The sequence below is a fragment of the Somniosus microcephalus genome, unplaced genomic scaffold (assembly GCF_052327205.1).
Source record: "Somniosus microcephalus isolate GS21.2 unplaced genomic scaffold, FLI_Smic_1.0 scaffold71, whole genome shotgun sequence".
Lineage (NCBI taxonomy): Eukaryota > Metazoa > Chordata > Chondrichthyes > Squaliformes > Somniosidae > Somniosus > Somniosus microcephalus.
Genome location: NW_028225258.1, coordinates 621,616 through 909,973, shown reverse-complemented (window position 1 = coordinate 909,973; position 288,358 = coordinate 621,616). Strand labels below are relative to the sequence as shown.

The 288,358-nt window shown below is 53.0% G+C and overlaps 2 protein-coding genes across 2 annotated transcripts; both read left to right on the top strand.

The window, feature by feature from the left end:
- Positions 1–68,200: 68,200 nt before the first annotated feature.
- LOC147083150 (NACHT, LRR and PYD domains-containing protein 3-like) lies at positions 68,201–201,486 on the top strand. Its single transcript, XM_085980236.1, has 13 exons — positions 68,201–68,505; positions 78,826–79,008; positions 118,803–118,961; positions 138,362–138,457; positions 147,196–147,362; positions 170,855–171,026; positions 171,130–171,195; positions 188,726–190,490; positions 198,810–198,896; positions 199,038–199,208; positions 199,350–199,520; positions 199,662–199,829; positions 199,999–201,486. Exons 4-13 carry the CDS (start codon positions 138,394–138,396, stop codon positions 200,135–200,137), a joined length of 2,970 nt encoding a protein of 989 aa, XP_085836362.1. The 5' UTR covers positions 68,201–68,505; positions 78,826–79,008; positions 118,803–118,961; positions 138,362–138,393; the 3' UTR covers positions 200,138–201,486.
- Positions 201,487–202,232: 746 nt separating this feature from the next.
- On the top strand, positions 202,233–205,796 carry LOC147083149 (uncharacterized). The gene is made up of 2 exons (XM_085980235.1): positions 202,233–202,844; positions 205,097–205,796. Exons 1-2 carry the CDS (start codon positions 202,233–202,235, stop codon positions 205,178–205,180), a joined length of 696 nt encoding a protein of 231 aa, XP_085836361.1. The 3' UTR covers positions 205,181–205,796.
- The last annotated feature ends 82,562 nt before the right edge of the window (positions 205,797–288,358 follow it).

Below are 288,358 nucleotides of genomic sequence, written 5' to 3'. Positions count from 1 at the left end.
GGCAGGGGGCCCAGGGCGGAGGACCCCAGGCGGGGGGCCCAGAGCGGAGGACCCCAGGTGGGGGGCCCAGCACGGAGGACCCCAGGCGGGAGGCCCAGCACGGAGGACCCCAGGCGGGAGGCCCAGGGCGGGGGGCCCAGGGCGGAGGACCCCAGGCAGGAGGCCCAGGGCGGAGTGCCCCAGGCGGGAGGCGCAGCACGGAGGACCCCAGGCAGGGGACCCAGGGCGGAGGACCCCAGGTGGGGGGCCCAGAGCGGAGGACCCCAGGTGGGAGGCCCAGCACAGAGGACCCCAGGCGAGGGGCCCAGCACGGGGGACCCCAGGCGGGAGGCCCACCATGGAGGGCCCCAGGCGGGTGGCCCAGCACAGAGGGCCCCAGGGCAGAGGACCCCAGGCGGGGGGCCCAGCATGGAGGGCCCCAGGCGGGGGGCCCAGCATGGAGGGCCCCAGGTGGGTGTCCCAGCACAGAGGACCCCAGGTGGGGGGCCCAGGGCGGAGGGCCCCAGGCGGGGGGCCCAGGGCGGAGGACCCCAGGCGGGGGGCCCAGCATGGAGGGCCCCAGGTGGGTGTCCCAGCACAGAGGACCCCAGGTGGGGGGCCCAGCACGGGGGACCCCAGGCGGGAGGCCCAGCACGGAGGACCCCAGGCGGGGGGCCCAGGGCGGAGGACCCCAGGCGGGGGGCCCAGGGCGGAGGACCCCAGGCGGGGTGCCCAGGGTGGAGCGGCTGGTCGACAGAAGCGGAGTGGGGAGATGCTGTGGGTGAGCATGCTGCACGGTTTCTAAAGTTGAAGAACGGTCTCCGGCCCGAATGAGTTCCAGCGGCCCCGCCTGTGCTTCGTCTGGCGGCAGCTGTGAGGCTTTGTTTCGGTGATGGGATCGGGTTTGTGCGCTGCCATTTTGGTGGAGGAAAGACAGACTGTTCCTATCTATAGTCTGGTGCTTGAACAGCCATAAGGTGGGAAAAGAGAACGGGATACAAGTGAAAAAGGAAAATAAAAGACAAAACAAGGTATATCAGCAAGGAATAACCAATGTCTTGATGGCTGGGTCCTGTGAGTGATTACAGCAAGAAGAAGGAAATTTGAGTACTCGTTTTCCTCTTTTACGGGATTTGAGAAAGTGGTCGGCTTCTTTTCTGTGGAAAGGTTGAAGACTGTGGATAAGGATTATGACATTATATGGTTGGATAACATCAAGTGAAGACGAGGAGTTATTAGAGTGCCAATAGGACTGGCGTTGAACTGGTATTACTTGTTTTTTGAAGAAGTTTCGGGTTCTGGTTAAAAGTAGTTTACTTGAAGTCTTAAGTGATTTTTTGATATGGTTGTAGGACTTTGTATATTGTGGTGTTATTTAGTGTTAAAGCCTTCCTTAATCGAATGAATGAACGCGCTAGTGAACGCACGCATGTGGATACAAATATATGCACGCACACATGCATACACAATGGAACTTACGTTCGACCGAATGAAGGGCCCGCTCCCCAGGACGGGGGTCACTCGGTGAGCGTGAGGCTTGCCGGATGGATGAACGAACGCACGCATGCACACAGGTAGACAAATGATAGCACGCATACACAATGGAACTTACGTTCGACTGAATGAAGGGCCCGCTCCCCAGGACGGGGGTCACTCGGTGAGTGTGAGGCCTGCCGGATGGATGAACGAATGCACGCATGCACACAGGTAGACAAATGATACACACACATACACAATGGAACTTACGTTCGGTCGAATGAAGGGCCCTCGCTCCCCAGGATGAAGGCCCGCTTGGTGAGTGTGAAGCCTGCCGGACGGATGAACGAACGCACGCATGCACGCAGATAGAAATGGCACACATGTATGCAGTCATGCACAATGGAACTTACGCTTGAGCGAACGAACGGACGAATGGAGGAATGAATGATTGAACGATGCCAGTTGGACTGGTGTGTACGGATTCTTGGTTTATTAAATAGTTGCAGTTTGTACTGTAAATATTATTGATTTACCTGTAAAATTTATTGTTGTATTTATATTGTTGACCATAATTGGTCAATGAATGTAATGGATTTACTATGTAACTGATGAGTTGTATAAGTACTGTTGTACTTGAATGTTAAATTTTAAAAAGGACAACAGGTTATACCAAGCAAAAATGAAGAGTTACTAGATTGCCAGTAGGACTGGGATGTATTGTTTTTTACTACGGGTACCTGTATTGTTGACATTGGTTTTGTCTGGAAAAATGTATTATTGTATTTGTACTGTTAATCTTAAAGCTGTTTTTTAAGGCTTAGCCTTATTGTGGTTAATGAATGTAATGGATTTATCATGTAATTGATGAGTTGTAACAAGTACTACCAGATTTAAATAAAAGAGAAAAAATGAACCCCGGGATCCCTGATAGCCAGCCAGGAATCTGGTGCTGCTGCTGTGCCAGAAGAGAGGAGAGGAGAGGAGAGGACAGGACAGGTGAGGTCTCTCTCTCTCTGTGTCCAGGAGGAGAGACCACATCTGTTGCTGCTGCAGCTACTATTGGGGTGCCAGAGGAGAGGAGAGACCAGGAGACCAGGAGACCAGACCAGAGCTAACAACAAAGGGAAGCCATTCCATCACTGTTTCCCCAACTGGTCTCCATTACAGGAGAGGGAGAGAGGTGAGAAAAACGAACATCCTACATCTGTTCAGAAGGAGAGAGAGCCGTTGGAAAACTTCTACAGGTGGGTGTTTCATGGTGCACTCTCATAAAGACTTTGTATTTAAGTGGGGGGGGGGAAAGAAGAAGGAGAAGAAAACATCTAGGGGTGTGTGTGAGTGTGTGTGGCTCTTGTAAAAACTAGGCCACACACACCACTAGCAAACACCCCTCCCTATTGCTTGACCTGGGACAGCTGGAGCTGCCCAGGCAAAGTCATCATTTAATTATCACATCGTTAAGACCTGGTGGTGGACTGAGCCTGGGCATCTCCAGCTTTATTTTCCCAGGTGAAGACATCTTCTCCCCCCACAAGAAGAGACTTACTTTTCAGAGAGTGCACCCCTGCAAGCACCCACCCACCATCTTGAGTGGAGACCCAGCCCCTGCGGCCTCCCTCCTTCCCACCACCCTTTCTCTCTCTCTTTGGCCCTCTTTATCTCTCTCTAAAGAGGCACCTCATATCCATCAATTGCCCATTGATCAGAGGAGAGAAAGCCCCTTTCCCAATTTAATCAACAAGGGGAGAGGTGTGCCTTCACTTTTAAAGCTCCCTCTGCTCAGGGAAAACAACCACTGAGGCCATTAACATCACCAGGCCTGTGACTTGGGTGGGTGTAGCCCTTTATAATAAGCGGCCCACGACGGCGACCACATCATCGCTGGTGACGGGGCCAGCAAGGTCATACGCAAGTGTGGCAGCCACAGCCACAGCTGCTCCCACTGCTTCTGCTGCCCTGTCACCATTCCGCCTCATCACTAAAAAACACGGGGTGAAGAGCTACACTCACCCCAACATGACTATCGAGGCGTGCGTGAAGGCCGTGGCTGGGGTTGTCGGCCCTTCAGCCATCGTCGCTGCCTCGAAAATGTACGGCAAGGCGGTGTTCTTCCTGACATCGGAGCAGGCGGTGTCTCTGGCTGTAACCAAGGGGCTCACCATGGGCGGGACCTTCCTGCCGGTGGATCCTCTCAAGGCCACCGTGCAAAGGATCCTCTTGTCAAACGTCCCGCCCTTTGTTTTGGCTGAGCTCCTCCTCCCCCCACCTACGTCAACTGGGGGAGGTGAGGTCGGGGATCACACCCATCCCGCTCGGATGCAGGGAGGCCAGCCTCCAGCACGTCTTCTCCTTCCAGCACCAGCTTTTTGTTCAGCTGGCCCGGGAGGAGGACACCGAGGGCGCTTTTATCATGTGCCATGAGGGGGCTGCCCACCGCGTCGTTTGGACATTGGACGGTGTGCAGTGCCATGCCTGTAAGCAGGTGGGGCATGTACGAAAGAACTGCCCTGCCTCCAAGGCCCTAGACAGATGGTCGGATCTGGTGCTGCTCATCGGCTCCGTACGTGCCGCTATCAAATCCATGGGCACGGACGAGGGCGCGGGGCCATGGGAGCAGCGTCGGATCAACAAGTTCCTCGCTGGGCTGCTGAGGGAGTGGCGGTCGAATAGCGGCCGCTCTCCCTCCTCCCGTTAGGTTAGGTTGAGGTTGCACTATGCTCTTGTCATGAAGATAACCATAGCCAGCCTCAACATCAACGGCAGCAGAGATGCGCGCCGTAGATTTAATAACTTCTTGGTCCTCCGGGACAGGAGGTATGCGGTGTGCTTCCTGCAAGAAACCCACACCGTTCCGGAGGACGAGGCCACGTGGCTCCTGGAGTGGCAAGGAGGGGTCAGCATGAGTCACCTCTCCAACTATTCCAGCGGGGTGGCTATCTTGCTGGCCCTGCATTTTAGGCTGGTTATCTTGTTGGTCAAGGAGCACGTGCCGGGCCGTTTGCTTCAGGTCACTGCGGCCGGTGCGCAGCAAGTGTGCTTCTTTGTAGAAGTGTCCGCTCTTCTGGGCTCCATCGACGTCGGCGAGTGCGTCATCCTCGGGGGAGATTTTAATTGCACCCTCGAGGTGAGGGACCGGTAGGGTCCCCCGCGCAGCCTGGTGTCAGTGGAGAAGTTGAGGGACCTGGTCAGGTCCTTCGACTTGGTGGACGTCTGGCAAAATCTCCATCCCGACTCCAGCGCCTTCACTTACGTAAGGTCTGGGGGAGGAAGGTCCAGAATCGACCGCCTTTACATTTCCTGGGCGTACGTCTCCTGCGTCCCGGCGGCTTCCATGCGGCTGGTGCCGTGCATGGACCACCACCTGGTGTTGGCGGAGCTCGCTCCATTGCGTGCGCCGGGGGATACGCGAACTGCCATTTTAACAACCTGCTGCTGGAGGACGAGCGGCTCCGGGATTCGTTTCGTCGGTTCTGGGCCGACTGGAGAAGGAAGTGGGGGGGCTTCCCCTCCTTGAGGCTATGGTGGGACGTGGACAAGGCTCATGTCCGTCTCTTCTGTCAGGAGTACACGAGGGGATCGACCAAGAGGCTGGAGGCCTGGGTCAGGCAGTTGGAGAGGGAGGTGCTCGACCTGGAGACCTGTCTCGGTCAAGTCGTCGATGACCCGGCCCTGCGGAAGGTGTATGAAGAGAAGAAGGGCACACTGAAGGACCTGCAGCTCATCGGGTCCTGAGGCGCGTACGTGAGGTCACGGATCCAGATCCTCTGGGACCTGGTCCGCAGCTCCCCCTTCTTCTACTCGCTGGAAAAAATGGGGGGTCCGTAAGCAGCTCTTGGGGCTGCTGGCCGATGACGGATCTCTGGTCTCGGATCCGGAGGGGATCAGCGCGAAGACCCGGGCCTATTACAGGGCTCTGTTCTCTCTGGATCTGTCCAGCGAGGATGTGCGCAGAGTTTTGTGGGAGGAGTTGCTGAAGGTCGGCCCGGAGGGCGCCGAAAAGTTGGACGCTCCGCTAAGCTTGGCGGAGCTGACTGGTGCCCTCAGCCAGCTCTCGAAGGGAAAGTCCCCGGGGCTGGACTGGCTGACCGTGGAGTTCCACAGGGCATTCTGGGACATCCTGGGGGGCGACTACGTGCGGGTCCTGGGGAAAGTCTGGCGACCGGGGAGATGCCCCTCTCTTGGTGCAGGGCGGTCATTGTCCTGCTGCCTAAGAGGGGCGATCTCCGTCTATTAAAAAACTGACGCCCGGTCTCCCACCTCAGAACGGATTATAAAATTTTTGCCAGAACATGTCTGCCCGCCTTGGCACCGTGCTGGCCCACATGATCCACCCAACCAGTCCTACACAGTCCTGGGCCGGACTATCCACGATAACATCCATCTGGTCCGGGACCTGGTCCACCATTCCCAGAGATCTGGTCTGTCGGTTGCCTTCCTTTCCCTGGATCAGGAGAAGGCGTTCGACAGGGTGGATCACGAGTATCTCTTCGGAACTCTGCACACATTTGGGTTCGGGATGCATTTCGTCACCCGGATCCAACTTCTGTACGCTGCCGCGGAGTGTCTGATTAAAGTTAACGGGTCTTTGATGGCGCCGCTTCGCTTCGGGAGGGGGGTGCGTCAGGGATGCCCTATGTCCGGCCAGTTATATGCCGTCTGCGTGGAGCCTTTCCTGCGCCTCTTGCGGAAGAGGCTGATGGGACTGGCTCTGCAAGGGTTGGGTGTGGAAGTCATCCTCTCGGCTTACGCCAATGACGTGCTCCTCATGGTCATGGATCCCGCTGACTTGCGGAGGATGCGTGAATGCCAGCAGATTTACTCGGACGCATCCTCCGCCAGGATCAACTGGGAGAAATGTTCTGGACTCCTGGTGGGCCAGTGGCGGGTGGACTCCCTGCCGGAGGAGTTCAAGCCTTTTGCCTGGAGCACCATGCACCTCCTCTACTTGGGAGTCTACCTCAGCCCCGCCGAGGACGCCTGGCCGGTGAACTGGCAGGAGCTGGAGGCCAAAGTCACCGCTCGCCTAGGATGCTGGACATGACTGCTCCGAGTGTTGTCCTACAGGGGTCGAGCGCTGGTCATAAACCAGCTGGTGGCCGCCATGTTGTGGTACCGGTTGGTCACTTTGATCCCGCCCCCTGCGTTTGTCGCCAAGATGCAGAAGAAGCTCATTGACTTCTTCTGGGACAAAGGGAAGCACTGGGTCTCTGCCGTGGTTCTGAGTCTCCCGCTTAGGGAGGGCGGTCAGGCGTTGGTGTGCCTTCGCACCCGGGCAGTGACTTTCCGTCTTCGGACCCTGCAGAGATACCTGTACGTCGAGAATCCTCTTCGATGGTGTGCGCTGGTGATGTATTTCTTCCGCCAGCTGCACGGCCTCAATTACGACACGCAGCTCCTATTCGTGGAATTGGGCCATGCGCGTGCCTGTCTGTGGGAGCTGCCTGTCTTTTACCAGGAACTGCTATGGGTCTGGAACAGCATCGCCTCCAGGCGGAGTTCTCCCCTGTCAGGAGTGGCGGCTCTCCTTCAGGCGAAGCTGCTCAGGAATCCGTACCCCCGTGACTGCTGGATTGGGTGGCTGGCGGAGGGCAGGGCTGTGCCTGGTAAGGTGACCAGGGTCGGGGACCTGCTCGATGGCGAAGGAGCGGGCTGGATGGTGCCGGAGGAGCTGGTGCAGTGCCTGCCCTGGGCCAACGTCTGGCTCACGGCCAAATCCATCGAGACGCTGAAAGCGGCACTGGGCCTCGACTCCACGAGGTGTATCGAGGAGGCTCAGGCACGTGGGGCAATCCCGTCTGAACTGACCCCTGTTCGGATGGAATTCCTCATCGGCGCATGGCCCCAAAACCCCTCTCGGGAACCGGCGCCTCACAACTTGAGCCATCTTGAGGAAATGCCCTCCGTGCCTTTTAGTTCTGCGTGGAGGGGTTTCCTGTACGGGCTGCTCCTGCACACTCTCCACTTTGTCATCTTCACCTGCCGTCTGGACACGCCTTGGCGTGCCATCTTGCCATCCGGTGGAGGCGGAGGTCCCCAATGGGGGGCTCTCTACGCAGGAGTCCTCCCTTTATCTATTGGGGACTTGGCCTGGAGGGTGTTGCATGGAGCAGTCCCGTGCAATAAGATTTTAAGTAAGTTCATGGACTCCCACGCCTCTTGCTATTTTTGCAGCCTAGAGGAGTCCGTGTTCCATGTTTATGTGGAATGTGAGAGGTTGCAGCCCCTGTTCCATTATTTGAAGGGGCTGCTCCTCGATTTTTGGCTGCACTTCAGTCCCACGCTCCTGATCTACGGCCACCCGGTGCGGAGGAGAGAGGGCAGGTCGGAGGACCTCCTTGTAGGACTGCTCCTGGGCCTGGCCAAAGTGGCCATAAACAGGTCCAGGCAGCTGGCGGTCGAGGGGGTCGTTCGGCCCGATTGCCTGCCTCTCTTCCGCGGCTATGTTCGCGTCCGGGTTACCCTGGAGATGGAGCATGTGGTGTCTGCCGGCACACTTGAGACCTTCCGAGACAGGTGGGCGCCGCGGGGACTGGAGTGCATCATCACCCCGGCCAATGTGATTTTAATTTAATTTGATTTGTTTTTAAAATTAATCCAGTGTTTTTAAGCTTCTTTACAGTCCATCTGTTCGGCTGGGAGAGCAGGAGGCTCCGCTCGGCGATGCAGAGAGCCCTGCAGATGGAGAAGAATGTCGACCAGAGTCTGCTGGGTCTGCACAAACTCTCCACTGCGAACGCCGACCCTCAACTTTGTGAATTCCTGGAGACCCACTATTTGGATGAACAAGTGAAGATGATCAAGAAGCTTGGAGATCACATCATTAACTTGGAGACACTGGGACCCCTGCCTTGTAGGCATGAGGGCTTGTGACTTTGTACAGAGAGCTGAGACTTGAGCTCTGTGAATGTCATTAAAAAAAAGCACAAAAAAAATGAAGCAAAAAAAATATGTTTAAAAATTAAAAAATATATATATAAAAAAATATGAACTAAAAAAAAGTAAACTGCGGGTAGGCCACGCTGCAGGGTTTATAAAGTTGGAGAACAGTCTCAGGCCTGAATGAGATCCAGCGGCTGAATGTGTTCCGCCTGGACGGCAGCGGTGAGGCTTTTTCTCGGTGACAGGCCCAGGTTACACGCCGCCATCTTGGTGAAGGAAAGACAAACTGGTTCTACCTGCAGCTGGGTGCATGCGTGGCCATCTTTGTACAGGAACAGAGAGTGGGCAGGGCTTCAGGGTCCCAGTGACCAAGAGGGGCAATCATTGACTCATTGATTTTTTCTCACTCTGCACACAGCGGGTGTGGAACTGAAGGTTTCAGGGTCCCAGTGACCAAGAGGGACAATCATTGACTCATTGATTTTATTCTCACACAGCGGATGTAGAACTGAACCCAACCAGAGTAGAGGGAGGGGGAAAACTGGGAGTTTCTGCCCACAGGGCAATCACAGTGCACTGACCAACACCTCAGCTTGTCAGAATAGGGCAGGTGGAACCGAGCCAGAGGCAGCTCTGGGACTTCATCTTCTGAGCATTGGGTTGGGAAAGAAGAATTCCATTGTTTATTGGGCCCTGGCGAGCACTGCCCCCCTCCCACAATTTTAATATTTTGATGCATCTGTCTATTTATATACTAGGAATGTTTTAATTGCTTTCATAGCAAAATGCATTTATTATTAAACCTTCACAGAAGGCAACTGTGGTAACAATTGAATAAAACTCAGAGAGTTGTGGGGATCTGGAACGCTCGACCTGAAAAGGTCATGAGCTGATTCCATCAATGATTTGAAAAGGGAGTTGGGCGGGTACTTGAGGATGAGGATCTTACATGGTTACGGACAACAAGCAGGGATGTGGGACGAAGCACGAGTGCTCTTTCTAAGAGCCAGCACAGACACGATGGGCCGAATGGCCTCCTTCATGCTGTATGTTTCCATGATTCTATGAAAACTAACAGAACCAAACAAAGAAATGATCTTCCTTCGTTATTGATCATTTCACTAAATTTCAACAGAGTTCTCTATACACCACCAACAACTTACCTTTAAATAGAGCTTTTAAAACATCTCAAGGCACTTTACAGTAGGGTAATAAGACAACAATCAACACACATATTTTGTTTGTGGTCCAGTGCACTGACACAAAGTTCCTTCACAACTGTAACAATTTTATTGCGGTTGCTGTCAAGGCTGCGCTCACTCTGCTTGTACACCTGGTCTCCAAAGGAGGCAAAACAGGACTAATGCTGCTGAGCTCAGCTCTTTTTGATCAGAAAATATCAACTGTTTCGCCTCGCCAGGAAATGCACAAAAGAGGCAGCAGTGCTGATTGGCTGCCCAGGGAAGTCCTATTTAGATTAAACTCCTTCACCCAGAGGGTGCTGAGAATGTGGAACTTGCTGCCACAGGGAGTAGTTGAGGCGAAGAGCATGGATGTATTTAAGGGGAAGCTGGATAAACACATGGGAGAAAGGAATAGAAGGAGATGCTGATAGGGTGAGATGAAGAGAGGTGGGAGGAGGCTCGTGTGGAGCATAAACACCACATGGACCAGTTGGGCTGATTGGCCTGTTTCTGTGCTGTACAATCTGTGTAATTCTATGTAATAAGAGAGGAGAGAATGTTCCATAGAAACTAGAATTATCTGTTCTGAATTTTAATCCTGAACTTACAGTGATGTCTTTTGTAAACTGCTTTTACAGGGAATATCATCGGCCTTTGAATGTGGAAGGAGAAATGTTTGCCTGTTCTGTCTGTGGGAAAAGATTTCAAAGATCGGTGTGACTGGAAAAGCACCGAGACACACACACCTGAGTGAGAGTGTTCCAGTGCACTGACTGTGGAAAGAGCTTTAACCAGTTACACAGTCTGAAAAAACATCGCACCGTTCACAGCGGGGAGAAACCGTACACGTGTTGTGTGTGTGGATGAGGCTTCAACCGATTGTCCAACCTGGAGAGACACAAGGACACCCACACCACGGAGAAACTGTGGGAATGTGGGGACTGTGGGAAGGGATTTAGCTCCCCATCCTGGCTGGAAACTCATGGTGCAGTCACACCGGGGAGAGGCCGTTCACCTGCTCCGAGTGTGGGAAGGGATTTAGTCAGTCATCCCACCTTCTGACACACCAGAGACTTCACACCGAGGAGAGACCATTCAGTTACTCTCACTGTGGGAAGAGGTTCAGGCAGTCATCTCACCTCATTGAGCACCAGTGCATTCACACTGGGGAGAGACCGTTCACCTGCCCTGTGTGTGAGAAGGGATTCACTAATTCATCCACCCTGCTGATACACCAGCACATTCACACTGCAGAGAGGCCGTTCACCTGCCCCGTGTGTGAGAAGGGATTCACTAATTCCTCTGACCTTCTGAGACACCAGCGACTTCACACTGGGGAGAGGCCATTCAGTTGCTCTCACTGTGGGAAGAGGTTCAGGTAGTCATCTCACGTCATTGAGCACCAGTGCATTCACACTGGGGAGAGACCGTTCACCTGCCCTGTGTGTGAGAAGGGATTCACTAATTCATCCACCCTGCTGATACACCAGCACATTCACACTGCAGAGAGGCCGTTCACCTGCCCCGTGTGTGAGAAGGGATTCACTAATTCCTCTAAACTTCTGAGACACCAGCGCATTCACACTGGGGAGAGGCCATTCACCTGCTCCGTGTGTGGGAAGGGATTCAATCAGTCATCCAACCTGCTGACACACCAGCGAGCTCACACTGGGGTGGCGGCCGTTCACCTGCTCCGTGTGTGGGAAGAGATTCACTCAGTCATCCAACCTGCTGACACACCAGCGAGTTGACACCGGGGAGAGGCCGTTCACCTGCTCAGTGTGTAAGATGGGATTCAATCAGTCATCCAACCTGCTGAGACACCAGCAAGTTCACAAGTGACTGCAGAGGTTTGATTCTGCTGTTATTGCTGCTGTTAATCACATCCAGGACTGAACCATGTTCATTCTGACAGTTGGGGTTTGTTTCTGCTGATGTTAATAACTCCTATAACTGGGCTGGATTTTAATATTCTGGATATATAGCTGATTGAGTTGTTGGGGCTGCAGTGTCCCTTTAAGTACTGCTGTCTGATCTTTCCCCTTAATTTCTGATGCGTGTTCCTGAAATATTTTACAATAAAATTAGGAACTTTTACTTCAATCGTATATTAATCTTTGCTATAAAATCTACAATTCATTGTCTGAAAGATTCCATTGATTATCATCTCCAATTAGAAAGTGCTGATTAATCCTCGCTGACAGCTCTTACTGACTTGCACATTACACACAGTGGCACCTCCATTATCCACCAGAAAGAAGGGGAATGGGAATTGGTGGAGAATCGAGAGTCCCCAAATGTTGCCCCTCCCGTCTGGTACAGCAATCCCCTCGGCACGGGAATGGAGGCAAGTCCAGTTATAGTGACGGGATGAGTTAAAGGTATTTACTCAGACGGGTGGAAGGTGGGAAGTGGTGTTCCACGGGGATTGGTGCTGGGACCACTGTTGTTCACCATTTACATGAATGATTTGGACTTGGGAATCAGAAGTACAATTTCAAAATTTGCTGATGACACTAAATTGGGGGGTGTAGTTAATACTGAGGAAGACCGTGATAGCATCCTTGTAGAATTATTCAGTTGTGTTCAGTAAAAGCACCATCTGTTAATTTGCTTTGACTGATCACATCACTATATAGTTATGTGAAAAACAGAAATTATTAACAGCTCCCAATTTCAGAATTGTCAGATTCAAACTCAACTTCTTCCAAGTACAATCTAACATTTCAAAAATTGTAATGGATGTAGGCGAGATATTAGGACTGTTGTCTAACACAATCCAAACACAGTGACACACAGACAGATGGGCAGGTGTAGCTTCACAGCGAATCCTTTCAAGCCTCACTAAAAAGTGGCAGACTGGCAATCCATTGTCCACTAATGGAGTTGTGATCTTTGTAAATTAAGAAATGGAAATGTGTCAAAGAGTTGATTAACAGAGTGGGGCATCATCTTCCTTTGATTTCTATTTCTGACACCAGGCAACAGAAAAAGGTCATTACAACACGACATAAACAGACTCCTCAGGTGTGAGACATCAGACTTCAGAACAACACGTCTGCCAGCTCTGGCCACAAACCTCAGTACAGTCAACCTTTCAGCAGCTGCAGCCCGGATTAAATAACTAGTAGTTTAACATGTCTAGTAGAACTTTTGTATCAAAATAGAAGAAATGTATTTGTGACACACACACAATTAATAATTCAATCACAATGTGTTTGTGAGGATCGATTATCGCATCTTGATACCTTCCATGTCCACTAGTCGAGGAAGGTATCAAGTGAACCGGTGGACACCGCCTGCTCCCTCTCCAGGGCCACCCGGGCAGGGACAAGACCATGGGAGAGAGGCAGGCAGCCAGAGTGACCCCCCCCCATGGGCCCCGCCCATCCTGGGCCTACAAATTGCTGTTTTCACCAGGCCCAAGTGCAGGTCCAGGAGAAGATCCTCCCACTTACCCACCCCCACTCCTCACCCGGCGGCCAAAGATTAGGAGCGTGGGGCTAAAGTGTAACCAAGAGTTGAGGAGCAGCCCCTTCAGGGAACTATACAGGGGCTGTAACCTCTCACACTGAATATATACACGGCCCGTGGACTCGTCTAGGTCGCAAACATCACATCTGACCTTGGAGTCCGGAAAGGAGCTTAAACTGTTGCACACGACAGCTCCCTGCAACAGTCTCCACCCCAGATCCCCAATGGTGCTGGGAAGGACTCCCGCATAATGAGCCCTCCATTGGGGACCCTCGGCTCCGTCAGACAGCAAGATGACCCGCCAGTCTGAATGAGATTCGGCAATAAACAAAATTAATCAATAAATGACACAGAAACCCGAGTCCCCGGGTCCTCAGCCCTGGTGTGAAGTACGCTGGCCACCAATTTTCCATTACTAACTCACACCTCAGGCCCCACCCAGTCTGGTTTAATTACTAAATGTTTTCTAACTCGGGTTCAGGCCTGTCATTCTGAGGGAAACAAGGCCTCATTTATTGGTGTGTCCCACCCGAGCGGCTGTTAATGGCTTTAATAAACTGGCAGCAAGGTTTTATTTAAAGGTGGAAAGAGGTGACAAATGCAACTAGCGATGCCTCAAAACTCACGGACAGAGAAATCCACTTCATCAGCGCCCCTGCCACAGGACTCAATATCCACCCCCTCCACCACTGGTGCACTGTGTCTGCAGTATGTACGGTCTACAAAAGGACCACGGTCAGGCTGTGTGGAGTCAAGGGCCAGGCAACAGAATGAATGGAAAGATCGCAACAAACTATCCTTAACTCCAACCCTCTGATTTCTGTTTTGTAGCCAGCTTTCCATCCATTCTGCTGCCTGGCCCTTCACTCCACACGGCCTGACCTTGGTCATCTTGTCGATCTTACATACTGTTATGGATAGCAAGCTGGTCACAAAACAGAAAACAGAGAGTAGGGGTTAAGAGTAGCTATTCAGACTGGCAAAAGGTGGGAAGTGGTGTTCCACAGGGATCGGCGCTGGGACCACTATTGTTCACCATTTACATAAACGATTTGGACACGTGAATCAGAAGAACAATTTCAAAGTTTGTCGATAACACCAAATTGGGAGGTAGAGTTAATACTGAGGAAGACAAAATGCAAGAAGACATTAATAAATTTCAGAATGGGCGTGTAATTGGCAAATGAATTTCACTGTAGATCAGTGTGAGGTGGTGTGTTAATTAATTTCACTATAGATCAGTGTGAAGCGGTGTGTTAATGAATGTCACTGTAGATCAGTGTGAGGTGGTGTGTTAATGAATGTCACTATAGATCAGTGTGAGGTGGTGTGTCAATGAATTTCACTGTAGATCAGTGTGAGGTGGTGTGTTAATGAATGTCACTATAGATCAGTGTGAGGCGGTGTGTTGATGAATTTCACTCTAGATCATTGTGAGGTGGTGCTAATGAATTTCACTGTAGATCAGTGTGAGGTGGTGTGTTAATGAATTTCACTATAGATCAATGTGAGGTGGTCTGTTAATGAATTTCACTATAGATCAGTTTGAGGTGGTGTGTTAATGAATTTCACTGTAGATCAGTGTGAGGGGGTGTGTTAATGAATTTCACTATAGATCAGTGTGAGGTGGTGTGTTAATGAATTTTACTATAGATCAGTGTGAGGCGGTGTGTTAATGAATTTCACTGTAGATCAGTGTGAGGTGGTATGTTAATGAATTTCACTATAGATCAGTGTGAGGCGGTGTGTTAATGAATTTCACTATAGATCAGTGTGAGGGGGTGTGTTTTGGTGGGAAGAATAAGGAGGCCACTCACTACTTCGACAAGGGGGTGAAATTGGGTTGCTTTGTGCCTCCCGCGATATTCAGCGGGAGGTTAGCGGCTGAGGTAGTCGGTAGCTCCCCGCAGCACTGCACCGCCGGCAATTACGTCATCGCCACGCGCAGCACCCCGGCTGCAACCCTGGGTTGCGACCCCTGACCTATCGCCGGACGATATGTCCGACAGGGTCAGGGGTCGTTTCTGCAGCCACGGTGACGCCACTTAAAGGGCAGGTGTCGGGCAGCAACTTTTTATTTTGGCCGACTGCCAGCACCTGCCCCCTTCCCCTTTCTTCTTCAGTGTGTCGGCCACGATCGCACAGCCCGGCGCTCCTCTTGATCCGACACCCCACTCCCCGGTGGTCCAGCAGGGCCCCGGTGTGCGCAGTGCTAGGCTCCTCCCCTTTAATCAGGGAGGGAGGTCTGCTATGACATGGTGCTATGTGCCGACGGGCGTGGCGCTGTTACACGAAGCGCCGTGAAATTCACTGGTAGCGCCTCAAGAGGTAGGGGAGCGCTTCCAGTAGCACCCTGCCTCCTGCCTGGGGCGCTACCACTGAATTTAATGCACAGGGCTGCTAACTTTTTCGGGGTGCTAAAATTAGCCCCGGCGCCACCGAATTTCTCCCTAAGCGTCTAAATGGGCTGGAGGAGCAGAGGGATCCCGGGATACAGATACACAAATCACTAAAAGTAGCGACACACGTTAATAAGGCCATTAAAAAAAAGCACTGGGGTACATCCTAAAGGAGCCTTCTGTTCCGTGACTAGGAGCTCTGAACCATGGAAGAGAGCGGCTGGGACATATTTCTCACACGCCTCCAGATTAACCTGCAAAGCAACTTTGCTGTCAGTGAAGAGAGACAAGAAAGACCAAAGTGCCGTTTGCCCCTCTCAGTGTGGCCCTGAAGGACTGTGTCCAGGCTGGAGTTCTGTTCCCGCTGTACGATCCTCCCCCAGATTGTCCTTTCTGAGCTCCAGCCAGGTGATGCTAAACACTCAGGTGGGAAAGACAAAAATCTACAACAATGTGTTTAAAACAAAGTTGATTTATTTGACATATATTCTGAATATTAAACTCCAGCCCAGTTCCCGGAGTTATTAACATCAGCAGAAACAATCCCCACCTGTCAGAATAAACATGGTTCAGTCCTGGATGTGATTAACAGCAGCAATAACAACAGAATCCACCCCCTGCAGTCACTTGTGAACTCGCTGGTGTGTCAGCAGGTGGGATGAGCGAGTGAATCCCTTCCCACACACGGAGCAGGTGAACGGCCTCTCCCCTGTGTGAGTGCATTCGTGTTGTATCAGCTTCCTTTCGCTTTTAAAACTCTTCTCACAGTCAGAACATTTAATAGGTCTCTCATCAGTGTGAACAAGTTGATGATCAGTGAGGTGGGATGACCGAGTGAATCCCTTCCCACGCTCAGAGCAGGTGAACGGCCTCTCCCCGGTGTGAATGCGCTGGTGTGTCAGCAGGTTGAATGACTGAGTGAATCCCTTCCCACACTCAGAGCAGGTGAACGGCGTCTCCCCGGTGTGAACACGCTGGTGTTTCAGCAGGTAAGATGACTGAGTGAATCCCTTCCCACACTCAGAGCAGGTGAACGGACTCTCCTCAGTGTGAACACGCTGGTGTTTCAGCAGGTAAGATGACTGAGTGAATCCCTTCCCACACTCAGAGCAGGTGAACGGCCTCTCCTCAGTGTGAACACGCTGGTGTATCAGCAGGTTGGATGACTGAGTGAATCCCTTCCCACACTCAGAGCAGGTGAACGGTCTCTCCCCGGTGTGAACTCGCTGGTGTATCAGCAGGTTGAATGACTGAGTGAATCCCTTCCCACACTCAGAGCAGGTGAACGGCCTCTCCCCGGTGTGAACACGCTGGTGTATCAGCAGTTTGGATGACTGAGTGAATCCCTTCCCACACTCAGAGCAAGTGAACGGCCTCTCCCCGGTGTGAACACGCTGGTGTTTCAGCAGGCTGGATGACTGATTGAATCCCTTCTCACACTCAGAGCAGGTGAACGGCCTCTCCCCAGTGTGAACTCGCTGGTGTTTCAGCAGGTTGGATGACTGAGTGAATCCCTTCCCACACTCAGAGCAGGTGAACGGCCTCTCCCCAGTGTGAACTCGCTGGTGTTTCAGCAGGTCAGATGACTGAGTGAATCCCTTCCCACACTCAGAGCAGGTGAACGGCCTCTCCCCGGTGTGAACTCGCTGGTGTGTCAGCAGGTGGGATGACTGAGTGAATCCCTTCCCACACTCAGAGCAGGTGAACGGCCTCTCCCCAGTGTGAACTCGCTGGTATGTCAGCAGGTCAGATGACTGAGTGAATCCCTTCCCACACTCAGAGCAGGTGAACGGCCTCTCCCCACTGTGAACACGCTGGTGTATCAGCAGGATGGATGGCTGAGTGAATCCCTTCCCACACTCAGAGCAGGTGAACGGCCTCTCCCCGGTGTGAATGCGCTTGTGTCTCGATAGGCCAAAGGGTTGGCTGAAGCCTCGTCCACACACAGAACACGTGTACGGTTTCTCCCCGCTGTGAACAGTGCTTTTTGCTTCCATGTTCAGAGGCCGATGATATTCAGATCTGATGAGTCGAGTGACTCTGTCAGATCTTGACGTGATGTTTGGTTTGAGTTTCCTGTCTATAAATCCTCCCCTTCCAGTGCCCTGTAAAATTAATTTGAAACAGGGAGCGTGAGAGACAACCCACAAGAAAACAAAGGCAGGTTGTGAAATTGAGCTCAATGAATCTGGTCAATTGTGGGGCCGGCACTAGAGAAAAGTGACCATGAAAGCTGCTGGATTGTCATAAAAACCCAACTGGTTCACTGATGTCCTTCAGGGAAGGGAATCCGCCACCTGGTCTGGGCCTACACAAGACTCTGGCCTCTATGGGAGGAGAGAGAGAGAGAGGTGGGTGTGGGAGGGGGAGGGGGCGAAGGAAAGGAACTTTATACATCTGCAACTCGACCAGAGCTTTGATAGAACCTCCAAAACCCACAACCTCCACCACCTAGAAGGACAAGGGCAGCTGTTGTATGGGAGCACCATCACCTCCAAGTTCCCCTCCAAGTCACACACCATCCTGACTCAGATATATTCATCGTTGTTGGGTCATAATCCTGGAACTCCTTACCGAACAACATTGTGGGAATACCTTCACCACACGGACTGCAGTAGTTCAAGAAGGTGACTCACCACCCCCTTCTCAACGGGAAACTGGGGATTGGCAATACAGGAAACTTTCGTTTAAACGGAGGTTAAATATCCAGAATGCTCTATCCACCGGCAAAATTCAGGAGTGGGTTCAGATAACTTTTTTTACTTTTAGCTGCTTTTTTTCTCCATTTGTGGCTCTGCAAGCGTCTAGCTGAAGCTGTTGCTTAGCTACAGAGATGCTTGCAAGCTGCGCCGACTGTTTTGAAGCTGTTGCTAAGCAACAGGGTTTGTTGCTTCAGACGGAGCTCAGAAGCTCCGTATCTTTTAACTATAGCGCTCGTTTCTCCGGCAGTGTTGATCGACCGGCACCAGCTCGGTCCCGTCAGTGCCGGATACCAGAAAGTTTCCTGTATTTGCTGCTCTTGCGAGCTACGCCCACATCCCAAAAATGAATTAAAACAAATCTGTAGATGTAAACTGGATTAAAAGCCTGTACAGAAATACTTGTTCCTAAAACAATACTCTTTTACATTGTACGGACAGTGTCTGTGTAACAACCTAATCTCCCCTAGAATCCACCTCCCTTGACAGTCTCACATTGGAAATTGTTGGGTCCTCCTGGGCTCAGAAGTACTGGGGGGTTAAGCCCAGCAGCTTCTCCTCCATCTCCACTCCAGCTCAAACTGAAACATAGAAACATACAAACATAGAAACATAAAAGATAGGAGCAGGAGTAGGTTATTCAGCCCCTCAAGCCTGCTCCGCCTTTCAATGCAATCATGGCTGATTATCCAAATTCAGTACCTGGTCCCTGCTTTCTCCCCATACCCCTTGATCCCTTTAGCTTTAAGAAATATATCCAACTCCTTCTTGAATATATTTAATGTATTGGCCTCTACTGCCTTCTGTGGTAGAGAATTCCATAGGTTCACCACTCTCTGGGCGAAGAAATTCCTCCTCATTACTGTCCTAAATGGCTTACCCCGTATCCTTAGACTGTGACCACTGGTTCTGGACTCCCTGACCATCGGGAACATCCTTCCTGCATCTAGTCTGTCCAGTCCGGTCAGAATTTTATAAGTTTCAATGAGATCCCCTCTCATTCTTCTAAACTCCAGTGAGTACAAGCCCAATCGTCCCAATCTCTCCTCATACGTAATTCCTGCCATCCCAGGTATCAGCCTGGTAAATCTTCGTTGAACTCCTTGCACGGCAAGAACATCCTTCCTCAGATAAGGCGACCAAAACTGCACACAATACTCACAATGTGGTCTCACCAAGGCCCTGTACAACTGCAGCAAGACATCCTTGTTCCTGTACTCAAACCCTCTTGCTACGAAGGCCAACATACCATTTGCCTTCTTAACCGCCTGCTGCACCTGCATGCTTACCTTCAGCGACTGGTGCACAAGGACACCCAGGTCTCATTGCACTTCCCCTTCTCCCAATCTATTGCCGTTCAGATAATAATCTGCCTTCCTGTTTTTGCCACCAAAGTGGATAACCTCGCATTTATCCACATTATAGTGCATCTGCCATACTTCTGCCTAATCACCCAACCTGTCCAAATCATACTGGAGTTTTTCGGCATCCTCCTCACACACGCCCACCCTGCTTTGTGTTGTCTGCAAACTTGGAGATGTTACATCTAGTTCCCTCGTCTAGATCTTTTATATATATTGTGAATAGCTGGGGTCCTAGGACCGATCCCTGTGGTACCCCACTAGTCACTGCCTGCCACTCGGAAAAAGACCAGTTTATTCCAACTCTTTGCTTCCTGTCTGCCAACCAGTTCTCTATCCAAGTCAGTACCTTGCCCCCAATCCCATGTGCCTTAACTTTACACGCTAATCTCTTATACGGTACCTTATTGAAAGCCTTCTGAAAGTCCAAATACACCACATTCACTGGTTCTCCCTTATCTATTCTACCAGATACATCCTCAAAAAATTCCAGTAGATTAGTCAAGCATGATTTACCTTTTGTAAATCCAAGTTGACTTTGTCCGATCCTGTCACTGTTTTCCAAGTGCTCTGCTATTACATCTTTTATAATGGACTCTAGCATTTTCCCCACACATATAATTCCCCGTTTTCTCTCTACCACCTTTTTTGAATAGTGGGGTAACATTAGCTGCCCTCCAACCCATGGGAACTGTTCCAGAGTCTATCGAATTTTGGAAGATGACCAGCAATGCATCTACTGTTTCTAGGGCTACTTCCTTAAGTACCCTCGGATGTCGATTATCAGGCCCTGGGGATTTATCGGCCTTCAATCCCGTCAATTTCCCTAACACCATTTCCCTACAAATACTGATTTCTTTCAGTTCCTCCCTCTCATTAGACCCTATGTTCCTCGACATCTCTGGGAGGTTATTTGTGTCCTCCTTTGTGAAGACAGAACCAAAGTATGTATTTAATTGGCCGGCCATTTCTTTGTTCCCCATTATAAATTCCCCTGATTCTGACTGCAAGGGACCTATACTTGACTTCACCAATCTTTTTCTCTTCACATATCTACAGTTTGTTTTTATGTTCCCTGAAAGCTTTATCTCATACTCTATTTTCCCCCATTTAATTAATCCCTTTGTCCTCCTTTGCTGAATCCTAAACTGCTTCCAATCCTCAGGTTTACTACGTTTTCTGGCCAATTTATATGTCCTCTCCTTGGATCTTATGCTATCACTAATTTCCCTTGTTAGCCACAGTTGAGTCACACTTTTTGTTTTACTTTTATGCCAAACAAGGATGAACAAATTCTGTAGTTCATCCATGCGATCTTTGAATGTTTGCCATTGCCTATCCACTGTCAACCCTTTGAGTAACATTCCCCAATCAATCCTACCCGACTCGCGCCTCATACCATCGTAGTTTCCTTTATTTAAATTCAGGACCCTAGTCTCTGAGTCAACTGCTTCACTCTCCATCTTAATGAAGAATTCTATCATATTATGATCGCTCTGACCCAAGGGGCCTCGCACAACAAGATTGCTAATTAATCCTTTCTCATTACATAATACCCAGTCTAAGATGGCCTGATCTCTAGTTGGTTCCTCGACATATTGGTCCAGGAAACCATCCCGTATACACTCCAGGAATCCCTCCTCCACAGTATGGTTACTAATTTGGTTTGTCCAATTTATATGTAGATTAAAGGCACCCATGATAACTGCTGTGCCCTTATTGCACGCATCTCTAATTTCCTGTTTAATGCCATCCCCAACCTCCGCATTACTGTTTGGAGATCTGTATAACACTCCCACTAACGTTTTCTGCCCCTTGGTATTTCTCAGCTCTACCCATACAGATTCCACATCATCAGAGCTAATATCCTTCCTTTCAATTGTGTTAATCTCCTCTTTAAAAAGCAATGCTACCCCACCTCCTTTGCCTTTTTGCCGATCTTTCCTGAATATTGAAAACACTGGATGTTGAGTTCCCAGCCTTGGTCACCCTGGAGCCATGTTTCCGGAATCCCAATCATATCATATCCGTTTGCGGAGATCTATTTGCGCAGATAATTCATCCACCTTATTACGAATGGTCCTCGCATTAAGACACAAGGCCTTCAGGCTTGCTTTTTTTAACACGCTTACACCTTTTAGAATTATTATTTACTGTGGCCATGTTTGATTTAAACCCTTGATTTCTCTGACCACCACCTTTGTTTTTCTCCTTCCTGTCTTTTGCTTCTATCCTGGTTTCCCTTTCCTCTGTCTCCCTGCTCAGGTTCCCAACCCCCTGCCATTTTAGTTTAAACCCTCCCCCACAGCACTAGCAAACACTCCCCCTATGACAGCGGTCCCGGTCCTGCCCAGGTGCAAACCGTCCAGTTTGTACTAGCCCCACCTCCCCCAGAACTGGTTCCAATGTCCGAGGAATTTGAATCCCTCCCCCATGCACCATTCCTCTAGCCATGTAGTCATCTGAAATATCCTTCTATTTCTACCCTGACTAGCGCGTGGCACTGGTAGCAATCCTGAGATTACTACCTTGGAAGTCCTATTTTTTAATTTACCTCCTAACCCCCTATATTCAGCTTTTAGGATCTCATCCCGTTTTTTTACCAAAATCGGTGGTACCTATATGCACCACGACAATTGGTTGTTCACCCTCCCCTTCCAAAATGTTCTGCAGCCGCTCTGAGGCATTCTTGACCCTTGCACCAGGAAGGCAACATACAATCCTGGAGTCACGTTTGCGGCCACAGAAACGCCTATTTATTCCCCTTACAATAGAATCCCTTATTACTATAGCTCTCCCACTCTTTTTCCTCCCGTCCTGTGCAGCAGAACCACCCACATTGCCAGGAAGTTGGCTGCTGCTGCCTTCCCCTGATAAGCCATCCTCCCCAACAATATCCAAAGCAGTATATCTGTTTGAGAGGAGGATGGTCACAGGGGAACCCTGCACTACCTGCCTGCATCTACTGCTCTGCCTGGTGGTCACCCATTCTCTTCCTGCCTGTGTAGCCTTTACCTGCGGTGTGACCAACTCCCTAAACGTGGTATCCACGATGTCCTCAGCATCGCGAATGCTCCAGTATGTATCCACTCACAGCTCCAGTGCCGCAATGTGGTCTGTCAGTAGCTGCAGCTGGATACACTTCCCGCACACATGGTTATCAGGGACACAGGAAGTGTCACAAGAATTACAGACACCCTATAAACTCCGCCGCCTCGCTCTTTATATCACCGCCGCCGCTCCTCACAGGTCTGCTGCTGTGGGGCTTACCTGCTCCACCACCTCGCTTTATATCACCACCAACGCTCCTCACAGGTCCGCCGCCGCCGTGGGGCCTACCTGTGCCTCGGATAATAGATACATAGAAGATAGGAGCAGGAGTTGACCATTCGACCCCTCGAGTACCTGAAGGAAAGAAATGTGCAGGGTTACGGGGAGAGGGCGGAGAGTGGGACTCACTGAAGTGGTCTTGCAGAGAGCCGGCATGGGCTCGATGGGCCGAATGGCCTCCTTCTGAGCTGTAACCATTCTCTGATTCTATAAAATATTAGAAAGTTTGTTCCACAGAAGCACGAGGTTTATCTGCTTTTACTGATGAATTTAAAAAGTCTCTATTAAAATCTGAGCCAGTGTGTTGTGAGCCAAAGAGCCTTGTGTCCAATGCGGGGAATAAAGGCCCACAGCCTTCCCGGGCCCCGGGCCCTGAACAAAGGACTGGAGAAACTCGCTGCCCCGCGGATCAGACAATCAGCCGGCGCTAGTCCCGCCCCTCGGGCTCCCCGATTGGTTGGAGGACCCGCCGCCGGCTCGCTCCTCCAGCCCCGCTCACTGGGTGCCGCTAGTCTCGCCCCTCGGGCTCCCCGATTGGTTGGAGGACGCGCCGCCGGCTCGCTCCTCCAGCCCCGCCCACTGGGTGCCGCTAGTCCCGCCCCTCGGGCTCCCCGATTGGTTGGAGGACCCGCCGCCGGCTCGCTCCTCTAGCCCCGTACCGCTCCCTCTCTATTGGTGGGAAGCTGCCCTCAATCAGGCCGCGGGCCCGGGTGACGTGTCCCCGAGCAGATCACGTGCACCGTCCAAGTGCCGCCGCTCGGTCCGGGGTCTCGCGGACTCTGAGGTTTTTCTATTTCTCTCGATTCTCTCCCGATCCACCCCGCGCCATTCTCCACCCAATCGGAGCGGAGAAAACTCACTTCGCGTCACCGATCGCGACTCTGGAACCGAAACCAAGGCCTTTCCCCGGAATGGCCCCGCGCCGACTCCGTCCGGCAGGATCTGAGTGCGCAGGCGCAGCTCCGAGTGGGGGAGGGGGTTTGGTCTCCTTTGGGCATGCGCGGTCATTACCCTTGGTGACCGGGAGGGGTCGCTGTGCCAGACTCGACCCAACCCGCCGCTCCCTGTGCGCATGCGCGGACTCTCGGCTGTCAATCAACTAACCGCCAGAAGAGGTCGCTGGTGAGACCAGTGAAGGAAGAAAGACTTGCATTTATATAGCGCCTTTCACCACCACCGGACGCCCAAAGTGCTTTACAGCCAATGAAGTACTTTTGCAATGTAGTCACTGTTGTAATGTAGGAAATGCGGCAGTCAGTTAGCGCACAGCAAGATCCCACAAACAGCACTGTGATAATGACCAGATAATCTATCATTTTTTATGTTGATTGAGGGATAAACATTGGCTCGGACACTGGGGATAATTCCCCTGCTCTTTCCCACATTACAACAGTGACTACTTCATTGTAGTACTTCATTGGCTGTAAAGCACTTTAGGATATCTGGTGGCACTATATAAATGCAAGTCTTTCTTTCCTGAAATAATGCCATGGGATCTTTTACATCCACCTGAGAGAGCAAACAGGGCCTCAATTTAACATCTCATCCGAAAGACGGCACCTCCAACAGTGCCGCACTCCCTCAGCACTGCACTGGAGTGTCAGCCTGGATTTTTGTGCTCAAGTCTCTGGAGTGGGACTATGAACCCACAACTTTCTGACTCAGAGGCGAGAGTGCTGCCCACTGAGCCACTGGCTGACACTAAAGAGCAAGTAGTTCTGACGAACGGTCATCGACCTGAAACGTTAACTCTGTTTCTCTCTTCACAGATGCTGCCTGACCTGCTGAGTATTTCCAGCATTTTCTGTTTTTATTAAAGAAACGAGGGAGTGATCGCTGATGGGAAGAATGTTGGGTCGTCCTGCGCATGCGCACCTCCCTGGCGGCTGAGGCGAAACACCAACTCGCCCCCACCTGAGCCGCTCACGTGTACCAGAAGTTGCGGCTCTGCATGCACGCCCGATGTTCCAACCTCAGGGTTTTGTGTGCTGAGCATGCGTGTTGCAGACCGATCGGGACGGGCGATTGTAGAGCAGGAGGGAGAGCGTGGGGCCATGAGCACATGCGCGGGACTCAGAGTCAACAGAGCACTTTCTGTAGAGCCGGGGCTTGTGGGTATTACAGCCGCCATTACTGCTGATCCTTTCAACCAACCTGTGCAGCAGCTGGGGCCTGAAAATCAGCTTCACTGCCCCTAGGTTCGGAAAGGGGAAAATTAAACAACAGTTTGCCTCTGATCCTTTTCTGATCTCAATTTACAGGGTTATAGAAGTGGGGCAGTTACAGGCGGGAAGCTCAGACCAAACATCACGTCAAGATCTGACAGAGTCGCTGGATTCATCAGGACCTGAATATCATCGGCCTTTGCACATGGAAGGAGAGAGCAGGGATCGCAATGCAGACAAACCGCACACGTGTTCCGTGTGTGGACTCGGATTCAGCCGATCGCCTGACCTGGTGAGACACGTGCACCGTCACACCAGGGAGAAACCGGGTAAAGGTGGGGACGGCGGGAAGGGCTTCAGTTCCCCGTCTGCATTGGAAGTTCAATGGCGCAGTCACACCAGGGACAGTCTGTTCACCTGCTCCGTGTGTGGAAAGGGATTTGTTTGTTCATCCCACCTGCAAACACACCAGCGAGTTCACACTGAGGAGAGACCATTTCAATGTTCTGACTGTGGGAAGAGCTTTAAAAGCCCCGGGGAACTAAAGCTACACCAACTTGTCCACACTGATGAGAGACCATTTCAATGTTCTGACTGTGGGAAGAGCTTTAAAAGCCCCGCGGAAGTAAAGCTGCACCAATTTGTAAACACTGATGAGAGACCATTTCAATGTTCTGACTGTGGGAAGAGCTTTAAAAGCCCCAAGGAACTAAAGCTACACCAACTTGTCCACACTGATGAGAGACCATTTCAACGTTCTGACTGTGGGAAGAGCTTTAAAAGCCCCGCGGAACTGAAGGGACACCAACTTGTCCACACTGATGAGAGACCATTTCAATGTTCTGACTGTGGGAAGAGCTTTAAAAGCCCCGGGGAACTAAAGCTACACCAACTTGTCCACACTGATGAGAGACCATTTCAATGTTCTGACTGTGGGAAGAGCTTTAAAAGCCCCGCGGAAGTAAAGCTGCACCAATTTGTAAACACTGATGAGAGACCATTTCAATGTTCTGACTGTGGGAAGAGCTTTAAAAGCCCCGCGGAACTAAAGCAACACCAACTTGTCCACACTGATGAGAGACCATTTCAATGTTCTGACTGTGGGAAGAGCTTTAAAAGTGCTCAGTATCTGAAGGGACACCAGCTTGTTCACACTGATGAGAGACCATTTCAATGTTCTGACTGTGGGAAGAGCTTTAAAAGCCCCAGGGAACTGAAGGGACACCAGCTTGTTCACACTGATGGGAGACCATTTCAGTGTCCTAACTGTGGGAAGAGCTTTAAAAGCCCTGGGGAACTAAAGCAACACCAACTTATTCACACTGACGAGAGACCCTTTAAATGTTCTGACTGTGGGAAGAGCTTTAAAAGCCCCCAGGAGCTGAAGGGACACTGGCTCATACACACTGGGGAGAGGCCGTTCACCTGCTCTGTGTGTGGTAAGGGATTCACTAATTCATCCCACCTGCTGGTACATCAGCGAGTTCACACTGGGGAGACGCCGTTCACCTGCTCCGTGTGTGGGAAGGGATTCACTGATTCATCCCGACTGCTGGTACATCAGCGAGTTCACAGTGACGAGAGACCCTTTAAATGTTCTGACTGTGGGATGAGCTTTAAAAGCTCCGGGGGTTTGAAGAGACACCAACACCTACACACTGAGGAGAGGCCATTCACCTGCTCCGTGTGTGGGAAGGGATTCATTCGGCCCTCCAGCCTGCTGGTACACCAGCGAGTTCACACTGACGAGAGACCCTTTCAATGTTCTGACTGTGGGAAGAGCTTTAAAAGCTCTGGGGAGCTGAAGGGACACCAGCGCGTTCACACTGGGGAGAGACTCTTTCAATGTTCTGAGTGTGGGAAGAGTTTTAAAAGCTCCGGGGAGCTCAAGAAACACCAACACCTACACACTGGGGAGAGGCCGTTCACCTGCTCCATGTGTGGGAAGGGATTCACTCAGTCATCCAACCTGCTGGTACATCAGCGAGTTCATACTGGGGAGAGACAGTTCACCTGCTCTGTGTGTGGGAAGGGATTCACCCAGTTACCCAACCTGCTGACACATCAGCGAGTTCACACTGACGAGAGGCCCTTTAAATGTTCTGACTGTGGGAAGAGCTTTAAAAGCTCCGGGGAGTTGAAGAGACACCAGCGACTTCACACTGATCATAGAATCTAACAGCATAGAAGGAGGTGATTCGGCCCATCGTGTCTTTGAAAGAGCTGTCCAATTTAGTCCCACACCCCAGCTTTATCCCCAGAACTCTGCAAACTAGTCCTCTTCAAGAACTCGTCCAATTACTGTTTGAAAGTTCCTGTGGAACCTGATTCCAGCATCCTTTCAGATGGTGCGTTCCAGATCTTAACAACCCTCTGTATGAAAACAATTCTCCTCATTTCCCCTCTAGTTCTTTTAGCAACTATTTTAAATCTGTGACCTTTGGTTACCGACCCACTTGCCAAAGTGAACAGTTTCTCCCTACTTGCTCGATCAAAACCCCTCATCATTTTGAACATCTCTATTAGGTCTCCTCTTAACCTTCTCTGCTCTAAGGGGAACAATCCCAGCTTCTCCACTCTCTCCACATAACTGAAGTCCCTCATCCCTGGTACCATCCTGGTCAACCTCCTCTGCACCCTCTCCAAGGCCTTGACATCCTTCCTAAAGTGTGGTGCCCAGAATTGTACACAAGACTCCAGCTGAGGCCAAAACCCTGCAGCTGTACAAAACCCTGGTTAGACCACACCTGGAGCACTGTGAGCAGTTCTGGGCATCACACCTTAGGAAGGATATATTGGCCTTGGAGGGAGTGCAGCGTAGGTTTACCAGAATGATACCCGGACTTCAAGGGTTAAGTTACGAGGAGGGATTACACAAATTAGGGTTGTATTCCCTGGAATTTAGAAAGTTAAGGGGTCATCTGATCGAAGTTTTCAGGATATTAAGGGGAACAGATAGGATAGATAGAGAAACTATTTCTGCTGGTTGGGGATTCTAGGGCATAGTCTAAAAATTAGAGCCAGACCTTTCAGGAGGAACTTATAATTAATGATATATTAAAAACGGACAAATGGTCTGGATGCAAAAAATCAAATTTTATTGAAACTAAAGAAACTACACCACACGATCAAAGTAATCACGGTAAAATTGCTTAACAGGGGAAGGCACCACGACAACTGGCTGTTCACCCTCCCCTTCCAAGATGTTCTGCAGCCGCTCGGAGACATCCTTGACCCTTGCACCAGGGAGGCAACACACCATCCTGGAGTCTCGTTTGCGGCCGCAGAAACACCTATCTATTCCCCTTACAATAGAATCCCCTATTACTATAGCTCTACCCCTCTTTTTCCTCCCATTCTGTGCAGCAGAGCCACCCCTGGTGCCAGGAAGTTGGCTGCTGCTGCCTTCCTCTGATAAGCCATCCCCCCCAACAGTACTCAAAGTAGTGTATCTGTTGGGGAGGGGGGTGGCCACAGGGGACCCCTGCACTACCTGCCTGCGCCTAGTACTCTGCCTGTTGGTCACCCGTTCCCTTTCTTCCTGTCCAACCTCTACCTGTGGTGTGTCCAACTCCGTAAATGTGTTATTCACGATGTCCTGAGCATCGTGAATGCTCCAGTATGTATCCAATCGCAGCTCCAGCACCGCAATGCGGTCTGTCAGTGTGAGGGTGCCAGTCAGTTCCTTTTTGTAACCTCTAGATGGCACCTTCACTTGTTTGTTCCTTTGTTAATGTTCCTAGTTTTCTTTGTTAATTGCTCCTTGCTTTCTGTGTTAAGTCTTAACGGCCTGTTAGCTGTTCATGGGTTTCACCTGGTGTCTTGGTATATAAGTTCTGTTGTTGTTTCACTCTTTGCTCAGTCCTCACTAGGGTGAACCAGGGAGTTAGTCTTGACAATGTTCCTTGTCTTGACTAGGTGCTCTGTGTGACTAGCCTTTCCTCTATGGCAGCTTGCCTTCACAAGCTGGCTGCCATAGTTCTCTTGAGCTATGTATCTAAGTCTGTGTTCTAGTTCTCTTGAGTTATGTATCTAAGTCTGTGCCATAGTTCTCTCGAGTTATGTATCTAAGTCTGTGTTCTTGTTTCTGGATTTAAGATGTTCTTAAGTCTGTTGTTCTGTTAAGTTGCTTGTCTTGGTAAGGTGCTGTTTGGACTAGCGTGTTGCTATGTGGGAGCCGTTGGGATCTTGTCTTGAGCTTAGCATTGATAAGCTGATTACCCTTGGGGTAGCTTGTCTGGAGTTGAGCCTCGGCAAGCCGGTTGCCCCTTGTGGTAGCTTGTCGCAAGCTCAGTATAGACAAGTGGGCTTCCTCATGGAAGCTGTCCTGAGTTCCTATCTTGACTCGCTGTCTTGTAACTTGTCTCTAGTTCTTATGTATGCTTTGTGTTTCTGTCTCGTGTTCTTTTGTCTCTAGTTCTTATGTATATTGCTGTGTCTCTTGTATTAATCTAGTTATGTGTCAATCTAGTAAAGTTCAAACAAAGTACGGTATATGTGTCTCTTGTCTGGTTTCTGCACTTGGGTCCAGAGCCTACCTCGCCCGGAGAGCACGGCCTCGTATTTATACGGCCCCGTGGCTCCCCAACCCTGACAGTCAGTAGCTGCAGCTGGATGCACTTCCTGCACATGTAGTTGTCAGGGACATAGGAAGTGTCCCTGATTTCCCACATACTGCAGGAGGAGCATATCACGGGGCCCGGCTGTCCTGCCATGACTTACCCTTTAATTAATTGAATTTAAATTAAATCAATCAATCCCACTATTACACTACAGTTAACTGGTTTACCAACAGTCCCCGCTACACCAGAGAGACCTTAGAAACTATAAACCAGAGTTAAAGTTTAAAAAAAAAGAGAAATACTCACCAATCACTTACCTGCTTCCTGGTGACGTCACACTTTGATTACTTTTTACCTCTCTCCCCTGCTGTTGAACTGGTCGGGCCGCTCCTCACTCACTGCCGCCGGTTTTAAACTGCTGCCGATGCTCAGTGTTCCCACGCAGGTCCGCTCTGGTCGGGCTGCTCCTCACTCACTGCCGCCAGTTTTAAACTGCTGCCGATGCTCAGTGTTCCCACGCAGGTCGCTCTGGTCGGGCTGCTCCTCACTCACTGCCGCCGGTTTTAAACTGCTGCCGATGCTCAGTGTTCCCACGCAGGTCCGCTCTGGTCGGGCTGCTCCTCACTCACTGCCGCCGGTTTTAAACTGCTGCCGATGCTCAGTGTTCCCATGCAGGTCCGCTCTGGTCGGGCTGCTCCTCACTCACTGCCGCCGGTTTTAAACTGCTGCCGATGCTCAGTGTTCCCACGCAGGTCCGCTCTGGTCGGGCTGCTCCTCACTCACTGCCGTCGGTTTTAAACTGCTGCCGATGCTCAGTGTTCCCATGCAGGTCCGCTCTGGCCGGGCTGCTCCTCACTCACTGCCGCCGGTTTTAAACTGCTGCCGATGCTCAGTGTTCCCACGCAGGTCCGCTCTGGTCGGGCTGCTCCTCACTCACTGCCACCGGTTTTAAACTGCTGCCGATGCTCAGTGTTCCCACGCAGGTCCGCTCTGGTCGGGCTGCTCCTCACTCACTGCCGCCGGTTTTAAACTGCTGCCGATGCTCAGTGTTCCCACGCAGGTCCGCTCTGGTCGGGCTGCTCCTCACTCACTGCCGCCGGTTTTAAACTGCTGCCGATGCTCAGTGTTCCCACGCAGGTCCGCTCTGGCCGGGCTGCTCCTCACTCACTGCCGCCGGTTTTAAACTGCTGCCGATGCTCAGTGTTCCCACGCAGGTCCGCTCTGGTCGGGCTGCTCCTCACTCACTGCCGCCGGTTTTAAACTGCTGCCGATGCTCAGTGTTCCCATGCAGGTCTGCTCTGGTCGGGCTGCTCCTCACTCACTGCCGCCGGTTTTAAACTGCCGCCGATGCTCAGTGTTCCCACGCAGGTCCGCTCTGGTCGGGCTGCTCCTCACTCACTGCCACCAATGCTCAGTGTTCCCATGCAGGTCCGCTCTGGTCGGGCTGCTCCTCACTCACTGCCGCCGGTTTTAAACTGCCGCCGATGCTCAGTGTTCCCACGCAGGTCCACTCTGGTCGGGCTGCTCCTCACTCACTGCCGCCGATGCTCAGTGTTCCCACGCAGGTCCGCTCTGGTCGGGCCACTCCTCACTCACTGCCGCCGGTTTTAAACTGCCGCCAATGCTCAGTGTTCCCACGCAGGTCCGCTCTGGTCGGGCTGCTCCTCACTCACTGCCGCCGATGCTCAGTGTTCCCATGCAGGTCCGCTCTGGTCGGGCCACTCCTCACTCACTGCCGCCGGTTTTAAACTGCCGCCGATGCTCAGTGTTCCCACACAGGTCCGCTCTGGTCGGGCTGCTCCTCACTCACTGCCGCCGGTTTTAAACTGCCGCCGATGCTCAGTGTTCCCACGCAGGTCCGCTCTGGTCGGAGGAGACATTGGGTCGATTGGGCTTATACTCGCTGGAGTTTAGAAGAATGAGAGGGGATCTCATTGAAACTCATAAAATTCTAACAGGACTAGACAGACTAGATGCAGGAAGGATGTTCCTGATGGCTGGGGAGTCCAGAACCAGGGGTCACAGTCTAAGGATAAGGGCTAAGCCATTTAGGACTGAGATGAGGAGGAATTTCTTCACCCAGAGAGTGGTGAACCTGTGGAATTCTCTACCACAGAAGGCAGTAGAGGCCAATTCATTAAATATATTCAAGAAGGAGTTAGATATATTTCTTAAGGCTAAAGGGATCAAGGGATATGGGGAGAAAGCAGGGACAGGGTACTGAATTTGGATGAACAGCCATGATCTCATTGAATGGCGGAGCAGGCTCGACGGGCCGAATGGCCTACTCCTGCTCCTATCTTCTATGTTTCTATGATGTGGTGTACATGGACTTCCAAAAGGCATTTGATAAAGTGCCACAGCCATGGGCTTCAACTTTTCTGAGAAGCCCATTAACAAAAGGGACAGTGGCAGCATGGATATGAAATTGGCCCAGTGACAGGAAACAGAGAGTGGTGGTGAACGGTTGTTTTTCGGACTGGAGGAAGGTACACAGTGGCGTTCCCCAGGGGTCAGTTCTAGGACCACTGCTTTTCTTGATATGTTCTGGATGAGCAAAAATTTTCTCCAATTAAATATTGGGAAGACCAAAGCCATTGTTTTCGGTCCCTGCCACAAACCCCGTTCCCTAGCCACTGACTCCATCCCTCTCCCTAACATCTGTCTGAGGCTGAACCACACTGTTCACAACCTTGGTGTCATATTTGACCCTGAAATGAGCTTCCGACCACATATCCACAGTATAACTAAGACCGCCTACTTCCACTTCGGTAACAACACCCGTCTCCACCCCTGCCTCAGCTCATCCGCTGCTGAAACCCTCATCCATGTCTTTGTTACCTCTAGACTTGACTATTCCAACACACTCCTGGCCGGCCTCCCACATTCCACCCTACGTAAACTTGAGGTCATCCAAATCTCGGCTGCCCGTGTCCTAACTCGCACCAAGTCCCGTTCACCCATCTCCCCTGTGCTCGCTGACCTATATTGGCTCCTGGTTAAGCACCGCCTTGATTTCAAAATTCTCATCCTTGTTTTCAAATCCCTCCATGGCCTCGCCCCTTCCTATCTCTGTAATCTCCTCCAGCCCCACAACCCCCGAGATATCTGCGGTCCTCTAATTCTGCCCTCTTGAGAATCCCTGATTTTAATCGCTCAACCTTTGGTGGCCGTGCCTTCAGCTGCCTGGGCCCTAAGCTCAGGAATTCCCTGCCTCAACCTCTCCGCCTCACTACCTCTCTCTCCTCCTTGAAGACGCTCCTTAAAACCGACCTCTTTGACCAAGCTTTTGGTCACCTGCCCTAATTTCTCGTTATGTGGCTCGGTGTCAAATTTTTTGTCTTAAAATACTCCCGTGAAGCACCTTGGGACATTTTACTACGTTAAAGGCGCTATATAAATACAAGTTGTCCTTGTTGATATATATCAATGGCTTGGACTTGGGTGTACAGGGCACTATTTCAAAATTTGCAGATGACACAAAACTTGGAAGTATAGTGAACAGTGAGGAGGATAGTGATAGACTTCAAGAGGACATAGACAGGCTAATAGAGAGGGTTCGAGTACAGGAACAAGGATGTCTTGCTGCAGTTGTACAGGGCCTTGGTGAGACCACACCTTGAGTATTGTGTGCAGTTTTGGTCGCCTTATCTGAGGAAGGATGTTCTTGCCATGGAGAGAGTTCAGCGAAGATTCACCAGACTGATACCTGGGATGGCAGGAATGACGTATGAGGAGAGATTGAGTCGATTGGGCTTATACTCACTGGAGTTTAGAAGAATGAGAGGGGATCTCACTGAAACTTATAAAATTCTAACAGGACTGGACAGACGTGATGCAGGAAGGATGTTCCTGATGGTCGGGGAGTCCAGAACCAGGGGTCACAGTCTAAGGATAAGGGGTAGGCCATTTAGGACTGAGATGAGGAGGAATTTCTTCACCCAGAGAATGGTGAACCTGTGGAATTCTCTACCACAGAAGGCAGTTGAGGCCAATTCATTAAATATATTCAAGAAGGAGTTAGATATATTTCTTAAGGCTAAAGGGATCAAGGGGTATGGGGAGAAAGCAGGGACAGGGTACTGAGTTTGGATGATCAGCCATGATTTCATTGAATGGCGGAGCAGGCTCGAGGGGCCGAATGGCCTACTCCTGCTCCTATCTTCTATGTTTCTATGTTTAATGGAATGGGCGGACATGTGGCAGATGAAATTTAATGCAGAAAAGTGCAAAGTGATTCATTTTGGTAGGAAGAACAAGGAGAGGCAATATAAACTAAAGGGTACAATCCTAAAGTGGGTGCATGAACAGAGAGACCTGGGGGTATGTGTGCACAAACCATTGAAGGTGGCAGGGCAGGTTGAGAAAGTGGTTAAAAAAGCATATGGGATCCTGGGCTTTATAAATAGAGGCATAGAGTCCAAAAACAAGGAAGTGATGATGAACCTTTATAAAACACTGGTTCGGCCTCAACTGGAGTATTGTGTCCAATTCTGGGCACCGCACTTTAGGAAGGATGTGAAGGCCTTAGAGAGGGTGCAGAAAAGATTGACCAGAATGGTTCCAGGGATGAGGGACTTCAGTTACGTGGATAGACTAGAGAAGCTGGGGTTGTTCTACTTGGAGCAGAGAAGGTTGAGAGGAGATTTGATAGAGTTGTTCAAAATCATGAAGGGTCTGGACAGAGTAGAGAGAAACTGTTCCCATTGGCGGAAGGCTCGAGAACCAGAGGACACAGATTTAAGGTGATTGGCAGAAGGTCCAAAGGCGACATGAGGAAAAACTTTTTTACGCAGCGAGTGGTGAGGATCTGGAATGCACTGCCTGAAAGGGTGGTGGAGGCAGATTCAATCATGGCTTTCAAAAGGGAATTGGACCTGAAGGAAAGAAATGTGCAGGGTTACGGGGAAAGGGCCGGGGAGTGGGACGAGCTGAGAGTCGGCACGGGCTCGACAGGCCGAATGGCCTCCTTCTGTGCTGTAACCATTCTGATTCTATAGGAGCAGGAGTCGGCCATTCGGCCCCTCGAGCCTGCTCCGCCATTGAATAAGATCATCGACCCCAACTCCACTTTCCCGCCCGATCCCCATATCCCTCGATTCCCCGAGAGCCCAAACACCTTTCGATCTCCGCCTTGAATCTACTCATCGATTGAGCCTCCACAGCCCTCTGGGGCAGAGAATTCCAAAGATTCACCACCCTCTGAGTGAAGACATTCCTCCTCACCTCAGTCTTAAGTGGCCCACCCCTTATCCTGAGACTGTGACCCCTGGTTCTGGACACTCCAGAACTTCAGCCAGGCAAAGCCGCCATCGGTCACTGCAAGAACGGTTAAATGTTTAAAAATGAAACAACAACAACAACTTGTATTTATATAGCGCCTTTAATGTAGTAAAACGTCCCAAGGCGTTTCACAGGAATATTATAAGACAAAAAAAATGACACCGAGCCACATAAGGAGAAATTAGGACAGGTGACCAAAAGCTTGGTCAAAGAGGCAGGTTTTAAAGAGCGTCTTAAAGGAGGAAAGAGAGGTAGTGAGGGGCGGAGAGGTTTAGGCAGGAAATTCCAGAGCTTAGGGCCCAGGCGGCTGAAGGCACGGCCACCAGAGGTTGAGCGATTATAATCAGGGATGCTCAAGAGGGCAGAATTAGAGGAGTGCGGATATCTCAGGGGGTTGTGGGGCTGGAGGAGATTACACAGATAGGGAGGGGCGAGGAGGGCCATGGAGGGATTTAAAAAACAAGGAGGAGAATTTTGAAATTGAGGCATTGCTTAACCGGGAGTCAATGTAGGTCAGCGAGCACAGGGGTGATGGGTGAATGGGACTTGGTGCGAGTTAGGACACGGGCAGCCGAGTTTTGGATGACCTCGAGTTCACGTAGTGTAGAACGTGGGAGGCCAGCCAGGAGTGCGTTGGAATAGTCAAGTCTCGAGGTAACAAAGGCCCAGGTGAGGGTTTCAGCAGCGGGTGAGATGAGGCAAAAGCAGAGACGGGCGATGTTACGGAGGTGCAAGTAGGCAGTCTTTGTTATACTGTGGATATGCGGTCGGAAGCTCATTTCAGGGTCAAATATGACACCAAGGTTGTGAACAGTGTGGTTCAGCCTCAGACAGATGTTAGGGAGAGGGATGGAGTCAGTGGCTCGGGAACGGAGTTTGTGGGGTGTCTGTCCCTTTAACTACAATTCATAGAATCATAGAAATTTACGGCACAGAAGGAGGCCATTTGGCCCATCATGTGTGTGCCGGCCGACAAAGAGCTATCCACCCTAATCCCACTTTCCAGCACTTGGTCCGTAGCCCTGTAGGTTACAGCACTTCAGGTGCATATCCAAGTACTTTTTAAATGTGACGAGGGTCTCTGCCTCTACCACCCTTTCAGGCAGTGAGTTCCAGACCCCCACCACCCTCTGGGTGAAGAAAGTTCCCCTCAAATCCCCTCTAAACCTCCGACCAATTACTTTAAATCTGTGCCCCCTGGTTATTGATCTGTCTGCTAAGGGAAATAGGCCCTTCTTATCCACACTCTCTCTGCCCCTCATAATGTTATACACCTCAATCAGGTCTCCCCTCAGCCTCCTCTGTTCCAAAGAAAACAATCCCAGCCTGTTCGATAAGGTCCCGCATAAGAGATTAGCGTGTAAAGTTAAGGCACATGGGATTGGGGTAAGGTACTGTGGTGATTATTCTTGTTTTATAAGAAGCATTGTAATTGGTTGCCTGTTTTCCTGCCTTGAGATATATGCTGTAAGCCTGTTGGTTAGTTGATGTCATGTGACCTGTGGTGGCCATCTTAAATTCAGTTCTCCACAGTTTTGGTTGAGACTGGATGCTTAAGATGTGCTGCTGGTTTTTTTAAGGTTAATAAAGCCTAGCTTTTGAAAGGCAATCTACTCTTCATTTCAATTTATTAACCTTTTGCTATAATGGAACGATATCTTCAACCGGAACGATTTCATGCTGACCCTAATTCTGCAGGAGTGGATGATCAATGGAAACATTGGTATCGTACATTTAAAAACTTTTTGGGTGTGTTGGATCAGCAATCTCTAAAGTTGGATATACTAATCAACTACATTGCTCCGGATGTGTACAAGTATATTTTGGACTGTGAAACTTATGAATTGGCTATTGCTACGTTGGAATTTTTTTTTGTTAAACCCAAAAATGAGGTATTTGCACGTCACCTTTTATCTGCCTGTAGGCAGCAGGCGGGAGAATCCTTGGATGCTTATTTACAGGCACTCCGGCGCCTTGGTGCTAACTGTAATTATAAGGCCGTGTCTGCAGAAGAATATAAGGAAGAGTCGGTATGGGATGCATTTATTAATGGATTACTGTCTAGATCAATTCATCAGCGGTTATTAGAAAATAAGGCCTTGGATCTCAAGAGTGCTTTTGAGCAAGCCTCTACATTGGATTTGGCTCAGAGAAGTTCGGATTCTTATGCTCTTTTTGATCGGCCTGCGACCGTGGTTTCGGCAGTTCCGGATGAAAAGGAATTATGTGGACTTAATAGGAGTGGTTTACTAGATTCCGAAACAGTTTCTACTTCGGCAGCTGTTGCCTCTAGGATTCAGAAGTGTTATTTTTGTGGGAACACCCGGCACCCCCGTCTGAAGTGCCCTGCCCGGGAGGCTGTGTGTAGTAAATGCGGCAAGGGAGGTCATTATGCACGTGTTTGCAAATCGGTTGCCTCCTCTGCGACCATTCAGCCTTTAGATAGGGCGTTTATTGCATCAGTTTCTGCCGCCTTTGCCCATGGCCTAAACAAAGCTATAGTTATGGCCCAAGTTAATGGGTTAGAAGTGAAGGCCCTTATAGATATGGGCAGTACTGAGAGCTTTATAAGTCTTCAGTTTGTGAGGGAGAAGCGTTTGAAAATTTCACCTGTTACCTATCAGGTGTGTATGGCTCAGACGACTCTCACCTCACAAGTAGCTGGTTGTTGCCTTGTGAAATTAATTCTCCTAGGTAATTCCTCATACTGATATACGCCTATCTGTTCTGCCTAATCTCTGTGCGGATATTTTGATTGGTCATGATGTGCTTCAATTACATGAGTCTCTCAGTCTTTCTTTTGGAGGAACTAAGCCACCTTTGTCTATTTGTGGATTAACTTCTTTATCCATTTCTCCATTATCACTTTTTTCCAATTTGATGCCGGACTGTAAGCCAATTGCTACCAAGTCAAGAAGGTATAGCAGTCAGGATAAAGAATTTATTAATTCTGAAGTTCAACGTCTTTTATCGGAAGGAATCATTGAACCTAGTTTTTCGCCCTGGCGGGCACAGGTAGTTGTCAACACTAATGAGAGACATAAGAAGCGAATGGTGATAGACTACTCTCAAACTATTAACAGGTATACTCAATTAGATGCGTACCCCCTGCCTAAGATTGATGAGCTTATCAATAAAGTATCTCAATATAAGGTTTTTAGCACTATTGACCTAAAGAGTGCTTATCATCAGATTCCTATCGTTAAGAGGGACCAACCATATACGGCCTTTGAGGCTGGCGGAAAGCTGTATCAGTTTTGCCAAGTACCATTTGGTGTTACTAACGGTGTCGCCTGTTTTCAACGGACAATGGATGATTTTATAAGTGATAACTCTCTCTCTGCCACCTTTTCATATTTAGATGACATCACGGTGTGTGGTAAATCAAGGGTGGAGCATGATTTTAATTTAGAAAGATTCCTTCAAGCTGCGGAAAAAGTTGGCTTAACTTTCAATAAAGAGAAGTGTATCTTTTCGACCACCGAGGTAAATTTACTGGGGTATATTATCTCGGGAAACAAGATTAAACCAGATCCAGAACGGCTGCGACCACCGATAGGCTTTGCAACGAGTTGTTGGACTGTTTTCTTATTATTCTAATTGGATTGCAAACTTCTCGCAGAAGATCCGGCCCCTTATTCGGGTTACGACATATCCTCTATCATGGGAGGCCAGGATGTGTTTTGATAATCTTAAAAAGGATATCCTTGGAGCAGTTGTGCATTCTATTGATGAGCAGGTTCCCTTTGTGACTGAGACGGACGCTTCCGATTTTGCAATTGGGGCTACTCTGAACCAAAATGGAAGACCTGTGGCCTTTTTCTCACGTACTCTGAACAATAGTGAGAAGAGACATTCATCAACAGAGAAAGAGGCGTACGCAATAGTAGAAGCACTGCGTAAATGGAGACATTATTTATCTGGGCGACATTTTACGTTAGTAACTGACCAAAAATCTGTGTCCTTCATGTTTGATGTCAAACATTTTGGAAAGATTAAGAATGATAAAATAATGAGGTGGAGGATTGAGTTGGCATGCTACCATTTCGATATAGTTTATCGTCCGGGGAAGGATAATGTTGCCGCTGATGCGCTGTCGAGGGCTTATTGTTCTGTGATTCACGGAGATACGCTTATTAATCTTCATAATGCTTTGTGCCATCCTGGCGTTACGAGGATGATACACTTCGTACGCAGTAAGAATTTGCCCTTTTCAGTTGAAGACGTCAAGCGGATGACTTCGTTATGCTCTGTCTGTGCTCGGTGTAAACCGAATTTCTTTAAGCCTCAACGAGCTCATCTTATAAAGGCTACTTCTCCCTTTGAACGTCTGAGCGTTGATTTTAAGGGGCCTCTTCCTTCAACGACTCAGAATCGATATAAATTTACTGTTGTGGATGAGTTTTCAAGGTTCCCTTTTGCTTTTCCTTGTGCAGATGTATCAGCTGCTACAGTTATCAAATGTCTGACTCAACTTTTTGTCATCTTTGGGATGCCTGCGTATATCCATTCGGATCAGGGAAGTTCTTTTATGTCTTCCCAGTTGAAGGAATACCTCCAGAGTCGGGGAATTTCTACTAGCAGAACTACCCCGTATAATCCCCAGGGTAATGGACAATGCGAACGATACAATGGGGTGATCTGGAAGGCAGTTATGTTGGCTTTGACATCCCGGAACCTTAAGAATACACAGTGAGAAATGGTACTGCCTGATGCCCTGCATTCCATTAGATCATTGCTTTCAACGGCTACTAATGTGACCCCCCATGAAAGGCTCTTTAACTATCCGCGGAGATCCACTACGGGATATTCGGTACCTTCATGGCTTACTATGCAAGAACCTGTGCTGCTCTGACGCCATGTTAGACTGTCAAAGTATGATCCTTTAGTGGAGGAGGTGGAGCTATTGGAGGCAAATTCCCAATATGCTCACATTCGATTCCAAGATGGGAAAGAAAGTACGGTTTCAGTTAAAGACTTAGCTCCTTGTGGTGGCCAGCCCTCTTCTGAGGACATTAACAATAGTCATAATTCAGATAATGTTGATGTCGTCACAGATACTATGAATATTTCCAATCCTATTGCAAACACTTACAATTCTCTTAGTCTGCCCCCGATGGATGTTCATGACCCTCCCAGTTTACCTTCTAATGGGACTTCTAATCCGGAAACTGTTGATAATCGGGATATTGATAGCCTCCCTGCAGAAGATATTTCTGTGTCTCCTGGTGTGGGAGGGCAAGGAACTTCACCAAGGTTAAGAAGGTCGACACGAACAAGATATCCGGTCGACCGATTAAAAATGGACTTTTAAAATAATTTGATAGTAAAATTTTAAAATTGTTGAAACATTATAAATGTATTGTTTTAGCCATAAATAACTAATTGTAAATTATAAAGGCTACCTAGGTTGAAGTATATTTTAAAGGGAGGGGTGAATGTGGTGATTATTCTTGTTTTATAAGAAGCATTGTAATTGGTTGCCTGTTTTCCTGCCTTGAGATATATGCTGTAAGCCTATTGGTTAGTTGATGTCATGTGACCTGTGGTGGCCATCTTACATTCAGTTCTCCACAGTTTTGGTTGAGACTGGGTGCTTAAGATGTGCTGCTGGTTTTTTAAGGTTAATAAAGCCTAGCTTTTGAAAGGCAATCTACTCTTCATTTCAGGTACTGACTTGGATAGAGAACTGGTTGGCAGACAGAAAGCAAAGAGTTGGAATAAACGGGTCTTTTTCCGAGTGGCAGGCAGTGACTAGTGGGGTACTGCAGGGATCGGTCCTTGGACCCCAGCTATTCACAATATATATTAATGATCTAGACAAGGGAACTAGATGTAATATCTCCAAGTTTGCAGACGACACAAAGCTGGGTGGGCGTGTGTGCTGTGAGGAGGATGCCGAGAAACTCCAGTATGATTTGGACAGGTTGGGTGATTGGGCAGATGCAGTATAATGTGGATAAATGCGAGATTATCCACTTGGGTGTCAAAAACAGGAAGGCAGATTATTATTTGAATGGCAATAGATTGGGAAAAGGGGAAGTGCAATGAGACCTGGGTGTCCTTGTGCACCAGTCGCTAAAGGTAAGCATGCAGGTGCAGCAGGCAGTTAAGAAGGCAAATGGTATGTTGGCCTTCATAGCGAGAGGGTTTGAGTACAGGAACAAGGATGTCTTGCTGCAGTTGTACAGGGCCTTGGTGAGACCACATCTTGAGTATTGTGTGCAGTTTTGGTCGCCTTATCTGAGGAAGGAGGTTCTTGCCATGGAGAAAGTGCAGCGAAGATTCACCAGACTGATACCTGGGATGGCAGGAATGACATATATGAGGAGAGATTGGGTCGATTAGGCTTATATTCGCTAGAGCTTAGAAGAATGAGAGGGGATCTCATTGAAACTTATAAAGTTCTAACAGGACTGGACAGACTAGATGCAGGAAGGATGTTCCCAATGGCGGGGGAGTCCAGAACCAGGGGTCACAGTCAAAGAATAAGGGGTAAGCCATTTAGGACTGAGATGAGGAGGAATTTCTTCACCCAGAGAGTGGTGAACCTGTGGAATTCTCTACCACAGAAGGCAGTAGAGGCCAATTCATTAAATATATTCAAGAAGGAGTTAGATATATTTCTTAAGGCTAAAGGGATCAAGGGAGATGGGGAGAAGGCAGGGACCGGGTACTGAATTTGGATGATCAGCCATGATCTCATTGAATGGCGGAGCAGGCTCGAGGGGCCGAATGCTCCTATCTTCTATGTTTCTATGTTCGGCCTCAGACAAATGTTAGGGAGAGGGATGGAGTCAGTGGCTCGGGAACAGAGTTTGTGGGGTGTCTGTCCCTTTAACTACAATTCATAGAATTATAGAAATTTACAGCACAGAAGGAGGCCATTCGGCCCATCACGTCCGTGCCGGCCGACAAAGAGCTCTCCCCCCTAATCCCACTTTCCAGCTCTCGGTCCGTAGCCCTGTAGGTTACAGCACTTCAGGTGCATATCCAAGTACTTTTTAAATGTGATGAGGGTTTCTGCCTCGACCACCCTTTCAGGCAGTGAGTTCCAGACGCCCACCACCCTCTGGGTGAAGAAAGTTCCCCTCAAAACTTCCGACCAATTACTTTAATTCTCTGCCCCCTGGTTATTGATCTGTCTGCTAAGGGAAATAAGTCCTTCCTATCCACTCTCTCTCGGCCGCTCATTATTTTATACACCTCAATCAGGTCTCCCCTCAGCCGCCTCTGTTCCAAAGAAAACAACCCCAGCCTCTCCAATCTTTCCTGGTAGCTGAAATTCTCTAGTCCTGGCAACATCCTCGTAAATCTCCTGTCTCGAGCAGTCACATCTTTCCTGCAATGGGGCGACCAGAACTGCACGCAGCACTCTAGCCGGTGGCCTAACTGGTGTTTTGTACAGTTCAAGCAGAACCTCCCTGCTCTTACACGATACAGAAATAGAGAGGCACTGACATGTCCAAAGATGTGCGGGTTAGGTTGATTGGCTATGATAAATTGACCCTTAGTGTTAGGGGGATTAAATATGTGGGGTTACGGGGATAGGGTGGGATATGTGTTGGTGTAGGGGTTACGGGGATCGGGTGGGATATGTGTCGGTGCAGGCTCGATGGGCCGAAATGGCCTCTATCTGCACTGTGGGGTTTCTGTGATTCTGTGATTTCTGTGATATGAGCAGAGGTTGGGTCGGTTGGGCTTATACTTGCTGGAGTTTAGAAGAATGAGAGGGGATCTCATTGAAACTTATAAAATTCTAACAGGACTAGACAGACTAGATGCAGGAAGGATGTTCCCGATGGCGGGGGAGTCCAGAACCAGGGGTCACAGTCTAAGGATAAGGGGTAAGCCATTTAGGACTGAGAGGAGGAGGAATTTCTTCACCCAGAGAGTGGTGAACCTGTGGAATTCTCTACCACAGAAGGCGGTGGAGGCCAATTCATTAAATATATTCAAGAAGGAGTTGGATATATTTCTTAAGGCTAAAGGGATCAAGGGATATGGGGAGAAAGTAGGGACAGGGTACCGAATTTGGATGATCAGCCATGATCACATTGAATGGCGGAGCAGGCTCGAGGGGCCGAATGGCCTACTCTTGCTCCTATCTTCTATGTTTCTATGTATTCAATCTTTCCTTCCAGCTGAAATTCTCTAGTCCTGGCAACATCCTCGTAAATCTCCCGTCTCGAGCACAGTCACATCTTTCCTGCAATGGGGACGACCAGAACTGCACGCGGTGATCTAACTGGTGTTTTTGTAAAGTTCAAGCAGAACCTCCCTGCTCTTACATGATACAGAAAGAGGCACTGCCCCTGTAAATACCTGGGGACACATAGAAACATAGAAGGTAGGAGCAGGAGTGGGCCATTCGGCCCCTCGAGCCTGCTCCGCCATTCAATGAGATCATGGCTGATCATCCAAATTCAGTACCCTGTCCCTGCCTTCTCCCCATATCCCTTGATCCCTTTAGCCTCAAGAAATATATCCAACTCCTTCTTGAATATATTTAATGAATTGGCCTCTACTGCCTTCTGTGGTAGAGAATTCCACAGGTTCACCACTCTCTGGGTGAAGAAATTCCTCCTCATCTCTGTCCTAAATGGCCTACCTCTTATCCTTAGACTGTGACCCCTGGTTCTGGACTCCCTGACCATCGGGAACATCCTTCCTGCATCTAATCTGTGTAGTCCTGTTAGAATTTTATAAGTTTCAATGAGATCCCCTCTCATTCTTCTAAACTCCAGCAAGTACAAGCCCAATCGACCCAATCTCTCCTCATACATCATTCCTGCCATCCCAGGTATCAGCCTGGTGAATCTTCGCTAAAATCTTTCCTCAGATAAGGCGACCAAAACTGCACACAATACTCAAGATGTGGACTCACCAAGGCCCTGTACAACTGCAGCAAGACATCCTTGTTCCTGTACTCAAACCCTCTCGCTACGAAGGCCAACATACCATTTGCCTTCTGAACCACCTGCTGCACCTGCATGCTTACCTTCAGCGACTGGTGCACAAGGACACAAGTCTCGTTGCACTTCCCCTTCTCCCAATCTATTGCCATTCAGATAATAATCTGCCTTCCTGTTTTTGACACCAAAGTGGATAACCTCGCATTTATCCACGTTATATTGTATCTGCCATGCTTCTGCCCAATCACCCAACCTGTCCAAATCATACTGGAGTTTCTCGGCATCCTCCTCACAGCACACACGCCCACCCAGCTTTGTGTCGTCTGCAAACTTGGAGATATTACATCTAGTTCCCTCGTCTAGATCATTAATATATATTGTGAATAGCTGGGGTCCAAGGACTGAATCCTGCGGTACCCCACTAGTCACTGCCTGCCACTCGGAAAAAGACCCGTTTATTCCAATCCCATGAGCCGCCGCTTCCCGGTTTCTTCAGCCGGTTCCACCAAGTCCGACTCAGGACAAAGGACAGGAGCCAGGCTCCCAGAATGGCCCACGGCCCCGGGGAGCATGCGCATTCTCAGCGGGGAAATCAGCACGTTAGATAGAGTGGTTTCTGGGGCGCAGGGAATTGTGGGTGCTGCTGCCGCCATTCGTCAGCGGCTGTGGGGAAGAGTTTTATTGCAGGCTGATGGAAGTCGGTCCCTGGCCGCCTGTGTAGGTCTTTTTGTTGCAGCAGTTTGAGCTGGAGTGGAGATGGAGGAGAAGCTGCTGGGTTTTCGATGGAATCTGGAACAGTACCCATGGATTGGAGGGTAGCTAATGTTACCCCACTATTCAAAAAAGGCGGTAGAGAGAAAACGGGGAATTACAGACCGGTAAGCCTGACATCGGTAGTGGGGAAAATGCTAGAGTCCATTATAAAAGATGTAATCGCAGAGCACTTGGAAAACAGTGACAGGATCGGACAAAGTCAACATGGATTTACAACAGGTAAATCGTGCTCGACTAATCTACTGGAATTTTTTGAGGATGTAACTAGTAAAATAGATAAGGGCGAACCAGTGGATGTGGTGTATTTGGACTTTCAGAACATAAGAAATAGGAGCAGGAGTAGGCCAATCGGCCCCTCGAGTCTGCTCCGCCATTCAATAAGATCATGGCTGATCTGATCCTAACCGCCAATCTACTATCACTGAACCATCTCCTGAATCTAACAGAATTAGACACACGAAATAGGAGCAGGATCAGGCTACATGGCCCCTGGGCCCGCTCCGCTACCCACAGGGCCATGACCGATCCGAACCTAGACTCATGTCCAAATTCCTGCCCGCTCCCCATAACCCTTTACTTCTAGGAAACTGTCTATTTCTGTCTAAGGTCCCACATAAGAGATTAGCGTGTAAAGTTAAGGCACATGGGATTGGGGGGCAAGGTATTGACTTGGATAGAGAACTGGTTGGCAGATAGAAAGCAAAGAGTTGGAATAAACGGGTCTTTTTCCGAGTGGCAGGCAGTGACTAGTGGGGTACCGCAGGGATCGGTCCTTGTGTGCAGTTTTGGTCGCCTTATCTGAGGAAGGATATTCTTGCCATGGAAGGGGTCCAGCCAAGATTCACCAGGCTGATACCTGGGATGGCAGGAATGATGTATGAGGAGAGATTGGGTCGATTGGGCTTGTACTCGCTGGAGTTTAGAAGAATGAGAGGGGATCTCACTGAAACTTATAAAATTCTGGCAGGACTGGACAGACTGGATGCAGGGAGGATGTTCCCGATGGTCGGGGAATCCAGAACCAGGGGTCACAGTCTAAGGATAAGGGGGTAGGCCTTTTAGGACAGAAATGAGGAGGAATTTCTTCACCCAGAGAGTGGTGAACCTGTGGAATTCTCTACCACAGAAGAAAGTAGAGGCCAATTCATTAAATATATTCAAGAAGGAGTTGGATATATTTCTTAAGGCTAAAGGGATCAAGGGGTATGGGGAGAAAGCAGGGACCGGGTACTGAATTTGGATGATCAGCCATGATCGCATTGAATGGCGGAGCAGGCTCGAGGGGCCGAATGGCCTACTCCTGCTCCTATCTTCTATGTTTCTATCTCTTATGCGGGACCTTATTGAAAGCCTTCTGAAAGTCCAAATACACCAGATCCAGTGGCTCTCCCTTATCTATTTTACCAGTTACATCCTCAAAAAATTCCAGTAGATTAGTCAAGCACGATTTACCTTTTGTAAATCCATGTTGACTTTGTCCGATCCGGTCACTGTTTTCCAAGTGCTCTGCTATTACATCTTTTATAATGGACTCTAGCATTTTCCCCACTACCGATGTCAGGCTTACCGGTCTGTAATTCCCTGTTTTTTCTCTACCACCTTTTTTGAATAGTGGGGTAACATTAGCTACCCACCAATCCATGGGTACTGTTCCAGAGTCTATCGAATTTTGGAAGATGACCAGCAATGCATCTACTATTTCTCGGGCCACTTCCTTAAGTACCCTAGGATGTAGATTATCTTCTATGTTTCTATGTATTCAATCTTTCCTTGCAGCTGAAATTCTCTAGTCCTGGCTACATCCTCGTAAATCTCCCGTCTCGAGCTCAGTCACATCTTTCCTGCAATGGGGCGAGCAGAACTGCACCCAGCACTCTACCCGGTGGCCTAACTGGTGTTTTTGTACAGTTCAAGCAGAACCTCCTTGCTCTTACATGATACAGAGAGAGGCACTGCCCCTTTAAATACCTGGGGGGGGGGGCACCATTCCCCTTTAAATGGCCAAGCAATAATTTTTTGTTGAAAAGGGGCCGCAGTCCCCTTTGACTCACCCCCCCCCACCCTCTCACCCACCACAAATACTCTCTCTCTCTCTTGTGAGTGTGGAGGAAGAATGCTGGTCTTTGTCCCTTTAAAAGTGGCTGCCCACCAAAATGTTCACAGCACCAGGGCTCTTTGTTCTGGATAAAAGAGAAAAGGTTCACTTATTTTTAAATGAATGCAGGTGATGAACAGCCTTGCAATAAAGGTAATGTAAAGGAATAAACACTCAAGCTGGGTTTTTTCCACCCCCTCCTCCCCTTCCCTTTAACAGCTCCTGCAGACAATGAAAGCAGCGCGCGCAGCCCACCGAGGTCCCGCCCCCCTCCCTCCCGCGCCGCCATGGGTTGGAGGACCGTCAGTCCGCCCGGCGTTTTCCGCGTTGCTGATTGGCGGGCGCGTCGCGTCAATCACCCCCGCCGATTACGCGCTGACGCCAGCACGCAACGCCCAGTGGTCGGTTGGATCGGCGTGCGCCACCGCAAGGTTAAAAAAAGAGGAAAAACAAGAATAATAATAATCGCACTTTAGAGAGAAGCTTGTATTGTGAAGCTTCTGCCCCTTTGCCAGGCCCGCTGCCTGCGGCCCCTCTCCCAGATTCCAGCCCCAGCTCTGTGCTGCCTGCGGCCCTTCTCCCAGATTCCAGCCCCAGCTCTGTGCTGCCTGCGGCCCCCCTCCCAGATTCCAGCCCCAGCTCTGTGCTGCCTGCGGCCTCTCTCCCAGATTCCAGCCCCAGCTCTGTGCTGCCTGCGGCCCCTCTCCCAGATTCCAGCCCCAGCTCTGTGCTGACTGAGCTGCTCTCACCTGGGGACAGCGCGTCACAACCGGCCCCAGCGCACCTGAGCTGGAGAGGAGGCCCAGCCCCCTAGCCGCGCCGCCATTGGTTGGAGGACCCGGCCGCCCAGTTCTGTCCTCCCACCTCAGCCCTCGTCCTATTGGTCAGAGCTCCCGTCAGTCACAGGCCGGGCCGGCCTCTATCCACCTGATTGGGTCTCTTCCTCTGGCGACGTCACAATCGGGCCCCAGCCTCAGCGCCGGGGAGGAAGGTACCGCCCCCTGGCCGCGCCGCCATTGGTTGGAGGACCAGGCCGCCCAGTTCAGTCCTCCCAGCTCAGCCCTCTTCCTATTGGTCCGCGCTCCCGTCAGTCACAACACGTTGCTCCGGCTCACTCCGCCCCCCCGCGCGGTTCAATCCGCTCCGTTCGGTGTCCGCCCGACTCTCAGGTTTGGTTTTTCTCGTCTTTTACTTTATAATCTCGCTCTCCGCTCCCCCGTCACCTCGATTTAAATCGATTCCCCAACACTTTACCCCGGCCGCTGATTCCACCTCTTCCCCGTGCCCGGCCTTCCGACTGCTTCCCGGAGGCCACGCGCAGGCGCACTGGCAGTCTGGTGTTGTGGTGAGGCCGAATGAGCATGCGCGTCTCCGCCCCTCCACATTTAAAGGGACACCGACCCCCTCCACATTTAAAGAGACACCCACCCCCCTCCACATTTAAAGGGACACCCACCCCCTCCACATTTAAAGGGACACCCACCCCCTCCACATTTAAAGGGACACCCAACCCCTTCACATTTAAATGGACACCCACCCCCCTCCACATTTAAAGGGACTTCCTCCCCCCTCTCATGTCCTCTACTGTGGAGGAGGAATTCCTGGAGCGGTAGAGCGAGGCTATAAAAGGCCCGAGAGACCAGGTAAGGCCTCATAGCGTCGGCGGGAATTTCAGCGGCAGCAGCCGGGCTATAAAAGGCCCCAGAGACCAGGTAAGGCCTACCAGCGTCGGCGGGAATCTCGAGCGGCAGAGCGAGGCTATAAAAGGCCCCAGAGACCAGGTAAGGCCTCAGAGCGTCGGCGGGAATCTCGAGTGGCAGAGCGAGGCTATAAAAGGCTCCAGAGACCAGGTAAGGCCTCATAGCGTCGGCGGGAATCTCGAGCGGCAGAGCGGGGCTATAAAAGGCCCCAGAGACCAGGTAAGGCCTCACAGCGTCGGCGGGAATCTCGAGCGGCAGAGCGGGGCTATAAAAGGCCCCAGAGACCAGGTAAGGCCTCACAGCGTCGGCGGGAAACTTGAGCGGTAGAGCGGGGCTATAAAAGGCCCCAGAGACCCAGGTGAGGCCTCACAGCGTCGGTGGGAATCTCGAGCGGCAGAGCGGGGCTATAAAAGACCCCAGAGACCAGGTAAGGCCTCACAGCGTCGGCGGGAATCTCGAGCGGCAGCGGGGCTATAAAAGGCTCCAGAGACCCAGGTAAGGCCTCACAGCATCGGCGGGAATCTCGAGCGGCAGCGGGGCTATAAAAGGCCCCAGAGACCAGGTAAGGCCTCAGAGCGTCGGCGGGAAACTCGAGCGGCAGAGCGAGGCTATAAAAGGCTCCAGAGACCAGGTAAGGCCTACCAGCGTCGGCGGGAATCTCGAGCGGCAGAGCGGGGCTATAAAAGGCCCCAGAGTCCCAGGTAAGGTTTACCAGTCTCCGAACTCAGAATTCGGAGAGAAGGAGAGAGGTAAAAAGTAATCCAAGTGTGACGTCACCAGAAAGCGGGTAAGTGACTGGTTGGTAAGTATTTCTCTCTTTTTTAAGCTTAAACTCTGTGGTTTATAGTTTCTAAGGTGTGATATTCATCATCTAGAGCAGAGGGTATTTAAAAATAATATTAATAAATTTAATTAATTACATAGAATGGGAGATCAGGTGATGTGTTGCTGCTGCAATATGTGGGAGCTGGTGGATGCCATTGATGCTCACGGTGATCACATTTGCAGTAAGTGTTGGCTGCTCGAGGAATTCCAGCTCCGTGTTGAAGAGCTGGAGTCCGAGCTTCAAACACTGAGACACATCAGGGAGGGGGAGAGTTACCTGGACTCTGTGTATCAGGAGGGAGTCACACCAATTAGATTGATTAATTCAGATGTAGTCCATGGCCAGGGTCAGGATGGTGTGACTAGAAGTGAGGCAGGTACGGGGATCCAGGAGGTAGTGTTGGAGGAGCCGCAGCCCTTGCTCTTGTCCAACAGGTTTGAGGCTCTTGCTCCCTGTGGGGATGGGAACAGGGACTGCGGGGAGGATGAGCAACCTGGCCACAGCACCGTGGAGCGGGGGGCCATTCAAGTGGGGGGAGTTAAAAGAAATGTTGTAGTGGTAGGGGATAGTATCGTTAGGGGGATAGATAGAGTTCTTTGCAGCTGAGAGCGAGAGTCCCGAAGGCTGTGTTGCCTGCCCGGTGCCAGGGTTAAGGACATCTCCTCTGGGCTGGAGAGAAACTTGGAGTGGGAGGGGGAGGATCCAGTTGTCGTGGTCCATGTTGGTACCAACAACATAGATAGGACAAGGAAGGAGGTTCTGCTGAGGGAGTTTGAGCAGCTTGGGGCCAAATTAAAAAGCAGAACCACAAGGGTAATAATCTCTGGATTACTACCTGAGCCACGTGCAAATTTGGCTAGGGTAAATAAAATTAGAGACTTAAATGCGTGGCTCAAAGACTGGTGTGGGAGAAATGGGTTTTGCTTCCTGGGACACTGGCATCAGCACTGGGACAGGAGAGAGCTGTTCCGTTGGGACGGACTTCACTTGGCCAGTGCTGGGACTAGAATCCTGGCGAATCGAATAACTAGGGCTGTAGAGAGGGCTTTAAACTAATTAGTGGGGGGAGGTTTGAAGAGAGCGAAAAATAAAAATGACAGTGGAGAAGGCAATAGAGCAAGGTAGCAGTGGGGGAATTAAAAACCAGAGCGTGTCAGGAAGGGACAGAATGAATAATGATAAAGGTAAAGTAGTAAAAGGGGTAAAAGCAGGAATAAATTGTCAGAAAACATATTTGAAAGTTCTTTATCTGAATGCACGCAGCATTCGTAACAAAATTGACGAGTTGACGGTGCAAATAACTACACATGGGTATGATCTGGTGGCCATTACGGAAACATGGCTGCAAGATAATCATGACTGGGAACTAAACATACAAGGGTATTTGACAATTAGGAAGGACAGACAGGAAGGAAAGGGAGGTGGGGTTGCTATGTTAATCAAGGATGGAATCACTGCAATAGTCAGAAATGATATTGGGTCAAAGGATCAGGATAGTGAAACAGTTTGGGTGGAGATAAGGAATAATAAGGGGAAAAAGTCACTAGTGGGCGTAGTCTGTAGGCCTCCTAACAGTTGCAACTCTGTTGGTCGGAGGATAAATCAGGAAATAGTTGGGGCTTGTAATAAGGGAACAGCTATATTCATGGGGGATTTTAACTTTCATATTGACTGGACTAATCAAATTGGGCAGGGCAGCATTGAGGAAGAGTTCCTAGAGTGTATTAGGGACGGGTTCCCTGAGCAGTATGTAACTGAACCAACCAGGGGGCAGGCAATCTTAGATGTGGTCCTGTGTAATGAGACAGGATTAATAAAAAATGTCCTAGTAAAGGATCCCCTTGGAATGAGTGACCATAATATGGTTGAATTCCAAATTCAGTTTGAGGGTGAGAGAGTTGGATCTCAAACCAGCGTACTAAGCTTAAATAAAGGAGACTATGAAGGTATGAGAGTAGAATTGACTAAAGTGGACTGGGAAAACAGATTAAAGTGTAAGACGGTACAAGAGCAGTGGTCTACATTCAAGGAGCTATTTCACATCTTTCAAGATAAATATATTCCACTGAGAAAAAAGGGGAGTAAAAGAAAAGACAGCCATCCGTGGCTTAGTAAAGTAATAAAGGATAGTATCCGACTGAAAACAAGGGCATATAAATTAGCCAAATCTAGTGGGAGGATAGAAGATTGGGAAACATTTAAAAGCCAGCAAACAATAACTAAAAGATTAATTAAGAAAGGGAAGATAGATTATGAAAGTAAACTAGCAAAAAATATAAAAACAGATAGCAAGAGTTTCTACAGCTATATAAAAAGAAAAAGGGTGGCTAAAGTGAACGTTGGTCCCTTAGAGGATGGGACCGGGAAACTAGTGGTGGGGAACATGGAGATGGCAAAGATGCTGAACAAATATTTTGTATCAGTCTTTACAGTAGAGGACACTAAAAATATCCCAACACTGGACAAACAGGGGGCAATGGGGGGGGGCGGGCGGAGGAGCTAAACACGATTAAAATCACTAATGAGATGGTACTCAGTAAAATAATGGGACTTAAGGCGGATAAATCCCCCGGACCTGATGGCCTACATCCTAGGGTCTTGAGATAAGTGGCGGTAGGGATTGTGGATGCATTGGTGATCATTTTCCAGAACTCCCTGGACTCAGGAAAGGTCCCGGCAGATTGGAAAACTGCTAATGTAACACCCTTATTTAAGAAGGGAAGTAGACAAAAAGCTGGAAACTATAGACCAGTTAGCCTAACATCTGTGGTTGGCAAAATGTTGGAGTCCATTATTAAGGAAACAGTAACAGAGCATTTGGATAAACATAATTTAATAGGACAGAGTCAGCATGGTTTTACGAAGGGGAAGTCATGTTTGACAAATTTGCTCGAATTCTTTGAGGATGTAACATACAGGGTGGATAAAGGGGAACCAGTGGATGTAGTGCATTTGGATTTCCAAAAGGCATTTGACAAGTTGCCACACAAAAGATTACTGATCAAGATAAAAAATTACAGGATTGGGGGTAATATGCTGGCATGGGTGGAAGATTGGCTATCTAACAGAAAACAGAGAGTTGGGATAAATGGTTCATTCTCGGGCTGGCAATCAGTAACTAGTGGTGTTCCACAGGGATCAGTGCTGGGACCCCAACTCTTTACAATCTATATTAACGATTTGGAGGAAGGGACCGAGTGCAACATATCCAAGTTTGCCGATGATACAAAGATGGGAGGGAAAGCAGTGAGTGAGGAGGACATAAAAAACCTGCAAAAGGACATAGACAGGCTAAGTGAGTGGCCAGAGATTTGGCAGATGGAATATAATGTTGGAAAGTGCGAGGTTATGCACTTTGGCAGGAAAAATCAAAGAGCAAGTTATTATCTAAATGGAGAGAAACTGCAAAGTGCTACAGTACAAAGGGATCTGGGGTCCTGGTGCATGATACACAGAAGGTTAGTATGCAGGTGCAGCAGGTGATCAGGAAGGCCAATGGAATCGTGGCTTTTATTGCAAGGGGGATGGAGTATAAAAGCAGGGAAGTCTTGCTGCAGTTACACAGGGTATTGGTGAGGCCACACCTGGAATACTGCATGCAGTTTTGGTTTCCATATTTAAGAAAAGATATACTTGCTCTCGAGGCGGTTCAGAGAAGGTTCACTCGGTTGATTCCAGAGATGAGGGGGTTGACGGATGAGGAAAGGTTGAGTAGGTTGGGACTCTACTCATTGGAGTTCAGAAGAATGAGAGGCGATCTTATCGAAACATATAAGATTGTGAGGGGGCGTGATTGGGTGGATACGGTGAGGATGTTTCCACTGATGGGTGAGACTAGAACTAGGGGGCATAATCTTAGAATAAGGGGCTGCCCTTTCAAAACTGAGATGAGGAGAAACCTCTTCACTCAGAGGGTAGTAAATCTATGGAATTTGCTACCCCAGAGAGCTGTGGAAGCTGCAACATTAAATAAATTTAAAATGGAGATAGACATTTTCCTAGCAGATAAGGGAATTAGGGGTTACGGGGAGAGGGCAGGGAAGTGGACGTGAGTCTAGATTCAGATCAGCCATGATCCTATTGAATGGCGGAGCAGGCCCGAGGGGCCGTATGGCCTACTCCTGCTCCTATTTCTTATGTTCTTATGTTTACAGGATGGTTTCCTGGACCAATATGTCGAGGAACCAACCAGCGATCAGGCCATCTTAGACTGGGTATTATGTAACGAGAAAGGATTAATTAGCAATCTTGTTGTACGAGGCCCCTTGGGTCGGAGTGATCATAATATGATCGAATTCTTAATTAAGATGGAGAATGAAATTGTTGACTCAGAGACTAGGGTCCTAAATTTAAATAAAGGAAACTACGATGGTCTGAGGAACGAGTTGGGTAGCATTGATTGGGGAATGTCACTCAAAGGGTTGATGGTGGATAGGCAATGGCAAACATTCAAAGACCGCATGGATGAACTACAGAATTTGTTCATCCCAGTTTGGCATAAAAATAAAACAAAAAAGGTGACTCAACCGTGGCTAACAAGGGAAATTAGGGATAGCATAAGATCCAAGGAGAGGACATATAAATTGGCCAGAAAAAGCAGTAAACCTGAGGATTGGGAGCAGTTTAGGATTCAACAAAGGAGCACAAAGGGATTAATTAAGAAGGGGAAAATAGAATATGAGAGTAAGCTTGCAGGGTGTGATGAAATATATTCCATTCATCACTGCCTGTTTTCTGTGTCTTGTAACTGCCTGCTTTCTGTGTCTTTTCCCTTCCCCCAGTCCTCATGTATTATGTATTGGAATGTGCTGGAACTGGTTGTGTGCAGGGCTCCGCCCATACCTGGCTCCTTTGTAATCTAACTTCAGTCCGGCATCAGCCTCCTGAAGGTAGACATCTCTCTATTTTACGTGTTATGTTCTGAGTTAATAAAAGCCTTACTTTTGTTCTGCTAACTTCGAGTCTCGGAATAATTGAGGCACATCAATTTTATTAACTCAATTTTCAACACTATGGATCAACTCCTGAAACCCGAACGTTTGGATTTGGATCAACATGCTCCGGACGCATCAGCACGCTTCGGACACTGGTTTGACTGTATGGAATTCTTCCTGGACAATTCCGCAGCCGTCAAAGACGCTACGGACACTGCGAAGATGAGACTCGGAATGCTACGGAATTGGGTAAGCCACCGGGTTTACCCCCTCATCCAAGACGCCGATACGTACCTGGCCGCCTGCAACACCTTAAAGGCGCATTACCAGCAGCCTACGAATGAGGTGTATGCTAGGCATCTACTCGCTACTCGCGCACAGCGACCTGGGGAATCGGTGGAGGAGTTCCTAAGCATCCTGAAAAAGCTTGGCAAGGACTGTAAGTGCCGAGATGTAAAAGCCGCAGTGTACACCGACGAGCTTGTTCGCGATGCCTTTATCACAGGCCTCAGCTCCACTCACATCCGGCAAAGACTGCTGGAAAAAACGGGGTTGGACCTGAAACAGGCTGCGGACACCGCGCGGTCCCTGGAGATGGCCCAGAGAAACTCGGACGCCTACTCTTCAGCCCGCGCCGCCCACGCCGCCACGTGTGCGCCGAGGGCGCCGCCATCTTGGAAGGCATCTTCCCCGCCCGGCAGCCCGACACCGGCGGGGCCCAGCTCTCCCCCCAGAAGCCCTACGACAGCCGCGACGCGTCAAGGACCCAACTGCTACTTCTGCAGGCAGCCAAAGCACACCAGAAACCTGTGCCCGGCGAAAGGCACCACCTGCTTTAAGTGCGGTAAGAAGGGGCACTTCGGGAAGGTGTGCAGAGGGAACCCCGCCGGAAAACCAACCGCCGGAAAACCCGCCACCGCCGCGTGTGCGCCGTGGGAGCAGCCATCTTGGACGCCATCTTGCCCGACCTCGTGGGGTCCGCCATCTTATGAGCAGACAGCGTGGACGCCATCTTGTCTCGATCAGGGCCCTACAGTGGCATCGGTCACAGTGGACCAGACCAGGCCGCATCCGCTATCCAAATCAATGGTGGACATCGAGGTAAACGGGTGCCGGGTTAAATGCTTAATTGACAGTGGAAGCACGGAGAGTTTTATCCACCCTGAACTGGCACAACAACTCTCCCTAAAGGTGGTCCCTGCTCAGGGTACCATCTCTATGGCCGATAAAACCCAGACATCGACCATTCTGGGTTACTGCACGGTACAATTGTGCGTTAACGGAACTGTGTATGATAATTTTAAAGTATTAATCATGAAGAATCTATGTGCGAGCGTGATCTTGGGTTTGGATTTCCAGTGCAACCACCAAAGCATCACGCTCAAGTACGGTGGGTCCCAGCCGCCCCTCACAGTGTGTGGTCTGGCTACCCTGAAGGTAAAGCCGCCTTCGCTATTCGCGAACCTTACCCCTAACTGCCGGCCAATAGCAACCAAAAGCAGGAGGTACAGCTGGGAGGACAGGCGGTTTATCGCGACCGAGGTAGACAGGCTCCTGAAAGAGCGCATTATTAAACACAGCAACAGCCCGTGGCGCGCCCAAGTGGTAGTGGTAAGGGGTAGCGAGAAGAAACGGATGGTGATCGACTATAGTCAAACGATCAACAGGTACACCCTACTAGACGCCTACCCGCTACCCCGCATATCAGAAATGGTGAACCAAATCGCCCAATACCGGGTGTTCTCCACCATCGACCTCAAGTCAGCGTACCACCAGCTCCCTATCAGACCAGAGGACCGCCCGTACACCGCCTTCGAGGCGAACGGACGCCTCTACCAATTCCTCAGAGTCCCCTTTGGGGTGACGAACGGGGTCTCGGTCTTTCAGAGGGAGATGGATCGCATGGTCGATGACCACCACTTGCAGGCAACCTTCCCCTACCTCGACAACGTCACCATCTGCGGTCACAACCAGCAGGATCACGACTCGAACCTCGAGAGGTTCCTGAAAACCGCACAAAAACTCAACCTCACCTATAACGAGGACAAGTGCGTTTTCAACACCATGCGCCTCTGCATACTGGGCAGCGTGGTGGAGAATGGGGAAATCGGACCAGACCCCGACCGATTGCGCCCCCTACGGGAGCTGCCCCTGCCCAACACTCCCAAAGCCCTGAAAAGGTGCCTGGGGTTATTTTCTTACTATTCCCAATGGGTCCCCAACTACTCCGACAAAGCCCACCCCCTCTTGAAAGCATCCTCTTTTCCGCTCTCTGCTGAGGCCCACGCCGCCTTCAAAAGCATTAAGCAGGATATTGAGCGGGCCACGCTACAGGCAGTGGACGAGAACACTCCATTTCAAGTGGAAAGTGATGCGTCCGACTTCGCCTTGGCGGCCACCCTCAACCAGGCGGGGCGGCCCGTAGCTTTCTTCTCGAGGACCCTCCAAGGCCCCGAGATCAGACACTCCTCCGTGGAAAAGGAGGCCCAAGCCATCGTGGAGGCAGTGCGCCACTGGCGCCACTATCTAGCCGGCAAACGCTTCACCCTACTTACCGACCAGCGATCGGTAGCGTTTATGTTCAACAATAAACAGAGGGGGAAGATTAAAAATGATAAGATTCTTAGGTGGCGGATCGAGCTCTCCACTTTCGAGTACGACATCATTTACCGGCCAGGGGCCCTTAACGAATCCCCTGACGCCCTCTCACGAGGGATGTGTGCCAGCGCCACCGAAGATCGGCTACAGACCCTCCACAACGACCTCTGCCACCCAGGGGTCACGCGGCTGTTCCACTTCATAAAGTCCCGTAACTTACCCTACTCGATTGAGGAAGTTCGGTCTCTGACCAGGAACTGCCGCACTTGCGCTGAGTGCAAGCCTCGGTTCTACCGCCCAGATAGAGCCCACTTAATCAAAGCTACACGGCCCTTCGAGCGGCTCAGCTTAGATTTCAAGGGCCCCCTCCCGTCCGTCGACCGCAATGTTTACTTCCTGAACATTGTGGACGAATACTCCCGTTTCCCATTCGCCTTCCCCTGCCCAGACATGACCAGTGCCACGGTCATTAAATGCCTCAACAGCCTGTTCTGCCTGTTCGGTATGCCGAGCTATATCCACACGGATAGGGGGGCGTCCTTCATGAGTGAAGAGCTACGCCAGTACATGCTGTCCAAGGGGATCGCCATGAGCCGTACCACCAGCTACAACCCCCGGGGTAACGGCCAGGTGGAGCGAGAGAACGGGACAGTGTGGAAAGCAGTCACTCTAGCTCTAAGGACCAAGGGCCTCCCTATCTCCCGCTGGCAGGAAGTCCTCTCGGATGTGCTCCATTCGATACGGTCGCTATTGTGTACGGCCACTAATGCCACGCCTCATGAACGAATGTTTGTCTTTCCTCGGAAATCCACCTCAGGCGTATCCATGCCGTCATGGCTCTCCACCCCAGGTCCGGTACTCGTGCGAAGGCATGTGAGGGGCCACAAGACGGACCCTCTCGTGGAGCCAGTACACCTACTCCACGCCAACCCCCAATACGCATATGACCGGCACGCCGACGGAAGGGAGGACACCGTGTCCATAAAAGACGTCGCCCCAGCCGGCATCAACAACAACCACGGCAATAGCAGCGACGACGATCACAGCAACCCTTACCCACCCACTATTCTTTCATCACCCCCGGAAGAACATCGACCAACGGCACCCCCACCAACTACCCCTTCAACAACCCCGGCGGCACCCCCGGCAGAGACCCAGGAGGCTACCGGGGACACCCAGCCGACACCCACGGCACCACAACAGCCACGTCGGTCGCAGAGGGCTATCAAACCCCCAAACAGACTAAATCTATAGAAGGGGTGAATGTGATGAAATATATTCCATTCATCACTGCCTGTTTTCTGTGTCTTGTAACTGCCTGCTTTCTGTGTCTTTTCCCTTCCCCCAGTCCTCATGTATTATGTATTGGAATGTGCTGGAACTGGTTGTGTGCAGGGCTCCGCCCATACCTGGCTCCTTTGTAATCTAACTTCAGTCCGGCATCAGCCTCCTGAAGGTAGACATCTCTCTATTTTACGTGTTATGTTCTGAGTTAATAAAAGCCTTACTTTTGTTCTGCTAACTTCGAGTCTCGGAATAATTGAGGCACATCACAGGGAACATAAAAACTGACTGTAAAAGCTTTTATAGATATGTGAAGAGAAAAAGAACATAAGAACATAAGAAGTAGGAGCAGAAGTAGACCATACGGCCCCTCGGGCCTGCTCCGCCATTCAATAGGATTGTGGCTGATCCGAACCTTAGCCCTGCCAAGGACGCCTGGCCGGCGAACTGGCAAGAGTTGGAGGCCAAAGTCACCACTCGCTTAGGACGCTGGACAGGACTGCTCCGAGTGTTGTCCTACAGGGGTTGAGCGCTGGTCATAAACCAGCTGGTGGCCGCCATGTTGTGGTACCGGTTGGTCACTTTGATCCCTCCCCCTGCGTTTGTCGCCAAGATGCAGAAGAAGCTCATCGACTTCTTCTGGGACAAAAGGAAGCACTGGGTCTCTGCCGCGGTTCTGAGTCTCCTGCTTAGGGAGGGTGGTCAGACGCTGGTGTGCCTTCGCACCCAGGCTGTGACTTTCCATCTTCAGACGCTGCTGAGATACCTGTACGTCGAGAATCCTCCGAGATGGTGTGCGCTGGCGACGTATTTTTTCCGCCAGCTGCACGGCCTCAATTACGACATGCAGCTCCTGTTTGTGAAAGTGGGCGGCACGCGTGCCAGCCTGCAGGAGCTGCCTGTCTTTTACCAGGAACTGCTATGGGTTTGGAACTACGTCGCTTCCAGGCGGAGCTCTCCCCCGTCAGGAATGGCGGCTGTCCTTCGGGAGCCGCTGCTCAGGAATCCGCACCTCCACGACCGCGGGTTCAGGCGGCTGGCGGAGGGCAGGGCTGTGCCTGGCAAGGTGACCAGAGTCGGGGATCTGCTCGATGGTGGAGGAGCGGGCTGGATGGCACCGGAGGAGTTGGCGCGGCGCATGTCTTGGGCCAACGTCCAGCTCGCGGTCAAAGCCATCGAGTCGATGAAAGCGACACTGCGCCCCGGCGCCACAAGGTGTATCGAGGCGGCTCAAGCACGTGGGGCAATCCCGTCCAAGCTTTCCCCCATTCGGACTGAATTCCTCATCGGCGCCCGGCCCCGAAACTCCCCTCGGGATTCGGCGCCTCACAACTTGAGCTGTCTCGAGGAAATACCCTCCGTGCCTTTTCATTCCACACTGAGGTGTTTCCTGTACGGGCTGCTCGTGCACACTCTCCACTTTGCCATCTTCGCCTGCCGTCCGGACACACCTTGGCGTGCCGTCTTGCCTTCCGGCGGAGGCGGGGGTCCCCAATGGAGTGCTCTCTATGCGGGAGTCCTCCCTTGTTCTATTGGGGACTTGGCCTGGAGGGTGTTGCATGGAGCAGTCCCGTGCAATATATTTTTTAATAGGTTCACGGACTCCCAGGCCGCCTGTTTTTTCTGCGGCCTGGAGGAGTCTGTTTTTCATATATATACGGAGTGTGAGAGGTTGCAGCCTCTCTTCCATTACTTGAAGGGGCTGCTCCTCGATTTTTGGTTGCACTTCAGTCCCACGCTCTTGATCTACGGTCACCCGGTGCGGAGGGGAGCGGGCAGGTTGGAGGACCTCCTTGTGGGTCTGCTCCTGGGCCTGGCTAAAAAAGCCATCAATTGGTCCAGGCAGCGGGCGGTCGAGGGGGTCGTCCAGCCGGATTGCCTGCCTCTCTTCCACGGCCATGTTCGCGCCTGTGTGGCCCTGGAGATGGAGCACGCGGTGTCCGCCGGCACGCTCGAGTATTTCCGCGACCGGTGGGCGCCGCGGGGACTGGAGTGCATAATTGATTTGGACAACCAAATTTGAATTTGATTTGTTAAGGTTTATTTAAAGTTTTATTAGTTACAGTCTATTTGTTTATGTTTGTTTCAACCAAAAGAGTGCCCCTCTGGATCCTTTGGATTGGTGGGAGTCTTACTTATAAGAGCTGGGTTTTACTCATAAGGGCTGGGTCGGTGATGAATGATGGTTGCCCTGTGTTAATATTATGTTCTGCTCTTACTTAATAAAAGTCTTGAGTTTTAAGCCTCAACCTCTTGGATTCAGACCATTGTTCGGCACTTCAATTTTATTAAGTAACAACTTTTGGAAGATGGATTGATTATTGAAACCAGAGCGTTTGGATATCGATCCCCATTCGGCAGATGCGTCGAAGAAATTTACGCATTGGCTTCGATGTTTTGAACACTTCATCGCATCATTCACTGATCCGGCGGTTAACAAGTTGGGTCTTTTAACCAACTTGGTAAGTCATCAAACTTACTTCATAATTGAAGATATTACTACTTATGAAGAGGCCCTGGCAGCCCTTAAAGCCCAGTACCTTAAGTCGGTCAACGAAGTATACGCCAGGTATCTTTTGTCTACTCGCAGGCAATTACCCGAGGAATCTCTGGACGATTTCCTGCAGGACCTTAAGGCTTTGGCTAAGGATTGCAACTACAAGGCTGTCTCTGCCATAGTGTATCAGGAAGAAGCCATCCGCGATTCTTTCATATCTGGTCTCCGATCTAATTATATTAGACAGAGACTTCTCGAGAATGACTCGTTAGTTTTAAAAACGGTCGTCGCTACTGCTCGATCATTAGAGGTAGCCCAGAAGAATTTAGAAGTGTATGCATCAGCCCATGCGTCTCTTTCAGCTTCGTGTGCTCCGAGTATGGAGGCATCCATAACACCAAAGGAGCCTCCACTTAATCCTATTGTTGCGGCTGTACCCCATGGGCCTAAGTGTTACTTTTGTGGCCAACCTAAACATCCCAGGCAACGATGCCCAGCCAGAGAGGCTACCTGTTTTAAATGTAAGAAACAGGGACATTTTAGTAAAGTGTGTAAGGGTAATCCTGTACCCGATGTTTTCTCTGCTGTTGCCTCGGTTACGGTTGACCAGCCCATACCGAGTTCCTTGTCGAAATCTATGATGGACATCAAGATTAATGGTCGTCCTACTGGGTGTTTGATAGACTGTGGCAGTACTGAAAGTTTTATACACCCCAACCTTGTTAACTCCTGTTCATTGAAGGTGTATCCTACTCGAAGTGAAATCGTGATGGCGTCTAAGTCCCTTACTTCGGAGGTAACTGGATATTGTAAAGTCACATTGACCGTTCAGGATACGGAGTATAAGGACTTTAAACTCCTCATATTACCTCAGTTGTGTGTGAACTTAATTTTAGGCTTGGACTTCCAGTGTCAGCATGAGAGCGTCACCCTTAAGTATGGTGGATCCCAGCCTCCGCTCACAGTCTACGGCCTTTCTACTTTAAAAATAAGTCCGCCTTCTTTGTTCATGAACCTTGCTCCTAATTGTAGACCTATAGCGACTAAGAGTCGACGGTATAGTTCAGAAGATAAAAAATTTATAAAAGAGGAAGTGGAAAGGCTTCAATGGGAGGGAATCATCGAACACAGTAATAGCCCGTGGCGTGTCCAGGTGGTGGTGGTTAAAACTAATGAAAAGAAAAGACTTGTGGTCGATTATAGCCGGACTATAAACTTGTATACCCAATTAGACGCCTATCCTTTGTCTCGTATTTCTGAGATGGTGAACCAGATAGCTCAGTACCGCGTGTTCTCCACCATTGATTTAAAGTTTGCCTACCATCAACTCCCCATTAAAATAGAAGACCGACCTTATACGGCCTTCGAAGATAATGGGCACCTATACCAATTCCTTAGGGCGCCCTTTGGAGTGACGAATGGGGTATCCATCTTCCAACGGGAGATGGATCATATGGTGGATGAATACGCATTGGAAGCAACATTCCCGTACCTGGACAATGTTACTATCTGTGGGCGCGACCAATGGGAGCATGATCAAAATCTCACGAAGTTCCTAGAGACTGCAAAGAGGTTAAACCTGACCTACAACGAAAACAAGTGTGCCTTCAATACTACACATTTGTGTATTCTTGGTTGCGTTGTGGAGAATGGGGTAATTGGGCTGGATCCTGAAAGATTACGCTGTAGGAGTCTACGTACTCCTAGCAAAAAATACTGAACTCGGAGAGGTTCAACAGAAAAGGTTTAATTGTTGAGACTGCATGTTGAACACAAAAATGGCGTCAGAGACTACACCAAGTCCGACTGCCTTTCATCAGTCCACAGCTCCGACCGCGTGGTCGGAGGCGTCCGCGGTGAGGGCCACCCTGGCGTTGGGCTGTGGGTGAGCGAGCATGGTGGCGTCGGCGAGCGCCTTTTTGGTCGAGTCGAAAGCGGTCAACATGTCCGCCGACCACTCGATCGCCATTCTGTCTTTCTTACCCCGGAGGGCTTCGTATAGGGGCCGCATGAGGGAGGCCGCTCCGGGAATGAAGCGGTTGTAAAAGTTGATCATCCCCAAGAACCCCTGGAGGCCTTTGATGGTGGTGGGCCGGGGGAACTGCTGGACGGCTTGCACCTTGGCGGGCAGGGGAATGGCTCTGTCCTGCGTGATGTGGTGGCCAAGGAATTCGATCCTGCTGAGGCCGAATTGGCACTTGGCTGGGCTGATGATGAGCCCGTGCTCACTGACCGCTGGAACAGGGTGCGGAGGTGCTTGATGTGTTCCTGCTTGGAGGAACTAGCTACCAGGATGTCATCCAGGTAGACAAAGAGGAACTTCAGGTCCCGGAGGACCGAGTCCATGGGCCGCTGGAAGGCCTGGGCCGTGTTTTTGAGGCCGAAGGGCATTCGGAGGAACTCTAATAACCCAAAGGGGTGATTATGGCCGTCTTGGGAACGTCCGTGGGGTGGACTTGTACCTGATGGTAACCGCGCACCAGGTCGACTTTGGAGAAGACTGAGCGGCCGGCCAGTCTAGCCAAGAAGTCTTGACTGTGCGGTATGGGGTACCGATCCGGCGTGGTGGCGTCGTTTAGGCGCCAGTAGTCCCCGCAGGGGCGCCATCCCCCATCGGGTTTGGTGACGATGTGGAGTGGGGAGGCCCAGGCGCTGTTGGAGCGGCGGATGATGCCGAGCGGTTCCATTGTGGTGAACTCAGCCCGCGCAATCTCCAGCTTGGCCGGGTCCAGCCTGCGGGCGTGGGCATACACCGGTGTGCCTGTGGTGGGGATGAAGTGTTCTACCCCGTGCTTAGCAACTTGCGCGGAGAAGGTCGGGTTGGTGAGGGCTGGGAACTCAGCCAGGAGTGCTGAGTAGTTGTCCGTTGAGCGGGCGCGGCACTGCCACGCCATTTCGGCGGGTTGGGAGGGGGCCATAGCGCCCGGGATAGGTGACATGGTGTTCATGTCCACGAAGCGGCGCCGAGGCATGTCGACCAACAGGCCGTGGGCGCACAGGAAATCCGCACCGAGGAGCGGGGAGAGCACCTTGGCGGTGATAAACTCCCAGTGGTAGCGGCGGCCTGCGAGGTCGATGGTGACGGTGCGGGTGCCATACGTCCGGATGTCGGTGCCATTGGCGACAGCCAGCGCAGGGCCGCGGCCACCTCGCTGGATCTCGAGGGCGGACGCGGGGTTGATGCTGCGCTGCGCGCCCGTGTCGCACAGGAAACTGCGTCCGGAGGCGCTGTCCGTAACGTACAGCAGTGCGCCTGCTTGCCCCACGGCCATCGTGTAGGCCGGTAGGAAACGTGCAGGGATGGCTGCAGCGGCGTGCCCGTGCGCCGAACCGGGTATGGAAGTAGCAGTAGCCCTGGGTCGGAGGGCTTGGGGGACGTGGGGGCCTCGTGGCCGAGCTGTGTGGCCACGCGATAGAGGGTGGAGCGCGCGCCGACGCTGCGGAGGCCAGGTCGGGGGTGACGGCGTGGTTGGAGCCGGCGGACAGGAGCTTATCGGCTTCGTCGGCCAGGGCCTCGAGGTCCGTGAGGCTGGACGCCACAATCGCCGGGCGGATGCTGGGAGGTAGTTGGCGGATAAAGAGCGTGTGGAAGAGGGAGCCAGGCGGTTTCTCGTCGGTCAGAGCAAGCATGTGTGAGAGCAAGTCTGACGGCGTGGAGTCACCGAGGCCCGGGAGGTCGAGGAGGTGGCAGTTGCGCAAAAATTGGGAGGCTGTGAATTTTTTAAGGAGCGCGGCCTTGAGATGTGCGTACTTGCCTTCCTCCGAAGGGTTTTGTAGTGTTGTCCAGACTTTCGTGATTGTGGAGCTGCCCAGGGAGGTGAGGAGGTAGTCGTACATCATTGCGTCGGCGGTGATGCTGCGGAGTCGGAATTGCGATTCGGCTTGAAGGAACCAGGTGGTGGCTAGGTTCTCCCAGAACTCCGGCAGCTTCACAGAAACTGCGTTTGTGTCAGCCATGGTTACGCTTAGGAGTCGTCCTGAGCATCGGGGTCACCAATGTAGGAGTCTACGTACTCCTAGCAAAAAATACTGAACTCGGAGAGGTTCAACAGAAAAGGTTTAATTGTTGAGACTGCATTTTGAACACAAAAATGGCGTCAGAGACTACACCAAGTCCGACTGCCTTTCATCAGTCCACAGCTTCGACTGCTCCTCCCCCGCTCTGGGCTTAACTATGTTGCAGATCGAGTTTCTTAAAGGTGTGATCCTTCTTAAAGGCATAACGCCTGATTTATAGTCTGCGGACCGAAAAGCGGATTGTGTCCTTTCTGTGATCGGTACGCCACAACGCCCACTTAAGGAATTACCTTTACCTCACACTGTAAAAGCTTTAAGAAGGTGTCTGGGATTCTTCTCGTACTATGCCCAGTGGGTGGCTAACTACTCAGATAAAGTCCGACCTCTTATTAAGTCGACGTCTTTACCACTGTCGGTGGAAGCTCAGGAGGCTTTTTTTAATATCAAACGGGACATTGAGAAGGCAGTGGTATGTGCCGTGGATGAGAAGATCCCTTTTCAAGTGGAAAGTGATGCATCTGATTTTGCATTGGCAGCAACTCTTAACCAAGCTGGTAGACCAGTAGCTTTCTTCTCTCGTACATTGCAAGGACCAGAAATTCGACATTCTTCAGTGGAAAAGGAGGCACAGGCAATTATTGAAGCAGCCAGGTATTGGAGGCATTATCTCGCTGGCCGACGTTTTACGTTCATTACTGACCAGCGATTTGTGGCCTTTATGTTCAATACTAAGCAGAGAGGCAAGATCAAAAATGATAAGATTTTAAGATGGCGAATAGAACTGTCAACATATGACTATGATATTCAGTACAGGCCTGGAGTATTCAATGAGCCATCGGATGCTTTGTCACGAGGAGTATGTGCTAGTCTGGGTATAGATAAGCTTCAAAGTCTCCACGACGCACTCTGCCACCCTGGGGTTACCAGAATGAACCACTTCATTAAGTCTCACAATCTACACTACTCTATTGAGGAGGTCCGGACAATGACCAGAACCTGTCGTGTTTGTGCTGAATGCAAACCCCGCTTCTATAAGCCGTCCGAGCCAGCTCATCTTATTAAAGCAACTCGACCATTTGAGCGTTTGAGTCTCGATTTTAAAGGTCCCCTTCCATCGAGCGACCGTAATGTCTATTTTCTTAATATTATAGACGAGTACTCTCGGTTCCCTTTTGTTATCCCCTGTCCGGATGTGACCAGTGCTGTTGTAATTAAATGCCTCTGCCAACTGTTTTCTTTGTTTGGCATGCCTAACTATATACATAGTGATAGGGGTTCTGCCTTTATGAGTGAAGAATTGCGACAGTTTTTGCTATCGAAAGGGATTGCAACGAGTAGAACTACCAGCTATAACCCTCGTGGTAATGGGCAGGTCGAGAAAGAAAATGCGACAGTGTGAAAGGCTATCATACTGTCTCTGAAGTCGCGAGGCCTGCCGACCTCTCGCTGGCAGGATGTCCTGCCAGACGTGCTGCATTCCATAAGGTCTCTTTTGTGTACAGCGACGAATGCCACCCCTCATGAAAGGATGTTTAGCTTTCCAAGAAAAGCTACCAATGGAGTATCGTTACCCACATGGTTGATGACCACGGGCCCTGTGCTGTTGCGCAGACATGTGAGAGGCCACAAGGCTGATCCACTGGTGGAGGAAGTACAACTCCTCCATGCTAATCCCCAGTATGTGTACATTCAATATCCGGATGGGCGAGAGGATACGGTCTCTATTAAAGATCTTGCACCTGCTGGAGCTCAAAAAGAGTTTGACTCTGAGAGTAGAGTTTTTAATCATGGTATTGGACCTTTAGAGACACAAACTCTCAGTGTGGAAAACACTTATCATTCTGGGACTTTGAATGAACCAGAGTTAGTACCCTGGGAGGAGCCTCAGCAAGAGATACGTCATTCCCAGAGGACTATTAGACCTCCTGACAGACTGAATCTATAGCAGGGGGTGAATGTGATGAAATAACTCTGTGTTCTGGCATTTGTGTTCTGGCATTTGTATTGGCTGTTGTGTTGTACTTGTTAATGTCTGGAATGTTTTACAGGTGTAATCACTAATGCTCTTTGATGCGCTATCAATTACTCATAAAAGACTGAGAGTTAGAAGAGTAACTAAAGGCTTTTATTAACAACAGAATGGAGGTCTGCCTCGCGTGGTCGACCGGTCCAGAAATACAAAGGGCTGGGGAGCAGTCACCTTTATACTAGGACCTGTGGGAGGAGTCAGCCGAGGCATGTCCAGGCATGTACACAGTGGAATACAAACAGGACAAACAGGAATACAAACAGTGGTTTACCACACTCTTCCCTAGCCCGGCCCCTCTGGATTGGTGTGAGTCTTACTTATAAGAGCTGGGTTGTACTCATAAGGGCTGGGTCGGTGATGAATGATGGTTGCCCTGTGTTAATATTATGTTATGGTCTTACTTAATATAAAGCCTTGAGTTATAAGCCTTAACCTCTTGGCTTCAGACCGTTGTTTGGCACTTCAGTAAGGGTAAACCAGGAGAGCTTCTTCTCCCCTCTGATATAAAGGGTTGACGTCCGCCTTATTCCCTATCAATCACTCAGAGTCCTGCGAGGCCTCCCGCCTGATCCATTACACCAAATGCCAGACCATCTCCTCCCGGGAGATCCAGACCGCCGTCCGCCTCCTGCTGCCCGGGGGAACTGGCCAAGCACGCCGTCTCGGAGGGGACGAAAGCAGTCACCAAATACACCAGCTGCAAATAAAGCCTCTCGTTCCTCCCACCTTAAAAACTCAACCCAAAGGCTAACTCACGAGATCCAGAAGGGACTATTTATTTTCATTTGACTAATGACATTTGAAATATGGACAGCATAAAGAATGAAACTCTTTAAAAAAATGTTTTATCATCCTTTCTTTATTTGACCCTCACTTTCATTTTTTTGTCGTATGTTCAGATTTTGCTGTTGTGTTTTTGTAATACAGTATGTCGTTAATTTAAAATAGATTGAAATTTAACAAATATATAACAAAATGATGCATTGTCACTGCCCTGTTTTGTACAAAGCACTCATTTATAAGCGGGTCGCTGAAAAGCTAAAATGAAATTAAATCTGTCAATTCAGGAACCAGTAATTTTAAAGGATCAATTTGCCATAATTCAAATTTAATAATGAATTATTCAGTCTCACAGATGCCATTTTAATGATTATTCAGTCCCACAGACGCTATAATTTTAATTAAAATGATTATTCAATCCCACAGATGCAATGATTTTAACAATAATGATTATTATTCAGTCCCACAGATGCAATGATTTTAATAACTGGTTAATATTCAGTCCCACAGATGCAATGATTTTAACAATAATGATTATTATTCAATCCCACAGATGCAATAATTTTAACAATAATAATCATTGTTCAGTCCCACAGATGCAATGATTGTAATAACTGGTTAATATTCAGTCCCACAGAGGGCCATCACTTTAACAATAACGAGTCTGATTCACAGACGAGCTCTTATTCGATAAGCCGCCTTTTTCGTTGGTGTCCGAGGTTGGAACGGATTGAAAAACGCGCCAATCAGAGGCAGAGATTTGCGGGTTTTCAGCCAATCAGAAGGTTCGGCTGGGCCGGCGGCTGCTATAAAAGCCGCAGCCCGAAGGAACAGAGTTAGAGAGGAGCCCGCCCAGCGGGGGAGAGGGAGAGGGAGAGGGAGAGGGAGAGGGAGAGGGAGAGCGAGAGCGAGAGCGAGAGCGAGCAGCAGCAGCAGCGGCGGCCATCTGGGGAAGGAGGACCTGGGCTATGACGTCACCCGCGCGCTGTGGCGGTTGAACGGCCGATCAGGAGCCACGTGACCCCGGCGCTGACGTCGATCTTTCAACCGGACACCGAGGCGTTGCGGGCTGCGATTGGTGGGTGCAAGCTGTCAATCTACTAGTCGCAGCCAATAGAAGAGACGGACTCCGTGAGAGGCTTTAAGCGCGCGCTGTGTGGCCGCAGTACGCATGCTCGGTGCTGCTCGCAGTCCCTGGATGAGGCTCCGGTTTGAGGAAGGAGATAAAATGGCGGCGGGACTGAGGAGCGGCGGATGGTGCGGTGAGTGTAGATCAGAGAATCTCCGGCATTTACAGCAGCGCCGGCCTCTCAGGCAATCTTGGGTCGGAGTGTGGGGCCCAGTGAGATCAGACAGTGTGTAACCCGGGGAGGATGGGCCCAGTGAGATCAGACAGTGTGTCTAACAATACTAACAATAACCAGCCCCAGGACAGTGACAGGGTAACACAAAGAATTCGACCCAACACAATCGTCGCTAAGCAAAAGGAAAAATATCTGTCATATTGGGCAGAAACAACAAAAACCCAAAGCAAACTCAATTGCTACTTGGCCCTAAACAGACAATACAACATAGCTGATTACCTGACCATGGTAAAGGATAACAAACTGAGAAGAACCTTGACAAGGTACAGACTTAGCGAACATAGCCTAGCGATCGAAAAAGGCAGACACAGGCAGACCAGGCTGCCAAGAGAAGACAGGATATGCTCTCACTGCAGTCAGGGAGTAGTTGAGACAGAGATGCACTTCCTCACAGCCTGTGGAAAATATCAGGGCATCAGAGAGAATTTCTATCAAAAATTCTCACAAATATGCCCTGAATTCAGAAATCTGACTGACAACCAAAAACTCCCATTCCTACTGGGGGAGGAGAGAAGCTGTGTAACACTGGCGGCACACTATGTTACAGCTTGCCATGAACAGAGGGACAACCAGTAAACTAAGACAAGAATATATATAAACAAGGCGAAAATATATTTATAAACTCAGGGATATACCTGTTTATACACTATGAATGGAACCGCGTTTATGTGTTCAACCATAAATGTATTTTGATGCTTTGGCAACATAAGATGTACCTTATCATGCCAATAAAGCGATTTGTATTGCATTGTATTATTGTGTAACCCGGGGAGGATGGGCCCAGTGAGATCAGACAGTGTGTAACCCGGGGAGGATGGGCCCAGTGAGATCAGACAGTGTGTAACCTGGGGAGGATGGGCCCAGTGAGATCAGACAGTGTGTAACCCGGGGAGGATGGGCCCAGTGAGATCAGACAGTGTGTAACCCGGGGAGGATGGGCCCAGTGAGATCAGTGTGTAACCCGGGGAGGATGGGCCCAGTGAGATCAGACCGTGTGTAACCCGGGGAGGATGGGCCCAGTGAGATCAGACAGTGTGTAACCCGGGGAGGATGGGCCCAGTGAGATCAGACAGTGTGTAACCCGGGGAGGATGGGCCCAGTGAGATCAGACAGTGTGTAACCTGGGGAGGATGGGCCCAGTGAGATCAGACCGTGTGTAACCCGGGGAGGATGGGCCCAGTGAGATCAGACCGTGTGTAACCCGGGGAGGATGGGCCCAGTGAGATCAGACAGTGTGTAACCCGGGGAGGATGGGCCCAGTGAGATCAGACAGTGTGTAACCCGGGGAGGATGGGCCCAGTGAGATCAGACAGTGTGTAACCCGGGGAGGATGGGCCCAGTGAGATCAGACAGTGTGTAACCCGGGGAGGATGGGCCCAGTGAGATCAGACAGTGTGTAACCTGGGGAGGATGGGCCCAGTGAGATCAGACAGTGTGTAACCCGGGGAGGATGGGCCCAGTGAGATCAGACAGTGTGTAACCCGGGGAGGATGGGCCCAGTGAGATCAGACAGTGTGTAACCCGGGGGGGATGGGCCCAGTGAGATCAGACAGTGTGTAACCTGGGGAGGATGGGCCCAGTGAGATCAGACAGTGTGTAACCTGGGGAGGATGGGCCCACTGAGATCAGACAGTGTGTAACCCGGGGAGGATGGGCCCAGTGAGATCAGACAGTGTGTAACCCGGGGAGGATGGGCCCAGTGAGATCAGACAGTGTGTAACCCGGGGAGGATGGGCCCAGTGTGATCAGACAGTGTGTAACCCGGGGAGGATGGGCCCACTGAGATCAGACAGTGTGTAACCCGGGGAGGATGGGCCCAGTGAGATCAGACAGTGTGTAACCCGGGGAGGATGGGCCCAGTGAGATCAGACAGTGTGTAACCCGGGGAGGATGGGCCCAGTGAGATCAGACAGTGTGTAACCCGGGGAGGATGGGCCCAGTGAGATCAGGCAGTGTGTAACCCGGGGAGGATGGGCCCACTGAGATCAGACAGTGTGTAACCCGGGGAGGATGGGCCCAGTGAGATCAGACAGTGTGTAACCCGGGGAGGATGGGCCCAGTGAGATCAGACAGTGTGTAACCCGGGAAGGATGGGCCCAGTGAGATCAGACAGTGTGTAACCCGGGAAGGATGGGCCCAGTGAGATCAGACAGTGTGTAACCCAGGGAGGATGGGCCCAGTGAGATCAGTGTGGTAAACCACTGTATTGTATATTGCCACCTCTGGGTGGCGCTGTGTATGGAGGCATGCCTCAGCTGACTCCACCCACCACTGTGTGGGTTTCGTTCAGACTTGTTCAGTCACTCACGAAGAAGCATGGTCTCTTCTTAGCTAATAAAAGCCTTATTCATCTCTTCTTTCGACTCATCATCTCTTCTTCGACTCATCACCTTTTATGAAGTAATTGATAAGCGTATCAATTTTATTAGCTAAAATTTAAATGGCGACACCTGAGGAGCAACAACAGCAACGGATACAGCAGACATTGCTGAGAGCCCTCAGACCACCACGCCTGGACCTCGACCCTCAAGATGTGGGTGCATCAGCCAAGTTTGAACACTGGTTGAGCTGCTTTGAATCCTTCCTCGCAATCTCACAGGTTACAGAGGAGGATCACAAACTGAAAATTTTGACCGCCCAGGTGAGCCATCAAGTATATATGCTAATCCGGGACTCTAATACGTACGTGGCGGCCCTCGAGCTACTAAAAGGGCAATATACGCGCCCAGTGAACACAATTTACGCCCGACACCTCTTGGGATCCCGCAGGCAGCAACCGGGAGAATCGGTAGGGGCATTTGCACGGGCGCTACTGGCACTCTGCAGAGACTGCGATTGTAAAGCGGTAACGGCTGTGGAGCACGCGCAGGGACTCGCCTGTGATGCCTTCGTCAGGGGCCTCCAGTCAGACCACACCCGGCAGAGACTGCTAGAAAGCAAGGAACCCGACCTGAAGACGGCCATTGCCCTTGCGCTCTCGTTAGAGGAGACCCACCGAAACCTCGAGGCATACCCCCGTAACGGCGCCGAGACATGGCAATCGAAACCGTGGGACACGGGACCGCCGCCCCCGGCACCAACCGCTGCAGCGACCCAACCGAGACAGCAGCCTCTGGTAAGAACTGCTTCGATGCCCAGTAACCAGGCCCAAAAATGCTATTTCTGTGGCCAGTTAAAACATCCCAGAGCGCACTGCCCAGCTAAGACAGCTACCTGCTCGGGCTGCGGGAAGAAAGGCCATTACGCTAACGCCTGCAAGGGGAAGCCAGCCAGCAGCGCAGCGTGCGGGCCGTGGGAGCAGCCATCTTATCCGCCATTTTGTGTACCCCCGGCCGCATGGCATCCGCCGCCATCGTATCCAACGCACTCAACCGCCATTTCGTCACCGGAACCGACCACCGTCTCGGCGGATGACTATAGTGACTCACTAAGCCACATACTGGCCTCCGTGACGCTGGATCAAGCCCTCCCTCACCATCTATCCAGCTCCATGATGGATATCGCGGTAAACGGCCGCGCCACCAGTTGCCTGATCGACAGCGGGAGCACAGAGAGTTTCGTCCACCCCGACACGGTACGTAGCCACTCCCTCACGATTCTGCCAACGCACCATCGCATTTCTATGGCGTCCAAGTCCCAGTCAATGGACATCAGCGGCTACTGTGTGGTGACCCTGTCAGTAGGGGGCACTGAATATCAAAAATTTAAACTGCTAGTCCTGCCCCGTCTTTGCGCTGCCGTCCTGCTAGGGTTGGATTTTCAGTGCCACCTTAAGAGTGTCACACTAGCATACGGTGGACCCCTCCCCCCACTCACAGTCTGCAACCAACAACTTTTAAATCGCCCGCTGCAAACCACCTGCAGCCTTTCCACATTAAAAGTCACCCCCCCTCCCCTGTTCGCTAACCTCACCCGCGACTGTAAACCCATCGCTACCAAAAGCAGGCGGTACAGTGCCGGGGACAGAGCTTTTATCAGCTCCGAGGTGGAGCGGCTCTTGAAGGAGGGCATTATCGAAGGTAGCACTAGCCCCTGGCGAGCCCAGGTTGTAGTCGTTAAAACCACTGCAAAACGCCGCATGGTAATCGACTACAGCCAAACCATAAACCGGTACACCCAGCTGGACGCGTACCCCCTCCCTCGCATATCTGATATGGTCAATCAGATTGCGCAATACAAAGTATTCTCCACCATCGACCTTAAGTCAGCGTACCACCAGCTGCCCATCCGCCATGAGGACCGCCAGTATACTGCCTTCGAGGCAAACGGCCGCCTCTACCACTTCCTTAGGGTCCCCTTCGGCGTCACCAACGGGGTTTCGGTCTTCCAAAGGGAGATGGACCGAATGGTTGACCAGAACGCGCTGCGGGCAACCTTCCCCTATTTGGATAACGTCACCATCTGCGGCCACGACCAGCAGGACCACGACGTTAATCTATCAAATTTCCTCCGTACGGCCCAATGGCTGAACCTAACGTACAATAAGGAAAAATGTATGTTTCACACCAAGCGCCTGGCCATCCTCGGCTGCGTGGTGGAGAACGGAGTCATCGGGCCCGACCCCGACAGAATGCGCCCCCTAATGGAGCTACCCCTTCCCCACTGCCAAAAAGCACTGAAGAGATGCCTGGGGTTTTTCTCCTACTACGCCCAGTGGGTGCCCCTCTATGCAGACAAAGCCAGGCCCCTCATCAAAGCCACCTCCTTCCCCCTGACACCAGAGGCGTGTGCAGCCTTCACTCTTATCAAGAACGATATCGCGAAGGCCGCAATGCACGCGGTGGATGAGTCCATCCCCTTCCAAGTGGAGAGCGATGCCTCCGACTTCGCCCTAGCCGCGACCCTTAACCAGGCGGGCAGACCCGTGGCCTTTTTCTCAAGGACCCTCCAGGGCCCCGAGACGAGACACTCCTCCGTCGAAAAGGAGGCCCAGGCTATTGTAGAAGCGGTGCGTCACTGGAGGCATTACCTGGCCGGGAAACGATTTACCCTGCTCACTGACCAGCGTTCAGTAGCTTTTATGTTTAATAATAAGCAGAGGGGTAAAATCAAGAACGACAAGATCTTGAGGTGGAGAATCGAACTCTCCACCTACAATTATGATATCTTGTATCGGCCAGGGAAACTCAATGAGCCCCCAGATGCCCTATCACGTGGTACATGCGCCAACGCGCAGAGTGATAGGCTGCAGTCCCTCCACAATGACCTCTGCCACCCGGGGGTCACCAGGTTTTTCCATTTTATCAAATCCCGTAACCTGCCCTACTCCATCGAGGAGGTCAGGACCATGACCAAGAGCTGCCAAATCTGCGCCGAGTGCAAACCGCACTTCTATAGGCTGGACAGAGCAAGCCTGATCAAGGCCACCCGCCCCTTCGAACGCCTGAGCGTCGATTTTAAAGGGCCCCTCCCCTCCGCTGACCGCAATGTGTACTTCCTCAACATAGTTGATGAGTACTCCCGTTTCCCCTTTGCCATCCCTTGCCCAGACATGACCAGTACCACGGTCATCAAGTGTCTGAATGACATCTTCGCTCTGTTCGGGTTCCCCAGCTATATACATAGCGACAGGGGCTCATCGTTCATGAGCGACGAACTTCGGCAGTACCTGCTAACAAGAGGTATCGCCACGAGCAGGACCACCAGTTACAACCCCCGGGCGAACGGCCAGGTGGAAAGGGAGAACGCGACGGTTTGGAAGGCAGTCCTCTTAGCACTAAAATCTAAGGGCCTTCCGACCTCCCGCTGGCAGGAGGTCCTCCCTGCAGCGCTTCACTCCATTCGGTCACTGCTTTGTACTGCCACTAATGCGACCCCTCATGAGAAAATGTTCGTTTTCCCCCGGAAGTCTACATCGGGAACCTCGCTACCGGCATGGTTGACTTCTCCTGGGCCCGTCCTACTGCGGAGGCACGTGAGGACGCATAAAACGGACCCCCTGGTCGAGTGGGTGCACCTCCTACACGCCAACCCCCAGTATGCCTGGGTGACATACCCAGACGGGCGGGAGGACACGGTCTCCATACGAGATCTCGCACCCTCGGGTACCCCTGAATTACCACCGTTATCGCCCTTACCACCGTTATCCCCCTTACCACTGTTATCCCCCACCACCCCTCCCAACCCAACCCCTGCAGACGGCATGCCAAAGCCCCAGGAATCTTCGCCAACCACCCAGACACCAGACCCGACGTCGGATGCTGCAACACCACCGCCGCCACCACGACGATCAGGACGTCAGACAAGGCCTCCTGATAGACTTAACTTGTAGTACCCTTCACCCCGCCGGACTTCACATTAAACAAGGGGTGAATGTGGTAAACCACTGTATTGTATATTGCCACCTCTGGGTGGCGCTGTGTATGGAGGCATGCCTCAGCTGACTCCACCCACCACTGTGTGGGTTTCGTTCAGACTTGTTCAGTCACTCACGAAGAAGCATGGTCTCTTCTTAGCTAATAAAAGCCTTATTCATCTCTTCTTTCGACTCATCATCTCTTCTTCGACTCATCACCTTTTATGAAGTAATTGATAAGCGTATCAATCAGACAGTGTGTAACCCGGGGAGGATGGACCCAGTGAGATCAGACAGTGTGTAACCCGGGGAGGATGGGCCCAGTGAGATCAGACAGTGTGTAACCCGGGGAGGATGGGCCCACTGAGATCAGACAGTGTGTAACCCGGGGAGGATGGGCCCAGTGAGATCAGGCAGTGTGTAACCCGGGGAGGATGGGCCCAGTGAGATCAGACAGTGTGTAACCCGGGGAGGATGGGCCCAGTGAGATCAGACAGTGTGTAACCCGGGGGAGGATGGGCCCAGTGAGATCAGACAGTGTGTAACCCGGGGAGGATGGGCCCAGTGAGATCAGACAGTGTGTAACCCGGGGGAGGATGGGCCCAGTGAGATCAGACAGTGTGTAACCCGGGGAGGATGGGCCCAGTGAGATCAGACAGTGTGTAACCCGGGGAGGATGGGCCCAGTGAGATCAGACAGTGTGTAACCCGGGGAGGATGGGCCCAGTGAGATCAGACAGTGTGTAACCCGGGGAGGATGGGCCCAGTGAGATCAGACCGTGTGTAACCCGGGGAGGATGGGCCCAGTGAGATCAGACCGTGTGTAACCCGGGGAGGATGGGCCCAGTGAGATCAGACAGTGTGTAACCCGGGGAGGATGGGCCCAGTGAGATCAGACAGTGTGTAACCCGGAGAGGATGGGCCCAGTGAGATCAGACAGTGTGTAACCCGGGGAGGATGGGCCCAGTGAGATCAGACAGTGTGTAACCCGGGGAGGATGGGCCCAGTGAGATCAGACAGTGTGTAACCCGGGGAGGGTGGGCCCAGTGAGATCAGACAGTGTGTAACCCGGGGAGGGTGGGCCCAGTGAGATCAGACAGTGTGTAACCCGGGGAGGATGGGCCCAGTGAGATCAGACAGTGTGTAACCCGGGGAGGATGGGCCCAGTGAGATCAGACAGTGTGTAACCCGGGGAGGATGGGCCCAGTGAGATCAGACAGTGTGTAACCCGGGGAGGATGGGCCCAGTGAGATCAGAAAGTGTGTAACCCGGGGAGGATGGGCCCAGTGAGATCAGACAGTGTGTAACCCGGGGAGGATGGGCCCAGTGAGATCAGACAGTGTGTAACCCGGGGAGGATGGGCCCAGTGAGATCAGACAGTGTGTAACCCGGGGAGGATGGGCCCAGTGAGATCAGACCGTGTGTAACCCGGGGAGGATGGGCCCAGTGAGATCAGACAGTCTGTAACCCGGGGAGGATGGGCCCAGTGAGATCAGACAGTGTGTAACCCGGGGAGGATGGGCCCAGTGAGATCAGACAGTGTGTAACCCGGGGAGGATGGGCCCAGTGAGATCAGACAGTGTGTAACCCGGGGAGGATGGGCCCAGTGAGATCAGACAGTGTGTAACCCGGGGAGGATGGGCCCAGTGAGATCAGACAGTGTGTAACCCGGGGAGGATGGGCCCAGTGTGATCAGACAGTGTGTAACCCGGGGAGGATGGGCCCAGTGAGATCAGACAGTGTGTAACCCGGGGAGGATGGGCCCAGTGAGATCAGACAGTGTGTAACCCGGGGAGGATGGGCCCAGTGAGATCAGACAGTGTGTAACCCGGGGAGGATGGGCCCAGTGAGATCAGACAGTGTGTAACCCGGGGAGGATGGGCCCAGTGAGATCAGACAGTGTGTAACCCGGGGAGGATGGGCCCAGTGAGATCAGACAGTGTGTAACCCGGGGAGGATGGGCCCAGTGAGATCAGACAGTGTGTAACTCGGGGAGGATGGGCCCAGTGAGATCAGGCAGTGTGTAACCCGGGGAGGATGGGCCCAGTGAGATCAGACAGTGTGTAACCCGGGGAGGATGGGCCCAGTGAGATCAGACAGTGTGTAACCCGGGGAGGATGGGCCCAGTGAGATCAGACAGTGTGTAACTCGGGGAGGATGGGCCCAGTGAGATCAGGCAGTGTGTAACCCGGGGAGGATGGGCCCAGTGAGATCAGGCAGTGTGTAACCCGGGGAGGATGGGCCCAGTGAGATCAGACGGTGTGTAACCCGGGGAGGATGGGCCCAGTGAGATCAGACGGTGTGTAACCCGGGGAGGATGGGCCCAGTGAGATCAGACGGTGTGTAACCCGGGGAGGATGGGCCCAGTGAGATCAGACGGTGTGTAACCCGGGGAGGATGGGCCCAGTGAGATCAGACGGTGTGTAACCCGGGGAGGATGGGCCCAGTGAGATCAGACGGTGTGTAACCCGGGGAGGATGGGCCCAGTGAGATCAGACGGTGTGTAACCCGGGGAGGATGGGCCCAGTGAGATCAGACGGTGTGTAACCCGGGGAGGATGGGCCCAGTGAGATCAGACGGTGTGTAACCCGGGGAGGATGGGCCCAGTGAGATCAGACGGTGTGTAACCCGGGGAGGGTGGGCCCAGTGAGATCAGACGGTGTGTAACCCGGGGAGGGTGGGCCCAGTGAGATCAGACGGTGTGTAACCCAGGGAGGGTGGGCCCAGTGAGATCAGACGGTGTGTAACCCGGGGAGGATGGGCCCAGTGAGATCAGACGGTGTGTAACCCGGGGAGGATGGGCCCAGTGAGATCAGACGGTGTGTAACCCGGGGAGGATGGGCCCAGTGAGATCAGACAGTGTGTAACCCGGGGAGGATGGGCCCAGTGAGATCAGACAGTGTGTAACCCGGGGAGGATGGGCCCAGTGAGATCAGACAGTGTGTAACCCGGGGAGGATGGGCCCAGTGAGATCAGACAGTGTGTAACCCGGGGAGGATGGGCCCAGTGAGATCAGACAGTGTGTAACCCGGGGAGGATGGGCCCAGTGAGATCAGACAGTGTGTAACCCGGGGAGGATGGGCCCAGTGAGATCAGACAGTGTGTAACCCGGGGAGGATGGGCCCAGTGAGATCAGACAGTGTGTAACCCGGGGAGGATGGGTCCAGTGCGATCAGACAGTGTGTAACCCGGGGAGGATGGGCCCAGTGAGATCAGACAGTGTGTAACCCGGGGAGGATGGGCCCAGTGAGATCAGACAGTGTGTAACCCGGGGAGGATGGGCCCAGTGAGATCAGACAGTGTGTAACCCGGGGAGGATGGGCCCAGTGAGATCAGACAGTGTGTAACCCGGGGAGGATGGGCCCAGTGAGATCAGACAGTGTGTAACCCGGGGAGGATGGGCCCAGTGAGATCAGACAGTGTGTAACCCGGGGAGGATGGGCCCAGTGAGATCAGACAGTGTGTAACCCGGGGAGGATGGGCCCAGTGAGATCAGACAGTGTGTAACCCGGGGAGGATGGACCCAGTGAGATCAGACAGTGTGTAACCCGGGGAGGATGGGCCCAGTGAGATCAGACAGTGTGTCACCCGGGGAGGATGGGCCCAGTGAGATCAGACAGTGTGTAACCCGGGGAGGATGGGCCCAGTGAGATCAGACAGTGTGTAACCCGGGGAGGATGGGCCCCGTGAGATCAGTCAGTGTGTAACCCGGGGAGGATGGGCCCAGTGAGATCAGACAGTGTGTAACCCGGGGAGGATGGGCCCCGTGAGATCAGGCAGTGTGATTTGCTGGAAGCCATGGCGGGGATCTGAGAAAAGGGACAAAAATCAGACAGAAGCACTTGGACCCAAACTTTTATTTTTATTAAGCAGAAGAAAAGTCTACATTACATTACTTCACACTCTTCATGTTGTTATTTTCAGTCCTGCCATAATTAGATCTCCCGGTGAAAGACTGAGTGATTGAGAAAGGTTCACAGCCGAGAGTAAACAGGGATTGTAGACTGAGGAACGACAGCAGGTGAACCAACACAGGATTGTGAGAGCACCAACCAGAGAGAACCCTTCCGATTCAAAGAGCTTCCAGAGATCGACCGGGGAAAAAAGGTAAGAGGAAGTCCCATTGACTCAGATACACACTGGTCCTGGAGATAGACTGGGGAGAAAGGTCAGAGAGAGTCCCATTGACTCCGATACACACTGGTCCTGGAGATGGACTGTGGAGAAAGGTCAGAGAGAGTCCCATTGACTCAGATACACACTGGTCCTGGAGATAGACTGGGGAGAAAGGTCAGAGAGTGTCCCATTGACTCAGATACACACTGGTCCTGGAGATGGACTGGGGAGAAAGGTCAGAGAGTCCCATTGACTCAGATACACACTGGTCCTGGAGATGGACTGGGGAGAAAGGTCAGAGAGTCCCATTGACTCAGATACACACTGGTCCTGGAGATGGACTGTGGAGAAAGGTCAGAGAGTCCCATTGACTCAGATACACACTGGTCCTGGAGATGGACTGGGGAGAAAGGTCAGAGAGTCCCATTGACTCAGATACACACTGGTCCTGGAGATGGACTGGGGAGAAAGGTCAGAGAGAGTCCCATTGACTCAGATACACACTGGTCCTGGAGATGGACTGGGGAGAAAGGTCAGAGAGAGTCCCATTGACTCAGATACACACTGGTCCTGGAGATGGACTGGGGAGAAAGGTCAGAGAGTCCCATTGACTCAGATACACACTGGTCCTGGAGATGGACTGGGGAGAAAGGTCAGAGAGAGTCCCATTGACTCAGATACACACTGGTCCTGGAGATGGACTGGGGAGAAAGGTCAGAGAGGGTCCCATTGACTCAGATACACACTGGTCCTGGAGATGGACTGGGGAGAAAGGTCAGAGAGTCCCATTGACTCAGATACACACTGGTCCTGGAGATGGACTGTGGAGAAAGGTCAGAGAGGGCCCCATTGACTCAGATACACACTGGTCCTGGAGATGGACTGGGGAGAAAGGTCAGAGAGTCCCATTGACTCAGATACACACTGGTCCTGGAGATGGACTGGGGAGAAAGGTCAGAGAGAGTCCCATTGACTCAGATACACACTGGTCCTGGAGATGGACTGGGGAGAAAGGTCAGAGAGAGTCCCATAGACTAAGATACACACTGGTCCTGGAGATAGACTGGGGAGAAAGGTCAGAGAGAGTCTGATTGACTGACTCAGATACACACTGGTCCTGGAGATGGACTGGGGAGAAAGGTCAGAGAGAGTCTGATTGACTGACTCCGATACACACTGGTTCCTCCCTCCCTTCCATTTCCTGATTTACAGCTATTTCTGGGATGTTACTTGAATCCTCTATAGTGAAGACCGATGCAAAATACCTGTTCAATTCAGCTCCCATCTCCTTATTTTCCATTATTCCCCAAACTCACTTTCTATAGGACCAATGCTCACTTTGTTAACACTTTTTTTTTTCTTTTTAAATATCTATAGAAACTCTTACTATCTGTTTTTATATTTCTAGCTAGCTTTCTCTCATACTCTAATTTTTCTCTCCTTAATTAATCTTTTAGTCATGCTCTGCTGTTTTTTATATTCTGTCCAATCTTCTGAGCTGCCAGCCGCCTTTGCGCAATTATCTGCTTTTTCTTTAAGTTTGATACTTTCTTTAACTTCTTTAGTTAACCACGGATGGTGGGTCCTCCCCTTGGAAATTTTCTTTCTCTTTGGAATGTATCTATTCTGTGTATTCTGAAATATCCCCGTAAATGTCTGCCACTGTAACTCTATTGACCGATCCCTTAACCTAATTGGCCAGTTCACTTTAGCTAGCTCTGCTTTCATGCCCTCAGAATTGCCCTTATTTAAGCTTAAAATACTAGTCTAGGACCCACTCTTCTCTCCCTCAAACTGAAGGTAAAATTCAATCATATTATGATCGCTGCTACCTAGGGGCTCCTTCACTATGAGGTCATTAATTAATCCTATCTCGTTGCACAATACCAGGTCTAGTATAGCCTGCTCTCTGGTTGGCTCCAGAACGTGCTGTTGTAAGAAACTATCCCGAAAACATTCTATGAACTCCTCATTTATGCTACCTTTGCCGGTATGATTTTTCCAGTCTCTGTGTAGATTAAATCCCCCATGATTATTGCCGTACCTTTCTGACAAGCTCCCATTATTTCTTCCTTTATACTCTATCCTATCGTGTGGTTACTGTTAGGGGGCCTGTACACCACTCCCACAAGTGACTTCTTGCCTTTATCATTTCTCATCTCTACCCAAACCGCTCCTACATCCTGGTTTCCTGAACTTAGGTCATCCCTCTCTATTGTGCTAATACCATTAATTAACAGAGCCACCCCTCCACCTTTTCCTAGCTTTCTGTCCTCCCTAAATGTCACGTACTCTTCAATATTCAGGTCCCAATCGACGTCATCCTGCAGCCATGTTTCTGTAATGACGATCAGATCAGACTTATTTATTTCTATTTGCGCTATCAGTTCATCTGTTTTGTTTCGAATGCTACGTGTATTCAGATGCAGAGCCTTTAGTTTTGTCCTTTTATTATTTTTGTAACCTCTAGCCTTATCTGTTGATTTACTCTTAGATTTGTCCTCTCTATCCCTTCCTGTCACGGTCTGTTTATCATTTCCCATATTAATACCTTTCTCTGTTGCCTTGTCTCCACTCTTTGATTTACCACATCTCAACAAGTTTGACCCCTTGCCCCCACTATTTAGTTTAAAACCCTCTCTACCGCCCTAGTTATATGACTCGCCAGAACACTGGTCCCAGCATGGTTCGGGTGAAGACCGTCCCAACGATACAGATCCCACTTTCCCCAGTATGGTGCCAGTGCCCCAGGAATCAAAACCCATTTCTCCCACACCAGTCTGTGAGCCACGCATTCATCTCTCTAATTTTATTTACCCTATGCCAATTTGCTCGTGGCTCAGGTAATAATGCAGACATTATTACCCTTGAGGTTCTGCTTTTTGAATTAGCCCCTAGCTGCACAGTCTCTCAGCAGAACCTCTTTCCTAGTTCTAACTGTGTCATTGGTACCTATATGGACCACGACGACTGGCTCCTCCCCCTCCCACTGCAAGTTCCTCTCCAGCCCAGAGCAGATGTCCTGAATCCTGGCATCCGGCAGGCAACACAGCTGTCTGGACTCCCGCTCTTGGCTGCAGAGAACTGTATCTATCCCCCTGACTATGCTGTCCAATGACCACTATCTTCCTATTAACTCCCCCCCGCTTGAATCGCTTCCTGTACCTCGGTGCCACGGTCAGTTTGCTCATCCACCCTGCAGCCACCGCTTTCACCCATACAGGCCGCAAGAACCTCGAACCTGTTGGACAATTGCAAAGGCTGAGGCTCCTCCACCTCCTGGGTCCCCATACCTGCCTCACTTTTAATTTAATTAGATTTAATTAACAGGTAAGTCATGGCAGGAGAGCTCTGTGCCATGGTATGCTCTTCCTGCACTATGTGGGAAATCAGGGACACTTCCTGTGTCCCTGACAACCATGTGTGCGGGAAGTGTATCCAGCTGCAGCTACTGGCAGACCACATGCGGCGCTGGAGCTGCGAGTGGATACATACTGGAGCATTTACGATGCTGAGGACGTCGTGGATAGTACATTTAGGGAGTTGGTCACACTGCAGGTAAAGGCTGCACAGGCAGGAAGAGAATGGGTGATGGCCAGGCAGAGTAGTAGGCGCAGGCAGGTAGTGCAGGGGTCCCGTGTGGTCATACCCCTCTCAAACAGATATACCGCTTTGGATATTGTTGGGGAGGATGGCTTATCAGGGGAAGGCAGCAGCAGCCAACTTCCTGGCACCGTGGGTGGTTCTGCTGCACAGGATGGGACGAAAAAGAGTGAGAGCTATAGTAATAGGGGATTCTATTGTACAGGGAACAGAGGTGTTTCTGTGGCCACAAACGTGACTCCAGGATGGTATGTTGCCTCCCTGGTGCAAGGGTCAAGGATGTCTGAGTGGCTGCAGAATATTTTGGAAGGGGAGGGTGAACAGCCAGTTGTCGTGGTGCATATAGGTACCAACGATATAGGTAAAAAACGGGATGAGGTCCTAAAAGCTGAATATAGGGAGTTAGGAGGTAAATTAAAAAAACAGGACCTCAAAGGTAGTAATCTCAGGATTGCTACCAGTGCCACGTGCTAGTCAGAGTAGAAATAGAAGAATATTTCAGATGAATACGTGGCTAGAGGAATGGTGCCAGGGGGAGGGATTCAAATTCCTGCGACATTGGAACCGGTTCTGGGGAGGTGGGACCAGTACAAAATGGACGGTTTGCACCTAGGCAGGGCCGGGACCGATGTCCTAGGGGGAGTGTTTGCTAGTGCTGTGGGGGAGGGTTTAAACTAAAATGGCAGGGGGTTGGGAACATGAGCAGGGAGACAGAGGAAAGGGAAACAAGGATAAAAGCAAAAGACAGGAAGGAGAAAAACAAAAGTGGCAGACAGAGAAATCAAGGGTTTAAATCAAACATGGCCACAGTAAATAATAATTCTAAAAAGGTCTAAGAGGGTTAAAAAAACAAGCCTGAAGGCTTTGTGTCTTAATGCGAGGAGCATTCGTAATAAGGTGGATGAATTAGCTGTGCAAATAGAGGTAAACGGATGTATGATTGGGATTCCGGAAACATGGCTCCAGGGTGACCAAGGCTGGGAACTCAACATCCAGGGGTATTCAATATTCAGCAAAGATGGACAAAAAGGAAAAGGAGGTGGGGTAGCATTGCTGGTTAAAGAGGGATTAACACAATGGTAAGGAAGGATATTAGCTCTGATGATGTGGAATCTGTATGGGTAGAGCTGAGAAATACCAAGGGGCAGAAAACATTAGTGGGAGTGTCATATAGACCCCCAAACATTAATGCTGAGGTTGGAGATGGCATTAAAAGGGAAATTAGAGAAGCGTGCAATAAGGGCACAGCAGTTAACACAGGTGACTTTAATCTACATATAGATTGGGCTAACCAAATTAGTAACAATACTGTGGAGGAGGAATTCCTGGAGTGTATACAAGATGGTTTCCTGGACCAATATGTTGAGGGACCAAGTAGAGATCAGGCCATCTTAGACTGGGTATTATGTAATGAGGATTAATTAGCAATCTTGTTGTGCGAGGCCCCTTGGGTCGGAGCGATCATAATATGATAGAATTCTTCATTAAGATGGAGAGTGAAGTAGTTGACTTGGAGACTAGGGTCCTGAATTTAAATAAAGGAAACTACGATGGTAGAGGTAGACTACCCTTTATCCGGACTTCCGAAACCCTCTAAAAACCGAAGGTTTTTTCAGTCAGCGTAAGTCGTGCGCACGACCCCCCGCAGACACCCCCGACCCCCGCCAACCCCCCCGCGGACCCCCGCCGACTTACGCTGAGCGTCAGCGTAAGTCGTGCGCACGACCCCCCCCCCCCGCCGACCCTGACCGTAAGTCGGCGGGGGTTGGGGTCGGCGGGGGGGTCGGCGGGGGGTCGTGCGCACGACCCCCCCCCCCCCGCGGACCCCTGCCGGCCCACCTTCCGAAATCCGAAATTCTCCGAAAACCGAAACACGGCTGGTCCCGAGGTTTTCGGATAAAGGATAGTCTACCTGTATGAGGCGCGAGTTGGGTAGGATTGATTGGGGAATGTTACTCAAAGGGTTGACGGTGGATAGGCAATGGCAAACATTCAAATCGCATGGATGAACTACAGAATTTGTTCATCTCTGTTTGGCATAACAATTAAAAAAAAGTTGACTCAACCGTGGCTAACAAGGGAAATTAGGGATAGCATAAGATCCAAGGAGAGGACATATAAATTGGCCAGAAAAAGCAGTAAACCTGAGGGTTGGGAGCAGTTTAGGATTCAGCAAAGGAGGACAAAGGGATTAATTAAGAGGGGGAAAATAGAGTATGAGAGTAAGCTTGCAGGGAACATATAAACTGACTGTAAAAGCTTTTATAGATATGTGAAGAGGAAAAAGATTGGTGAAGTCGAGTGTAGGTCCCTTGCAGTCAGAATCAGGGGAATTTATAATGAGGAACAAAGAAATGGCAGACCAATTAAATACATACTTTGGTTCCGTCTTCACAAAGCAGGACACAAATAACCTCCCAGAGATGTCGGGGAACATAGGGTCTAATGAGAGGGAGGAACTGAAAGAAATCAGTATTTGTAGGGATATTGACGGGATTGAAGGCCGATAAATCCCCAGGGCCTGATAATTTACATCCTAGGGTACTTAAGGAAGTGGCCCGAGAAACAGTAGATGCATTGCTGGTCATCTTCCAAAATTCGATAGACTCTGGAATAGTTCCCATGGATTGGAGGGTAGCTAATGTTACCCCACTATTCAAAAAAGATGGTAGAGAGAAAACGGGGAATTACAGACCGATAAGCCTGACATCGGTAGTGGGGAAAATGCTAGAGTCCATTATAAAAGATGTAATAGCAGAGCACTTGGAAAACAGTGACCGGATCGGACAAAGTCAACATGGATCTAAAAAGGTAAATCGTGCTTGACTAATCTACTGGAATTTTTTGAGGATGTAACTGGTTAAATAGGTAAGGGAGAACCAGTGGATGTGGTGTGTTTGGACTTTCAGAAGGCTTTCGATAAGGTCCCGCATAAGAGATTAGTGTGTAAAGTTAAGGCACATGGGATTGGGGGCAAGGTATTGACTTGGATAGATAACTGGTTGGCAGACAGAAAGCAAAGTGTTGGAATAAATGGCTCTTTTTCCGAGTGGCAGGCAGTGACTCGTGGGGTACCCCAGGGATCAGTTCTCGGACCCCAGCTATTCACAATATATATTAATGATCTGGACAAGGGAACGAGATGTAATATCTCCAAGTTTGCAGATGACACAAACCTGGGTGGACGTGTGTGCTGTGAGGAGGATGCAGAGAAACTCCAGTATGATTTGGACAGGTTGGGTGATTGGGCAGAGGCATGGCAGATGCAATTTCACGTGGATAAATGCGAGGTTATCCACTTCGGTGTCAAAAACAAGGTGGCTGATTATTATCTGATTGGCAATAGATTGGGAGAAGGAGAAGTGCAACGAGACCTGGGCGTCCTTGTGCACCAATCGCTGAAGGTAAGCATGCAGGTGCAGCAGGCGGTTAAGAAGGCAAATAGTATGTTGGCCTTCGTAGCAAGAGGGTTTGAGTACAGGAACAAGGATGTCTTGCTGCAGTTGTACAGGGCCTTGGTGAGACCACACCATGAGTATTGTGTGCAGTTTTGGTCGCCTTATCTGAGGAAGGATGTACTTGCCATGGAAGGAGTGCAGCGAAGATTCACCAGGCTGAAGGGGCCGAATGGCCTACTCCTATCTTCTATGTTTCAATGTTTCTGATACCTGGGATGGCAGGAATGATGTATGAGGAGAGATTGGGTCGATTGGGCTTATACTCGCTGGAGTTTAGAAGAATGAGAGGGGATCTCATTGAAATTTATAAAATTCTAACAGGACTAGACAGACTAGATGCAGGAAGGATGTTCCCGATGGCGGGGGAGTCCAGAACCAGGGGTCACAGTCTAAGGATAAGGGGTAAGCCATTTAGGACAGAGATGAGGAGGAATTTCTTCACCCAGAGAGTGGTGAACCTGTGGAATTCTCTACCACAGAAGGCAATGGAGGCCAATTCATTAAATATATTCAAGAAGGAGTTAGATATATTTCTTAAGGCTAAAGGGATCAAGGGATATGGGGAGAAAGCAGGGACCGGGCACTGAATTTGGATGATCAGCCATGATCCCATTGAATGGCGGAGCAGGCTCGAGGTTTCATGAAGGGGAAGTCATGTTTGACAAATTTGCTTGAGTTTTTTGAGGAAGTAACATACAGGGTGGATAAAGGGGAACCAGTGGACGTAGTGTATTTAGACTTCCAAAAGGCATTTGACAAGGTGCCACACAAGATTATTGCTCAAGATAAAAAAAATCACGGGATTGGGGGTAATATTCTGGCGTGGGTGGAGGATTGGCTCTCTAACAGAAAGCAGAGAGTTGGGATAAAAGGTTCGTTCTCAGACTGGCAACCAGTAACTAGTGGTGTTCCGCAGGGGTCAGTGCTGGGTCCCCAACTCTTCACAATCTATATTAACGATTTGGAGGAGGGGACCGAGTGTAACATATCAAAGTTTGCAGATGATACAAAGATGGGAGGGAAAGTAGTGAGTGAGGAGGACATAAAAAACCTACAAGGGGACATAGACAGGCTAAGTAAGTGGGCAGAGATTTGGCAGGTGGAATACAATACTGGAAAGTGTGAGGTTATGCACTTTGGCAGGAAAAATCATAGAGCAAGTTATTATCTTAATGGTAAGAAACTGGAAAGTACCGTAGTACAAAGGGATCTGGGGGTCCTGGTGCACGAAACTCAAAAAGTTAGTATGCAGGTGCAGCAAGTGATCAAGAAGGCCAATGGAATGTTGGCTTTTATTGCTAGGGGGATAGAATACAAAAACAGGGAGGTATTGCTGCAGTTGTACAAGGTATTGGTGAGACCGCACCTGGAATACTGCATACAGTTTTGGTGTCCATACTTAAGACATACTTGCTCTCGAGTCAGTACAAAGAAGGTTCACTCAGTTAATCCCGGGGATGAGGGGGTGGACATATGAGGAGAGGTTGAGTAGATTGGGACTCTACACATTGGAGTTCAGAAGTAAGAGAGGCGACCTTATTGAAACATATAAGATTGTGAAGGGGCTTGATCGGGTGGATGCGGTGAGGATGTTCCCAATGATGGGTGAAACTAGAACGAGGGGGCATAATCTTAGAATAAGGGGCTGCTCTTTCAAAACTGATGAGGAGAAACTTCTTCACTCAGGGTGGTAGGTTTGTGGAATTTGCTGCCCCAGAAAGCTGTGGAAGCTACATCATTAAGTAAATTTAAAACAGAAATAGATAGTTTCCTAGAAGTAAAGGGAATTAAGGGTTACAGGGAGCGGGCAGGAAATTGGACATGAGTCTAGGTTCGGAATGGTCATGGCCCTGTGGGTAGTGGAGTGGGCCCAGGGGCTGTGTAGCCTGGTTCTGATCCTACTGTGTTCTAATTCTGTTAGATTTCAGGAGATGGTTTTATTCCTGTTCCTGGCTAGGGTGGAGATCGCCTTTACAGAAGGTAAGTACTGTAGAAAATATAGGGACAGAGTGATCTCGACGAGTTTCGATCGCCTAGATGGGTCGGAGAGGAATTTCCCAGATTTTTTTCTCCCAAATTGGCCATTGGGTCATTTATCTGGTTTTTCGCCTCTCCTGGGAGACCACATGGGCTCGGGTGGATGGAGAGTGATAGAAGATTTCAGGTTAAGATCAGATCAGCCATGATCTCATTGAATGTCAGAGCAGGCTCGAGGGGCCGAATGGCCTACTCCTGCTCCTATCTTCTATGTTTCTGTTCCAAGCTGCACTCCGTGACAAACTGCACCATGTTGTGAATTACAATTCTGAACTGACGCTGGATTTACTGAGTTATTTTCTATCAGTAAATCTATTTCTGAATTTCACGATGGCAGTTGAATTAAATGATTATCGTTTTAGTAAAAACTGATAAAATGATATGTAAACCTTATATTTTAATGATTAGTAAAATTATTTTGTGTTGTCAGAAAAAGTTTCTTGTTGGTCCCATGATCCAGGTGTATGGATACAGACCATTCCATAACAGTAACAGATTTAGATGGTTTAAGACAATCTGATTTCCAGCGGTCACAGGGTGTATCTCCAACAATGTGACTATTTTATTGATGTATTTCTGTAGATGTGGCACTGCTTAATGTCCTGTACAGCTGGAACTGGCGGTGGATTCAGTAAACCCACAGTGTCAGGTCTGGTGGTGTAAAAAATCCGTTATTGGAATCGCAGCTTCATGGTTAGAAACACTGGCTGAATGTTCAGGGTTAATGTTCTTCACTAAACTCCGAACATGTGATGCTGGTTTTGTTATTTCCGTTTTCAGTTATTGTCGGTGAGTGATTTCCTCTATTGTCAGGGTAACAATCTGTCAGATCTCAGTACAAGAGGTCTTGGCTCCAATTTATATCTGAAAGACTGTGAAACATTCAGTGTAAACTGTCCATGTACTCGGCAGTCCAGGAGTAGGAACCTGTTGGTTCTGAGCAGTAGGGTATGTAGATACATATAATTGGTAAGACTTCCTGTTGCCATGGTTTAGTAATGGTTCTTTTTAAATTTGATAAACTCTGTCTCATTATATTTTTGAGTAGTGAATATTGTTCCACATGTTGTTCAGTCTGGGCACTGCCCCTCAGGAGAGAGTTGTTGGTTTTGGAGGGGATGCAGAGGGGATTCATCGGATGATACCTGAGCTAAAATGGCTCAATTATGAGGACAGGTTGCAAAGACTAGGCTTGTATACCCTTCAATATAGAAGATCAGGGGACGATCTAATTGAGGTGTTTAAGATGATTAAAGAAGTTGGCAGGATAGATAGAGAAACTATTGTTCCTCTGGTGGTGGGGGGGGGGGGGGGAGTCCTGAACAATGAGGCTTAAACTTCAACTTGGAGCTAGGCTGGCGCTCTGTGACTGAGGGAACTCCGCTCCATTCAGCACACAGCCCGACAGCGGCTGCTCAGCCCCGAGTTTAGATCACAGGGAGGGAGGGTCACAGCGCTGGTTCGTAACTCAGCAGATAAAATGGCGCATTCCCGTCTACAGGAGTGAGAAAGCGGAAGTCTCAGTTCTAATGATTTATATCACAGGGAGGGATGGTAAAGTGCAACAGAACCGGTTTGTAATGGAGGGGAGATTCCTGTCAGCGTCAGGTCCCGGGGAATGAGCTGAACCATCTCGCAATACAGAAACATGGCTCCAGAGTGACCAAGGCTGGGAACTCAACATCCAGGGGTATTCAATATTCAGGAAAGATAAGCAAAAAGGAAAAGGAGGTGGGGTAGCATTGCTGGTTAAAGAGGAATTAACACAATGGTAAGGAAGGATATTAGCTCTGATGATGTGGAATCTGTATGGGTAGAGCTGAGAAATACCAAGGGGCAGAAAACGTCAGTGGGAGTCTCATATAGACCTCCAAACAGTAATGCAGAGGTTGGGGATGGCATTAAAAGGGAAATTAAAGAAGCGTGCAATAAGGGCACAGCAGTCATCATGGGTGACTTTAATCTACATATAGATTGGGCTAACCAAATTAGTAACAATACTGTGGAGGAGGAATTCCTGGAGTGTTTACGGGATGGTTTCCTGGACCAATATGTCGATGAACCAACTAGAGATCAGGCCATCTTAGACTGGGTATTATGTAATGAGAGGATTAATTAGCAATCTTGTGCGAGGCCCCTTGGGTCGGAGCGATCATAATATGATAGAATTCTTCATTAAGATGGAGAGTGAAGTAGTTGACTCAGACTAGGGTCCTGAATTTAAGTAAAGGAAACTATGATGGTATGAGGCACGAGTTGGGTAGGATTGATTGGGCAATGTTACTCAAAGGGTTGATGGTGGATAGGCAATGGCAAACATTCAAAGATCGCATGGATGAACTACAGAATTTGTTCATCCCTGTTTGACATAAAAATAAAACAAAAAAGTTGACTCAACCATGGCTAACAAGGGAAATTAGGGATAGCATAAGATCCAAGGAGAGGACATATAAATTGGCCTGAAAAAGCAGCAAACCTGAGGTTTGGGAGCAGTTTAGGATTCAGCAAAGGAGGACAAAGGGATTAATTAAGAGGGGGGGAAAATAGAGTATGAGAGTAAGCTTGCAGGGAACATATAAACTGACTGTAAAATCTTCTATAGATATGTGAAGAGAAAAAGTTTGGTGAAGTCAAGCGTAGGTCCCTTGCAGTCAGAATCAGGAAAATCTATAATGGGGAACAAAGAAATGGCTGACCAATTAAATACATACTTTGGTTCTGTCTTCACAAAGCAGGACACAAATAACCTCCCAGAGATGTCGGGGAACATAGGGTCTAATGAGAGGGAGGAACTGAAAGAAATCAGTATTTGTAGAGAAATTGAAGGCTGATATATCCCCAATGCCTGATACTTTACATCCTAGGGTACTTAAGGAAGTGGCCCGAGAAATAGTAGATGCATTGCTGGTCATCTTCCAAAATTCGATAGACTCGAACAGTTCCCATGGATTGGAGGGTAGCTAATGTTACCCCACTATTCACCAAAGGTGATAGATAGAAAACGGGGAATTACAGACCGATAAGCCTGACATCGGTAGTGGGGAAAATGCTAAAGTCCATTATAAAAGATGTAATAGCAGAGCACTTGGAAAACATGGATTTACAAAAGGTAAATCGTGCTTGACTAATCTACTGGAATTTTTTGAGGATGTAACTGGTAAAATAGGTAACGGAGAACCAGTGGATGTGGTGTATTTGGACTTTCAGAAGGCTTTCGATAAGGTCCCGCATAAGAGATGAGCATGTAAAGTTAAGGCACATGGGCTTAGGGGCAAGGTACTGACTTGGATAGAGAACTGGTTGGCAGACAGGAAGCAAAGAGTTGGAATAAATGGGTCTTTTTCTGAGTGGCAGGCAGTGACTAGTGGGGTACCGCAGGGATCGGTCCTCGGACCCCAGCTATTCACAATATATATAAATGATCTAGACGAGGGAACTAGATGTAATATCTCCAAGTTTGCAGATGACACAAAGCTGGGTGGGCGTGTGTGCTGTGAGGAGGATGCTGAGAAACTCCAGTATGATTTGGACAGGTTGGGTGATTGGGCAGAAGCATGGCAGATGCAGTATAATGTGGATAAATGCGAGGTTATCCACTTCGGTGGCAAAAACAGGAAGGCAGATTATTATCTGAACGGTAATAGATTGGGAGAAGGGGAAGTGCAACGAGACCTGGGTGTCCTTGTGCACCAGTCGCTGAAGGTAAGCATGCAGGTGCAGCAGGCGGTGAAGAAGGCAAATGATATGTTGGCCTTCGTAGCGAGAGGGTTCGAGTACAGGAACAAGGATGTCTTGCTGCAGTTGTACAGGGCCTTGGTGAGACCACATCTGGAGTATTGTGTGCAGTTTTCGTCACCTTACCTGAGGAAGGATGTTATTGCCATGGAGGGAGTGCAGCAAAGATTCACCAGACTGATGCCTGGGATCAGGGTATTGGTGAGGCCACACCTGGAATACTGCGTGCAGTTTTGGTTTCCATATTTAAGAAAAGATATACTTGCTCTCGAGGCGGTTCAGAGAAGGTTCACTCGGCTGATTCCGGAGATGAGGGGGTTGACGTATGAGGAAAGGTTGAGTTGGTTGGGACTCTACTCATTGGAGTTCAGAAGAATGAGAGGTGATCTTATCGAAACATATAAGATTGTGAGGGGGCTTGATCGGGTGGATACGGTGAGGATGTTTCCACTGATGGGTGAGACTAGAACTAGGGGGCATAATCTAAGAATAAGGGGCTGCCCTTTCAAAACTGAGATGAGGAGAAACTTCTTCACTCAGGGTAGTAAATCTATGGAATTTGCTGCCCCAGAGAGCTGTGGAAGCTGCGACTTTATATAAATTTAAAATGGAGATCGACAGTTTCCTAGCAGATAAGGGAATTAGGGGTTACAGGGAGAGGGCAGGGAAGTGGACGTGAGTCTAGATTCGGATCAGCCATGATCCTATTGAATGGCGGAGCAGGCCCGAGGGGCCGTATGGCCTACTCCTGCTCCTACTCCTGATCCTACTTATGTTCTTATGATGGCAGGAATGACATATGAGGAGAGATTGGGTCGATTGGGCATATACTCGCTGGAGTTTAGAAGAATGAGAGGGGATCTCATTGAAACTTGTAAAATTCTAACAGGACTAGACAGACTAGATGCAGGAAGGATGTTCCTGATGGCCGGGGAGTCCAGAACCAGGGGTCACAGTCTAAGGATAAGGGGTAAGACATTTCGGACAGAGATGAGGAGGAATTTCTTCACCGAGAGAGTGGTGAACCTGTGGAATTCTCTACCACAGAAGGCAGTTGAGGCCAATTCATTAAATATATTCAAGAAGGAGTTGGATATATTTCTTAAGGCTAAAGGGATCAAGGGATATGGGGAGAAGGCAGGGACAGGGTACTGAATTTGGATGATCAGCCATGATCTCATTGAATGGCGGAGCAGGCTCGAGGGGCCGAATGGCCTACTCCTGCTCCTATCTTCTATGTTTCTGTTCCAAGCTGCACTCCGTGACAAACTGCACCATGTTGTGAATTACAGTTCTGAACTGACGCTGGATTTACTGAGTTATTTTCTATCAGTAAATCTATTTCTGAATTTCACGATGGCAGTTGAATTAAATGATTATCGTTTTAGTAAAAACTGATAAAAATGATACGTAAATCTTATATTTTAATGATTAGTAAAATTATTTTGTGTTGTCAGAAAAAAGTTTCTTGTTGGTCCCATGATCCAGGTGTATGGATACAGACCATTCCATAACAGTAACAGATTTAGATGGTTTAAGACAATCTGATTTTCAGCAGTCACAGGGTGTATCTCCAACAATGTGACTATTTTATTGATGTATTTCTGTAGATGTGGCACTGCTTAATGTTCTGTACAGCTGGAACTGGCGGTGGATTCAGTAAACCCGCAGTGTCAGGTCTGGTGGTGTAAAAAATCCGTTATTGGAATCACAGCTTCATGGTTAGAAACACTGGCTGAATGTTCAGGGTTAATGTTCTTCACTAAACTCCGAACATGTGATGCTGGTTTTGTTATTTCCGTTTTCAGTCATTGTCGGTGAGTGATTTCCTCTGTTGTCAGGGTAACAATCTGTCAGATCTCAGTACAAGAGGCCTTGGCTCCAATTTATATCTGAAAGACCGTGAAACATTCAGTGTAAACTGTCCATGTACTCGGCAGTCCAGGAGTAGGAACCTGTTGGTTCTGAGCAGTAGGGTATGTAGATACATATCATTGGTAAGTCTTCCTCTTGCCATGGTTTAGTAATGGTTCTTTTTAAATTTGATAAACTCTGTCTCATTATATTTTTGAGTAGTGAATATTGTTCCACATGTTGTTCAGTCTGGGCACTGCCCCTCAGGAGAGAGATGTTGGCCTTGGAGGGGATGCAGAGGGGATTCATCGGATGATACCTGAGCTAAAATGGCTCAATTATGAGGACAGGTTGCAAAGACTAGGCTTGTATACCCTTCAATATAGAAGATCAGGGGACGATCTAATTGAGGTGTTTAAGATGATTAAAGAAGTTGGCAGGATAGATAGATAAACTATTGTTCCTCTGGTGGTGGGGGGGGGGGGGGGGAGTCCTGAACAATGAGGCTTAAACTTCAACTTGGAGCTAGGCTGGCGCTCTGTGACTGAGGGAACTCCGCTCCATTCAGCACACAGCCCGACAGCGGCTGCTCAGCCCCGAGTTTAGATCACAGCGAGGGAGGGAGGGTCACAGCGCTGGTTCGTAACTCAGCAGATAAAATGGCGCATTTCCGTCTACAGGAGTGAGAAAGCGGAAGTCTCAGTTCTAATGATTTATATCACAGGGAGGGATGGTAAAGTGCAACAGAACCGGTTTGTAATGGAGGGGAGATTCCTGTCAGCGTCAGGTCCCGGGGAATGAGCTGAACTGGCTCACAATACAGGTGCTGGTCCGGGGGTGGAGGGCACGGTGGGTTCATCAGGTCCTGGGGAATGAGCTGAACCGTCTCACAATACAGGGGCTGGTCCGGGGGTGGAGGGCGCGGTGGGTTCATCAGGTCCTGGGGAATGAGCTGAACCGTCTCACAATACAGGGGCTGGTCCGGGGGTGGAGGGGGCGGTGGGTTCATCAGGTCCTGGGGAATGAGCTGAACCGACTCACAATACAGGGGCTGGTCCGGGGGTGGAGGGCACGGTGGGTTCATCAGGTCCCGGGGAATGAGCTGAACCGACTCACAATACAGGGGCTGGTCCGGGGGTGGAGGGCACGGTGGGTTCATCAGGTCCCGGGGAATGAGCTGAACCGTCTCTCAATACAGGGGCTGGTCCGGGGGTGGAGGGGGCGGTGGGTTCATCACGTCCTGGGGAATGAGCTGAACCGACTCACAATACAGGGGCTGGTCCGGGGGTGGAGGGCACGGTGGGTTCATCAGGTCCCGGGGAATGAGCTGAACCGACTCACAATACAGGGGCTGGTCCGGGGGTGGAGGGCACGGTGGGTTCATCAGGTCCCGGGGAATGAGCTTAACCGTCTCTCAATACAGGGGCTGGTCCGGGGGTGGAGGGGGCGGTGGGTTCATCAGGTCCCGGGGAATGAGCTGAACCGACTCACAATACAGGGGCTGGTCCGGGGGTGGAGGGGGCGGTGGGTTCATCAGGTCCCGGGGAATGAGCTGAACCGACTCACAATACAGGGGCTGGTCCAGGGGTGGAGGGGGCGGTGGGTTCATCAGGTCCTGGGGAATGAGCTGAACCGACTCACAATACAGGTGCTGGTCCGGGGGTGGAGGGGGCGGTGGGTTCATCAGGTCCCGGGGAATGAGCTGAACCGACTCACAATACAGGGGCTGGTCCGGGGGTGGAGGGGGCGGTGGGTTCATCAGGTCCCGGGGAATGAGCTGAACCGACTCACAATACAGGGGCTGGTCCGGGGGTGGAGGGCGCGGTGGGTTCATCAGGTCCCGGGGAATGAGCTGAACCGACTCACAATACAGGGGCTGGTCCGGGGGTGGAGGGGGCGGTGGGTTCATCAGGTCCTGGGGAATGAGCTGAACCGACTCACAATACAGGGGCTGGTCCGAGGGTGGAGGGGGCGGTGGGTTCATCAGGTCCCGGGGAATGAGCTGAACCGACTCACAATACAGGGGCTGGTCCGGGGGTGGAGGGCACAGTGGGTTCATCAGGTCCCGGGGAATGAGCTGAACCGACTCACAATACAGGGGCTGGTCCGGGGGTGGAGGGGGCGGTGGGTTCATCAGGTCCCGGGGAATGAGCTGAACCGACTCTCAATACAGGGGCTGGTCCGGTGGTGGAGGGCACGGTGGGTTCATCAGGTCCCGGGGAATGAGCTGAACCGACTCGCAATACAACGGCTGGTCCGGGGGTGGAGGGGGCGGTGGGTTCATCAGGTCCTGGGGAATGAGCTGAACCGACTCACAATACAGGGGCTGGTCCGGGGGTGGAGGGGGCGGTGGGTTCATCAGGTCCCGGGGAATGAGCTGAACCGGCTCACAATACAGGGGCTGGTCCGGGGGTGGAGGGCACGGTGGGTTCATCAGGTCCCGGGGAATGAGCTGAACCGACTCACAATACAGGGGCTGGTCTGGGGGTGGAGGGGGCGGTGGGTTCATCAGGTCCCGGGGAATGAGCTGAACCGACTCACAATACAGGGGCTGGTCCGGGGGTGGAGGGCACGGTGGGTTCATCAGGTCCCGGGGAATGAGCTGAACCGACTCACAATACAGGGGCTGGTCCGGGGGTGGAGGGCACGGTGGGTTCATCAGGTCCCGGGGAATGAGCTGAACCGACTCACAATACAGGGGCTGGTCCGGGGGTGGAGGGGGCGGTGGGTTCATCAGGTCCCGGGGAATGAGCTGAACCGGCTCACAATACAGGGGCTGGTCCGGGGGTGGAGGGCACGGTGGGTTCATCAGGTCCCGGGGAATGAGCTGAACCGACTCACAATACAGGGGCTGGTCCGGGGGTGGAGGGCACGGTGGGTTCATCAGGTCCCGGGGAATGAGCTGAACGACTCTCAATACAGGGGCTGGTCCGGGGGTGGAGGGCACGGTGGGTTCATCAGGTCCTGGGGAATGAGCTGAACCGACTCACAATACAGGTGCTGGTCCGGGGGTGGAGGGCACGGTGGGTTCATCAGGTCCCGGGGAATAAGCTGAACCGACTCACAATACAGGGGCTGGTCCGGGGGTGGAGGGGGCGGTGGGTTCATCAGGTCCCGGGGAATGAGCTGAACCGACTCACAATACAGGGGCTGGTCCGGGGGAGGAGGGCGCGGTGGGTTCATCAGGTCCCGGGAATGAGCTGAACCAGCTCACAATACAGGGGCTGGTCCAGGGGTGGAGGGCGCGGTGGGTTCATCAGGTCCCGGGGAATGAGCTGAACCGACTCACAATACAGGGGTTGGTCCGGGGGTGGAGGGCGCGGTGGGTTCATCAGGTCCCGGGGAATGAGCTGAACCGACTCACAATACAGGGGCTGGTCCGGGGGTGGAGGGCGCGGTGGGTTCATCAGGTCCCGGGGAATGAGCTGAACCGACTCTCAATACAGGGGCTGGTCCGGGGGTGGAGGGCGCGGTGGGTTCATCAGGTCCCGGGGAATGAGCTGAACCGACTCACAATACAGGGGCTGGTCCGGGGGTGGAGGGGGCGGTGGGTTCATCAGGTCCCGGGGAATGAGCTGAACCGGCTCACAATACAGGGGCTGGTCCGGGGGTGGAGGGGGCGGTGGGTTCATCAGGTCCTGGGGAATGAGCTGAACCGACTCACAATACAGGGGCTGGTCTGGGGGTGGAGGGCACGGTGGGTTCATCAGGTCCCGGGGAATGAGCTGAACCGACTCACAATACAGGGGCTGGTCCGGGGGTGGAGGGCGCGGTGGGTTCATCAGGTCCTGGGGAATGAGCTGAACGGACTCACAATACAGGGGCTGGTCCAGGGGTGGAGGGCACGGTGGGTTCATCAGGTCATGGGGAATGAGCTGAACCGACTCACAATACAGGGGCTGGTCCGGGGGTGGAGGGGGCGGTGGGTTCATCAGGTCCCGGGGAGTGAGCTGAACCGACTCACAATACAGGTGCTGGTCCGGGGGTGGAGGGCGCGGTGGGTTCATCAGGTCCCGGGGAATGAGCTGAACCGACTCACAATACAGGGGCTGGTCCGGGGGTGGAGGGCACGGTGGGTTCATCAGGTCCTGGGGAATGAGCTGAACCGACTCACAATACAGGGGCTGGTCCGGGGGTGGAGGGCGCGGTGGGTTCATCAGGTCCCGGGGAATGAGCTGAACCGACTCACAATACAGGGGCTGGTCCGGGGGTGGAGGGGACGGTGGGTTCATCAGGTCCCGGGGAATGAGCTGAACCGACTCACAATACAGGGGCTGGTCCGGGGGTGGAGGGGGCGGTGGGTTCATCAGGTCCCGGGGAATGAGCTGAACCGACTCACAATACAGGGGCTGGTCCGGGGGTGGAGGGCACGGTGGGTCCATCAGGTCCCGGGGAATGAGCTGAACCGACTCACAATACAGGGTCTGGTCCGGGGGTGGAGGGGGCGGTGGGTTCATCAGGTCCCGGGGAATGAGCTGAACCGGCTCACAATACAGGGGCTGGTCCGGGGGTGGAGGGCACGGTGGGTTCATCAGGTCCCGGGGAATGAGCTGAACAGACTCTCAATACAGGGGCTGGTCCGGGGTTGGAGAGCGCGGTGGGTTCATCAGGTCCCGGGGAATGAGCTCAACCGGCTCACAATACAGGGGCTGGTCCGGGGGAGGAGGGGGCGGTGGGTTCATCAGGTCCCGGGGAATGAGCTGAACCGACTCACAATACAGGGGCTGGTCCGGGGTTGGAGGGGGCGGTGGGTTCATCAGGTCCCGGGGAATGAGCTGAACCGACTCACAATACAGGGGCTGGTCCGGGGGTGGAGGGGGCGGTGGGTTCATCAGGTCCCGGGGAATGAGCTGAACCGACTCACAATACAGGGGCTGGTCCAGGGGTGGAGGGCACGGTGGGTTCATCAGGTCCCGGGGAATGAGCTGAACCGACTCTCAATACAGGGGCTGGTCCGGGGGTGGAGGGGGCGGTGGATTCATCATGTCCCGGGGAATGAGCTGAACCGGCTCACAATACAGGTGCTGGTCCGGGGGTGGAGGGGGCGGTGGGTTCATCAGGTCCCGGGGAATGAGCTGAACCGACTCACAATACAGGGGCTGGTCCGGGGGTGGAGGGCACGGTGGGTTCATCAGGTCCCGGGGAATGAACTGAACCGACTCACAATACAGGGGCTGGTCCGGGGGTGGAGGGCACGGTGGGTTCATCAGGTCCCGGGGAATGAGCTGAACCGACTCACAATACAGGGGCTGGTCCGGGGGTGGAGGGGGCGGTGGGTTCATCAGGTCCCGGGGAATGAGCTGAACCGACTCACAATACAGGGGCTGGTCCGGGGGTGGAGGGCGCGGTGGGTTCATCAGGTCCCGGGGAATGAGCTGAACCGACTCACAATACAGGGGCTGGTCCGGGGGTGGAGGGGGCGGTGGGTTCATCAGGTCCCGGGGAATGAGCTGAACCGACTCACAATGCAGGGGCTGGTCCGGGGGTGGAGGGGGCGGTGGGTTCATCAAGTCCCGGGGAATGAGCTGAACCGACTCACAATACAGGGGCTGGTCCGGGGGTGGAGGGGGCGGTGGGTTCATCAGGTCCCGGGGAATGAGCTGAACCGGCTCACAATACAGGGGCTGGTCCGGGGGTGGAGGGCTCGGTGGGTTCATCAGGTCCCGGGGAATGAGCTGAACCGACTCACAATACAGGGGCTGGTCCGGGGGTGGAGGGCGCGGTGGGTTCATCAGGTCCCGGGGAATGAGCTGAACCGACTCTCAATACAGGGGCTGGTCCGGGGGTGGAGGGCGCGGTGGGTTCATCAGGTCCCGGGGAATGAGCTGAACCGACTCACAATACAGGGGCTGGTCCGGGGGTGGAGGGGGCGGTGGGTTCATCAGGTCCCGGGGAATGAGCTGAACCGGCTCACAATACAGGGGCTGGTCCGGGGGTGGAGGGGGCGGTGGGTTCATCAGGTCCTGGGGAATGAGCTGAACCGACTCACAATACAGGGGCTGGTCTGGGGGTGGAGGGCACGGTGGGTTCATCAGGTCCCGGGGAATGAGCTGAACCGACTCACAATACAGGGGCTGGTCCGGGGGTGGAGGGCGCGGTGGGTTCATCAGGTCCTGGGGAATGAGCTGAACGGACTCACAATACAGGGGCTGGTCCAGGGGTGGAGGGCACGGTGGGTTCATCAGGTCATGGGGAATGAGCTGAACCGACTCACAATACAGGGGCTGGTCCGGGGGTGGAGGGGGCGGTGGGTTCATCAGGTCCCGGGGAGTGAGCTGAACCGACTCACAATACAGGTGCTGGTCCGGGGGTGGAGGGCGCGGTGGGTTCATCAGGTCCCGGGGAATGAGCTGAACCGACTCACAATACAGGGGCTGGTCCGGGGGTGGAGGGCACGGTGGGTTCATCAGGTCCTGGGGAATGAGCTGAACCGACTCACAATACAGGGGCTGGTCCGGGGGTGGAGGGCGCGGTGGGTTCATCAGGTCCCGGGGAATGAGCTGAACCGACTCACAATACAGGGGCTGGTCCGGGGGTGGAGGGGACGGTGGGTTCATCAGGTCCCGGGGAATGAGCTGAACCGACTCACAATACAGGGGCTGGTCCGGGGGTGGAGGGGGCGGTGGGTTCATCAGGTCCCGGGGAATGAGCTGAACCGACTCACAATACAGGGGCTGGTCCGGGGGTGGAGGGCACGGTGGGTCCATCAGGTCCCGGGGAATGAGCTGAACCGACTCACAATACAGGGTCTGGTCCGGGGGTGGAGGGGGCGGTGGGTTCATCAGGTCCCGGGGAATGAGCTGAACCGGCTCACAATACAGGGGCTGGTCCGGGGGTGGAGGGCACGGTGGGTTCATCAGGTCCCGGGGAATGAGCTGAACAGACTCTCAATACAGGGGCTGGTCCGGGGTTGGAGAGCGCGGTGGGTTCATCAGGTCCCGGGGAATGAGCTCAACCGGCTCACAATACAGGGGCTGGTCCGGGGGAGGAGGGGGCGGTGGGTTCATCAGGTCCCGGGGAATGAGCTGAACCGACTCACAATACAGGGGCTGGTCCGGGGTTGGAGGGGGCGGTGGGTTCATCAGGTCCCGGGGAATGAGCTGAACCGACTCACAATACAGGGGCTGGTCCGGGGGTGGAGGGGGCGGTGGGTTCATCAGGTCCCGGGGAATGAGCTGAACCGACTCACAATACAGGGGCTGGTCCAGGGGTGGAGGGCACGGTGGGTTCATCAGGTCCCGGGGAATGAGCTGAACCGACTCTCAATACAGGGGCTGGTCCGGGGGTGGAGGGGGCGGTGGATTCATCATGTCCCGGGGAATGAGCTGAACCGGCTCACAATACAGGTGCTGGTCCGGGGGTGGAGGGGGCGGTGGGTTCATCAGGTCCCGGGGAATGAGCTGAACCGACTCACAATACAGGGGCTGGTCCGGGGGTGGAGGGCACGGTGGGTTCATCAGGTCCCGGGGAATGAACTGAACCGACTCACAATACAGGGGCTGGTCCGGGGGTGGAGGGCACGGTGGGTTCATCAGGTCCCGGGGAATGAGCTGAACCGACTCACAATACAGGGGCTGGTCCGGGGGTGGAGGGGGCGGTGGGTTCATCAGGTCCCGGGGAATGAGCTGAACCGACTCACAATACAGGGGCTGGTCCGGGGGTGGAGGGCGCGGTGGGTTCATCAGGTCCCGGGGAATGAGCTGAACCGACTCACAATACAGGGGCTGGTCCGGGGGTGGAGGGGGCGGTGGGTTCATCAGGTCCCGGGGAATGAGCTGAACCGACTCACAATGCAGGGGCTGGTCCGGGGGTGGAGGGGGCGGTGGGTTCATCAAGTCCCGGGGAATGAGCTGAACCGACTCACAATACAGGGGCTGGTCCGGGGGTGGAGGGGGCGGTGGGTTCATCAGGTCCCGGGGAATGAGCTGAACCGGCTCACAATACAGGGGCTGGTCCGGGGGTGGAGGGCTCGGTGGGTTCATCAGGCCCCGGGGAATGAGCTGAACCGACTCACAATGCAGGGGCTGGTCCGGGGGTGGAGGGGGCGGTGGGTTCATCAGGTCCCGGGGAATGAGCTGAACCGACTCTCTCAATACAGGGGCTGGTCCGGGGGTGGAGGGGGCGGTGGGTTCATCAGGTCCCGGGGAATGAGCTGAACCGGCTCACAATACAGGGGCTGGTCTGGGGGTGGAGGGCACGGTGGGTTCATCAGGTCCCGGGGAATGAGCTGAACCGGCTCACAATACAGGGGCTGGTCTGGGGGTGGAGGGGGCGGTGGGATCATCAGGTCCCGGGGAATGAGCTGAACCGACTCACAATACAGGGGCTGGTCCGGGGGTGGAGGGGGCGGTGGATTCATCATGTCCCGGGGAATGAGCTGAACCGGCTCACAATACAGGTGCTGGTCCGGGGGTGGAGGGGGCGGTGGGTTCATCAGGTCCCGGGGAATGAGCTGAACCGACTCTCAATACAGGGGCTGGTCCGGGGGTGGAGGGCGCGGTGGGTTCCTCAGGTCCCGGGGAATGAGCTGAACCGACTCACAATACAGGGGCTGGTCCGGGGGTGGAGGGGGCGGTGGGTTCATCAGGTCCCGGGGAATGAGCTGAACCGACTCTCAATACAGGGGCTGGTCCGGGGGTGGAGGGCGCGGTGGGTTCATCAGGTCCTGGGGAATGAGCTGAACCGACTCTCAATACAGGGGCTGGTCCGGGGGTGGAGGGGGCGGTGGGTTCATCAGGTCCCGGGGAATGAGCTGAACCGGCTCAATACAGGGGCTGGTCTGGGGGTGGAGGGCACGGTGGGTTCATCAGGTCCCGGGGAATGAGCTGAACCGGCTCACAATACAGGGGCTGGTCTGGGGGTGGAGGGGGCGGTGGGTTCATCAGGTCCCGGGGAATGAGCTGAACCGGCTCACAATACAGGGGCTGGTCCGGGGGTGGAGGGCGCGGTGGGTTCATCAGGTCCCGGGGAATGAGCTGAACCGACTCACAATACAGGGGCTGGTCCGGGGGTGGAGGGGGCGGTGGGTTCATCAGGTCCTGGGGAATGAGCTGAACCGACTCACAATACAGGGGCTGGTCCGGGGGTGGAGGGCGCGGTGGGTTCATCAGGTCCCGGGGAATGAGCTGAACCGACTCACAATACAGGGGCTGGTCCGGGGGTGGAGGGCACGGTGGGTTCATCAGGTCCCGGGGAATGAGCTGAACCGGCTCACAATACAGGGGCTGGTCCGGGGGTGGAGGGGGCGGTGGGTTCATCAGGTCCCGGGGAATGAGCTGAACCGACTCACTATACAGGGGCTGGTCCGGGGGTGGAGGGGGCGGTGGGTTCATCAGGTCCCGGGGAATGAGCTGAACCGACTCACAATACAGGGGCTGGTCCGGGGGTGGAGGGGGCGGTGGGTTCATCAGGTCCCGGGGCATGAGCTGAACCGACTCACAATACAGGGGCTGGTCCGGGGGTGGAGGGCACGGTGGGTTCATCAGGTCCCGGGGAATGAGCTGAACCGGCTCACAATACAGAGGCTGGTCCGGGGGTGGAGGGGGCGGTGGGTTCATCATGTCCCGGGGAATGAGCTGAACCGACTCACAATACAGGTGCTGGTCCGGGGGTGGAGGGGGCGGTGGGTTCATCAGGTCCCGGGGAATGAGCTGAACTGACTCACAATACAGGGGCTGGTCCGGGGGTGGAGGGGGCGGTGGGTTCATCAGGTCCTGGGGAATGAGCTGAACCGACTCACAATACAGGGGCTGGTCCGGGGGTGGAGGGGGCGGTGGGTTCATCAGGTCCCGGGGAATGAGCTGAACCGACTCACAATACAGTGGCTGGTCCGGGGGTGGAGGGGGCGGTGGGTTCATCAGGTCCCGGGGAATGAGCTGAACCGACTCACAATACAGGGGCTGGTCCGGGGGTGGAGGGGGCGGTGGGTTCATCAGGTCCCGGGGAATGAGCTGAACCGACTCACAATACAGGGGCTGGTCCGGGGGTGGAGGGCACGGTGGGTTCATCAGGTCCCGGGGAATGAGCTGAACCGGCTCACAATACAGGTGCTGGTCCGGGGGTGGAGGGGGCGGTGGGTTCATCAGGTCCCGGGGAATGAGCTGAACCGACTCACAATACAGGGGCTGGTCCGGGGGTGGAGGGGGCGGTGGGTTCATCAGGTCCCGGGGAATGAGCTGAACCGACTCACAATACAGGGGCTGGTCCGGGGGTGGAGGGCACGGTGGGTTCATCAGGTCCCGGGGAATGAGCTGAACCGACTCACAATACAGGTGCTGGTCCGGGGGTGGAGGGCACGGTGGGTTCATCAGGTCCCGGGGAATGAGCTGAACCGACTCACAATACAGGGGCTGGTCCGGGGGTGGAGGGGGCGGTGGGTTCATCAGGTCCCGGGGAATGAGCTGAACGGACTCTCAATACAGGGGCTGGTCCGGGGGTGGAGGGCGCGGTGGGTTCATCAGGTCCCGGGGAATGAGCTGAACCGACTCACAATACAGGGGCTGGTCCGGGGGTGGAGGGCGCGGTGGCTTCATCAGGTCCTGGGGAATGAGCTGAACCGACTCACAATACAGGGGCTGGTCCGGGGGTGGAGGGAAGGTGGGTTCATCAGGTCCCGGGGAATGAGCTGAACCGACTCACAATACAGGGGCTGGTCCGGGGGTGGAGGGGGCGGTGGGTTCATCAGGTCCCGGGGAATGAGCTGAACCGACTCACAATACAGGGGCTGGTCCGGGGGTGGAGGGCACGGTGGGTTCATCAGGTCCCGGGGAATGAGCTGAACCGACTCACAATACAGGGGCTGGTCCGGAGGTGGAGGGCACGGTGGGTTCATCAGGTCCCGGGGAATGAGCTGAACCGACTCACAATAAAGGGGCTGGTCCGGGGGTGGAGGGGGCTGTGGGTTCATCAGGTCCCGGGGAATGAGCTGAACCGACTCACAATACAGGGGCTGGTCCGGGGGTGGAGGGGGCGGTGGGTTCATCAGGTCCCGGGGAATGAGCTGAACCGACTCACAATACAGGGGCTGGTCGGGGGTGGAGGGGGCGGTGGGTTCATCAGGTCCTGGGGAATGAGCTGAACCGACTCACAATACAGGGGCTGGTCCGGGGGTGGAGGGGGCGGTGGGTTCATCAGGTCCCGGGGAATGAGCTGAACCGACTCACAATACAGGGGCTGGTCCGGGGGTGGAGGGGGCGGTGGGTTCATCAGGTCCCGGGGAATGAGTTGAACCGACTCACAATACAGGGGCTGGTCCGGGGGTGGAGGGGGCGGTGGGTTCATGAGGTCCCGGGGAATGAGCTGAACCGACTCACAATACAGGGGCTGGTCCGGGGGTGGAGGGGGCGGTGGGTTCATCAGGTCCCGGGGAATGAGCTGAACCGACTCACAATACAGGGGCTGGTCCGGGGGTGGAGGGCACGGTGGGTTCATCAGGTCCCGGGGAATGAGCTGAACCGACTCACAATACAGGGGCTGGTCCGGGGGTGGAGGGCGCGGTGGGTTCATCAGGTCCCGGGGAATGAGCTGAACCAGCTCACAATACAGGGGCTGGTCCGGGGGTGGAGGGCGCGGTGGGTTCATCAGGTCCCGGGGAATGAGCTGAACTGACTCACAATACAGGGGCTGGTCCGGGGGTGGAGGGGGCGGTGGGTTCATCAGGTCCCGGGGAATGAGCTGAACCGGCTCACAATACAGGGGCTGGTCCGGGGGTGGAGGACGCGGTGGGTTCATCAGGTCCCGGGGAATGAGCTGAACCGACTCACAATACAGGGGCTGGTCCGGGGGTGGAGGGCGCGGTGGGTTCATCAGGTCCCGGGGAATGAGCTGAACCGACTCACAATACAGGGGCTGGTCCAGGGGTGGAGGGCGCGGTGGGTACATCAGGTCCCGGGGAATGAGCTGAACCGACTCACAATACAGGGGCTGGTCCGGGGGTGGAGGGCACGGTGGGTTCATCAGGTCCCGGGGAATGAGCTGAACCGACTCACAATACAGGGGCTGGTCCGGAGGTGGAGGGGGCGGTGGGTTCATCATGTCCCGGGGAATGAGCTGAACCGGCTCACAATACAGGTGCTGGTCCGGGGGTGGAGGGGGCGGTGGGTTCATCAGGTCCCGGGGAATGAGCTGAACCGACTCACAATACAGGGGCTGGTCCGGGGGTGGAGGGCACGGTGGGTTCATCAGGTCCCGGGGAATGAGCTGAACCGACTCACAATACAGGGGCTGGTCCGAGGGTGGAGGGGGCGGTGGGTTCATCAGGTCCCGGGGAATGAGCTGAACCAGCTCACAATACAGGGGCTGGTCCGGGGGTGGAGGGGGCGGTGGGTTCATCAGGTCCCGGGGAATGAGCTGAACCGACTCACAATACAGGGGCTGGTCCGGGGGTGGAGGGCACGGTGGGTTCATCAGGTCCCGGGGAATGAGCTGAACCGGCTCACAATACAGGGGCTGGTCCGGGGGTGGAGGGCACGGTGGGTTCATCAGGTCCCGGGGAATGAGCTGAACCGACTCACAATACAGGGGCTGGTCCGGGGGTGGAGGGCACAGTGGGTTCATCAGGTCCCGGGGAATGAGCTGAACCGACTCACAATACAGGGGCTGGTCCGGGGGTGGAGGGCACGGTGGGTTCATCAGGTCCCGGGGAATGAGCTGAACCGACTCACAATACAGGGGCTGGTCCGGGGGTGGAGGGGGCGGTGGGTTCATCAGGTCCCGGGGAATGAGCTGAACCGACTCACAATACAGGGGCTGGTCCGGGGGTGGAGGGCACGGTGGGTTCATCAGGTCCCGGGGAATGAGCTGAACCGACTCACAATACAGGGGCTGGTCCGGGGGTGGAGGGCACGGTGGGTTCATCAGGTCCCGGGGAATGAACTGAACCGACTCACAATACAGGGGCTGGTCCGGGGGTGGAGGGCACGGTGGGTTCATCAGGTCCCGGGGAATGAGCTGAACCGACTCTCAATACAGGGGCTGGTCCGGGGGTGGAGGGGGCGGTGGGTTCATCAGGTCCCGGGGAATGAGCTGAACCGACTCACAATACAGGGGCTGGTCCGGGGGTGGAGGGCGCGGTGGGTTCATCAGGTCCCGGGGAATGAGCTGAACCGACTCACAATACAGGGGCTGGTCCGGGGGTGGAGGGCACGGTGGGTTCATCAGGTCCCGGGGAATGAGCTGAACCGACTCACAATACAGGGGCTGGTCCGGGGGTGGAGGGGGCGGTGGGTTCATCAGGTCCCGGGGAATGAGCTGAACCGACTCACAATACAGGGGCTGGTCCGGGGGTGGAGGGCACGGTGGGTTCATCAGGTCCCGGGGAATGAGCTGAACCGACTCACAATACAGGGGCTGGTCCGGGGGAGGAGGGCGCGGTGGGTTCATCAGGTCCCGGGAATGAGCTGAACCAGCTCACAATACAGGGGCTGGTCCGGGGGTGGAGGGCGCGGTGGGTTCATCAGGTCCCGGGGAATGAGCTGAACCGACTCACAATACAGGGGTTGGTCCGGGGGTGGAGGGCGCGGTGGGTTCATCAGGTCCCGGGGAATGAGCTGAACCGACTCACAATACAGGGGCTGGTCCGGGGGTGGAGGGCGCGGTGGGTTCATCAGGTCCCGGGGAATGAGCTGAACCGACTCTCAATACAGGGGCTGGTCCGGGGGTGGAGGGCGCGGTGGGTTCATCAGGTCCCGGGGAATGAGCTGAACCGACTCTCAATACAGGGGCTGGTCCGGGGGTGGAGGGGGCGGTGGGTTCATCAAGTCCCGGGGAATGAGCTGAACCGGCTCACAATACAGGGGCTGGTCCGGGGGTGGAGGGGGCGGTGGGTTCATCAGGTCCTGGGGAATGAGCTGAACCGACTCACAATACAGGGGCTGGTCCGGGGGTGGAGGGCACGGTGGGTTCATCAGGTCCTGGGGAATGAGCTGAACCGACTCACAATACAGGGGCTGGTCCGGGGGTGGAGGGCACGGTGGGTTCATCAGGTCCCGGGGAATGAGCTGAACCGGCTCACAATACAGGGTCTGGTCCGGGGGTGGAGGGGGCGGTGGGTTCATCAGGTCCCGGGGAATGAGCTGAACCGGCTCACAATACAGGGGCTGGTCCGGGGGTGGAGGGCACGGTGGGTTCATCAGGTCCCGGGGAATGAGCTGAACCGACTCTCAATACAGGGGCTGGTCCGGGGGAGGAGGGGGCGGTGGGTTCATCAGGTCCCCGGGAATGAGCTGAACCGACTCACAATACAGGGGCTGGTCCGGGGTTGGAGGGGGCGGTGGGTTCATCAGGTCCCGGGGAATGAGCTGAACCGACTCACAATACAGGGGCTGGTCCGGGGGTGGAGGGGGCGGTGGGTTCATCAGGTCCCGGGGAATGAGCTGAACCGACTCACAATACAGGGGCTGGTCCAGGGGTGGAGGGCACGGTGGGTTCATCAGGTCCCGGGGAATGAGCTGAACCGACTCTCAATACAGGGGCTGGTCCGGGGGTGGAGGGGGCGGTGGATTCATCATGTCCCGGGGAATGAGCTGAACCGGCTCACAATACAGGTGCTGGTCCGGGGGTGGAGGGGGCGGTGGGTTCATCAGGTCCCGGGGAATGAGCTGAACCGACTCACAATACAGGGGCTGGTCCGGGGGTGGAGGGCACGGTGGGTTCATCAGGTCCCGGGGAATGAACTGAACCGACTCACAATACAGGGGCTGGTCCGGGGGTGGAGGGCACGGTGGGTTCATCAGGTCCCGGGGAATGAGCTGAACCGACTCACAATACAGGGGCTGGTCCGGGGGTGGAGGGCACGGTGGGTTCATCAGGTCCCGGGGAATGAGCTGAACCGACTCACAATACAGGGGCTGGTCCGGGGGTGGAGGGCACGGTGGGTCCATCAGGTCCCGGGGAATGAGCTGAACCGACTCACAATACAGGGTCTGGTCCGGGGGTGGAGGGGGCGGTGGGTTCATCAGGTCCCGGGGAATGAGCTGAACCGGCTCACAATACAGGGGCTGGTCCGGGGGTGGAGGGCACGGTGGGTTCATCAGGTCCCGGGGAATGAGCTGAACCGACTCTCAATACAGGGGCTGGTCCGGGGGTGGAGGGCGCGGTGGGTTCATCAGGTCCCGGGGAATGAGCTGAACCGACTCACAATACAGGGGCTGGTCCGGGGGTGGAGGGGGCGGTGGGTTCATCAGGTCCCGGGGAATGAGCTGAACCGACTCACAATGCAGGGGCTGGTCCGGGGGTGGAGGGGGCGGTGGGTTCATCAGGTCCCGGGGAATGAGCTGAACCGACTCACAATACAGGGGCTGGTCCGGGGGTGGAGGGGGCGGTGGGTTCATCAGGTCCCGGGGAATGAGCTGAACCGGCTCACAATACAGGGGCTGGTCCGGGGGTGGAGGGCTCGGTGGGTTCATCAGGCCCCGGGGAATGAGCTGAACCGACTCACAATGCAGGGGCTGGTCCGGGGGTGGAGGGGGCGGTGGGTTCATCAGGTCCCGGGGAATGAGCTGAACCGACTCTCTCAATACAGGGGCTGGTCCGGGGGTGGAGGGGGCGGTGGGTTCATCAGGTCCCGGGGAATGAGCTGAACCGGCTCACAATACAGGGGCTGGTCTGGGGGTGGAGGGCACGGTGGGTTCATCAGGTCCCGGGGAATGAGCTGAACCGGCTCACAATACAGGGGCTGGTCTGGGGGTGGAGGGGGCGGTGGGATCATCAGGTCCCGGGGAATGAGCTGAACCGACTCACAATACAGGGGCTGGTCCGGGGGTGGAGGGGGCGGTGGATTCATCATGTCCCGGGGAATGAGCTGAACCGGCTCACAATACAGGTGCTGGTCCGGGGGTGGAGGGGGCGGTGGGTTCATCAGGTCCCGGGGAATGAGCTGAACCGACTCACAATACAGGGGCTGGTCCGGGGGTGGAGGGCACGGTGGGTTCATCAGGTCCCGGGGAATGAGCTGAACCGACTCACAATACAGGGGCTGGTCCGGGGGAGGAGGGCGCGGTGGGTTCATCAGGTCCCGGGAATGAGCTGAACCAGCTCACAATACAGGGGCTGGTCCGGGGGTGGAGGGCGCGGTGGGTTCATCAGGTCCCGGGGAATGAGCTGAACCGACTCACAATACAGGGGTTGGTCCGGGGGTGGAGGGCGCGGTGGGTTCATCAGGTCCCGGGGAATGAGCTGAACCGACTCACAATACAGGGGCTGGTCCGGGGGTGGAGGGCGCGGTGGGTTCATCAGGTCCCGGGGAATGAGCTGAACCGACTCTCAATACAGGGGCTGGTCCGGGGGTGGAGGGCGCGGTGGGTTCATCAGGTCCCGGGGAATGAGCTGAACCGACTCACAATACAGGGGCTGGTCCGGGGGTGGAGGGGGCGGTGGATTCATCATGTCCCGGGGAATGAGCTGAACCGGCTCACAATACAGGTGCTGCTCCGGGGGTGGAGGGGGCGGTGGGTTCATCAGGTCCCGGGGAATGAGCTGAACCGACTCACAATACAGGGGCTGGTCCGGGGGTGGAGGGCACGGTGGGTTCATCAGGTCCCGGGGAATGAACTGAACCGACTCACAATACAGGGGCTGGTCCGGGGGTGGAGGGCACGGTGGGTTCATCAGGTCCCGGGGAATGAGCTGAACCGACTCACAATACAGGGGCTGGTCCGGGGGTGGAGGGGGCGGTGGGTTCATCAGGTCCCGGGGAATGAGCTGAACCGACTCACAATACAGGGGCTGGTCCGGGGGTGGAGGGCGCGGTGGGTTCATCAGGTCCCGGGGAATGAGCTGAACCGACTCACAATACAGGGGCTGGTCCGGAGGTGGAGGGGGCGGTGGGTTCATCAGGTCCCGGGGAATGAGCTGAACCGACTCACAATGCAGGGGCTGGTCCGGGGGTGGAGGGGGCGGTGGGTTCATCAGGTCCCGGGGAATGAGCTGAACCGACTCACAATACAGGGGCTGGTCCGGGGGTGGAGGGGGCGGTGGGTTCATCAGGTCCCGGGGAATGAGCTGAACCGGCTCACAATACAGGGGCTGGTCCGGGGGTGGAGGGCTCGGTGGGTTCATCAGGCCCCGGGGAATGAGCTGAACCGACTCACAATGCAGGGGCTGGTCCGGGGGTGGAGGGGGCGGTGGGTTCATCAGGTCCCGGGGAATGAGCTGAACCGACTCTCTCAATACAGGGGCTGGTCCGGGGGTGGAGGGGGCGGTGGGTTCATCAGGTCCCGGGGAATGAGCTGAACCGGCTCACAATACAGGGGCTGGTCTGGGGGTGGAGGGCACGGTGGGTTCATCAGGTCCCGGGGAATGAGCTGAACCGGCTCACAATACAGGGGCTGGTCTGGGGGTGGAGGGGGCGGTGGGATCATCAGGTCCCGGGGAATGAGCTGAACCGACTCACAATACAGGGGCTGGTCCGGGGGTGGAGGGGGCGGTGGATTCATCATGTCCCGGGGAATGAGCTGAACCGGCTCACAATACAGGTGCTGGTCCGGGGGTGGAGGGGGCGGTGGGTTCATCAGGTCCCGGGGAATGAGCTGAACCGACTCACAATACAGGGGCTGGTCCGGGGGTGGAGGGGGCGGTGGGTTCATCAGGTCCCGGGGAATGAGCTGAACCGACTCTCAATACAGGGGCTGGTCCGGGGGTGGAGGGCGCGGTGGGTTCATCAGGTCCTGGGGAATGAGCTGAACCGACTCTCAATACAGGGGCTGGTCCGGGGGTGGAGGGGGCGGTGGGTTCATCAGGTCCCGGGGAATGAGCTGAACCGGCTCAATACAGGGGCTGGTCTGCGGGTGGAGGGCACGGTGGGTTCATCAGGTCCCGGGGAATGAGCTGAACCGGCTCACAATACAGGGGCTGGTCTGGGGGTGGAGGGGGCGGTGGGTTCATCAGGTCCCGGGGAATGAGCTGAACCGGCTCACAATACAGGGGCTGGTCCGGGGGTGGAGGGCGCGGTGGGTTCATCAGGTCCCGGGGAATGAGCTGAACCGACTCACAATACAGGGGCTGGTCCGGGGGTGGAGGGGGCGGTGGGTTCATCAGGTCCTGGGGAATGAGCTGAACCGACTCACAATACAGGGGCTGGTCCGGGGGTGGAGGGCGCGGTGGGTTCATCAGGTCCCGGGGAATGAGCTGAACCGACTCACAATACAGGGGCTGGTCCGGGGGTGGAGGGCACGGTGGGTTCATCAGGTCCCGGGGAATGAGCTGAACCGGCTCACAATACAGGGGCTGGTCCGGGGGTGGAGGGGGCGGTGGGTTCATCAGGTCCCGGGGAATGAGCTGAACCGACTCACTATACAGGGGCTGGTCCGGGGGTGGAGGGGGCGGTGGGTTCATCAGGTCCCGGGGAATGAGCTGAACCGACTCACAATACAGGGGCTGGTCCGGGGGTGGAGGGGGCGGTGGGTTCATCAGGTCCCGGGGAATGAGCTGAACCGACTCACAATACAGGGGCTGGTCCGGGGGTGGAGGCGGCGGTGGGTTCATCAGGTCCCGGGGAATGAGCTGAACCGACTCACAATACAGGGGCTGGTCCGGGGGTGGAGGGGGCGGTGGGTTCATCAGGTCCCGGGGAATGAGCTGAACCGACTCACAATACAGGGGCTGGTCCGGGGGTGGAGGGCGCGGTGGGTTCATCAGGTCCCGGGGAATGAGCTGAACCGACTCACAATACAGGGGCTGGTCCGGGGGTGGAGGGCACGGTGGGTTCATCAGGTCCCGGGGAATGAGCTGAACCGGCTCACAATACAGGGGCTGGTCCGGGGGTGGAGGGGGCGGTGGGTTCATCATGTCCCGGGGAATGAGCTGAACCGACTCACAATACAGGTGCTGGTCCGGGGGTGGAGGGGGCGGTGGGTTCATCAGGTCCCGGGGAATGAGCTGAACTGACTCACAATACAGGGGCTGGTCCGGGGGTGGAGGGGGCGGTGGGTTCATCAGGTCCTGGGGAATGAGCTGAACCGACTCACAATACAGGGGCTGGTCCGGGGGTGGAGGGGGCGGTGGGTTCATCAGGTCCCGGGGAATGAGCTGAACCGACTCACAATACAGTGGCTGGTCCGGGGGTGGAGGGCACGGTGGGTTCATCAGGTCCCGGGGAATGAGCTGAACCGACTCACAATACAGGGGCTGGTCCGGGGGTGGAGGGGGCGGTGGGTTCATCAGGTCCTGGGGAATGAGCTGAACCGACTCACAATACAGGGGCTGGTCCAGGGGTGGAGGGGGCGGTGGGTTCATCAGGTCCTGGGGAATGAGCTGAACCGACTCACAATACAGGGGCTGGTCCAGGGGTGGAGGGCGCGGTGGGTTCATCAGGTCCCGGGGAATGAGCTGAACCGACTCACAATACAGGGGCTGGTCCGGGGGTGGAGGGGGCGGTGGGTTCATCAGGTCCCGGGGAATGAGCTGAACCGACTCACAATACAGGGGCTGGTCCGGGGGTGGAGGGGGCGGTGGGTTCATCAGGTCCCGGGGAATGAGCTGAACCGACTCACAATACAGGTGCTGGTCCGGGGGTGGAGGGCACGGTGGGTTCATCAGGTCCCGGGGAATGAGCTGAACCGACTCACAATACAGGGGCTGGTCCGGGGGTGGAGGGGGCGGTGGGTTCATCAGGTCCCGGGGAATGAGCTGAACGGACTCTCAATACAGGGGCTGGTCCGGGGGTGGAGGGCGCGGTGGGTTCATCAGGTCCCGGGGAATGAGCTGAACCGACTCACAATACAGGGGCTGGTCCGGGGGTGGAGGGCGCGGTGGCTTCATCAGGTCCTGGGGAATGAGCTGAACCGACTCACAATACAGGGGCTGGTCCGGGGGTGGAGGGAAGGTGGGTTCATCAGGTCCCGGGGAATGAGCTGAACCGACTCACAATACAGGGGCTGGTCCGGGGGTGGAGGGGGCGGTGGGTTCATCAGGTCCCGGGGAATGAGCTGAACCGACTCACAATACAGGGGCTGGTCCGGGGGTGGAGGGGGCGGTGGGTTCATCAGGTCCCGGGGAATGAGCTGAACCGACTCACAATACAGGGGCTGGTCCGGAGGTGGAGGGCACGGTGGGTTCATCAGGTCCCGGGGAATGAGCTGAACCGACTCACAATAAAGGGGCTGGTCCGGGGGTGGAGGGGGCTGTGGGTTCATCAGGTCCCGGGGAATGAGCTGAACCGACTCACAATACAGGGGCTGGTCCGGGGGTGGAGGGGGCGGCGGGTTCATCAGGTCCCGGGGAATGAGCTGAACCGACTCACAATACAGGGGCTGGTCCGGGGGTGGAGGGGGCGGTGGGTTCATCAGGTCCTGGGGAATGAGCTGAACCGACTCACAATACAGGGGCTGGTCCGGGGGTGGAGGGAGCGGTGAGTTCATCAGGTCCCGGGGAATGAGCTGAACCGACTCACAATACAGGGGCTGGTCCGGGGGTGGAGGGCACGGTGGGTTCATCAGGTCCTGGGGAATGAGCTGAACCGACTCACAATACAGGGGCTGGTCCGGGGGTGGAGGGCACGGTGGGTTCATCAGGTCCTGGGGAATGAGCTGAACCGACTCACAATACAGGGGCTGGTCCGGGGGTGGAGGGCGCGGTGGGTTCATCAGGTCCCGGGGAATGAGCTGAACCGACTCACAATACAGGGGCTGGTCCGGGGGTGGAGGGGGCGGTGGGTTCATCAGGTCCCGGGGAATGAGTTGAACCGACTCACAATACAGGGGCTGGTCCGGGGGTGGAGGGGGCGGTGGGTTCATGAGGTCCCGGGGAATGAGCTGAACCGACTCTCAATACAGGTGCTGGTCCGGGGGTGGAGGGGGCGGTGGGTTCATCAGGTCCCGGGGAATGAGCTGAACCGACTCACAATACAGGGGCTGGTCCGGGGGTGGAGGGCACGGTGGGTTCATCAGGTCCCGGGGAATGAGCTGAACCGACTCACAATACAGGGGCTGCTCCGGGGGTGGAGGGCGCGGTGGGTTCATCAGGTCCCGGGGAATGAGCTGAACCAGCTCACAATACAGGGGCTGGTCCGGGGGTGGAGGGCGCGGTGGGTTCATCAGGTCCCGGGGAATGAGCTGAACTGACTCACAATACAGGGGCTGGTCCGGGGGTGGAGGGGGCGGTGGGTTCATCAGGTCCCGGGGAATGAGCTGAACCGGCTCACAATACAGGGGCTGGTCCGGGGGTGGAGGACGCGGTGGGTTCATCAGGTCCCGGGGAATGAGCTGAACCGACTCACAATACAGGGGCTGGTCCGGGGGTGGAGGGGGCGGTGGGTTCATCAGGTCCCGGGGAATGAGCTGAACCGACTCTCAATACAGGGGCTGGTCCGGGGGTGGAGGGCACGGTGGGTTCATCAGGTCCCGGGGAATGAGCTGAACCGACTCACAATACAGGGGCTGGTCCGGAGGTGGAGGGGGCGGTGGGTTCATCAGGTCCCGGGGAATGAGCTGAACCGGCTCACAATACAGGTGCTGGTCCGGGGGTGGAGGGGGCGGTGGGTTCATCAGGTCCCGGGGAATGAGCTGAACCGACTCACAATACAGGGGCTGGTCCGGGGGTGGAGGGCACAGTGGGTTCATCAGGTCCCGGGGAATGAACTGAACCGACTCACAATACAGGGGCTGGTCCGGGGGTGGAGGGCACGGTGGGTTCATCAGGTCCCGGGGAATGAGCTGAACCGACTCTCAATACAGGGGCTGGTCCGGGGGTGGAGGGGGCGGTGGGTTCATCAGGTCCCGGGGAATGAGCTGAACCGACTCACAATACAGGGGCTGGTCCGGGGGTGGAGGGCGCGGTGGGTTCATCAGGTCCCGGGGAATGAGCTGAACCGACTCACAATACAGGGGCTGGTCCGGGGGTGGAGGGCACGGTGGGTTCATCAGGTCCCGGGGAATGAGCTGAACCGACTCACAATACAGGGGCTGGTCCGGGGGTGGAGGGGGCGGTGGGTTCATCAGGTCCCGGGGAATGAGCTGAACCGACTCACAATACAGGGGCTGGTCCGGGGGTGGAGGGGGCGGTGGGTTCATCAGGTCCCGGGGAATGAGCTGAACCGACTCTCTCAATACAGGGGCTGGTCCGGGGGTGGAGGGGGCGGTGGGTTCATCAGGTCCCGGGGAATGAGCTGAACCGACTCACAATACCGGGGCTGGTCCGGGGGTGGAGGCGGCGGTGGATTCATCATGTCCCGGGGAATGAGCTGAACCGGCTCACAATACAGGTGCTGGTCCGGGGGTGGAGGGGGCGGTGGGTTCATCAGGTCCCGGGGAATGAGCTGAACCGACTCACAATACAGGGGCTGGTCCGGGGGTGGAGGGCGCGGTGGGTTCATCAGGTCCCGGGGAATGAGCTGAACCGACTCACAATACAGGGGCTGGTGAGGGGGCGGTGGGTTCATCAGGTCCCGGGGAATGAGCTGAACCGACTCACAATACAGGGGCTGGTCCGGGGGTGGAGGGGGCGGTGGGTTCATCAGGTCCTGGGGAATGAGCTGAACCGACTCTCAATACAGGGGCTGGTCCGGGGGTGGAGGGGGCGGTGGGTTCATCAGGTCCCGGGGAATGAGCTGAACCGGCTCACAATACAGGGGCTGGTCTGGGGGTGGAGGGCACGGTGGGTTCATCAGGTCCCGGGGAATGAGCTGAACCGGCTCACAATACAGGGGCTGGTCTGGGGGTGGAGGGGGCGGTGGGTTCATCAGGTCCCGGGGAATGAGCTGAACCGACTCACAATACAGGGGCTGGTCCGGGGGTGGAGGGCACGGTGGGTTCATCAGGTCCCGGGGAATGAGCTGAACCGACTCACAATACAGGGGCTGGTCCGGGGGTGGAGGGGGCGGCGGGTTCATCAGGTCCTGGGGAATGAGCTGAACCGACTCACAATACAGGGGCTGGTCCGGGGGTGGAGGGGGCGGTGGGTGCATCAGGTCCCGGGGAATGAGCTGAACCGACTCACAATACAGGGGCTGGTCCGGGGGTGGAGGGGGCGGTGGGTTCATCAGGTCCCGGGGAATGAGCTGAACCGACTCACAATACAGGGGCTGGTCCGGGGGTGGAGGGCGCGGTGGGTTCATCAGGTCCCGGGGAATGAGCTGAACCGACTCACAATACAGGGGCTGGTGAGGGGGCGGTGGGTTCATCAGGTCCCGGGGAATGAGCTGAACCGACTCACAATACAGGGGCTGGTCCGGGGGTGGAGGGGGCGGTGGGTTCATCAGGTCCTGGGGAATGAGCTGAACCGACTCTCAATACAGGGGCTGGTCCGGGGGTGGAGGGGGCGGTGGGTTCATCAGGTCCCGGGGAATGAGCTGAACCGGCTCACAATACAGGGGCTGGTCTGGGGGTGGAGGGCACGGTGGGTTCATCAGGTCCCGGGGAATGAGCTGAACCGGCTCACAATACAGGGGCTGGTCTGGGGGTGGAGGGGGCGGTGGGTTCATCAGGTCCCGGGGAATGAGCTGAACCGACTCACAATACAGGGGCTGGTCCGGGGGTGGAGGGCACGGTGGGTTCATCAGGTCCCGGGGAATGAGCTGAACCGACTCACAATACAGGGGCTGGTCCGGGGGTGGAGGGGGCGGCGGGTTCATCAGGTCCTGGGGAATGAGCTGAACCGACTCACAATACAGGGGCTGGTCCGGGGGTGGAGGGGGCGGTGGGTGCATCAGGTCCCGGGGAATGAGCTGAACCGACTCACAATACAGGGGCTGGTCCGGGGGTGGAGGGGGCGGTGGGTTCATCAGGTCCCGGGGAATGAGCTGAACCGACTCACAATACAGGGGCTGGTCCGGGGGTGGAGGGCGCGGTGGGTTCATCAGGTCCCGGGGAATGAGCTGAACCGGCTCACAATACAGGGGCTGGTCCGGGGGTGGAGGGGGCGGTGGGTTCATCAGGTCCCGGGGAATGAGCTGAACCGACTCACAATACAGTGGCTGGTCCGGGGGTGGAGGGCACGGTGGATTCATCATGTCCCGGGGAATGAGCTGAACCGGCTCACAATACAGGTGCTGGTCCGGGGGTGGAGGGGGCGGTGGGTTCATCAGGTCCCGGGGAATGAGCTGAACCGACTCACAATACAGGGGCTGGTCCGGGGGTGGAGGGCACGGTGGGTTCATCAGGTCCCGGGGAATGAGCTGAACCGACTCACAATACAGGGGCTGGTCCGGGGGTGGAGGGCGCGGTGGGTTCATCAGGTCCCGGGGAATGAGCTGAACCGACTCTCAATACAGGGGCTGGTCCGGGGGTGGAGGGCGCGGTGGCTTCATCAGGTCCTGGGGAATGAGCTGAACCGACTCACAATACAGGGGCTGGTCCGGGGGTGGAGGGAAGGTGGGTTCATCAGGTCCCGGGGAATGAGCTGAACCGACTCACAATAAAGGGGCTGGTCCGGGGGTGGAGGGGGCTGTGGGTTCATCAGGTCCCGGGGAATGAGCTGAACCGACTCTCAATACAGGGGCTGGTCCGGGGGTGGAGGGGGCGGTGGGTTCATCAGGTCCCGGGGAATGAGCTGAACCGACTCACAATACAGGGGCTGGTCCGGGGGTGGAGGGGGCGGTGGGTTCATCAGGTCCCGGGGAATGAGCTGAACCGACTCACAATACAGGGGCTGGTCCGGGGGTGGAGGGCGCGGTGGGTTCATTGGCAGTTGGGACAGAAAATGGTGCATTTCCGCCTAGAGCTGTGAGAATGGGGGAGTCTCAGGAGGGCTGAAATTTACTGTGAGCAAAATCTCCAAACTAAACACACAGCCCCGGAACTGGGGATCTGAGGAAAATCTCCAAACTAAACACACAGCCCCGCAACTGGGGATCTGAGGAAAATCTCCAAACTAAACACACAGCCCCGGAACTGGGGATCTGAGGAAAATTTCCAAACTAAACACACAGCCCCGGAACTGGGGATCTGAGGAAAATCTCCAAACTAAACACACAGCCCCGCAACTGGGGATCTGAGGAAAATCTCCAAACTAAACACACAGCCCCGCAACTGGGGATCTGAGGAAAGGGACAAAATCAAACAAATACTCGGCCTTAAAATTGAATTTTTAGTAAGCAGATAAAAAGTCTAAATTACATAATTTCACGCTTTCAATCAAAATTCTAATTTTCTGACCTGCCATAATTAGATCTCCCGGTGACCGATGGAGTGATTGAGGAAGCTGGAAGTAAACAGAGACTGCAGACTGAGGAACAACAGCCGGTGAACCAGCACAGGATTGTCAGAACACCAATCGGAGAGAACCCTTCCGATTCAAAGAGCTTCCAGAGATCAACTGGGGAGAAAGGTAAGAGTCCCATTGACTCAGATACACACTGGTCCTGGAGATGGACTGGGGAGAAAGGTCAGAGAGAGTCCCATTGACTCAGATACACACTGGTCCTGGAGATGGACTGGGGAGAAAGGTCAGAGAGAGTCCCATTGACTCAGATACTCACTGGTCCTGGAGATAGACTGGGGAGAAAGGTCAGAGAGTCCCATTGACTCAGATACACACTGGTCCTGGAGATGGACTGGGGAGAAAGGTCAGAGAGAGCCCCATTGACTCAGATACACATTGGTCCTGGAGATGGACTGGGGAGAAAGGTCAGAGAGAGTCCCATTGACTCAGATACACACTGGTCCTGGAGATAGACTGGGGAGAAAGGTCAGAGAGAGTCCCATTGACTCAGATACACACTGGTCCTGGAGATGGACTGGGGAGAAAGGTCAGAGAGTCCCATTGACTCAGATACTCACTGGTCCTGGAGATAGACTGGGGAGAAAGGTCAGAGAGTCCCATTGACTCAGATACACACTGGTCCTGGAGATGGACTGGGGAGAAAGGTCAGAGAGAGTCCCATTGACTCAGATACACACTGGTCCTGGAGATGGACTGGGGAGAAAGGTCAGAGAGTCCCATTGACTCAGATACACACTGGTCCTGGAGATGGACTGGGGAGAAAGGTCAGAGAGTCCCATTGACTCAGATACACACTGGTCCTGGAGATGGACTGGGGAGAAAGGTCAGAGAGTCCCATTGACTCAGATACACACTGGTCCTGGAGATGGACTGGGGAGAAAGGTCAGAGAGTCCCATTGACTCAGATACTCACTGGTCCTGGAGATGGACTGGGGAGAAAGGTCAGAGAGAGTCCCATTGACTCAGATACACACTGGTCCTGGAGATGGACTGGGGAGAAAGGTCAGAGAGAGTCCCATTGACTCAGATACTCACTGGTCCTGAAGATAGACTGGGGAGAAAGGTCAGAGAGAGTCCCATTGACTCAGATACACACTGGTCCTGGAGATGGACTGGGGAGAAAGGTCAGAGAGAGTCCCATTGACTCAGATACACACTGGTCCTGGAGATAGACTGGGGAGAAAGGTCAGAGAGTCCCATTGACTCAGATACACACTGGTCCTGGAGATGGACTGGGGAGAATGGTCAGAGAGAGTCCCATTGACTCAGATACACACTGGTCCTGGAGATGGACTGGGGAGAAAGGTCAGAGAGAGTCCCATTGACTCAGATACACACTGGTCCTGGAGATGGACTGGGGATAAAGATCAGACAGAGGCCCATTGACTGATACACACTGGTCCTGGAGATGGACTGGGGAGAAAGGTCAGAGAGAGTCCCATTGACTCAGATACACACTGGTCCTGGAGATGGACTGGGGAGAAAGGTCAGAGAGAGTCCCATTGACTCAGATGCACACTGGTCCTGGAGATGGACTGGGGAGAAAGGTCAGAGAGAGTCCCATTGACACAGATACACACTGGTCCTGGAGATGGACTGGGGAGAAAGGTCAGAGAGTCCCATTGACTCAGATACACACTGGTCCTGGAGATGGACTGGGGAGAAAGGTCAGAGAGAGTCCCATTGACTCAGATGATGTCCCCACACTATTACTGCAGATTTGGTTTCCCCAATCTATACATAGCTTAAAATCCCCCATAATTACTATATTACCCTTGCTACATGCACCTCCAGTTCCCTGAATTATACGCCGCCCTACATTACAACTACAGTTTGGGGGCCTATAAACACCTCCAACCAATGTTTTCTGCCCCTTGCTGTTTCTTGGCTCCACCCAAACTGATTTTTTTACTTTATTTTCGGAGCTTAGATAATTTCTCCCTCCTGTCTTTATCCCATCCTTTATCGATGAGAGACCAGAACTGTGCCCGGTACTCCGGTGTTGTCTCACCAAAGCCCTGTCCAATTGTAGCAAGACTTCCTCACTGTTGTATTCCAACCCCCTGTAATAAAGGCCAACATGCCATCCGCCTGCCCAATTGCTCGCTGTACCTGCATGCTAACTTTGTTTCCTGTACGAGAACACCTAAATCTCTCTGAACACTAACATTTAATAATTTTTCACCATTTAAAAAAGGTTCTGTTTTCCTACTCTTCCTACTAAAGTGAATACGCACACATTTCCCCACATTATATTCCATCTGTCACCTTACTGCCCGCACACTTAGACTGCCCATATCCCTTTGCAGGCTCTGTGTCCCCATAGCTTACTGTCCCACCTAGCTTTGTATCAGCAGCAAACTTGGATCCATTGCACTCGGTCCCTTCATCTAAGTCAGTAATATAGATTGTAAATAGCAGAGGCCCCAGCACTGATCCTTGTGGCACCCCACTTGCCTGCCAAGCTGAAAATGTCCTGTTTATCCCTACTCTCTGTTTTCTGTCAGTTCACCAATCCTCTATCAATGCTAATAGTCATAACGGCACAGAAGGAGGCCATTCGGCCCATCGAGTCGGTGCCGGCTCTCTGTGGAGCAATCCAGTCAGTCCCATTCCCCCGCTCTATCCCCGTAGCCCTGCAAGTTTATTTCCCTCAAGTGCCTATCCAGCCTCCCCTTGAAAACATCGAGTGTCTCCGCTTCCACCACTTCCGTCGGCAGCGAGTTCCAGGTCCTCACCACTCGCTGCGTAAAAAGGTTTTTACTCACATTCGCCCCCTGTATCTCTTGCCCAAAACCTTAAATCTGTGTCCCCTAGTCCTCGTACCATCCATTAGTGGGAACAGCCTTTCCCTGTCTAGTCTATCCAAACCCGTCATAATCTTGTACACCGCTATCAAATCACCCCTCAACTTCCTTTGTTCTAATGAAAACAAATCCAGCTTCTCCAACCTGTCCTTGTAGCTAATATATTACCCTCAACCCCATGAGGCCTTATCTTGCACAGCAACCTTTTATGTGGCACCTTATCAAATGCCTTTTAGAAACATAGAAGATAGGAGCAGGAGTAGGCCATTTGGCCCCTCGAGCCTGCTCCGCCATTCAATGCGATGATGGCTGATCATCCAAATTCAGTACCCTGTCCCTGCCTTCTCTCCATATCCCTTGATCCCTTTAGCCTTAAGAAATATATCCAACTCCTTCTCGAATATATTTAATGAATTGGCCTCCACTGCCTTCTGTGGTAGAGAATTCCACAGGTTCACCACTCTCTGGGTGAAGAAATTCCTCCTCATCTCTATCCTAAATGGCTTACCCCTTATTCTTAGACTGTGACCCTTGGTTCTGGATTCCCCAGCCATCAGGAACATCCTTCCTGCAACAAGTCTGTCCAGTCCTGTTAGAATTTTATAAGTTTCAATGAGATCCCCTCTCATTCTTCTAAACTCCAGCGAGTATAAGCTCAATCGACCCAATCTCTCCTCATACGTCATTCCTGCCATCCCAGGTATCAGTCTGGTGAATCTTCGCTGCACTCCCTCCATGGCAAGAACATCCTTCCTCGGATAAGGTGACCAGAACTGCACACAATACTCCAGATGTGGTCTCACCAAGGCCCTGTACAACTGCAGCAGGACATCCTTGTTCTGTACTCAAACCCTCTTGCTACAAAGGCCAACATACCATTTGCCTTCTGCACCTGCATGCTTACCTTCAGCGACTGGTGCACAAGGACACCCAGGTCTCGTTGCACTTCCCCTTCTCCCAATCTATTGCCATTCAGATCATCTGCTTTCCTGTTTTTGCCACCAAAGTGGATAACCTCGCATTTATCCACATTATACTGCATCTGCCATGCTTCTGCCCAATCACCCAACCTGTCCAAATCATACTGGAATTTCTTGACATCCTCCTCACGGCACACACGCCCACCCAGCTTTGTGTCGTCTGCAAACTTGGAGATATTACATCTAGTTCCCTCGTCTGGATCATTTATATATATTGTGAATAGCTGGGGTCCTAGGACCGATCCCTGCGGTACCCCACTAGTCACTGCCTGCCACTCGGAAAAAGAGCCGTTTATTCCAACTCTCTTGCTTCCTGTCTGCCAACCAGTTCTTTATCCAAGTCAGTACCTTGCCCCCAATCCCATGTGCCTTAACTTTGCACGCTAATCTCTTATGTGGGACCTTATCGAAAGCCTTCTGGAAGTCCAAATACACCACATCCACTGGTTCTCCCTTATCTATTCTACCAGTTACATCCTCAAAAAATTCCAGTAGATTAGTCAAGGATTTACCTTTTGTAAATCCATGTTGACTTTGTCCGATCATATCACTGTTTTCCAAGTGCTCTGCTATTACATCCTTTATAATGGACTCTAGCATTTTCCCCACTACCGATATCAGGCTTACCGGTCTATAATTCCCTGTTTTCTCTCTGCCACCTTTTTTGAATAGTGGGGTAACATTAGCTACCCTCTAATCCATGGGAACTATTCCAGAGTCTATTGAATTTTGGAAGATGACCAGCAATGCATCTACTATTTCTAGGGCCACTTCCTTAAGTACCCTAGGATGTAGATTATCAGGCCCTGGGGATATATCGGCCTTCAGACCCATCAATTTTCCTAACACCATTTCCCTACAAATACCGATTTCTTTCAGTTCCACCCTTTCATCAGACCCTATGTTCCCCGGCATCTCTGGGAGGTTATTTGTGTCCTCCTTTGTGAAGACAGAACCAAAATATGTATTTAGTTGGTCTGCCATTTCTTTGTTCCCCATTATAAAATCCCCCGATTCTGACTGCAAGGGACCTACGCTTGACTTCACCAATCTTTTTCTCTTCACATATCTATAAAAGCTTTTACAGTCAGTTTTTATGTTCCCTGAAAGCTTACTCTCATATTCTATTTTCCCTTTCTTAATTAATCCCTTTGTCCTCCTTTGTTGAATCCTAAACTGCTCCCAATCCTCAGGATTATTGTTTTTTCTGGCCAATTTATATGCCCTTTCCTTGGGCCTTATGCTATCCCGAATGTCCCTTGTTAGCCACGGTTGGGTCACCTTTTTTGTTTTATTTTTATGCCAAACTGGGATGAACAAATTCTGTAGTTCATCCATTCGGTCTTTGAATGTTTGCCATTGCCTATCCACTGTCAACCCTTTGAGTGACATTCCCCAATCAATCCTACCCAACTCGCTCCTCAGACCATCATAGTTTCCTTTATTTAAATTGAGGACCCTTGTCTCCGAGTCAACTACTTCATTCTCCATCTTAATGAAGAATTTGATCATATTATGATCGCTCCGACCCAAGGGGCCTCGTACAACAAGATTGCTAATTAATCCTTTCTCGTTACATAATACCCAGTCTAAGATGGCCTGATCTCTGGTTGGTTCCTCGACATATTGGTCCAGGAAACCATCCTGTAAACACTCCAGGAATTCCTCCTCCACAGTATCGTTACTAATTTGGTTGGCCCAATCTATATGTAGATTAAAGTCACCCATGATGACTGATGTGCCCTTATTGCACGCTTCTTTAATTTCCCTTTTAATGCCATCCCCAACCTCCGCCTTACTGTTTGGAGGTCTATAAACCACTCCCACTAACGTTTTTTTCCCCTTAGTATTTCTCAATTCTACCCATACAGATTCCACCTCATCAGAGCTAATATCCTTCATTACAATTGTGTTAATCCCTTCTTTAACCAGTAATGCTACCCCACCTCCCTTTCCTTTTTGCATATCTTTCCTGAATATCGAATACCCCTGGTGAGTTCCCAGTCCTGGCCTTCCTTGAGCCACGTTTCCGTAATCCCAACCAAATCATGTTTGTTTACTTCTATTTGCGCAGCCAATTCATCCACCTTATTACAAATGCTCCTCGCATTAAGACACAAAGCCTTCAGGCTTGTTTTTTTAATGCTCTTCGACCTATTAGAATTATTATTTACTGTGGCCATGTTTGATTTAAACTGTTGATTTCTCTGACTGCCACTTTTGTTTTTCTCCTTCCTATCTTTTGCTTTTATCCTTGTTTCCCTTTCCTCTGTCTCCCTGCTCAGGTTCCCAACCCCCTGCCATTTTAGTTTAAACCCTCCCCCACAGCACCAGCAAACACTCCCCCCTAGGACATCGGTTCCAGCCCTGCCCAGGTGCAGACCGTCCGGTTTGAACTGGTCCCACCTCCCCCAGAACCGGTTCCAATGTCCCAGGAACTTGAATCCCTCCCCCTGGCACCATTCCTCTAGCCATGTATTCATCTGAAATATCCTTCTATTTCTACTCTGACTAGCACGTGGCACTGGTAGCAATCCTGAGATTACTACCTTTGAAGTCCTGTTTTTTAATTTATCTCCTAACTCCCTATATTCCGCTTTTGAGGACCTCATCCCGCTTTTTACCTATATCGTTGGTGCCTATGTGCACCACGGCAACTGGCTGTTCACCCTCCCCTTCCAAGATGTTCTGCAGCCGCTCGGAGACATCCTTGACCCTTTCACCAGGGAGGCAACACACCATCCTGGAGTCACGTTTCCGGCCGCAGAAATGCCTATCTATTCTCCTTACAATTGAATCCCCTATTACTATAGCTCTACCCCTCTTTTTCCTCCCATTCTGTGCAGCAGAGCCACCCCTGGTGCCAGGAAGTTGGCTGCTGCTGCCTTCCTCTGCTAAGCCATCCCCCACAACAGTACTCAAAGTGGTGTATCTGTTGGAGAGGGGGATGGCCACAGGGGACCCCTGCACTACCTGCCTGCGCCTAGTACTCTGCCTGTTGGTCACCCGTTCCCTTTCTTCCTGTCCAACCTCTACCTGCGGTGTGTCCAACTCCGTAAATGTGCTATTCACGATGTCCTGAGCATCATGAACGCTCCAGTATGTATCCAATCGCAGCTCCAGCGCCGCAATGCGGTCTGTCAGTAGCTGCAGCTGGATGCACTCCCTGCACATGTAGTTGTCGGGGACACAGGAAGTGTCCGAGTTCCCACATACTGCAGGAGGAGCAGATCACGGGGCCCGGCTGTCCTGCCATGACTTACCCTTTAATTAATTGAATTTAAATTAAATCAATCAATCCCACTAATTACACTACAGTTAACTGGTTTACCAGCAGTCCCTGCTACACTAGAGAGACCTTAGAAACTATAAACCAGAGATAAAGTTTAAAAAAGAGAGAAATACTCACCAACCAATCACTTACCTGCTTCCTGGTGACGCCACAATTTGATTACTTTTTACCTCTCTCCCCTGCTGTTGAATTGGTCGGGCCTCGTTTGCTGAATCAGCCGCCGCGCCCCAACTGCCGCCGGTTTTTGAAACTCCTCAGCTGCTCGCTCGCAGGTCTGCTCTGGTCGGGCCTCATTCGCTGAACAGCGGGAGGCCGAGGACAGCGCGGACCTGCGAGGAGTCGGCAGCAGTGAGGAGGCTGATACATATCCGGCGAATTCCAGAAGAACAGCAAAATCAAGGAGTGACGTCACAGGACTGCAGGAAAGAATCCGAGAGCGGGAGCAGTTAAACTACAACTGTAAAACCGCTAAAGTGACATCACAACCAGGGAAGGAGCTGATTGGTAAGTAGGACCTGGTGAGTATTTCTACAGTCCAGTCGTTAAAGTAAAAGTAAGGTCTCTAGTTTAGCGTAAGTAGTGTTTAAAGGGAAGTAAGGTCCCTAGTGTATTTAATATTTAAAGGGAGTAAATTAAGGATAGGACTTGGCAGAGCAGCTCAGCAGTGTGGAGTGCTCCTCCTGTGCTATGTGGGAGGTCAGGGACACTTTTGGTGTCCAGGGCGAACATGTGTGCAGGAAGTGTCTCCAGCTACTCGCAATCTGCGTTTTGGAGCTGCGGCTGGAGTCACTGGAGCATCCGCGAAGCTGAGTTCTTCATGGATAGCTTGTCTAACGAGGTCGTCACACCGCAGGTAAAGAATGCACAGGCAGACAGGAAATGGGCGACTGCCAGACAGAGTAAAAGAACTAGGAAGGTAGTGCAGGGTCCATCTCCCTCGCCAACAGATTTTCCGTTTTGGATACTGCTGGGGAGATGCTTTCTTGGGAATGCAGCAAGAGCCCAGTCTGTGGCACTACGAGTGGCTCAGCTGCACAGGAGGGGAGCAAAAAGAGTGGGAGAGCAATAGTGATGGGGGATTCTATCATAAGGGGAACAGATAGACGTTTCTGTGGCCGCAGACGTGACTCCAGGATGGTATGTTGCCTCCCTGGTGCCAGGGTCAAGGATGTCACTGAACAGCTGTAGGGCATTCTGAAGGGGGAGGGCGAATAGTCAGAGGTCGTGGTTCACATTGGTACCAAGGTCATGGGTAGAAAGCGGGATGAGGTCCTGCAACAAGAATTTAGGGAGCTAGGTAGCAGATTAAAAAGCAGGACCTCAAAGGTTGTAATCTCTGGATTGCTCCCAGTGCCACGTGGTAGTGATTATTATAGGAATAGGTGGATAGAGCAGATGAATGCGTGGCTAAAGAGTTGGTGCAGGAGGGAGGGCTTTAGTTTCCTGGATCACTGGCTCTGCTTCTGGGGAAGGTGGGACCTGTACAAGTCGGACGGGTTGCACATGAATCGGAACGGGACCAACATCCTTGCAGGGAGGTTTGCTGGTACTGTTGGGGTTTAAACTAACTTGGCAGGGGGATGGGATGCAAAGTGGAGCTACAGTAGAGGGTGATGCACAGCCAAATATAGAGGAAAAAACAAGTCAGCCTGGAAGGCAGAGCAAATATCTAACGGCACAAGGGAGTATGGCAAGGCTGGATGGCATTTATTTTAATGCAAGGAGTCTTGCGAGTAAAGCAGATGAATTCAAGGTGTTGATGAACACATGGGAGTATGATATTGTTATCACAGAGACATGGTTGAGGGAGGGGCAGGACTGGCAGCTCAGTATTCCAGGGTATAGAATCTTCAGGCAAGACAGAGGGGGGTGTAAAAGAGGAGGGGGTGTTGCAATATTAATCAAGGAGTCAATTACTGCTGTAAGGAGAGATGATATCTTAGCAGGTTCTCAATGATTTATCTCCAGAAGGTTCCTGAACACCGGCGCTAGACTGATTCGCCTGTCGTTCATTGGTTTACCACACGCTCCGTTTTTAAACGAGGGGGTAACATTTGCAAATCCCCAGTCCTGTGGCACCACTCCCCTATCCAAGGAGGATTCAAAGATTGTGGCCAGAGCCTTCCTTCTCTCAGTAACCCAGGATGCATCCCATCCAGACCATGACACTTCCACTTTGAGCGCTGTCAACTGTTTCACTACATCCTCTTGGTCTATTTATATCCTGTCCAATTTCACTACCACCCCCTCCTTCACTGTAACATTGGCAACATCCTCTTCTTTAGTGAAGGCAGATGCAAAGTACTCATTCAGTACCTCAGCCATGCCCACTGCATCCACCAGAAGATTGCCCTTTTGGTCCTTAATCATCGCACCTTTCCATTGACTCTCCTTTGAGGCTTTACATGTTTAAGAAAGATTTTAATGTTCCCTATTCTATTCCCACTAATCTTTCCTCAGTTTTTCCGTGCCCCTCTTAGTTTGTTTTTGATTTCTCCTCTGTACTTTCTGTATTCAGCTTGATTCCCTACGGTGCTGCTGTTGTTGTCGTGTGTTTATTATACCAGAGTCTGCGTGTGTCAAACAGCAGAAAACTCCATCTTACAAGGTCTCAAATTGGGTTATAACTTAATGCCGGCGAATAACATCAACTTACGTTTGGAGAAATTACTGATCCGGGACTGAATCGCTTTCACATTTCCCCAGTGGGGAAAGGGAAGGACGCTGACTGAGAGTTTGTTAGACACACAGCGGGACACGTGCACACGTGGAGAATTATAATTGTAAAACAGCAGTCCGATCAAACCAGTTATGTATTTGTCATTTCCAGATATTGTAAGACCCCTAAAGATAGTACGTCACCAATCTGCTTAAAGTTACACCACTGTTAATATTAGTGGAGCAGTGGTGAATGTCCTCACCTCCTACAGTGCTCATTAGTCAAGTGCTGACACCATGAGCCATGTCCTCGGCTTTTATTTGCTATTCCTCTTGTAATAAAGCCAAGAAAGTTATGTTAAATTGTTATAAAAGACTGGTTAGGCCTCAGCTGGAGTATGGTTTGCAATTCTGGGCACCACACTTTAGGAAGGATATCAAGGCCTTGGAGATGGTGCAGAAGAGATTTGAGAGAATTGTACTAAGGATCAGGGACTTCAGTTCTGGGGAGAGACTGGTTTGTTCTCTTTAGAGCAGAGTTGGTTAAACGAAGATTTTATAGAGCTGTTGAAACTCATGATTGGTTTTGATGAGTAAATAAGGAGGAACTGTTTCCATTGGCAGAAGGGGTCAGTAACCAGACGACGCAGATTTAAAGTGAGTGGAAAAAGAGCCACAGGCGAGGTGAGGTAACATTGTGTTACACAGCGAGTTAGTGTGATCTGGAATGCATTGCCCGAAAGGGTGGTGAGGGAACATTGTGTTACACAGCGAGTTAGTGAGATCTGGAATGCATTGTCCGAAAGGGTGGTGAGGGAACATTGTGTTACACAGCGAGTTAGTGAGATCTGGAATGCATTGCCCGAAAGGGTGGTGAGGTAACATTGTGTTACACAGCGAGTTAGTGAGACCTGGAATGCATTGCCCGAAAGGGTGGAGGAAGCAGATTCTGTTGTAACATTGAAAAGGGAATTGGATAAATACTTGAAGGGAAAACATTTACAGGGCTATGGGGAAAGAGAGGGACAGTGGTAATAATGGGATAGCTCTGCCAAAGAGTCAGCACCGGTGTGATGGGCTGAATGACCTCCTGTGCTGTATCATATTATGGGTCTATGATGCAGCCTCGCCCAGTCAATGGAGGTGCCTGATGGGCTGAATGACCTTCTGTGCTGTAAAGTCTGTGAGTTGTTTAGTTAATTAATACACAGACTACCAGAGTAACTTAAAACAGGACTTTACTATTCGAAGGTCAGGGCGAATCTGCCAAATAAATCCTGACACAGCACTTATATACCGGTGTGGTCACCGTCGGTATTACAGTATACAGAAGCCAACAAAGTAGTGCCACACCTAAAATAGTTCTCTTAAAGGTGAACGGTTACATACAATGGTTTTCTTAAAGGTAGACGGATACATACACTACAATCCTCCCTTTTTAGCTTACAACATACTTAGTCCCCCAATAAACATAACATATATTCAACTTCATGTAAAACAATTCACAGGTATAATCTATGCGGGAAACAGTTTATAGATTCAGTCTCTGCGGGAACAGTTCACAGATTCAGTCTCTGGTCTTGACTCGGTCCGAACAACATCTCTGTGGTGTAGCCGGTTCACATTGCTAGCGTGACTCATCCAATAGTCTTTCCCTTGACTTAACAGCTTGAACTTCCATCCTGCTGAACCAGCAGTGCTGACTTTTACAAACAGCTGGACTGCCTTGGTAATTTTTCCTACTTGCCAACTGATTTGGCTCCCTTCGTAGGGCCCACGTACATGATCTGGTAGAAGTGATAATGATTTAGATGGTTATCACCTTCTGCTTCGTCTTTTTCTTTTCTGCTTCTTGGAGACTCTCGGGGCTCCCTTATCAGCTGCCAGCTGTAGCGCCACCATCTCCCTATGTTCCTTAGACTTTAAGTGCTTCATCCTGATTTCTGCACTTTGGGAGTTTTCATCACAAGCTGGGCAGACCAAGTCCTCGTAATATTCCGTGTCACTCAACAGGTCATGGTAATATTTGGTGTCGTCCTGAACTAGTCTAGCGAGAGGGCCTGCTACTTCTTCCTCACCCAACTGGACGTTAGCCGACTGTTCCCTCCCTAGACATCTTTCCTGAAGAGACTTCTTCATGCGTTCATATTCATCCCGCTCTTCCTGGGTTTCCTGCAAATCCTTCACTAATTACCTCATTTGTGATTTCAATACTTCCCCTTCCATCGGGGATTGATTGATCGGGCTATTCAATCCTTCTACTGGAGCAGCTGTTTCAACATTCTGTTGTTCACATAGACGTGATTCAGCGTACTTTTGGCATCCCAGTAAAATCTGTGTTGCAACCTCAGCTATTTCCATAACTTTTGAGAGCTCCGAACTCCTTCCCTTTGAAGATTGAAGCTCGTGTTCAGATTGTTCCCATTGCAGAGTCTTGTCCCTCAGCATATGAAGGAGTTGGCTGACTGTTAACTCTTCCACGGGAACACTGTGGATCAGAGTCTTCTCCATTTCATCCACCTTTTCCTCCAATGCTTTCACCTTCTTTTCCTCTTGTACTTTGGCTTTCAGTGCTCGGAGAAGTTGCGCCTTGATGCTCTCTAGCTCATGTTCAGGGGCCATTCTTACAGTCTCTGTGTTTCTTACAGTTTCCTTTTCTTCCACTGAGAGGATTCCCAGTTGAATCTGTTCTTCAAGTTGTTGAACCTCGGTCATTGCCGCCTCATATTTGTCTTGGGTTTCCTTCAATATTTTTGAGTTCTTGGACATCTTGTCTTTCATGTTCTGCCATGTCTTTCACCTCTAATTTCTCATCTATGGATGGAGCTTCTATCGATGAGTCTGTCTTGGCCTTGAGCTCATCAAGAATTTCCTGCAGCCTTTGGACTTCTTGCTCATGTTCAACCTTTAGTTGCTCATATGCTTCTACTGAAACTAGCTTTTCGGAGGTTGCCGAGTTAATCCCCTCCAGGATTGTAGCCTGGGCCTGTTCATACTGTTCCTTCAACTTCTCAAACTCTGCTTGTAAGGAGTCGTAGAGAAGAACGGGAATAAAATCCTGGCTTCCTGAAGATTCCTCTTCATTTGCTCCTTCCTGCAAATATTCTAACTCCTGAACAGCATAAGGGAGATGTGATCGGTAATTGGTCACAATGGCTCTATGGTCGCTCTCTGCTTGAGCTAGCTGCTTCTGTTGTCTTTCCAGATTCTCCCATTCGGTGTCATAGAACTTTTTCATTGTTTTCATCTCTTGTTCGAGATGGTAACTCACTTGTTCTACTTGCTGTCGTAATTTGAAATAAAGTTGAGTCCGAGCTCGGTGTTCGTCAGTCATGGATATGTCCGTAAACTGAACAGACTCCGAATTCTCTGTCAAACTATGTTGTCGTTGTTCGGTGGAGTTCTGTTCTGAAACTTTGTTCTTCTCTGGAGCATAAGCCTTTATGCATGCCAACTAAGGTTGGAAGAACGAAGGCAAGTCCATTTTAGCCTTGTCTTTCATATTTGGGTTGGTCTTATCGTCATCCGTTTCAGAATCTGAGCTGACTGTCTGCACTGAGTCCTCACTCGTTATGGCTTTTAGATAGTGCCATTCCATGTCTATTTTCTTGATCCACTCCCGTCCCAGAAGTGGTGGTCCTTCCTCAGGTAGTACGTATAAGTTCATTCTTGGGTGTTCTTTACCCCCATCTCTCACCTTGACTCTTATCTTCCCCATGGGGTATACTTTATGCCCCGTGTATGTCTGCAATACGAACTTGGTATCGCTTAAGGGTATATGTGAGAATAGCCGGTGGTAATCCCTTCGATTTATGACTGATAGAGCTGATCCAGTGTCCAACTCCATTTTCACTTGGACTCCAGCTATTTTTAGCATGACCCAGATAGTTTGTAGGTCAGCTTCCTTACTCACATTGCGAATTCTCAGACTGCCCAGCTCCTGGCCGTTTGGGTCTGAGTCTGAATTCTGTTCGTCTGAACTCTTCTCAGCCACCTTGTGTACCTTGTTGTACTTTTCCTGTGATGGCTTCCTTTGGTTGTTGGTCTTCTTCCCTGACCGGCATACCTTAGCTATGTGACCCAGTTTGCCACATTTCCTACATTCCTGGTTCTTAAACCAGCATTGGTTCTGGTCGTGTGTTGTCTTCCCACAACGATAGCATTTTGTTGTACTCGAGGTAATTTGATCCACACTGAGTGCCGCTGCCTTTAGCTGCATTTCCGCAGTTCCCTTCGCTGCGGCTTCGTGCGATGCTGCAATAAGGACAGCCCTGTCAAGTGTAAGGTCGTTCTCTTCGAGTAGTCGCTTTTGCGTTCCTTCCTTTGACAACCCGCACACGAACTTGTCTCACAATGCCTCTGTCAGATTCCCTCCAAACTGGCAGTGTTTCGCTAGTCTACGCAGTTCGACCAAGTATTCTGCGTTGCTTTCGTCTTTCCTTTGCGTTCTCGCATAGAATTTGAATCGTTCCGCCAACATCAACGGTGTGGGGTTCAAGTGATCCTTCAGAACAGTCACAATATCATCGAAAGTCTGATCCGCCGGTTTAGCTGGTGCTAGTAAATGCTTCAAGAGCCCGTATGTCTTCGCGCCCATCGAGTTTAGCAAGGTTATAGCTTTGTCATCTTCTATTTTATTGGCCTCACAATAGATCTCAATGCGTTCCACATACGTGGCCCAGTCTTCTACCTCGGAATTAAAATCGTTGATGTTACCACGCTTAGGCATCTTCCTCTCTCCCTGATAACACCACGAATTATTTCTTTAAATTTTCTTTTCTTTTTTTTTTCCAAGATGGCGGTTCCTGCGAAAATGGCGGTTTCCCGCGCTTATCTTCTCTCCCCGCCCACTTCAATGGCGGTTTCCCGCTTCTGTCTTCTTCCCCGCCTAATGGCGGCTTCCCGCGTTTCTTCCCTAGTGGGAGGGGTACACTTTCCCCACGGGCGACGGCCGCTGGCTTTCAGGTTCACAGCCTGCGCGTCGGCTTCAGTGCTTTCCCTTTTCTCGGTAGGGCAACCGGCGCTGGGTACACCCCGTTGACGGCGAACAGTTTCAGCCGCTGGGCTGGCTCTCGCTCGGTTCCCCTTGCTCGGGCTCTGTCTCTCTCCCGCTCGCTCGGCTCTACCGGCGCTGGGTACACCCCGTTGACGGAGAACAGTTTCAGCCGCTGGACTGGCTCTCGCTCAGTTCCCCCTTGGTCGGCTCTGCCTCTCCCGCTCACTCGGCTCCCAATCGCGCCTCCCAGCCCTCTCGCAGTCCGGTGCTTCCCTCCCCGGCTGCGGCTGAGTTTATCTCTTCCCGCGCCTACGCTCCCGGTCGCAGCGCTTCGTGGCTTCGGTCGCTGCCCGGCCTTTTTCGCCGGTCGCGGTCTAGCTGTCTCACGATGCCGTTGCGTCCCCCAGCCTGTCTGTACCGCGGCTTCCTTGCTCCACGCTGCCCCAGTCTCGGCGCCTCTGGACCCGACTTCTGTCCGGCTCCTTTCCCCCTCGACCGTGGTCGAGTGCACCGCCCTTATCCTCCGGTTATTCTTTTTACTTTCCCTTACTCACAGTCACCGTGGCCGCCTTGCTTCTCGTGCTGATCGGCTCACTCCTCACCGTGGCAGAAGGGACAGTCAGTGCCTGTTGCTGATGGAAGTCTTTGTCTCTAACTTCTTCTTCCTTTCTAGTTCTGCAGCCTCGAGTTTTCTCCCAGCAGAACGACGAGGGCGGTTGCCTCTTCTCGACGCTCGTTAACTGTTTCGGAAGTATTGTTGCCGCAGGGTACGATCGGACTCGTCGCCACTGTAAAGTCTGTGGGTTGTTTAGTTAATTAATACACAGACTACCAGAGTAACTTAAAACAGGACTTTACTATTCGAAGGTCAGGGCGAATCTGCCAAATAAATCCTGACACAGCACTTATATACTAGTGTGGTCACCGTCGGTATTACAGTATACAGAAGCCAACAAAGTAGTGCCACACCTAAAATAGTTCTCTTAAAGGTAGACGGATACATACACTACATGTGCTGTATCATATTATGGGTCTATGATGTAGCCTCGCCCAGTCAATGGAGGTGCCTGATGGGCTGGATGACCTTCTGTGCTGTATCATATTATGGGTCTATGATGTAGCCTCGCCCAGTCAATGGAGGTGCCTGATGGGCTGGATGACCTTCAGTGCTGTATCATTTTATGGGTCTATGATGCAGCCTCGCCTAGTCAATGGAGGTGCCTGATGAGGCGATCTCTGCACCGAGATTTCAATGCCCCGGCAAATCCCAAGAAGCAGATATTGAAACAATCCAATCTGCCTCCGGCGCTACAGTAATCGGTTACTATGCACCAGAAGCAGCATCGGTTCAATATTGGCCAACAATATAGGTGTGGATAGAAAGACAAAAGTTAACCCATTGCTGGAGATTTGCGATCTGCGATCAGGGAGCTAGGACAGGAAGCACACAAGGATCAGTTTTATGGGATGGACAATGGAGGCCATGACATGGAAAAGGATGCCAGATGAGACTATATCGAATGCTGTGGGAAGGTGAATGATGGACAAGGAAGGGTTACACACCATGGTCACCGTCAGAGATTGGAGTTTGTGACAGTTCGGGGCAGATTAGATTTACATCGAAACTGCAGCAGAGAAACAGTCCATTCGGCTCAAGTGGTCTATGCTGTGTTTATACTCCACGGGAGCCTCCTCCCACTCTCATTACATCTTGACACTGTCCACATAGACGTTCCAGGGTGTTAGACTCGTGACACCAATATTAAATAACATTCAGAACGCTGGAGAACCCACCCTCCTGGAGTGGATTGAGCAAGTTTGTCGCACTCCCCTCACTTCAGAACACAATGAGCTCATTCACGTTGGACCTAAAAAGGATCGATCAGAGAATGTTCTAAATGGTTAGAAATTAGGAACTGTGGATGGGCAGAGAGAACGAGGGGTCCGGGTACAGAAATCACTAGAAGCTAGTGGATAGGGACCAAAAATAAGCAAAAGTCTAATGGAATGTTGGGCTTTATCTCGCGGGCTGGATTACAAAGGGGTAGAAGTTCTGTTCCAGCTGTACAGAGCTCGGGTTAGACCCATTTAGAGAACCGCACCTCGGCAACAATATCTTGGCTTTGGAGGTGGTGCAGCTCCGATTCACCAGAACGATCCCGGGGCTAAAAGCTTTAAATTACTGGAAACTGTCTGGTATCCGGCACTGACGGGACCGAGTTGGTGCCGTCCCCTCAAAACTGCCTTATAAACCAGCACTAATGTTAAAACATCGAGCTTTTCAGCTCCGTGTGAATCAACAAACCCTGTTGCTTAGCAACAGCTTCAAAACAGTCGGCTGCAGCTTAAAAGCGTCTCCAGCTGAAGCTGTTGCTTAGCTACAGACCTTGCAGAGCCTGACTGGGGGGAAAAAAAAGCAACGAGAAGTAAAAAAACTTATAGGAAACGGCTCCTGAATTTTGCCAGTAGAGAGAGCTTTCCGGACTTCCGGTTAAACGAAAGTTTCCTGTATGAGGATAGATTACACAGACAAAGCTTTTATTCCCTTGATTATACAAAGTTAAGGGGTGAACTAATTGAGGTGTTTAAGATGATCAACGGAATTGTTAGGGCAGAGAGTTAAACTATGTCTTTCGGTGGACTAGTCCAGAAAAAGGGGCATAACCTTAACCGCAGAGCGAGGCCGTTCAGGGGTGATGTTAGAAGTTAGGAACTGTGGATGGGCAGAGAGAACGAGGGGTCCACGTAACCTTAACCGCAGAGCGAGGCCGTTCAGGGGTGATGTTAGAAGTTAGGAACTGTGGATGGGCAGAGAGAACGAGGGGTCCACGTAACCTTAACCGCAGAGCGAGGCCGTTCAGGGGTGATGTTAGAAGTTAGGAACTGTGGATGGGCAGAGAGAACGAGGGGTCCACGTAACCTTAACCGCAGAGCGAGGCCGTTCAGGGGTGATGTTACAAAGCATTTCTTCAGACACAGTGTAGTGGAAATCTAGAACACTCGCCCTCAAGAAGCTGTTGAGGTTTGGTCAATTGAAAATGACAAACTGCCATTGATAGATTTGTGTTAGCCAATGGTATTTAGGGATATGGAACCAAGGCGGGGAGATGGAGTTAAGATACAGCTCAGCCATGATCGAATTGAATGGAGGAACAAGCTGGGAGTGAATGAGTGGCCTACTCCTGTTCCGATGTTCCTGTGCCTCTATTTATAAAGCCAATGCTCCCATATACGTTTCTAAAAGCCTTATCGTCCTGTCCTGCCACCGTCAAAGATTTCTGTGTCTATACCCCCAAGTTTTACTGTTCCTGCAACCCTTTAAATTGTACCAGTTGGTTTAAACTGCATCGCCTCATTCTTCCTTCCAAAATGCAGCATTTCACACTTCTCTGCATTAAACTTCACCTGCCATGTGTCTGCCCATTTCACCAGTGTCTCTATTTCCTCCTGAAGTCTTCTGCTGTCCTCCTCACGGTTTACGACTTTTCCGAGATTCGTGTCATCGACAAACTTTTAAACTATGCCCTGTATACCCAAGTCCATGTCACTGAAATAAATCAAAGAGCAGTGGTCCTAATCCCGCCCCCTGGGGACACTGTAAACTTCCCTCCAGTGTGAACAATATCGGTTCACAACTACTGTCTGTTTTCTGTCCCTTCACCAATTTAGTATCCACGCTGCTACTGCTCCTTTAATATCATTGGCTCCAATTTTGTTCACCAGTCTATTATGAGGTACTTTATCAAAGGCCTTCTGAAAGTCCAGAAACAGAACATCAACTGCACTACCTTCATCAACCCTCCTATTTCATCCATTGGCTCATTCAAGTCAGCCAGGTTAGATTTGCCTTTAAATAAAATCCATTTTGTCTGTCACTAATTAACCCATGTTCTTCCAAGTGACGGTTAATTGTGTTTCGGAAATGTTGTCCCGAGGAGTTTCCTCAACACCGATGTTAAGCTGAGTCGCCTGTAGTTATTTGGTTCATCACTCTCTTTTTGAACAGGGAAGTAACGTTTGCAGCCCTCCCGTCCTCTGGCACCTTTCCCATATCTAAGGATTGGAAGATTGTGGCAGAGCGGGTGACATTTCTACTTTGAGCCCTGTCGACCGTTTTAGTACATCGTCCTAATCGATTTATATCCTGTCCAATTTCTCTACCACCTCCTCCTTTACTGTACGATTGGCAGCATCCTCTCCTTTAGTGAATACGGAGGCAAAGTGTTAATTTAGTACCTTAGCCATGTCCTCTGCTTCCACAAGATGATTGCCTTTTTGGTCCTTAATCGGCCCCACCTTTCCTTGGACTATTCTTTCACTATTTATATTTATAAAAGGCGTTAGTGTTCCCTATTATGTTACCACTAATCATTTCTCACACATTCTCCCTGCCCCTCTGTTGCTTTTGTGTGTTTATTGCACTAGTGGCAGCGTTAGTGAAACAGCAACGTGCTGAATTTTACAAAGTCTCAAACTGGTACTGAATTAACTGAATCGCTTTTACATTTCCAAAGTGGGGAAAGGAAAGGCTGCTGATTGATAGTTTCAATGGCCGCACGTGCGCGGGCTCACACACGAATGGAGAATTATGATTGTAAAACAGCAGTCACATTCACCAGTTGTATATTGATGGTGTTTTCTGAGATCCCAGAGATACCAGCTGCTGTACTGATGGGGGAGGAGGGACTTGATATCATGTTTAACAAGGCAACGTTCTTTTTCTCATTTTAATATTTCCCTCGAACCCTCCATTAGTATTATATTTGTTACAGAGCATCAGAACCTGGGAACGCCTGTCACCACCATGGCTGAAGGTCCAAACAGGGGAGAAGATCCAACATCTTCAACACGAAAGAGAATGGACACAGGTAGGCTCACAAAACTCTGTAAAATACAATTTCTGCCCCGACAAAAGGTCCAGATCTATTGCCTGAACCTGCAGCTCTCTCAGGTCGAGGGAACAGGGCAGAGACTGAGTAAATAGAGGGGAGTGAGTGACCATCTAGAGGGACATCGCAGTCACAGGTGGAGGAAGCCCCTGTACTGGAACTGTCCAATAGATACCTGGTATTGGGGACTGTAAGGTGGACAGACTCTTCTGTAGCCCTGAGCAGGTCAGGTATGATTAGTTACCTCCCTGGTGCCAGAGGGAAGAACATCCTGAAACGTATGGGACCGTCTCAGGGAAGCAAAGGGGAGCAGAAAATAGCCATGGTCAGAACCAATAACACTGGACAGAAATACGTTTATAGAGGGACTATTAAGACTTGGGCATTAAACTACGAAACCAGGCCTCAAGCTGTTGATGTCCGGATTGTTTCGCACTGGGCTGCTTAAGGAGGGTAATATGAGGCTGGTCATTGTGCGGCTGCAGGGCTGGAGCTGGGTGGTAAGGTTCACGATCTTGGGGCACTAGAGTGAGTTCAGTCGGAGAGGAAAGGACGGCCGTGATCTGAACCGACCAACAACAATGGATTTACAGAAAAGGTGAATGGTGTAGTGGGAGGGTGAATGGTGCAGTGGGAGGGTATCAGCTGATATGACTGGAGGATGGGGAATATCCGGATTTAAGAAGAGTGCAGAATGACTCAAACTGTTGAAACAGGAACACTTGGGTACGGATTTCCATGATGTTGACCCAGCGATGGTGACGAACGGCGATATATGACCAAGTCAGGTCGGTGTGTGACTTGCAGGGGAAATGGGAGCCGGTGGTGTTCCCATTCACCTTCTGCCTTTATCCTCCTGGGTGCTGTGATCGATTAACTATGAGACAGGACTTGGGTTTGAACGGAACTCGGAGCGAAACGATCCTGATTATAACATTTTGAGGAGAGTGAAAATATATTTGCGGATGCCAGTATTACTAAAGATTTCTATGTCGCGCTGGAGAAGGGGAAGTGCAAAGAGACCTGGGTGTTATTGTGCACCAGTCGCTGAAGGTAAGCATGCAGGTGCAGCAGGCGGTTAAGAAGGCAAATGGTATGTTGGCCTTCGTAGCGAGAGGGTTCGAGTACAAGAACAAGGATGTCTTGCTGCAGTTGTACAGGGCCTTGGTGAGACCACATCTTGAGTATTGTGTGCAGTTTTGGTCACCTTACTTGAGGAAGGACGTTCTTGCCATGGAGGGAGTGCAGCGAAGATTCACCAGGCTGATACCTGGGATGGCAGGAATGACGTATGAGGAGAGATTGTGTCGATTGGGTTTATACTCACTGGAGTTTAGAAGATTGAGAGGGGATCTCATTGAAACCTATAAAATTCTGTCAGGCCTGGACAGACTAGATGCAGGAAGGATGTTTATGATGGCCGGGGAGTCCAGAACCAGGGGTCACAGTTTAAGGATAAGGGGTAAGCCATTTAGGAATTAGATGAGGAGGAACTTCTTCACCCAGAGTGGTGAACCTGTGGAATTCTCTGCCACAGAGGGCGGTGGAGGCCAGTTCATTAAATATATTCAAGAAAGAGTTGGATATATTTCTTGAGGCTAAAGGGATCAAGGGATATGGGGAGAAGGCAGGGACAGGGTACTGAATTTGGATGATCAGCCATGATCTCATTGAATGGCGGAGCAGGCTCGAGGGGCCAAATGGCCTACTCCTGCTCCTATCTTCTATGTTTCTGTGTGACCCTGGAGTTATTTTAAGATAGAATCTATATGTATACAGCTAAGGAATAGGAAGGGGAATAGCACATTGTGTGGTGGGTTTTGCAGGCTATCGAGCAGTGGAGATGAGATAGAATCTATATGTATACAGCTAAGGAATAGGAAGGGGAATAGCACATTGTGGTGGGTTTTGCAGGCTATCGAGCAGTGGAGATGAGATAGAGAGAGGACTGTGTTGTGAGCAAACTCCTGGAATATGTGGGGGAAACTGTGCAGGGAGACAGAGGAAAGGGAAGCAAGGATAGAAGCAAAAGACAGGAAGGAGAAAAACAAAAGTGGCAGTCAGAGAAATCAAGGGTTTAAATCAAACATGGCCACAGTAAATAATAATTCTAAAAGGTCGAAGAGTGTTTATAAAAAACAAGCCTGAAGGCTTTGTGTCTTAATGCGAGGAGCATTCGTAATAAGGTGGATGAATTAGCTGCACAAATAGATGTAAACGGATATGATATAATTGGGATTATGGGGACATGTCTCCAGGGTGACAAGGCTGGGAATTCAACATCCAGGGGTATTCAGTATTCAGGAAATACAGGCAAAAAAGAAAAGGAGGTGGGGTAGCATTGCTGGTTAAAGAGGAGACTAACACAATAATATGGAAGGATATTAGCTCTGATGATGTGGAATCTGTATGGGTAGAGCTGAGAAATACCAAGGGGCAGAAAACGTTAGTGGAAGCTGTAGACAGACCCCCAAACAGTAATGCTGAGGTTGGGGATGGCATTAAGTGGGAAATTAGAGATGCGTGCATTAAGGGCACAGCAGTTATCATGAGTGACTTTAATCTACATATAGATTAGGCTAACCAAATTCGTAACAATACTGTGGAGGAGGAATTCCTGGAGTGTATACGGGATGGTTTCCTGGAACAATGTGTCGAGGAACCAACGAGAGATCAGGCCATCTTAGACTGGGTATTATGTAATGAGAGGATTAATTAGCAATCTTATTGTGCGAGGCCCCTTGGGGTGGAGCTATCATAATATGATAGAATGCTTCATTAAGATGGAGAGTGAAGGATTTGTCTCAGATCCTAGGGTCCTAAATTTAAATAGGAAACTACGATGGTATGAGGCGCGAGTTGGCTAGGATGGATTGGGGAACGTTACTCAAAGGGTTGACTGTGGATAGGCAATGGCAAACATTTAAAGATCGCATGGATGAACAACAGGATTTGTTCATCCCGGTTTGGCATAAAAATAAACAATAAAGGTGACTCAAACGTGGCTAACAAGGGAAATTAGGGATAGCATAAGATCCAAGGAGAGCACATATAAATTGGCCAGAAAAAGCAGCAAACCTGAGGATTGGGAGCAGTTCAGGATTCGGCAAACATAGAAACCTAGAAGATAGGAGCAGGAGTAGGCCATTCGGCCCCTTGAGCCTGCTCTGCCATTCGATGAGATCATGGCTGATCGTCCAAATTCAGTACCCTGTCCCTGCCTTCTCCCCATATCCCTTGATCCCTTTAGCCTTAAGAAATATATCCAACTCCTTCTTGAATATATTTAATGAATTGGCCTCTACTGCCTTCTGTGGTAGAGAATTCCACAGGTTCACCACTCTCTGGGTGAAGAAATTCCTCCTCATCTCAGTTCTAAATGGCCTACCCCTTACCCTTAGACTGTGACCACTGGTTCTGGACTCCCTGACCATCGGGAACATCCTTCCTGCATCTAGTCTGTCCAGTCCTGTCAGAATTTGATAAGTTTCAATGAGATCCCCTCTCATTCTTCTAAACTCCAGCGAGTATAAGCCCAATCGACCCAATCTCTCCTCATACGTCAATCCTGCCATCCCAGGTATCACCCTGGTGAATCTTCGCAGAACTCCTTCCATGGCAAGAACATCCTTCCTCAGATAAGGCGACCAAAACTGCACACAATACTCAAGGTGCGGTCTCACCAAGGCCCTGTACAACTGCAGCAAGACATCCTTGTTCCTGTACTCAAACCCTTTTGCTATGAAGGCCAACATACCATTTGCCTTCTTAACCGCCTGCTGCACCTGCATACTTACCTTCAGCGACTGGTGCACAAGGACACCCAGGTCTCATTGCACTTCCCCTTCTCCCAATCTATTGCCATTCAGATAATAATCTGCCTTCCTGTTTTTGCCACCAAAGTGGATAACCTCACATTTATTAACGTTACATTGCATCTGCCATGCTTCTGCCCTATCAACCAACCTGTCCAAATCATCCTGGAGTTTCTCGGCATCCTCCTCACAGCACACACGCCCACCCAGCTTTGTGCCGTCTGCAAATTTGGAGATATTACATCTAGTTCCCTTGTCTAGATCATTAATATATATTGTGACTAGCTGGGGTCCAAGGACCGATCCCTGCGGTACCCCACTCGTCACTGCCTGCCACTCGGAAAAAGACCCGTTTATTCCAACTCTTCGCTTTCTGTCTGCCAACCAGTTCTCTATCCAAGTCAATACCTTGCCCCAATCCCATGTGCCTTAACTTTACACGCCAATCTCTCATGCAGGACCTTATCGAAAGCCTTCTGAAAGTTCAAGTACACCACATCCACTGGTTCTCCCTTATCTATTTTACCAGTTACACCCTCAAAAAAATTCCAGTAGATTAGTCAAGCACGATTTACCTTTTGTAAATCCATGCTTACTTTGTCCGATCCTGTCACTGTTTTCCAAGTGCTCTGCTGTTGCATCTTTTATAATGGACTCTAGCATTTTCCCCACTACCGATGTCAGGCTTACCGGTCTGAAATTCCCCGTTTTCTCTCTACCACCTTTTTTGAATAGTGGGGTAACATTAGCTACCCTCCAATCCATGGGTACCATTCCAGATTCCATCAAATGTTGGAAGATGACCAGCAATGCATCTACTATTTCTAGGGCCACTTCCTTAAGTACCCTAGGATGTAGATCATCAGGCCCTAGGGATTTATCGGCCTTCAATTTCCCTAACACCATTTCCCGACAAATACTGATTTCTTTCAGTTCCTCCCTTTCATCAGATCCTATGTTCCCTGACATATCTGGGAGGTTATTTGTGTCCTCCTTTGTGAAGACAGAACCAAAGTATGTATTTAATTGGTCTGCCATTTCTTTGTTCCCCATTATAAATTCCCCTGATTCTGACTGCAGGGGACCTACGCTTGACTTCACCAGTCTTTTTCTCTTCACATCTATAAAAGCTTTTACAGTTAGTTTTTATGTTCCCTGCAAATTTACACTCCTATTCTATTGTCCCCTTCTTAATTAATCCCTTTGTCCTCCTTTGTTGAATCCTAAACTGCTCCCAATCCTCAAGTTTACTGCTTTTTCAGGCCAATTAATATGTCCTCTCCTTGGATCTTATGCTATCCCTTATTTCCCTTGTGAGCCACGGTTGAGTCACCTTTTTTGTTTTATTTTCATGCCAAACTGGGATGAGCACATTCTGTAGTTCATCCATGAGGTCTTTGAATGTTTGCCATTGCCTATCCGCCATCAACCCTTTGAGTGACATTCCCCAATCAATCCTACCCAACTCGCGCCTCAGACCATCCTTTATTTAAATTCAGGACCCTAGTCTGAGTCAACTACTTCATTCTTCATTCAAAACGTGGACAGAGCGATTTAATTAAGAGGGGGAAAATAGAATATGAGAGTAAGCTTGCAGGGACCATGAAAACTGACTGTAAAAGCTTCTATAGATATGTGAAGAGAAAAAGATTGGTGAAAAGCGTAGGTCCCTTGCAGTCAGAATGAGAGGAATTTATAATGGGGAACAAAGAAATGGCTGACCTATGAAATACATAATTTGGTTCTGTCTTCACAAAGGAGGACACAAATAACCTCCCAGAAATGTCGGGGAACATAGGGTCTAATGAGAGGGAGGAACTGAATGAAATCAGTATTTGTAGGGAAATATCAACAAAAAATGCTGGAAAAACTCAGCAGGTCAGGCAACATCCATGGACAGAAATTTGAGTTGACGTTTCGATCGAACCCTTCTTCAAAACTGGAAAGAAAAGATAGATCGGAGGCAGGGCTGCGATCAGACAAAAGAATAAAAGAAACAAAAGAAGTAAAAAAGAGACAATAAAAGGTATTAGAAGCTAGACGAGATGGTAATAGGCTGAGATTGGGTGTAAAGTGTACTGGCAGGGCAAGAGATAGCTGCCAGGTGTGAGAGAGAAACAAATCGAAAGGGGGGGAGGGGAAGGAGTGGAAAAATTACAAGAAAAAATGAAATAGGGGCCGAGGTTATGATCTGAAATTGTTGAACTCGATATTGAGTCCGGAAGGCTGCAGAGTGCCTAATCGGAAGATGCGGCGCTGTTCCTCGAGTTTACGTTGAACAATACAAGAGGCCAAGGACGGTGAGGTCCGAGTGGGAATGGAGCGGTGAATTAAAATGACAGGCGACCGGAAGCTCGGGGTCACCCTTACGGACTGAACGGAGGTGTTCCGCAAAGCGGTCACCCAATCTGCGTTTGGTCTCCCCAGTGTAGAGGAGACCGCATCGTGAGCAGCGAATACAGTATACTAGATTGCGAGAAGTACAAGTAAATCGCTGTTTCACCTGGAAGGGGTGTTTGGGGCCCTGGACAGTGGGAAGGGGGGAGGTATAGGGGCAGGTGTTACATCTCCTGCGCTTGCACGGGAAGGTGCCAGGCGAAGGGAAAGGGCTGTTTGGGGTGATAGAGGAGTGGACTAGGGTGTCTCGGAGGGAGCGGACCCTGCGGAATGCTGAAAGGGGAGGGGAGAGGAAGATACATTTGGTGGTGGGATCACTTTGGAGGTAGCGGAAATGCTGGAGGATGATCCGTTGAATGTGGAGGCTGGTGAGGACAAGGGGAACCCTATCGTGGTTCCGGGAGGGAGGGGCAGGGGTGAGGGCAGAAGTGTGGGAGATAGAACTGACACGGTCGAGGGCAGTGTCAATCACGGTAGTGTCAAACACCCCAGTCCACTCCTCTATCACCCCAAACAGCCCTTCCCCTTTGCCTGGCATCTTCCCGTGCAAGCAGAGGAGATGTAACACCTGCCCCTATACCTCCCCCCTTCCCACTGTCCAGGGCCCCAAACACCCCTTCCAGGTGAAACAGCGATTTACTTGTACTTCTTGCAATCTAGTATACTTTATTCGCTGCTCACGATGCGGTCTCCTCTGCACTGGAGACCAAACGCAGATTGGGTGACCGCTTTGCGGAACACCTCCATTCAGTCCGTAAGGGTGACCCCGAGCTTCCGGTCGCCTGTCATTTTAATTCACCACTCCATTCCCACTCGGACCTCACCGTCCTTGGCCTCTTGTATTGTTCCACGGAAGCTCAACGTAAACTCGAGGAACAGCACCTCATCTTCCGATTAGGCACTCTGCAGCCTTCCGGACTCAATATCGAGTTCAACAATTTCAGATCATAACCTCGGCCCCTATTTCATTTTTTCTTGTAATTTTTCCAATCCTTTTCCCCCCTCCCCCTTTTTTTGTTTCTCTCTCACACCTGGCAGCTATCTCTTGCCCTGCCAGTACACTTTACACCCAATCTCAGCCTATTACCATCTCGTCTAGCTTCTAATACCTTTTATTGTCTCTTTTTTACTTCTTTTGTTTCTTTTATTCATTTGTCCGATCGCAGCCCTGCCTCCGATCTATCTTTTCTTTCCAGTTTTGAAGAAGGGTTCGACCCGAAACGTCAACTTAAATTTCTGTCCACGGATGTTGCCTGACCTGAGTTTTTCCAGCATTTTCTGTTGTTATTTCGGATTTCCAACATCCGCAGTATTTTGCTATCGTACCAGTATTTGTAGGGAAATGGTGTTCGGGAAATTGATGGGATTGAAGGCCGATAAAACCCCAGGGCCTGATAATCTACATCCTAGGGTCCTTAAGGAAATGGCCCTAGAAATAGTAAATGCATTGCTGGTCATCTTCCAAAATTCTATAGACTCAGGAACAGTTCCCATGGATTGGAGGGTAGCTAATATAACCCCACTATTCAAAAAAGGTGGCAGAGAGAAAACGGGGAATTATAGACCGGTAAGCCTGACATCGGTAGTGGGGAATATGCTAGAGTCCATTATAAAAGATGTAATAGCAGAGCACTTGGAAAGCAGTGACAGGATCGGACAAAGTCAACATGGATTTCCAAAAGGTACATCATGCTTGACAAATATACTGGAATTTTCTGAGGATGTAACTGGTAGAATAGATAAGGGAGAACCAGTGGATGTGATGTATTTGGACTTTCAGAAGGCTTTCGATAAGGTCCCGTATAAGAGATTAGTGTGTAAAGTTAAAGCACATGGGATTGGGGGTAAGGTACTGTCTTGGATAGAGAACTGGTTGGCAGACAGGAAGCAAAGAGTTGGAATAAACGGGTCTTTTTCTGAGTGGCAGGCAGTGACTAGTGGGGTACCCCAGGGATCGGTCCTCGGACCCCAGCTATTCACAGTATATATTAATGATCTAGGTGAGGGAACTAGATGTAATATCTCCAAGTTTGCAGACGACACAAAGCTGGGTGGGCGTGTGTGCTGTGAGGAGGATGCCGAGAAACTCTAGTTTGATTTGGACAGGTTGGGTGATTGGGCAGAAGCATGGCAGGTGCAGTATAATGTGGATAAATGTGAGGTTATCCACTTTGGTGGCAAAAACAAGGCGGCAGATTATTATGGGGCGAAAGCAGGGACAGGGTACTCAATTTGGAGGATCAGCCATGATCTCATTAAATGGCGGAGCTGGCTCGAGGGGCCGAATGGCCTACTCCTGCTCCTATCTTCTATGTTTCTATGAACGTATCCTTAGTGAACATTTACTGATACAGGGGATGATCGGGGTGGCTGGATCCGATAAGCTGTCGATAAGTCGTGTTTGAGAAATTTGCACACAGAATTGACTAGATTGAGGAATGAAACACATGCGATGTAGGTGGGTTTTCAGGAGGTGTTTGTTAATGTGGTTCTTTGTGTTCACAGATCTGAACTCAACAATCAATAAGTTCTTGACAAAGTGCGACGATTACCAGCTGTTCCAGTTGACGAAATTCTACCGGGACAGACTGGAACAGGCAGTTGAAGAGGGTGTGGAGGGACTTGATCTCTGGTTAACAGGCGGGGACCATTTCAGTGGACAAGAGTATCATGTAAGTGGGAGGGACACAGAATGAGTTTAGATTATTCTACGTCACAGGATATTCTGTTCAGCGCTGTCATAGGAACAAGAATTACTCGATTGAAAAAAGATCAAGGTCTATGTAATTCCCCTCCTGACACCCTGATAATAGAATGCTACAATGATAATGGAGTTGTTGACTAATCGATCTCTATCGATTGGTCTACAACAGACCCAGACATGAGGTGAGGAAAACCCCAGTGGTGGAGAGCTTTGGGAACCAGAGGTCAAAGGTCACCTGTTCCCCTCAAGCATGTTACACTTACCACATCTCATATTTCAAATTACTCATACTTCACCCCAAAATGAGATTTTCTGAAACAAATCTATCTAATTTGCTGTTTAATGAATCAATATTAACAGCTTCCACCATCTCCCTAGGGAGCCTGTCCCCCCCCAGATTGACCAGTCGCTCATTGAAATATTGTTTCCACAGACTAGTTTTCAATTTACCCTCCAAGCACAGGCCGTGTCCTCTGTTTATACTACACTGGACAAAGTGAAACAGGGAACATACCGCCTCTCAAACTTCTCTAATCCAGTGAGAACAGGCCGTGTCCTCTGTTTATGTTACACCGGACAAAGTGAAACAGTGATTATATCACCTCTCAAACTTCTCTAATCCAGTGAGAACAGGCCGTGTCCTCTGTTTATACTACACAGGACAAAGTGAAACAGCGAACATACCGCCTCTCAAACTTCTCTAATCCAGTGAGAACAGGCCGTGTCCTCTGTTTATACTACACCGGACAAAGTGAAACAGCGATTATATCACCTCTCAAACTTCTCTAATCCAGTGAGAACAGGCCGTGTCCTCTGTTTATACTACACCGGACAAAGTGAAACAGCGATTATATCACCTCTCAAACTTCTCTAATCCAGTGAGAACAGGCCGTGTCCTCTGTTTATACTACACCGGACAAAGTGAAACAGTGATTATATCACCTCTCAAACTTCTCTAATCCAGTGAGAACAGGCCGTGTCCTCTGTTTATACTACACTGGACAAAGTGAAACAGTGATTATATCACCTCTCAAACTTCTCTAATCCAGTGAGAACAGGCCGTGTCCTCTGTTTATACTACACCGGACAAAGTGAAACAGGGAACATACCGCCTCTCAAACTTCTCTAATCCAGTGAGAACAGGCCGTGTCCTCTGTTTATACTACACCGGACAAAGTGAAACAGTGATTATATCACCTCTCAAACTTCTCTAATCCAGTGAGAACAGGCCGTGTCCTCTGTTTATACTACACCGGACAAAGTGAAACAGCGAACATACCGCCTCTCAAACTTCTCTAATCCAGTGAGAACAGGCCGTGTCCTCTGTTTATACTACACCGGACAAAGTGAAACAGTGATTATATCACCTCTCAAACTTCTCTAATCCAGTGAGAACAGGCCGTGTCCTCTGTTTATACTACACTGGACAAAGTGAAACAGTGATTATATCACCTCTCAAACTTCTCTAATCCAGTGAGAACAGGCCGTGTCCTCTGTTTATACTACACCGGACAAAGTGAAACAGTGATTATATCACCTCTCAAACTTCTCTAATCCAGTGAGAACAGGCCGTGTCCTCTGTTTATACTACACCGGACAAAGTGAAACAGTGATTATATCACCTCTCAAACTTCTCTAATCCAGTGAGAACAGGCCGTGTCCTCTGTTTATACTACACCGGACAAAGTGAAACAGCGATTATATCACCTCTCAAACTTCTCTAATCCAGTGAGAACAGGCCGTGTCCTCTGTTTATACTACACTGGACAAAGTGAAACAGTGATTATATCACCTCTCAAACTTCTCTAATCCAGTGAGAACAGGCCGTGTCCTCTGTTTATACTACACCGGACAAAGTGAAACAGTGATTATATCACCTCTCAAACTTCTCTAATCCAGTGAGAACAGGCCGTGTCCTCTGTTTATACTACACCGGACAAAGTGAAACAGTGATTATATCACCTCTCAAACTTCTCTAATCCAGTGAGAACAGGCCGTGTCCTCTGTTTATACTACACCGGACAAAGTGAAACAGCGATTATATCACCTCTCAAACTTCTCTAATCCAGTGAGAACAGGCCGTGTCCTCTGTTTATACTACACTGGACAAAGTGAAACAGTGATTATATCACCTCTCAAACTTCTCTAATCCAGTGAGAACAGGCTGTGTCCTCTGTTTATACTACACTGGACAAAGTGAAACAGCGATTATATCACCTCTCAAACTTCTCTAATCCAGTGAGAACAGGCCGTGTCCTCTGTTTATACTACACTGGACAAAGTGAAACAGTGATTATATCACCTCTCAAACTTCTCTAATCCAGTGAGAACAGGCTGTGTCCTCTGTTTATACTACACTGGACAAAGTGAAACAGTGATTATATCACCTCTCAAACTTCTCTAATCCAGTGAGAACAGGCCGTGTCCTCTGTTTATACTACACCGGACAAAGTGAAACAGTGATTATATCACCTCTCAAACTTCTCTAATCCAGTGAGAACAGGCTGTGTCCTCTGTTTATACTACACTGGACAAAGTGAAACAGTGATTATATCACCTCTCAAACTTCTCTAATCCAGTGAGAACAGGCCGTGTCCTCTGTTTATACTACACCGGACAAAGTGAAACAGTGATTATATCACCTCTCAAACTTCTCTAATCCAGTGAGAACAGGCTGTGTCCTCTGTTTATACTACACTGGACAAAGTGAAACAGTGATTATATCACCTCTCAAACTTCTCTAATCCAGTGAGAACAGGCCGTGTCCTCTGTTTATACTACACCGGACAAAGTGAAACAGTGATTATATCACCTCTCAAACTTCTCTAATCCAGTGAGAACAGGCCGTGTCCTCTGTTTATACTACACCGGACAAAGTGAAACAGTGATTATATCACCTCTCAAACTTCTCTAATCCAGTGAGAACAGGCCGTGTCCTCTGTTTATACTACACTGGACAAAGTGAAACAGCGATTATATCACCTCTCAAACTTCTCTAATCCAGTGAGAACAGGCCGTGTCCTCTGTTTATACTACACTGGACAAAGTGAAACAGCGATTATATCACCTCTCAAACTTCTCTAATCCAGTGAGAACAGGCCGTGTCCTCTGTTTATACTACACCGGACAAAGTGAAACAGCGATTATATCACCTCTCAAACTTCTCTAATCCAGTGAGAACAGGCCGTGTCCTCTGTTTATACTACACCGGACAAAGTGAAACAGTGATTATATCACCTCTCAAACTTCTCTAATCCAGTGAGAACAGGCCGTGTCCTCTGTTTATACTACACCGGACAAAGTGAAACAGCGAACATACCGCCTCTCAAACTTCTCTAATCCAGTGAGAACAGGCCCAATTTACACACTAGCTCCTCCTAATCCAATCCCTCCACCCTCTCAATCACTAGTTGCTGTCTTCATTAGCTGTGATAACCATTGTACAGAGGCAATCAGAACTGTACACAGTATTCTCAGTGCGGTCACACCAATGATTGATAAAGTAGCGGGATTATCTGACTATTTTGGCTCAAATGTTAATAAATGCCAACATCGCATTTACTTTATTCACTGCCACTGAGAATAGTTGAAACAACACATCTTAGAATCATATAATGTTACAGAACATGAACCTGAAAAATAGGGAAGGAATTAATAAAACTGTAAATATTGTGAATCTGAAACAATGATCCGAAGAGGTGAAAATACCCAGTGGATCTGTCAGTACCTGCACAAAGGACAAGGGCATGGTTCGGTATAACTCCTGAGTGGATGGAAAGCAAAAGGGAAACTGTTTTATTGGGACTGGGAAAAGGAGAGACCGGAGACAATAGACAGGAGTTAGAGGGAAGGCAATAAGCTGAGTGACCAGGAAACTACTTCATAGTAAATTGGGGAAAGGTTCGATGACACAAAAAAAAATCCCTTGTGGGCTAAACAAATGGTATGTAAAAAACACCGGAGCTCAAATGATGAAAATGCATAAAACTCAAACAGGACAAAAAATGTTTATAACCAGAAACAACTATGTGGATGGAAAAGTCAGAGCGCTCCCTCCTTAGATAGTGCTTTCTCCTCCCTCAGTCACGGAATCTAATTCCCAACCTCCTGCTCACTGCCCATTACTGTTAATATCCCACCTAGTCTAATCCCAACCTCCTGCTCACTTCCCATTACCGTTAATATCCCACCTGGTCTAATCCCAACCTCCTGCTCACTACCCATTACTGTTAATATCCCACCTAGTCTAATCCCAACCTCCTGCTCACTACCCACTACCGTTAATATCCCACCTGGTCTAATCCCAACCTCCTGCTCACTGCCCATTACTGTTAATATCCTACCTAGTCTAATCCCAACCTCCTGCTCACTGCCCATTACTGTTAATATCCCACCTAGTCTAATCTCAACCTCCTGCTCACTGCCCATTACAGTTAATATCCCACCTAGTCTAATCCCAACCTCCTGCTCACTGCCCATTACTGTTAATATCCTACCTAGTCTAATCCCAACCTCCTGCTCACTGCCCATTACTGTTAATATCCCACCGAGTCTAATCCCAACCTCCTGCTCACTGCCCATTACTGTTAATATCCCACCTGGTATAATCCCAACCTCCTGCTCACTACCCATTACTGTTAATATCCCACCAAGTCTAATCCCAACCTCCTGCTCACTACCCATTACCGTTAATATCCCACCTGGTCTAATCCCAACCTCCTGCTCACTGCCCATTACCGTTAATATCCCACCTAGTCTAATCTCAACCTCCTGCTCACTGCCCATTACAGTTAATATCCCACCTAGTCTAATCTCAACCTCCTGCTCACTGCCCATTACAGTTAATATCCCACCTAGTCTAATCCCAACCTCCTGCTCACTACCCATTACTGTTAATATCCCACCTAGTCTAATCCCAACCTCCTGCTCACTACCCATTACTGTTAATATCCCACCTAGTCTAATCCCAACCTCCTGCTCACTACCCATTACTGTTAATATCCCACCTAGTCTAATCCCAACCTCCTGCTCACTGCCCATTACCGTTAATATCCCACCTAGTCTAATCTCAACCTCCTGCTCACTGCCCATTACAGTTAATATCCCACCTAGTCTAATCTCAACCTCCTGCTCACTGCCCATTACTGTTAATATCCCACCTAGTCTAATCCCAACCTCCTGCTCACTGCCCATTACAGTTAATATCCCACCTAGTCTAATCCCAACCTCCTGCTCACTGCCCATTACTGTTAATATCCTACCTAGTCTAATCCCAACCTCCTGCTCACTGCCCATTACTGTTAATATCCCACCTAGTCTAATCCCAACCTCCTGCTCACTGCCCATTACTGTTAATATCCTACCTAGTCTAATCCCAACCTCCTGCTCACTACCCATTACTGTTAATATCCCACCTAGTCTAATCCCAACCTCCTGCTCACTGCCCATTACCGTTAATATCCCACCTAGTCTAATCCCAACCTCCTGCTCACTACCCATTACTGTTAATATCCCACCTAGTCTAATCCCAACCTCCTGCTCACTGCCCATTACTGTTAATATCCCACCTAGTCTAATCCCAACCTCCTGCTCACTACCCATTACTGTTAATATCCCACCTAGTCTAATCCCAACCTCCTGCTCACTGCCCATTACTGTTAATATCCCACCGAGTCTAATCCCAACCTCCTGCTCACTGCCCATTACTGTTAATATCCCACCTAGTCTAATCCCAACCTCCTGCTCACTGCCCATTACCGTTAATATCCCACCTGGTCTAATCCCAACCTCCTGCTCACTGCCCATTACTGTTAATATCCCACCTAGTCTAATCCCAACCTCCTGCTCACTGCCCATTACTGTTAATATCCCACCTAGTCTAATCCCAACCTCCTGCTCACTGCCCATTACCGTTAATATCCCACCTAGTCTAATCCCAACCTCCTGCTCACTGCCCATTACTGTTAATATCCCACCTAGTCTAATCCCAACCTCCTGCTCACTACCCATTACCGTTAATATCCCACCTGGTCTAATCCCAACCTCCTGCTCACTGCCCATTACCGTTAATATCCCACCTAGTCTAATCTCAACCTCCTGCTCACTGCCCATTACAGTTAATATCCCACCTAGTCTAATCCCAACCTCCTGCTCACTGCCCATTACTGTTAATATCCTACCTAGTCTAATCCCAACCTCCTGCTCACTGCCCATTACTGTTAATATCCCACCGAGTCTAATCCCAACCTCCTGCTCACTGCCCATTACCGTTAATATCCCACCTAGTCTAATCCCAACCTCCTGCTCACTGCCCATTACTGTTAATATCCCACCTAGTCTAATCCCAACCTCCTGCTCACTACCCATTACCGTTAATATCCCACCTAGTCTAATCCCAACCTCCTGCTCACTGCCCATTACTGTTAATATCCCACCTAGTCTAATCCCAACCTCCTGCTCACTGCCCATTACCGTTAATATCCCACCTAGTCTAATCCCAACCTCCTGCTCACTACCCATTACTGTTACTATCCCACCTAGTCTAATCCCAACCTCCTGCTCACTACCCATTACTGTTAATACCCCACCTCGTCTAATCCCAACCTCCTGCTCACTACCCATTACTGTTACTATCCCACCTAGTCTAATCCCAACCTCCTGCTCACTACCCATTACTGTTAATATCCCACCTAGTCTAATCCCAACCTCCTGCTCACTGCCTATTACTGTTAATATCCCACCTAGTCTAATCCCAACCTCCTGCTCACTGCCCATTACTGTTAATATCCCACCTAGTCTAATCCCAACCTCCTGCTCACTGCCCATTACAGTTAATATCCCACCTAGTCTAATCCCAACCTCCTGCTCACTACCCATTACTGTTAATACCCCACCTAGTCTAATCCCAACCTCCTGCTCACTGCCCATTACTGTTAATATCCCACCTAGTCTAATCCCAACCTCCTGCTCACTGCCCATTACCGTTAATATCCCACCTAGTCTAATCCCAACCTCCTGCTCACTACCCATTACTGTTAATATCCCACCTAGTCTAATCCCAACCTCCTGCTCACTGCCCATTACTGTTAATATCCCACCTAGTCTAATCCCAACCTCCTGCTCACTGCCCATTACTGTTAATATCCCATCTAGTCTAATCCCAACCTTACTGCCCATTACTGTTAATATCCCATCTAGTCTAATCCCAACCTCCTGCTCACTGCCCATTACTGTTAATATCCAGCCTTAGCTCTTCCCAACTTCCCAGTTTCCTGTTCACTCCACAAACACTAAACTCAATTTGTCAAAAATAATATTATCTATTGTATTAATTTATCGAGTGCTTCTGCAACAGTTTGTGGGAGTAAATTATGCAATCTAACCAAATTGTCGTTAAATAAATGGATCTAACCTTACCCGTAATACTTCGAATTGGCCGACATTTGTCCCCTATGTACAAACATTGGGAACACTCTGCGGGCGGAGGCCTACCTCAGGAGTAAATTTGTCCCTCTGAACAAACAATGGAAACACTCTGTGGGCGGAGGCCTACCTCGGGAGTAAATTTGTCCCTCTGAACAAACAATGGAAACACTCTGCGGGCGGAGGCCTACCGCGGGAGTAAATTTGTCCCCTCTGAACAAACAATGGGAACACTCTGCGGGCGGAGGCCTACCTCGGGAGTAAATTTGTCCCTCTGAACAAACAATGGAAACACTCTGCGGGCGGAGGCCTACCTCGGGAGTAAATTTGTCCCCTATGTACAAACATTGGGAACACTCTGCGGGCGGAGGCCTACCTCGGGAGTAAATTTGTCCCTCTGAACAAACAATGGGAACACTCTGCGGGCGGAGGCCTACCTCGGGAGTAAATTTGTCCCTCTGAACAAACAATGGAAACACTCTGCGGGCGGAGGCCTACCGCGGGAGTAAATTTGTCCCTCTGAACAAACAATGGGAACACTCTGCGGGCGGAGGCCTACCTCGGGAGTAAATTTGTCCCCTCTGAACAAACAATGGGAACAATCTGCGGGCGGAGGCCTACCTCGGGAGTAAATTTGTCCCTCTGAACAAACAGTGGAAACACTCTGTGGGCGGAGGCCTACCTCGGGAGTAAATTTGTCCCTCTGAACAAACAGTGGAAACGCTCTGCGGTGGAGGCCTACCTCGGGAGTAAATTTGTCCCTCTGAACAAACAATGGGAACACTCTGCGGGCGGAGGCCTACCTCGGGAGTAAATTTGTCCCTCTGAACAAACAATGGGAACACTCTGCGGGCGGAGGCCTACCTCGGGAGTAAATTTGTCCCTCTGAACAAACAGTGGAAACACTCTGCGGGCGGAGGCCTACCTCGGGAGTAAATTTGTCCCTCTGAACAAACAATGGGAACACTCTGCGGGCGGAGGCCTACCTCGGGAGTAAATTTGTCCCTCTGAACAAACAATGGGAACACTCTGCGGGCGGAGGCCTACCTCGGGAGTAAATTAGACCCCTCTGAACAAACGTTGGGAACACTCTGCGGGCGGAGGCCTACCTCGGGAGTAAATTTGTCCCTCTGAACAAACAATGGAAACACTCTGCGGGCGGAGGCCTACCTCGGGAGTAAATTTGTCCCTCTGAACAAACAGTGGAAACGCTCTGCGGTGGAGGCCTACCTCGGGAGTAAATTTGTCCCTCTGAACAAACAATGGGAACACTCTGCGGGCGGAGGCCTACCTCGGGAGTAAATTTGTCCCTCTGAACAAACAGTGGAAACACTCTGCGGGCGGAGGCCTACCTCGGGAGTAAATTTGTCCCTCTGAACAAACAGTGGAAACACTCTGCGGGCGGAGGCCTACCTCGGGAGTAAATTTGTCCCTCTGAACAAACAATGGGAACACTCTGCGGGCGGAGGCCTACCTCGGGAGTAAATTTGTCCCTCTGAACAAACAGTGGGAACACTCTGCGGGCGGAGGCCTACCTCGGGAGTAAATTTGTCCCTCTGAACAAACAGTGGAAACACTCTGCGGGCGGAGGCCTACCTCGGGAGTAAATTTGTCCCTCTGAACAAACAGTGGAAACACTCTGCGGGCGGAGGCCTACCTCGGGAGTAAATTTGTCCCTCTGAACAAACAGTGGAAACACTCTGCGGGCGGAGGCCTACCTCGGGAGTAAATTTGTCCCTCTGAACAAACAATGGGAACACTCTGCGGGCGGAGGCCTACCTCGGGAGTAAATTTGTCCCTCTGAACAAACAGTGGAAACACTCTGCGGGCGGAGGCCTACCTCGGGAGTAAATTTGTCCCTCTGAACAAACAGTGGAAACACTCTGCGGGCGGAGGCCTACCTCGGGAGTAAATTTGTCCCTCTGAACAAACAGTGGAAACACTCTGCGGGTGGAGGCCTACCTCGGGAGTAAATTTGTCCCTCTGAACAAACAATGGGAACAATCTGCGGGCGGAGGCCTACCGCGGGAGTAAATTTGTCCCCTCTGAACAAACAAGGGAACAATCTGCGGGCGGAGGCCTACCTCGGGAGTAAATTTGTCCCTCTGAACAAACAGTGGAAACACTCTGCGGGCGGAGGCCTACCTCGGGAGTAAATTTGTCCCTCTGAACAAACAGTGGAAACAATCTGCGGGCGGAGGCCTACCTCGGGAGTAAATTTGTCCCTCTGAACAAACAAGGGAACAATCTGCGGGCGGAGGCCTACCTCGGGAGTAAATTTGTCCCTCTGAACAAACAATGGAAACACTCTGCGGGCGGAGGCCTACCTCGGGAGTAAATTTGTCCCTCTGAACAAACAATGGAAACACTCTGCGGGCGGAGGCCTACCTCGGGAGTAAATTTGTCCCTCTGAACAAACAAGGGAACAATCTGCGGGCGGAGGCCTACCTCGGGAGTAAATTTGTCCCTCTGAACAAACAATGGGAACACTCTGCGGGCGGAGGCCTACCGCGGGAGTAAATTTGTCCCTCTGAACAAACAGTGGAAACAATCTGCGGGCGGAGGCCTACCTCGGGAGTAAATTTGTCCCTCTGAACAAACAATGGGAACACTCTGCGGGCGGAGGCCTACCGCGGGAGTAAATTTGTCCCTCTGAACAAACAATGGGAACACTCTGCGGGCGGAGGCCTACCGCGGGAGTAAATTTGTCCCTCTGAACAAACAATGGGAACACTCTGCGGGCGGAGGCCTACCGCGGGAGTAAATTTGTCCCTCTGAACAAACAATGGAAACACTCTGCGGGCGGAGGCCTACCTCGGGAGTAAATTTGTCCCTCTGAACAAACAATGGGAACACTCTGCGGGCGGAGGCCTACCTCGGGAGTAAATTTGTCCCTCTGAACAAACAATGGGAACACTCTGCGGGCGGAGGCCTACCTCGGGAGTAAATTTGTCCCTCTGAACAAACAATGGAAACACTCTGCGGGCGGAGGCCTACCTCGGGAGTAAATTTGTCCCTCTGAACAAACAATGGGAACACTCTGCGGGCGGAGGCCTACCTCGGGAGTAAATTTGTCCCTCTGAACAAACAGTGGAAACAATCTGCGGGCGGAGGCCTACCTCGGGAGTAAATTTGTCCCTCTGAACAAACAATGGGAACAATCTGCGGGCGGAGGCCTACCTCGGGAGTAAATTTGTCCCTCTGAACAAACAAGGGAACAATCTGCGGGCGGAGGTCTACCTCGGGAGTAAATTTGTCCCTCTGAACAAACAATGGGAACACTCTGCGGGCGGAGGCCTACCTCGGGAGTAAATTTGTCCCTCTGAACAAACAATGGAAACACTCTGCGGGCGGAGGCCTACCTCTGGAGTAAATTTTATCCCCTATGTACAAACAGTGGAAACAATCTGCGGGCGGAGGCCTACCTCGGGAGTAAATTTTATCCCCTATGTACAAACAGTGGAAACCATCTGCGGTCGGAGGCCTACCTCAGGAATACATTCCGACCCGTGAAATAATTCCGGAAGTACCCGCTGGGGTCCAGGCCGTGAACAGTTCCGGTCTTGGCCCTCCAGGTGGTGGCAGTGTCAGGGCCCACAGATCCCAGTGACACAGGTGGTTCAGAACCATCCCTGGGATCTCGTACACCCGGTTCTCCAATGACAAAGGAGGATTCCGTTTCAATCATTTATGAACGGAATCCCCTGATGAGCAATGGAATCCCCAAATAATTATAAATGTACAGAATAATAAATGTACTGAACTGCAATTTTATGCAAAAGATACTTAGTTGCACCAACCTCAATAAAAATTTAATTTTTTGATAAATAATTTTAAACATCTTAACCCGGGTCAATATTCGCATAAACTCATTTGACGTGTGTGCGCATAATTTTGGATTTTTAAATATTTTATTTAAGCCTTATATAAACAATTATGCTGATGCAGGCAGGCAGGCGCTGTGCCTGCCTTTAGCAGCCATAAGAGATGCGTGGGCAATTGCTGGGCAGTTGTTGGGCAAATAGCCCAACTCTGCTCCAGCGATGCTCATTTTACAGGCGGTTCGGATGATCTGTCAAGGCGTAAATTGATGGATCGCAAGTTCCGGCTCCAAAAGTTGCAAGGACTTTCAAACGGATTACAGAGACAGTAATTTCAGGGCTATTTATTTCATCATGTGCGTTCAGAATCTTGAAGACTTCCCTCAACTCCTCACTTAATCTTCTCATAGTGGCATGAGCCCAGATTATCAAATCCCCTCAAACACATGGTGTACCGTGGCTGCAGTATGTACCATCTACAAGATGCATTGCAGCAAGTCGCCAAGGCTTCTTCGGCAGCACCTCCCAAACCCACAACCTCGAAGGACAAGGGCAGCAGGCACATGGGAACACCACCATCTCCAAGTTCCCTTCCAAGTCACACAAACCATCCTGACTTGGAAATATATCGCCGATCCTTCATCGTCGCTGGGTCAAAATCCTGGAACTCCCTCCCTGATAGCACTGTGGGAGTACCTTCACCCCACGGACTGCAGTGGTTCAAGAAGGCGGCTCACCACCACCTTCTCGAGGGGCAATTAGGGATGGGCAATACATGCTTACTTTTGTAAAGTCTGTGGGTTGTGCAGTTAATAAATACACAGACTTCAGGAGTAACAAACAAACAGGTCTTTACTATTCGAAGGTCCGGGCGAATCTGCCCCAGAAATCCTGCTACAACACTTATATACTGGTGTGGTCACTATCGGTATTACAGTATACAGAAGCCAAACAAATAGTGCCACACCTAAAGTAGTTCCCTTAAAGGTGAACGGTTACATTCAATAGTTCCCTTAAAGGTAGACGGGTACATACACTACAATCCTCCCTTTTTAGCTTATTACTTAGAGTCCCCGTTAAACATACATATCTTCAACTTCCTATAAAACAAATTACAGCTATAATCTCGGTGGAGTCAATGTCATATAAAACAATTTACAAATATAATCTCGGTGGAAACAGTTCACAGGTTCCATCTCTGCGGAAACAGTTCATAGATTCAGTCTCTGATCTTGACTCGTTCCGAACAACATTTCTTTGGGGTAGCCGGTTCACCTGGCTAGCGTGACTCCTCCATAGCCTTTTTCTTGACGTAACAGCTTGAACTTTCGTCCTGTTGAACCAGCAGTGCGGACTTTTACAACCAACTGGCTGTCTTGACATTTTCCAGTTTTTCAACTAATTTAGCTCCTTTCGTAATGTCCCGCCTGGAATGGTAGAAGTGCTAATATTTTAGACAGTTATTATCTTCTGCTTCTTTTTCTTTTCTGCCTTTTTGAAACTCTCGGAGCTCCTTTCTCGGCTGCCAGCTGTAGCGCCACCAACTCTCTATGTTCCTTAGACCTTAAGTGCTTCATCCGGATTTCAGCACTTTGAGAGTTTTCATCACAAGCTGGGCAGACCACATCCTCATAATATTCAGTGTCACTCAACAGGTCATGGTAATATTCAGGTTCGTCCTGAGTTAGGCCAGCGAGAGAGACTTCTTCTTCCTCCTCACCCGTCTGGACGTTAGCTGACGGTGGTTCCTTCCCTAAACATCTTTCTTGAAAAGCCTTCTTCATGCATTCATATTCATCCCGCTCTTCCTGGGTTATCTGCCATTCCTTCACGACGGACCTCATTTGTGAGTTCAATACCTTCCTTTCCATCGGTAATTGCGTTATCAGGCTATTTAACCCTTCTACTGAAGTAACGGTTTCCACCTTCTTCTGTTCACCTTGACGTGATTCAACGTACTTTTGGCATCCTTGTAAAATTTGTGTTGCCACCTCAGCTATCCCCGTGACTTTTGAGAGCTCCGAACTCGTTCCCCCTGAAGATTGAAGCTCGTGTTCAGATTGTTCCCCTTGCAGAGTCTTGTCCTTCAGCATATGAAGGAGTTGGCCGACCGTTAACTCTTCCCTGGGAACACGGTGGATCAGAGTCTTCTCCATTTCATCCACCTCTTTCTCCAATACTTCCACCTTACGTTCCTCTTGAACTTTGGCTTTCAGCGCTCGGAAAAGTTGCGCCCTGATGCTCTCTAGTTCATGTTCAGGGATCATTCTTAGTGTCCTGTTCTTCCACTGAAAGGATTCCCAGTTGAATCTGTTCTTCAAGTTGTTGAACCTCGGACATTGCCGCCTCATATTTGTCTTGGGTGTCCTTCAATGTTTTTATAAGTTCTTGGACATCCTGTCTTTCATGCTCTGCCATGATTTTCACCTCTAATTGCTCATCTATGGATGGAGCTTCTATCGATGAGTCTGTCTTGGCCTTGAGCTCATCAAGAATTTCCTGCAGCCTTTGGACTTCTTGCTCATGTTCAACCTTTAGTTGTTCACATGCTTCTACTGAAACTAGCTTTCGGAGGCTGCCGAGTTAACCCCCTCCTGAATTGTAGCCTGGGCCTGTTCATACTGTTCTTTCAACTTCTCACACTCTGCTTGTAAGGAGTCGTAAAGAAGAACTGGAATAAAATCCTGGCTCCCTGAAGATTCCTCTTCCTTTGGTTCATTCTGTAAATATTCTAGTTCCTGAACAGCATCAGGGGAATGTGATTGGTATTTGACCACGATGGCTCTATGGTCGCTCTCTGCTTGAGCTAGCTGTCTCTGTAGTCTTTCCAGGTTCCCCCATTCGGTGTCCCAGAACTTTTCCATATTTTTCATCTCCTGTACGAGACGGTCACTGAACTGTTCTAATTGTTGTCGTACTTTGACATAAGTTTGCGTCCGAGCTCGGTGTTCTTCCGTCATGGATGAATCTTTTGCTTGAACAGGCTCAGAATTCTCTGTCAACCTGGAGTTCTGCTCTGCAGCTTTATTCTTCTTGGTACCATAAGTCCTTCTGCCTGTCTTCATTTTCTTTCCCATCGTCGGCAAGTCCCTTTTAGCCTTGTCTTCCATTTTCGACTTGGTCTTATCATCATCCATTTCAGAATCTGAGCTAATAGCTTGCACCGAGTCCTCCCTCATTATGGCTTTTAGGTAATGCCATTCCATGTCTATTTTCTTAATCCACTCCCATCCTAGAAGTGGTGGTCCTCCCTCAGGTAATACGTACAAGCTCATTCTTGGGTGTTCTTTCCCCCTATCTCTCACCTTGACTCTTATTTTCCCCACGGGGTATACGTTATGCCCCGTGTATGTCTGTAATACGAACTTGGTATTTCTTAAAGGTATGTGAGAGAATAGCCGGTGGTAGTCCCTTCGGTTGATGACTGATAGAGCTGATCCAGTGTCCAGCTCCATTCTTACTTGGACTCCAGCTATTTTTAGTATGACCCAGATGGCCTGTAGATCCGTTTCTTTACCCACATTGTGGATTCTCAGCCTACCCAGCTCCTGGTTGTTTGGGTCTGAGACTGAATTCTGTTCGTCTGAACTCTTCTCAGCCACCTTGTGTACCTTCTTGTACTTTTCTGGTGGTGGCTTCCTTTGATTATTGATCTTTTTCCCGGACCGGCATACCTTCGCGATGTGACCCAGTTTGCCACATTTCCTACACTCTTGGTTCTTAAACCAGCATTGATTCTGGTCGTGCGTTGTCTTCCCACAATGGTAGCATTTTGTTGTGCTTGAAGTAATTTGGTCCACCCAGAGTGCCGCTGCCTTTAGTTGCATTTCCGCCGTTCCTTTCGCTGCGGCTTCGTGCGATGCAGCTATAAGGACAGCCCTGTCCAGTGTGAGGTCGTTCTCTTCCAGTAGTCGCTTCTGCGTCCCTTCTTTGGACAATCCGCATACGAACTTGTCCCGCAGCGCTTCTGTCAGATTCCCTCCGAACTGGCAGTATTTCGCTAGCCTACGCAGTTCGACCAAGTATTCCGCATTGCTTTCGTCTTTCTTCTGCGTTCTTGCGTAGAATTTGAATCGTTCAGCCAGCATCAGCGGTGTGGGGTTCAAGTGGTCCTTCAGCACAGCCACAATCTCTTCGAAGGTCTGATCCGCTGGTTTATTTGGTGCTATTAGATGCTTCAAGAGCCCGTATGTTTTTGCCCCCATCGAGTTTAGCAATGTTATCGCCTTGTCGTCTTCCTCTATTTTGTTGGCTTCGCAATAGATCTCTATGCGTTCCACGTACGTGGCCCAGTCTTCTATTTCAGAATTAAAGTCGTTAATATTCCCTCGCTTAGGCATCTTTCTTCCCTTGGGAGCAGCACCAGTATTTCTTATTTATTTATTTGTTTCTAAGATGGCGGTTTTCCCGCGAAATCGGCGGTTTCCCGCTCTTTCCTTCTCTCCCCGCCCACTTCAATGGCGGTATGTCAATCAAGATGGCGGTTTTCCCGCGAAAATGGCGGTTTCCCGCTCTTCCTTTCTCGCCCCGCCCACTTCAATGGCGGTTTCCCGCTTCTGGCGTCTTCTCCGCCTAATGGCGGCTTCCCGCGTTTCTTCCCGGTGGAAGGGGTACGCTTCCCCCACAGCGGACAGGTTCAGCCGCTGGCTGGCTACCGCACAGCTCCCCTTACTCGGCTATGTCTTTTCCTCCCGCCCGCACGGCTCTACCAGCGCTGGGTACACCCCGTTAGCGGAGGACAGTTCAGCCGCTGGACTGGCTCTCGCGCAGTCTCTCACCCCGTTTTCGGCTGTGTCTCTCACCCACTCCTGCACGTTCAGTTTTGCCGGCTCTGAGTACCCCGTTGGTGGAGAACAGCTCAGCCGCTGGACCGGCTCCTCGCAGTCTCTCTCTCCGCACCCGGCTCTCACCCACACGGTTCCCGTTCGCCTCCCCAGCCCTCTCGCAGACCGGTGTTTCCCTCCCCGGCTGCGGCTGGGTTTCTCTTCCCGCGCCTACTCGCAGGCTCAGCGCTTCGTGGCTGCGGTCGCTGCCCGGATTGTTCCCGCCGATCGCGGTCCGGCTGTCACCCGACGCCGTTGGACCCGACTTTTGGCCAGCACAGCTCCCCCTCGACCGAGGTCGAGTGCTCTGCCCTTATCCTCCGGATGCTTCTACACCTTCCCCTACTCTGTCTCTTCGGCCACCTTGTTTCTTGCTGGTCGGCTCACTCCGCACCGTGGCAGAAGGGTAGTCAGTGCCTGTTGCTGATACAGCTTTTGTTGTTAGTCTTCCTGCTTTCTGTTGTTGCAGCCTCGTGTTTTCTTTTGGTAGCACGACGAGGGCGGTTGTCTCTCTTCGACGCTCTTCGTTGCTTTTGGTAATCTTGCCGCAGGGTACGATCGGACTCGTCGCCACTGTAAAGTCTGTGGGTTGTGCAGTTAATAAATACACAGACTTCAGGAGTAACAAACAAACAGGTCTTTACTATTCGAAGGTCCGGGCGAATCTGCCCCAGAAATCCTGCTACAACACTTATATACTGGTGTGGTCACTATTGGTATTACAGTATACAGAAGCCAAACAAATAGTGCCACACCTAAAGTAGTTCTCTTAAAGGTGAACGGTTACATTCAATAGTTCTCTTAAAGGTAGACGGGTACATACACTACAACTTTGCCAACGACGCCCACATCCCATGAACGAATTCTAAAAAAATAACACGTAACTCCTCATTTCTGATAACATCCCAGTGAATCCGCAAGACCGTTTCCCATTTGTTAAAATGTCCTCCCTATAAATGGACTGTCCTGAATGGAGTTTACACTGCTGGGTAAATGACCTCCTCCTGTGCTCTGGGGCTGGAGCGTTACTCCCCAGAGGAACATCAGGAAGTTGAGCTCATTCAGTCTGCAAATGTCAATTTAAATTTAGTGGATGAATTTCCACTCCACTCTGGTTAGAGAATGACTGACGGATGAAATATTAATAGTTGCATATTTTAATTTTCTTCTGTAGGAATTGACGAATTCCTACGAATAACTGAGAACGACACAGGAGAACAATTAAACAGGTCTTTACTCAACGGAGATGCCGTGAGGATTGCCTGGGCAGTCACGTCGTATGTGATGTCATCGCGTTTGCCCGCATTTTCCTGTGCTCTTAAAGGGGCCACGCCCTGTACATGCAAACTTTATATACAAAACACAGTAATGCCTAACACAATGGGACAGGTTTAGGCTGGTGTTAGCACATCGTTAAAGGGAATTATATACAGTTAGCCAGAGTCATTCAGTGGTTCTGCCACATGCGCCCCGCCCAGAATTCGCTTTAACGGACAAAGTCAAACGGTGAGGGGGTCTGACGAGCCTGTCAGAACGACTCCTGTACTCTCGAGGCAGAGTCTGCAGGGCGGCTGGCGGCCTGGCGGGCGGTCGCACTTGGTCTGCCGTAACCACGATGGGTGGCCGACCCCGTCTCGGCGGTTGTGCTGTCTCGACGGGGCGGTCAAGGTCCAAATGTGCTGGCTTTAAGCGGTCGACCGAAATGTGGTCCGGTTTACCACCGACATCTACCGTGAAGGTTTTGTCCTCTGCTTCCAACACGCGGAAAGGACCGGTATATGGGGCCTTGAGCGGATCCCTATGTGCGTCATGGCGAATAAAAACGTACCCCGCCTTGTGAAGCTCCGTGGGAACGTGTGACTCCTGCAGCCCGTGGTGCAAAGTTGGCACCGGTGTGAAACATCTGACCACCTCTTGGTGACTAGCAAGCTGGGCAGACGCGGACCAGGGCTCCGTCGATGTTGGTAGGAAGTCCCCTGGGACTCGCAGCGGCTGACCGTACACGAGTTCTGCTGATGAAGAGTGAAGGTCTTTGGGGGCCGTGCGAAGGCCCAGCAGGACCCACGGTAGCTTGTCTACCCATCCAGCGTCCTGGAGGCTGGCCCTCAGGGCGGCTTTCATTGAGCGGTGGAAGCGTTCGCAGAGGCCGTTCGCCTGTGGGTGATAGGCTGTGGGGCGGTGTAATTTGACACCGAGGCCTTGGGCCACTGCTTTCCAGAGTTCGGAGGAAAACTGTGGCCCCCTGTCCGATGAAATATCTGCGGGCACTCCGAAACGGGCGATCCATGAGGAAATGAACGCCCTGGCCACGTCCGCCGAAGTAGTGGATGACAGGGGGACTGCCTCTGGCCATCTGGTGGTGCGGTCAACCATGGTCAGGATGTGTGAAAAACCATGGGAGGGTGTGAGTGGTCCTACCAGGTCCATGTTGACATGGTCGAAATGTCGCTCCGGAACTGTGAAGGTGGCCAACGGAGCTTTGATGTGGCGCTGTACCTTGGCCTTTTGGCAGACCACGCAGGTGTTGGCCCAGTCACGGACATCCTTATGTATGCCATGCCATACAAATTTTGCGGACATCAGTTTCTGCAAGGCCTTCATTCCAGGGTGTGACAACCCATGTATGGCGTCGAACACTTTGCGGCGGCAGACGTCCGGCATGACAGGGCGAGGATCCTGTATGGAGACGTCACACAACAGTGTGGTACCTGCCGAATGGAAGTTGACGTCAGCCAACTGGAGGCTAGTGATGGCCGTTCTGTAAGCTTGGACTTCCGGGTCTGAGGCTTGGTCCGCTGCCATGAGGGTGTAGTCGATGCCCAAATGAACCGTATTGACGATCGCGCGGGAGAGGCAGTCTGCCACCAGGTTGTCCTTACCGGCCACATGCTGTATATCCGTGGTGAATTCGGATATGTAGGTCAGTTGACGCTGCTGTCGGGCTGACCACGGTTCGGCGGTCTTGGACATTGCAAAGGTCAGCGGCTTATGGTCCACAAAGGCGGTGTAAGGATGTCCTTCCAGTAGGAACCAAAAATGGCGGATGGCCAGAAAAAGGGCGAGCAACTCCCGGTCGAACGTGCTGTATGCTCTCTCGTTCTGCCGTAGTTGACGGCTGAAGAATGCCAAAGGCTGCCACGTCCCGTTCACCCACTGCTGTTGTACAGCACCGACTGCGTAGTCCGACGCGTCGGTGGTGAGGGCGATGGTGGCTCCTGACAGCGGGTGCGCCAGCATAGTTGCGCTGGCTAAGGCGCTTTTGGTGTCGGCGAACACTCAGGCCATGTCATCCGTCCAGTCGACCGGGTTCTTGCCAGTCTTGCCCTTGAGGGCCTCGTACAGGGGCTGCATGAGTAGTGCCGCCTTAGGCACAAAACGGTGGTAAAAGTTTACTATGCCTAGGAATTCCTGCAGGGCCTTTATATTCTGCGGGCATGGAAAGGATGTCACCGACTCTACCTTCGAAGGTAAAGGAACCGCTCCCTCTGAGGTGATGCGATGCCCCAGTAAGTCAATTTGGTGCAGGCCAAACTGACACTTGGCCGGGTTGATAATCAGGCCGTGTTGGCTGAGGTGTCGAAAAAGGGTGCGTAGGTGACAGGTATGTTCTTCCTTAGTAGGACTGGCAATTAGAATGTCATCTAGGAAGACGAAGAGGAACTTGAGGTCCCGCAGCATGGAGTCCATCAGGCGTTGGAAAGCCTGGGCGGCGTTCTTTAACCCAAACGGCATTCGTAGAAACTCGAAGAGGCCCAATGGGGTGATGACTGCGGTCTTCTGGACATCTTCTGGATGAACTGGGACCTGGTGGTAGCCCCGGACGCGGTCGACTTTTGAGAACACGGTGTTCCCTGCCAAATGGGCAGAGAAATCCTGGATATGGGGAATCGGGTACCGATCAGGAGTGGTGGCGTCGATAGTCGCCGCCATCCGCCGCCAGGCTTCAGGACGATATGGAGGGGTGAAGACCAGGGACTATCCGACCGGCGAATAATCCCTAACGTTCCATGGTTGCGCACTCCGCCTTTGCGACTGCCAGGTTCCAGGCGCCAGGCTCACGCGTAGACCAGGGGGCCATTGGTGGTGATGTGGTGTTCCACACCATGTGCGGTGGAGGAGAACGTGGGTCTTGTCAGGTCGGGGAATTCGCCGAGCAGGCGAGCGAACTCATCAGGAGTCGGGAACGCACAGGAGACGGTGCGTGACGTAGTGTTACTGCGGTAACACGGAAGAGAATTAAAAGTTGCTGCGTTGATCAGCCGCCGGTTCCTAACATCGACCAGGAGGCTGTTGGCGCACAGGAAATCCGCGCCGAGGAGGACTGGGAAACTTTGGCCGTAACAAACTCCCAGTGAAAACGTTGCACCCCGAGGCACAACTCCACTCGCCGTCTGCCGAAGGTCCGAATTGTTCCGCCATTGGCCGCTTCAAGGGCGGGGCCGTGATTCCCCATCTGCACATTGAGGGCGGATGCGGGTAAAATGCTGCACTGCGCTCCGGTGTCGCACAGAAAATGATGACCGGAGAGAGTATCGGTGATGAACAGCAATTTTCCCGCATTGCCGATCGCGGCCGCGGGGTGCCCGTTAGACCCGTTCCTCGGTGTTCGCAGTGTCAGTTGATGCTGGTATTTTTGGGGGGGGAAACTGCAAGGAGGGCGGCAACGCTTTGCCTTTGCACCGAACTGCGCGTGGTAGAAACAGCCCAGCAGGCTGACGAGCTGGGGCGGTGTCTGCGGGGGATGGGTGCCTCGTGGCGGCGCAGTACTGCCGAGTTACAGCGAAAATTTTGTCAGCCTCCGCCGCGAGTGTTGCGCAGTCTTCAGTTTCAGATCTGGCCAGGGCAGCTTGTACCTGTTCAGGCAGTTGGCTGAGGAAAATCTCGCAGAATAGGAAACATTCCCGTTCTGAGCCCAGGAGTGTGAGCATTTGGCTCATCAACTCTGAAGGCTTGGAGTCCCCGAGCCCGGGCATAGCGAGTAATCGATGGGCACGCTCCGATTTTGTGAGCCCGAAAACCTGCAGTAACCGCGCTTTGAGGGTTTCATACTTGCGCTCCGTTGGGGGGTTTTCGAGGAGGCTGACGATCCGAGAGGCGGTAGAGCTGTCGAGTGCAGAGACCACGTAAAGATACTTGGTCTGACCCGCATCGATGTTCCTCAGGGCGAACTGGGCCGCGACCTGAATAAACCACGAGGGCGCTTGCTGCTCCCAGAACTGCGGTAACTTTAGTGAAATGGCGTTTGCCTCCATGCTGTGCTCTTCTTCTGTGAAAACGTTCACAAAAACGGGGTCACCAATGTAGGAATTGACAAAATCCTACGAATAACTGAGATCGACACCAGAGAACAATTAAACAGGTCTTTACTCAACGGAGATGCCACGAGGACTGCCTGGGCAGTCACGTGGTTTGCGATGTGACGTCATCGCGTTTTCCCGCGCTCTTAAAGGGGCCACGCCCCGTACATGCAAACTCTATATACCAAACACAGTAATGCCTAACACAATGGTACAGGTTTAGGCTGGTGTTAGAACATCGTTAAAGGGAATTATATACAGTTAGCCAGAGTCATTCAGTGGTTCTGCCACACTTCCACGTTTTAGATTCAGTATTTTTATTAGATTGTGCCGTTTCTTGACTTTGAACTTTTATCCAATTAAACAGTGTGAAAACTGAAGCCATCGTATTCTACAAACTCCGCCTCCTCACCACTTCATTTCATCCTCCCACCAGACCCCTAAGGCTGAAGCAAACTGTCCAAAATCTCTTCATCCAACCTCAATCTGAACTCCCCACCCCATATACTTTCCTTTTCAAAGACCACCTACTCTGTCTCTAATATTGTCTGTCTTCAGCCCCACCTCGTTCCATCTGCTGCTGAACCCTCTCCCACGCCTTTGTCAACTCCAGACTCGACTATTCCAATGCTCCCCTGGCCGGCCTCCCACCCTGCCCCTCCATAAACTTCAGCTGCTCCAAACTCTGCTGCCTGTGCCCTGTTCTGACTCTGCCCTCTTGTGCACCCCTTCCTTTACAACACCACTGGTGGCCAAGTGTTCAGTTGTCTGAGGCTCCACACTCTGTAATTCACTCTCTGAACCCCTCTGTCCCTCCATAAACTTCAGCTACTCCAAACTCTGCTGCCTGTGTCCTGTTCTGACTCTGGCCTCTTGTGCACCCCTTCCTTTACAACACCACTGGTGGCCAAGCGTTCAGTTGTCTGAGGCTCCACACTCTGTAATTCACTCTCTGAACCCCTCTGTCCCTCCATAAACTTCAGCTACTCCAAACTCTGCTGCCTGTGCCCTGTTCTGACTCTGACCTCTTGTGCACCCCTTCCTTCACAACACCACTGGTGGCCAAGTGTTCAGTTGTCTAAGGCTCCACACTCTGTAATTCACTCTCTGAACCCCTCTGTCCCTCCATAAACTTCAGCTACTCCAAACTCTGCTGCCTGTGTCCTGTTCTGACTCTGACCTCTTGTGCACCCCTTCCTTTACAACACCACTGGTGGCCAAGTGTTCAGTTGTCTGAGGCTCCACACTCTGTAATTCACTCTCTGAACCCCTCTGCCTCGCCACCTCTCTCTTCTCAACATTGACCTTTCCTCCAGACTTTGGTCATCTCTAATAGTATATCCTGCTTTGTCTCAGGTCCATTGTCTGGTTCCGTCTCTGTGAAGGGCCTTGGGACATTCTTCTACATTAAAGCCGCTATATAAATGAAAGTTGTTGATGATAAAGGTCCTGATTACATGCTGCAAGTATGCCTGGGTTACTTCTGTTTCATACTGGCAGCGGGCGAGCAAAATAATGGTTGTCAAACATGTCTATCACCGAGGGACAATTTTTCATTTTTTTTGGTCGATTTTATGTGACCGATAAATCAACAGTGGTTGTTTCGATTAGTCGATGTAATTCCTCAGGTAGTTTTCTAGCAGCTTCCCTCAGTTCAGAATCGTCCCTTCCCTGCCACTCGAGTTCCGATTCGCTGCTGGTTTAGTTCTCAGTAAATCACAGTGTGACAGCAGGAAGTAAGTGTGAGAAACGAGTGCATCATATTGTCAATCAGGAACCTGATGTCATGTTGGACACTGAAGCACAGAGAACACTAATCCCATTAAACCTATTGCAGATTCTCGGTGATTCCTCACTCTCCGAGAACAATATTCCTGATTTCTATTTTCCTTTTATCTCATTTATTTCTCGTTTGAGTGAATCAAGATGTTCACAGAATATTCAGCCCATGTTCAGAATGGATCAGTACCCGTCCCAGTGACTGCTTTCTGTGCTCAACAACTGGGAGATCCCATCACTGAGTAGATCCTTTCCTTCTCATTCTCAGTGTTTGTCTTTCACTCCGCTCCTCAATATATTCATTACTATTCTTTACAGAAAGTCACTGAGCTCGCGGAGAAGGGAAACCGGGCGGACAGTTCCAAACTTCTCCTAACTCTGGTGATGGAGAAAGGCTCTGGGGCCCGAAGGGTGATGTGGGAATCCTTTGTGAAAATGCGCCACAGGTTACCAAAGCTGAACAAACTACTGAAAGAAATAGAGGAACTTGGTACGGTAAAATCACCCACTGAATTCAATGACAGATTCAAACACTGCAGATTTTACTATAATATCTCAGATCTGAATTGATGAAAGTTCATTGTTTTAAACAGGTTCCGATCCATTTGATTACATGAACATCGCAGAAGGTTTATCCGAAATACCCAGTAACCTGAAAGGTAAGTGATGAAATGGGGAGTTCAAAACTTTTATTGAATTTCTGAAGCTCAGAATGTTTGACTGTAGCCGTTTGTTTAGAGGTTGTCAGAATCTGGAAATCAGAAGTTCAAAGGCTGAGGAAACAGGATTGAATGTCATTTGGATTATTCAATCCTCAACTATTCTGTGTTGATTCAAGTTACAATTCGTACAATGTCTGACATAATCCGGTAAATATAAATAATCACGTAATCCAGCTGCAGCTCGCTAACACTTATATATTCATACACACCTGGCAGGATCCTGATACACTGTGAAACCCCATACACACCTGGCAGGATCCTGATACACTGAAACCCCATACACACCTGGCAGGATCCTGATACACTGTGAAACCCCATACACACCTGGCAGGATCCTGATACACTGTGAAACCCCATACACACCTGGCAGGATCCTGATACACTGTGAAACCCCATACACACCTGGCAGGATCCTGATACACTGTGAAACCCCATACACACCTGGCAGGATCCTGATACACTGTGAAACCCCAGACACACCTGGCAGGATCCTGATACACTGTGAAACCCCATACACACCTGGCAGGATCCTGATACACTGTGAAACCCCATACACACCTGGCAGGATCCTGATACACTGTGAAACCCCAGACACACCTGGCAGGATCCTGATACACTGTGAAACCCCAGACACACCTGGCAGGATCCTGATACACTGAAACCCCAGACACACCTGGCAGGATCCTGATACACTGTGAAACCCCATACACACCTGGCAGGATCCTGATACACTGTGAAACCCCATACACACCTGGCAGGATCCTGATACACTGCGAAACCCCATACACACCTGGCAGGATCCTGATACACTGTGAAACCCCATACACACCTGGCAGGATCCTGATACACTGTGAAACCCCATACACACCTGGCAGGATCCTGATACACTGTGAAACCCCATACACACCTGGCAGGATCCTGATACACTGTGAAACCCCATACACACCTGGCAGGATCCTGATACACTGTGAAACCCCATACACACCTGGCAGGATCCTGATACACTGTGAAACCCCATACACACCTGGCAGGATCCTGATACACTGCGAAACCCCATACACACCTGGCAGGATCCTGATACACTGCGAAACCCCATACACACCTGGCAGGATCCCGATACACTGCGAAACCACATACACACCTGGCAGGATCCCGATACACTGCGAAACCCCATACACACCTGGCAGGATCCCGATACACTGTGAAACCCCATACACACCTGGCAGGATCCTGATACACTGTGAAACCCCATACACACCTGGCAGGATCCTGATACACTGGGAAACCCCATACACACCTGGCAGGATCCTGATACACTGTGAAACCCCATACACACCTGGCAGGATCCTGATACACTGTGAAACCCCATACACACCTGGCAGGATCCTGATACACTGTGAAACCCCATACACACCTGGCAGGATCCTGATACACTGTGAAACCCCATACACACCTGGCAGGGTCCCGATACACTGTGAAACCCCATACACACCTGGCAGGATCCTGATACACTGGGAAACCCCATACACACCTGGCAGGATCCTGATACACTGTGAAACCCCATACACACCTGGCAGGATCCTGATACACTGGGAAACCCCATACACACCTGGCAGGATCCTGATACACTGTGAAACCCCATACACACCTGGCAGGATCCTGATACACTGAAACCCCATACACACCTGGCATAGAAACTTCGAATATAGAAGCAGGAGTCGGCCATTAGGCCCCTCGAGCCTGCTCTGCCATTCAATCCGATCATGGCTGATCATCCGAATTCAGTACCCGGTCCCTGCTTTCTCCCCATACCCCTTGATCCCTTTAGCCTTAAGAAATATATCCAACTCCTTCTTGAATATATTTAATGAATTGGCCTCTACTGCCTTCTGTGGTAGAGAATTCCACAGGTTCACCACTCTCTGGGTGAATAAATTCCTCCTCATTTCTGTCCTGAAGGGCTTACCCCTTATCCTTAGACTGTGACCCCTGGTTCTGGATTCTCCGACCATCGGGAACATCCTCCCTGCATCGAGTCTGTCCAGTCCTGCCAGTATTTTATAAGTTTCAATGAGATCCCCTATCATTCTTCTAAACTCCAGCGAGTACAAGCCCAATCGACCCAATCTCTCCTCATACGTCATTCCTGCCATCCCAGGTATCAGCCTGGTGAATCTTCGCTGAACTCCCTGCATGGCAAGAACATCCTTCCTCACAAGGCGATGAAAAATTGCACACACCTGACAGAATCCTGATACACTGTGAAACCCCATACACACCTGACAGAATCCTGATACACTGTGAAACCTCATACACACCTGGCAGGATCCTGATACACTGTGAAACCCCATACACACCTGGCAGGATCCTGATACACTGTGAAACCTCATACACACTGTGAAACCTCATACACACCTGGCAGGATCCTGATACACTGTGAAACCCCATACACACCTGGCAGGATCCTGATACACTGTGAAACCTCATACACACTGTGAAACCTCATACACACCTGGCAGGATCCTGATACACTGTGAAACCCCATACACACCTGGCAGAATCCTGATACACTGTGAAACCCCATACACACCTGGCAGGATCCTGATACACTGGGAAACCCCATACACACCTGGCAGGATCCTGATACACTGTGAAACCCCATACACACCTGGCAGGATCCTGATACACTGGGAAACCCCATACACACCTGGCAGGATCCTGATACACTGTGAAACCCCATACACACCTGGCAGGATCCTGATACACTGAAACCCCATACACACCTGGCATAGAAACTTCGAATATAGAAGCAGGAGTCGGCCATTAGGCCCCTCGAGCCTGCTCTGCCATTCAATCCGATCATGGCTGATCATCCGAATTCAGTACCCGGTCCCTGCTTTCTCCCCATACCCCTTGATCCCTTTAGCCTTAAGAAATATATCCAACTCCTTCTTGAATATATTTAATGAATTGGCCTCTACTGCCTTCTGTGGTAGAGAATTCCACAGGTTCACCACTCTCTGGGTGAATAAATTCCTCCTCATTTCTGTCCTGAAGGGCTTACCCCTTATCCTTAGACTGTGACCCCTGGTTCTGGATTCTCCGACCATCGGGAACATCCTCCCTGCATCGAGTCTGTCCAGTCCTGCCAGTATTTTATAAGTTTCAATGAGATCCCCTATCATTCTTCTAAACTCCAGCGAGTACAAGCCCAATCGACCCAATCTCTCCTCATACGTCATTCCTGCCATCCCAGGTATCAGCCTGGTGAATCTTCGCTGAACTCCCTGCATGGCAAGAACATCCTTCCTCACAAGGCGATGAAAAATTGCACACACCTGACAGAATCCTGATACACTGTGAAACCCCATACACACCTGACAGAATCCTGATACACTGTGAAACCTCATACACACCTGGCAGGATCCTGATACACTGTGAAACCCCATACACACCTGGCAGGATCCTGATACACTGTGAAACCTCATACACACTGTGAAACCTCATACACACCTGGCAGGATCCTGATACACTGTGAAACCCCATACACACCTGGCAGGATCCTGATACACTGTGAAACCTCATACACACTGTGAAACCTCATACACACCTGGCAGGATCCTGATACACTGTGAAACCCCATACACACCTGGCAGAATCCTGATACACTGTGAAACCCCATACACACCTGGCAGGATCCTGATACACTGTGAAACCCCATACACACCTGGCAGGATCCTGATACACTGTGAAACCTCATACACACCTGGCAGGATCCTGATACACTGTGAAACCCCATACACACCTGACAGAATCCTGATACACTGTGAAACCCCATACACACCTGGCAGGGTCCTGATACACTGTGAAACCCCATACACACCTGACAGAATCCTGATACACTGTGAATCCCCATACACACCTGGCAGGATCCTGATGCCTCCGATCGGAACAAATCTTTGAACCTACCTGCTGGTTCCATAAATCCCGAGGCTGGGCCTCTCCGGGTCCGTGCCGGGTCTGCGCTGGGGCCTCTCCGGTTCTGCGCCGGGCCCACTCCTGGTCCGCGCCGGGCATCTCCGGGTCCGCGCCCTCTCTGGGTCTACGCCGAGAATCTCCGGGTCCACGCCGGGCATCTCCGGGTCCGCGCCCTCTCCGGTCTGCGCCGGGCTGCTCCGTGTCCGCGCCGGGGCCTGTCCGGGTCCGCGCCGGGGTCTCTCCGGATCTGTGCTGGGAGAAGCCCACGTATCCCAGGGGCAGATGCAGTTCGCGCGCCATTGGGATCATGTAGGCTCGGTGAACCAATCAAAGAATGGGATCCCCCTTCATACTTTTGACAGGTCTGTACACACAGAATTGAGTCATAGAGTTATACAGCACAGAAAGAAGCCCTTCGGCCCATCGTGTCCGCACCGGCCTTCAAGCCCTGTCTATTCTAATCCCATTTCCCAGCACTTGGTCCGTAGCCTTGTATGCTATGGCGTTGTCAAATGTAATATTTCTATTTTTCAACATTCTTAAGCAGATAAAATCCGGCCTTTCGCCTGCTTTAACCAGGCGTAGGAATTCCATGGCCTTTCAGCGGGCGGAAGTTGTGCAAAAAGCGCATCTCTCCACCCGCAGAGGCAATTTTCCTGGGCTGGCGGACCTTGACAGATCGCCAGTGCCGGTTTTCAGCACATGCGCTTCCATTGCCTGAAACTGACACTTGCGAGACGCAAATGGGTGCATACACACCTAGTACGCACCCATGGGGGTTGGAAAATCCGGCCCCTTATAACAGGAGAATGATTAGGTGCAGAAAATGTGTATTTGACCCAAGATAAGCCTGTCCCTGTTAGAGAGATGACCCACTTACCCCTCTCCGTGTATTGACACAAACTCGTTCAATTGTCTCTACCCCGCCTAACAAGGCCCCATCACTGTGTTTCCTTGGTAACTGGTCCACCCAATAAATTATGTTACGGGCGACAAAAATACCCTGAGTTACCCTCTTACTTTCAATTCACTCCATTAGTAATTATTTTGCTAATTGTGAGCCTGATCTCTGCATTAATTTTGTGAAATCCATTAAAACATTTCAATACCGAAATCTCCTGATCAAACAAAACTCATCAAACCCAGTAACCCTTCTTACAGCCTAACCTCAGAATACCTTCAACCATCTTTCTCCGTGCACACAATACACCGGATAACCTGCACAATTCATGAAACAAAAGCAATCTACCTCCTGTCTATTCACAGTCTGTCCCTCTCTCAGTGCACACAATACCCCAGATAACCTGCACAATTCATGAAACAATAGCAATCTACCTCCTGTCTATTCACAGTCTGTCCCTCTCAGTGCACACAATACCCCAGATAACCTGCACAATTCATGAAACAATAGCAATCTACCTCCTGTCTATTCACAGTCTGTCCCTCTCAGTGCACACTATACCCCAGATAACCTGCACAATACATGAAACAATAGCAATCTACCTCCTGTCTATTCACAGTCTGTCCCTCTCTCAGTGCACACAATACCCCAGATAACCTGCACAATACATGAAACAATAGCAATCTACCTCCTGTCTATTCACAGTCTGTCCCTCTCAGTGCACACAATACCCCAGATAACCTGCACAATTCATGAAACAATAGCAATCTACCTCCTGTCTATTCACAGTCTGTCCCTCAGTGCACACAATACCCCAGATAACCTGCACAATACATGAAACAATAGCAATCTACCTCCTGTCTATTCACAGTCTGTCCCTCTCAGTGCACACAGTACCCCAGATAACCTGCACAATTCATGAAACAATAGCAATCTACCTCCTGTCTATTCACAGTCTGTCCCTCTCAGTGCACACAATACCCCAGATAACCTGCACAATTCATGAAACAACAGCAATCTACCTCCTGCCTATTCACAGTCTGTCCCTCTCAGTGCACACAATACCCCAGATAACCTGCACAATACATGAAACAATAGCAATCTACCTCCTGTCTATTCACAGTCTGTCCCTCTCTCAGTGCACACAATACCCCAGATAACCTGCACAATTCATGAAACAATAGCAATCTACCTCCTGTCTATTCACAGTCTGTCCCTCTCTCAGTGTACACAATACCCCAGATGACCTGCACAATTCATGAAACAATAGCAATCTACCTCCTGTCTATTCACAGTCTGTCCCTCTCTCAGTGCACACAATACCCCAGATAACATGCACAATACATGAAACAATAGCAATCTACCTCCTGTCTATTCAGTCTGTCCCTCTCAGTGCACACAATACCCCAGATAACCTGCACAATTCATGAAACAATAGCAATCTACCTCCTGTCTATTCACAGTCTGTCCCTCTGTCAGTGCACACAATACCCCAGATAACCTGCACAATCCATGAAACAACAGCAATCTACCTCCTGTCTATTCACAGTCTGTCCCTCTCAGTGCACACAATACCGCAGATAACCTGCACAATACATGAAACAATAGCAATCTACCTCCTGTCTATTCACAGTCTGTCCCTCTCAGTGCACACAATGCCCCAAATAACCTGCACAATTCATGAAACAATAGCAATCTACCTCCTGTCTATTCACAGTCTGTCCTTCTCAGTGCACACAATACCCCAGATAACCTGCACAATACATGAAACAATAGCAATCTACCTCCTGTCTATTCACAGTCTGTCCCTCTCAGTGCACACAATACCACAGATAACCTTCACAATACCCCAGATAACCTGCACAATACATGAAACAATAGCAATCTACCTCCTGTCTATTCACAGTCTGTCCCTCTTTCAGTGCACACAATACCCCAGATAACCTGCACAATACATGAAACAATAGCAATCTACCTCCTGTCTATTGACAGTCTGACCCTCCCTCAGTGCACACAATACCCCAGATAACCTGCACAATACATGAAACAATAGCAATCTACCTCCTGTCTATTCACAGTCTGTCCCTCTCTCAGTGCACACAATACCCCAGATGACCTGCACAATTCATGAAACAATAGCAATCTACCTCCTGTCTATTCACAGTCTGTCCTTCTCAGTGCACACAATACCCCAAATAACCTGCACAATACATGAAACAATAGCAATCTACCTACTGTCTATTCACAGTCTGTCCCTCTCTCAGTGCACACAATACCCCAGATAACCTGCACAATACATTAAAAAATAGCAATCTACCTCCTGTCTATTCACAGTCTGACCCTCTCAGTGCACACAATACCCCAGATAACCTGCACAATACATGAAACAATAGCAATCTACCTCCTGTCTATTCACAGTCTGACCCTCTCTCAGTGCACACAATACCCCAGATAACCTGCACAATTCATGAAATAGCAATCTACCTCCTGTCTATTCAGTCTCTCCCTCTCAGTGAACACAATACCCCAGATAACCTGCACAATACATGAAACAATAACAATCTACCTCCTGTCTATTCACAGTCTGTCCCTCTCAGTGCACACAATACCCCAGATAACCTGCACAATTCATGAAACAATAGCAATCTACCTCCTGTCTATTCACAGTCTGTCCCTCAGTGCACACAATACCCCCGATAACCTGCACAATTCATGAAACTATAGCAATCTACCTCCTGTCTATTCACAGTCTGTCCCTCTCTGTGCACACAATACCCCAGATAACCTGCACAATTCATGAAACAATAGCAATCTACCTCCTGTCTAGTCACAGTCTGTCCCTCTCAGTGCACACAATACCCCAGATAACCTGCACAATTCATGAAACAATAGCAATCTACCTCCTCTCTATTCACAGTCTGTCCCTCTCTCAGTGCACACAATACCCCAGATAACCTGCACAATTCATGAAACAATAGCAATCTACCTCCTGTCTATTCACAGTCTGTCCCTCTCTCAGTACACACAATACCCCAGATAACCTGCACAATTCATGAAATAGCAATCTACCTCCTGTCTATTCACAGTCTGTCCCTCTCTCAGTGCACACAATACCCCAGATAACCTACACAATACCCCAGATAACCTGCACAATTCATGAAACTATAGCAATCTACCTCCTGTCTATTCACAGTCTGTCCCCCTCAGTGCACACAATACCCCAGATAACCTGCACAATTCATGAAACAATAGCAATCTACCTCCTGTCTATTCACAGTCTGTCCCTCTCTCAGTGCACACAATACCCCAGATAACCTGCACAATTCATGAAATAGCAATCTACCTCCTGTCTATTCACAGTCTGTCCCTCTTTCAGTGCACACAATACCCCAGATAACCTGCACAATACATGAAACAGTAGCATTCTACCTCCTGTCTATTCACAGTCTGTCCCTCTTTCAGTGCACACAATACCCCAGATAACCTGCACAATTCATGAAACAATAGCAATCTACCTCCTGTCTATTCGAGGTCTCTCCCTCTCTCAGTGCACACAATACCCCAGATAACCTGCACAATACATGAAACAATAGCAATCTACCTCCTGTCTATTCAAAGTCTGTCCCTCTCTCAGTGCACACAATACCCCAGATAACCTGCACAATCCATGAAACAACAGCAATCTACCTCCTGTCTATTCACAGTCTGTCCCTCTCTCAGTGCACACAATACCCCAGATAACCTGCACAATTCATGAAACAATAGCTATCTACCTCCTGTCTATTCACAGTCTGTCCCTCTCTCAGTGCACACAATACCCCAGATAACCTGCACAATACATGAAACAATAGCAATCTACCTCCTGTCTATTCACAGTCTGTCCCTCTCTCAGTGCACACAATACCCCAGATAACCTGCACAATTCATGAAACAACAGCAATCTACCTCCTGTCTATTCACAGTCTATCCCTCTCTCAGTGCACACAATACCCCAGATAACCTACACAATACATGAAACAATAGCAGTCTACCTCCTGTCTATTCACAGTCTGTCCCTCTCTCAGTGCACACAATACCCCAGATAACCTGCACAATACATGAAACAATAGCAATCTACCTCCTGTCTATTCACAGTCTGTCCATCTCTCAGTGCACACAATACCCCAGATAACCTGCACAATACATGAAACAATAGCAATCTACCTCCTGTCTATTCACAGTCTGTCCCTCTCTCAGTGCACACAATACCCCAGATAACCTGCACAATACATGAAACAATAGCAATCTACCTCCTGTCTATTCACAGTCTGTCCCTCTCAGTGCACACAATACCCCAGATAACCTGCACAATTCATGAAACAATAGCAATCTACCTCCTGTCTATTCACAGTCTGTCCCTCTCTCAGTGCACACAATACCCCAGATAACCTGCACAATACATGAAACAATAACAATCTACCTCCTGTCTATTCACAGTCTGTCCCTCTCAGTGCACACAATACCCCAGATAACCTGCACAATTCATGAAACAATAGCAATCTACCTCCTATCTATTCACAGTCTGTCCCTCAGTGCACACAATACCCCCGATAACCTGCACAATTCATGAAACTACAGCAATCTACCTCCTGTCTATTCACAGTCTGTCCCTCTCAGTGCACACAATACCCCAGATAACCTGCACAATTCATGAAACAATAGCAATCTACCTCCTGTCTATTCACAGTCTGTCCCTCTCTCAGTACACACAATACCCCAGATAACCTGCACAATTCATGAAATAGCAATCTACCTCCTGTCTATTCACAGTCTGTCCCTCTCTCAGTGCACACAATACCCCAGATAACCTACACAATACCCCAGATAACCTGCACAATACATGAAACAATAGCAATCTACCTCCTGCCTATTCACAGTCTGTCCCTCTCTCAGTGCACACAATACCCCAGATAACCTGCACAATTCATGAAACAATAGCAATCTACCTCCTGTCTATTCACAGCCTGTCCCTCTCTCAGTGTGCACAATACCCCAGATAACCTGCACAATTCATGAAACAATAGCAATCTACCTCCTGTCTATTCACAGTCTGTTCCTCTCTGTGCACACAATACCCCAGATAACCTGCACAATACATGAAACAATAACAATCTACCTCCTGTCTATTCACAGTCTGTCCCTCTCTGTGCACACAATACCCCAGATAACCTGCACAATTCATGAAATAGCAATCTACCTCCTGTCTATTCACAGTCTGACCCTCTCTCAGTGCACACAATACCCCAGATAACCTGCACAATTCATGAAATAGCAATCTACCTCCTGTCTATTCACAGTCTGTCCCTCTCTGTGCACACAATACCCTAGATAACCTGCACAATTCATGAAACAATAGCAATCTACCTCCTGTCTATTCACAGTCTGTCCCTCTCTCAGTGCACACAATACCCCAGATAACCTGCACAATTCATGAAACAATAGCAATCTACCTCCTGTCTATTCACAGTCTGTCCCTCTCTCAGTGCACACAACACCCCAGATAACCTGCACAATACATGAAACAATAGCAATCTACCTCCTGTCTATTCACAGTCTGTCCCTTTCTCAGTGCACACAATACCCCAGATAACCTGCACAATTCATGAAACAATAGCAATCTACCTCCTGTCTATTCACAGTCTGTCCCTCTCTCAGTGCACACAATACCCCAGATAACCTGCACAATTCATGAAACAATAGCAATCTACCTCCTGTCTATTCACAGTCTGTCCCTCTCTCAGTGCACACAATACCACAGATAACCTGCACAATTCATGAAACAATAGCAATCTACCTCCTGTCTATTCACAGTCTATCCCTCTCTCAGTGCACACAATACCCCAGATAACCTGCTCAATTCATGAAACAATAGCAATCTACCTCCTGTCTATTCACAGTCTGTCCCTCTCAGTGCACACAATACCCCAGATAACCTGCACAATTCATGAAACAATAGCAATCTACCTCCTGTCTATTGCCAGTCTGTCCCTGTCTCAGTGCACACAATACCCCAGATAACCTGCACAATACATGAAACAATAGCAATCTACCCCCTGTCTATTCACAGTCTGTCCCGCTCTCAGTGCACACAATACCCCAGATAACCTGCACAACACATGAAACAATAGCAATCTACCTCCTGTCTATTCACAGTCTGTCCCTCTCTCAGTGCACACAATACCCCAGATAACCTGCACAATTCATGAAACAATAGCAATCTACCACCTGTCTATTCAGTCTGTCCCTCTCAGTGCACACAATACCCCAGATAACCTGCACAATACATGAAACAATAGCAATCTGCCTCCTGTCTATTCAGTCTGTTCCTCTCAGTGCACACAATACCGCAGATAACCTGCACAATTCATGAAACAATAGCAATCTACCTCCTGTCTATTCACAGTCTGTCCCTCTCTCAGTGCACACAATACCCCAGATAACCTGCACAATTCATGAAACAATAGCAATCTACCTCCTGTCTATTCAGTCTGTCCCTCTCAGTGCACACAATACCCCAGATAACCTGCACAACACATGAAACAATAGCTATCTATCTCCTGTCTGTTCACAGTCTGTCCCTCTCTCAGTGCACAGAATACCCCAGATAACCTGCACAATTCATGAAACAATAGCAATCTACCTCCTGTCTATTCACAGTCTGTCCCTCTCTCAGTGCACACAATACCCCAGATAACCTGCACAATTCATGAAACAATAGCAATCTACCTCCTGTCTATTCTCAGTCTGTCCCTCAGTGCACACAATACCCCAGATAACCTGCACAATTCATGAAACAACAGCAATCTACCTCCTGTCTATTCACAGTCTGTCCCTCTCTCAGTGCACACAATACCCCAGATAACCTGCACAATTCATGAAACAATCGCAATCTACCTCCTGTCTATTCAGTCTGTCCCTCTCTCAGTGCACACAATACCCCAGATAACCTGCACAATTCATGAAACAATAGCAATCTGCCTCCTGTCTATTCACAGTCTGTCCCTCTCTCAGTGCACACAATACCCCAGATAACCTGCACAATACATGAAACAATAGCAATCTACCTCCTGTCTAATCACAGTCTGTCCCTCTCAGTGCACACAATACCCCAGATAACCTGCACAATTCATGAAACAATAGCAATCCACCTCCTGTCCATTCACAGTCTGTCCCTCTCTCCGTGCACACAATACCCCAGATAACCTGCACAATACATGAAACAATAGCAATCTACCCCCTGTCTATTCACAGTCTGTCCCTCTCTCAGTGCACACAATACCCCAGATAACCTGCACAATTCATGAAACAATAGCAATCTACCACCTGTCTATTCAGTCTATCCCTCTCAGTGCACACAATACCCCAGATAACCTGCACAATTCATGAAACAATAGCAATCTACCTCCTGTCTATTCACAGTCTGTCCCTCTCAGTGCACACAATACCCCAGATAACCTGCACAACACATGAAACAATAGCAATCTACCTCCTGTCTATTCAGTCTGTCCCTCTCAGTGCACACAATACCCCAGATATCCTGCACAATTCATGAAACAATAGCAATCTACCTCCTGTCTATTCACAGTCTGTCCCTCTCTCAGTGCACACAATACCCCAGATAACCTGCACAATACATGAAACAATAGCAATCTACCTCCTGTCTATTCACAGCCTGACCCTCTCTCAGTGCACACAATACCCCAGATAACCTGCACAATTCATGAAACAATAGCAATCTACCTCCTGTCTATTCACAGTCTATCCCTCTCTCAGTGCACACAATACCCCAGATAACCTGCACAATTCATGAAACAATAGCAATCTACCTCCTGTCTATTCAGTCTGTCTCTCTCAGTGCACACAATACCCCAGATAACCTGCACAATTCATGAAACAATAGCAATCTACCTCCTGTCTATTCACAGTCTGTTCCTCTCTGTGCACACAATACCCCAGATAACCTGCACAATTCATGAAACAATAGCAATCTACCTCCTGCCTATTCACAGTCTGTCCCTCTCTCAGTGCACACAATACCCCAGATAACCTGCACAATTCATGAAACAATAGCAATCTACCTCCTGTCTATTCACAGTCTGTCCCTCTCTCAGTGCACACAATACCCCAGATAACCTGCACAATCCATGAAACAATAGCAATCTACCTCCTGTCCATTCACAGTCTGTCCCTCTCAGTGCACACAATACCCCAGATAACCTGCACAATACATGAAACAATAGCAATCTACCTCCTGTCTATTCACAGTCTGTCCCTCTCTCAGTGCACACAATACCACAGATAACCTGCACAATACATGAAACAATAACAATCTACCTCCTGTCTAATCACAGTCTGTCCCTCTCAGTGCACACAATACCCCTGATAACCTGCACAATTCATGAAACAATAGCAATCTACCTCCTGTCTATTCACAGTCTGTCCCTCTCTCAGTGCACACAATACATCGGATAACCTGCACAATACATGAAACAATAGCAATCTACCTCCTGTCTATTCACAGTCTGTCCCTCTCAGTGCACACAATACCCCAGATAACCTGCACAATTCATGAAACAATAGCAATCTACCTCCTGTCTATTCACAGTCTATCCCTCTCTCAGTACACACAATACCCCAGATAAGCTGCACAATTCATGAAACAATAGCAATCTACCTCCTGTCTATTCACAGTCTGTCCCTCTCTCAGTGCACACAATACCCCAGATAACCTGCACAATACATGAAACAATAGCAATCTACCTCCTGTCTATTCACAGTCTCTCCCTCTCAGTGCACACAATACCCCAGATAAGCTGCACAATTCATGAAACAATAGCAATCTACCTCCTGTCTATTCACAGTCTGTCCCTCTCAGTGCACACAGTACCCCAGATAACCTGCACAATTCATGAAACAATAGCAGTCTACCTCCTGTCTATTCACAGTCTATCCCTCTCTCAGTGCACACAATACCCCAGATAACCTGCACAATACATGAAACAATAGCAATCTACCTCCTGTCTATTCACAGTCTGTCCCTCAGTGCACACAATACCCCAGATAACCTGCACAATTCATGAAACAATAGCAATCTACCTCCTGTCTATTCACAGTCTGTCCCTCTCTCAGTGCACACAATACACTGGATAAGCTGCCCAAACCCTGAGACATTCTCAGTGAACCTTTTGTTAAGGGAGGGAAAGGATAAGGGTGCTAATTCCTGCACTCAGCGTCCTGGCAGCTGAAGCACATTCGCCAATGATGGAACCATGTAAACCTGGTATGTGCAAGGGGCGTGAATTGGAGGAGCACAGTTAGCTCGGAGGATTGTGTGGCTGCAGGAGGTTACAGAGATAACGAGGGGGCTAGGACATGGAGCAATTCGAAAATAAGAATGAGAATGTTTATGTCCAGATGTTGCCTGACCGGGAGCCAATTTAGCCCATGGGTAATGGGTAAACCGGATTAATGCGAATTCGGATATGGGCAGCAGAGTGTTAAATGAGCTTGTTTATGGAGGGTATAAGGTGGGAGGTCAGCCAGGAGACCATTGGAATAGTCGAGTCCGGAAGTAACGAGGAGTACGGATGAGGGTTACAGCAGCAGCTGAGCTGAGGAATGGGTGGAGACTGAGGATATGGCAGAGGTGGAAGTAGGCAAACTTTGTGATGGGGAGGATATGGGGTCGGAAGCTCAGTTAATGGTTAAATAGAACGCCGAGTGGAACATCTGTCCGTTCACAGTCTGTCTCACTCCCAATTCACACAATGCCCCAGATAACCTGCCCAAGGTCTGATACAGTAACAGTGGGACACTTGACCATTCACAGTCTGTCCCACTCCCAATTCACACAATGCCCCAGATAACCTGCCCAAGGTCTGATACAGTAACAGTGGGACACTTGACCATTCACAGTCTGTCCCACTCCCAATTCACACAATGCCCCAGATAACCTGCCCAAGGTCTGATACAGTAACAGTGGGACACTTGACCATTCACAGTCTGTCCCACTCCCAATTCACACAATGCCCCAGATAACCTGCCCAAGGTCTGATACAATAACAGTGGGACACTTGACCATTCACAGTCTGTCCCACTCCCAATTCACACAATGCCCCAGATAACCTGCCCAAGGTCTGATACAGTAACAGTGGGACACTTGACCATTCACAGTCTGTCCCACTCCCAATTCACACACTACCCCAGATAACCTGCCCAAGGTCTGATACAATAACAGTGGGACACTTGACCATTCACAGTCTGTCCCACTCCCAATTCACACAATGCCCCAGATAACCTGCCCAAGGTCTGATACAGTAACAGTGGGACACTTGACCATTCACAGTCTGTCCCACTCCCAATTCACACACTGCCCCAGATAATCTGCCCAAGGTCTGATACAGTAAGAGTAGAACATCCGTCCATTCACAGTCTGTCCCACTCCCAATTCACACAATGCCCCAGATAACCTGCCCAAGGTCTGATACAGTAACTGTGGGACACTTGACCATTCACAGTCTGTCCCACTCCCAATTCATACAATGCCCCAGATAACCTGCCCAAGGTCTGATACAGTAACAGTGGGACACTTGACCATTCACAGTCTGTCCCACTCCCAATTCACACAGTGCCCCAGATAACCTGCCCAAGGTCTGATACAGTAACAGTGGGACACTTGACCATTCACAGTCTGTCCCACTCCCAATTCACACAATGCCCCAGATAACCTGCCCAAGGTCTGATACAATAACAGTGGGACACTTGACCATTCACAGTCTGTCCCACTCCCAATTCACACACTGCCCCAGATAAGCTGCCCACGGCCTGATACACTAACAATGGGAAATCCGTCCATTCACAGTCTGTCCCAGTCCCAATTCACACAATGCCCCAGATAACCTGCCCAAGGTCTGATACAGTAACAGTGGGACACTTGACCATTCACAGTCTGTCCCACTCCCAATTCACACAATGCACCAGATAACCTGCCCAAGGTCTGATACAGTAACAGTGGGACACTTGACCATTCACAATCTGTCCCACTCCCAATTCACACAATGCCCCAGATAACCTGCCCAAGGTCTGATACAGTAACAATGGGACACTTGACCATTCACAGTCTGTCCCACTCCCAATTCACACAATGCCCCAGATAAACTGCCCAAGGTCTGATACAATAACAGTGGGACACTTGACCATTCACAGTCTGTCCCACTCCCAATTCACACAATGCCCCAGATAACCTGCCCAAGGTCTGATACAGTAACAGTGGGACACTTGACCATTCACAGTCTGTCCCACTCCCAATTCACACAATGCACCAGATAAACTGCCCAAGGTCTGATACAGTAACAGTGGGACACTTGACCATTCAGTCTGTCCCACTCCCAATTCATACAATGCCCCAGATAACCTGCCCAAGGTCTGATACAATAACAGTGGGACACTTGACCATTCACAGTCTGTCCCACTCCCAATTCACACAATGCCCCAGATAACCTGCCCAAGGTCTGATACAGTAACAGTGGGACACTTGACCATTCACAGGGTGTCCCACTCCCAATTCACACTGCCCCAGATAACCTGCCCAAGGTCTGATACAGTAACAGTGGGACACTTGACCATTCACAGTGTGTCCCACTCCCAATTCACACAATGCACCAGATAACCTGCCCAAGGTCTGATACAGTAACAGTGGGACACTTGACCATTCACAGTGTGTCCCACTCCCAATTCACACTGCCCCAGATAACCTGCCCAAGGTCTGATACAGTAACAGTGGGACACTTGACCATTCACAGTCTGTCCCACTCCCAATTCACACAATGCCCCAGATAACCTGCCCAAGGTCTGATACAATAACAGGGGGACACTTGACCATTCACAGTCTGTCCCACTCCCAATTCACACAATGCCCCAGATAACCTGCCCAAGGTCTGATACAATAACAGTGGGACACTTGACCATTCACAGTCTGTCCCACTCCCAATTCACACAATGCCCCAGATAACCTGCCCAAGGTCTGATACAGTAACAGTGGGACACTTGACCATTCACAGTCTGTCCCACTCCCAATTCACACAATGCCCCAGATAACCTGCCCAAGGTCTGATACAGTAACAGTGGGACACTTGACCATTCACAGTCTGTCCCACTCCCAATTCACACATAGCCCCAGATAACCTGCCCACGGTCTGATACAGTAACAGTGGGACATCCGTCCATTCACAGTCTGTCCCAGTCCCAATTCACACAATGCCACAGATAACCTGCCCAAGGTCTGATACATAAGCACTGGTACATTTGACCATTCGCACTCTGTCCATATCCCACTGATATCCTCTGCCCTATTTCCCAGTAAATATTAGAATCACGTGAGGATTTGAAGCAGTTCTCAGCTACTAACTGAGTTTTAATTTCTACACACACCTCTATCGAAATTGCCAGTTTAATCTTGCGTTATTTTACTGAATAGTGAAATGGCATTGAGAGGTTGTTTTTATGTCAGTGCAAATACTGAGAACCACTTTCTGTCTGTTCTCTTTAAAGATCTTCAACAGAAACACAAGGAAACACTCCGGGAACAAACTGAAACACTGAGAGTGAACACTATCCTAATAAAGGAGAAGGTTAAGATTTTCCAGCTGGTTGATCGATATGCTGAACTAACGGTCATTTCTACTGTTCGAGATCGGACACTTGTAGAACATGAACTGCTGGCAAGAGGCCGTGACCATGAAGAGTGGAGAGAGGAACATCTCCGGGGAGAGCTGGAAAAAATCCGAACTGATCAATTGTTCCACAGCAGTTTTTCACGGAGAAAATCCGAATCTGGGAGTTCAGGAGCAGTGAGTGAAGTGTGGGGGAGTTCAGGAGCAGTGAGCGGAGTCCCGGGGATTGGAAAAACAACAATGATACAAAAGATTGTTCATGACTGGGCCACTGGGAAAATATACCCAAACTTTCAATTTGTTTTCAGTTTTAAATTCCGGGATTTGAACGCTATTAACTGTAGAATAAACCTGAGGAATCTGATACTGGATCAGTATCCTTACTTTGGGAATATTCTTAGGGAGCTCTGGAAGAACCCAAAGGGATTGCTGTTTATATTCGATGGTTTGGATGAATTCAAGGACAGGATCGATTTTGCTGACAATCTGAGAAATACTGAACCTCAGCACAGGTGCACAGATCCTGAAGACTGGTGTGAAGTGTCTGACATTGTGTACAGTTTAATACAGCACAAGCTGCTCCCAGGATGTTCAGTGCTAGTGACCAGCCGCCCCACTGCATTACATTTATTGGAAAAGGCTGAGATCAGTGTCTGGGTTGAAATCCTGGGATTTGTTGGTGAAGAACGGAAGGAATATTTCAACAAGTTTTTTGAAGATCAGACGGTGGCAGCAGCTGTTTTCAAACATGTGGAGGAGAACGAGATCCTGTACACCATGTGCTACAACCCTTCCTACTGCTTGATCCTCGGTCTGTCACTGGGCCCCTTCTTTACACAAAGAGACAGGAATCAGCGAGTTCCCAAGACCATCACCCAACTATATTCCTACTATATTTACAACATTCTGAAAAACCATGGCCGAGAGATTGAAAGCCCCCGTGATGTGTTACTGAAGCTTGGTGAGATGGCCTTCACAGGAGTCTCCGAGAAGAAGATTGTGTTTGGAAATGGAGATTTGGTCAAGTACAATCTACAACCTTCCCAGTTCCTGTCTGGGTTCATGATGGAACTTTTGGAGAGAGATGATTCTGTCCAGAGCGTGGTGTACACATTCCCGCACCTCACCATCCAAGAGTTTGTAGCCGCACTCGCACAATTCCTGACTCCAGATCCTGGGGACATCCTGAAACTCCTCAGAGAAGCCCACAGCAAGGAAGATGGGCGATTTGAGATATTTCTCCGTTTTGTTGCTGGTCTCTCCTCCCCACAGGCAGCTCGGCCCCTGGAGGAGTTTCTGGGTCGATTTCTTCATCAAACCACCTGCCGAGTGATTGACTGGGTGAAGGAGAAGATTGAAGGACAGATTGGAGACACAGGGAGTGAAACTGGTCAAAGGGACCTCCTGAACACATTCCACTACCTGTTTGAGTCTCAGAATAAAGCACTGGCTCGGCAAACAGTGGGATCTGTGGAAACACTTACATTTAATAGATTGACATTGACCCCGATTGACTGTGCGGTCCTGTTTCACATCATTGGACTCTGTGATACAATAAAAAGCCTCGATCTAGGAGACTGCTCCATTCAGTGTGAAGGACTCCAGCGGCTGGGACCCGTACTGCACAAATGCCGGGTGTTGAGGTAACTGTTTATTTGTCTCTAACTGTTGGGTGAATTGTAGAACAGTCACGGATTGTGTTGTTGCTCCGTAATGTAGGGAAACAAACAGTTCAGTTAAACCAGGGAGAAGCGGATTCAACACAAATATGACCAATAATAAGAGGATCGGTCAGTAATTCCCTCAGGACTGGAGAATCTAAAATGGATCCTTGTGAACAAGTAGGGATTTTACAGTCTTTATCGGATCAGCAGATACAGGTCACTGAGAGTCTGATAATTACAATAAGTCACATTTAATAAGACTGGATAGCGGAAGATAAACATAAAATAGAATCTGGCAGTAAAGATAAAATTAATGTAAAATATTTTCCACATCCACCATTTCAACTAGAAACAGGAGAGAAACCCGAGTTTAAATCACTAACAGTTCGATATTTACTCCAATACCGTGCAGAGTGTGTCCTGTCGAGGGGGTAGTTTCCTGGATTGGGAATATTGGGGAATCGGGAATTCTTTCAGCTGTAAATGTTTACAATTATTCACAGTCCTGAACATTGAGTAAAGATTGATATTCAGGATCTTAAACCTGCCGGTGAAAAGGTTCCAATCTAACCGGAGTACAGACACACACCAGCCAGCGGTGGGGCCTCGCACACAGCGGGCGGCTCCTGGGTAAACCGGGGGCAGTGAACCCGGGAATTCCCCATAATCCACCCCCTGTGTGTGAGGCCCCGCTCGGGGAGGGAACTTCCGAAAATTCCCCAAAAACTGTCGGGCCAGTTACCCCGAAATAAATGTAGAGCCAGTTTAATAATGGGAATAAAGTGAGAGATTCCCCTCCCCTATAAACTAGGAGCACAGGGACATTTAAAACTTGTAACGGGACAGAATAAACTCTCTTGCTGCTATTGACAAACATTCACTATAAGCCCTCTGACTCCCACAGCTACCTGGAATACACTTCCTCCCACCTCGCTTCCTGTAAGGACGCTGGCCCATTCTCCCAGTTTTTCTGATGATGCCACGTTCCATCCAGTGCTTCCGACATGTCTTCCTTTTCCCTCAACCGAGGATTCCCCTCTACCGTGGTTGACGCGGCTCTTGACCGTGTCTGTTCTGTTTCCCACACTTCTGCTCTCACCCCTGCCCCTCCCTCCCAGAACCACGATAGGTTCCCCTTGTCTTCACCTTTCACCCCACCAGCCTCCACATTTAATCTCTCCTGTCTTCCACCCTATCACAGACCTTCCCTTTTGTTCTGTCCTCCGCTCCCCCCACCTTTCCCGGCCCCGACACTTGCTTAAACATCTGTTACATCTGTAACTTGTTCCAGTTCTGACGAGGGGTCCTTGTCCTGAAGCATTAACTCTGTTTCTCTCTCTGTAGATGCTGCCTGACCTGCCGGGTATTTCCAGCATTTCCTGTTTTTATTTCAGAATTAATTCTCCTTGTTATATAAAATCCTGGGGGGCGGATTTTACAGCAGCAGTGAGCGTTTCACAATATAACTCACCCCGAGATGATATACAGATTAATATAATGTACAGAGTATAAAGCACAGGGAATCACCGCTTTATCATTTAATTCTGAAAAAATCGACCGATTCCCATAAAATCCGGGATTTAAGGAGCAGCAGAACTGAGACAAGTTTCTCCAAACATGACGAGGCCGGTCACTGAGCTCCAGGAGGGTAATTCTGATCATCAGGGAATGAGACCGGACTGAGGGACATTTAAAGGCTCCACACAGACAGCACTTTATTTAATAAATACATTAACGGACAGTCCCTGAATATATGGGCAGTTGGACAGAGTGAGATACATTCCCAGTGAGGGGGGAATTTCGCAGGGGTCAGCGGGCGCGATCAGTGGCGGGTCGGGTGGGAAAATGGATTTTTCCCCAGTGGTTCGGGACCCCGATGTCAACCCGCCACCACGTGCCTTTCCCAAACGTCGGGTCTGTCAGAGCAGAGCAGACCCCACACGTAGCGGCGGGGGAGGCAATTCAGGTCATTATAACCTTGTTAACAGAGGATTACAGTAACAACTATTTTCAGCTCACCTTCAGAGTTTACATAGAAACATAGAAGATAGGAGCAGGAGTCGGCCAATCGGCCCCTCGAGCCTGCTCCGCCATTCAATGCGATCATGGCTGATCATCCAAACTCAGTACCCTGTCCCTGCTTTCTCCCCATACCCCTTGATCCCTTTAGCCTTAAGAAATATATCCAACTCCTTCTTGAATATATTTAATGAATTGGCCTCTGCTGCCTTCTGTGGTAGAGAATTCCACAGGTTCACCACTCTCTGGGTGAAGAAATTCCTCCTCATTTCTGTCCTAAAAGGTCTAACCCTTATCCTTAGACTGTGACCCCTGGTTATGGACTCCCCCGCCATCGGGAACATCCTTCCTGCATCTAGTCTGTCTAGTCCTGTTAGAATTTTATAAATTTCAATGAGATCCCCTCTCATTCTTCTAAACTCCAGCGAGTACAAGCCCAATCAGCCCAATCTCTCTTCATACGTCATTCCTGCCATCCCAGGTATCAGTCTGGTGAATCTTCGCTGAACTCCTTCCATGGCAAGAATATCCTTCCTCAGATGAGGTGACCAAAACTGCACACAATACTCAAGATGTGGTCTCACCAAGGCCCTGCACAACTGCAGCAAGACATCCTTGTTCCTGTACTCAAACCCTCTCACTATGAAGGCCAACATACCATTTGCCTTCTTAACCGCCTGCTGTACCTGCATGCTTACCTTCAGCGACTGGTGCACAAGGACACCCAGGTCTCATTGCACTTCCCCTTCTCCCAATCTATTGCCATTCAGATAATAATCTGCCTTCCTGTTTTTGACACCAAAGTGGATAACCTCACATTTATCCACATTGGGCAGAAGCATGGCAGATGCAATACAATCACCCAACCTGTCCAAATCATCCTGTAGTTTCTCGGCATCCTCCTCACAACACACACGCCCACCCAGCTTTGTGTCATCTGCAAATTTGGAGATATTACATCTCGTTCCCTTGTCTAGATCATTAATATATATTGTGAATAGCTGGGGTCCAAGGACCGATCCCTGCGGTACCCCACTAGTCACTGCCTGCCTCTCAGAAAAAGACCCGTTTATTCCAACTCTTTTTGCTTTCTATCTGCCAACCAGTTCTCTATCCAAGTCAACACCTTGCCCCCAATCCCATGTGCCTTAACTTTGCACGCTAATCTCTCATGTGGGACCTTATCGAAAGCTTTCTGAAAGTCCAAATACACCACATCCACTGGTTCTCCCTTATCTATTTTACTAGTTACATCCTCAAAAAATTCCAGTAGATTATTCAAGCACGATTTACCTTTTGTAAATCCATGTTGACTTTGTCCGATCCTGTCACTGTTTTCCAAGTGCTCTGCTATTGCATCTTTTATAATGGACTCTAGCATTTTCCTCACTACCGATGTCAGGCTTACCGGTCTGTAATTCCCTGTTTTCTCTCTACCACCTTTTTTGAACAGTGGGGTAACATTAGCTACCCTCCAATCCATGGGTACTGTTCCAGATTCCATCAAATGTTGGCAGATGATCAGCAATGCATCTACTATTTCTAGGGCCACTTCCTTAAGTACCCTAGGATGTAGATTATCAGGCCCTGGGGATTTATCGGCCTTCAATCCCATCAATTTCCCTAACACCATTTCCCTACAAATACTGATTTCTTTCAGTTCCTCCCTTTCATCAGACCCTATGTTCCTGTGGTCCACGCTGCTCGGGGATCACGTCAGGTAACCAGGGCGGGATTTGAAAGGCCATGGAATCATTTCATTACTTGACAGCTGGAAATGTGCTATAAAAGCTCCCATCTCACAGCTGTTCACTTTCCAAGCTCAGAAGCTGTTGCTTACTGCATTTGGAAGACAGATTGAGCTTTATGCAGGTTGCAAGTGTTTGGAGCAAACTCTCTATCCAGTGTCACCTCATTGGAACAGCCTCTCTCACCGTTAACAGATAGCTTCTGATATCTCAAGTTCACCTGCCATCTATTACACCAGCATGGGTCTGGTTTATACTGTCTCACCTTGGGCCTCAGAGTCACACCACGATCAGCCCCAACACCAGCAGCACCAGGCACACCAGCAGCACCAACAACAACACCAACCTTCTCCACAACTCCTGATGCTGCACAGCACAGAGGGCATCAACACCCGGCCACATTGCTGACCGGGTCACCAGAGATGGCCTCACCATGGCCAGAATTTCTTCACTTGGTACTGCATGCCCTGGATGACACATGATGCGCCAGGTTAACACCAGCCCACACCAACAACACAAAGCATCCCTGCAATGCCCAAACCATTCCTGTCACACTCATCAACATTGCGAGGAGTTCCGTTATGTCTCACCATTCACTGCAACTCACTAAGCCACTTCCAAACATGTACACAAATCTGTCGAAGAACGGAAAGTGTTGAAAATAAAGATTTCAATGTTTGACACCACATTAACAGAAACTTCACATGAACATTGGCTAAAACACACAATTGCCTATCCTTGTGTGTTGTTAGTTGGTATGATTGGACTAGGGTGAGTGTGAGGGGTGGCTCGTGAGATGGGGATGTGATAATATAGAGAGAGATGGGTGGAGGTGCAGGGTAAGTTGGTGAGAGTAAGGATGTTCAGGAGTAGGGTGGGGAAGGCAGAGTGATGGGGATGTGATAATATAGAGAGAGATGGGTGGAGGTGCAGGGTAAGTTGGTGAGAGTAAGGATGTTCAGGAGTAGGGTGGGGAAGGCAGAGTGATGGGGATGTGATAATATAGAGAGAGATGGGTGGAGGTGCAGGGTAAGTTGGTGAGAGTAAGGATGTTCAGGAGTAGGGTGGGGAAGGCAGAGTGATGGGGATGTGATAATATAGAGAGAGATGGGTGGAGGTGCAGGGTAAGTTGGTGAGAGTAAGGATGTTCAGGAGTAGGGTGGGGAAGGCAGAGTGATGGGGATGTGATAATATAGAGAGAGATGGGTGGAGGTGCAGGGTAAGTTGGTGAGAGTAAGGATGTTCAGGAGTAGGGTGGGGAAGGCAGAGTGATGGGGATGTGATAATATAGAGAGAGATGGGTGGAGGTGCAGGGTAAGTTGGTGAGAGTAAGGATGATCAGGAGTAGGGTGGGGAAGGCAGAGTGATGGGGATGTGATAATATAGAGAGAGATGGGTGGAGGTGCAGGGTAAGTTGGTGAGAGTAAGGATGTTCAGGAGTAGGGTGGGGAAGGCAGAGTGATGGGGATGTGATAATATAGAGAGAGATGGGTGGAGGTGCAGGGTAAGTTGGTGAGAGTAAGGATGTTCAGGAGTAGGGTGGGGAAGGCAGAGTGATGGGGATGTGATAATATAGAGAGAGATGGGGGGAGGTGCAGGGTAAGTTGGTGAGAGTAAGGATGTTCAGGAGTAGGGTGGGGAAGGCAGAGTGATGGGGATGTGATAATATAGAGAGAGATGGGTGGAGGTGCAGGGTAAGTTGGTGAGAGTAAGGATGTTCAGGAGTAGGGTGGGGAAGGCAGAGTGATGGGGATGTGATAATACAGAGAGAGATGGGTGGAGGTGCAGGGTAAGTTGGTGAGAGTAAGGATGTTCAGGAGTAGGGTGGGGAAGGCAGAGTGATGGGGATGTGATAATATAGAGAGAGATGGGTGGAGGTACAGGGTAAGTTGGTGAGAGTAAGGATGTTCAGGAGTAGGGTGGGGAAGGCAGAGTGATGGGGATGTGATAATATAGAGAGAGATGGGTGGAGGTGCAGGGTAAGTTGGTGAGAGTAAGGATGTTCAGGAGTAGGGTGGAGAAGGCAGAGTGATGGGGATGTGATAATATAGAGAGAGATGGGTGGAGGTGCAGGGTAAGTTGGTGAGAGTAAGGATGTTCAGGAGTAGGGTGGAGAAGGCAGAGTGATGGGGATGTGATAATATAGAGAGAGATGGGTGGAGGTGCAGGGTAAGTTGGTGAGAGTAAGGATGTTCAGGAGTAGGGTGGGGAAGGCAGAGTGATGGGGATGTGATAATATAGAGAGAGATGGGGGGAGGTGCAGGGTAAGTTGGTGAGAGTAAGGATGTTCAGGAGTAGGGTGGGGAAGGCAGAGTGATGGGGATGTGATAATATAGAGAGAGATGGGTGGAGGTGCAGGGTAAGTTGGTGAGAGTAAGGATGTTCAGGAGTAGGGTGGGGAAGGCAGAGTGATGGGGATGTGATAATATAGAGAGAGATGGGTGGAGGTGCAGGGTAAGTTGGTGAGAGTAAGGATGTTCAGGAGTAGGGTGGGGAAGGCAGAGTGATGGGGATGTGATAATATAGAGAGAGATGGGTGGAGGTGCAGGGTAAGTTGGTGAGAGTAAGGATGTTCAGGAGTAGGGTGGGGAAGGCAGAGTGATGGGGATGTGATAATATAGAGAGAGATGGGGGGAGGTGCAGGGTAAGTTGGTGAGAGGAAGGATGTTCAGGAGTAGGGTGGGGAAGGCAGAGTGATGGGGATGTGATAATATAGAGAGAGATGGGTGGAGGTGCAGGGTAAGTTGGTGAGAGTAAGGATGTTCAGGAGTAGGGTGGGGAAGGCAGAGTGATGGGGATGTGATAATATAGAGAGAGATGGGTGGAGGTGCAGGGTAAGTTGGTGAGAGTAAGGATGTCCAGGAGTAGGGTGGGGAAGGCAGAGTGATGGGGATGTGATAATATAGCGAGAGATGGGGGGAGGTGCAGGGTAAGTTGGTGAGAGTAAGGATGTTCAGGAGTAGGGTGGGGAATGCAGAGTGATGGGGATGTGATAATATAGAGAGAGATGGGTGGAGGTGCAGGGTAAGTTGGTGAGAGTAAGGATGTTCAGGAGTAGGGTGGGGAAGGCAGAGTGATGGGGATGTGATAATATAGAGAGAGATGGGTGGAGGTGCAGGGTAAGGTGGTGAGAGTAAGGATGTTCAGGAGTAGGGTGGGGAAGGCAGAGTGATGGGGATGTGATAATATAGAGAGAGATGGGTGGAGGTGCAGGGTAAGTTGGTGAGAGTAAGGATGTTCAGGAGTAGGGTGGGGAAGGCAGAGTGATGGGGATGTGATAATATAGAGAGAGATGGGTGGAGGTACAAGGTAAGTAGGTGAGAGTAAGGATGTTCAGGAGTAGGGTGGGGAAGGCAGAGTGATGGGGATGTGATAATATAGAGAGAGATGGGTGGAGGTGCAGGGTAAGTTGGTGAGAGTAAGGATGTTCAGGAGTAGGGTGGGGAAGGCAGAGTGATGGGGATGTGATGAGAGGCACAGCCGGATGAGGTTAAGTGAGGCTTTGCAGTGACGTTTTGTGATCTACTGAGATCATTGAAAGGTTTGTGTCACTGCAGGCTGGTCCTCCCGATAACATCCCTTCTTGAGCCCCACTGTGCAATGTGCACCCAGGCTGTGTTAGTCTCTTCCGCCCCTTGGAAGTGACGAGAACCTCCCTGCGGGCTGTGGCTCCCTCCATAATCATCTAGAGGGAGTTCTGGGAGAGCCTGGGTGCAGCCGAGCTCCTCTGTGCTGATGTCAGTGTTTGTAGAACCTCAATACTGTAGAACACAGAGCACAATGGGCAAAGTCAATGTGTGTCATCAAACCCGCTTCCCCCAATTCCCCAGAGTGAGGCCGCGACCCCCGACCCCGGACACACCCGACCCTCCACCGACCTCAACCGACCCCCGACCCTCCGCCGGCCCCACCCGATCCTCCGCCGACCCCAGCCCCGCCCGACCCTCCGGCGACCTGATCCGGCCCCGCCCGACCCTCCGCCGGCCCAACCCCAGCCCTGCCCGACCCTCCGCCGGCCCGACCCTCCGCCCGACCCTGCCCCGGGCCCCGCCCGACCCTGCCCCGGCCCCGCCCAACCCTCCGCTGTCCCCGGCCCCGCCCAACCCCGGCCCTGCCCGACCCTCCGCCCGACCCTGCCCCGGGCCCCGCCCGACCCTCTGCCAGCCCCGGCCCGACCCTGGCCCCGCCCGACCCCGGCCCCGCCCGACCCTCTGCCGACCCTGGACCCACCTGACCCTCTGCCGACCCCGGCCCCGAAACTCCCAACCCTCCCCCGACCCCGGCCGCACCCAACACCAACCCCACCCTGACCCCCGCCCGACCCTCCACCGGCCCCCGCCCGACCCTCCCCCGACCCAGGCCCCCGCCCGACCCTCCACCAGCCCCAGCCCCGCCGACCGTTGCCGACGGGGAAAAGCGGGTTATTAATTTCCTGAAGTACTTTCAGTGATTGCTGTAATATCCCAGAGAGAGAAGTATTTCAGATCCGGACTTTGATTCAGTTTGTTTCTCTCTCTCTCTTTCTTTTTAGTCTGAATGGCAATAAACTGGGAGATTCAGGAGTGAAACCAGTGTCTGCGGCTCTGAGGAACCCGGACTGTAAAATACAGAGACTGCAGTAAGTACCAGACTGTGTGAGATTGTGTTTATAATAACTGGATGTCTGACACTGCACATTATTATTAGTATCAGTAATAGTGTTATTAATAAACTCTGGGGATTGACTCTGATTCCTGTTATTTCTCTCTCTGATCCCCAGTCTATGGTCTGTCGGTCTCACAGATTCTTGTGCCGAGGATCTCGCCTCCGCTCTCAGTACAAACCGCTCACTGACGGATCTGAACCTGAGTGATAATAAACTGGGAGATTCAGGAGTGAAACTACTGTCTGTGGCTCTGAGGAACCCGGACTGTAAAATACAGAAACTGCAGTAAGTACCAGACTGTGTGAGGTTGTGTTTATAATAACTGGATGTCTGACACTGAACATTATTATCAGTATCAGTAATAGTGTTATTAATAAACTCTGGGGATTGACTCTGATTCCTGTTATTTCTCTCTCTGATCCCCAGTCTATGGAGAGTCGGTCTCACAGATTCTTGTGCCGAGGATCTCACCTCCGCTCTCAGTACAAACCGCTCACTGACGGATCTGAACCTGAGTGATAATAAACTGGGAAATTCAGGAGTGAAACTACTGTCTGTGGCTCTGAGGAACCCGGACTGTAAAATACAGAAACTGTGGTAAGTACCAGACTGTGTGAGATTGTGTTTATAATAACTGGATGTCTGACACTGTACATTATTATTAGTATCAGTAATAGTGTTATTAATAAACTCTGGGGATTTACTCTGATTCCGGTTATTTCTCTCTCTGATCCCCAGGCTGGATGAAGTCGGTCTCACAGATTCTTGTGTCGAGGATCTCGCCTTCGCTCTCGGTACAATCCGCTCACTGAGGATTCTGACCCTGGGATCAAACTCCTTCACAGACCAATCTGTCCCCGCTCTCCGCCACCTCATACTGACCTGCAGGAGTCTGGAGTGGATCAGGTGAGTGTGTTTAATGTTTAATGTAATAAATAAAATATCAATGGGATTCAGTCACTGTTCTGGGTAATGTTTGTCTGTAATTATTATTGAAATATTACCCCCAGTCTGGCGGTTATTTACACTGTTGTTCAATCTGTTTATTTCCTGTTTAATCTTTAATCTGTTTCAGGTTGTGGGGGAATCAGTTCAGTTCATCCGGAGAAAAACAGCTGGAGTTACTGCGGGGAACAAGACCCAGACTGAGTGTGGAAGTGAGAACAGTCCAAGTGATGACCTCACTGCTCCCATTGTGTGACCATTCCAAGTGATGACCTCACTGCTCCCATTGTCTGAACAGTCCAAGTGATGACCTCACTGCTCCCATTGTCTGAACAGTCCAAGTGATGACCTCACTGCTCCCATTGTCTGAACAGTCCAAGTGATGACCTCACTGCGCCCATTGTGTGACCATTCCAAGTGATGACCTCACTGCTCCCATTGTGTGACCATTCCAAGTGATGACCTCACTGCTCCCATTGTGTGATCATTCCAAGTGATGACCTCACTGCTCCCATTGTGTGACCATTCCAAGTGATGACCTCACTGCTCCCATTGTCTGAACAGTCCAAGTGATGACCTCGCTGCTCCCATTGTGTGACCATTCCAAGTGATGACCTCGCTGCTCTCATTGTGTGACCATTCCAAGTGATGACCTCACTGCTCCCATTGTGTGACCATTCCAAGTGATGACCTCACTGCTCCCATTGTGTGAACAGTCCAAGTGATGACCTCACTGCTCCCATTGTCTGAACAGTCCAAGTGATGACCTCACTGCTCCCATTGTCTGAACAGTCCAAGTGATGACCTCACTGCGCCCATTGTGTGACCATTCCAAGTGATGACCTCACTGCTCCCATTGTGTGAACATTCCAAGTGATGACCTCACTGCTCCCATTGTGTGACCATTCCAAGTGATGACCTCACTGCTCCCATTGTGTGACCATTCCAAGTGATGACCTCACTGCTCCCATTGTGTGACCATTCCAAGTGATGACCTCACTGCTCCCATTGTGTGAACAGTCCAAGTGATGACCTCACTGCTCCCATTGTCTGAACAGTCCAAGTGATGACCTCACTGCTCCCATTGTCTGAACAGTCCAAGTGATGACCTCACTGCGCCCATTGTGTGACCATTCCAAGTGATGACCTCACTGCTCCCATTGTGTGACCATTCCAAGTGATGACCTCACTGCTCCCATTGTGTGACCATTCCAAGTGATGACCTCACTGCTCTCATTGTGTGAACAGTCCAAGTGATGACCTCACTGCTCCCATTGTGTGAACAGTCCAAGTGATGACCTCACTGCTCCCATTGTGTGACCATTCCAAGTGAATGTGGTAAACCACTTTTATCGTTCACTATCGTTACACTATAGTTATCACTGTTATATCGTTACTCTATGGTTATCACTGTTCTCACTGTTGTATCACTATACGAGGTCGCCTCTTGTCACGCTGTTATACCTGGGCTGACCACTGCTGACTCCGCCCATGACTCCACCTACCTGCCCAGGTATAAAGGTAGTCGACTGGCTGGCATTCCTCCTTGTTGGACCCGATCACCCACGAGGGTGGGCTCTGTTATTTAGCCAATAAAAACCTATAGTTACTTTCTTAACTCGTCGCTTTTCATTGGATGAATTGATAGGTATATCAATTTTATTGGCTAAATTTTAAAATGTCGTTCCCTGAGCAGCAAAGCGAGCAGCAAAACGACCAGCCAGACGCCCAGCTACAACAGCCACAGCAGCCGGCCTGGCTGCAAGCCCTCAGACCACCGTACCTGGATCTAAACCCACAGGCTGCAAACTCAGCCCTCGACTTCGAACACTGGCTGAGCTGTTTCGAGTCCTACCTGGGAGAATCCGGCGTGCCTCAGAGATCCAAGCTAAGAGTTCTGACCGCCCAAGTGAGCCCTAAAGTATTCGCACTCACCCGGGACCTTAAAACATACGAGGACGCCATCAACCGGCTGAAACGACAATACTTGAGCCTGGTAAATTCCATGTATGCCAGACACCTCCTAAGATCCCGCCTGCAACAGCCAGGAGAGACCGTGGATGAATTTTTACAGGTGCTGCAAGCACTCGGCAGAGACTGTAACTTTAAAGCGGTAACGGCGGCAGAAAATACTGAAGACAATGTCCGCGATGCCTTCGTGAAAGGCCTGCGGTCCGACTACTCACGGCAAAGACTACTGGAAGCAAAGGACCTCGACCTGGACAAAGCTGCAGCCCTCGCTCGCTCCCTAGAAGTGGCCCATCGGGACCTCGAGGCATACTCAAGGTACTGTAACCTGCGACCCTGGGACTCGGGACCGACCCCAATACCCCCCGCAGCACCCCGCCCCCGGGACCTACCTCCATGTCGGCGTCCCAGAGCCGATCGGGACCACCACCTCCGGTACCGGCTGCGACCTCTGACCCCCGCGATCGGGCCGCCGGCTGCTGCTTCTGCGGCCAGGCGAAACACCCGAGGGCGCGCTGCCCAGCCAGGAACTCTACCTGCTCAAACTGCATGAAGAAAGGCCACTTCGCCAAGGCCTGCAGAGGTGGATCATCAGAGGCCAGCAGTGCCTCATGCGAGCTGTGGGGGCGGCCATCTTCCATCAAGGCCACAGAGGCCAGCATCCCCACATGTGAGTCATGGGGGCGGCCATCTTTGATCCAGGCAACCGACACCAGCAGTGCCTCATGTGAGTTATGGGGGCAGCCATCTTCTCCGCCATTTTGTCCAACCTCGTGGGAGACGCCATTTTACCCACCACGCCCGACCGCCACCGTGCCTCTAGACCCGACTACCGCCTCAACCGCAGACTACAACAACTCGCTCAGCTATACACTAGCCTCCGTCACACTGGACCAGGCCCACCCGCATCACCTGTCCAAGTCGATGATGGACATCAAAGTAAACGGCCACGCCACGACCTGCCTGTTCGACAGCGGAAGCACGGAGAGCTTCATCCACCCAGACACGGTGAGCCACTACTCCCTCCCTGTCCTGCCAACGCGCAATCGGATCTCGATGGCATCGAGGTCACATGCCACAGACATCAGCGGCTACTGTGTTGTGACCCTGTCGGTTAAGGGTACGGAGTATAAAACTTTTAAACTCCTCGTCCTGCCCCAGCTATGCGCTGCCGTCCTACTAGGCCTAGACTTCCAATCCCACCTCCAAAGCATCACGCTAGCATACGGCGGACCCCTCCCCCCACTCAGTCAACAACCAGCAGATTTTAAACCGCCCACCGCGTAACACCTGCGGCCGATCCACCCTCAAGGCCCCGCCACCTTCCCTGTTCGCTAACCTCACCCCCGACTGCAAACCCGTCGCTACCAAGAGCAGGCGGTACAGCGCCGGGGACAGAGCTTTCATTAGCTCTGAGGTGCAGCGTCTCCTGAAGGAGGGCATCATCGAGGGGAGTACCAGCCCCTGGCGTGCCCAGGTCGTGGTCATTAAGACCGGCAATAAAAACCGCCTGGGCATCGACTACAGCCAGACCATAAACAGGTACACCCAGCTGGACGCATACCCCCTTCCCCGCATATCTGATATGGGCAATCAGATTGCGCAGTACCGGGTATTCTCCACCATCGACCTTAAGTCGGCCTATCACCAACTCCCTATCCGCCCTGAGGACCGCCAGTATACAGCCTTCGAGGCGAACGGCCGCCTCTACCACTTCCTTAGGGTTCCCTTCGGCGTCACCAACGGGGTTTCGGTCTTCCAAAGGGAGATGGACCGGATGGTTCACCAGAACGGGCTGCACGCCACGTTCCCCTATCTAGATAACGTCACCATCTGCGGCCGCGACCGGCAGGACCACGATGTTAATCTGGAGAGATTCCTCCGTACGGCCCAACCTCACCTACAGTAAGGATAAATGTGTGTTTAACACCTCGCGCCTTGCCATCCTCGGCTGTGTAGTAGAGAACGGAGTCATCGGCCCCGACCCCGAAAGAATGCGCCCCCTCATGGAGCTACCCCTCCCCCACTGTCCAAAGGCACTGAAGAGAACCCTGGGGCTCTTCGCCTACTATGCCCAATGGGTGCCCAATTATGCGGACAAAGCCAGACCCCTCATGAAGTCCACATCCTTCCCCCTTACGGAGGAAGCGTGCGCAGCCTTCTCCCTCATTAAGGGAGACATTGCCAAGGCCACAATGCACGCAGTGGATGAGTCCATCCCCTTCCAAGTCGAGAGCGATGCATCCGACTTCGCCCTAGCCGCCACCCTTAACCAGGAGGGGAGACTGGTGGCCTTCTTCTCAAGGACCCTACAGGGCCCTGAGATCCGACACTCGTCGGTCGAGAAGGAGGCCCAGGCGATTGTGGAGGCGGTACGACGCTGGAGGCACTACCTGGCAGGCAAACGATTTACCCTCCTCACCGACCAACGTTCGGTCGCTTTTATGTTTAATAACAAGCTGAGGGGCAAAATCAAGAATGACAAGATCTTGAGGTGGAAAATCGAGCTCTCCACCTATGATTATGATATCTTGTACCGGCCAGGTAAGCGGAACGAACCCCCCGATGCTCTGTCACGAATTATATGCGCCAGCGCGCAAAGTGATAGACTTCAGACCCTCCACAACGACCTCTGCCACCCCGGGGTCACCAGACTTTACCACTTCATTAAGGCCCGCAACCTGCCCTACTCCATCGAGGAGGTCAGGACCACGACCAGGAACTGCCAGACCTGTGCCGAGTGCAAACCGCACTTCTTTAGGCCGGACAGAGCAAGCCTGATCAAGGCCACCCGCCCCTTCGAGCGCCTGAGCATCGACTTTAAGGGGCCCCTCCCGTCCTCTGACCGTAATGTGTACTTCCTCAGCATTGTTGATGAGTACTCCCGTTTCCCCTTTGCCTTCCCCTGCCCAGACATGACCAGTACCACGGTCATTAAATGCCTGAACGACCTCTTCGCCGTGTTCGGGTTCCCGAACTATATACATAGTGACCGGGGCTCCTCCTTCATGAGCGAGGAACTCCGTCAGTTCCTACTAGCGAGAGGTATTGCTGCAAGCAGGACCACCAGCTACAACCCCCGAGGGAACGGCCAGGTGGAAAGAGAGAACGCGACGGTATGGAAGGCCGTCCTCTTAGCCTTAAAGTCTAAGGGCCTCCCGCTGGCAGGAAGTCCTCCCGGCAGCGCTGCATTCCACCCGGTCACTACTTTGTACTGCCATCAGCGCCACCCCCCATGAACGAATGTTTGTTTTCCCCAGGAAGTCGACTACGGGAACCACGCTACCAACCTGGCTGACCTCTCCGGGGCCCGTCTTGCTGCGAAAGCATGTGAGGGCCCATAAAACGGACCCCCTGGTCGAGAGGGTGGACCTCCTGCACGCCAACCCCCAGTACGCCTATGTGGCATACCCAGACAGGCAGGAGGACACAGTCTCCTTACGAGACCTCGCACCTTCGGGCACTCCGGAGACACCACCTTCACCACCCCCCCAATTCCAGCCAAGGTAGACGGCATGCCGGAACCCCACGAGCCTTCGCCGACCACGCAGACACCAGCATTAACACCGGATAATGCAACACCGCCGCTGCGACGATCAGAAAGGCTTACGAGGCCTCCGGACAGACTGACATACCAGAACTGGTAGTACACTTCACCCCGCCGGACTCAAATCTAAACAAGGGGTGAATGTGGTAAACCACTTCTATCGTTACACTACAGTTATCACTGTTATATCGTTACTCTATGGTTATCACTGTTCACACTGTTGTATCACTATACGAGGTCGCCTCTTGTCACGCTGATATAACTGGGCTGACCACTGCTGACTCCACCCATGGCTCCACCTACCTGCCCAGGTATAAAGGTAGTCGACTGGCTGGCATTCCTCCTTGTATCCGATCACCCACGAGGGTGGGCTCTGTTATTTAGCTAATAAAAACCTATAGTTACTTTCCTAACTCGTCGCTTTTCATTGGATGAATTGATAGGTACATCAGTGATGACCTCACTGCTCCCATTGTGTGACCAGTCCAAGTGATGACCTCACTGCGCCCATTGTGTGACCATTCCAAGTGATGACCTCACTGCTCCCATTGTGTGACCATTCCAAGTGATGACCTCACTGCTCCCATTGTGTGACCATTCCAAGTGATGACCTCACTGCTCCCATTGTGTGACCATTCCAAGTGATGACCTCACTGCTCCCATTGTGTGACCATTCCAAGTGATGACCTCACTGCTCCCATTGTGTGACCATTCCAAGTGATGACCTCACTGCTCCCATTGTGTGACCATTCCAAGTGATGACCTCACTGCTCCCATTCTGTGACCATTCCAAGTGATGACCTCACTGCTCCCATTGTGTGACCATTCCAAGTGATGACCTCACTGCTCCCATTGTGTGACCATTCCAAGTGATGACCTCACTGCTCCCATTGTGTGAACATTCCAAGTGATGACCTCACTGCTCCCATTGTGTGACCATTCCAAGTGATGACCTCACTGCTCCCATTGTGTGAACAGTCCGAGTGATGTCACTGCTCCCAGTCCAAGTGATGACCTCACTGCTCCCATTGTGTGAAAAGTCCGAGTGATGACCTCACTGCTCCCATTGTGTGACCATTCCAAGTGATGGCCTCACTGCTCCCATTGTGTGACCATTCCAAGTGATGACCTCACTGCTCCCATTGTGTGACCATTCCAAGTGATGACCTCACTGCTCCCATTGTGTGAACATTCCAAGTGATGACCTCACTGCTCCCATTGTGTGACCATTCCAAGTGATGACCTCACTGCTCCCATTGTGTGACCATTCCAAGTGATGACCTCACTGCTCCCATTGTGTGACCATTCCAAGTGATGACCTCACTGCTCCCATTGTGTGACCATTCCAAGTGATGACCTCACTGCTCCCATTGTGACCATTCCAAGTGATGATGTCACTGCTCCCATTGTGTGACCATTCCAAGTGATGACGTCACTGCTCCCATTGTGTGACCATTCCAAGTGATGACCTCACTGCTCCCATTGTGTGACCATTCCAAGTGATGACCTCACTGCTCCCATTGTGTGACCATTCCAAGTGATGACCTCACTGCTCCCATTGTGTGACCATTCCAAGTGATGACCTCACTGCTCCCATTGTGTGACCATTCCAAGTGATGACCTCACTGCTCCCATTGTGTGAACAGTCCAAGTGATGACCTCACAGCTCCCATTGTGTGACCATTCCAAGTGATGACCTCACTGCTCCCATTGTGTGACCATTCCAAGTGATGACCTCACTGCTCCCATTGTGTGACCATTCCAAGTGATGACCTCACTGCTCCCATTGTGTGACCATTCCAAGTGATGACCTCACTGCTCCCATTGTGTGACCATTCCAAGTGATGACCTCACTGCTCCCATTGTGTGACCATTCCAAGTGATGACCTCACTGCTCCCATTGTGTGACCATTCCAAGTGATGACCTCACTGCTCCCATTGTGTGACCATTCCAAGTGATGACCTAACTGCTCCCATTGTGTGACCATTCCAAGTGATGACCTCACTGCTCCCATTGTGTGACCATTCCAAGTGATGACCTCACTGCTCCCATTGTGTGACCATTCCAAGTGATGACCTCACTGCTCCCATTGTGTGACCATTCCAAGTGATGTCACTGCTCCTTCACCCACCCGGGGCCGGTAGCGGTGGGGCTCCTTCACCCCGCCCGGGGCCGGTAGCGGTGGGGCTTCTTCACCCCGCCCGGGGCCGGTAGCGGTGGGGCTTCTTCACCCACCCGGGGCCGGTAGCGGTGGGGCTTCTTCACCCCGCCCGGGGCCGGTAGCGGTGGGGCTCCTTCACCCCGCCCGGGGCCGGTAGCGGTGGGGCTCCTTCACCCCGCCCGGGGCCGGTAGCGGTGGGGCTTCTTCACCCCGCCCGGGGCCGGTAGCGGTGGGGCTCCTTCACCCCGCCCGGGGCCGGTAGCGGTGGGGCTCCTTCACCCCGCCCGGGGCCGGTAGCGGTGGGGCTCCTTCACCCCGCCCGGGGCCGGTAGCGGTGGGGCTTCTTCACCCACCCGGGGCCGGTAGCGGTGGGGCTTCTTCACCCCGCCCGGGGCCGGTAGCGGTGGGGCTCCTTCACCCCGCCCGGGGCCGGTAGCGGTGGGGCTTCTTCACCCCGCCCGGGGCCGGTAGCGGTGGGGCTCCTTCACCCCGCCCGGGGCCGGTAGCGGTGGGGCTTCTTCACCCCGCCCGGGGCCGGTAGCGGTGGGGCTCCTTCACCCCTGGCAAAGGAGGACCGAATCTGAGGGATGTCCTGCGGCCGCGATGGCGATTGGGAATTTCAGGGAAGCTCCTCTATCACGGATTACCTCTCTGGTCGGCGGTTTTTATGCGACACCGGGGTGCAGTGTAGCATCCTTCCCGCGTCAGCACTGGATATACAGGCTGGGCGGCACGGCCTCTCCCTCGAAGCAGCTAATGGCGGGGCTATTCGTACCTTTGGCAAATGGCGGGTCCAGGTGTGCTTCGGCGGGCAACGGTTTCATTGGGAATTCATCACAGCCAAGGTCTCGCAAGCCATCCTTGGTGTGGATTTCTTATGTGCCAACAGCCTCTTGGTTGATGTAAGGAACTGACGGTTAATTAATGCGGCCACTTTCCACTCCATCCCTTGCTTCCGCAGTACCGCCATGTCGCGCACTGTCTCCTGCACATTGCCCTCTCCGGACGATTTCACTCGCCTGCTAGGCGAATTCCCGGACCTGACCAGGCCCACCTTCTCCTCGGCCACTAAACATGGTGTCGAACACCACATCACTACGACTGGCTCCCCGGTCTACGCACGGGCTCGGCGTCTGGAACCTGGCAAGCTCGCGGCTGCGAAGGCGGAGTTCGCCACGATGGAGCGGCTAGGGATTATTCGCCAGTCGCCTCTCCACATTGTCCTGAAACCCAGCGGCGGATGGCGGCCATGCGGCGACTAGCAATGCCTTAATGACGCCACTACTCCCGATCGGTACCCGATCCCTCATATTCAAGATTTCTCTGCCCACTTGTGAAATTCTATATTCTCCAAGGTCGACCTCGTCCATGGCTACCACCAGGTCCCCGTACACCTGCAAGACGTCCAGAAAACTGCAGTCATTACCCCCTTTGGCCTGTTCGAGTTTCTACGGATGCCATTTGGGCTGAAGAATGCTGCACAGGCTTTCCAGCACCTGATGGACTCGGTACTGCGGGACCTTAAATTTATATTCGTCTACCTCGACGATATCCTTATCGCCAGCCCTAACAAAGAGGAGCACATCTGCCATTTACGCACCCTCTTTCGACGCCTCAGCCAACACGGCCTGATCATCAACCCAGCCAAGTGTCAGTTCGGCCTGCAGCAGATTGATTTCTTGGGCCACCGCATTACTTCGGAAGGTGCAATTCTGTTGCAGACGAAGGTAGAGGCAGTCACGGCGTTCCCACGGCCGCAGACCATCAAGGCCCTGCAGGAATTCCTCAGCATGGTAAATTTTTACCACCGCTTTGTACCTAAGGCAGCACGGCTAATGCAGCTCCTCTACGAGGCCCTCAAAGGCAAGTCTGGCAAGGATTCGGTAACCTGGACAGTCGAAATGCACAACGCCTTCGACAACACGAAAACCGCTTTGGCCAACGCGACCATGCTGGCGCACCCACTGCCAGGTGCCACCATCGCACTTACCACCGACGCTTCCGACTACGCCATCGGCGCTGTACAGGAACAGTGGGTCAATGGGACGTGGCAACCACTGGCGTTTTTCAGCCATCAACTACGGCGCAACGAACGAAAATACAGCACTTTCGACCGGGAGTTGCTGGCACTCTTTCTGGCTATCCACCATTTCTGCTTCTTGTTAGAGGGACGTCCCTTTACTGCGTTTGTGGACCACAAACCACTAACCTTCGCCATGGCCAAGACCACCGAACCGTGGTCAGCTCGACAACAACGTCAGTTAACGTTCATATCAGAATTCACGACAAATATCCAACACGTAGCTGGCAAGGACAACTTGGTAGCAGATTGCCTCTCTCGCGCGACCGTCCAAGCACTCCAGCTGGGCATCGACTATGCCCTCATGGCTGCCGACCAAGTATCCGATCCTGAAACACAGGCATACCGCACCGACATCTCCAGCCTCCAACCGGCTGATGTTGAATTCCATGCAGCAGGCACCACACTACTCTGTGACGTCTCCATGGGAGACCCTCCCTCGATTGTTCCGGTTGCCTGGCACGGCAAAGTTTTTGATGCCATACACGGGCTTTCACATCCTGGAATGAAGGCCTCCCAAAAATTAATGTCTAAATTTGTCTGGAAATGTATGCATAAGGATATCCGCGACTGGGCTAACACCTGCATTGTCTGCCAAAAATCTACGGTACAGCCTCATGTCAAGGCTCCATTGGCCACTTTTACAGTACCAGAGCGTCGGTTTGACCATGTAAACGTGGACCTCGTTGGGCCGCTTCCACCATCACGGGTTCACACACCTCCTCACCATAGTAGACCGCACTGCTAGATGGCCAGAGGCGGTTCCTTTGTCATCTACCACTTCCGCTAATGTCGCCCGTTTGGGCATTCCGGCAGACATTTCTTCAGACTGCGGTCCACAGTTTTCTTCTGAGCTTTGGAACACTGTGGCCCAGGGTCTCGGCACCAAGCTACACCGCACCATGGCCTACCATCCACAGGCAAACGGCTTGTGCGAGCGTTTTCACAGGTCGCTAAAAGCATCGCTGAGGGCCAGCCGCCAAGGCGCCGGATGGGTAGATAAGCTTCCGTGGGTCATGTTGGGTTTTCGCACGGCACCCAAAGAAGATCTTCAATCGTCTTCTGCTGAGCTCATGTACGGTCAGCCATTCCACGTACCAGGAGACTTCCTTCCGATTCCAACAGCGCCATGGTCTGCATCCGACCAACTCAGCAGCCACTGCGAAACAGCCAAGTCTTTTGCGCCAATCCCAACGTCGCATCATGGCCTCCCAACCTCGCACGTCCCAGCAGAGCTAAAGAACGCCGAATTTGTGTTCATCCGACATGACACCCATCGGGATCCGCTCAAGGCCCCTTACACAGGCCCTTTTCATTTGTACTGGAGGCAGGTGACAGAAGTTTCTCCGTTGACATCGGTGGTAAACCCGACCACGTTTCCATTGACCGTCTCAAGCCGGCACACCCGGACCTCGGCCGTCCTGTCGAGACCGCACAGCCGCCACGACGTGGTCGACCGCCTGCAGCAGCCGTGCCAAACCAAATGCTTCCACCCGCCAGCCCGCCCACCGTCCAACAGCTTCCACTCCAGGAATATAGAAGTTGCTCCGACAGGCTTGTCAGACCTCCTAGTCGATTGACTTTTTCTGTTAAAGATAATTCTGGGGGGGTGCATGTGGCAGAGCCACTAAGGGACTTTGATCAACTGTACATAATTCCCTTTAACAATTTGTTAGCTACAGGCTGAATCTGTATCTTTGTTTATATTGTTGCATGTACATAGCGCGGTCCCTTTAAGAGCGAGACGAAAATGCGATGACTTGATCACGTGATCCTCCGGCGGGAAAACGTGACCTGGGAAGCCGCCCCAGTCAGTCCTCGTGGAGCCATCGAACTGTACAGACCTGTAACCTAAGTTCTCCTGCACTTGCATATTAAACTCTGTTGAATAGTATTAAACATCGTTTCTTTGATAGACTGACTCGACCTCAGTCCTTGAGTTAGGAATCCGAACATTCCTACAAGGCAAAACTGGGTAGGAAAAAGGGAAACATGTTCCTTTGTGCTTATATGTTGTTTCTGCAATTAATTTATGAATTAATTAAAACAAAAAAATCATTTCTGTTGAATTATAAGTTATTTCAAGTAACCTTCAATTACATGGGAGAAAAACGAATCATTCTTGGGAAGCAAGTATATTTACTTAATCTATTAAAAATGAATTTAATTTCGATTGAATGCAATAACACTGGGAACAAACTCACTGCAAAAATCTCCCCATGATAAAAGTGAAATCTCCCAGCAGTAATGTGATGCAACAGGAGCCTCATTTGCTTAAGCGGATTGAAAATAACTGCCCGGCCACAACCAATCAGAAATCAGCATAAGGTGACTGTCATTGAACCAATGGCGTCAAAGTACCTATTAGTCCCGTGGCGAGGTTAATCTCATTTCGCCAGACACTGACTAAACTATCCCGAAACTGTTGGGAGAATTTGAGAGCATGGTATTCAAAATTATTATTAGAGACTGTCCCCACTCCGCTCCTCCAGCTCCGGCCCTGCTCGCGGCCGTCCCGGCCCAACCCGTCCCGACCCGACCCGACCAGTCCTGATGGCCGAGACTGTCCCCACCCCTCCCCCGAACCGACCCGACCAGTCCTGATGGCGAGACTGTCCCCGACCCGACCAGACCTGACCCAACCAGTCCTGATGGCGAGACTGTCCACGCCCCTCCCCCGACCCGACCAGACCTGATGGCGAGACTGTCCACGCCCCTCCCCCGACCAGACCTGATGGCGAGACTGTCCACGCCCCTCCCCCGACCCGACCCGACCAGTCCTGATGGCCGAGACTGTCCACGCCCCTCCCCCGACCCGACCCGACCAGTCCTGATGGCCGAGACTGTCCCCGCCCCTCCCCCGACCCGACCAGACCTGATGGCGAGACTGTCCACGCCCCTCCCCCGACCCGACACGACCAGTCCTGATGGCCGAGACTGTCCCCACCCCTCCCCCGACCCGACCAGACCCGATGGCGAGACTGTCCACGCCCCTCCCCCGACCCGACCCGACCAGTCCTGATGGCCGAGACTGTCCCCGCCCCTCCCCCGACCCGACCAGACCCGATGGCGAGACTGTCCACGCCCCTCCCCCGACCCGACCCAACCAGTCCTGATGGCCGAGACTGTCCCTGCCCCTCCCCCGACCCGTCCCAACCAGTCCTGATGGCCGAGACTGTCCACGCCCCTCCCCCGACCCGACCCGACCAGTCCTGATGGCGAGACTGTCCACGCCCCTCCCCCGACCCGACCCGACCAGACCTGATGGCCGAGACTGTCCACGCCCCTCCCCCGACCCGACCCGACCAGTCCTGATGGCCGAGACTGTCCCCTCCCCTCCCCCCAACCGGTCCTGATGGCCGAGACTGGCCACGCCCCTCCCGCGACCCGACCAGTCCTGATGGCCGAGACTGGCCCCGCCCCTCCCGCGACCCGACCAGTCCTGATGGCCGAGACTGTCCCCGCCCCTCCCCCGACCAGTCCTGATGGCCGAGACTGTCCCCGCCCCTCCCCTGACCAGTCCTGATGGCCGAGACTGTCCCCGCCCCTCCCCCGACCAGTCCTGATGGCCGAGACTGTCCCCGCCCCTCCCCCGACCAGTCCTGATGGCCGAGACTGTCCCCGCCCCTCCCCCGACAAGTCCTGATGGCCGAGACTGTCCCCTCCCCGACCCGACCAGTCCTGATGGCCGAGACTGTCCCCTCCCCGACCCGACCAGTCCTGATGGCCGAGACTGTCCCCGCCCCTCCCCCGACACGACCAGTCCTGATGGCCGAGACTGTCCCCGCCCCTCCCCCCACCCAACCCGACCAGTCCTGATGGCCGAGACTGCCCACGCCCCTCCCCCGACCCGACCAGTCCTGATGGCCGAGACTGTCCCCGCCCCTCCCCCCACCCAACCCGACCAGTCCTGATGGCCGAGACTGTCCCCGCCCCTCCCCCGACCCGACCAGTCCCGATGGCCGAGACTGTCCCCGCCCCTCCCCCAGCCCGACCAGTCCTGATGGCCGAGAGTGTCCCCGCCCCTCCCCCGACCCGACCAGTCCTGATGGCCGAGACTGTCCCCGCTCCTCCCCCGACCCGACCAGTCCTGATGGCCGTGACTGTCCCCGCCCCTCCCCCGACCTGACCAGTCCTGATGGCCGAGACTGTCCCTCCCCCGACCTGACCCGACCAGTCCTGATGGCCGAGACTGTCCCCGCCCCTCCCCCGACCCGACCAGTCCTGATGGCCTAGACTGTCCCCTCCCCCAACCCGACCAGTCCTGATGGCCGAGACTGTCCCCTCCCACGACCCGACCAGTCCTGATGGCCGAGACTGTCCCCGCCCCTCCCCCGACCCGACCAGTCCTGATGGCCGAGACTGTCCCCTCCCCCGACCCGACCAGTCCTGATGGCCGAGACTGTCCCCGCCCCTCCCCCGACCCGACCAGTCCTGATGGCCGAGACTGTCCACTCCCCCGACCCGACCAGTCCTGATGGCCGAGACTGTCCCCGAACCGACCAGTCCTGATGGCCGAGACTCTCCCCGCCCCCGACCCGACCAGTCCTGATGGCCGAGACTGTCCCCGCCCCTCCCCCGACCCGACCAGTCCTGATGGCCGAGACTGTCCCCGCCCCTCCCCCGACCCGACCAGTCCTGATGGCCGAGAATGTCCCCGCCCCTCCCCCGACCCGACCAGTCCTGATGGCCGAAACTGTCCCCGCCCCTCCCCCGACCCGACCAGTCCTGATGGCCGAGACTGTCCCCGCCCCTCCCCCGACCCGACCAGTCCTGATGGCCGAGAATGTCCCCGCCCCTCCCCCGACCCGACCAGCCCTGATGGCCGAGACTGTCCCCGCCCCTCCCCCGACCCGACCAGTCCTGATGGCCGAGACTGTCCCCGCCCCTCCCCCGACCCGACCAGTCCTGATGGCCGAAACTGTCCCCGCCCCTCCCCCGACCCGACCAGTCCTAATGGCCGAGACTGTCCCCGCTCCTCCCCCGACCCGACCAGTCCTGATGGCCGAGACTGTCCCCGCTCCTCCCCCGACCCGACCAGTCCTGATGGCCGAGACAGTCCCCGCCCCTCCCCTGACCCGACCAGTCCTGATGGCCGAGACTGTCCCCGCCCCTCCCCCGACCCGACCAGTCCTGATGGCCGAGACTGTCCCCGCCCCTCCCCCCGACCCGAACAGTCCTGATGGCCAAGACTGTCCCCGCCCCTCCCCCGACCCGAACAGTCCTGATGGCCGAGACTGGCGCCGCCCCTCCCCCGACACGACCTGACCAATCCTGATGGCCGAGACTGTCCCTCCCCCGACCCGACCAGTCCTGATGGCCGAGACTGTCCCCGCCCCTCCCCCGACCTGACCATTCCTGATGGCCGAGACTGTCCCCGCCCCTCCCCCGACCCGAACAGTCCTGGTGGCCGAGACTGGCGCCGCCCCTCCCCCGACACGACCTGACCAATCCTGATGGCCGAGACTGTCCCTCCCCCGACCCGACCAGTCCTGATGGCCGAGACTGTCCCCGCCCCTCCCCCGACCTGACCATTCCTGATGGCCGAGACTGTCCCCGCCCCTCCCCCGACCCGAGCAGTCCTGATGGCCGAGACTGCCCCCGCCCCTCCCCTGACCCGACCAGTCCTGATGGCCGAGACTGTCCCCGCCCCTCCCCCGACCCGACCAGTCCTGATGGCCGAGACAGTCCCCGCCCCTCCCCCGACCCGACCAGTCCTGATGGCCGAGAATGTCCCCGCCCCTCCCCCGACCCGACCAGTCCTGATGGCCGAGACTGTCCCCGCCCCTCCCCCGACCCGACCAGTCCTGATGGCTGAGACTGTCCCCGCACCTCCCCCGACATGTCCTGATGGCCGAGACTGTCCCCGCCCCTCCCCCGACCCGACCAGTCCTGATGGCCGAGACAGTCCCCGCCCCTCCCCCGACCCGACCTGTCCTGATGGCCGAGACTGTCCCCGCCCCTCCCCCGACCCGACCAGTCCTGATGGCCGAGACTGACCCCGCCCCTCCCCCGACCCGACCAGTTCTGATGGCCGAGTCTGTCCCCGACCCGACCGGTCTTGATGGCCGAGACTGTCCCCGCCCCTCCCCCGACCCGACCCGACCAGTCCTGATGGCCGAGACTGGCGCCGCCCCTCCCCCGACCCGACCTGACCAATCCTGATGGCCGAGACTGTCCCCGCCCCACCCCCGACCCGACCAGTCCTGATGGCCGAGACTGTCCCCGCCCCTCCCCCGACCCGAACAGTTCTGATTGCCGAGACTGGCGCCGCCCCTCCCCCGACCCGACCTGGCCAATCCTGATGGCCGAGACTGTTCCCGGCCCTCCCCCGACCCAACCAGTCCTGATGGCCGAGACTGTCCCCGCTCCTCCCCCGACCCGACCAGTCCTGCTGGCCGAGACTGTCCCCGCCCCTCCCCCGACCAGTCCTGATGGCCGAGACTGTCCCCGCCCCTCCCCCGACCCGACCAGTCCTGATGGCCCAGACTGTCCCCGCCCCTCCCCCGACCCGACCAGTCCTGATGGCCGAGACTGTCCCCGCCCCTCCCCCGACCCGACCAGTCCTGATGGCCGAGACTGTCCCCGCCCCTCCCCCGACCCGACCAGTCCTGATGGCCGAGACTGTCCCCGCCCCTCCCCCGACCCGACCAGTCCTGATGGCCCAGACTGTCCCCGCCCCTCCCCCGACCCGACCAGTCCTGATGGCCGAGACTGTCCCCGCCCCTCCCCCGACCAGTCCTGATGGCCGAGACTGTCCCTGCTCCTCCCCCGACCCGACCCGACCAGTCCTGATGGCCGAGACTGACCCCGCCCCTCCCCCGACCTGACCAGTCCTGATGGCGGAGACTGCCCCCGCCCCTCCCCCGACCCGACCCGACCAGTCCTGATGGCCGAGACTGTCCCCGCCCCTCCCCCGACCCGACCGGTCCTGATGGCCGAGACTGTTCCCGCCCCTCCCCCGACCCGACCAGTCCTGATGGCCGAGACTGTCCCCGCCCCTCCCCCGACCCGACCAATCCTGATGGCCGAGACTGTCCCCGCCCCTCCCCCGGCCCGACCCGACCAGTCCTGATGGCCGAGACTGTCCCCGCCCCTCCCCCGACCCGACCAGTCCTGATGGCCGAGACTGTCCCCGCCCCTCCCCCGACCCGACCAGTCCTGATGGCCAAGACTGTCCCCGCCCCTCCCCCGACCCGACCAGTCCTGATGGCCGAGATTCTCCCCGCCCCTCCCCCGACCCGACCAGTCCTGATGGCCGAGACTGCCCCGCCCCGCCGACCTGACCCGACCAGTCCTGATGGCCACGACTGTCCCCGCCCTTCGCCCGACCTGACCAATCCTGATGGCCGAGACTGTCCCTCCCCCGACCTGACCCGACCAGTCCTGATGGCCGAGACTGTTCTGCCCCTCCCCCGACCCGACCAGTCCTGATGGCCGAGACTGTCCCCGCCCCTCCCCCGACCCGACCAGTCCTGATGGCCTAGACTGTCCCCTCCCCCAACCCGACCAGTCCTGATGGCCGAGACTGTCCCCTCCCACGACCCGACCAGTCCTGATGGCCGAGACTGTCCCGCCCCTCCCCCGACCCGACCAGTCCTGATGGCCGAGACTGTCCCCTCCCCCGACCCGACCAGTCCTGATGGCCGAGACTGTCCCCGCCCCTCCCCCGACCCGACCAGTCCTGATGGCCGAGACTGTCCACTCCCCCGACCCGACCAGTCCTGATGGCCGAGACTGTCCCCGACCCGACCAGTCCTGATGGCCGAGACTCTCCCCGCCCCCGACCCGACCAGTCCTGATGGCCGAGACTGTCCCCGCCCCTCCCCCGACCAGTCCTGATGGCCGAGACTGTCCCCGCCCCTCCCCCGACCCGACCAGTCCTGATGGCCGAGAATGTCCCCGCCCCTCCCCCGACCCGACCAGTCCTGATGGCCGAAACTGTCCCCGCCCCTCCCCCGACCCGACCAGTCCTGATGGCCGAGACTGTCCCCGCCCCTCCCCCGACCCGACCAGTCCTGATGGCCGAGAATGTCCCCGCCCCTCCCCCGACCCGACCAGTCCTGATGGCCGAAACTGTCCCCGCCCCTCCCCCGACCCGACCAGTCCTAATGGCCGAGACTGTCCCCGCTCCTCCCCCGACCCGACCAGTCCTGATGGCCGAGACTGTCCCCGCCCCTCCCCCGACCCGAACAGTCCTGATGGCCGAGACTGGCGCCGCCCCTCCCCCGACACGACCTGACCAATCCTGATGGCCGAGACTGTCCCTCCCCCGACCCGACCAGTCCTGATGGCCGAGACTGTCCCCGCCCCTCCCCCGACCTGACCATTCCTGATGGCCGAGACTGTCCCCGCCCCTCCCCCGACCCGAACAGTCCTGGTGGCCGAGACTGGCGCCGCCCCTCCCCCGACACGACCTGACCAATCCTGTTGGCCGAGACTGTCCCCCCCCCCCGACCCGACCAGTCCTGATGGCCGAGACTGTCCCCGCCCCTCCCCCGACCTGACCATTCCTGATGGCCGAGACTGTCCCCGCCCCTCCCCCGACCCGAGCAGTCCTGATGGCCGAGACTGCCCCCGCCCCTCCCCTGACCCGACCAGTCCTGATGGCCGAGACTGTCCCCGCCCCTCCCCCGACCCGACCAGTCCTGATGGCCGAGACTGTCCCCGACCCGACCAGTCCTGATGGCCGAGAATGTCCCCGCCCCTCCCCCGACCCGACCAGTCCTGATGGCCGAGACTGTCCCCGCCCCTCCCCCGACCCGACCAGTCCTGATGGCTGAGACTGTCCCCGCACGTCCCCCGACATGTCCTGATGGCCGAGACTGTCCCCGCCCCTCCCCCGACCCGACCAGTCCTGATGGCCGAGACTGTCCCCGACCCTCCCCCGACCCGACCTGTCCTGATGGCCGAGACTGTCCCCGCCCCTCCCCCGACCCGACCAGTCCTGATGGCCGAGACTGACCCCGCCCCTCCCCCGACCCTACCAGTTCTGATGGCCGAGACTGTCCCCGCCCCTCCCCCGACCCGACCGGTCTTGATGGCCGAGACTGTCCCCGCCCCTCCCCCGACCCGACCCGACCAGTCCTGATGGCCGAGACTGGCGCCGCCCCTCCCCCGACCCGACCTGACCAATCCTGATGGCCGAGACTGTCCCCGCCCCACCCCCGACCCGACCAGTCCTGATGGCCGAGACTGTCCCCGCCCCTCCCCCGACCCGAACTGTTCTGATTGCCGAGACTGGCGCCGCCCCTCCCCCGACCCGACCTGGCCAATCCTGATGGCCGAGACTGTCCCCGGCCCTCCCCCGACCCGACCAGTCCTGATGGCCGAGACTGTCCCCGCTCCTCCCCCGACCCGACCAGTCCTGCTGGCCGAGACTGTCCCCGCCCCTCCCCCGACCAGTCCTGATGGCCGAGACTGTCCCCGCCCCTCCCCCGACCCGACCAGTCCTGATGGCCCAGACTGTCCCCGCCCCTCCCCCGACCCGACCAGTCCTGATGGCCGAGACTGTCCCCGCCCCTCCCCCGACCCGACCAGTCCTGATGGCCGAGACTGTCCCCGCCCCTCCCCCGACCCGACCAGTCCTGATGGCCCAGACTGTCCCCGCCCCTCCCCCGACCCGACCAGTCCTGATGGCCGAGACTGTCCCCGCCCCTCCCCCGACCAGTCCTGATGGCCGAGACTGTCCCCGCTCCTCCCCCGACCCGACCAGTCCTGATGGCCGAGACTGTCCCCGCCCCTCCCCCGACCCGACCAGTCCTGATGGCCGAGACTGTCCCCGCCCCTCCCCCGACCCGACCAGTCCTGATGGCCGAAACTGTCCCCGCCCCTCCCCCGACCCGACCAGTCCTAATGGCCGAGACTGTCCCCGCTCCTCCCCCGACCCGACCAGTCCTGATGGCCGAGACTGTCCCCGCCCCTCCCCCGACCCGAACAGTCCTGATGGCCGAGACTGGCGCCGCCCCTCCCCCGACACGACCTGACCAATCCTGATGGCCGAGACTGTCCCTCCCCCGACCCGACCAGTCCTGATGGCCGAGACTGTCCCCGCCCCTCCCCCGACCTGACCATTCCTGATGGCCGAGACTGTCCCCGCCCCTCCCCCGACCCGAACAGTCCTGGTGGCCGAGACTGGCGCCGCCCCTCCCCCGACACGACCTGACCAATCCTGTTGGCCGAGACTGTCCCCCCCCCGACCCGACCAGTCCTGATGGCCGAGACTGTCCCCGCCCCTCCCCCGACCTGACCATTCCTGATGGCCGAGACTGTCCCCGCCCCTCCCCCGACCCGAGCAGTCCTGATGGCCGAGACTGCCCCCGCCCCTCCCCTGACCCGACCAGTCCTGATGGCCGAGACTGTCCCCGCCCCTCCCCCGACCCGACCAGTCCTGATGGCCGAGACTGTCCCCGACCCGACCAGTCCTGATGGCCGAGAATGTCCCCGCCCCTCCCCCGACCCGACCAGTCCTGATGGCCGAGACTGTCCCCGCCCCTCCCCCGACCCGACCAGTCCTGATGGCTGAGACTGTCCCCGCACGTCCCCCGACATGTCCTGATGGCCGAGACTGTCCCCGCCCCTCCCCCGACCCGACCAGTCCTGATGGCCGAGACTGTCCCCGCCCCTCCCCCGACCCGACCTGTCCTGATGGCCGAGACTGTCCCCGCCCCTCCCCCGACCCGACCAGTCCTGATGGCCGAGACTGACCCCGCCCCTCCCCCGACCCGACCAGTTCTGATGGCCGAGACTGTCCCCGCCCCTCCCCCGACCCGACCGGTCTTGATGGCCGAGACTGTCCCCGCCCCTCCCCCGACCCGACCCGACCAGTCCTGATGGCCGAGACTGGCGCCGCCCCTCCCCCGACCCGACCTGACCAATCCTGATGGCCGAGACTGTCCCCGCCCCACCCCCGACCCGACCAGTCCTGATGGCCGAGACTGTCCCCGCCCCTCCCCCGACCCGAACTGTTCTGATTGCCGAGACTGGCGCCGCCCCTCCCCCGACCCGACCTGGCCAATCCTGATGGCCGAGACTGTCCCCGGCCCTCCCCCGACCCGACCAGTCCTGATGGCCAAGACTGTCCCCGCTCCTCCCCCGACCCGACCAGTCCTGCTGGCCGAGACTGTCCCCGCCCCTCCCCCGACCAGTCCTGATGGCCGAGACTGTCCCCGCCCCTCCCCCGACCCGACCAGTCCTGATGGCCCAGACTGTCCCCGCCCCTCCCCCGACCCGACCAGTCCTGATGGCCGAGACTGTCCCCGCCCCTCCCCCGACCCGACCAGTCCTGATGGCCGAGACTGTCCCCGCCCCTCCCCCGACCCGACCAGTCCTGATGGCCCAGACTGTCCCCGCCCCTCCCCCGACCCGACCAGTCCTGATGGCCGAGACTGTCCCCGCCCCTCCCCCGACCAGTCCTGATGGCCGAGACTGTCCCCGCTCCTCCCCCGACCCGACCAGTCCTGATGGCCGAGACTGTCCCCGCCCCTCCCCCGACCCGACCAGTCCTGATGGCCGAGACTATCCCCGCCCCTCCCCCGACCCGACCGGTCCTGATGGCCGAGACTGTTCCCGCCCCTCCCCCAACCCGACCAGTCCTGATGGCCGAGACTGTCCCCGCCCCTCCCCCGACCTGACCAATCCTGATGGCCGAGACTGTCCCCGCCCCTCCCCCGGCCCGACCCGACCAGTCCTGATGGCCGAGACTGTCCCTGCCCCTCCCCCGACCCGACCAGTCCTGATGGCCGAGACTGTCCCCGCCCCTCCCCCGACCCGACCAGTCCTGATGGCCCAGACTGTCCCCGCCCCTCCCCCGACCCGACCAGTCCTGATGGCCGAGATTCTCCCCGCCCCTCCCCCGACCCGAACGTCCTGATGGCCGAGACTGCCCCGCCCCGCCGACCTGACCCGACCAGTCCTGATGGCCACGACTGTCCCCGCCCTTCGCCCGACCTGACCAATCCTGATGGCCGAGACTGTCCCTCCCCCGACCCGACCCGACCAGTCCTGATGGCCGAGACTGTCCCCGCCCCTCCCCCGACCCGACCAGTCCTGATGGCCGAGACTGTCCCCGCCCCTCCCCCGACCCGGCCAGTCCTGTTGGCCGAGAGTGTCCCCGCCCCGCCCCGACCTGATCCGACCAGTCCTGAGGGCCGAGACTGTCCCCGCCCCTCCCCGACCCGACCAGTCCTGATGGCCGAGAGTGTCCCCGCCCCGCCCCGACCTGACCCGACCAGTCCTGAGGGCCGAGACTGTCCCCGCCCCTCCCCGACCCGACCAGTCCTGATGGCCGAGACTGTCCCCGCCCCTCCCCCGACCCGACCCGACCAGTCCTGGTGGCCGAGACTGTCCCCGCCCCTCTCCCGACCAGTCCTGATGGCCGAGACGGTCCCCGCCCCTCCCCCGACCCGACCAGTCCTGATGGCCGAGACTGTCCCCGCCCCTCCCCCGACCCGACCAGTCCTGATGGCCGAGACTGTCCCCGACCCGACCAGTCCTGATGGCCGAGACTGTCCCCGCCCATCCCCCGACCCAACCAATCCTGATGGCCGAGACTGCCCCGCCCCTCCCCCGACCTGACCCGACCAGTCCTGATGGCCGAGACTTTCCCCGCCCCTCGCCCAACCTGACCAATCCTGATGGCCGAGACTGCCCTCCCCCGACCTGACCCGACCAGTCCTGATGGCCGAGACTGTCCCCGCCCCTCGCCCAACCTGACCAATCCTGATGGCCGAGACTGTCCCCACCCCTCCCCCGACCCGACGCGACCAGTCCTGATGGCCGAGAGTGTCCCCGCCCCTCCCCCGACCCGACCCGACCAGTCCTGATGGCCGAGACTGTCCACGCCCCTCCCCGACCCCACCTGACCGGTCCTGATGGCCGAGACTGTCCCCGCCACTCGCCCGACCTGACCAATCCTGATGGCCAAGACTGTCCCCGACCCTCCCCCGACCCGACCCGACCAGTCCTGATGGCCGAGACCGTCCCCACCCCTCCCCCGACCCGACCAGTCCTGATGGCCGAGACTGTCCCCGCCACTCGCCCGACCTGACCAATCCTGATGGCCAAGACTGTCCCCGACCCTCCCCCGGCCCGACCCGACCAGTCCTGATGGCCGAGACTCTCCCCACCCCTCCCCCGACCCGACCAGTCCTGATGGCCGAGACTGTCCCCGCCACTCGCCCGACCTGACCAATCCTGATGGCCAAGACTGTCCCCGACCCTCCCCCGAGCCGACCCGACCATTCCTGATGGCCGAGACTGTCCCCGCCCCTCCCCCGACCCGAGCCGACTAGTCCTGATGGCCGAGACTGTCCCGCCCCGACCCGACCAGTCCTGATGGCCGAGACTGTCCCCGCCCCGCCCCCGACCCGACCTGATCAGTCCTGATAGCCGAGACTGTCCCCGCCACTCGCCCGACCTGACCAATCCTGATGGCCAAGACTGTCCCCGACCCTCCCCCGGCCCGACCCGACCAGTCCTGATGGCCGAGACTGTCCCCACCCCTCCCCTGACCCGACCAGTCCTGATGGCCGAGGCTGTCCCCACCCCTCCCCCTCCCCCGACCCGACCTGGCCAATCCTGATGGCCGAGACTGTCCCCGGCCCTCCCCCGACCCGACCAGTCCTGATGGCCAAGACTGTCCCCGCTCCTCCCCCGACCCGACCAGTCCTGCTGGCCGAGACTGTCCCCGCCCCTCCCCCGACCAGTCCTGATGGCCGAGACTGTCCCCGCCCCTCCCCCGACCCGACCAGTCCTGATGGCCCAGACTGTCCCCGCCCCTCCCCCGACCCGACCAGTCCTGATGGCCGAGACTGTCCCCGCCCCTCCCCCGACCCGACCAGTCCTGATGGCCGAGACTGTCCCCGCCCCTCCCCCGACCCGACCAGTCCTGATGGCCCAGACTGTCCCCGCCCCTCCCCCGACCCGACCAGTCCTGATGGCCGAGACTGTCCCCGCCCCTCCCCCGACCAGTCCTGATGGCCGAGACTGTCCCCGCTCCTCCCCCGACCCGACCAGTCCTGATGGCCGAGACTGTCCCCGCCCCTCCCCCGACCCGACCAGTCCTGATGGCCGAGACTATCCCCGCCCCTCCCCCGACCCGACCGGTCCTGATGGCCGAGACTGTTCCCGCCCCTCCCCCAACCCGACCAGTCCTGATGGCCGAGACTGTCCCCGCCCCTCCCCCGACCTGACCAATCCTGATGGCCGAGACTGTCCCCGCCCCTCCCCCGGCCCGACCCGACCAGTCCTGATGGCCGAGACTGTCCCTGCCCCTCCCCCGACCCGACCAGTCCTGATGGCCGAGACTGTCCCCGCCCCTCCCCCGACCCGACCAGTCCTGATGGCCCAGACTGTCCCCGCCCCTCCCCCGACCCGACCAGTCCTGATGGCCGAGATTCTCCCCGCCCCTCCCCCGACCCGACCAGTCCTGATGGCCGAGACTGCCCCGCCCCGCCGACCTGACCCGACCAGTCCTGATGGCCACGACTGTCCCCGCCCTTCGCCCGACCTGACCAATCCTGATGGCCGAGACTGTCCCTCCCCCGACCCGACCCGACCAGTCCTGATGGCCGAGACTGTCCCCGCCCCTCCCCCGACCCGACCAGTCCTGATGGCCGAGACTGTCCCCGCCCCTCCCCCGACCCGGCCAGTCCTGTTGGCCGAGAGTGTCCCCGCCCCGCCCCGACCTGACCCGACCAGTCCTGAGGGCCGAGACTGTCCCCACCCCTCCCCGACCCGACCAGTCCTGATGGCCGAGAGTGTCCCCGCCCCGCCCCGACCTGACCCGACCAGTCCTGAGGGCCGAGACTGTCCCCGCCCCTCCCCGACCCGACCAGTCCTGATGGCCGAGACTGTCCCCGCCCCTCCCCCGACCCGACCCGACCAGTCCTGGTGGCCGAGACTGTCCCCGCCCCTCTCCCGACCAGTCCTGATGGCCGAGACGGTCCCCGCCCCTCCCCCGACCCGACCAGTCCTGATGGCCGAGACTGTCCCCGCCCCTCCCCCGACCCGACCAGTCCTGATGGCCGAGACTGTCCCCGACCCGACCAGTCCTGATGGCCGAGACTGTCCCCGCCCATCCCCCGACCCAACCAATCCTGATGGCCGAGACTGCCCCGCCCCTCCCCCGACCTGACCCGACCAGTCCTGATGGCCGAGACTTTCCCCGCCCCTCGCCCAACCTGACCAATCCTGATGGCCGAGACTGCCCTCCCCCGACCTGACCCGACCAGTCCTGATGGCCGAGACTGTCCCCGCCCCTCGCCCAACCTGACCAATCCTGATGGCCGAGACTGTCCCCACCCCTCCCCCGACCCGACGCGACCAGTCCTGATGGCCGAGAGTGTCCCCGCCCCTCCCCCGACCCGACCCGACCAGTCCTGATGGCCGAGACTGTCCACGCCCCTCCCCGACCCCACCTGACCGGTCCTGATGGCCGAGACTGTCCCCGCCACTCGCCCGACCTGACCAATCCTGATGGCCAAGACTGTCCCCGACCCTCCCCCGACCCGACCCGACCAGTCCTGATGGCCGAGACCGTCCCCACCCCTCCCCCGACCCGACCAGTCCTGATGGCCGAGACTGTCCCCGCCACTCGCCCGACCTGACCAATCCTGATGGCCAAGACTGTCCCCGACCCTCCCCCGGCCCGACCCGACCAGTCCTGATGGCCGAGACTCTCCCCACCCCTCCCCCGACCCGACCAGTCCTGATGGCCGAGACTGTCCCCGCCACTCGCCCGACCTGACCAATCCTGATGGCCAAGACTGTCCCCGACCCTCCCCCGAGCCGACCCGACCATTCCTGATGGCCGAGACTGTCCCCGCCCCTCCCCCGACCCGAGCCGACTAGTCCTGATGGCCGAGACTGTCCCGCCCCGACCCGACCAGTCCTGATGGCCGAGACTGTCCCCGCCCCGCCCCCGACCCGACCTGATCAGTCCTGATAGCCGAGACTGTCCCCGCCACTCGCCCGACCTGACCAATCCTGATGGCCAAGACTGTCCCCGACCCTCCCCCGGCCCGACCCGACCAGTCCTGATGGCCGAGACTGTCCCCACCCCTCCCCTGACCCGACCAGTCCTGATGGCCGAGGCTGTCCCCACCCCTCCCCCTCCCCCAACCCGACCAGTCCTGATGGCCGAGACTGCCCCGCCCCGCCGACCTGACCCGACCAGTCCTGATGGCCACGACTGTCCCCGCCCTTCGCCCGACCTGACCAATCCTGATGGCCGAGACTGTCCCTCCCCCGACCTGACCCGACCAGTCCTGATGGCCGAGACTGTTCTGCCCCTCCCCCGACCCGACCAGTCCTGATGGCCGAGACTGTCCCCGCCCCTCCCCCGACCCGACCAGTCCTGATGGCCTAGACTGTCCCCTCCCCCAACCCGACCAGTCCTGATGGCCGAGACTGTCCCCTCCCACGACCCGACCAGTCCTGATGGCCGAGACTGTCCCGCCCCTCCCCCGACCCGACCAGTCCTGATGGCCGAGACTGTCCCCTCCCCCGACCCGACCAGTCCTGATGGCCGAGACTGTCCCCGCCCCTCCCCCGACCCGACCAGTCCTGATGGCCGAGACTGTCCCCGCCACTCGCCCGACCTGACCAATCCTGATGGCCAAGACTGTCCCCGACCCTCCCCCGAGCCGACCCGACCATTCCTGATGGCCGAGACTGTCCCCGCCCCTCCCCCGACCCGAGCCGACTAGTCCTGATGGCCGAGACTGTCCCGCCCCGACCCGACCAGTCCTGATGGCCGAGACTGTCCCCGCCCCGCCCCCGACCCGACCTGATCAGTCCTGATAGCCGAGACTGTCCCCGCCACTCGCCCGACCTGACCAATCCTGATGGCCAAGACTGTCCCCGACCCTCCCCCGGCCCGACCCGACCAGTCCTGATGGCCGAGACTGTCCCCACCCCTCCCCTGACCCGACCAGTCCTGATGGCCGAGGCTGTCCCCACCCCTCCCCCTCCCCCAACCCGACCAGTCCTGATGGCCGAGACTGCCCCGCCCCGCCGACCTGACCCGACCAGTCCTGATGGCCACGACTGTCCCCGCCCTTCGCCCGACCTGACCAATCCTGATGGCCGAGACTGTCCCTCCCCCGACCTGACCCGACCAGTCCTGATGGCCGAGACTGTTCTGCCCCTCCCCCGACCCGACCAGTCCTGATGGCCGAGACTGTCCCCGCCCCTCCCCCGACCCGACCAGTCCTGATGGCCTAGACTGTCCCCTCCCCCAACCCGACCAGTCCTGATGGCCGAGACTGTCCCCTCCCACGACCCGACCAGTCCTGATGGCCGAGACTGTCCCGCCCCTCCCCCGACCCGACCAGTCCTGATGGCCGAGACTGTCCCCTCCCCCGACCCGACCAGTCCTGATGGCCGAGACTGTCCCCGCCCCTCCCCCGACCCGACCAGTCCTGATGGCCGAGACTGTCCACTCCCCCGACCCGACCAGTCCTGATGGCCGAGACTGTCCCCGACCCGACCAGTCCTGATGGCCGAGACTCTCCCCGCCCCCGACCCGACCAGTCCTGATGGCCGAGACTGTCCCCGCCCCTCCCCCGACCCGACCAGTCCTGATGGCCGAGACTGTCCCCGCCCCTCCCCCGACCCGACCAGTCCTGATGGCCGAGAATGTCCCCGCCCCTCACCCGACCCGACCAGTCCTGATGGCCGAAACTGTCCCCGCACCTCCCCCGACCCGACCAGTCCTGATGGCCGAGACTGTCCCCGCCCCTCCCCCGACCCGACCAGTCCTGATGGCCGAGAATGTCCCCGCCCCTCCCCCGACCCGACCAGCCCTGATGGCCGAGACTGTCCCCGCCCCTCCCCCGACCCGACCAGTCCTGATGGCCGAGACTGTCCCTGCCCCTCCCCCGACCCGACCAGTCCTGATGGCCGAAACTGTCCCCGCCCCTCCCCCGACCCGACCAGTCCTAATGGCCGAGACTGTCCCCGCTCCTCCCCCGACCCGACCAGTGCTGATGGCCGAGACTGTCCCCGCCCCTCCCCCGATCCGAACAGTCCTGATGGCCGAGACTGGCGCCGCCCCTCCCCCGACACGCCCTGACCAATCCTGATGGCCGAGACTGTCCCTCCCCCGACCCGACCAGTCCTGATGGCCGAGACTGTCCCCGCCCCTCCCCCGACCCGACCTGTCCTGATGGCCGAGACTGTCCCCGCCCCTCCCCCGACCCGACCAGTCCTGATGGCCGAGACTGACCCCGCCCCTCCCCCGACCCGACCAGTTCTGATGGCCGAGACTGTCCCCGCCCCTCCCCCGACCCGACCGGTCTTGATGGCCGAGACTGTCCCCGCCCCTCCCCCGACCCGACCCGACCTGATGGCCGAGATTCTCCCCGACCCTCCCCCGACCCGACCAGTCCTGATGGCCGAGACTGCCCCGCCCCGCCGACCTGACCCGACCAGTCCTGATGGCCACGACTGTCCCCGCCCTTCGCCCGACCTGACCAATCCTGATGGCCGAGACTGTCCCTCCCCCGACCCGACCAGTCCTGATGGCCGAGACTGTCCCCGCCCCTCCCCCGACCCGACCAGTCCTGATGGCCGAGACTGTCCCCGCCCCTCCCCCGACCCGGCCAGTCCTGTTGGCCGAGAGTGTCCCCGCCCCGCCCCGACCTGACCCGACCAGTCCTGAGGGCCGAGACTGTCCCCGCCCCTCCCCGACCCGACCAGTCCTGATGGCCGAGACTGTCCCCGCCCCTCCCCCGACCCGACCCGACCAGTCCTGGTGGCCGAGACTGTCCCCGCCCCTCCCCGACCCGACCAGTCCTGATGGCCGAGACTGTCACCGCCCCTACCCCGACCCGACCCGACCAGTCCTGGTGGCCGAGACTGTCCCCGCCCCTCTCCCGACCAGTCCTGATGGCCGAGACGGTCCCCGTCCCTCCCCCGACCCGACCAGTCCTGATGGCCGAGACTGTCCCCGCCCCGCCCCCGACCCGACCAGTCCTGATGGCCGAGACTGTCCCCGACCCGACCAGTCCTGATGGCCGAGACTGTCCCCGCCCCTCCCCCGACCCAACCAATCCTGATGGCCGAGACTGCCCCGCCCCTCCCCCGACCTGACCCGACCAGTCCTGATGGCCGAGACTTTCCCCGCCCCTCGCCCAACCTGACCAATCCTGATGGCCGAGACTGCCCTCCCCCGACCTGACCCGACCAGTCCTGATGGCCGAGACTGTCCCCGCCCCTCGCCCAACCTGACCAATCCTGATGGCCGAGACTGTCCCCACCCCTCCCCCGACCTGACGCGACCAGTCCTGATGGCCGAGAGTGTCCCCGCCCCTCCCCCGACCCGACCAGTCCTGATGGCCGAGACTGTCCCCGCCCCTCCCCCCACCCAACCCGACCAGTCCTGATGGCCGAGACTGCCCACGCCCCTCCCCCCGACCCGACCAGTCCTGATGGCCGAGAGTGTCCCCGCCCCTCCCCCGACCCGACCAGTCCTGATGGCCGAGACTGTCCCCGCTCCTCCCCCGACCCGACCAGTCCTGATGGCCGTGACTGTCCCCGCCCCTCCCCTGACCTGACCAGTCCTGATGGCCGAGACTGTCCCTCCCCCGACCTGACCCGACCAGTCCTGATGGCCGGGACTGTCCCCGCTCCTCCCCCGACCCGACCAGTCCTGATGGCCGTGACTGTCCCCGCCCCTCCCCCGACCTGACCAGTCCTGATGGCCGAGACTGTCCCTCCCCCGACCTGACCCGACCAGTCCTGATGGCCGAGACTGTCCCTGCCCCTCCCCCGACCCGACCAGTCCTGATGGCCGAGACTGTCCCCGCCCCTCCCCCGACCCGACCAGTCCTGATGGCCGAGACTGTCCACTCCCCCGACCCGACCAGTCCTGATGGCCGAGACTGTCCCCGACCCGACCAGTCCTGATGGCCGAGACTCTCCCCGCCCCCGACCCGACCAGTCCTGATGGCCGAGACTGTCCCCGCCCCTCCCCCGACCCGACCAGTCCTGATGGCCGAGACTGTCCCCGCCCCTCCCCCGACCCGACCAGTCCTGATGGCCGAGAATGTCCCCGCCCCTCCCCCGACCCGACCAGTCCTGATGGCCGAGAATGTCCCCGCCCCTCCCCCGACCCGACCAGTCCTAATGTCCGAGACTGTCCCCGCTCCTCCCCCGACCCGACCAGTCCTGATGGCCGAGACTGTCCCCGCTCCTCCCCCGACCCGACCAGTCCTGATGGCCGAGACAGTCCCCGCCCCTCCCCCGACCCGACCAGTCCTAATGTCCGAGACTGTCCCCGCCCCTCCCCCGACCCGACCAGTCCTGATGGCCGAGACTGTCCCCGCCCCTCCCCCGACCCGACCAGTCCTGATGGCCGAGACTGTCCCCGCCCCTCCCCCCGACCCGAACAGTCCTGATGGCCGAGACTGTCCCCGCCCCTCCCCCGACCCGAACAGTCCTGATGGCCGAGACTGGCGCCGCCCCTCCCCCGACACGACCTGACCAATCCTGATGGCCGAGACTGTCCCTCCCCCGACCCGACCAGTCCTGATGGCCGAGACTGTCCCCGCCCCTCCCCCGACCTGACCATTCCTGATGGCCGAGACTGTCCCCGCCCCTCCCCCGACCCGAAAAGTCCTGGTGGCCGAGACTGGCGCCGCCCCTCCCCCGACACGACCTGACCAATCCTGTTGGCCGAGACTGTCCCTCCCCCGACCCGACCAGTCCTGATGGCCGAGACTGTCCCCGCCCCTCCCCCGAGCTGACCATTCCTGATGGCCGAGACTGTCCCCGCCCCTCCCCCGACCCGAGCAGTCCTGATGGCCGAGACTGCCCCCGCCCCTCCCCTGACCCGACCAGTCCTGATGGCCGAGACTGTCCCCGCCCCTCCCCCGACCCGACCAGTCCTGATGGCCGAGACTGTCCCCGCCCCTCCCCCGACCCGACCAGTCCTGATGGCCGAGAATGTCCCCGCCCCTCCCCCGACCCGACCAGTCCTGATGGCCGAGACTGTCCCCGCCCCTCCCCCGACCCGACCAGTCCTGATGGCTGAGACTGTCCCCGCACCTCCCCCGACATGTCCTGATGGCCGAGACTGTCCCCGCCCCTCCCCCGACCCGACCAGTCCTGATGGCCGAGACTGTCCCCGCCCCTCCCCCGACCCGACCTGTCCTGATGGCCGAGACTGTCTCCGCCCCTCCCCCGACCCGACCAGTCCTGATGGCCGAGACTGACCCCGCCCCTCCCCCGACCCGACCAGTTCTGATGGCCGAGACTGTCCCCGCCCCTCCCCCGACCCGACCGGTCTTGATGGCCGAGACTGTCCCCGCCCCTCCCCCGACCCGACCCGACCAGTCCTGATGGCCGAGACTGGGGCCGCCCCTCCCCCGACCCGACCTGACCAATCCTGATGGCCGAGACTGTCCCCGCCCCACCCCCGACCCGACCAGTCCTGATGGCCGAGAGTGTCCCCGCCCCTCCCCCGACCCGAACAGTTCTGATTGCCGAGACTGGCGCCGCCCCTCCCCCGACCCGACCTGGCCAATCCTGATGGCCGAGACTGTCCCCGGCCCTCCCCCGACCCGACCAGTCCTGATGGCCGAGACTGTCCCCGCTCCTCCCCCGACCCGACCAGTCCTGCTGGCCGAGACTGTCCCCGCCCCTCCCCCGACCAGTCCTGATGGCCGAGACTGTCCCCGCCCCTCCCCCGACCCGACCAGTCCTGATGGCCCAGACTGTCCCCGCCCCTCCCCCGACCCGACCAATCCTGATGGCCGAGACTGTCCCCGCCCCTCCCCCGACCCGACCAGTCCTGATGGCCGAGACTGTCCCCGCCCCTCCCCCGACCCGACCAGTCCTGATGGCCCAGACTGTCCCCGCCCCTCCCCCGACCCGACCAGTCCTGATGGCCGAGACTGTCCCCGCCCCTCCCCCGACCAGTCCTGATGGCCGAGACTGTCCCCGCTCCTCCCCCGACCCGACCCGACCAGTCCTGATGGCCGAGACTGACCCCGCCCCTCCCCCGACCTGACCAGTCCTGATGGCGGAGACTGCACCCGCCCCTCCCCCGACCCGACCAGTCCTGATGGCCGAGACTGTCCCCGCCCCTCCCCCGACCCGACCGGTCCTGATGGCCGAGACTGTTCCCGCCCCTCCCCCGACCTGACCAGTCCTGATGGCCGAGACTGTCCCCGCCCCTCCCCCGACCTGACCAATCCTGATGGCCGAGACTGTCCCCGCCCCTCCCCCGGCCCGACCCGACCAGTCCTGATGGCTGAGACTGTCCCCGCCCCTCCCCCGACCCGACCAGTCCTGATGGCCGAGACTGCCCCGCCCCTCCCCCGACCCGACCAGTCCTGATGGCCAAGACTGTCCCCGCCCCTCCCCCGACCCGACCAGTCCTGATGGCCGAGATTCTCCCCGCCCCTCCCCCGACCCGACCAGTCCTGATGGCCGAGACTGCCCCGCCCCGCCGACCTGACCCGACCAGTCCTGATGGCCACGACTGTCCCCGCCCTTCGCCCGACCTGACCAATCCTGATGGCCGAGACTGTCCCTCCCCCGACCCGACCTGACCAGTCCTGATGGCCGAGACTGTCCCCGCCCCTCCCCCGACCCGACCAGTCCTGATGGCCGAGACTGTCCCCGCCCCTCCCCCGACCCGGCCAGTCGTGTTGGCCGAGAGTTTCCCCGCCCCGCCCCGACCTGACCCGACCAGTCCTGAGGGCCGAGACTGTCCCCGCCCCTCCCCGACCCGACCAGTCCTGATGGCCGAGACTGTCCCCGCCCCTCCCCCGACCCGACCCGACCAGTCCTGGTGGCCGAGACTGTCCCCGCCCCTCTCCCGACCAGTCCTGATGGCCGAGACGGTCCCCGCCCCTCCCCCGACCCGACCAGTCCTGATGGCCGAGACTGACCCCGCCCCTCCCCCGACCCGACCAGTCCTGATGGCCGAGACTGTCCCCGACCCGACCAGTCCTGATGGCCGAGACTGTCCCCGCCCCTCCCCCGACCCAACCAATCCTGATGGCCGAGACTGCCCCGCCCCTCCCCCGACCTGACCCGACCAGTCCTGATGGCCGAGACTTTCCCCGCCCCTCGCCCAACCTGACCAATCCTGATGGCCGAGACTGCCCTCCCCCAACCTGACCCGACCAGGCCTGATGGCCGAGACTGTCCCCGCCCCTCGCCCAACCTGACCAATCCTGATGGCCGAGACTGTCCCCACCCCTCCCCCGACCCGACCCGACCAGTCCTGATGGCCGAGACTGTCCACGCCCCTCCCCGACCCTACCTGACCAGTCCTGATGGCCGAGACTGTCCCCGCCACTCGCCCGACCTGACCAATCCTGATGGCCAAGACTGTCCCCGACCCTCCCCCGGCCCGACCCGACCAGTCCTGATGGCCGAGACTCTCCCCACCCCTCCCCCGACCCGACCCGACCAGTCCTGATGGCCGAGACTGTCCCCGCCACTCGCCCGACCTGACCAATCCTGATGGCCAAGACTGTCCCCGACCCTCCCCCGAGCCGACCCGACCATTCCTGATGGCCGAGACTGTCCCCGCCCCTCCCCCGACCCGAGCCGACTAGTCCTGATGGCCGAGACTGTCCCGCCCCGACCCGACCAGTCCTGATGGCCGAGACTGTCCCCGCCCCGCCCCCAACCCGACCTGATCAGTCCTGATGGCCGAGACTGTCCCCGCCACTCGCCCGACCTGACCAATCCTGATGGCCAAGACTGTCCCCGACCCTCCCCCGGCCCGACCCGACCAGTCCTGATGGCCGAGACTCTCCACGCCCCTCCCCCGACCCGACCCGACCAGTCCTGATGGCCGAGACTGTCCCCGCCACTCGCCCGACCTGACCAATCCTGATGGCCAAGACTGTCCCCGACCCTCCCCCGAGCCGACCCGACCATTCCTGATGGCCGAGACTGTCCCCGCCCCTCCCCCGACCCGACCCGACTAGTCCTGATGGCCGAGACTGTCCCGCCCCGACCCGACCAGTCCTGATGGCCGAGACTGTCCCCGCCCCGCCCCCGACCCGACCTGATCAGTCCTGATTGCCGAGACTGTCAACGCCCCTCCCCCAACCCGACCAGTCCTGATGGCCGAGACTGTCCCCGCCCCTCCCCCGACCCGACCAGTCCTGATGGCCGAGACTGTCCCCTCCCCCGACCCGACCAGTCCTGATGGCCGAGACTGTCAATGCCCCTCCCCCAACCCGACCAGTCCTGATGGCCAAGACTGTCCCCACCCCTCCCCCGATCCGACCAGTCCTGATGGCCGAGACTGTCCCCGCCCCTCCCCCGACCAGTCCTGATGGCCGAGACTGTCCCCACCCCTCCCCCGACCCGACCCGACCAGTCCTGATGGCCGAGACTGTCCCCACCCCTCTCCCGACCCGTCCAGTCCTGATGGCCGAGACTGTCAACGCCCCTCCCCCAACCCGACCAGTCCTGATGGCCAAGACTGTCCCCACCCCTCCCCCGACCCGACCAGTCCTGATGGCCGAGACTGTCCCCGCCCCTCCCCCGACCAGTCCTGATGGCCGAGACTGTCCCCACCCCTCCCCCGACCCGACCCGACCAGTCCTGATGGCCGAGACTGTCCCCACCCCTCCCCCGACCCGACCCGACCAGTCCTGATGGCCGAGACTGTCCCCACCCCTCTCCCGACCCGTCCAGTCCTGATGGCCGAGACTGTCCCCGCCCCTCCCCCGACCCGACCCGACCAGTCCTGATGGCCAAGACTGTCCCCACCCCTCTCCCGACCCGTCCTGTGCTGATGGCCGAGACTGTCCCCGCCCCTCCCCCGACCCGACCCGACCAGTCCTGATGGCCGAGACTGTCCCCACCCCTCCCCTGACCCGACCAGTCCTGATGGCCGAGACTGTCCCCACCCCTCCCCCGACCCTACCCGACCAGTCCTGATGGCCGAGACTGTCCCCACCCCTCCCCCGACCCGACCCGACCAGTCCTGATGGCCGAGACTGTCCCCACCCCTCTCCCGACCCGTCCAGTCCTGATGGCCGAGACTGTCAACGCCCCTCCCCCAACCCGACCAGTCCTGATGGCCAAGACTGTCCCCACCCCTCCCCCGATCCGACCAGTCCTGATGGCCGAGACTGTCCCCGCCCCTCCCCCGACCCGTCCAGTCCTGATGGCCGAGACTGTCCCCGCCCCTCCCCCGACCCGACCAGTCCTGATGGCCGAGACTGTCCCCGCCCCTCCCCCGACCTGACCAGTCCTGATGGCCGAGACTGTCCCCGCCCCTCCCCCGACCCGACCAGTCCTGATGGCCGAGACTGTCCCCGCCCCTCCCCTGACCCGACCAGTCCTGATGGCCGAGACTGTCCCCGCCCCTCCCCCGACCCGACCAGTCCTGATGGCCGAGACTGTCCCCACCCCTCCCCCGACCCGACCAGTCCTGATGGCCGAGACTGTCCCCGCCCCTCCCCCGACCAGACCAGTCCTGATGGCCGAGACTGTCCCCGCTCCTCCCCCGACCCGACCAGTCCTGATGGCCGTGACTGTCCCCGCCCCTCCCCTGACCTGACCAGTCCTGATGGCCGAGACTGTCCCTCCCCCGACCTGACCCGACCAGTCCTGATGGCCGGGACTGTCCCCGCTCCTCCCCCGACCCGACCAGTCCTGATGGCCGTGACTGTCCCCGCCCCTCCCCCGACCTGACCAGTCCTGATGGCCGAGACTGTCCCTCCCCCGACCTGACCCGACCAGTCCTGATGGCCGAGACTGTCCCTGCCCCTCCCCCGACCCGACCAGTCCTGATGGCCGAGACTGTCCCCGCCCCTCCCCCGACCCGAACAGTCCTGATGGCCGAGACTGTCCCCTCCCCCGACCCGACCAGTCCTGATGGCCGAGACTGTCCCCGCCCCTCCCCCGACCCGACCAGTCCTGATGGCCGAGACTGTCCACTCCCCCGACCCGACCAGTCCTGATGGCCGAGACTGTCCCCGACCCGACCAGTCCTGATGGCCGAGACTCTCCCCGCCCCCGACCCGACCAGTCCTGATGGCCGAGACTGTCCCCGCCCCTCCCCCGACCCGACCAGTCCTGATGGCCGAGACTGTCCCCGCCCCTCCCCCGACCCGACCAGTCCTGATGGCCGAGAATGTCCCCGCCCCTCCCCCGACCCGACCAGTCCTGATGGCCGAGAATGTCCCCGCCCCTCCCCCGACCCGACCAGTCCTAATGTCCGAGACTGTCCCCGCTCCTCCCCCGACCCGACCAGTCCTGATGGCCGAGACTGTCCCCGCTCCTCCCCCGACCCGACCAGTCCTGATGGCCGAGACAGTCCCCGCCCCTCCCCCGACCCGACCAGTCCTAATGTCCGAGACTGTCCCCGCCCCTCCCCCGACCCGACCAGTCCTGATGGCCGAGACTGTCCCCGCCCCTCCCCCGACCCGACCAGTCCTGATGGCCGAGACTGTCCCCGCCCCTCCCCCCGACCCGAACAGTCCTGATGGCCGAGACTGTCCCCGCCCCTCCCCCGACCCGAACAGTCCTGATGGCCGAGACTGGCGCCGCCCCTCCCCCGACACGACCTGACCAATCCTGATGGCCGAGACTGTCCCTCCCCCGACCCGACCAGTCCTGATGGCCGAGACTGTCCCCGCCCCTCCCCCGACCTGACCATTCCTGATGGCCGAGACTGTCCCCGCCCCTCCCCCGACCCGAAAAGTCCTGGTGGCCGAGACTGGCGCCGCCCCTCCCCCGACACGACCTGACCAATCCTGTTGGCCGAGACTGTCCCTCCCCCGACCCGACCAGTCCTGATGGCCGAGACTGTCCCCGCCCCTCCCCCGAGCTGACCATTCCTGATGGCCGAGACTGTCCCCGCCCCTCCCCCGACCCGAGCAGTCCTGATGGCCGAGACTGCCCCCGCCCCTCCCCTGACCCGACCAGTCCTGATGGCCGAGACTGTCCCCGCCCCTCCCCCGACCCGACCAGTCCTGATGGCCGAGACTGTCCCCGCCCCTCCCCCGACCCGACCAGTCCTGATGGCCGAGAATGTCCCCGCCCCTCCCCCGACCCGACCAGTCCTGATGGCCGAGACTGTCCCCGCCCCTCCCCCGACCCGACCAGTCCTGATGGCTGAGACTGTCCCCGCACCTCCCCCGACATGTCCTGATGGCCGAGACTGTCCCCGCCCCTCCCCCGACCCGACCAGTCCTGATGGCCGAGACTGTCCCCGCCCCTCCCCCGACCCGACCTGTCCTGATGGCCGAGACTGTCTCCGCCCCTCCCCCGACCCGACCAGTCCTGATGGCCGAGACTGACCCCGCCCCTCCCCCGACCCGACCAGTTCTGATGGCCGAGACTGTCCCCGCCCCTCCCCCGACCCGACCGGTCTTGATGGCCGAGACTGTCCCCGCCCCTCCCCCGACCCGACCCGACCAGTCCTGATGGCCGAGACTGGGGCCGCCCCTCCCCCGACCCGACCTGACCAATCCTGATGGCCGAGACTGTCCCCGCCCCACCCCCGACCCGACCAGTCCTGATGGCCGAGAGTGTCCCCGCCCCTCCCCCGACCCGAACAGTTCTGATTGCCGAGACTGGCGCCGCCCCTCCCCCGACCCGACCTGGCCAATCCTGATGGCCGAGACTGTCCCCGGCCCTCCCCCGACCCGACCAGTCCTGATGGCCGAGACTGTCCCCGCTCCTCCCCCGACCCGACCAGTCCTGCTGGCCGAGACTGTCCCCGCCCCTCCCCCGACCAGTCCTGATGGCCGAGACTGTCCCCGCCCCTCCCCCGACCCGACCAGTCCTGATGGCCCAGACTGTCCCCGCCCCTCCCCCGACCCGACCAATCCTGATGGCCGAGACTGTCCCCGCCCCTCCCCCGACCCGACCAGTCCTGATGGCCGAGACTGTCCCCGCCCCTCCCCCGACCCGACCAGTCCTGATGGCCCAGACTGTCCCCGCCCCTCCCCCGACCCGACCAGTCCTGATGGCCGAGACTGTCCCCGCCCCTCCCCCGACCAGTCCTGATGGCCGAGACTGTCCCCGCTCCTCCCCCGACCCGACCCGACCAGTCCTGATGGCCGAGACTGACCCCGCCCCTCCCCCGACTTGACCAGTCCTGATGGCGGAGACTGCACCCGCCCCTCCCCCGACCCGACCAGTCCTGATGGCCGAGACTGTCCCCGCCCCTCCCCCGACCCGACCGGTCCTGATGGCCGAGACTGTTCCCGCCCCTCCCCCGACCTGACCAGTCCTGATGGCCGAGACTGTCCCCGCCCCTCCCCCGACCTGACCAATCCTGATGGCCGAGACTGTCCCCGCCCCTCCCCCGGCCCGACCCGACCAGTCCTGATGGCTGAGACTGTCCCCGCCCCTCCCCCGACCCGACCAGTCCTGATGGCCGAGACTGCCCCGCCCCTCCCCCGACCCGACCAGTCCTGATGGCCAAGACTGTCCCCGCCCCTCCCCCGACCCGACCAGTCCTGATGGCCGAGATTCTCCCCGCCCCTCCCCCGACCCGACCAGTCCTGATGGCCGAGACTGCCCCGCCCCGCCGACCTGACCCGACCAGTCCTGATGGCCACGACTGTCCCCGCCCTTCGCCCGACCTGACCAATCCTGATGGCCGAGACTGTCCCTCCCCCGACCCGACCTGACCAGTCCTGATGGCCGAGACTGTCCCCGCCCCTCCCCCGACCCGACCAGTCCTGATGGCCGAGACTGTCCCCGCCCCTCCCCCGACCCGGCCAGTCGTGTTGGCCGAGAGTTTCCCCGCCCCGCCCCGACCTGACCCGACCAGTCCTGAGGGCCGAGACTGTCCCCGCCCCTCCCCGACCCGACCAGTCCTGATGGCCGAGACTGTCCCCGCCCCTCCCCCGACCCGACCCGACCAGTCCTGGTGGCCGAGACTGTCCCCGCCCCTCTCCCGACCAGTCCTGATGGCCGAGACGGTCCCCGCCCCTCCCCCGACCCGACCAGTCCTGATGGCCGAGACTGACCCCGCCCCTCCCCCGACCCGACCAGTCCTGATGGCCGAGACTGTCCCCGACCCGACCAGTCCTGATGGCCGAGACTGTCCCCGCCCCTCCCCCGACCCAACCAATCCTGATGGCCGAGACTGCCCCGCCCCTCCCCCGACCTGACCCGACCAGTCCTGATGGCCGAGACTTTCCCCGCCCCTCGCCCAACCTGACCAATCCTGATGGCCGAGACTGCCCTCCCCCAACCTGACCCGACCAGGCCTGATGGCCGAGACTGTCCCCGCCCCTCGCCCAACCTGACCAATCCTGATGGCCGAGACTGTCCCCGCCCCTCCCCCGACCCGACCAGTCCTGATGGCCGAGAATGTCCCCGCCCCTCCCCCGACCCGACCAGTCCTGATGGCCGAGACTGTCCCCGCCCCTCCCCCGACCCGACCAGTCCTGATGGCTGAGACTGTCCCCGCACCTCCCCCGACATGTCCTGATGGCCGAGACTGTCCCCGCCCCTCCCCCGACCCGACCAGTCCTGATGGCCGAGACTGTCCCCGCCCCTCCCCCGACCCGACCTGTCCTGATGGCCGAGACTGTCTCCGCCCCTCCCCCGACCCGACCAGTCCTGATGGCCGAGACTGACCCCGCCCCTCCCCCGACCCGACCAGTTCTGATGGCCGAGACTGTCCCCGCCCCTCCCCCGACCCGACCGGTCTTGATGGCCGAGACTGTCCCCGCCCCTCCCCCGACCCGACCCGACCAGTCCTGATGGCCGAGACTGGGGCCGCCCCTCCCCCGACCCGACCTGACCAATCCTGATGGCCGAGACTGTCCCCGCCCCACCCCCGACCCGACCAGTCCTGATGGCCGAGAGTGTCCCCGCCCCTCCCCCGACCCGAACAGTTCTGATTGCCGAGACTGGCGCCGCCCCTCCCCCGACCCGACCTGGCCAATCCTGATGGCCGAGACTGTCCCCGGCCCTCCCCCGACCCGACCAGTCCTGATGGCCGAGACTGTCCCCGCTCCTCCCCCGACCCGACCAGTCCTGCTGGCCGAGACTGTCCCCGCCCCTCCCCCGACCAGTCCTGATGGCCGAGACTGTCCCCGCCCCTCCCCCGACCCGACCAGTCCTGATGGCCCAGACTGTCCCCGCCCCTCCCCCGACCCGACCAATCCTGATGGCCGAGACTGTCCCCGCCCCTCCCCCGACCCGACCAGTCCTGATGGCCGAGACTGTCCCCGCCCCTCCCCCGACCCGACCAGTCCTGATGGCCCAGACTGTCCCCGCCCCTCCCCCGACCCGACCAGTCCTGATGGCCGAGACTGTCCCCGCCCCTCCCCCGACCAGTCCTGATGGCCGAGACTGTCCCCGCTCCTCCCCCGACCCGACCCGACCAGTCCTGATGGCCGAGACTGACCCCGCCCCTCCCCCGACTTGACCAGTCCTGATGGCGGAGACTGCACCCGCCCCTCCCCCGACCCGACCAGTCCTGATGGCCGAGACTGTCCCCGCCCCTCCCCCGACCCGACCGGTCCTGATGGCCGAGACTGTTCCCGCCCCTCCCCCGACCTGACCAGTCCTGATGGCCGAGACTGTCCCCGCCCCTCCCCCGACCTGACCAATCCTGATGGCCGAGACTGTCCCCGCCCCTCCCCCGGCCCGACCCGACCAGTCCTGATGGCTGAGACTGTCCCCGCCCCTCCCCCGACCCGACCAGTCCTGATGGCCGAGACTGCCCCGCCCCTCCCCCGACCCGACCAGTCCTGATGGCCAAGACTGTCCCCGCCCCTCCCCCGACCCGACCAGTCCTGATGGCCGAGATTCTCCCCGCCCCTCCCCCGACCCGACCAGTCCTGATGGCCGAGACTGCCCCGCCCCGCCGACCTGACCCGACCAGTCCTGATGGCCACGACTGTCCCCGCCCTTCGCCCGACCTGACCAATCCTGATGGCCGAGACTGTCCCTCCCCCGACCCGACCTGACCAGTCCTGATGGCCGAGACTGTCCCCGCCCCTCCCCCGACCCGACCAGTCCTGATGGCCGAGACTGTCCCCGCCCCTCCCCCGACCCGGCCAGTCGTGTTGGCCGAGAGTTTCCCCGCCCCGCCCCGACCTGACCCGACCAGTCCTGAGGGCCGAGACTGTCCCCGCCCCTCCCCGACCCGACCAGTCCTGATGGCCGAGACTGTCCCCGCCCCTCCCCCGACCCGACCCGACCAGTCCTGGTGGCCGAGACTGTCCCCGCCCCTCTCCCGACCAGTCCTGATGGCCGAGACGGTCCCCGCCCCTCCCCCGACCCGACCAGTCCTGATGGCCGAGACTGACCCCGCCCCTCCCCCGACCCGACCAGTCCTGATGGCCGAGACTGTCCCCGACCCGACCAGTCCTGATGGCCGAGACTGTCCCCGCCCCTCCCCCGACCCAACCAATCCTGATGGCCGAGACTGCCCCGCCCCTCCCCCGACCTGACCCGACCAGTCCTGATGGCCGAGACTTTCCCCGCCCCTCGCCCAACCTGACCAATCCTGATGGCCGAGACTGCCCTCCCCCAACCTGACCCGACCAGGCCTGATGGCCGAGACTGTCCCCGCCCCTCGCCCAACCTGACCAATCCTGATGGCCGAGACTGTCCCCACCCCTCCCCCGACCCGACCCGACCAGTCCTGATGGCCGAGACTGTCCACGCCCCTCCCCGACCCTACCTGACCAGTCCTGATGGCCGAGACTGTCCCCGCCACTCGCCCGACCTGACCAATCCTGATGGCCAAGACTGTCCCCGACCCTCCCCCGGCCCGACCCGACCAGTCCTGATGGCCGAGACTCTCCCCACCCCTCCCCCGACCCGACCCGACCAGTCCTGATGGCCGAGACTGTCCCCGCCACTCGCCCGACCTGACCAATCCTGATGGCCAAGACTGTCCCCGACCCTCCCCCGAGCCGACCCGACCATTCCTGATGGCCGAGACTGTCCCCGCCCCTCCCCCGACCCGAGCCGACTAGTCCTGATGGCCGAGACTGTCCCGCCCCGACCCGACCAGTCCTGATGGCCGAGACTGTCCCCGCCCCGCCCCCAACCCGACCTGATCAGTCCTGATGGCCGAGACTGTCCCCGCCACTCGCCCGACCTGACCAATCCTGATGGCCAAGACTGTCCCCGACCCTCCCCCGGCCCGACCCGACCAGTCCTGATGGCCGAGACTCTCCACGCCCCTCCCCCGACCCGACCCGACCAGTCCTGATGGCCGAGACTGTCCCCGCCACTCGCCCGACCTGACCAATCCTGATGGCCAAGACTGTCCCCGACCCTCCCCCGAGCCGACCCGACCATTCCTGATGGCCGAGACTGTCCCCGCCCCTCCCCCGACCCGACCCGACTAGTCCTGATGGCCGAGACTGTCCCGCCCCGACCCGACCAGTCCTGATGGCCGAGACTGTCCCCGCCCCGCCCCCGACCCGACCTGATCAGTCCTGATTGCCGAGACTGTCAACGCCCCTCCCCCAACCCGACCAGTCCTGATGGCCGAGACTGTCCCCGCCCCTCCCCCGACCCGACCAGTCCTGATGGCCGAGACTGTCCCCTCCCCCGACCCGACCAGTCCTGATGGCCGAGACTGTCAATGCCCCTCCCCCAACCCGACCAGTCCTGATGGCCAAGACTGTCCCCACCCCTCCCCCGATCCGACCAGTCCTGATGGCCGAGACTGTCCCCGCCCCTCCCCCGACCAGTCCTGATGGCCGAGACTGTCCCCACCCCTCCCCCGACCCGACCCGACCAGTCCTGATGGCCGAGACTGTCCCCACCCCTCTCCCGACCCGTCCAGTCCTGATGGCCGAGACTGTCAACGCCCCTCCCCCAACCCGACCAGTCCTGATGGCCAAGACTGTCCCCACCCCTCCCCCGACCCGACCAGTCCTGATGGCCGAGACTGTCCCCGCCCCTCCCCCGACCAGTCCTGATGGCCGAGACTGTCCCCACCCCTCCCCCGACCCGACCCGACCAGTCCTGATGGCCGAGACTGTCCCCACCCCTCCCCCGACCCGACCCGACCAGTCCTGATGGCCGAGACTGTCCCCACCCCTCTCCCGACCCGTCCAGTCCTGATGGCCGAGACTGTCCCCGCCCCTCCCCCGACCCGACCCGACCAGTCCTGATGGCCAAGACTGTCCCCACCCCTCTCCCGACCCGTCCTGTGCTGATGGCCGAGACTGTCCCCGCCCCTCCCCCGACCCGACCAGTCCTGATGGCCGAGACTGTCCCCACCCCTCCCCTGACCCGACCAGTCCTGATGGCCGAGACTGTCCCCACCCCTCCCCCGACCCTACCCGACCAGTCCTGATGGCCGAGACTGTCCCCACCCCTCCCCCGACCCGACCCGACCAGTCCTGATGGCCGAGACTGTCCCCACCCCTCTCCCGACCCGTCCAGTCCTGATGGCCGAGACTGTCAACGCCCCTCCCCCAACCCGACCAGTCCTGATGGCCAAGACTGTCCCCACCCCTCCCCCGATCCGACCAGTCCTGATGGCCGAGACTGTCCCCGCCCCTCCCCCGACCCGTCCAGTCCTGATGGCCGAGACTGTCCCCGCCCCTCCCCCGACCCGACCAGTCCTGATGGCCGAGACTGTCCCCGCCCCTCCCCCGACCTGACCAGTCCTGATGGCCGAGACTGTCCCCGCCCCTCCCCCGACCCGACCAGTCCTGATGGCCGAGACTGTCCCCGCCCCTCCCCTGACCCGACCAGTCCTGATGGCCGAGACTGTCCCCGCCCCTCCCCCGACCCGACCAGTCCTGATGGCCGAGACTGTCCCCACCCCTCCCCCGACCCGACCAGTCCTGATGGCCGAGACTGTCCCCGCCCCTCCCCCGACCAGACCAGTCCTGATGGCCGAGACTGTCCCCGCCCCTCCCCCGACCCGACCAGTCCTGATGGCTGAGACTATCCCCGCCCCTCCCCCGACCCGACCAGTCCTGATGGCCGAGGCTGTCCCCGCCCCTCCCCCGACCAGTCCTGATGGCCGAGACTGTCCCCACCCCTCCCCCGACCCGTCCTGTGCTGATGGCCAAGACTGTCCCCGCCCCTCCCCCGACCACATAGAAGACTGGTTGGGTCATGGAATATGTGGGTCAGTGGCAGCTTGGATAAGGAATTGGCTTAAGGACTGAAAACAGCGAGTTGTGGTAAATGGCTGTTTTTCAAACTGGAGGATTGTAGACAGTGGTCTTCCCCGAGGGGCAGTGCTGGGGCCACTGCTTTTTTTGGATAAATATAAATGACCTGGATATTGGAATACAGAGTAGAATTTCTAAATTTGCCGATGACACCAAACTTGGAGGTGTGGCAAACAGTGAGGATGATACCAATCGACTGCAACAAGACATAGAAGAATAGCAGAATGGGCAGACAAGTGGCAGATGGAATTTAATACAGAGAAGTGTGAGGTGATGCATTTTAGCAGAAGGAACAGGGAGAGGCAATATACACTTAATGGCACAGTTTTAAAGAGTGTGCAGGGACAGAGGGACCTGGGAGTTAATGTGCGTAGGTCCCTGAAGGTGGCGGGTCATATTGAGAGTGTGGTTAACAAAGCATTTGGGATCTTGTAAGGGGTTTTGTCCTGGTTCTCTCTCCCGTGAGACCTCTCTCTTTTACACAGTAATTTACCGAGAGTTTCGACCCACTCACCCCTTAGGTTCTGTACACTGGACTTTGAGGCAGGAACTACAATGCAGAGAATACTCTGTAGACCAGGTTTAATGAAACGAACTGAAATTTTATTGCATGAAGAAAAATTGGATGTAAGCCAATAAGATACATGGGAGGGGAAAACAAATCATAATACAGTGCTGACCAATATATCCGCAGGCATATTATACTTTACAAGGTTCAACGTGAAATATTGGAAACACACGGAACATCGAGGGACAACAACTCATTGTTAATTATCCCTTAAAATGCCCACCCCCTAAACCTAGCTAGGTTAGATTATGAGGGGCCAGAAACATGCTCACCAGTCCCAGTTAGAAAGTAGAGGTTTTGAAGTCTGCGTTTTGGTCCTCTCAGGCGTCCTGTCTCCACGTGGTCAGCGGAACGCAGTGGGTAGTGACACACTCTTTTCTCCCTCGAGGTGATGGACACGGCCAGGCTGGATGTTAGCAGGCCTGGACGTCGGCGTGGAGAGAGACCAACTGTTTGACCATTTTTTAATCGGTTTCTTTGTGGAGGGTCGCCGTCTTTTGTCTCGTCAACGGCCCGGGGTTTATCGATGATCTCCCGATAGCTACCCTGGGTCTGGGCGCAGACTCTGCCTGGACCACCAATGCCTCTACAAAGCTCTCTTTCGATCAACTCCGTCGGTCATCTCCCGGATGCTCTCCCTTCGAGAAGTGCTCCCGATGATCTCTGATGGCCTCGATGTTCCCGATGGCCTCAATCTCCGATGGTCTCGAATCAATAGCCCCCGATGCCTACCCCGGGTCTCCAGTTATACTTTTCATCGAGGCCCTTATCTCCCACCATATCAAGGTTAGTCTTTGTTTAACTTTTGGCGGGCTTGTAGCACAGTGGGGTAGTCATTGTGTTTGAAGTACCTTCAGGATGGCCGGTAACTGCCATCTCTGGTCTGGAATGACCTTGTATTGTCTTTAATGAGTCTTGATGTCCCCCTTCGAACTTGAAGCTGTTTCCCTTTGTCTGGGTAAACATTTGATGGCATTTATCTACAGGCCGATCTGATTGGATCTGCATCCAATCCATATGTATGGGGTTCTGTCTGGTTTCGCATTCTCTGAAATTGCATTCCAGAACTTACTGTGGGCTGAATCCACAAAAGCTGTCTGTGGACTGCAGGAACCATTTAAAAAATGTCCCAAAAAGCTGGTCACGGGGTCTGGTGGCCATTTTGTGTGCCCCTTTTCCTGGGCTTCTTTTCAAACAGTCTTTAAAAAATTAAGGCCTTTTCTGCCAATAGACCCTTATAGGACAATGTTCAATTTTGCGAATCCTACAATCTTGGGCTTAATAAATAGAGGTATTGAGTACAAAAGTAGAGAAGTTATGCTGAAACTTTATAAAGCGCTGGTTAGGCCACAACTGGAGTATTGTGTCCAGTTCTGGTCACCACACTTTAGGAAGGATGTGAAGGCCCTTGAGAGGGTGCAGAGGAGATTTACCAGAATGGTCCCCGGGATGGGGGATCTTAGCTACAAGGACAGGTTGGAGAAGCTGGATTTGTTTTCATTAGAGCAAAGGAGGTTGCGGGGTGATTTGATCGAGGTGTACAAGATTATGACAGGTTTGGATAGACTAGACGGGGAAAGGCTGTTCCCACTAGTTGATGGTACAAGGACTAGGGGACACAGATTTAAGGTTTTGGCCAAGAGATACAGTGGGGATGTGAGGAAAAACTTTTTTACGCAGCCAGTGGTGATGACCTGGATCTCGCTGCCGACGGAAGTGGTGGAAGTGGAGGCACTCAATGTTTTCAAGGGGAGACTGGATAGGCACTTGAGGGAAATAAACTTGCAGGGCTACGGGGATAGAGCGGGGGAATGGGACTGACTGGATTGCTCTACAGAGAGCCGGCACGGACTTGATGGGCTGAATGGCCTCCTTCTGTGCTGTTGTGACTCTATGACCTCTACCACCTAGAAGGACAAGGGCAGCAGACGCATGGGAACACCACCACCTCCAAGTTCCCCTCCATGTGCCACACCATCCTGACTTGGAAGTATATCGGCCGATCCTCCATCGTCGCTGGGTCAAAATCCTGGAACTCCCTCCCGAACAGCACTGTGGGAGCACCTTCACCACACGGACTGCAGCGGTTCAAGGCGGCTCACTACCACCTTCTCAAGGGCAACTAGGGATGGGCAATAAATGCTGGCATTACCAGCGACACCCAGATCCCATGAATGAATAAAATAAAAACTACCTCCCTGATTTTGTCCGTATATTTTCCTTTCCTGTAACACCATGAACAGTTAATCAAAGGTAATCATCAGCACAACAGTCTTAAAGAATTTATAAAACATTCATCCATTCCATGTTCATGTCACCCCAGCTGTCTACAGGGCCCTGTGCTACAGAACAGTGTGAACTTGCTGGTGTGTCAGCAGAGTCGAGGACTGAGAGAATCCCTTCCCACACACAGAGCAGGTGAATGTCCTCTCCCCAGTGTGAACTCGCTGGTGTCCGTTCAGATTCCTGGAGCTTTTAAAGCTCTTCCCACAGACAGAACATTTAAATGGTCTCTCATCGGTGTGAACTTGCTGGTGTCCCTTCAGATCCCTAGAGGTTTTAAAGTCTTTCCCACAGTCAGAACATTTAAATGGTCTCTCATCAGTGTGATATCGCTGGTGTGTCAGTAGGTGGGATGACTGAGTGAATCCCTTCCCACACACAGAACAGGTGAACGCTCTCTCCCCAGTGTGAACTCACTGGTGCCCCTTCAGATCCCCAGAGGTTTTAAAGCTCTTCCCACAGTCAGAACATTTAAATGGTCTCTCATCGGAGTGAACTCGCTGGTGTCTCACCAGGCTTGATGGCTGAGTGAATCCCTTCCCACACACAGAGCAGGTGAACGGTCTCTTTCCTGCTGTCTCCAGCTGGTGGCCCTTCAGCTCCTGGGACCTTTTAAAGCTTTTCCCACAGTTGGAATGTTTTACCGGCCTGTCCCCAGCGTGAACTCGCTGGTGTGCCAGCAGATTAGAGGACCGAGTGAATCCCTTCCCACACTCAGAGCAGGTGAACGGCCTCTCCCCAGTGTGTAGCCACTGGTGTCGCTTCAGGTACTTGTAGATTTTGAAGCTCTTCCCACACTCAGAACATTTAAAAGGCCTCACATCATTGTGAACTCGCTGGGGTGCCAGCAGATTGGAGGAGCGACTGAATCAGGTCCTGATGAATCGAGCGACTCTGTCTGTTCTTGACGTGATGTTTGGTCTGAGCTTCCTGTCTGTAAATGCTCCACTTCTAAAACCCTGTAAAAGGAGTGTAGAAAGGGGTAAGAGGGAGAATGTTGCCTCATGTCCCCCTTTCCCAGCCCAGGGGCAGTGAAGCTGATTTTCAGGCCCCAGCTGCTGCACAGGTTACATACGAACATACGAATTAGGAGCAGGAGTCGGCCTCTCGGCCCCTCGAGCCCGCTCCGCCATTCAATAAGATCATGGCTGATCCGATTACGCCACATTCCTGCCTACCCCCGATAACCTTTCACCCCCTTGCTTATCAAGAATCTATCTACCTCTGCCTTAAAAATATTCAAAGCCTCTGCTTCCACCGCCCTCTGAGGAAGAGAGTTCCAAAGAAGGCCATCAGGCCCCGGGGACTTGTCAGGCCGCAGCTCCAACAATTTGCTCAGTACCACTTCCCTGGTGATTGTCATTTTCACAGATCACAGAAATCACAGAAACCCCACAGTGCAGATAGAGGCCATTTCGGCCCATCGAGCCTGCACCGACACATATCCCACCCGATCCCCGTAACCCCTACACCAACACATATCCCACCCGATCCCCGTAACCCCTACACCAACACATATCCCACCCGATCCCCGTAACCCCTACACCAACACATATCCCACCCGATCCCCGTAACCCCTACACCAACACATATCCCACCCGATCCCCGTAACCCCTACACCGACACATATCCCACCCTATCCCCGTAACCCCTACACCGACACATATCCCACCCGATCCCCGTAACCCCTACACCAACACATATCCCACCCGATCCCCGTAACCCCTACACCGACACATATCCCACCCGATCCCCGTAACCCCTACACCAACACATATCCCACCCGATCCCCGTAACCCCTACACCGACACATATCCCACCCGATCCCCGTAACCCCTACACCAACACATATCCCACCCGATCCCCGTAACCCCTACACCAACACATATCCCACCCGATCCCCGTAACCCCTACACCAACACATATCCCACCCGATCCCCGTAACCCCTACACCGACACATATCCCACCCTATCCCCGTAACCCCTACACCGACACATATCCCACCCGATCCCCGTAACCCCTACACCGACACATATCCCACCCGATCCCCGTAACCCCTACACCGACACATATCCCACCCGATCCCCGTAACCCCTACACCGACACATATCCCACCCTATCCCCGTAACCCCTACACCGACACATATCCCACCCGATCCCCGTAACCCCTACACCGACACATATCCCACCCTATCCCCGTAACCCCTACACCGACACATATCCCACCCGATCCCCGTAACCCCTACACCGACACATATCCCACCCGATCCCCGTAACCCCTACACCGACACATATCCCACCCGATCCCCGTAACCCCTACACCGACACATATCCCACCCGATCCCCGTAACCCCTACACCGACACATATCCCACCCGATCCCCGTAACCCCTACACCGACACATATCCCACCCGATCCCCGTAACCCCTACACCGACACATATCCCACCCTATCCCCGTAACCCCTACACCAACACATATCCCACCCGATCCCCGTAACCCCTACACCAACACATATCCCACCCGATCCCCGTAACCCCTACACCGACACATATCCCACCCTATCCCCGTAACCCCTACACCAACACATATCCCACCCTATCCCCGTAACCCCTACACCAACACATATCCCACCCTATCCCCATAACCCCACTTATTTAATCCCCCTAACACTAAGGGTCAATTTATCATAGCCAATCAACCTAACCCGCACATCTTTGGACTGTGGGAGGAAACCGGAGCACCCGGAGGAAACCCACGCAAACACGGGGAGAATGTGCAAACTCCACACAGGGAGGGAGGAATTTCTTGAATTCCTCCCTCCCTTCCATTTCCTGATTTACAGCTATTTCTGGGATGTTACTTGTATCCTCTATAATGAAGACCGATGCAAAATACCTGTTTAATTCAACTGCCATCTCCTTATTTTCCATTATTAATTCCCCAGACTCACTTTCTATAGGACCAATGCTCACTTTGTTAACTCTTTTCTTTTTTAAGTATCTATAGAAACTCTTACTATCTGTTTTTATATTTCTAGTTAGCTTTCTCTCGCACTCTAATTTTTCTCTCCTTATTAATCTTTTAGTCATTCTTTGCTGGTTTTTATATTCTGTCCAATCTTCTGACCTGCCACCCATCTTTGCGCAATTATATGCTTTTTCTTTAAGTTTGATACTATCTTTAACTTTTTTAGTAAACCACGGATGGTGGGTCCTCCCCTTGGAATTTTTCTTTCTCGTTGGAATGTATCTATTCTGTGTACAGGAAACTTTCTGGTACCCGGCACTGATGGGACCGAGCTGGTGCCGTTAGATCAAAACTGCCATAGAAACCAGCGCTAATGTTAAAACATACGGAGCTTCTGAGCAGCTTGCAAGCATCTCGCTGAAGCTGTTGCTTAGCTACAGAGACGCTTGCAGAGCCAGGACTGGAGAAAAGAAGCAACAAAAAGAAAAAAAACTTATCTGAACTGACTCCTGAATTTTGCCAGTAGATAGAGTTTTCCGGACATTTAACCTCCGGATAAATGAAAGTTTCCTGTATTCTGAAATATCCCCTTAAATGTCTGCCACTGCAACTCTATTGACCTGTCCCTTAACCTAATTTGCCTGTTCACTTTAGCTAGCTCTGTTTTCATACCTTCAGAATTGGCCTTATTTAAGTTTAAAATACTAGTCTGGGACCCACTCTTCTCTCCCTCAAACTGAAGGTAAAATTCAATCATATTATGATCGCTGTTACCTAGGGGCGCCTTCACTATGAGGTCATTAATTAATCCTATCTCGTTGCACAATACCAGGTCTGGTATAACCTGCTCTCTGGTTGGCTCCAGAATGTGCTGTTCAAAGAAACTATCCTGAAAACATTCTATGAACTCCTCATCTAGGCTACCTTTGCCCATCTGATTTTTCCCATCTATATGTAGAATAAAATCTCCCACAATTATTGCCGTACCTTTCTGACAAGCTCTCATTATTTCTTCCTTTACACTCCATCCTACTGTTAGGGGGCCTGTACACCACTCCCACAAGTGACATTTTGCCTTTATCATTTCTCATCTCTACCCAAACCGCTTTGACATCCTGGTTTCCTGAACTTGGGTCATCCCTCTCTATTGTGCTAATACCATCATTAATTATCAGAGCCACCCTTCTACCCTTTCCCACCTTCCTGTCCTTCCTAAATGTCATGTACCCTTCAATATTCAGGTCCCAATCTATGTCACCCTGCAGCCATGTTTCTCTAATGGCGATCAGGTCGTACTTATTTATTCCTATTTGCTCTATCAGTTCACCTGTTTTGTTTTGAATGCTACGTGTATTCAGATGCAGAGCCTTTAGTTTTGTCCTTTTATTATTTTTGTAACCTCTAGCCTTATCTGTTGATTTACTCTTAGATTTGTCCTCTCTATCCCTTCCTGTCACGGTCTGTTTATCATTTCCCATATTAATACCTTTCTCTGTTGCCTTGTCTCCACTCTTTGATTTACCACATCTCAACAAGTTTGATCCCTTGCCCCCACTATTTAGTTTAAAACCCTCTCTGCCGCCCCAGTTATATGACTCGCCAGAACACTGGTCCCAGCACGGTTCAGGTGAAGACCGTCCCAACGATACAGATCCCACTTTCCCCAGTGTGGTGCCAGTGCCCCAGGAATCGAAACCCATTTCTCCCACACCAGTCTTTGAGCCACGCATTCATCTCTCTCATTTTATTTACCCTATATGCCAATTTGCTCGTGGCTCAGGTAAGAATGCAGACATTATTATCCTTGAGGTTCTACTTTTTAATTTAGCCCCTAGCAGCTCACACTCTCTCAGCAGAACCTCTTTCCTAGTTCTACCTATGTCGTTGGTACCAACATGGACCGTGGCCACTGGCTCCTCCCCCTCTCACTGCGAGTTCCTCTCCAGCCCGGAAGAGATGTCCCGAACCCTGGCACCGGGCAGGCAACACAGCCGTCTGGACTCTAACTGGTTGAAAGGATCAACAGTAATGGCGGCTGCAATCCCCACAAGCTCCCACGCTCCAGAAAGCGCTCCGGCCGCCGCGCTGAGTTGTGGCTGACCCCGCGCATGCACCCCATGGCCCCGTCCTCTCCTCCTCCACAGGCGCCCGGCCCGCACCGCGCATGCTCAGCACACACCCTGGGCCCCTGTCAATCATCCTCCCCCACGCCTGCACGCTGGGCCCCTGAGCTCCAGGCTGCCGCACGGGGCTTTCTTTGTAAAGTCGGTGTTGGTGAAGAGCCGCAATCAGTGAGGGAAAGTGAGTTTTCCCCCAGATCCGATTGAGATCAGAGGAGGGGAGAGAATAAAGGGGAATCCAAACCTGAGAGTCCGAGGGCTCTGCAGGCACTGAATGGAGCGACTTCACTCAGGCGGAGCCAGAGAGCGCCTCAGGGGCACGTGACCGTGGGCAGCGGGCGAGATTGACGTGTCCGCCAACCAATAGGGAGAGAGATCGCGGGAGCAGTGGGCGGGTGGTGGGTGACGTGCACTTGGACGTCTTGATGTCATAAAAGGTGGAAACGTCATGACGTCAATAGAACGTGTTCCTGCTGAGTGGTCTCTATCAATGATTTGGACTGGAATGTAGGAAGTATGATTAAGAAGTTTGCAGATGATGCAAAAGTTGTCCGTGTGGTTGATAAAGAAGGAGAAAGCTGCAGACTGCAGGAAGATATCAATGGACTGGTCAGGTGGGCAGAACAGTGGCAAATGGAATTCAATCCAGAGAAGTGTGAGGTAATGCATTTGGGGAGGGCTAACAAGGCAAGGGAATACACTATAAATGGTAGGACACCGAGTAGTGTAGAGGATCAGAGGGACCTTGGAGTGCATGTCCACAGATCCCTGAAGGTAGCAGGACAGGTAGATGAGGTGGTTAAGGCGGCACACGGGATACTTGCCTTTATTAGCCGAGGCATAGAATATAAGAGCAGGGAGGTTATGCTCGAACTGTATAAAACACTAGTTAGGCCACAGCTAGGGTACTGCGTGCAGTTCTGGTCACCACATTACAGGAAGGATGTGATTACACTAGAGAGGGTGCAGAGGAGATTTACCAGGAGGTTGTCTGGGCTGGGGAATTTTAGCTATGAGGAAAGATTGGATAGGCTGGGGTTGTTTTCTTTGCAACAGAGGAGGCTGAGGGGAGACTTAACTGAGGTGGATACAATTATGAGAGGCCTAGATAGAGTGGGTAGGAAGGACCTATTTCCCTTAGCAGAAGGGTCAATAACCAGGGGGCATCGATTTAAAGTAATTGGTCGGAGGTTTAGAGAGGATTTGAGGAGAAATGTTTTCACCCAGAGGGTGGTGGGGGTCTGGAACTCACTGCCTGACAGGGTGGTAGAGGCAGAGACCCTCATCACATTTAAAAAGTACTTGGATATGTACTTGAAGTGCCGAAACCTACAGGGCTACGGACCGAGTGCTGGAAAGTGGGATTAGGGTGGAGAGCTCTTTGTCGGCCGGCATGGACATGATGGGCCGAATGGCCTCCTTCTGTGCTGTAAATGTCTATGATTCTATGAAAGAGGGAGCCTGGGGGTCAAGGTTGACTGACAGTCCGTGCTGACCCTTGACCTCCCTTTCCCCCGCTCCCCAGGATAGGTTGCCCATTCCAGCTGCTCACTGGGGGTGCTCAGCTGATCCCGGCCTGGGATGCAGTTGGGGAGACTGCAGTTAGCCTCAGTGCCCTGGGCTCCTGCTACTGATCACTGTCCAGTCACCCCGGCAGCAAAGGCTGAGTCTGCAAAGGGGGCTTGATTTTGTCTGTGATGCCCCCAAGGTTGAATAGGCTGCCAACAATCCCTGCACACCCTCACACATTGGCCACTCATAGGGGCACTAGAAGGCAACCAGTGACTGTATCCCAGCGGATCCCCACCCTTCACAACAGAGGGAGGGAAACTTGAATGACAGTTAAAAAACTAAAAAGTGCAGGGGGAGTTCTCCCTGTGTCCTGGGGCCAATGTTTATCGCTCACCCAACATCACCAATACAGCTTATCCAGTCATTATCACACTGCTATCTGTGTGAGCTTGGTGTGAGTGAATTCACTGCCACGTTTCCTGCCTGAAACCCTCATCCAAACCTTTGTTACCTCCAGACTCGACTGTTCGTACCCTAACTCGCACCAAGTCCCGTTCACCCTGTGCTCGCTGACCTACATTGGCTCTCGGTCCAGCGATCTCATCCTTGTTCTCAAATCCCTCCATGGCCCTCGGTCTCTCCCTATCTCTGTAACCTCCTCCAGCCCCACAACCCTCCCCGATCTCTGCGCTCCTTGATATGTGATCAGCCATGATCTCATTGAATGGCGGAGCAGGCTCGAGGGGCCGAATGGCCTACTCCTGATCCTATCTTCTATGTTTCTATGTTTCCCACCCCTCCAGCCAAATCCTCTGGTAGTCTCATAGCTCGTCCTGTCATTAATTCATAGGGGGTCAGTCTGGTCGTTCGTCCTGGGGTGGCTCACAGCCCCATTAGTATGCTGGGTAATATTTCTGACCATCCCTTCCCTGTTTCTTGGATGGCTGCTGTCAGCGCGTTTTTCAGTGTCCTATTCATTCTTTCTACCATCCCCGAGCTCTGGGGGTGATATAGTACGTGATATTTTTGTGTCACATGTAGCAGTTTACAGATTTCTTTCATTATTTTGCCGGTGAAATGAGTGCCGTTGTCTGAGTCAATTTGCAGAGGCACTCCCCAACGGGGTATAACCTCGGTAGCCAATATTAGTGCAACTGTTTGTGCAGAGCAGTCTCGGGTGGCAAAGGCTTCCACCCAGCTGGTAAATTGGTCAATTATTACCAGGCAATATTTCTTCCCCCGGTCCTGCGCTAAGGGGCCGGTGAAGTCAATTTGTAAGTTTTCCCAGGGTCCTTGGGGCCTGGGTTGGTTTGCTACTCTAACTCGACATCTCTGTCCTACATTATTCTTGCGCATATTATACAGCGGTGGCAATATTTCACTACTTCCCGACCTATCTTTGGCCACCACCAGTACTGTGTCAGTAGGTGCAACATGTTACTTCTGCCAGTATGTGTTACACCATGGTATAGCGCCATCAGTTGTTGTCTACAACATTCCGGTGCCACCACCTGGTTACGTGGGCCCCATTTCCAAATTCCATCTTGTAATTGCGCGCCAGCTTGTCTCCATTTCTCCTTTTGCTCTTTACGAGTATTTTCTTGTAGCTCCATTATATTCACTTCCTGTACCCCACTGACTATCATGACCATATTTATTTCGTTTTTGAACGCGTCCTCTGGTTGCATTTCTTCCGCAGCTAGTTTTGCGGCTAGATCTGCATACCTATTCCCCATAGGGGCCTGGTCCTGGGGTTCATAAAAACATAGAAGGTAGGAGCAGGAGTGGGCCATTCGGCCCCTCGAGCCTGCCCCGCCATTCAATGAGATCATGGCTGATCATCCAAATTCAGTACCCTGTCCCTGCCTTCTCCCCATATCCCTTGATCCCTTTAGCCTTAAGAAATATATCCAACTCCTTCTTGAATATATTTAATGAATTGGCCTCCACTGCCTTCTGTGGTAGAGAATTCCACAGGTTCACCACTCTCTGGGTGAAGAAATTCCTCCTCATCTTAGTCCTAAATGGCTTACCCCTTATCTTTAGACTGTGACCCCTGGTTCTGGACTCCCCGACCATCGGGAACATCCTTCCTGCATCCAGTCTGTCCAGTCCTGTTAGAATTCTATAAGTTTCAATGAGATCGCCTCTCATTCTTCTAAACTCCAGCGAGTATAAGCCCAATCGACCCAATCTCTCCTCATACATCATTCCTGCCATCCCAGGTATCAGTCTGGTGAATATTCGCTGTACTCGCTCCATGGCAAGAACATCCTTCCTCAGATAAGATGACCAAAACTGCACACAATACTCAAGCTGTGGTCTCACCAAGGCCCTGTACAACTGCAGCAAGACATCCTTGTTCCTGTACTCGAACCCTCTTGCTACGAAGGTCAACATACCATTTGCCTTCTTAACCGCCTGCTGCACCTGCATGCTTACCTTCAGCGACTGGTGCACAAGAACACCCAGGTCTCATTGCACTTCCCCCTCTCCCAATCTATTGCCATTCAGATAATAATCTGCCTTCCTGTTTTTGACACCAAAGTGGATAACCTCGCATTTATCCACGTTATATTGCATCTGCCATGCTTCTGCCCAATCACCCAACCTGTCCAAATCATCCTGGAGTTTCTCGGCATCCTCACAGCACACACGCCCACCCAGCTTTGTGTCGTCTGCAAACTTGGAGATATTACATCTAGTTCCCTCATCCAGATCATTTATATTGTGAATAGCTGGGGTCCAAGGACCGATCCCTGCGGTACCCCACTAGTCACTGCCTGCCACTCGGAAAAAGAGCCATTTATTCCAACTCTTTGCTTCCTGTCTGCCAACCAGTTCTCTATCCAAGTCAATACCTTGCCCCCAATCCCATGTGCCTTAACTTTACACGCTAATCTCTTATGCGGGACCTTATTGAAAGCCTTTTGAAAGTCCAAATACACCACATCCACTGGTTCTCCCTTATCTATTTTACCAGTTACATCCTATATTCCGGGGTATAGAATCTTCAGGCGAGACAGAGGGGGGTGTAAAAGGGGAGGGGGTGTTGCAATATTAATTAAGGAGTCAATTACTGCTGTAAGGAGGGATGATATATTAGTGGGTTCCTCTAATGAGGCCATATGGGTAGAACTTAAAAACAAAAAGGGGGCAAGCACTTTGCTGGGAGTGTACTATAGGCCCCCAAACAGTCAGGGGGAGATAGAGGAACAGATATGTAGGCAAATCTCAGAAAAGTGTGAAAATAATAGGGTAATAATAGTGGGGGATTTCAACTTCCCCAATATAAATTGGGATAGTCAGAGTGTGAAAGGCTTAGAGGGTGCAGAATTCTTAAAGTGCATCCAGGAGAGCTTTTTGAGCCAACATGTAGAAAGTCCTACAAGAGAGGGGGCGGTACTGGACCTAATTCTAGGGAATGTAGCCGGGCAGGTGGTGGAAGTGTCTGTAGGAGAGCATTTTGGCGATAGTGACTATAATTCGGTGAGATTTAAGGTGGTCATAGAAAAAGACAAAGACGGCCCGGAAATAAGGGTTCTAAATTGGGGGAAGGCGGATTTTAATATGATAAGGCAGGATCTGGCCAAAGTGGACTGGGAGCAGCTACTTATAGGAAAATCCACATCAAAACAGTGTGAGGCTTTCAGAAGGGAAATAGAGAGAGTACAACACCAACATGTTCCTGTAAAGGTCAAGGGTGGGACCAACAAGCAAAGGGAACCTTGGATGACAAGGGATATACAAAAATGCATTAGGAAAAAAAGGGGGGCTTTTGGCAGTTACAAAAGACAAAAGACGGAGGAAGCCCTAGAGGCGTATAAAAGGTGCAGGGGCATACTTAAAAAGGAAATTAGGAGGGCGAGGAGGGGCCATGAAATAACACTGGCGAGCAAAATAAAGGAAAATCCTAAGATGTTTTATAAGTATATTAAGGGCAAGAGGATAACCAGGGAAAGGGTAGGGCCCATTAGGGACCAAAGTGGCAAGCTGTGTGTAGAGCCAGATGAAGTAGGTGGGGTTTTAAATGAATTTTTTGCCTCTGTGTTCACTATGGAGAAAGACGATGTAGACATAGAAGTCGGGCAAGGGGACTGTGACATACTTGAACATATTAGCATCGAGAGGGAGGAGGTACTAGCGGTTTTAGCAGGCCAAAAAGTGGATAAATCCCCAGGCCCGGACGAGATGTATCCCAGGCTGTTGTGTGAGGCAAAGGAGGAGATTGCAGGGGCTCTGAAACAAATTTTCAGAACCTCTCTGGCCACAGGGGATGTACCAGAGGACTGGAGAACAGCTAACGTAGTACCATTATTCAAGAAGGGTAGCAGGGATAAACCAGGGAATTACAGGCCAGTGAGCCTAACATCTGTGGTAGGGAAATTATTGGAAAAAATTCTGAGGGACAAAATTAGTCTCCACTTGGAGAGGCAAGGATTAATCGGGGATAGTCAGCATGGCTTTGTCAAGGGTAAATCATGTCTGACCAATCTGATTGAATTTTTCGAGGGGGTGACTAGGTGTGTGGATGAGGGAAATGCTGTGGATGTGGTTTACATGGACTTCAGTAAAGCTTTTGACAAAGTCCCGCATGGGAGACTGGTCAAGAAGGTAAGAGCCCATGGGATCCAGGGGGCCTTGGCGCGTTGGATCCTAAACTGGCTGAGTGGCAGGAGGCAGAGGGTGATGGTCGAAGGTTGCTTTTGTGACTGGAAGCCTGTGTCCAGTGGGGTACCTCAGGGATCGGTGCTGGGTCCCTTGCTGTTTGTGATCTACATTAATGATTTGGATGAGAATGTAAAAGGTATGATCAGTAAGTTCGCGGATGACACGAAAATTGGTGGGGTGGTAAATTGCGAGGAGGAAAGCCTCAGGCTACAGGACGATATTAACGGGTTGGTCAGATGGGCGGAAAAGTGGCAAATGGAATTTAACCCTGAAAAGTGTGAGGTGATGCATTTTGGACGGACAAATAAGGCAAGGGAATACACAATGAGTGGTAGGGCCCTAGGAAGTACAGAGGGTCAGAGGGACCTTGGTTTACATGTACATAGGTCCCTGAAGGCAGCGGAACAGGTAGATAAGGTGGTTAAAAAGGCATATGGGATACTTGCCTTCATTAGCAGAGGCATAGAATATAAGAGCAGGGAGGTTATGATGGAGCTGTACAAAACGCTGGTGAGGCCACAGCTGGAGTACTGTGTGCAGTTCTGGTCGCCTCACTATAGGAAGGATGTGATTGCTTTGGAGAGGGTGCAGAGAAGATTCACCAGGATGTTGCCTGGGATGGAGCGCCTCAGCTATGAAGAAAGACGAAACAGGCTGTGGTTGTTTTCCTTGGAGCAAAGGAGGCTGAGGGGGGACCTGATTGAGGTGTACAAAATGATGAGGGGCATAGATAGGGTAGATAAAGAGGAACTTTTCCCCTTAGTAGGGGGGTCAATAACAAGGGGGCATAGATTCAGGTTAAGGGGCAGGAGATTTAGAGGGGATTTGAGGAGGAACTTTTTCACCCAGAGGGCGGTTGGAAGCTGGAACTCACTGCCTGAAAGGGTGGTAGAGACAGGAACCCTCACAACATTCAAGAAGCATTTGGATGGGCACTTGAAATGCCATTGCATACAAGGCTATGGACCAAATGCTGGAAAATGGGATTAGACTGGACAGGGATTGATGGACGGTGCAGACACGATGGGCCGAAGGGCCTCTTTCTGTGCTGTAAAACTCTATGACTCTATGACTCAAAAAATTCCAGTAGATTAGTCAAGCATGATTTACCTTTTGTAAATCCATGTTGACTTTGTCCAATCCGGTCACTTTTTCCAAGTGCTCTGCTATTACATCCTTTATAATGGACTCTAGCATTTTCCCCACTACCGACGTCAGGCTTACCGGTCTGTAATTCCCCATATTCTCTCTACCACCTTTTTTGAATAGTGGGGTAACATTAGCTACCCTCCAATCCATGGGAACTGTTCCAGATTCCATCGAATGTTGGAGGATGATCAGCAATGCATCTACTATTTCTAGGGCCACTTTCTTAAGTACCCTAGGATGTAGATTATCAGGCCCTGGGGATTTATCGGCCTTCAATCCCATCAATTTCCCTAACAATATTGATTTCTTTCAGTTCCACCCTCTCATCAGACCCTATGTTCCCCGACATCTCTGGGAGGTTATTTGTGTCCTCCTTTGTGAAGACAGAATCAAAGTATGTGTTTAAGACCAGGACCAGTGCAAGATAGATTAAGGCGATACTTAATACAACTAAATCAGGAGGTACAAGCACTAAATAAAGAAGTAAGGAACCAACAACAGATTAAAGATCTAGAAAGGCAGAATGCTGGACTTAAACCAGACGAGTTGCCCAGAATAGGTCAACAGGTAATGACGCAAGTTATCGGAAGGAAGGGAATAGGGCCCGTTGGATGGGGCCATGTACTGTATTAATGACAAGTGATACGTGTGTTTGTCTACAGGAACCGATGGGTATGTGATGGAAGCAATGGACCCAGGTGAAACCATTTAACACTAAAGACCCCCATTCTACCCTCTCCTCTCGGGGAAAGAGCTCGGAAGACGAGCAGACCTCTGTTTAAATTACAGATAAACATGGATCCAGTCGACCCTTTATATCAGAGGGTCCATCTCGGGGAGAAGAAGCTCTCCCGGTTTACCCTTACACCTGAGAACTCATTTTTAATGTGGAAGCAAGTCACCCTCGGTTCCGAGGGACTGCCTAAGAAGAAGATATAATTGGAGTAAGACTTCTTCAATCCTGTATTCAAATCCTCTTGTAATGAAGGCCAGCATACCATTTGCCTTCTTAACTGCCTTTCACGACCACCGGACGTCCCAAAGCGCTTTACAGCCAATGAAGTACTTTTGAAGTGTATTTACTGTTGTAATGTGGGAAACGCTGCAGCCAATTTGCGCACAGCAAGCTCCCACAAACAGCAATGTGATAATGGCCAGATAATGTTTTTTCGTCATGTTGATTGAGGGATAAATATTGGGCTCAAAACACCGGGGATAACTTCTTGGAAATAGCACCACGGGATCTTTTACATCGACCTGAGGGGGCAGGCGGGGGCCTCGGTTTAACGTCTCATCCGTAGGACGGCGCTTCCGACACTGCAGCGCTCCCTCAGCACTGCCCCTCCGACAATGCGGCTCTCCCGTGGCACTGCCCCTCCGACAATGCGGCGCTCCCTCAGTACTGCCCCTCCGACAATGCGGCGCTCCCTCAGTACTGCCCCGCCGACAGTGCAGCGCTCACTCAGTACTGCCCCTCCGACAGTGCGGCGCTCCCTCAGTGCTGCCCCGCCGACAGTGCGGCGCTCCCTCAACTACTGCCCCTCCAACAGTGCGGCGCTCCCTCAGTGCTGCCCCGCCGACAGTGCGGCGCTCCCTCAGTACTGCCCCGCCGACAGTGCGGCGCTCCCTCAATACTGCCCCTCCGACAGTGCGGCGCTCCCTCAGTGCTGCCCCGCCGACAGTGCGGCGCTCCCTCAGTGCTGCCCCGCCGACAGTGCGGCGCTCCCTCAGTACTGCCCCTCCGACAGTGCGGCGCTCCCTCAATACTGCCCCTCCGACAGGGCGGCGCTCCCTCAGTGCTGCCCCGCCGACAGTGCGGCGCTCCCTCAGTGCTGCCCCGCCGACAGTGCGGCGCTCCCTCAGTGCTGCCCCGCCGACAGTGCGGCGCTCCCTCAGTGCTGCCCCGCCGACAGTGCGGCGCTCCCTCAACTACTGCCCCTCCGACAGTGCGGTGCTCCCTCAGTACTGACCCTCCGACAGTGCGGCGCTCCCTCAGCGGTGCCCCTCTGACAGTGCGGCGCTCCCTCAGTACTGCCCCTCCGACAGTGCGGCGCTCCCTCAGTACTGCCCCTCCGACAGTGCGGCGCTCCCTCAGCATTGCCCCTCCGACAGTGCGGCGCTCCCTCAACTACTGCCCCTCCGACAGTGCGGTGCTCCCTCAGTACTGACCCTCCGACAGTGCGGCGCTCCCTCAGCGGTGCCCCTCTGACAGTGCGGCGCTCCCTCAGTACTGCCCCTCCGACAGTGCGGCGCTCCCTCAGTACTGCCCCTCCGACAGTGCGGCGCTCCCTCAGCATTGCCCCTCCGACAGTGCGGCGCTCCCTCAGTACTGCCCCTCCGACCTTGCGGCGCTCCCTCAGTACTGCCCCTCCGACAGTGCGGCGCTCCCTCAGTACTGCCCCTCCGACAGTGCGGCGCTCCTTCAGTACTGCCCCTCCGACAGTGCGGCGCTCCCTCAGTACTGACCCTCCGACAGTGCGGCGCTCCCTCAGTACTGCCCCTCCGACAGTGCGGCGCTCCCTCAGTACTGCCCCTCCGACAGTGCGGCGCTCCCTCAGTACTGCCCCTCCGACAGTGCGGCGCTCCCTCAGTACTGCCCCTCCGACAGTGCGGCGCTCCCTCAGTACTGCCCCTCCGACAGTGCGGCGCTCCCTCAGTACTGCCCCTCCGACAGTGCGGCGCTCCCTCAGTACTGCCCCTCCGACAGTGCGGCGCTCCCTCAGTACTGCCCCTCCGACAGTGCGGCGCTCCCTCAGTACTGCCCCTCCGACAGTGCGGCGCTCCCTCAGTACTGCCCCTCCGACAGTGCGGCGCTCCCTCAGTACTGCCCCTCCGACAGTGCGGCGCTCCCTCAGTACTGCCCCTCTGATACGCTTATCAATTACTCCATAAAAGGCGATGAATTAGGAAGGTAATGAAAAGGCTTTTATTAACTAAAGAACAGAGCATGCCTCTCGTGGATGACTGGTTCCAAGAAGGAAGTGGGTAGCCGAAACACCCACCTTTATACCTGGCCATGTGGGCGGAGCCAGCTGAGGCATGCATTGGTACACAGCGCCAACCAGAGGTAACAATATGCAATAACAGTGGTTTAACACATTCACCCCTTGTTTAAAATTGAGTCCGGCGGGGTGAAGTGTACTACAAGTTCGTGTAGGTAAGTCTATCAGGAGGCCTTGTCTGACGTCCTGATCGTCGTGGTGGCGGCGGCGGTGGTGCAGCGTCCAACGTCGAATCTGGTGTCTGGGTGGTCAACGAAGGGTCCTGGGGCTCCGGCATGCCGTCTACAGGGGTTGGGTTGGGAGGGGTGGTGGGGGATAACGGTGGTAGTTCAGGGGCACCCGAGGGTGCGAGGTCTCGTATGGAGACCGTGTCCTCCCGCCCGTCTGGGTATGCCACGTAGGCATACTGGGGGTTGGCGTGTAGGAGGTTCACCCTCTCGACCAGGGGGTCCATTTTATGGGTCCTCACATGCCTCCGCAGTAGGACGGGCCCAGGAGAAGTCAGCCATGTCGGTAGCGAGGTTCCCGATGTGGACTTCCTGGGGAAAACCAACATTTGCTCATGAGGGGTGGCATTAGTGGCAGTACAAAGCAGTGACCGGATGGAGTGGAGCGCCGCAGGGAGGACCTCCTGCCAGCGAGAGGTCGGAAGGCCCTTAGATTTTAAGGCTAAGAGGACGGCCTTCCAAACTGTCGCGTTCTCTCTTTCCACCTGGCCGTTCCCCCGGGGGTTGTAGCTGGTGGTCCTACTCGTAGCAATACCTCTCGCGAGCAGGTACTGCCGAAGTTCGTCGCTCATGAAAGATGAGCCCCTGTCGCTATGTATATAGCTAGGGAACCCGAACAAGGCGAAGAGGTCATTCAGACATTTGATGACCGTAGTACTGGTCACGTCTGGGCAGGGGATGGCAAACGGGAAACGGGAGTACCCATCAATTACGTTGAGGAAGTACACGTTGCGGTCAGAGGAGGGGAGGGGCCCTTTAAAATCGACGCTCAGGCGCTCGAAGGGGCGAGTGGCCTTGATCAGGCTTGCTCTGTCTGGCCTATAAAAATGCGGTTTGCACTCGGCACAGATTTGGCAGTTCCTGGTCATGGTCCTGACCTCCTCGATGGAGTAGGGCAGGTTACGGGATTTGATGAAATGGAAGAACCTGGTGACCCCCGGGTGGCAGAGGTCATTGTGGAGGGTCTTCAGTCTATCGACCTGCGCGTTGGCGCATGTACCACGTGATAGGGCATCTGGGGGCTCATTGAGTTTCCCGGGCCGGTACAAAAAAAAAAAAAAAAGATATCGTAATTGTAGGTGGAGAGTTCAATTCTCCACCTCAAGATTTTGTCGTTCTTGATTTTGCCCCTCTGCTTATTATTAAACATAAAAGCAACTGAACGCTGGTCAGTGAGAAGGGTAAACCGTTTTCCGGCCAGGTAATGCCTCCAGTGACGCACCGCTTCCACAATAGCCTGGGCCTCCTTTTCGACAGAGGAGTGTCGAGTCTCGGGGCCCTGGAGGGTCCTTGAGAAAAAGGCCACGGGTCTCCCCGCCTGGTTAAGGGTCGCAGCTAGGGCGAAGTCGGATGCATCGCTCTCCACTTGGAAGGGGATGGACTCATCCACTGCGTGCATTGCAGCCTTCGCAATATCGCTCTTGATAAGAGTGAAGGCTGCACACGCCTCTGGTGTCAGGGGGAAGGAGGTGGATTTGATGAGGGGTCTGGCTTTGTCCGCATAGTGGGGCGCCCACTGAGCATAGTAAGAGAAGAACCCCAGGCATCTCTTCAGTGCTTTTTGGCAGTGGGGGAGGGGGAACTCCATAAGGGGGCGCATTCTGTCGGGGTCGGGCCCGATGACTCCGTTCTCCACTACGCAGCTGAGAATGGCGAGGCGTTTGGTGCGAAACATACATTTCTCCTTATGAGAAAGGCGTAATGGCCTTTCTTCCCGCAGCCCGAGCAGGTAGCGGTCTTAGCCGGGCAGTGCGCTCTAGGGTGTTTTAACTGGCCACAGAAATAGCATTTTTGGGCCTGGTTACGGGGCATCGCTGCAGTTGGTACCGGGGGCGGCGGTCCCAGTTGATTTCGGGACATCGCTGCAGCAGTTGGTGCCGGGGGCGGCGGTCCCATGTCCCACGGTCGCGATGGCCATGGCGCGGCGCCGTTACGTGAGTATGCTTCGAGGTTTCGGTGGGCCGCATCTAATGAGAGCGCAAGGGCTACGGCCGTCTTCAGGTCGAGCTCTTTGCTTTCGAGCAGTCTCTGCCGGGAGTAGTCGGACTGGAGGCCCCTAACGAAGGCATCACAGGTAAGTCCCTCCGCGTGCCCCGCAGCCGTTACCTCCTTACAGTCGCAGTCCCTGCAGAGTGTCTGTAACGCCCGTAAAAATGCCTCTACCGATTCCCCCGGTTGCTGCCTGCGGGATCCCAAGAGGTGTCTGGCGTAAATCGTGTTCACTGGGCGCGTGTATTGCCCTTTTAGTAGTTCGAGGGCCGCCGTGTACGTAGTAGCGTCCCGGATGAGCGTATATACTTGAGGGCTCACCTGGGCGGTCAAAACTTTTAGTTTGTTCTCAGGATTCAAAGCAGCTCAGCCAGTGTTCGAAATTGGTCGATGAACCCGCTGCTTGAGGGTCGCGGTCCAGGCATGCCGGTCTGAGGGCTCGCAGCAACGCCTGCTGTTGTTGCTGTTCAGGTGTCGCCATTTTACTTTTAGTTAATAAAATTGATACGCTTATCAATTACTCCATAAAAGGCGATGAATTAGGAAGGTAATGAAAAGGCTTTTATTAACTAAAGAACAGAGCATGCCTCTCGTGGACGACTGGTTCCAAGAAGGAAGTGGGTAGCCGAAACACCCACCTTTATACCTGGCCATGTGGGCGGAGCCAGCTGAGGCATGCATTGGTACACAGCGCAAACCAGAGGTAACAATATGCAATAACAGTGGTTTACCACACCCTCCGACAGTGCGGCGCTCCCTCAGCACTGCCCCTCCGACAGTGCGGCGCTCCCTCAGTACTGCCCCTCCGACAGTGTGGCGCTCCCTCAGTACTGACCCTCCGACAGTGCGGCGCTCCCTCAGTACTGCCCCTCCGACAGTGCGGCGCTCCCTCAGTACTGCCCCTCCGACAGTGCGGCGCTCCCGCAGTACTGCCCCTCCGACAGTGCGGCGCTCCCTCAGTACTGCCCCTCCGACAGTGCGGCGCTCCCTCAGTACTGCCCCTCCGACAGTGCGGCGCTCCCTCAGTACTGCCCCTCCGACAGTGCGGCGCTCCCTCAGCACTGCCCCTCCGACAGTGCGGCGCTCCCTCAGTACCGCCCCACCGACAGTGCCTCGCTCCCTCAGTACCGCCCCACCGACAGTGCCTCACTCCCTCAGTACTGCCCCTCCGACAGTGCGGCGCTCCCTCAGTACTGCCCCTCCAACAGTGCAGCGCTCCCTCAGCGCTGCCCCTCCGACAGTGCGGCACTCCCTCAGTACTGCCCCTCCGACAGTGCAGCGCTCCCTCAGTACCGCCCCACCGACAGTGCCTCACTCCTTCAGTACTGCCCCTCCGACAGTGCGGCGCTCCCTCAGTACTGCCCCTCCGACAGTGCAGCGCTCCCTCAGTACTGCCCCACCGACAGTGCCTCACTCCCTCAGTACTGCCTCTCCGACAGTGCGGCGCTCCCTCAGCACTGCCCCTCCGACAGTGCCTCACTCCCTCAGTACTGCCCCTGCGACAGTGCGGCGCTCACTCAGTACTGCCCCTCCGACAGTGCGGCGCTCCCTCAGCACCGCACTGGAGTGTCTGCCTCGCTTTATATGCTCAAGTCCCTGGAGCGGGATTTGAACCCACAACCTTCTGACTCTGCTATCCACTGAGCCACAGCTGACTCCAGTCTTTTACACAGTTTCATCATAACTTCCTTGCTTTTGCACTCTACGCCTCTCCTAAAGCAGGGGAGTTATGATGAATTGTTAAACAGTTTTATTTGCAGAGTGACCCAGGCTGTCTGTAGGAAATAATTTTACATTTGAAAGAAGCTTGTACTGTAAAGCTTGTGCCCCATTGCCAGGCCCGCTGCCTGCGGCCCCTGTCCCAGATTCCAGCCCCAGCTCTGTGCTGCCTGCGGCCCCTTCTCCCAGATTCCAGCCCCAGCTCTGTGCTGCCTGCGGCCCCTCTCCCAGATTCCAGCCCCAGCTCTGTGCTGCCTGCGGCCCCTCTCCCAGATTCCAGCCCCAGCTCTGTGCTGCCTGCGGCCCCTCTCTCAGATTCCAGCCCCAGCTCTGTGCTGCCTGCGGCCCCTCTCCCAGATTCCAGCCCCAGCTCTGTGCTGCCTGCGGCCCCTTCTCCCAGATTCCAGCCCCAGCTCTGTGCTGCCTGCGGCCCCTCTCCCAGATTCCAGCCCCAGCTCTGTGCTGCCTGCGGCCCCTCTCCCAGATTCCAGCCCCAGCTCTGTGCTGCCTGCGGCCCCTCTCCCAGATTCCAGCCCCAGCTCTGTGCTGACTGAGCTGCTCTCACCTGGGGACAGCGCGTCACAATCGGCCCCAGCTCACCTGAGCTGGAGAGGAGGCCCCGCCCCCTTGCCGCGCCGCCATTGGTTGGAGGACCAGGACGCCCAGTTTAGTCCTCCCACCTCAGCCCTCGTCCTATTGGTCAGAGCTCCTGTCATTCACAGGCCGGGTCGGGCCTACATCCACCTGATTGGGCCCCTTCTTCTGATGACGTCACAATCCGGCCCCAGCCTCAGCGCCGGGGAGGAAGGTCCCGCCCCCTTGCCGCGCCACCATTGGTTGGAGGACCAGGCCACCAGTTCAGTCCTCCCACCTCAGCCCTCTTCCTATTGGTCAGAGCTCCCGTCAGTCAGAATCACGTTGCTCCGGCTCACTCCGCCCCCCCGCGCGGTTCAATCCGCTCCGTTCGGTGTCTGCGGAGGTCCCGCCCGCCCGACCCTCAGGTTTGGTTTTTCTCGTATTTTACTTTATAATCTCGCTCTCCGCTCCCCCCTCACCTCGAGTTAAATCGATTCCCCAACACTTGACTTTACCCCGGCCGCTGATTCCACCTCTTCCCCCGGGCCCGGCCTTCCGTTTCCTGCCCATAGGCCCCGCGCAGGCGCACTGGCAGCCTCGTGTTGTGGTGGGGCCGAATGAGCATGCGCGGCCCCGCCTCTCCACATTTAAAGGGACACCCACCCCCTCCACATTTAAAGGGAGACCCACCCCCCTCCGCATTTAAAGGGACACCCACCCCCTCCGCAATTAAAGGGACACCCACCCACCTCCACATTTAAAGGGACACCCACCCACCTCCACATTTAAAGGGACACCCACCACCTCCACATGTAAAGGGACACCCACCCCCCCTCCACATTTGAAGGGACACCCACCTCCTCTGCATTTGAAGGGACACCCACCCCCTCCGCATTTAAAGGGACACCCACCACCTCCACATGTAAAGGGACATCCACCCCCTCCACATTTTAAGGGACTCCCTCCCCCCCCCCCTCTCATGTCCTCTACTGTGGAGGAGGAATTCCTGGAGTGTTTACGGGATGGTTTCCTGGACCAATATGTCGAGGAACCAACCAGAGATCAGGCCATCTTAGACTGGGTATTATGTAACGAGAAAGGATTAATTAGCAATCTTGTTGTACGAGGCCCCTTGGGTTCGAGTGATCATAATATGATCGAATTCTTCACTAAGATGGAGAATGAAGTTGTTGACTCAGAGACTCGGGTCCTAAATTTAAATAAAGGAAACTACGATGGTCTGAGGAGCGAGTTGGGTAGGATTGATTGGGGAATGTCTCTCAAAGGGTTGACGGTGGATAGGCAATGGCAAACATTCAAAGACCGCATGGATGAAGTACAGAATTTGTTCACCCCAGTTTGGCATAAAAATAAAACAAAAATGGTGACTCAACCGTGGCTAACAAGGGAAATTCGGGATAGCATAAGATCCAAGGAGAGGACATATAAATTGGCCAGAAAAAGCAGTAAACCTGAGGATTGGAAGCAGTTTAGGATTCAACAAAGGAAGACAAAGGGATTAATTAAGAAAGGGAAAATACAATATGAGAGTAAGCTTGCAGGGAACATAAAAACTGACTGTAAAAGCTTTTATAGATATGTGAAGAGAAAAAGAACATAAGAAGTAGGAGCAGGAGTAGGCTATATGGCCCCTCGGGCCTGCTCCGCCGTTCAATAGGATCATGGCTGATCCGAACCTAGACTCACGTCCACTTCCCTGCCCGCTCCCCGTAACCCCTAATTCCCTTATCAGCTAGGAAACTGTCTATCTCCGTTTTAAATTTATTTAATGTCGCAGCTTCCAAAGCTATCTGAGGTAGCAAATTCCATAGATTTTCCACCCTCTGAGTGAAGAAGTTTCTCCTCATCTCAGTTTTGAAAGGGCAGCCCCTTATTCTAAGTTTATGCCCCCTAGTTCTAGTCTCACCCATCAGTGGAAACATCCTCACCGCATCCACCCGATCAAGCCCCCTCACAATCTTATATGTTTCGATAAGATCGCCTCTCATTCTTCTGAATTCCAATGAGTAGAGGCCCAACCTACTCAACCTTTCCTCATACGTCAACCCTGTCATCTCCGGAATCAACTGAGTGAACCTTCTCTGAACTGCCTCGAGAGCAAGTATATCTTTTCTTAAATATGGAAACCAAAACTGTATGCAATATTCCAGGTGTGGCCTCACCAGTACCCTGTATAACTGAAGCAAGACTTCCCTGCTTTTATACTCCATCCCCCTTGCAATAAAAGCCAAGATTCCATTGGCCTTCCTGATCACCTGCTGTACCTGCATACTAACCTTCTGTGTTTCATGCACCAGGACCCCCAGATCCCTTTGTACTGTAGCACTTTGCAGTTTCTCTCCATTTAGATAATAACTTGCTCTTTGATTTTTTCTGCCAAAGTGCATAACCTCACACTTTCCAACATTATATTCCATCTGCCAAATTTCTGCCCACTCACTTAGCCTGTCTATGTGCTTTTGCAGGTTTTTTATGTCCTCCTCACTCACTGCTTTCCCTCCCATCTTTGTATCGTCGGCAAACTTGGATATGTTGCACTCGGTCCCTTCCTCCAAATCGTTAATATAGATTGTAAAGAGTTGGGGTCCCAGCACTGACCCCTGTGGAAAACCACTAGTTACTGATTGCCAACCCGAGAATGAACCATTTATCCCAACTCTCTGTTTTCTGTTAGATAGTCAATCTTCCACCCGTGCCAGTATATTACCCCCAATCCCGTGATTTTTTATCTTGTGCAGTAATCTTTTGTGTGGCACCTTGTCAAATGCCTTTTGGAAGTCCAAATACACCACATCCACTGGTTCCCCTTTATCCACCCTGTTTGTTACATCCTCAAAGAATTCGAGCAAATTTGTCAAACAGGACTTCCCCTTTATAAAACCATGCTGACTCTGTCTGATTAAATTATGCTTATCCAAATGTCCTGTTACTGCTTCCTTAATAATGGACTCCAACATTTTACCAACCACAGCTGTTAGGCTAACTGGTCTATAGTTTCCAGCCTTTTGTCTACCTCCCTTTTTAAATAAGGGCGTTACATTAGCAGTTTTCCAATCTGCTGGGACCTTGCCTGAATCCAGGGAGTTTTGGAAAATTACCACTAATGCATCCGCAATCCCCACCGCTACCTCTCTCAAGACCCTAGGATGTAAGCCATCAGGTCCAGGGGATTTATCCGCCTTAAGTCCCATTATCTTACGGAGTACCATTTCCTTAGTGATTTTAATTGTGTTTAGCTCCTCCCCCCTTATAGCCTCCTGTTTGTCCAGTGTTGGGATATTTTTAGTGTCCTCTACTGTAAAGACTGATACAAAATATTTGTTCAGCGTTTTTGCCATCTCCATGTTCCCCACTACTAATTTCCCGGTCTCGTCCTCTAAGGGACCAACATTCACTTTAGCCACCCTTTTTCTTTTTATATAACTGTAGAAACTCTTGCTATCTGTTTTTATATTTTTTGCTAGTTTACTTTCATAATCTATCTTCCCTTTCTTAATTAATCTTTTAGTTATTCTTTGCTGGCTTTTAAATGCTTCCCAATCTTCTATCCTCCCACTAGATTTGGCTACTTTATATGCCCTTGTTTTCGGTCGGATACTATCCTTTATTACTTTACTTAGCCACGGATGGCTGTCTTTTCTTTTACGCCCCTTTTTCCTCAGTGGAATATATTTTTCTTGAAAGTTGTGAAATATCTCCTTGAATGTACACCACTGCTCATGTACCGTCTTACACCTTAATCTATTTTCCCAGTCCACTTTAGTCAACTCTGCTCTCATACCTTCACAGTCTCCTTTATTTAAGCTTAGTACGCTGGTTTGAGATCCAACTCTCTCACCCTCCAACTGAATTTGGAATTCAACCATGTTATGGTCACTCATTCCAAGGGGATCCTTTACTAGGACATTTTTTATTAATCCTGTCTCATTACACAGGACCAGATCTAAGATTGCCTGTCCCCTGGTTGGTTCTGTAACATACTGCTCAAGGAACCCATCCCTAATGCACTCTAGGAACTCTTCCTCAAGGCTGCCCTGCCCAATTTGATTTGTCCAGTCAATATGAATGTTAAAATCTCCCATGATTATAGCTGTTCCCTTATTACAAGCCCCAACTATTTCCTGATTTATACTCCGACCAATAGAGTTGCAACTGTTAGGAGGCCTATAGACTACGCCCACTAGTGACTTTTTCCCCTTATTATTCCTTATTTCTACCCAAACCGTTTTAATATCCTGATCCTTTGACCCAATATCATTTCTCACTATTGCAGTGATTCCATCCTTTATTAACATAGCCACCCCACCTCCCTTTCCTTCCTGTCTGTCCTTCCTAATAGTCAAATACCCCTGGATGTTTAATTCCCAGTCATGGTCACCCTGCAGCCATGTCTCCGTAATGGCCGCCAGATCATACCCATGTGTAGTTATTTGTACCGTCAACTCGTCTGTTTTGTTACAAATGCTGCGTGCATTCAGATAAAGAACTTTTAAATATGTTTTGCGACAATTTATTCCTGCTTTTACCCCCTTTACTACTTTACCTTTATATATTCTGTCCCTTCCTGACACGCTCTGGTTTTTAATTCCCCCACTGCTACCTTGCTCTATTGCCTTCTCCGCTGACATTTTTATTTTTCGCTCTCTTGAAACCTCCCCCCCACTAATTAGTTTAAAGCCCTCTCTCCAACCCCAGTTATTCGATTCGCCAGGATTCTAGTCCCAGCACTGGCCAAGTGAAGTCCATCCCAACGGAACAGCTCTCTCCTGTCCTGGTACTGGTGCCAGTGTCCCAAGAAGCAAAACCCATTTCTCCCACACCAGTCTTTGAGCCACGCATTTAACTCTCTGCTTTTATTTACCCTAGCCAAATTTGCTTGTGAGGGCAGGTACAGCATGGGTTAGATACAGAGTAAAGCTCCCTCTACACTGTCCCATCAAACACTCCCAGGGCAGGTACAGCACGGGTTAGATACAGAGTAAAGATCCCTCTACACTGTCCCATCAAACACTCCCAGGGCAGGTACAACACGGGTTAGATACAGAGTAAATCTCCCTCTACACTGTCCCATCAAACACTCCCAGGGCAGGTACAGCACGGGTTAGATACAGAGTAAAGCTCCCTCTACACTGTCCCATCAAACACTCCCAGGGCAGGTACAGCACAGGTTAGATACAGAGTAAATCTCCCTCTACACTGTCCCATCAAACACTCCCAGGGCAGGTACAGCACAGGTTAGATACAGAGTAAAGCTCCCTCTACACTGTCCCATCAAACACTCCCAGGGCAGGTACAGCACGGGTTAGATACAGAGTAAATCTCCTTCTACACTGTCCCATCAAACACTCCCAGGGCAGGTACAGCACGGGTTAGATACAGAGTAAATCTCCCTCTACACTGTCCCATCAAACACTCCCAGGGCAGGTACAGCACGGGTTAGATACAGAGTAAAGCTCCCTCTACACTGTCCCATCAAACACTCCCAGGGCAGGTACAGCACGGGTTAGATACAGAGTAAAGCTCCCTCTACACTGTCCCATCAAACACTCCCAGGGCAGGTACAGCACGGGTTAGATACAGAGTAAAGCTCCCTCTACACTGTCCCATCAAACACTTCCAGGGCAGGTACAGCACGGGTTAGATACAGAGTAAAGCTCCCTCTACACTGTCCCATCAAACACTCCCGGGGCAGGTACAGCACGGGTTAGATACAGAGTAAAGCTCCCTCTACACTGTCCCATCAAACACTCCCAGGGCAGGTACAGCACGGGTTAGATACAGAGTAAAGCTCCCTCTACACTGTCCCATCAAACACTCCCAGGGCAGGTGCAGCACGGGTTAGATACAGAGTAAAGCTCCCTCTACACTGTCCCATCAAACACTCCCAGGGCAGGTACAGCACGGGTTAGATACAGAGTAAATGCTGGAAATACTCAGCAGGTCCGACAGCGTCTGTGGAGAGAGAAACAGAGTTAACGGTTCAGGTCTGGGACCCTTTGACAGAACTGGAAAAAGCTGGCGATGGAACAGGTTTTTAAGCAGGGGCTGGGCAATAAATGCTGGCCTTTGCCAACGACACCCAGATCCCAGGGAAAGTTGCCTTGGGGCAGGGAAAGGGGGGAGGGGAGGAAAGAACAAAAGGGAATGTCTGTGATCGGATGGAAGGCAGGAGAGATTAGGAGATGGTGCGAGGCTAAAGGAGATGGTAATGGGACAAGTTAAACAAAAGATGGCTCTCGATGAAGTGTAAATGGCTCTCCCATTACCATCTCAATCAATTTTCTCCCTCTATTATTTTTTTAGTCATCCTTTGCAAGTCTCTGAAAAATTTCCCAATCTTCTGGCCTATCACTAATCTTCACAACATTGTATGCCTTTTCTTTCAATTTGATCCCCTCCTTAACTTCCTTCGTTCATCCTTCTCAGAGTCTTTCTCACTGGAATATATCTTTGCTGAGAGTTATGAAATATCTCCTTAAAAGTCTGCCACTGCTTATCTACCATCTTACCTTTCAATCTATTTTCCAGTCCACTTTCGCCAACTCTGTCTTCAAACCCTTGTAATTGCCTTTATTTAAGTTTAAGACACTAGTTTCAGACCCAAGTTTCTCACAATCAAACTGAATGTGAAATTCTATCATGTTATGAGCAGGTTCCCTAGAGGCGGTTATGAAGGCAACTGGTATGTTGGCCTTCATAGCGAGAGGGTTTGAGTACAGGAACAAGGATGTCTTGCTGCAGTTGTACAGGGCCTTGGTGAGACCGCACCTTGAGTATTGTGTGCAGTTTTGGTCGCCTTATCTGAGGAAGGATGTTCTTCCCATGGAAGGAGTGCAGCGAAGATTCGCCAGGCTGACACCTGGGATGGCAGGCATGACGTATGAGGAGTGATTGGGTTGATTGGGCTTGCACTCGCTGGAGTTCAGAAGAATGAGAGGGGATCTCATTGAAACTTATAAAATTCTAACAGGACTAGACAGACTAGATGCAGGAAGGATGTTCCCGATGGCCGGGGAGTCCAGAACCAGGGGTCACAGTCTAAGGATAAGGGGTAAGCCATTTAGGACTGAGATGAGGAGGAATTTCTTCACCCAGAGAGTGGTGAAGCTGTGGAATTCTCTACCACAGAGGGCGGTGGAGGCCAGTTCATTAAATATATTCAAGAAGGAGTTGGATATATTTCTTAAGGCTAAAGGGATCAAGGGATATGGGGAGAAGGCAGGGACAGGGTACTGAATTTGGATGATCAGCCATGATCTCATTGAATGGCGGAGCAGGCTCGAGGGGCCGAATGGCCTACTCCTGCTCCTATCTTCTATGTTTCTAAGTTTCTATGTAATTTTACATTAAGTTTGAGAGTGATGTAGTCCAATCTGAAACTCAGGTCTTCAATCTAAACAGAGGAAACTACAAGGGTATGAGGGACAAGTTGGCCATGGTAGATTGGGAGACTACACTAAAAGGTATGAAGGTGGACATACAATGGCTAACATTCAAGGAAATAATGCATAATTTGCAACAAACATATATTCCTCTGGGGCATAAAAACCCAAAAGGAAAAGTGATCCAACCATGGCTAAAAGAAATTAAACTGAGTATTAAGTCAAAGGAAGAAGCTTATAATGTTGCCAGAAAAAGCGGTCAGCCTGAGGATTGGGATCTTTTTAGAAATCAGCAAAGGGGGACCAAGAAATTGATAAAAGGGAAAATGGAATATGAGCACAAACTAGCGAAAATATAAAAACGGATTGTAAAAGCTTCTATAGGTATGTGAAAAGGAAAAGACTGGCGAAGGTAAATGTAGGTCCTTTACAGTCAGAGACAGGAGAATTTATAATGGGGAATGAGGAAATGGCAGAGAAATTAAATAAATACTTTGTTTCTGTCTTCACAGAGGAAGACACAAAAAACCTCCCAGAAATACGAGAAAACCAAGGGTGTGGCGAGAATGAGGAACTTAAAGAAATTATTATTTGTAAAAAAACAGTACTAGCAAAATTAATGGGACTAAAAGTCGATAAATCCCAAGGACCGGATGACCTACATCCTAGGGTTTTGAAAGAGGTGGCCATTGGGATAGTGGACGCATTGGTTGTCATCTTCCAAAATTCTATAGATTCTGGAACGGTTCCTGCAGATTGGAGGAGAGCAAATGTAACCTCGCTATTTAAGAAAGGAGGGAGAGGGGGAACTACAGACCTGTTAGCCTCACATCAGTAGTTGGGAAAATGCTGGAATCTATTATAAAGGATGCAATAACTGGGCACTTAGAAACTAATAGTAAGATTGGGCAGAGTCAACCTGGATTTATGAAAGGGAAATCCTGTTTGACAAACCTATTGGAGTTCTTTGAGGATGTAACTAGTGGAGTAGACAAAGGGGAACCGGTAGATGTGGTGTATCTGGATTTTCAGAAGGCCTTCGATAAGGTCCCACACAAGAGGTTGGTGAACAAAATTAGGGCACATGGAATTGGGGGTAATATACTAGCATGGATTGAGAACTGGTTAACAGACAGAAAACAAAGAGTAGGGATAAACGGATCTTTTTCAGGATGGCAGGCTCCGACTAGTGGGGTACCACAAGGATCGGTACTTGGGCCCCAGCTATTCACAATCTATATCAATGATTTGGATGAGGGGACTAAATGTAATATTTCCAAATTTGCTGATGATACAAAGCTAGGTGGCAGTGTCAGTTGTGAAGAGGATGTGAAGAGGCTTCAAGGGGATCTCGACAGGCTCAGTGAGTGGGCGAGAACATGGCAGATGGAATATAATGTGGATAAATGTGAAGTTATCCACTTTGGTAGAAAAAACAGAAAGGCAGAGTATTTCCTAAATGGTGAAAGATTGGGGAATGCAGATGCTCAAAGGGACCTGGGTGTCCTTGTACATGAGTCACTGAAAGTGAATGTGCAGGTGCAGCAAGCCATTAGGAAGGGAAATGGTATGCTGGCCTTCATTACAAGAGGATTTGAGTACAGGAGTCTTACTCCAATTATAAAGGGCCTTGGTGAGACCACACCTGGAGTACTGTGTACAGTTTTGGTCTCCTTACCTAAGGAAGGATATACTTGCCATAGAGGGAGTGCAACGAAGGTTCACCAGACTGGTTCCTGGGATGGCGGGACTGTCGTATGAGAAGAGATTGAGTAAACTAGGCCTGTATTCTCTTGAATTCAGAAGAATGAGAGGGGATCTCATTGAAGCATACACAATTATTACAGGGCTTGATAGGATGGATGCTGGGAGAATGTTTCCCTTGGCTGGGGAGTCTAGAACCAGGGGCCACAGCCTCAGGATAAAGGGTCGGCCATTCAGGACTGAGATGAGAAGAAATTTCTTCACTCAGAGGGTGGTGAATCTTTGGAATTCTCTACCCCAGAGGGCTGTGGAGGCTCAGTCATTGGGTATATTCTAAACAGAAGCCGATAGATTTCTGACTAGTAAGGGCATCAAGGGATATGGCGATAGGGCCGGTGAATGGAGTTGAGGCAGAAGATCAGCCATGATCTCATTGAATGGCGGAGCAGGCTCGAAGGGCCGAATGGCCGACTCCTGCTCCTATTTCTTATGTTCTTAAACCCTTATAAATCACTGGTTAGGCACCAGCTGGAGTATTGTGTCCAATTCTGGGCACCACACTTTAGGAAGGATGTCAAGGCCTTGGAGAGGGTGCAGAGGAGATTTACCAGGATGGTTCCAGGGATGAGGGACTTCAGTTATGTGGAGAGACTGGAGAAGCTGGGGTTGTTATCCTTAGAGCAGAAGGTTAAGGAGAGATTTAATAGAGGCGTTCAAAATCATGAAGGGTTTGGATAGAGTAAATAAAGAGAAACTGTTTCCAGCGGCAGGAGGGTCGGTAACCAGAGGACACAGATTGAAGATAATCGGTAAAAGAACCAGAGGTGACATGAGGAAACAGTTTTTTACACAGCGAGTTGTTGTGATCTGGAACGCGCTGCCTGAAAGGGCGGTGGAAGCAGATTCAATAGTAACTTTCAAAAAAGAATTGGATCGATACTTTAAGGGGAAAAATTTGCAGGGATATGAGGGGAGTGAGAATAATTGGAGAGCTCGTTCAAAGACTTCAAGGGTTAAGTTACGAGGAGGGATTACACAAACTAGGGTTGTATTCCCTGGAATTTAGAAAGTTAAGGGGTGATCTGATCGAAGTTTTCAGGATATTAAGGGGAACAGATAGGGTAGAGAGAGAGAAACTATTTCCGCTGGTTGGGGATTCTAGGACTGGGGCCATAGTCTAAAAATTAGAGCCAGACCTTTCAGGAGTGAAATTAGGAAACACTTCTACACACAAAGGGTGGTAGAGGTTTGGAACTCTCTTCCGCAAACAGCAATTGATGCTCGATCAATTGTTAATTTTAAATCTGAGATTGATAGATTTTTGTTAACCAAAGCAATTAAGGGATATGGGCCAAAGGCGGGTGTATGGAGTGAGGCTGCAGACCAGCCATGATCTCATTGAATGGCGGAACAGGCTCGAGGGACAGAATGGCCTCCTCCTGCCCTGTATAGAAACATAGAAGATAGGAGCAGGAGTAGGCCATTCGGGCCCTCGAGCCTGCTCCGCCATTCGATGAGATCATGGCTGATCATCCAAACTCAGTACCCTGTCCTTGCTTTCTCCCCAGATCCCTTGATCCCTTTAGCCTTAAGAAATATATCTAACTCCTTCTTGAATATATTTAATGGATTGGCCTCAACTGCCTTCTGTGGTAGAGAATTCCACAGGTTCACCATTCTCTCGGTGAAGAAATTCCTCCTCATCTCTGTCCTAAAAGGCTTACCCCTTTTCCTTAGACTGTGACCCCTGGTTCTGGACTCCCCGGCCATCGGGAACATCATTCCTGCATCTAGTCTGTCTAGTCCTGTTAGAATTTTATAAGTTTCAATGAGATCCCCTCTCATTCTTCTAAACTCCAGCGAGTATAAGCCCAATCGACCCAATCTCTCCTCATACGTCATTCCTGCCATCCCAGGTATCAGTCTGGTGAATCTTCGCTGCACTCCCTCCATGGCAAGAACATCCTTCCTCAGATAAGGTGACCAAAACTGCACACAGTACTCAAGGTGTGGTCTCACCAAGGCCCTGTACAACTGCAGCAAGACATCCTTGTTCCTGTACTCAAACCCTCTCGCTACGAAGGCCAACATACCTTTTGCCTTCTTAACCGCCTGCTGCACCTGCATGCTTACCTTCAGCGACTGGTGCACAAGGACACCCAGGTCTCATTGCACTTCCCCCTCTCCCAATCTATTGCCGTTCAGATAATAATCTGCCTTCCTGTTTTTGACACCAAAGTGGATAACCTCACATTTATCCACATTATACTGCATCTGCCATGCTTCTGCCCAGTCACCCAACCTGTCCAAATCATCCTGGAGTTTCTCGGCATCCTCCTCACAGCACACACTCACCCAGCTTTGTGTCGTCTGCAAACTTGGAGATATTACATCTAGTTCCCTTGTCTAGATCATTAATATATACTGTGAATAGCTGGGGTCCAAGGACCGATCACTGCGATATCGCTCTAGAATTCTTCAAAATAGGCTTTGCTGACTCAGGAAACCTTACTTGCTTTGCTGTTTTTTGGCTGACTAAATAAAAGTGTTTTTTTGGCTACATGCAGGTATTTAATTGAGTTAGTTCAGGCTTGCTGTCAGTCCTGGCCCCGGTCCCGCCCCTTCCTGCACCTCATTGGCTGACACCGCTGTCAATCGACACCACGAGGGGGAAGGGAGGGTGATTGACAGGTGGCGATTGAGAGAAGCGCCTGCCCGCGCTGTGATTGGTGCAGGGGAAGGGAGGGTGATTGACAGGTGGTGATTGTTGAAGCGCCTGCCCGCGCTGTGATTGGTGCAGGGTAAGGTAAGTGGGCGTGTCCGGCCCCCGGGCCCACGTGGGGGAGTCCAAGGCTGGCTGGAGCGCATGCGCAGCCCGCCACGCACCGTTGGGAAGCTTTTCAAATATTTTTTTTTCCGAAACGAATTGAAAACACTCATTAATTCCCCCACCCTCCTCCCCTCTAAAGTGCGATTATTATTATTGTTGTTTTTCCTCAATTGTGTGGGGTGTCTTTTTTTTTACCTTGCGGTGGCGCGCGCCGATCCAACCGACCCCTTTGGCGTTGCGTGCTGGCGTCAGCACGTAATCCGAGGGGGTGATTGACGCGAGGCGCCCGCCAATCAGGAGCGGGGAAAGGGCTGGGACGACCGGGCGGGCTGACGGTCCTCCAACCAATGGCGGCGCGGGAGGGAGGGGGGCGGGACCTCGGTGGGCTGCGCGCGCCGTTTTCCTGCTTTCATTGTCTGCAGGAGCTGTTAAAGGGAAGGGGAGGAGGGGGTGGAAAAAACCCAGCTTGTGAGTGTTTATTCCTTTACATTACCTTTATTGCAAGGCTGTTCATCAACTGCATTCATTTAAAAATAAGTAAACCTTTTCTCTTTTATCCAGAACAATGAGTCCTGGTGCTGTGAACATTTTGGTGGGCAGCCACTTTTAAAGGGACAAAGGCCAGCATTCTTCCTCCGCTCTCTCTCTCTCTTGTGAGTATTTGTGGTGGGTGAGAGGGTGGGGGGGGGTGAGTCAAAGGGGACTGCGGCCCCTTTTCAACACAAAATATTGCTTGGCCATTTAAAGGGGAATGGGTGCTCCCCAGGTATTTAAAGGGGCAGTGCCTCTCTCTGTATCATGTGAGAGCAGGGAAGTTCTGCTTGAAATGCACAAAAACACCAGTTAGGCCACCGGCTAGAGTGCTGCGTGCAGTTCTGCTCACCCCATTGCAGGAAAGATGTGACTGTGTGCTCGAGACGGGAGATTTACGAGGATGTAGCCAGGACTAGAGAATTTCAGCTACAAGGAAAGATTGAATACATAGAAACATAGAAGATAATCTACATCCTAGGGTACTTAAGGAAGTGGCCCTAGAAATAGTAGATGCATTGCTGGTCATCTTCCAAAATTCGATAGACTCTGGAACAGTACCCATGGATTGGCGGGTAGCTAATGTTGCGCCACTGTTCAAAAAAGGTGGTAGAGAGAAAACGGGGAATTACAGACCGGTAAGCCTGACATCGGTAGTGGGGAAAATGCGAGAGTCCATTATAAAAGATGTAATAGCAGAGCACTTGGAAAACAGTGACCGGATCGGACAAAGTCAACATGGATTTACAAAAGGTAAATCGTGCTTGACTAATCTACTGGAATTTTTTGAGGATGTAACTGGTAAAATAGATAAGGGAGAACCAGTTGATGTGGTGTATTTGGACTTTCAAAAGGCTTTCGATAAGGTCGTGCATAAGAGATAGAAACATAGAAGATAGGAGCAGGAGTAGGCCATTCGGCCCCTCGAGCCTGCTCTGCCATTCAATGCGATCATGGCTGATCATCCAAATTCAGTACCCGGTCCCTGCTTTCTCCCCATACCCCTTGATCCCTTTAGCCTTAAGAAATATATCCAACTCCTTCTTGAATATATTTAATGAATTGGCCTCTACTTCCTTCTGTGGTAGAGAATTCCACAGGCTCACCACTCTCTGGGTGAAGAAATTCCTCCTCATTTCTGTCCTAAAAGGCCTACCCCTTATCCTTAGACTGTGACCCCTGGTTCTGGATTCCCCGACCATCGGGAACATCCTCCCTGCATCCAGTCTGTCCAGTCCTGCCAGAATTTTATAAGTTTCAATGAGATCCCCTCTCATTCTTCTAAACTCCAGTGAGTACAAGCCCAATCGACCCAATCTCTCCTCATACATCATTCCTGCCATCCCAGGTATCAGCCTGGTGAATCTTGGCTGGACTCCTTCCATGGCAAGAATATCCTTCCTCAGATAAGGTGACCAAAACTGCACACAAGGACTGATCCCTGCGGTACCCCACTAATCACTGCCTGCCACTCGGAAAAAGACCCGTTTATTCCAACTCTTTGCTTTCTATCTGCCAACCAGTTCTCTATCCAAGTCAATACCTTGCCCCCCAATCCCATGTGCCTTAACTTTACACGCTAATCTCTTATGTGGGACCTTATCGAAAGCCTTCTGAAAGTCCAAATACACCACATCCACTGGTTCGCCCTTATCTATTTTACTAGTTACATCCTCAAAAAATTCCAGTAGATTAGTAAAGCACGATTTACCTTTTGTAAATCCATGTTGACTTTGTCCGATCCTGTCACTGTTTTCCAAGTGCTCTGCTATTACATCATTTATAATGGACTCTAGCATTTTCCCCACTACCGATGTCAGGATGACCGGTCTGTAATTCCCCATTTTCTCTCTACCGCCTTTTTTGAATAGTGGGGTGACATTAGCTACCCTCCAATCCATGGGTACTGTTCCAGATTCCATCGAAAACCCAGCAGCTTCTCCTCCATCTCCACTCCAGCTCAAACTGCTGCAACAAAAAGACCTACACAGGCGGCCAGGGACCGACTTCTGTCAGCCTGCAATAAAACTCTTCCCCACAGCCGCTGACTAATGGCGGCAGCAGCACCCACAATTCCCTGCGCCCCAGAAACCACTCTATGCAACGCGCTGATTTCCCCGCTGAGAGTGCGCATGCTCCCCGGGGCCGCGGGCCATTCTGGGAGCCTGGCTCCTGTCCTTTGCCCTGAGTCGGACTTGGTGGAACCGGCTGAAGAAACCGGGAAACAGCGGCGGCTCATGGGATTGGAATAAACGGGTCTTTTTCCGAGTGGCAGGCAGTGACTAGTGGGGTACCACAGGGTTCAGTCCTTGGACCCCAGCTATTCACAATATATATTAATGATCTGGACGAGGGAACTAGATGTAATATCTCCAAGTTTGCAGACGACACAAAGCTGGGTGGGCGTGTGTGCTGTGAGGAGGATGCCGAGAAACTCCAGTATGATTTGGACAGGTTGGGTGACTGGGCAGAAACATGGCAGATGCAAAATAACGTGGATAAATGCGAGGTTATCCACTTTGGTGTCAAAAACAGGAAGGCAGATTATTATCTGAATGGCAATAGATTGGGAGAAGGGGAAGTGCAACGAGACCTGGGTGTCCTTGTGCACCAGTCGCTGAAGGTAAGCATGCAGGTGCAGCAGGCGGTTAAGAAGGCAAATGGTATGTTGGCCTTCGTAGCGTAAGGGTTTGAGTACAGGAACAAGGATGTCTTGCTGCAGTTGTACAGGGCCTTGGTGAGTTCACACCTTCAATATTGTGTGCAGTTTTGGTCGCCTTATCTGAGGAAGGATTTTCTTGCCATGGAAGGAGTGCAGCGAAGATTCACCAGGCTGATACCTGGGATGGCAGGAATGATGTATGAGGAGAGATTGGGTTGATTGAGCTTGTACTTGCTGGAGTTTAGAAGAATGAGAGGGGATCTCATTGAAACTTATAAAATTCTAACAGGACGACACAGACTAGATGCAGGAAGGATGTTCCCGATAGCGGGGGTGTCCAGAACCAGGGGTCACAGTCTAAGGATAAGGGGTAAGCTATTTAGGACAGAAATGAGGAGGAATTTCTTCACCCAGAGAGTGGTGAACCTGTGGAATTCACTACCACAGAAGGCAGTAGAGGCCAATTCATTAAATATATTCAAGAAGGAGTTGGATATATTTCTTAAGGCTAAAGGGATCAAGGGATATGGAGAGAAGGCAGGGACAGGGTACTGAATTTGGATGATCAGCCATGATCTCATTGAATGGCGGAGCAGGCTCGAGGGGCCGAATGGCCTACTCCTGCTCCTATCTTCTATGTTTCTATGTGTCCCCAGGTATTTAAAGGGGCAGTGCCTCTCTCTTTCTGCATCATGTAAGAGCAGGGAGGTTCTGCTTGAACTGTACAAAAACACCAGTTAGGCCACCGCGTGCAGTTCTGGTCGTCCCCATTGCAGGAAAGATGTGACTGCTCGAGACGGGAGATTTACGAGGATGTTGCCAGGACTAGAGAATTTCAGCTACCAGGAAAGATTGGAGAGGCTGGGGTTGTTTTCTTTGGAACAGAGGAGGCTGAGGGGAGACCTGATTGAGGTGTATAACATTATGAGGGGCCGAGATAGTGGATAGGAAGGACTTATTTCCCTCAGCAGACAGATCAATAACCAGGGGGCAGAGATTTAAAGTAATTGGTCGGAGGTTTAGAGGGGATTTGAGGAGAAATGTTTTCACCCGGAGGGTGGTGGGGGTCTGGAACTCACTGCCTGAAAGGGTGGTGGAGGCAGAGACCCTCATCACATTTAAAAAGTACTTGGATGTGCACCTGAAGTGCTGTAACCTACAGGGCTACGGACCAAGTGCTGGAAAGTGGGATTAGGGAGGAGAGCTCTTTGTCGGCCGGCACGGACATGATGGGCCGAATGGCCTCCTTCTGTGCTGTAAATATCTATAATTCTATGAATTGTAGTTAAAGGGACAGACACCCCACAAACTCCGTTCCCTAGCCACTGACTCCATCCTTCTCCCTAACATTGTCTGAGGCCGAACATAGAAACATAGAAGATAGGAGCATTCGGCCCCTCGAGCCTGCTCCGCCATTCAACGAGATCATGGCTGATCAACCAAACTCAGTACCCGGTCCCTGCCTTCTCCCCATATCCCTTGATCCCTTTAGCCTTAAGAAATATATCCAACTCCTTCTTGAATATATTTAATGAATTGGCCTCTACTGCCCTCTGTGGTAGTGAATTCCACAGGTTCACCACTCTCTGGGTGAAGAAATTCCTCCTAATTTCTGTCCTAAATGGCTTACCCCTTATCCTTAGACTATGACCCCTGGCCCTGGACTCCCCTGCCATCGGGAACAGCCTTCCTGCATCTAGTCTGTCTAGTCCTGTTAGAATTTTATAAGTTTCAATGAGCTCCCCTCTCATTCTTCTAAACTCTAGCGAATATAAGCCTAATCGACCCAATCTCTCCTCATACGTCATTCCTGCCATCCCAGGTATCAGCCTGGTGAATCTTCGCTGCACTCCTTCCATGGCAAGAACCTCCTTCCTCAGATAAGGCGACCAAAACTGCACACAATACTCAAGATGTGGTTTCACCAAGGCCCTGTACAACTGCAGCAAGACATCCTTATTCCTGTACTCAAACCCTCTCGCTATGAAGGCCAACATACCATTTGCCTTCTGAACCGCCTGCTGCACCTGCATGCTTACCTTCAGCGACTGGTGCACAAGGACACCCAGGTCTCATTGCACTTCCCCTTCTCCCAATCTATTGCCGTTCAGATAATAATCTGCCTTCCTGTTTTTGCCATCAAAGTGGATAACCTCGCTTTTATCCACATTATACTGCATCTGCCATGCATCTGCCCAATCACCCACCAGGTCCAATTCATCCTGGAGTTTCTCGGTCTCCTCCTCACAGCACACACGCCCACCCAGCTTTGTGTCGTGTGCAAACTTGGAGATATTACATCTAGTTCCCTTGTCTAGATCATTAATATATATTGTGAATAGCTGGGGCCCAAGGACCGATCCCTGCAGTACCCCACTAGTCACTGCCTGCCGCTCGGAAAAAGAGCCGTTTATTCCAACTGTTTGCTGCGGATATGCGGTCAGAAGCTCATTTCAGGGTCAAATATGGCACCAAGGTTGTGAACAGTGTGGTTCAGCCTCAGACAGATGTTAGGAAGAGGGATGGAGTCAGTGGCTCGGGAACAGAGTTTCTGGCAGGGACCGAAAACAATGGCTTTGGTCTTCCCAATATTTAATTGGAGAACATTTCTGCTAATCCAGAACTGGATGTCGGACAAGCAGTCTGACCATTTAGAGACAGTGGAGGGGTCAAGAGAAGTGGTAGTGATGTAGAGCTGGGTGTCGTCAGCGTACATATGGAAACTGTGGGGAAAAAATGGAATTAAAGTTCATCTTCAGAAAACAGAGAGACTGTTCAAGAAAGCCTGAAGTCTCTAAAAATGGACAGGTTCACAGTACAGAAATCTACACCAACAAGGAGACCGGTTAAGTAACGCCTTGATTTCAAAATTCTCATCCTTGTTTTCAAATCCCCTCCATGGCCCTCCTCGCCCCTCCCTATCTCTGTAATCTCCTCCAGCCCCACAACCCCCCTGAGATATCTGCGCTCCTCTAATTCTGCCCTCTTGAGGATCCCTAATTATAATCGCTCCACCATTGGTGGCCGTGCCTTCTGTTGCCTGGGCCCTAAGCTCTGGAATTCCCTGCCGAATGGCCGACTCCTGCTCCTATCTTCCATGTTTCTATGTTTAATGGAATGGGTGGACATGTGACAGATGAAATTTAACGCAGAAACGTGCAAAGTGATTCATTTTGGTAGGAACAAGGAGAGGCAATATAAACTAAAGGGTACAATCCTAAAGTGGGTGCAGGAACAGAGAGACCTGGGGGTATGTGTGCACAAATCGTTGAAGGTGGCAGGGCAGGTTGAGAAAGCGGTTAAAAAAGTATACGGGTTCCTGGGCTTCATAAATAGAGGCATAGAGGACAAAAGGAAGGAGGTGATGATGAACGTTTATAAAACACTGGTTCGGCCTCAACTGGAGTATTGTGTCCAATTCTGGGCACCACACTTTAGGAAGGATGTGAAGGCCTTGGAGAGGGTGCAGAAAAGATTTACCAGAATGGTTCCCGGGATGAGGGACTTCAGTGACGTGGATAGACTGGAGAAGCTGGGGTTGTTCTCCTTGGAGCAGAGAAGGTTAAGGGGAGATTGACCAGAATGGTTCCAGGGATGAAGGACTTCAGTGATGTGGAGAGACTGGAGAAGCTGGGGTTGTTCTCCTTGGAACAGAGAAGGTTGAGAGGAGATTGACCAGAATGGTTCCAGGGATGAGGGACTTCAGTGACGTGGAGAGACTGGAGAAGCTGGGGTTGTTCTCCTTAGAGCAGAGAAGGTTAAGGGGAGATTGAGCAGAATGGTTCCAGGGATGAGGGACTTCAGTGACGTGGAGAGACTGGAGAAGCTGGGGTTGTTCTCCTTGGAGCAGAGAAGGTTAAGGGGAGATTGAGCAGAATGGTTCCAGGGATGAGGGACTTCAGTGATGTGGAGAGACTGGAGAAGCTGGGGTTGTTCCCCTTAGAACAGAGAAGGTTGAGAGGAGATTTGATGGAGGTGTTCAAAATCATGAGGGGTCTGGACAGAGCAGAGAGAGAGAAACTGTTCCCATTGGCGGAAGGGTCGAGAACCAGAGGACACAGATTTAAGGGGATTGGCAGAAGGTCCAAAGGCGACATGAGGAAAAACTTTTTTACAGAGCGAGTGGTGAGGATCTGGAATGCACTGCCTGAAAGGGTGGTGGAGGCAGATTCAATCACTGCTTTCAAAAGGGAATTGGATAAGTACCTGAAGTAAAGAAATGTGCAGGGTTACGGGGAAAGGGCGGGGAGTGGGACTCGCTGAGAGTCAGCACGGGCTCGACAGGCCGAATGGCCTTCTGTGCTGTAACCATTCTGATTCTATAGGAGCAGGAGTCGGCCATTCGGCCCCTCGAGCCTGCTCCGCCATTGAATAAGATCATCGACCCCAACTCCACTTTCCCGCCCGATCCCCATATCCCTCGATTCCCCGAGAGCCCAAACACCTTTCGATCTCCGCCTTGAATCTACTCATCGACTGAGCCTCCACAGCCCTCTGGGGCAGAGAATTCCAAAGATTCACCACCCTCTGAGTGAAGAAATTCCTCCTCACCTCAGTCTTAAATGGCCCACCCCTTATCCTGAGACTGTGACCCCTGGTTCTGGACACTCCAGAACTTCAGCCAGGCAAAGCCGCCATCGGTCACTGCAAGAACGGTTAAATGTTTAAAAATGAAACAACAACAACAACTTGTATTTATATAGCGCCTTTAATGTAGTAAAACATCCCAAGGCGTTTCACAGGAGTATTATAAGAAAAAAAAATGACACCGAGCCACATAACAAGAAATTAGGACAGGTGACCAAAAGCTTGGTCAAAGAGGGAGGTTTTAAAGAGCGTCTTAAAGGAGGATAGAGAGGTAGCGAGGCGGAGAGGTTTAGGGAGGGAATTCCAGAGCTTAGGGCCCAGGCGGCTGAAGGCACGGCCACCAATGGTGGAGCGATTATAATCAGGGATATTCGAGAGGCCAGAATTAGAGGAGTGCAGATATCTCAGGGGGTTGTGGGGCTGGAGGAGGTTACAGAGATAGGGAGGGGCAAGGAGGGCCATGGAGGGATTTAAAAACAAGGATGAGAATTTTGAAATTGAGGTGTTGCTTAACCGGGAGTCAATGTAGGTCAGCGAGCACAGGGGAGATGGGTGAACGGGACTTGGTGCGAGTTAGGACACGGGCAGCCGAGTTTTGAATGACCTCAAGTTCACATAGGGTGGAATGTGGGAGGCCAGCCAGGAGTGTGTTGGAATAGTCAAGTCTAGAGGTAACAAAGGCCCGGGTGAGGGTTTCAGCAGCGGATGAGCTGAGGCAGGGGCGGAGACAGGCGATGTTACCGAGGTGGAAGTAGGCAGTCTTTGTTAGTATGCCAGGGGACAGTGATGTGTGGATCCAGAGTGGTGATTCCACCCAAGTTAAGGGAGAGAGTGCTAAATGAGCTACATGAAGGTCATCTGGGGGGAGTGAAAATGAAAAGCCTTGCTAGGGCTTATGTGTGGTGGCCGGGAATCGATCAACAAATCGAAGACCTAACTAAGAGCTGCTTAGGATGCCAGAAGGTCCAAAATGCACCACCACAGGCCCCTCTACACCCATGGGAGTGGCCCTCCTCTCCATGGCAACGGGTGCACATTGATTTCGCTGGTCCATTCATGGACTCAATGTTCTTAATAGCAGTGGATGCTCATTCAAAGTGGCCTGAGGTGATAAAGATGTCTTCAACCACTACAGAGAAAACGATTGCAGTCCTACGGACCATATTTGCCAGAAACGGGTTGCCAGAGCAGATCTGCTCTGATAATGGACCACAGTTTGTGTCCGACGAGTTCCAAAAATTCATGAAAAGGAATGGGGTAAGGCATTACACATCCGCCCCGTATCATCCAGCCACCAATGGATTGGCTGAGAGGTTCGTACAAACCTTTAAGAAGGCGACAAAGGCCATGTGCGATGAGGAAATTCCACTACAGCATAAGATGGACAATTTCTTATTCGCCTACCGAAACGCGACACATGCAGTTACCAACCAGACCCCGGCCATGATGTTCTTTAACTGAATGTTGAGATCTCGTCTCGACTTGCTCAGACCAAATGTGCGAAGAAATGTTGAGGACAAACAATTCCAGCACATCAATGAGAAGCCGACAAGGAGCTTCAATGTAGGGCAACCAGTCTTGGCCCGGGACTATCGAACAGAGAAGTGGCAACCCGGAATGATATGTACAAGGCAGGGGCCATTAATGTACACAGTGGATGTCGGGGAGAACATTGTGAGACGCCACGTCGATCAGATCTTGGCATCACAGGAATGCGTCAACCCCATGTCTCGAGTACCTGGGGATGAACCTGACATACCGGTAGTATCTACTTCAGACCCAGTAGCAGTGGAACCCGATGAACTACCCGATGAAAGGGGGGCAGAATCGCCTCTGCACCAAGAACAAGAACCTCCGGAAAGGCGCTATCCCGAAAGGGTCAGGCTGGATGATACAGGGCGGACGTGTAATGCCTTACCCCATTCCTTTTCATAAATTTCCGAAACTCTTCGGACACAAACTGTGGTCCGTTATCAGAGCAAATCTGCTCTGGCAAGCCGTTCCTGGCAAATATGGTCCGTAGGACTGCAATCGTTTTCTCCGTGGTGGTGGAGGACATTTTGATCACCTCAGGCCATTTCGAGTGCGCATCCATGGCTATTAAAAACATTGAGTCCA

Coding starts and splice junctions, on each gene's coding strand:
- LOC147083150 (XM_085980236.1), top strand. CDS start 138,394: ATGGCTGAAGGTCCAAACAGGGGAGAAGATCCAACATCTTCAACACGA. Junction 147,363..170,854: donor TCAGTGGACAAGAGTATCAT/GTAAGTGGGAGG, acceptor TATTCTTTACAG/AAAGTCACTGAGCTCGCGGA. Junction 171,196..188,725: donor AATACCCAGTAACCTGAAAG/GTAAGTGATGAA, acceptor TTCTCTTTAAAG/ATCTTCAACAGAAACACAAG.
- LOC147083149 (XM_085980235.1), top strand. CDS start 202,233: ATGTCGGCGTCCCAGAGCCGATCGGGACCACCACCTCCGGTACCGGCT. Junction 202,845..205,096: donor GCTTCATCCACCCAGACACG/GTGAGCCACTAC, acceptor TGTTTTCCCCAG/GAAGTCGACTACGGGAACCA.